This window comes from Lycorma delicatula, chromosome 6 (genome assembly GCF_047948215.1).
Source record: "Lycorma delicatula isolate Av1 chromosome 6, ASM4794821v1, whole genome shotgun sequence".
Taxonomy (NCBI): domain Eukaryota; kingdom Metazoa; phylum Arthropoda; class Insecta; order Hemiptera; family Fulgoridae; genus Lycorma; species Lycorma delicatula.
The window spans coordinates 6,800,821-7,089,178 of NC_134460.1; the positions used below are offsets into that span (position 1 = coordinate 6,800,821).

The 288,358-nt window shown below is 30.0% G+C and overlaps 4 protein-coding genes, 1 long non-coding RNA gene and 1 pseudogene across 30 annotated transcripts; 3 read left to right on the forward strand and 3 right to left on the reverse strand.

Annotated features, from left to right (window-relative positions):
• Positions 1 to 417: 417 nt before the first annotated feature.
• LOC142326263 (uncharacterized) lies at positions 418 to 40,972 on the reverse strand. The gene is made up of 7 exons (XM_075368594.1): positions 40,768 to 40,972; positions 24,305 to 24,451; positions 21,879 to 22,102; positions 15,291 to 15,548; positions 7,387 to 7,512; positions 4,695 to 5,151; positions 418 to 529 (listed from the first exon to the last, which is right to left on the reverse strand). Exons 4-7 carry the CDS (start codon positions 15,510 to 15,512, stop codon positions 522 to 524), a joined length of 813 nt encoding a protein of 270 aa, XP_075224709.1. The 5' UTR covers positions 15,513 to 15,548; positions 21,879 to 22,102; positions 24,305 to 24,451; positions 40,768 to 40,972; the 3' UTR covers positions 418 to 521.
• Positions 40,973 to 60,232: 19,260 nt separating this feature from the next.
• LOC142326267 (uncharacterized) lies at positions 60,233 to 92,621 on the reverse strand. The gene is made up of 3 exons (XR_012756748.1): positions 92,323 to 92,621; positions 90,814 to 91,029; positions 60,233 to 61,659 (listed from the first exon to the last, which is right to left on the reverse strand). It is a non-coding gene; the product is annotated as an uncharacterized LOC142326267 (long non-coding RNA).
• Positions 68,647 to 216,134, forward strand: LOC142326264 (uncharacterized). Of its 16 annotated transcripts, none has more exons than XR_012756736.1 (7): positions 68,647 to 68,766; positions 80,746 to 81,125; positions 137,876 to 137,928; positions 157,103 to 157,323; positions 163,195 to 163,443; positions 194,689 to 194,778; positions 201,620 to 201,748. XR_012756736.1 is itself a non-coding variant. In XM_075368596.1 (4 exons), exons 1-4 carry the CDS (start codon positions 68,752 to 68,754, stop codon positions 201,640 to 201,642), a joined length of 471 nt encoding a protein of 156 aa, XP_075224711.1. In that variant the 5' UTR covers positions 68,647 to 68,751; the 3' UTR covers positions 201,643 to 201,784. The 16 variants fall into 16 exon arrangements, 3 of the variants coding, with proteins under 3 accessions (XP_075224711.1, XP_075224712.1, XP_075224713.1); XR_012756737.1 differs by lacking the exon at positions 201,620 to 201,748 and adding an exon at positions 199,874 to 199,932; XR_012756747.1 differs by lacking the exons at positions 68,647 to 68,766; positions 80,746 to 81,125; positions 137,876 to 137,928; positions 157,103 to 157,323 and adding exons at positions 199,874 to 200,024; positions 204,172 to 204,416; positions 210,895 to 210,984; positions 216,076 to 216,134 and having other exon boundaries at positions 163,231 to 163,443; positions 201,620 to 201,790.
• On the forward strand, positions 114,941 to 117,326 carry LOC142326653 (cytochrome b-like; annotated as a pseudogene).
• On the reverse strand, positions 161,013 to 191,099 carry LOC142326266 (methyl farnesoate epoxidase-like). Of its 2 annotated transcripts, XM_075368600.1 has the most exons (4): positions 190,955 to 191,088; positions 175,965 to 176,116; positions 172,137 to 172,397; positions 161,013 to 161,175 (listed from the first exon to the last, which is right to left on the reverse strand). In XM_075368600.1, exons 2-4 carry the CDS (start codon positions 176,025 to 176,027, stop codon positions 161,086 to 161,088), a joined length of 414 nt encoding a protein of 137 aa, XP_075224715.1. In that variant the 5' UTR covers positions 176,028 to 176,116; positions 190,955 to 191,088; the 3' UTR covers positions 161,013 to 161,085. The 2 variants fall into 2 exon arrangements, with proteins under 2 accessions (XP_075224715.1, XP_075224716.1); XM_075368601.1 differs by lacking the exons at positions 161,013 to 161,175; positions 172,137 to 172,397 and adding an exon at positions 185,629 to 185,880 and having other exon boundaries at positions 176,021 to 176,116; positions 190,955 to 191,099.
• A 20,549-nt stretch (positions 216,135 to 236,683) lies between the features above and the next one.
• Positions 236,684 to 283,234, forward strand: LOC142326262 (protein cueball-like). 10 transcript variants are annotated; one of them, XM_075368590.1, is made up of 8 exons: positions 236,695 to 236,822; positions 243,285 to 243,374; positions 248,634 to 248,782; positions 250,392 to 250,562; positions 252,931 to 253,060; positions 255,600 to 255,762; positions 257,540 to 257,682; positions 260,835 to 260,972. In XM_075368590.1, exons 3-8 carry the CDS (start codon positions 248,690 to 248,692, stop codon positions 260,837 to 260,839), a joined length of 705 nt encoding a protein of 234 aa, XP_075224705.1. In that variant the 5' UTR covers positions 236,695 to 236,822; positions 243,285 to 243,374; positions 248,634 to 248,689; the 3' UTR covers positions 260,840 to 260,972. The 10 variants fall into 10 exon arrangements, 9 of the variants coding, with proteins under 9 accessions (XP_075224707.1, XP_075224705.1, XP_075224706.1 ...); XM_075368591.1 differs by lacking the exon at positions 248,634 to 248,782; XM_075368588.1 differs by lacking the exons at positions 236,695 to 236,822; positions 248,634 to 248,782 and adding an exon at positions 242,209 to 242,340.
• Positions 283,235 to 288,358: the final 5,124 nt, after the last annotated feature.

Consider the following 288,358-nt stretch of genomic DNA (forward strand, 5'->3'; position numbering starts at 1 on the left):
TTTTAAAATCTGACACTCTCACATAGTGGGAAAAGAATCTAAAAATTATAATTCTGTTTGGCCCCTCAAGATTTAACAAATTTTTTTTTAAAATGAAACACATTTATATTGTGTAAATATAAATAAATAATAATGAAAAAATAAGCAATATTAATGTAAGTTAAAAAATACAGCTAGATAACAAAAAAATACAATCACCTGTTTCTAATAGATCTCTGGCATCAGAATACAAAGAATTTCTTATTAATTGTGCAGCTTTAGCTAATAAACCAGAATAAGATGCAGGATTTCCTTTAAGAAGTTCATCACACCAAGGCGTAATATCACTCTCAACATTACGTATAATATTAGGTTCTTCAATGCTCAGTTCACCAAACATTTTGCAAGCTAATTCCTTTAAATTTAAATCAGATGTTTCAGCAGCACAATCTATGATTTCATTAATTTTTTTAAAACTGTAAAGTATTTCCAATAATTTCTTTTTAGCTTTAACAGGATCCCTTTCAGTGATGACCAAAGCTTCAGATAACTAAAACATACGATTTAAAAAATAATCATACACAAGTACATAAAAATATAATTCTAAATTCTATAACACTTAAAATTCACTTATCAAAACCTTTCCCTTTTTATCCTACTAACATTTTCTATAAACCACATTTATCATACAATAAAAAATAAACAGCAGGAAAATGTATACAAACATATTTTTTATGAAGCTATTTTAGCAAGTCAATAGTTAGGTGGGTTACATAACTTGGAACACAAGTGGGTTAGAATTGTTCTACAGTAGATATCTGAAGGGATCAAGCATCCCAGTAGAAGGCGACTATGTCATATAGGCCAGACTAAAGAAACATGTAAAGAAGTGAATAGGAGTTAATAGTTTAGTTTTATCCATAACCAATTTATTATTAGCAGTAAAAAAAAAAAACTGCTTTATAAGAGTGATATCAGTTTTTCTATGTTCATTACAATAATAAGAGATAGTAACACAAAAAACATGAAATAGACAAAATTTTAATTGCAACTTCCTCTATTTCTATCCTGAGAAAGACTTATACAGACTAAAATAAAAAAAAATTGCACTGCAGCAATAAAATCTTTTCAATTACTGTACTAAGCTCAACAAAAAGTTCATGAAAGTGTACAAAATTGGAAAAAATATAGAAAAGTTGAAGGACTAAAGACAACCACAGCGATTCATTTCCAATTTTAAGTTAAGTTGATTGGAATAACTCTGAAAGAAAATGAATGTGAATTCATTGTAATAATGAATGCAAATTGGAATAAGAATGTGTTATTAGAATTTATATAAGTTGAATTAGAATGTTCTGAACAATTAATTACACTTCATTATTACTAATAATAATTTATACAGAACTGATATAAATTTCCGGAATTTACAAAGTGTGTTCAAAAAGTAATGAGAATTTTGAAATTTCACTGGATGTATTAGTCAGATTCTCTGCATTTTTTCACTGTTGTATTAGTAAACACGTCTGAAAAGTATCTGTAAATGTTTAGCCATACTGGATGTTTAGTCTGTTGTAAGCTGTCAAAAGGATAACACATGTTTTGGTACAATCAAAGATTTTTTATTTTTATAGATAATTGATCAGAGAATTTGTGTTAAATTTTGCTATTAGAATGGATTAAAATGTAGCAATGTTTTAAAAATATTAAATATTACTTTTGGTGAGTCTGCTGTGAGTAAAGCAAGGGTTTATGAGTAGTATAAGCATTTCCAAGAAGATCGTGAGACCTTCCTTCAACTTAAAATGCTCTTTGAAGAAGACAAATGCCCTGGGTGCCCCAGAACATCAACAACCGATGAAAACATGGAAAAAGTAAAAGAAATGATTATGAATCATCACCGAATCACAATCAGAGAAGTAGCTGATGATGTTGGGATATCAACTGGCTCATGCCATGAAATTTTTTCAGATGTTTTGGGTATGAAACGTGACAGCGAAATTTGTTCCAAAATTGTTGAATTTTGAACCAAAACAATGGAGAATAGAAGTTGCTCAGGAGTTGCTAAATGAAGTCAACAACAATGAAGAACTACTGAAACGTGTCACAACAGGTAATGAAACATGGGTTTACAGATATCATGTCAAAACTAAGGCTCAATCATTCCAATGGAGGCTTTCTGGATCAAGACCGAAAAAAGCTCGACAAGTACGGTCGAATGTGAATGTTATGCTCACAGTGTTCTTCGATTTTAACGGCATAGTGCATGATGAGTTCTTGTCACAAGTTCAAACAATCAACGAGTATTACATAATGCCGTTTGCATGAAGCAATCTGAAAAAAACACCCAGATGTGGCGAAACAATTCATGGCTTTTGCACCACAATAATGCGCCTGCTCACAATTCATGGTTTGTTCATCAATTTTTAGCAAAAACAACACTGTAATGATACCCCAGCCACCATATTTGCCAGACATGGCCCCGTATGACTTTTTTTCTATTTCCAAAGATAAAGAGAACCTTAAAGGGCCATCGTTTTACAAGCATAGATGAGATTGAAAGTAAATAGCTGAAAGAGCTAAACACTATTCCAAAGATTGAGTTCCAGGTTCCAGAAGTGTTTCGGGGATTGAAAAAAGCACTGGAATAAGTATATATCTAATGGGGATTATTTTGAAGGGGATAACATTATTGTAGACAAATAAATAAAATTCTTTCCAAAAAACAAAAATTCTCGTACTTTATGAACACACCTCATACACCAGTAAGGTGATCAACAGAGCAAGTTGATTATATTTTTATCAACACAGTAGTAAGTAGATATATATTTTAAACTTATATATGTACATTATATACACATTTTTATGACAAATTTATTTTTAAATTAAATTTCATAAAATTTTATTAAAATTAATTTTAATTCAAGCATTATTGCCAATAATTTATTTACATAAGCAATACAGGTTAAAATTATAAAGAACATTTTGATATATAAACAATAAAATGCTTAGAGTGTAATGAAGTAATATGAGATTATATTACTTCGTTACGTATTACGTTGATGAAATATACAAATCTTTGATAAAATGTTTTAAGAGTTTAAAGTGATATTCTAGTAAAACTGTTACAAGGCAGGACCAATTTAGTCTGCCTGGTAGACTCAAGCAATTATGGGTCATAGCAGTAGGGATATTTTTATGCACGATATTTTTATTTAGTGTTTATGCACGCTTTTATTTTAACTAAATATTTTCATTACTTTTCATTTTAAAATTTAATAATTATTACATTTATTTATTGGTTATTTATTAGACATTTATATAACTCATTTTTTACTTTTCAGTGCATTTTTATATTTGTTAATATATTATATTTTTTTGTTTAAAATTCTCAATTTGATTTAATTCTTATTTTTTACTTTTTAGAGGGTTGTCTAATTTGTTTGCCTTTTTTTATTAATGTTAATATTAATATTAGTTAAATAAAAGCTTTTTTAAAAAATAATTTTTTATATGTAATCAAATATATTATTGTAATTTTTTTTTTTTATCTTTTACTTTTTAGTCTTAATGAACAAAAGCTTTTCATATCCAAAAAAAAAATATTCTTAATAATATTTATATCTGAATATTATTGTTTGTTCAAGCTTGTTTGGTTTTAATATTTGAAAACATTACTCAAATATAAGACACATGATGTGAAGTTAATATAAAATTAAATATAATATTAAATTAATATAAAAAAATTAAGTTAATATTAAATTTAATATAAAATTAAATATAAACTTGAAAAAAAAATGTTCAAGAAAAACACATTTAAACTTGTGATTTGGACAAAAGTCTCACTTGAGAACTTTACACAACTTTTTTACGCCAAATTTTCTGACTGCCATGGTTCAGGGCTTAAAATGTTCATAAACATACTCATCATATACTATAAACTACAGTAATATACAAATCTGCGTTTGAGGCAAACAAGATAGAAATTCCCCGCCTTAAGTTGTAATATACAAAAATGAGAAAAATGTAACGTTAAATTATAAACATTAGAAAAATTTTGTCATACTAGTTTTAAATTATACACATATTAAAGAATGCTATTACTTTTTTCCTTAATCAATTTTCTTAAAAGGTCATAATGATTCTCTAATAAGGATATTGTTAAGATGTCTTTCCAAAATATAAATCTGATCAAAAGATTTTTGATAAATGTTACAAATATTATTTTTTTTCTTTAAGTGGAAATTAATATGTGTTTTAAAATCACAACTGCAATTAAAAGACTTTTGGGAAAATTTACATACATACTTTTCCTTTTGGGATGTAAATTAATACGCAGCTTTAAATTAGAAAAATGATTAAACATCTTCTGACAGAAGTTATAAATTAATTTTTCTCTTTTGTATGAATATTAAGATGTCTCACTAAATTGTATTTAGTATTAAAAGACTTCTGACAAAAGTTACAAATATAATTTTTCTCTTTTGTATGAATATTAATATGTTTGTTTAAAGCGCTTTTATTATTAAATGACTTTTGACAAAAGGTACAAATATAATTTTTCTCCTTAGTATGAATATTTAAATGTAATTTTAAAGTAAAACTATGATGAAAAGACTTCTGACAAAAGTTATAAATATATTTTTTCTCTTTTGAATGAATATTAATATGTCTGTTTAAAGAGCTTTTGCGATTAAATGACTTTTGACAAAACTTACAAATATAATTTTTCTCTTTTTTATGAATATTAAGATGTCTCACTAAACGGGATTTACTATTAAATGACTTTTGACAGAAGTTACAAACATAATTTTCCTCTGTTGTATTAATATTATTAAGATGTCTCTTTAAAACATTTTCAAAATTAAATGACTTTTGACAAAAGTTACTATTTTTTTTTTGTTTAGTATGAATGTTAATGTGTCTCTTTAAATAACAGTTACATCTGAATCTTTCATTGCAATATTCACAAACCAATTCTTTTCCTTTTTGCTCGAACAACTTGTTTTCACTACTTATATTCTCTGTTAAATTTTCTATCGTTACATCACCGTATGCACAATTACATTCAATGGAGTTTTCATTTATAATTCCATCATTTAACGAATTATTTATGCTCTTATAAGTAATAAAATTCTTGGTACTTCCCTTGATGGTTCCTTTGTCCATAGCAACCTGTAAATTAAGTTATTTTTTATTATAATTATAAATTAATAAAAAATTATTTTAATTACAATAACATTAATAAGTGTTATCTTTCAAAAAACCACAAAATATGTATAAAAAATTGAATAATTTAAACATATATTCATAATCAACATGGTATTGAATATTAATTAATCAGAGTTAACTTCAGTATAATAAGGAACTTTACTTATTTTATAGTATGTTTATAATCTTGAGTGAAGCTTTATTATGAAATGCATGTTTTAAGAAAACCAACAAAACTAATTATTTAGCAAATTTATAACAGGTCAATATATTTATTACTTCTACATTCATATTGATTACATCTACAAACCCACACATTTTATATACACGATGTCTGGGGTGAAGGTATCTAAAACTAATGGCCCTATTCAGGAAACCAGTTCTTGAAATCTCTTACAACATAAGCTCAAACGACAGGATATATCCCCAAGATTTGTTCAGTATACTCTCAGATTCAGCAGAATACACAAATGCAGACAAGCCAACTCCAATGCAACTGTCAAGATACATGCTTTGGTTAGTAGTTTCAATTAGTTATGCATGTTCAACGGCTTGTACAAACTGAATTAAATATCAATTCTCCTACATCCAAGACATCATATTCCAAACATATGACTTCAAGAGAGACTGGAAGCTTGGTTTCACAAACTGGAAATCAAAAGGTTTTTTTAATTCCAAGAGACTGTGAATCAAGTAAGCAATGAGTTCACTGCCAGTCTAGGTAAGTCTATTAGGTGGTCTAGTTATGGACTGCAAATTCCTCCATTTGCAAGTGTACAAGTTACAAATACATCACATTAAACCAAACGTTCGTTGCCAATATCAGCTTGTAGCAGAGGCAATCATCATATTGAAAACAATCCTAATTATAATGATATTTTATTTAGAGATGAGGCAACTTTTCATACATTTGGGATAGTTAAAGACACAATTGTCAAATTTGGTATAGTGAAAACACCACACAGGAATAAAAAATTAATGAGACATACCGAAAGTCAGTATCTGTTATGATGAGAAAAGATGGCATCATTGGGCAGTTTCGTTCATGAAGTCTGAAAGGGAGCAAAGGTACCTGCCTTTCTAACGGTTTTCCCTGATTCTTGAACCAAAACCTTAACCTTTCCAGCCCAGGTCGATGGCTCAACTTGCGACTTATCCTCCCCAGAAGAGGAGGAAGAGCCAGCAAGCTGCAACACCTCACCAGGTTTAACCCACTTGGGCTTACCCTGTTTCTTAATGTCAACTGTGTCAGACATACCCTCGATCAACAATCCACTATACAGTGAACTAAATGGGTAAATCCACAAGTACAAGAAATTCACACCACTTAACCCGTGTTGGATTGACTACATGAAAATTCAGGTAAGAAAATTTTCACGTAAAATCTCAGATTAAAGTCTAATAGACATACAAACAGTCATTATCTTTTGCTAAACAAAGTGGGTGCACAATAATAAACACACAATACAAATAAAAACTATCAACACAAACAGTTGCCAATATGACAGCTGTTCAAATTAAACAAATGTATGAAATTTCAACAAATTCAAAATTAACAGACCACAAATTATTAAAGATAACAAAAACCAATAACAATAAATAAAAACTGACTAATAGACAGTCCCTGTGCCAATAGAGTAGTTCAATGAAAATAAACCCACCCACTCCCAAAAATTTGAAATAAAATACCCAAAGATAGAAACCAAAAACAAATGCCAAACCCTTACAAACAACCTAGTATAATAACTTCTGAATATTTTCAGAAACATAGCAAACAGTAACCAACTAGGTGGAACCCACACAAACCAGACTGTTTCCGCTGGCGTTGTGTGTTTCTCTCTGTGTCAGGTCCATTTTAAATTGCTTACCTGGTAAAATATTCAAATTTTACAACCGGAACAATTAAAAACAAATCACCTGGAGCTTATTGAAATGTGAATTGTATCAACAGATTATAATACATACATTTAGTTATCACCAAATTTTCAAACAAAAATTTACTCTCACACACTGATAATTTATCATTTACACATAGCATAAGTCAGTATTAATTAAATAGAACTAATAGAAATAAAAACAATTTTTTTTTATAACAGTAAAAGTAATAAAATATACATATATACAAATTACATACATATATTTATGAAATAAACAAGAGAGAAATCATGTTTATTACATGATCCAGTAATTAATACTTACATAACCTGGATAAAACCACATCTCTTCTTCTATCTTCATCATGCATAAATCATTTATTTGTTCATTGGTTCTCATATTAAGATTAGGTTGTGATGAAAGGTCATCATTCAACAAGTTCTCAGATTCCTTTAAAAAAAAGGATAATGAAAAACCTTAAAAAAAATATGAAAACGAACTAATATTAAATCATTTTTTTTATTCTACCTGCAACTTAATAATACCATTATATACATCATAAGATTCAATTTAAAATAGATATTTTTGGTAACAAATACAATTAAAAATCTAAGTCTAATTGCTAAAAATGATACAAAAATCAAGAATTAAGACAGAAATAGACCAAAAAAAAGAAAAAAGTTGTTTTAATTAATTTTTATATAAATTTTAAACTAGTTATAATACTAGTATATATAATACTAGTTATAATATAAATAGTTATAATATAATATAACTAGTTATTAAAAATGTATACAGGTTTTATTTTCTTAATGTGTAGGTTGCAATTTGTTTAACTACAGAACATAAAATCAACACCACCAAGGCCAAATGAAACGCGGATGATATATATGTAATGAAAAGATAAACAGTGAGGCCCCAAATTTCCAGACGTCAAACTAACTGGACTTTTTAAATTCAGACTCGGCAATTTAAAAAAAAAACAAATACATTATTTGAAAATTTTAACACTATTCAAATCGATCTTTGCTTCAATGGGAAGGTTTTTATCAATCTTTATTTTACTGGGTTTTTTAACAGACTTTTCTTCAATTCATTTGCATTTATTGTTGGGTAAAGTTAACAAAAATAAAAGAACACACAGCTCGTATTTGCCAAAAGAAATTGGACTTTAATTAGAAAGAAAACAACTGAACTTATGTTAAATCATAACCTTAAAAAATTAAAAGAAATTATGAAATAAACATAACTTAATTCTATATAAGAAATGTCAGCTGAATCAACATATGAATAATGATATTAAATGAGAAAATAGATGAATATGCATTTTTCAAATACACATTTTGAAAATCAACAATTTAACAAAGCCTGAAAACAAGAGAACATAAAACACCCTATTTACAATTATATACTTAGAAAAACATGACATCAATAAACATAGTATGACTGGAAAACTATTTGCATTACTGACATATGCTGTAATATTGAAAAATTAGCAATGAACAAATGTCATTAACTTAGAAAAATAAACTACAGTACATCTTATTATTGGCACTGGCCTTTTCTGAATTATGAACATCATCAAACTTAACATTAAATAATTAAAGCATGTAATTCTAGTTTAGTATAGAAAAAAGGCCACGATTATATTTCAGTATAAAAAAAGGAGTTAATTACAATAATCAAATTGAAAAAAGTGAACATATAAATAGAGTTTATTTTAGTAAACAAGCTTACTTGAAAATATAAAATTACAAAGAAGTCCAAAAACGTAACCTCACATCAGGAGTTATTTTCTTTAGATTAATCTAAGAGAAGTAATATGAATTCAGTTCATGAATAGATAATAATTAATCTCTGCGATTAACGAATTACATTAAACTGAATGATAGAGTCAAGTACAAATATAAACAAATTGTAATAAGTAAGCACATAAAATATGTTTGCACATGACATAATAACATAACCTTATATAAGCCACCTGGGCTGCCTGTACTGAGTGCACTTAAGTGAATAAATGGGTTTTTAAACCCAACTTGAAAAACATAATGTACGATTTACTGAATGTTTCACAAATTTTACTAATAGCGTAACTGTTTACTATAATAAATAATGAAGGATTTGAACATCCCTTAATAACACACGAATATCGGTAAAAAATGAACTCGTGAAATAAAGTGCACATATACATACATAGTTTTCCTTGGCGTAGTCTGTGATGGCGAATAAAAAATAACAGAGGTAACAATTTGTGATTAGAAGTTGAATTACGTAGCACCTCAGATATGTAGCAACGAATTTGGAGAGAATCTGCATCGATGAAAAAAGAAATCAGCAGCTGGAGAAGAGTCGGCAGTTTGTAGCGATTGAAACACTTTCCGGAGAGACGTAATATACAGAATTTGAACTTAACAAAGAAACGAGGCAAAACAAAACATAGAGATCGGTGAAGTCACGAAACACTGACGAGTTGAACTACAGAATATTTCGACGGAGAAATACCACAACGTTTATGAGAGTACGAAGACGACAAACGTATTTAAAAACATGAAGTATGAGAGAGAAAGGTCACAGTCGATCGCACATGGTGAAAGTCTGATCTACTCTGCCGAAAAAATGGCGTAAGTGAAAAGAGGGGGAAACCAAACCTAGGCAGACCTAAGAGAGTGTGTGTTGGCAACAAGAATAGTGTCTAAGTGTTAGTATGAGAACGATTAGAGAAAACGTGTGGAATTCGGGAATTGAAGACATAACAAAAATTATTACATTATAAAACAACGTTTTAAATAGTTTAAAATAAAAAGAAGAAATGAATAAAAAAAATGTTTAGCCGACTTACCGGTACTGCTTAAATGTGTGGAAATATACTCACAGAAGACGTTATCGAAATTATCCACCTTTAAGAGATAACACAAGTTTTATATCTGTTAAAAGTTAAAAAACTCGACTGCAAAAAAAAAAATGGCCCGGCCAGAGCAGATCATTAAACGAAAGTGTTATGCAGAATTCCAGAGCCCCTAAATTTATATATATATATATATATATTTATTTATTTACTTATATAGCCTATGACACTTCCAGTAACATAAGAATTCTAATGCGCTGTCATACATCTAAATCAGTTCAGCCTGATAAATATATACACTCACACACCCTAAATACATTACAATCCATTTTGAGCAGTCGTGTAAAAACTAAATTAGCATATGCTTAAATAATATTTTGTCAACTTTTCATTATTTTTAGTGGAGAAAGGTGATCATCCAGAGATTGTTACAGATTAGCTTTCAAAATAAATATAATGCTGTGGGTTCTTATAGATTGAACAATCCCATTGAAAAATCTTAAACTCGTAATATGAATTTTTTCATTATTTTTAATATTGTTAAATAAATATGTCTACTTATTTATTGTGGTGGCAATTTGGCAAATGTGTCAAACAGATAAGCATTCTTGGTTTTCACTTGCCGCTCTACCTGAACCAGACTATTGAGGTGCTATATAAGCGTACCTTAATTTTTATTTCTTTATGTGTGGTCGCCATATTTGCTTTTTATGCTGACTGTGGGTACCATCAGTTGGATCCGGCCATTTTTTTATCATAACTGGCGACCTACAGTTTGCAAGCACCCAGGCATTTTGAATTCATTTTATGGAAGGAACATGGTTCGATTAATCATTTAAATTACCCTCTTAATGTTTCAGTCAAGTCCTTTTCAAATGAATGCTTACTTAGTCTCTGACAGATTTTTCTGAAAACTCACTTGTGTAAAAAATGTCCAAAGTTTTATCTTTGCATTTTGCATGCATGATTTCATCAATCTTAACAAATTTATCCATACACCATACCATATTTTTAACATAATTACTGGTTCCAGGGCCAAAATAAAATTTCACTATGGTACATCGATACATTTCATAAATCCTATCAAGCTATGTTGATTTCCCACTCTAGATTAACAATTTCTTTGCTCCAGAAATATAGGAAACAAAGCATTGATAAGAATCTTGTCGTCTTTCAGAACTATTTCCTACTTTAAAAACACTTCTGAAACATTTTTTCTTGCTGTATTGCCTAAACAGGTATAGCTTGAAGTAGTCTGCAAGGATGATTATTGCCATACATGATATTTGTGAAAACAATATACTGTTTTTGGAGAAACATAATAAGAACCGATGCCGCTCAACAATTTACTTATTTCTGGATTATAGATTATCAAGTGCCAAATAAAATCAAAATAAAGATAACAGTAAGTATGTCATTTTTTATTTTAGCTTGTTGTACTTGGGGATATGTTACACATGAATTTAACAAGATATGCGATGATAAAATGTGAGGTGAAAAGAAATTTAATCTTTGCCAGGAATTGATTACAACACTAGTTTTTCTGTAACCTAATACTTTAACTACTACACTAAACCGGTAAGAGTGGACATCTGTCACTGAGGGCAGCATCTGGGGATGTCAAATCAATGTTACATAACTTCAGAATGGAATATTTTCCCTGCTTAAATGCACTTGCAGTTTCATTTTGAAATTAATGTTTGTCCATTCGTAGGTTAACATATGGAACAAATTTCAAATTATACTCGTTAAAAACATAATGAATAACAATAATTAAGTTCCAAAGTGAATCACAATTTTACTTGATCGGTTATTAATTTTATATTTCTATTTTTTACAGATATTCAATAAAATGAAATGAGCACAACAGAAAAAATAAAGTTGAGCAAAAGGAACCCAAGACAAAGAATATGTGACTTCAAGCAAAGTTCTGACAGCTTTTGAAAAAGAGGAAAAAATTCTTAATTATTGACCTCAAAATCAATAGGGGATGTAATGAGAAACACATATCTTGCTCTAATAAAAGCCTTGGAAGAGAGAGGTAGAGTAACGAGATTGATTCAAAACAGCCAGATTTAGATAAAACAGAATACCAAGGTTCATCAGAAGATTCTGAAGAAGATTTGGATGATGATTTACCTGATCCAGTTCAACAAGACAAGCCAAAATATACTAAAATTATAGATGATGTGATTCACCTTCAAAATATTGGATATATGAAGTTTAACCAGGCATCAGGAAAAGCAATCATGTCAGAGAAATAGTACAAAGAGGGTAAATTTATTTTCAGAAATAAAAAATTAATTTTTGCTTATTTTAATAGTATTTATTAATAAATAAATAACTAAATATATATATAAATTACTATAATATAATATTATTATTATTATATATATAAGTTACCATTTACTGTGCTTAAAAAAAACTTTACTTTTTCTAATAATTATGAATTTCAGTGAACTTGTAATGAAGCCTGTTACAGAAAATTAGTAATTAAGAGCCTAGGTAATGAAAAGGATGAAATAATTAATTCATGTAATCATTTCTGCTAAACACTTATTTACAGAATAATACTACTTTTGTTAAAGGGAATCTTAATATAATTTTAAATAAATAGATCAGACGATCTTTTGCATTGTTATTTAATTTGTTAAAAATGAAAACTGGATTGTAATAAGCTCTTTTCTCATGACCTAATTTATATTTAATTTACTATTTCAGTGACTAAAGAAATATACCTAATCAAATTCAGTTTTTTACCTAGAGGATCAGTTGAATTTTCAGCAGGTACAAACAACATGTTCAGCTGGATTAGGATTTAAACTTTTTTTATTTTTTTTTTAATATGAATAAATTCCTATTTTTTTTCAGTGCATTTTAGTAACTGATAGTTAACTTTAGTTTACAATAATTATTCATACCAATAGGTAAAACATGTATCTTTTTTTACTAAAAACAGAAATATAATAGAGAAATGACTTAAAGGACTTTACCAAACAGTTATGCATTGCCATATTTTAGAAAGCACGGTGTTTTATAAATATTTATACAACACAGTGCTTTCTAAACTATGCAAAGTGCATTAAAAAATACCTACGCTTTGAATATGTAAAGCACATTTTTAGGAGCAGTATCCTTCAAATTAGAGAAAAAATTTCCAAATAATAATTAATAAATCTGCTTTTTTCCACATGAGGTTATTTCTTTAACTTTATTATATGTACGAGTCAGAAATTCCCTCAACTGTACACAGTAACTAATATATGATATATCACATAATGGTAATTATTTAGGTAACTGAAATTTTGTTACTATGAAATGATGACATTTATAGCAATTTTAAATGTATAAGTTTAAAAATAAAAGTAGATTATGTACAACCAGATAACACTTGTAAATAATAAACTTTTACTTAAATTGCTGAAAATAATAAGATAAACTGTATTAAACAAATATCTGAAACCTCAAAATGCTTCTGTATTAAATGAGCTATGCATATCAAAACTTAAAGCTAAAATTTTGATAATTATAGCATACTATTTTTGATTGTTGGTATGACTATTAATAATAGTAATATTTTTGTTGCCAGTGAGTCTTAAATCAAAAAAGCTCCACTGGATATCAGAAGACTTATGTAATAAGTGGATAACAGTCAACCATATTAATAAATCATATTTTAAATAGAGATTTAAAACGTTATATGTATTCTATAGTTAAAAGAGAATACATTTATCTTATAGGGAATTTTTTAGTAGTATGGAAAATGCTTTTCTACATAATTAGTTATATGTTTGAATTTTCAATAATAAACTATTGAACTTATTTTCACTCATTGATGAAAGTGAATCAATTATTTTTTTATTAATTAGTTGAATTATCACTATATTAGCTGAATGCAAATACTTGTGAACTCCCCATGTGAATGAGTAAGGCAAACAAACAATAACTGAACCTGGACTTAACACTATGCGGTTCTATAAAGCCACATACAATCATGTAGCAAATTCAGTCTTGAGCATCCAGTTCTCTGATATGCAAATGAGGTTATACTATTATAAAATAAAAAAAATTAATACAATTCAGATACATGAAATGTACTGTTAGAACTGTAATGCAGTTTGTTTCCACCATGATGTTACAAATTAGAAATAATACTAATTTTTGAGAAATCCATTTAGTATCATTCAAATAGTTGTATTTGATTTGTGTATGTCTAATAAAGACATTTTTCAATGCGTTTATAAATTTAAAGTAGTTCAAATGAATTGCAATTACACTTATTACATTAAGATGGTTCTAGAAATTATATACTCATATACATAAATGTGAAAGTTTATTGCGGTTCTGTTCGTTTGCAACAGGATCACATGAGAATCAATCGACCTTTGAGGATACATTTGTGTTTTCCCAGTTAAGCTTTTAAGCCATAGATTGAGCCCCGGCCTCCTTGGGGGTGAACTTGAGAATTTTCTTCTTGGAAGACGACCTAACACCATTTTTGATTTCATTTTTCCACATAAAAATAATAGACTATGCATTTTGAAGTATATTTGATTTTCAGCTCTCTATCTTGGTCCCTTCCCAAGAGATAGGAAATTCTAGGGTAAAGGAAAGGGGAATCAAAAGAAATATGTTCATCTACAGCAGGAGCACATCAGAACTTCTATGTCAAGAACCAGGGAAGTGTTAGAAGAAAGAGAAATTTTCAGGCTTTAAGTTATTTATCAGTATTATTTTCACAACCAAGAGGATTATGCAAACACATCAGAGGTCCAGGGGGTGGAGCCCTGACTTGCTAGTATATATATGTGTGACTTTAATGTGATACAAGTAAAATGTTCAAGTTATGTTAGTATACAGATGCAGTTGATTCACTTGACTTTTTCTTTTGCTGATTAAACTTTTAATTAATTAAACCAGTTTTTATTTATTTTACTGTATCTGTGGGTAATCTTTAAAGTTTTCAATTCTTGCTTACAAAGAAAGTGATCATATTTACATAAACATACACAAATACGACTATTTATAAAATATAATGTATAAATGGAAAAAAAAGTGTAGCAATCGCTTTAAAAAAAACCCCAGATACTAATCTCAGGAACATACAGGCAAATCTTCTGCTGTATATGGTTTTAAACACTGAAAACAATTTCAGTTCAGAAAAATATAACTAATAACAGCGCATCTTACTGACATTTGACTGTTTAATAATTAATTGTTCTGTAATGATGTAATAAATTGTAACTATCTTTGCTAAATAAATAAACTTTGTTTTTTAATGTAAGAAAATAAAAATAATTTATAATGCAGTAGTATTTTGTTATAATTAATGCACATGTTTTATTGATAAGAAAGCAGGACACAGCACATAAATAGTCATTACCTTAGGATTCAAATCAGACCCTTGTTGCATAAGAGTTCCAATAGTAAACCAAAAGCTGTTGGCGAGAGAAAATTGATTTTCTATCAGGTCATTTTCAATATCGCATGGATGTGGATTTTGCCATTCATATGGAGAAAATCTGGCAACGATGAACATTGTTATGGAAACAAGTACGTAAGCCGCTAACACATACAACCAAATTTCAACAGCCAAAGGGTTCATAAAAGAAAATAATCTTGTTGGCTGAGAAGTCGGCACCTAAAATAAATTTCATTAAATAAATTATAAAATAGTTTTAATGATAATTTTAAAACAATCAAGTACTTGATTTGCTCTAGGAACTCAGCATTTCCGTTTTTGAGTAGCTGAAGAAGACATAATTAGAGTTATAAAAATTTATAATTTATTCAGTTAGTAGAAAAGAAAATGCAGCAACAACTGTGTACATTGAATATAACTGAAGTTAATATTGATAAAACCTTTGAGAAACACAAGAGTGTGACTAATATCATCAGTTAAGGATAAAATAGGAAAACAAAATAATCACTGCAACTTTAAATGTTTATAATTTTCTTTGTATATTCATGGTAGATTAAAAGTGTTTTAATTTCTACAGTAATAACAGTTTAGCAGTTTAATTTGTTTTGTAAATTTTAGAACTGCTTTTAAGAATCAACATGTATGAAAGAATGATTACGTGGATTATAAATGATGAACAGTATATTTTTAGGTTAAAATAAAATGTTGAGCAGCATGATAAAGTATGAAAACACTTTAGAATTATTAAAAATTATAAATAAGTGTGAGCAGTTCTTATATGAAAACTACATGCCCAACTTGAAGTATTCATTGGAGGGGAGGGCATAGTCTCTAAACAGCACATACCTGCATTTCTGCTTCTTGTAAACTACATGTAAAGATTAACTTTTTTGGGAAAAACAGAAAAAAAACAGAAGAAATAGTAAAATATTAAGAGGTAAGACAGAAGTTGTGTAAATATAGTTTTCTGGAAGGAGTTGTTTAAATTCAGTTAAGGTGGTGCAGCTACTTAGACCAAATGGATGGATACCAAATGAGATGGGGAACAGAAGAAGGATTTGCATGGATTCAGTTAAGGAGGAAATGCATAGAAGTTACCTTGGAAGACTAAACAAAGTCTTCCAAGACTTCTCAAAGTTTGTTTTTTCTGAAAGTGTTTTTGAGAATAAACAAATAGTTTCTGCAGAGGAAAACATTAGAATAAATTTTTGACAGCCTACTAGGAACAGGGAAACAACTAAAGAAGAAGATAGATTATAAATGAATATTTTTCAAATTACATCGAAATTGTTCTTCCAGAGGATCTTTTGCAGCTAATTACACAATTCCTTCTAAAGAAGGGTCACCGATGATGGACTGCTTTTAATGATGCTTATGTTAAAGTGATTAGTAAACATTTTTAGTTTGTACTCAAGTAGTATATTCAACTTACATTGTAGATCCCTAACAATTTGTTTTACATAGTCTAAAATTGCCCTACTTGCCTAATATGTTATTTAAGTCCATTGACTGGTTCTATGCAGCTCTACAAGATTCACTATCTAGTGTCAATTGTTTCATTTTAGTAAACAGCTTACATTGTAGATCCCTAACAATTTGTTTTACATAGTCTAAAATTGCCCTACTTGCCTAATATGTTATTTAAGTCCATTGACTGGTTCTATGCAGCTATACAAGATTCCCTATCTAGTGTCAATTGTTTCATTTTAGTAAACAGCTTACATTGTAGATCCCTAACAATTTGTTTTACATAGTCTAAAAGTGCCCTACTTGCCTAATATCATTATTTTAGTCCTTTGACTGGTTCTATGCAGCTCTACAAGATTCAGCATTATCCAACTCCTAACTTTATCTAATTCCCTATGAAAATAAAAATGAAGTCAAATTATTAAATTTTCTTTTAATAAAATAAAGTAAAAAAATTTTTATGAATGAAAGATTTTACTAAAGCCACTGTTACTGTAATTGTAGTCAACAAAACAATATTTCAGAGGTGAAAATGATTTATAGAAAAATAAAATACATAAAGGTGCTCAAGAGAAATCAAAATTAGCAGAAAGGCAATAAATAAAAAGTGAATATGAATAAACATGGAGATTTGTTTTAACACAAAAGAATGATTTTGTTACGGTCGAGTAACTTACACAGTTTCATAGAAATTATACCATAAAAAAAGTGCTTTTTGTGCAATTTAAAGTAAATTTCATTGAATATCCTACATTTGCACAAATATCTTCTTCTTTTTTTTTTTTTTTTGTCTTCAGTCATTTGACTGGTTTGATGCAGCTCTCCAAGATTCCCTATCTAGTGCTAGTCGTTTCATTTCAGTATACCCTCTACATCCTAGATCCCCAACAATTTGTTTTACATACTCCAAACGTGGCCTGCCTACACAATTTTTCCCTTCTTCCTGTCCTTTCAATATTAAAGCGACTATTCCAGGATGCCTTAGTATGTGGCCTATAAGTCTGTCTCTTCTTTTAACTATATTTTTCCAAACGCTTCTTTCTTCATCTATTTGACGCAATACCTCTTTATTTGTCACTTTATCCACCCATCTGATTTTTAACATTCTCCTATAGCACCACATTTCAAAAGCTTCTAATCTTTTCTTCTCAGATACTCCGATTGTCCAAGTTTCACTTCCATATAAAGCGACACTCCAAACATACACTTTCAAAAATCTTTTCCTGAGATTAGAATTAATTTTTGATGTAAACAAATTATATTTCTTACTGAAGGCTCGTTTAGCTTGTGCTATTCGGCATTTTATATCGCTCCTGCTTCGTCCATCTTTAGTAATTTTACTTCCCAAATAACAAAATTCTTCTACCTCCATAATCTTTTCTCCTCCTATTTTCACATTCAGTGGTCCATCTTTGTTATTTCTACTACATTTCATTACTTTTGTTTTGTTCTTGTTTATTTTCACGCGATAGTTCTTGCGTAGGACTTCATCTATGCCGTTCATTGTTTCTTCTAAATCCTTTTTACTCTCTGCTAGAATTACTATATCATCAGCAAATCGTAGCATCTTTATCTTTTCACCTTGTACTGTTACTCCGAATCTAAATTGTTCTTTAACATCATTAACTGCTAGTTCCATGTAAAGATTAAAAAGTAACGGAGATAGGGAACATCCTTGTCGGACTCCCTTTCTTATTAGGGCTTCTTTCTTATGTTCTTCAATTGTTATTGTTGCTGTTTGGTTCCTGTACATGTTAGCAATTGTTCTTCTATCTCTGTATTTGAACCCTAATTTTTTTAAAATGCTGAACATTTTATTCCAATCTACGTTATCGAAAGCCTTTTCTAGGTCTATAAACGCCAAGTATGTTGGTTTGTTTTTCTTTAATCTTCCTTCTACTATTAATCTGAGGCCTAAAATTGCTTCCCTTGTCCCTATACTTTTCCTGAAACCAAATTGGTCTTCTCCTAACACTTCTTCCACTCTCCTCTCAATTCTTCTGTATAAAATTCTAGTTAAGATTTTTGATGCATGACTAGTTAAACTAATTGTTCTATATTCTTCACATTTATCTGCCCCTGCTTTCTTTGGTATCATAACTATAACACTTTTTTTGAAGTCTGACGGAAATTCCCCTTTTTCATAAATATTACACACCAGTTTGTATAATCTATCAATCGCTTCCTCACCTGCACTGCGCAGTAATTCTACAGGTATTCCGTCTATTCCAGGAGCCTTTCTGCCATTTAAATCTTTTAATGCTCTCTTAAATTCAGATCTCAGTATTGTTTCTCCCATTTCATCCTCCTCAACTTCCTTTCCTTCCTCTATAAAACCATTTTCTAATTCATTTCCTCTGTATAACTCTTCAATATATTCCACCCATCTATCGACTTTACCTTTCGTATTATGTATTGGTGTACCATCTTTGTTTAACACATTATTAGATTTTAATTTATGTACCCCAAAATTTTCCTTAACTTTCCTTTAACTTGTATGCTCCGTCTATTTTACCAATGTTCATTTCTCTTTCCACTTCTGAACACTTTTCTTTAATCCACTCTTCTTTCGCCAGTTTGCACTTCCTATTTATAGCATTTCTTAATTGCCGATAGTTCCTTTTACTTTCTTCATCATTAGCATTCTTATATTTTCTACGTTCATCCATCAGCTGCAATATATCGTCTGAAACCCAAGGTTTTCTACCGGTTCTCTTTATTCCGCCTAAGTTTGCTTCTGCTGATTTAAGAATTTCCTTTTTAACATTCTCCCATTCTTCTTCTACATTTTCTATTTACTCAGACCTCTTGCGATGTCCTCCTCAAAAATCTTCTTTACCTCCTCTTCCTCAAGCTTCTCTAAATTCCACCGATTCATCTGACAACTTTTCTTCAGGTTTTTAAACCCCAATCTACATTTCATTATCACCAAATTATGGTCGCTATCAATGTGTGCTCCAGGGTAAGTTTTGCAGTCGAGTTGATTTCTAAATCTTTGCTTAACCATGATATAATCTATCTGATACCTTGCAGTATCGCCTGGCTTTTTCCAAGTGTATATTCTTCTATTATGATTTTTAAATTGGGTGTTGGCAATTACTAAATTATACTTCGTGCAAAACTCTATAAGTCGGTCCCCTCTTTCATTACTTCTGCCCAGCCCGTATTCACCCACTATATTTCCTTCCTTGCCTTTTCCAATGCTTGCATTCCAATCTCCAACTATTATTAAATTTTCATCTCCTTTTACGTGTTTAATTGCTTCATCAATATCTTCGTATAGACACTCTACCTCATCATCATCATGGGCGCTTGTAGGCATATAAACGTTAACAATCGTTGTCAGTTTAGGTTTTGATTTTATCCTTATTACAATATCTTCTTTAAATAGTAAATTTCCCAGTTTGAATTGAAGACACACACTGGATTCCATTCCATTTTTCCCATATTATCAAATTCATATCCCATCACTAACGTAATTAATATTAGGATATTACTTGTAATTAAATAAATAAATACATATAAGAAAAATATATATTAGGTGTATCTCTCTAACTATGGCACATTACTTTGGTAAGTCGGGAAGAATTTGTGTGACAATAAGAAGCAGACAGGAAGTAGTACTCTCTAATATGCAAATCTGTGGGTAAGCCGCACTAGGAAATGCTTAAGAGGATAAGCAACTATACATTACCGATCATACCAACACACACAAAAATAATATCATGCCAGACAGACTGTACAAAAGTTCTTTCTTGGAATATATTTACCTAAAAAATTGTGCATATTAAAATTCAACTAAAATTTTCTTTAAAGAAGTTTCCTTTGGCAGAAATACAGGTGGCACAAAAATCACTTGACACTTATTTATAAAAGTACTGAATTTATTTCATTTTATTTATTATAGACAATTATACTTTATGTTCAAAATATTTTCAATCTTCATTAATACATTTTTGCAATCTTTTGGGATTACTGTTACACATTGTATGACAAAGTTCTCTAAACACTGTCCAAATCATTGAATGCGTCGTAAATGTAATCTTTCAGTTCGTCAACAGTACGAGACTTTCTAGAATAAGTAGCTATTATTACAGTAAACAAGAACATAACGCTGACCGCAATCTGATTTTACAAATGCTGCTAAATTATGAAATTGAGGTTGTTTCTATTCACAATTACACAAAACAAAATGCATTGATGAAGTAATAGAATAATTTAAAAGATTTTTAGCTTGGAGTACACTCACAGGACAAAAAATAAAAATACTTAATTTCATCAATGATACTGTTCTAGCTGACTGGTTCTGGAAATGATTTAAATATTAATAAGAATAGGTTCAATGTCAGGGATTCATTGTCAGGGAGAAATTCAATCTGAAAAAAATAATAAAAATTTGATGATGAGGAAAATAATGAGATAAACTCAAAAAAAAAAATTAACAATATTCATTTAGAGCATGGCAACAAAATACTTATCAGTAGTATATACAAAAATACATGAAAAATATTAACAACTAAGAATAAAGGTTCTTGTAATCTGGCGATAATGATAATCTTCAGAAATATGTGTTTTTGATAGCATTATCTACAGAGGTTTTAAAAAGAATCCATGAGAAAAAATTTAGAATACAGTTGAACATTAAAGCATACTGATTATATTAATTTGGTTATAGAAACCATAAAGGAAGACAAAAATTAGAGGTAAAAAAAAGTGAACTGCAATGGAAGATTACCAAGGATGAAATACGTACTTCTATATTCTTCAATAAACCTACAACTGCAATAAACCAACATATCTAACTAACAGATATAAATCATGTAACAGTTTCAGAAACTAACTGAATTGGAATGGAAATGAATTAGCTGAAGGTATATAAGCCAATCTACATAATAACATCTGTAAATAGAATTTAGGAACTGTATGTGCAACACCAAACTTAATGGTAGTGGATAAGACTTACACTTAATATTTGCATAATCTCATAAGTCATGTTATCATTAACAAAAAAATAATAACAATAGTAACAACAATTAGGAAAAAACACTACAATTAAAAGAATACATAAAAAAATTTACTTACAAAGCAAACTCTCCACAAATCCAAGCAGCAGCATAAAGTACATCAGCCATTTTTGATCCTGGTTGTGTAAGTATGTGTGCATCCTCTAACAACTGAGCCATTTTTTGTACAGCAAATCCTCTTATAGCCGTACACGCACTGCAACAACTAACATTTGAGCAGCTACTAATGGGCCATGTTGTGTACCTTCCATTCTAGTTAAATCTACCAGTACACTTACGTACCTGTTAAAAAAAATTAAACAAGTAAATACCATAACAATACCGATATGAATTAAAAAATGATATTGAATCGTTCCACAAAAACAATCTTAAATATAAGATCCTAAATGCCAATAGCAAGTATGGAAACTATAATCAGGTAATTTAATGTCAGCAATCTACTGGAACCAGTTTATTAAATGAACAATATAGGAAACACGATGCTTAAGAGTAGACTTACTAGTTTTGAGGCTACAATTAGCAAAAAAAATGTTGCAGTCTTGACACAATACTGTTAAAACGAAGTATATTGCAAAGTTTCCCTTGTATTCTAATTAATCAGAGCAATACTGTACCGGTAACTAGCCTACTAGTTTTCAGAACATAAGCCTCAATAATAGTTTTTTTAATGCCAGACTTTTAATAATGGTTTCATCTTAATTTTTCTTTACAAAAGTGCATTTGAAAAATAACTATCCATGCATCTATATAAATATATATACTGAGGCAATTTTTTTCCTTGTACTGCGATTAATGTTTTTTGTAGTTTGGTTATACTGCGTTGTGTGCAATTTGCTTCTGTGAGCCAGTCAGGCCGATGACCTTGAAATGAGAATGTTTGTCATGTTCTTCGTTATTCATTGTGTGAACACACAATGAATGAAGGTGGACGAACGTCCACCTTTAAATGACTGAAACCGTTTTTTTTCTGTTTTATAACAATGAATATTTCTTGTTAACTACATCTTCTGTGAGAACAGTAGACCAGTATTCTGTTTGAATTCCAGGTACACCAGTTCCTAATCAATATAGTATAAGGGTATTAATCGAGAAATTTAGGAAGACAGGAGAAGTAAAGGAATATAAGTAAATCAGTAGAATTACAGTACTCAATGAAGAAAAACTGTAAGACATATCAGCTAGTATGTGACATAGTCCCAACAAGTCCATGTGAAAGTCGCTCTAACAGAAAAACTGCAAGTTACAACTGCACACAACACATAAGGCAGTTCATAAGAAGCTCAGTCTCATCTCATATAAAGTGAAACCGGTTCAAATTTATCAACTTCAGACTGTGGAAAATGAACTCAATTCTGTGAATGGTTTAAACTGTTCCTACAGACAATTCTAACGATGTTTTGGATTATGTTTTCTACACTGAAGAGGCATGGTTTTATTTATCATGATATACGTACACAGAGAACTCGTATTTATGGTCTGCCAACAACCCACAACCATACATGAAAGTCCTCTACGTGATCAGAAGATTGAGGTGTAGATAGCAATATCCATGAGAAGAATAGTCATTACAATATTTTTCTAGAAACAATAATTCAGCTCGTTATTGTGAAACAGTTCACCAGATAACAGGAAGGTAAGCAAGGATGAAATTTATAAAGTTTAGATTCAACATGTTGGCACAGCTACACGTACAGCCAGGCAATCCATTAAGTTGCTGAAGTAGGTTTTTGGAGATTGAATCATTTCTAAGGGCTTGTGGCCACTACATTCTACGGACTTAAGCATGCTGGATTTTTATTTCTGGGGTTATAAGTATACAGTTATAAGTATTTCAGATATATACAGTAATGTTTGTCAAGGAAAACCTCCACACCTTCTTGGAACTTCAACCTGCTATTCGTGATTTCACCAAGAACAATCCACTAAACAAAACCGTGACAGTCTTTGACAACAAGAAGAAATGAGTGCAGATATATCTGGCTGTTCATAAAAATTATTTCCAGGTGCATTAGTGTATGACGGGTGTATAGTTACTTTTTGAACACAATGTATATCAGTCAAATAGAGCAGGTTAATTATTAATATCTAACTAGCACCTTCAAACAATAAATTTTCAGGTATTCCAGTTGGAACACATAATTCTCAGAAAATAATTGGATTACAAATTAATTTTTAAACATCTTTAGAGCTCAATAACATAAACAAACCATAAAGAATTAGAACAGCAGATTATTCAAATGAAAATGCCACAAATCAAATTTGTTTTAGCATAATTACATTATAATAATAATAAATGTTCAGTTTTCAATAACAGACACATGGAACACAATTAAAATGTCTACAGAGTTACTTACAGATAAAAAATTAAATATCATCAAACCACCATTTAGTTACTGCTATTATTGTACAAACTAGTAAAAATCATTATGTAAGACAGTTAATTAAAATAATAAAAATTAAACTACCATAAATAAACATACCTACCATTCAAAATTAGTAATGTATTGGTAATTGTTTTGTGAGCAGATGTCAATTATTTTAGAAAGTAATTCATCTCTATACGTTGTACCTTTAGCTTTATCCATATGTACCATTAACTTTTTAACTATTTCCATTAGTTTTCTTTGAGACCTAAAACAAAAATTTTTAATTAATAACTCCCAAGTTTTTATTTTTAATTTCATTTGAGTACAAGTTATCCATAATGTTTGTCTAGAAGAAAACAAAATTAGATTTACATCGTATCAAAAATATTGCTTCGCATCAGAATATTATAAATTCTTTTCTATTTTTGCAACAAACATTCTGAAAACAGCAAGGATCAAAGACAGATTCATCGATCAAATATAAACATAAAACTACAAGGCTTAAGAAGCTGGAGAAGAAAGATCTTATTAACACAAAAAGTAACTGATAAAAACACACTTTCCGCTTAACTTGTCATGATTATTAAATATTTATTATGCCTACATATATTCTCATAAAAGTATACTGTCATCTCTTGGACCTCCCTCAAAAAGTCAGAATGAGTTTTTAAGATAGAAATGGGCTGTCAGACCATTATCTTGGACTGGCACCTGTACTTATGAATTATATAGACCGATATTTAGAAAATTAAATATGTTACTTTATCCTTGTTAAAAAGAATGTTCAATTATTCTTAAAAAAAAAAGAAGAACAATAACAACCGCCTTTAGCAAACCAGACAAAAAACTGTTTTCATGTAACTCAACACAAAATTTCAGCATAAGAGAAATGGCTTTATTATATTTCTGTTACCATTTTTAATAGATTACCAAACCGTTTGAAAAATTTCCAACCTATTTATTTGGAATGCAAATAAAAGATTTTCTTTCACACAAAAAGTATTACTCTGTCGATAAACTTTTAAATAGTACTATTTAAAAATAAAAGCATGATGATCTATCCTCACCCCATTCAATGTGTACATAATATGTGATCAAAATAATTTTCAATAGCATATTCTGAATTTTGAAGTTTTTTTTTAATATTTAGTAACTTCTAGTATTTAATTAAAAATTTCATGTATTTTTATTAAAATATTAATAGACTTTAATCATTTTTTTCTACATTTATAATTTATCTTTAATGATGTGATCCATATATTATTATGTAACAATCAGATAACATTTTACTTATTTACCCCACACAGTAACAACATCTCATCTTACTCATTGACTCACTATTGCATAAATTAAATAAAAATAATAAAACAAAAATACATCACAAAAACAAAGACTGGAGAAAATAGCACGCTTTCATATACCATTCAGAACGTAAAGGGAAACAATAAGTTAAATATTAAACACAATCACCAATTAAATATAACATCTCTGAAAATAGAACTGCTCTGACAGCACATTTTACTGAAACAAGATCCAGCTTCAGAGGTGTAATGAATATTAAAAGTCCTCCTTGGAATATAACAATCATCATTTGAGAACTGTCTCGTAGATGCATAACATGAATCTACCGACGTTAACAAGAACCTTCACATTAACTACAAAAAGACCACACTAAAACGTGCTTTAACTAATATATAAATATACAAAAGCACACCATACAACTAAACGAGCGCAGATCCAACACACTTTCTGACCGATTTCTAAAGTGTATCTGGCTAACACAAAAGAAAATTCCTACCGATAACATCAACTGAAGCTTGCAAACAGCAGTGTCAGACATTAAAAATGCCACTATAGCATTTTCTTAATTAAGCTATGACATAACTTAATGTTATGATTTAAGTTTTAAAACTGAAAATGTTACGATAAAAGTTTCAAAACTTAATTTAATAAGGTCTGTTTGATTTGCCATCAAAAATGTCAATAGATATTAATTACCACCGATCATGGAAAAACAATCAATATGTTGCAATTAATGTAAAAAAAAAAAAAAACTGTAATAAGCAAAATAAATTTCAATAATAAAAAAAGAAAGAAATGAGAAATTTTCTACCAACCAACAGAGAATACAATAATTCTATAACCGAGACACAATTCATTCTAAATTATGCTGATTATAAAAATTATAACAAGAGAATCTGTATAAAAGGGCAGTTACGGTGACTTATGAAGTCTGTTCAGAAAATAACTGAACATTTTCAATTACACGCCAAGGAATATATTTAGTGATGAGCAGTTGGCACCATTGTGTTCCGTATAATCTCCTCTATAACCATATGTTCTTGAAATGCTGATATCTCGTTTAGTTTTCATGTTATTATTATTATTTGAGTGGATCGTGTTTAAGTGCTAGTAGTGATTTTTGTAATGTGTGATTTTCGAGAGCAACGACATAACGTAAAGTTTTGCGTGAAATCGGGGAAAACTTTCACATGACATTTCAACTTTTGAAACAGCTTACAGAGATGATGCTCTGGGTCGTACGTGATTTTACAAATGGTTTTCACGATTTAAAAGTGGTCGTCAGTCAGCTGAAGATGACCCTCGACCAGGAAGCCCTTCTACTTCAATTGATGACACCCGTGTTTAGAAAATCAATGATCTGGTATGTGCAAATCACCGATCGATTGTTAAAGAAGCAGAAGAGGTTAGCATCTCAATTGGATCATGCCGTGATGTTTTGACTGAAAAATTGAAGTTTACCCTTAGGTAAACTACTGATGTCAGTTCAACGTAGCAACCGCACCAAGGAACTTACACACGGTCCGACAATGCGGCTCTTGCCGCTTGTGAGTGGCCAATTTTCCTCTTGACCTGTAAGTTCCAGGGTGGCCCGGTCTCTGCCCCCCCCCCCCCCCAACAAGAGCAGGGCAATCAAACATCAGGTGTTCATTTGACTCGACCTCCACGCAGACACATAACTCATCAGCTGCCAGACGCAACCGAAACAGATATTGGTTTAAATTAACATGGTTGGTGAGGACCCGGGCACCCGTTGCCCTTAAAAACACGCTCCAGGCAAATCATCCCCCCAGATCCTGTATAAACTTATACAACGATCTTCCCTTAGTCGTAGTGTGCCATTCCAGCTGCCATGCTTCCATCACGAGGCTCGCAGCTTCTTCCACAGGCGGGAGACGGGTTTAAATGAACAAAATTTAGATCCGGTGCATTGTGATCACCGTTCCGCTCCGGTACTGGCCCGGCTTGAAACCGCATCCAAGTACTTCGGCTCCCGACCTCTTCGCAATCTCCACATAGCTGCCCGAACTTTCACCACAAAATCGACTAGAAGATCCTTTCCCAAATGGTGGTACCCTGGTAGGAGATTGTTTTAAAAACACCAGTGCATACAATTAAGGCTCTGCGCTGGGCATTCCTTTAATTCTGACAAGTGCTCTCTCTATTCATATCCAGCCTATGCGCCCAAACTGGCGCCGCGTATGAGGTCATGCTTTCGAAGACTCGCTGTTATAGCTAGGGATCCAGCAGAAGCTCACACTTGTATTACATTAAATCATCGTAGAAATAACAGACTGAATCTCACAGGGAACATATAGTCGAAAGTACAAGTTACTAATTGTCTGAAAGGAACTCGTGGAATCTGAACAGAAAAGTATGTGACGATATGTTTGTAATTATATTTAAGCCTTATTAATAGCATACAGCTCTGCAAAAAAACACTGACGATGCTGGTAAGGCCAAACATGTATGTTCTATGTCAATAGATATGCTTTTGTAGTTTGAAAACTACAAAGCACATCCAACAGAATTACAGTGTTTAGAGCCATCTGTATAAACTATAGCATCCGGATTCATATTATTTAAAATAATATAAAATTCTTGTTGTAAGATAATCTGATTCGCATAACTATTTATGTTACTGACAAAAACTAAAACAGTAATTTATAAAAAAAAGGAGAGAGTGAGTGAGCTGCCAAAGAGAATAATATTGAGATCTGTAGATAATTATATGTCTATAGAAACCTAGGCGCTAAGCTCTGATGCCTAGCATGGCACTAGTCTGGGGTGTTCCTCATCTTGATTACGATGTGGGATGGAGAACACCATGTCAAAGGGGTTGGATAATTTGGTTGCACTTTAATTTAAGCTACATGGGAGCACATCATTAAGCCTGTCTATACAAAAGAGTTGGCTTACTACTGTTCACTAAAATGCATGCAACAGTGCTTGAACCGAACACACCAGTAACAAGATGGGCAAATGAATGATGGACTGCAGTGAGCATTCTCGTTTGAGCGGTGGCTCGTGCAGACAAATATGACCACAGCTTGGTAGAATCGTAACATTCATACATGATCAGCCATCCAACAAGTATTAGACAGAAGTCTCAGCTGTCTAGCAATTTTACATATTTTACCTTCAGCTCCTTTAAATGTGACAATTTGTTTCAAAACAAAATCTTAAAATTCTAATCTGGGTGCATGGTTCAAATGGTTCACCACATAAAAACAGATGAGGTCAACATCTTCCCTCAACCGAGAAAAGCAGATGAATTTTGTTTTCTCTGGCAAAACAGGCAATGTTTTAATAGATCCCTTCACAAAGATCATGGTTGTTTGCTGTGTTAATTGGTGTATTGAATTTTATATGATAGCGATTGATTGAAGTCGTTTTCAGTAAACCAGTCTTAGTAGCAGAAGTAACCATTCTCCTTGCCTGTGCTCAATGTTGCAATAGCAGATGTGTGGGACTTTACTTAGTCTAAAAGACCCTTTACCATTTTGGTTACTTTTTTGTACAATAGGAGTTTTAATATTTAGAATAGAAGTGTACCTCGTCAAAGTGTATCTTTAATGCAGTAGATACCTTCATGAATAAATGTGAAAGTAGTAAACAATCAATGAGTAACTTTGATCAAGGGGCTAACTTTGATTTAGAACATAGTAAATTAGATGTAATTAGAAGGTTGGAGTGTATAAAGTGCATATATAAAGATTAACAACCGTAGCCCTTAATAGAGGCATCAGAAAATCCATGTAATTTAATAGAATGAATTTTACTGTTATTAAACTTTGGATCTATTTATCTTAAATGACTCGATTAGATGTAATTGATTATACAGTGAAAGCCACTGTATTAATGGTTTGGGTAATATTTTGTCCCAGTCAATTGTGAGTTGACATAATGATTGCATAAACTGGTTATATGAAAATATAATAGGGCCAATGAGTCGTAGAGGATCACAGACACCTGCTATGATGGAAAGAATATCACTTTTAGTATAAATTTTAAAACTGTTAGAATGAGCGATTTGGAAATTTAGTGTATATGACTTGTTGTTCCATACAGTACATATGTTGTGATCTTGATTAGATGGTATGGATGAATTATGTTTAGACATAGAAGTACTGCAGTTGTTAGAATACCATCTGTGAAGTGAAAACCCATACTGTTGTAATAATTTGGAGATATCATTCTTTAACTGAATAACTTCATTTAGGTTATCTGAACCTAGAGGTCCACAAGTTACGGTTTGTAGTGCGTAATGCTTTATCTCTTGTTTTGGAGAATTATGCCAGAGAAGCCGTTGCAAATTAGAATCACTGGATTTAACTAGTACCTGTCGATACATCTTTTTTATGTCTGAGGTAATGAAATAATTATGAATCTGAATCTTAAAATAGAAAATAAATTTTGTTGGACAACAGGTCCACCTGATAGATTATCGTTAAAATCTAAAATAGAGTATCGTTTATCTCTAAAATCACTAGAGATAAACCGCTAGTGATTTTAGAGAACCATCAAAGACCACACAAAGTTTGGTTGTTAAGACTAGTAGATTTAAATACCGGATGATGGGGTAAATAACATACATTTGATTTGTCGATTAACATGTTATCAGAGTTAAGTAATAACATATGACCCAAGTCATAATAGTCATGCTTAAGATTGAGATCATTGTTTACCCTTCTTTCCAACGATAAAAATTGTTTCTTTCCACTTATGAATTACCTAACCTTATATTGTTGGGTTTACACGGTAATGTCACTACAAATCTACCTTGATTGTTTCAAGTAGAATTGAATTGAAAAGCTTTTTTCACAAATATAACTTTCATTAAATGGAATATCAGTATTAAATTCCTCAATTTTCCTAAGTTCCTAAGTACAGTAGAAAGGTTTGTAGAATCCTTTCTAGAAAAAATAAAAGATGTAATAGTATTATTGCTCTTAAGAGTTAATAGGAAAACAACCACTAAGAATATATTCCCATTTTTTTTCTTGGAAAACAGGATATTTAAAGTTTCAAATAAATTTTGTAGGTAAAATAAAATTTAAGTAAAATTGTGCTTCAATAAGGATGTAAATTTTATTTGTTATATTAAATTTAGGAACTGCAAGAAACACATTATGAAGCAAATTAAAATGCAATATATCAAAGGTATATGTGTCGGTAGGCTATCTGTTATTTCTGTTAAAATAGCACGTTGCAATTGGAATGAAAAATTCATATATAAGGAATGCAGTGTCAATTCAAGACAATATTCAGAATGAGAAAGCATGTTATTCATTCCTAACATAGGAATATTTCCATAAATGGAAGTTCTAAGCTTCATATGAATGAAGTAAGTACAAAGATTTGCTTGACTGCCAGAATCTAGTAAATTCGACATGTATGAGTATTACCATGTACATCATTGGTAATACATAATACAGTAGATAAAATTAATTATGTTTTTATTTGATCGCAATTTAAATGAAGTATGATTATTGTCAGTCTTTTAATTTAGAATTAATATTATCTATATGAATAAGTGTGTTATGTTTATGAGAAAAAATCTCACATACATGTTTAGAAAATAATATTCGTCAAATGAAAGACGAACTGAACTAAACATTTGAAACTTTACCAAACAATTATGATGTTCCAGAAATTCCTTCAGTTCTTCAATAAGAAAGCTTAAAAATTTCTTACTACAATGTAAATAATGATTAGAATTACAAATTAGACATTGTTTATAATTAAATTTTGAATAACTAAAATTATTTTCCTTGAATTTCTTATTAGCATTTATATTAAAACATTTGTATAGGATTTAGTTCCATTGTTGTATCTCGTTGGTCCCTTGGAAATATGTCTTGAAATGTCTTGCTGGTTTGACTTATTTGCATTAATATTTTCAACCATCTGTCTTCTAAAATTCAAGGAATTCTATGCAATCTTTGAGAATGGGAAATTGTTTTGAGTTGAAAGTTTCTCCTTCCGTAATCTGGAAGTATTGTAATCTAACTTTGATGTTAACAATTTAACAATAAATACATACGTATCGATTGGATTATTCATCGGTTCAAGGGCACTGACATATGAAGATACTTCAATGATGAATTTGGATAAATTCTCCAATGATTCTCACTTAATAGAATTTAGTAGTAAAATACAATCTACATTATGGGATGCAATTAAATATTTATTGTCAAAATGGCCTTTTTAATAGATCTATTGGCAATTGCATAATTTTCATTCGTAATTGGTAAAATTACATCCTTTAAGGAGGGATGTAAATAATCAAGTTTTTGTAGGTTACTTAAATGATTTCTATTACATACTAAATGACTAAATAAACCTTAATAATGTTGCCAGTCAAGAAAATTACCTCTGAAAGATGGTAAATTAATCAGTTGTAGTTGCGTTTGCTTAGTTGCTGTAACTACATTAATTTCTTGATCGATGGTCGATTGCTTAAAATTATCTATTACAAATTGCAATTTACATTCAAAACTGTATAAATTGTCTTCAACCTGTACACAATCTGCACAAATCATCTTCAATTTCAAGTTGCATTTGAATGGCATCATATTTGCCTTGCAACTCTTGAAGATTTCTTAATTTAATTTCTAAAAGATGAATATCAATATCAAGTTGAGAAACATTATATTTTTCTAAAAAGTACAGATTCTTGTTATAAAGGATTTAATTGATCTTCTCTGTCTAATTAATTGTTTTCTGTTCATTATAAATTAACAGTCTTAATTAACAATGATAAATATAATAAGAATTAAATAAAATTACATGTTGATAATGAAAAAGTTAAGTTGTAGGCTGCTTTCATTGGATAATAGGCAACCGTAAAACTCCTTTTATTGAGCCATAAATTGATATGTTAAAAGATTTGTAAGACATAACCCGGTTGGTCTTTAACTGAAGAATGCCACAATAAATTAAGTCTTCACATATCCAGCCTGGATGACCAAAAAAAAGTGTTCGAATATGTGTCTTATTGAACTTAAATAATAAGTGCATTTATAATATCTTTTTAAGAACTGATTTATTTACATCTTTAAAAAACTTATTTGTTTTACATCTTTAAACCCAATGTAATACTTAAAAATAGTATTTATAAAGGAAAAATATATATTATAACAGCTGTTGAACTCAACTTAATTAAAATATTTCTATGGCTTACATAAATAAGAAGAAAAGAGTTACGTACTTTGGTTAACATAAATAAGGAGGAAATGAGATTGAACAAAATTCATTATTTTTCAATACACAATCTACTTGAAGTAATGTACAAACCTGAAACAGCCACAAAACATTTTTTTTCTAGTTTGTGATAGCAGAAGATATCTGATATATGCTTTAATAGCTACATCATCTCATTGAAAATAACGTAAAATAGTATTGCTCTACAAGTAATTATTGCAGAACGTAACGTCATCATATTTATTAGCATTTGGGATTCAACACTTCAACCCATTTCTTAATTCACCTGTCTGGTGATTGAACAATATTCCGCTTGGACAACTGCCACGGGAATAGTTTATAATGGTCTATTTAATGATATATTTTGCAGCATTGCCTTGTAGATTTAAACTAGCATAATGGAAGAATAATAATGTAAAAGAAAATTAACAATATGTGAACAAAAAAATATGCTTCAAGCAGCGAGAATTACTGTACTTAGGGTTAGTTTCCAAACCCAAGGCGACTACTGAATGCGATTTAAATGTCATCTGCTTTATCAGATGCACATGTTAAACAAATACGTAGTACATAGATGTACATGTTTAAAAAAATACATGATTTAACCAAATTATGAAAAACAAAATGAACATTTAAAGTAAATAAGCTTTTGTGCTGACGTGTGCAAGGTTAGAAGCATCAAGTACGCACAGACCTTCAGAGAAGCACATTAATTCTTCTGGATAGAAATAAACCTATGTCATTGTTAAACACCGCACTTTTAATTAAAGAGTAACCTCAAGTTACTCAAGGCACATTTAGTGACAACAAAATGGATAAAATACAAAGGTAGTGGAGGTTAAATATTTTAAAATTTGTAGTTTAGGATAAATAGAAATCTCAAGGAAGTGAGATAGAGTTTATGTAAACATTTTTTTCATAAAGTAAATAACTGATAATCTCTGGAAGCTTAGTCGCTGATCTTTCTTTTTGTCATTTAATTTATGGAAAAAAAAATCACAGAAATTTAAAAACGTTAAAAGATTTTAGGCCTGCAGTTACATCAATAAGTAAGTGTTGTCGACGTCAGTACATACATCAAATATGAGCTATATAATTTAAAATTTTGTACAGACATAAACAACCAAATTATTACTTAATAAATTTCAAAAAGTAATTATTTTGGTGACATCAAGTTTATAAAAAATAAATTAGTTATCTCCTCAATCTCAGTCAAAACGCATAGCGATAGAATCATTGTAATAAGGATAAAATCAAAACCTAAACCGACAACGATTGTTAACGTTTATATGCCTACAAGCGCCCATGATGATGATGAGGTAGAGTGTGTATACGAAGAGATTGATGAAGCAATTAAACACGTAAAAGGAGATGAAAATTTAATAATAGTTGGAGATTGGAATGCAAGCATTGGAAAAGGCAAGGAAGGAAATGTAGTGGGTGAATACGGGCTGGGCAAAAGGAATGAAAGAGGGGACCGACTTATAGAGTTTTGCACGAAGTATAATTTAGTAATTGCCAACACCCAATTTAAAAATCATAATAGAAGAATATACACTTGGAAAAAGCCAGGCGATACTGCAAGGTATCAGATAGATTATATCATGGTTAAGCAAAGATTTAGAAATCAACTCGTTGACTGCAAAACTTACCCTGGAGCAGACATTGATAGCGACCATAATTTGGTGATAATGAAATGTAGATTGGGGTTTAAAAACCTGAAGAAAAGGTGTCAGATGAATCGGTGGAATTTAGAGAAGCTTGAGGAAGAGGAGGTAAAAAAGATTTTTGAGGAGGACATCGCAAGAGGTCTGAGTAAAAAAGATAAGGTAGAAAATGTAGAAGAAGAATGGGAGAATGTTAAAAAGGAAATTCTTAAATCAGCAGAAGCAAACTTAGGCGGAATAATGAGAACTGGTAGAAAACCTTGGGTTTCAGACGATATATTGCAGCTGATGGATGAATGTAGAAAATATAAGAATGCTAATGATGAAGAAAGTAAAAGGAACTATCGGCAATTAAGAAATGCTATAAACAGGAAGTGCAAACTGGCGAAAGAAGAGTGGATTAAAGAAAAGTGTTCAGAAGTGGAAAGAGAAATGAACATTGGTAAAATAGACGGAGCATACAGGAAAGTTAAGGAAAAGTTTGGGGTACATAAATTAAAATCTAATAATGTGTTAAACAAAGATGGTACACCAATATATAATACGAAAGGTAAAGTCGATAGATGGGTGGAATATATTGAAGAGTTATACGGAGGAAATGAATTAGAAAATGGTGTTATAGAGGAAGAAGAGGAAGTCGAGGAGGATGAAATGGGAGAAACAATACTGAGATCTGAATTTAAGAGAGCATTAAAAGATTTAAATGGCAGAAAGGCTCCTGGAATAGACGGAATACCTGTAGAATTACTGCGCAGTGCAGGTGAGGAAGCGATTGATAGATTATACAAACTGGCGTGTAATATTTATGAAAAAGGGGAATTTCTGTCAGACTTCAAAAAAAGTGTTATAGTTATGATACCAAAGAAAGCAGGGGCAGATAAATGTGAAGAATATAGAACAATTAGTTTAACTAGTCATGCATCAAAAATCTTAACTAGAATTTTATACAGAAAAATTGAGAGGAGAGTGGAAGAAGTGTTAGGAGAAGACCAATTTGGTTTCAGGAAAAGTATAGGGACAAGGGAAGCAATTTTAGGCCTCAGATTAATAGTAGAAGGAAGATTAAAGAAAAACAAACCAACATACTTGGCGTTTATAGACCTAGAAAAGGCTTTCGATAACGTAGATTGGAATAAAATGTTCAGCATTTTAAAAAAATTAGGGTTCAAATACAGAGATAGAAGAACAATTGCTAACATGTACAGGAACCAAACAGCAACAATAACAATTGAAGAACATAAGAAAGAAGCCCTAATAAGAAAGGGAGTCCGACAAGGATGTTCCCTGTCTCCGTTACTTTTTAATCTTTACATGGAACTAGCAGTTAATGATGTTAGAACAATTTAGATTCGGAGTAACAGTACAAGGTGAAAAGATAAAGATGCTACGATTTGCTGATGATATAGTTATTCTAGCAGAGAGTAAAAAGGAATTAGAAGAAACAATGAACGGCATAGATGAAGTCCTACGCAAGAACTATCGCATGAAAATAAACAAGAACAAAACAAAAGTAATGAAATGTAGTAGAAATAACAAAGATGGACCACTGAATGTGAAAATAGGAGGAGAAAAGATTATGGAGGTAGAAGAATTTTGTTATTTGGGAAGTAAAATTACTAAAGATGGACGAAGCAGGAGCGATATAAAATGCCGAATAGCACAAGCTAAACGAGCCTTCAGTAAGAAATATAATTTGTTTACATCAAAAATTAATTTAAATCTCAGGAAAAGATTTTTGAAAGTGTATGTTTGGAGTGTCGCTTTATATGGAAGTGAAACTTGGACAATCGGAGTATCTGAGAAGAAAAGATTAGAAGCTTTTGAAATGTGGTGCTATAGGAGAATGTTAAAAATCAGATGGGTGGATAAAGTGACAAATGAAGAGGTATTGCGGCAAATAGATGAAGAAAGAAGCGTTTGGAAAAATATAGTTAAAAGAAGAGACAGACTATAGGCCACATACTAAGGCATCCTGGAATAGCCGCTTTAATATTGGAAGGACAGGTAGAAGGGAAAAATTGTGTAGGCAGGCCACGTTTGGAGTATGTAAAACAAATTGTTGGGGATGTAGGATGTAGAGGGTATACTGAAATCAAACGACTAGCACTAGATAGGGAATCTTGGAGAGCTGCATCAAACCAGTCAAATGACTGAAGACTCAATCTCTAGTAACTACCGCGAAAAGCAGTTGCGTCGATTGTAACAAGATTTATTTCAATCGAATAACGCATTAATACTAAAAACATTGTGTGCGAACAAGCACTAATAAAAATGTTTAATGGAAAGTGACAGAAACACTTAGTTTACTTTTCATTTATAGATAAATAATCAACCGATTACAATTTTTATATTTCTGATATAAGAATAAAATCCCGTAGGAAAAGTTAAAAAACAGCAATTGAAAGAGAGAAAATAAATCTGTATAAGACAAATTTATATATCTATCTGATTTCACACTTAACAAAAAAATATTTAAACCGATTATAGACAAGTATATTTACTTCAGTTACATGTAAAAGAATAATTAAAACCTTAACATGGTGATGTTTATTATTAGCACGTATTTTTCATTTATAGTCGCATCAACAATTAAAGTCATTAGCAACTCATCAATATCTGTGTAAATATATAGGTAAACGTTGATTTTTATCAGACTCAGGCCGACCATTCCTGAGACGCGTGGTTAATTGACACCCAACTACCAAAGAACAAGATATCCATGATCTAGTATTCAAATCCGGAATAAAAGCAACTAACTATTCTTAACTAACTAACTTTATTAGATTTGAACCTTAGAACTCTCGACTTGGAAATTGGTTTTTACCACGAGTTTTACCACTAGACCAACCGGTGGGTTTTATTAACACATGACCACAATCTTACGAGTAGTATTCAAATATTTCTTCAAAACATACACACAGTTACTGTTGCCAACCTAATCTTTTGAAGATCAAACTCTACTGCACTAAAAACAGCCGCTTTTAATTTTTATATTCATAACATTTTTCTGTTACGTTTTCTTTTTAATAATAAAATTTGATCTTTATTTTTGTTTTTCACTGATTTAATGACTTAAATTTTCTCAAAATTAAATTCTCTACACATTTTGATAATTTCATTTACGCATTTAATAGTGATTTAACAAAGCTACTGTATGTCAAACCTTAAAAATATCTGAATGACCTCATTTCACTGAGGATACTGAAATCCAGGCAAAATTTTCCACTAACCGTAACTTGATAACAAAGCATTTTCTGACCCTTAAGTTTCTATGAAGTTTTTTCCTTATTTCAAGCCCTAGGATCAGTTCCCAAATTACTTCACTTTCCTCCTAAATCAATCTGTCTTCAATCAAAAAGTCTTTTCCAATCATCGTGCACAATCAGATTTAGATTCGTAAAAATGATTTTTTGTGGCCTTTTAGTTACAATTTAACATACATGTATTAAATGTATGTTTAACATGTTTGTATTAAATTAAACATACATGTGTCATAGGCTGTATAATGTGTCATAGACTGTAATTATACAGCCTGACACTCTCCGTAACATAAGGATTCCAAAGCATGGTCACACATCTAAATTGGTTGGGTTGTTGAGCTGCTAAGGTGAAACAAAGATACATACATGCATACATACACCCTAAAAACATTAAACTCCTTTTTGGGCAGTCGTGTAAAAATAGATATGATATTAATTATTTAAATACAAACTCGTGAATGTTAAGGTAAATACAGTACATTAAATATAAAAAATTGGTTGTTTACAATTAGGAAGCCACTATAAATTTTTTTTTTTAATTCAACAGAGTAATACGGTTTTTAAATATATTACATTATGTATAAATGTTTTTAAATATATATGACTTCCCTTTGTACATCCCCCAAAATAAAAAATTAAAATACAGAAAATGGTGAGATAAATTATTAAAAAAATTCAAAAATTTCTAACATCCTTCTGTTCAGGATCTAAGAAACAGCAAAAAGTTTTATTCAGTTCCATGGACTACAAACACACACGATAAACATGCAAAATGAATTTCAAGTTTAATATTTCAGCTAATTCCTTCATTATCGGTATTCCTTTTTTCAACTTTTTGAAAGATTACAAGATTTTTAATATAAATAATGTCTTAATGGTGGTTCACTTTTCTTTAGTCTAATTTTTTTAACTTTGCCGTTTGTATTTATTTATAACATTATATATACATATGTATAAAAAAATATACTTTTTTGTTGTTGCAATTAAGTTATTTTTTTTTAAAATAAGTATTACATTATTTATTAAATCATATTGGAAAAAAAGAATCAATTCCAAAATTACTATATTGTAAAATTGATTTTTCTGGCTTATATTCAAAGCATGGAAAAGTTTCTACAGTAATGTGTTTTATGTATGTAGAAATTTATAATATCTGTACATATTCTTCATTATTTCAATTACCTGCTAAGGTGCTCTAACAGATTGGTTTGGCCTAGGAGAGGGAGTAAGGTAACATTATTTACATATGTTCAAAAACGTTCTACATGATTATGAAGGAATGAGTGTAGAAGCAAGGAGAATGATTTCACGGTTCATAAATGATTTTTTCTTTTTAGGAGAGAAAGCACAATATATGTGGCAAATGACATGATAATATACTAGAATATTTAATGAAAATTAATGTTAGGAAAATTAAAATAATTAGAATAGAAGACGATAAATCAATGACTCGCTGCTCAAAAGAAGGAAGAATTGGGCAAGTAGAAACACCAGTCATATTTAAAACAGTGCAGAGAATAGGATAAGTGAAAATGAGCCAAAAATTAGAACAGCAATGGCTGAGGAAGTATTTAATAGAAAAAAAATTGTTATTAGATAGCAAAGAAGAGTTAAACTTGAAAAAGCAGTCTTGTTAAGCGGTATATTTGGAAGGTACTTCTGTTTAGATATAAAACATTGTCACATTTATAAAACAGTGAAAAGTGCTGGAGGCATTTAAAATGTGGATGTGAAGAAGATTGGAGAAGGAGATATTAAGACAGAGTGAAAAATGAAGATGTAATGAGCTGAGTTAACAAGAACATATGTTACATAATAAAATGTTACACATAACAAGCACATAATATCAAGAATAGAAGTTACATAGACTACGCCAAGAATGTAAAGCGCTCTAACAGATTCGTTTGGCCTAGGAGAAGGAGTAAGGTATCATTATTTACATACGTTCAAAAAGATTCATGAATAATAGGACCTAACATGAACCATCAGGAATAATAGGGCATATTTAGCATTTATCGGGAACGATCAAGGGGAAACTGTATATTATTAACTCATTAATTCAGAATAAAAAACCAACTGGCGCAAAACATAATGAGAAAAAAGTACAATCGCAAGTGATGCTAGAAGGTGCAAAAGAGAAAGGCTGGAAACAAGCAAAGATTATAGACAACCTAAAAGGAAATGGGAAATATTAAGGTAATAAAATTTTAACTGGGAATAGAGAAGAATAGGCAGACATGGTCCTAATTAAGCAATTGGAAAATCGTTTAAACAACAAAAAAAACTAATTTAGAAAAGTAAATTAGTCTTCTAAAATATTTTTACAATTAGTGAATTGATAAAATTCAAAATTAAGAGATTTTAATGAAATTTCAAGAAACAAGCTAACAGATATATTTCTGTAAACAGTAAATCACAATTCTTGTTTAAATTGATTTATAACATCATTCATGGAATTACAAATGTCTTATATTTTCATTATTTTCTTTTTCCTTAAAGTAATATTATTACAGTATAGTCTAAAGAAACTAGAATGGATTAAAAAAAAACTCTTTTCATTGCAATTAAGGGATAAAGGTTACAAAAAATGGTTTTGACATTGTAAAAAATGGATGAAATGTGGACATTTGAAAGTTGGATCATATTTCTAAAATTTCCTAACCAATCAACCTAAGTTGAGAAAACTATTTTGATAGTTTCAAAATAAACATGTTTATTATAAACAAAGAATAGATTCTAAACTTTAGAATAAACAAGTTGACCATACAGGTTGATCACAGATAACTTAAGAATAATTTAATTAAGATAGAATGGTAAATTACGACAACAGATATTTTATTAGAAGTTGATTGAGCCTAGAACATATTCTGCCTGGTGATGATATACAGCATATTTACGAATACAATAATGTAAACTTAAACCCTTATAATACCAACGTCCGGTTTTACGGAAAGAGAATTCTGTTTAAAAACTGCCAACGTCGTAAGTCTGGAAAATCCTTCATAAACTAATTAATATCGTTACAACTGCCTTAGAGCATATTTATGTAATGTAAACTTAATGTTATAAGTATTTTGGTAGACTTCTTATAAATATATATCAGGAATGGATAGATTATCTTATATAAATATACATATCAAACTTACCACCAAACTCGTTAACACAGATAAAAAGTAATAGAAAAATTCGACTTTCGCGAGATCTCGTATCATCAATAGGTACATAATTCTACATTTAATACAACAAATCCAACAAGAAATAAAAGCTTAAAAAACATAAACACTCCGACACCACAAACCTCGTAAACACAGCGCCATTGTAACTAATTGTACCGGAACACAAGAACGTTCATAAACATTTGCCAACTGCTACAATCCACTATATCTTCAATTAAAACATCATCTTCAACAACGATCTGTTGATTAATTATTTCACACTTTTGTTTAAATTTATAAATATAATATTTTTCAAGCATACTCATTTTTTACTGTTGTAAAAAATTTCAAATTTTTTAAAATTATTTTTATAATCAGTAATACTTACGCTTACATTGCAACAAATTAGCGGCTACGCTATTATAGACACCTCTTTCCGTTTCTCTAAGCATTTTAATCTTCCATAAATGTTTTTTTTTTTTTAAAGAAAGAAATAACTGGTGTAAGGAAAAAATCACATATACTCATAAACACAGCACTTACAAGTAAATATATAGGCAACTCAAAATTGCACAGCAATACTTCAGAAGCTTATTTGGAACATTAATATAAGAAATAATATTCTTTTTCTCCTTATAAATCTATTAATAATCGTTACTTATAATTTATTTTTCTCCTTATAAATGGATTATATTAATTGTGTAACTATTTCTTAATCTCATTAGCGGAAATGATTATGCATGCCTGCTGTTAAAGATGACTACAAAATTCTGAGATTGATTCCCCAAGACATCATATAAAATTTGTAATTTAATTCACCTTGCTTAGATTTAAATCCAGTAGCATTGTTGTAAATTAAATTTATTTTGTTCAATAAAAATAGATTTCTTAAATTTTTTGTGTTTGATTTCATTACCACCACCACTGTCTGATCTGAAGATTCTTTCCTGCGATATGCAACTTGCTTTGTACAACATCCAGATATGTCACAAATTGATCAGCATAAATGACAGCAATAATATAATAATAATTATAATAATGCCCTGAGGTAGATAATCCTTACAACCAGAACGTACCATCTATGTTCCACGTCCAGGGTGGTAACAGCTATACGTAAGTTCAATACATACAGGTAGCAATGGGATTCCAAGTATTTTTCTTGAAAATATAATCATTCTTTTGACTTCCATCTTCAGGTCACTATATGAACTGGAATTTTGATCACACTAAAACACTATATGATCAGCAGGCTACCTGCAGATCATGAACAATGGAAATGGACTTAAACCACCTTTAGAGCTGGGGGATGTGATGGCCGGGGTCAATGTGATAGTAGGTGTAAAAGAGACCCTTCTGTTGTACACATGCCCCCTGCAATGGTAAGCATGTAGTAAGGTGCCCATGTGTGTCAATGCATGGGAGCCCTGAAAACTTTGGTGAGTAGAGGACTGGAGTCAGTGTAGAGACTGCGCATCCTCTCTCTACCAGGACATATTCTTGTTCCACCAGAGTACCAGGACAGATCTCCAGGGTCAGTAGCTCTGGAATGGGGGTTATACCCTGGCAGCTAGCTTGCTATGGAGGGGATCAAAATTTCATGCAAGTTGAACTATTTATCGTGGCAGAGGGTTTATGTAAACATCCTCGTTTGGAACCAGCCGTGTGACGACAAGTGAAATTGCAGAAGAGTTTTTGAGGAGGAAGAATTCATAGTAGTCTGAAGGATCTGCAGAGAACTGCTATCAAGAACTGTTCATCCAGATCTAAATATCTGGTGATTATAAATGAAGGTGGAAATTATGTAACGGTAATAACTAATTTCTAATTGCTCGTGAAATAACTATTGCACTGGAGGGCCGGTAAAGGAAATACAAAAAATTTTCAACAGTCTTTACATCCAGATGACCAACGATATCCAGTTGCAGATTCTTTGAATAAAGAAAATAGAAGAGTTTGCTGTACGTGTAGATCCTCACAGCACTCTTAATACCTCAAAGGAGTTGTGGTTTGTCAAGATCTATTCAACCTATTCTGAGCAAGAAATTTTGTAGGAGTTGTCACCTCAGGGAATAATATAGTGCTGAAGGTTGAACATGGGAAGGAATGATGAAGTTCTAACTTCTGCCTCTCATGTAATCACTTTTAATAAACCAACCTTGCTGGAGAAAGTGCATGCTGGTATATGCTGTCTGGATATGTGTGCATTGCATTCTTGTTGCAACCCATGTAATGCTTCAGATGCAAACAATTTGGCTACACTGTGGTTTGATATGAGAGACTAAAAATATGCATGTATGATGAAGAGACCCATAAGGGGAATGATGTAAGAAATCTCCTGTCTGCATCTACTGCAAAGGAAAGCATTCGTGCCAGTCAAGAAACTGTCCTGTTTACAAATATGAAGTAGCTGCTCAAGAAGTTAAAACCATAGAGGTCGGCTATTTTGAAGCTAAAAAAATTGTAAACAGCCAAAAATGTAGAGCAACAACAACGCTGAACAACATATGCAACAACATATGCTGAAACAGCAGCTACTGTTTCTACTGCAAGTTAATGGAAATCAACTTCTCAGTAAACTCGTTCTAATGTTAGCTAAAATGATAGTTAGAATAATAGGTAAAACGAAATCTCTCTCTCAAAAGGAAGCTAAGAGACTGTCCAAGATAAAGCCACCAGATAATGTATCAAGCAAACATAAAGTGCATATGAGCAGAATATGATGTCTGTTCAGAAAATAACTCAACTTTATTTTTTTATCTTTATTATTAATTTACAGATTATTGGTCCTTGTCCCCTTCAAAGTACTCCCCTTCTCTATTCACACACTTTTCCCGGCATGTTTCCACTTTGCAAAGCAGTAATGGATAGTGTCATTTGAAATGGCCTTTAAGGTTCGTGACGAATTTGCTTTAATGTCACCAATAGTCTCAAAACGGCATCCTTTCATCACTGATTTAATTACGGAAATAAGAAAAAAATTGCAAGCAGCCAGGTCTGTGCCAAAAATCAGTCATCTGATTTTTGGCACAAAACTTATGAATTGACAAAGCTGAGTGTGAAGGCGCATTGTCATGGTGAAGGGACCATGATTTGTCTCTTTTTGGAGGAACAATTCTGGTCCCTTTTTGTGGATTTTTTTATGTAAGCATTGCAAAATGCCTTCATAGCATGGACCTTATGGGAAGAATTCATAATGCATAACCCATTAAAATAAAAAGGAAAAAAAAGAAATAGAGAGCATTAGTTTGAGATTGGATTGAGTCTGACATGCTTTCTTGAGGCGTGGAGATCCTTTGCCAATCTGTTGTGATGATTGAACTTTTGTCTCAATGTCATAGCTGTAAACCCAGTTTCTGTCTCCTGTTATGATCCTTTGCATAAATATTTCACTGTCATTGGCTTGTTCAAGAAGTTGCAGACAAACGTCTACTTGATGTTCTTTCTGCTGATTGGTCATTAAATGAGGAACAAACTTCACTACAACTTGATGCATGTTCAATTTTTCAGTCAAAATGTCATGGCAAGAACCATTTGAAATGCTAACCTCTTCTGCAAGTTCTCTGACAGTAAATTGGCAATTTGTAAGCACCAGATCATTGATTTTCTCAATGTGGGTATTGTCAGTTAAAATCAAAGGCCTTCCTAGTCACGAGTCATCTTCAACTGACTGATGACCGCTTTTAAATTGTGAAAACCATTCGTAACATTGCGTACAAGTCAGAGCATCTTCTCCATACATTTGTTTATAACACAAAAACTAAATGAAACACCAATAATCCAAGAATATGTGATTGCAAAGGAGGTTATGTGGAACACAATGCAGCCAGTTGAATGACACTAAATAATCTGAGAAATATCTCCGTTGGCACATAATTAAAAATGTTCAATTATTTTCTGAATAGACCTTGTAAGAAGGAAAATAAATCTGGGATCAAGTTCATCTACATAACCTGTCGGATGAGCATGTTACGAGGGTAAAAGCTTCAGAGAAAGCCCTCTAAAGAGGCTCTGAAACCATCTGTGGTCTCATGAAGCCACAAGGGGAACCCCTATTTCCCCATTTGCTGAAACAGTGGCTGATGTGCTTCTTTTGTGGGTGTCTCCAATTCCTGTCTGAATCAGCGCCTAAACTGAGCACCAAGTCATGCCTGTTGTTGTCCACCATTTCCTTCGTCTCCAACTCAGACGATGGGAGCTACAGAGGGTATGACATAATTTTAGAATGTAAAGCTGTTCAGAGAATGAAGAAGAGAAAAAAGGAATGGGCAAACACTGAGATTAACTGGCTAATATAATCAAGTCAATTCTTCAACGGAACATCAATGAAAGGATAGATTAATGGAGCTCAAGGATGATTGTCAAACACTCTAGACCTTCAACACTTGGTACATGATGTAGACCCAATTTGTATATGTCTGCAAGAAATATACTTCCACCGAGATGAAAATTCCAACTTAAGAAGATATAACAAAAATATTTACATCAGTGATAATATGTTTTTATCGACAAGACCAACGGCCAAATATAAGTTAGAGGTGGAGTAGCAATATTAGCATCGCCTAGAGCTACCACTGAAGCAACTGAAACATAAAAGTGATCGCAATCAGAAAGAAGTGCTCACTACAGATTATTATCTGTAGCATATACTTACCAAATTTTGATAAGGAGGATGAAATAATGCAATAAATCGCTCAGCTTCTCCCAACCATTCTATCAATGGGTAACTTTAATGAACACAACCCTATTTTGGGGTTGAATCGAACATATCTTCAGGGAAGAGAATTAGAAAAGTTCCTTTTAAATTCTGACTATTATTTTAAATGATGACTCAAGAACTTATTTTAATGTCAGAAACGGATTGAAGTTCTGTATAAATTTAACTTTTATTAGTGCTTCAATTGCATTGAAATTCTCTTTCAAGGTTTTACAAGATCTTTACGGATCTTTTAGTGACCATTCTCTGGTGAAAATTATAACTGATACTACAATAAAATAATATCCCATCTCCAACAAATGAAAGCGCAATAAGGCAGATTGGACTAGCTTCACTGCTAATACAACACTCCACTCCAGAAGTAACTGGAGTTATTGAAAATGATGTCTTTGATACAACCAATGTTATATTTGACTTGGGATTAAGATAAATACCCAGAACATCTGGAAAACTCAAGAAGCCACCTGATCCTAGCAACAATACATGCCATATATTAGCAGAAATACAACCGTATTGATATTTGGAAGAAATTGAAGGCTATCTGTGGGCATACAAACTATACTCCCATAAGTTGCCTTCAATATGAACATGAGCTAACAGATACTCCACGTGAAATTGCAGAATTATTAGCCAATCAATTTGAAAAAGCTAATAAAACGGCAATTTAAGACGAAGGCTTCAAAAATAAAAAATAAAACAGAACTTTGTCACCTAAATGTTGGAACCAAAGTGAATTTTTTTACAATGTACCTTTCTAAATAGATTTGTGAAAGCGTTGGAGAAAAATGGTAATACAGCATCAGGTCCAGATGAAAAACATTATGAAATACATCAGAATGCTAAGCATTGCTGCAGAACTTAGATTGCTACAACCATATAACTTGATATGGCAGGATGGAATGTACTTGCAGCAGTGGAAGAAAGCATATATTGTTCCAATTCCAAAAAAAGATAAAAATCTGATCGATCCCAATAGTTACCTTTTCATAAAAACATCTCCTTCCACAATTTGTTGCAGATACACATGATAATACACATGAAAACCCTCATCCAGGAAGGCCTTTGTCTTAGCAAGTGAAGAGATTCAGAGAGTCAAGTTTTGTGATATAGAAAAGAAGTATTGAACTATGTTTCCACCTAAGAGCTATGGACCAATTCCAAAATATTTGGTAATAAAGAAGAAAGAAGGGAATTTTTCTAAAATCAGTTCTTTTGTGATTCCTCGAGGGATCACGGAACCTGAAGGAGGACCTTTAAAGGAGAGAATGAAGACTGCTATGGGACTGTTTGTTGAGACCTGTCAATGATCTACAGATGTGGATAGTCAACAGTGATCTGAGTAGCTCTGGCTACTCAAAGCTAAGATGGGACTCAACGACACTAAGGTTGCAACACAGGTATGCTAAATACTTCCAAGGGTGTCGCTGTGTGCAGGGACCACAGAAAAGAAGAAATCATCAAGGAGCTAGTGCATGTTGACAATTAAATACCCAACGCAAGGTTGAAGTCTTACCATCCATGTCACATGTCCTGAGGTTTAACAAACTTAGGTGTCCTGGAAAAAAAAAAAGGGTAATTTCATAGGCTAGATATTTGTCCATTCATCCCAATATGATTACAGTGTTTTGGATGTCAGAAATTTAGACACAAAGCAGTGCGATGCACAAGAAAACAAATCTGTGCTTATTACTCATTACATCCTGATGACTCGTGCAGGGAACCACCGATTTGTGTAAACTGTAGTGTACATCATACTGTGAGATCATGAATCTGTCTGAAATATAAGAAAGAAGTAGCAACCCAGGAGATAAAGACCATTCAAAGGTCAGCTACTTTGAAGCTAGAAAAATCATGCTTAGCAAATTGCCAAAGATCACATCTTATGTACAGGATGCTGCCACTCCTGCAGTCTCCTTTAAACCAAAGAATGTGATCTCTGAAGTGGTGTCAGCATTAGTAAATATAGTTGAACGCATCATTAATCGACCAATTAGGGATAGCAGCCCAAAGCCATCACAGATAAAAATAGATATGATAAAACAAAAGAGCTCTTCTCAACCGAAAAATGAGCCTTCAACCAATCCCAAGGCAAAATAAAGCGAAACGAAAATACAGAAACCAGAAGAAAAAGTAAAAATTGAAAAAATTTCCAATCCAGGGAACTGAGAAGAAAAGATGAAATATTTCAAAAAGAGGATATTGGATGACCAAAAATGTAGACCCCAAGGCCTTTAAGTGAGAGAGCAAGCATTTCAGCCACCCATCGCTTTAGCAGGAAGTGCATTGAGTATCAACTCTGATGCATTGCTCACCGCACCATCTGAGCCGGTATAATCTCATGTCAGTAGCAAAATATCCTCTGTAATTTAATGCAGAGAATTCCATCTCCGAGGCCTAATAAGAAATTTCAGAATTTGACATAGAAACCTTCAGGATGATGGAAAAAAGAAGCAAAAAAGGAGAGCCTAAAGGTAAATCTAGGCAATAGAAAATAAGAATGTAAATAATTGTATGACTGCAATTGTTTTGATAAATTTGACATTTCTTTAGAAATGGATTGTTGTTTTTCAAGAGGTAAGGTCCCTTGTCATCTTGTGTTCTTTTGGGGTTTTTAATGTGCTATGACAAGTCTATTTCTGGATGAACTGTCTAACAAAACTAGTTTTCTGAATAGTTCACTGATGATTTCATCAGGAAGAAAAGAAATCTCTTTTCTTTTTTTTTGTTTGGGAAAAGGGGACTAACATCTATAGTAATCAATCGATTCCTGTACACCCACAAGAAAAAAATAAGGATGGCCTCCAGATTTCCGCTTTCAGCTCCATGAAAAAACCCTAACTAACAGGGGAGCTGAGTGACATATTTTAATGTGAAGTAAGTGCACAGAACAGTAAATAAAACCATGCTGTATGGACTAGTTCTATCAGGGAATGTATATAACAGAGGAACATTGAATATAAGTATGATACTAAACTACAATATACTACAAACTACAAAAGACTTACTTGGTAATGTGGCAAACCAAAAACATTAAATGCAAGTCACTAGAAAGAAAGGCTATTCAGATATACTCATTACATCACTGGATTTAATATGAAATATATCTACCAGCAAACCATACTCATTTAGCCTGATAATACATAAAGGGATCCAACTGCTGTTGTTAAACCATTTAAACAGGTAGTACCTACAAGAACGAATAAAAGGAATACATAAGGTTATATTTTTTATATCACTCAACAACCCCACTGATAGTTTTATGGGCAAAGACAACTTCTTGCACAGTGTGCCTGACCTTGAGCCACAGCATCTTCCATAATCAGCACTCATCCTTGTAGTTTTCAAAGAAGAGATACTAAAATGTATATAGAGTAGTCACTTCCGTAATGCTTCTATACTACTGCAGGTACAGTCCCTATCACAATTCCAGATGACAGCACAATATTAGAGAATAGGTCTAACAATAATCTTATATAGGTCCAAGATTGTATTTGCATATTGGAAATGCCGACCAAGCCAAACAAGTAAACCAAGATTCCTTCTGGACTTGAAGATTATCCTACTTACATACTCATTGAAAATTAATTTTGGATTTAACCTCAAGATCAGAAATATCTTTTAACACTCTGCGTAAATTGCTGCCAATCCTGTAAATATGATCCTGAAAAGATCTGAATCGAATCCAATTTGTTCAGATTAATGTGTTTTCTTCTAATCTTGATAAGTATAAGCATATCATGAATCAACTGAGCTTAATTAAATATTGTTAAGCAATTAATAACTTATAACTTCACCTTTAAAATGTTACAAAACATTACTAATTTTACATCTGTTCTAGCTAGACAGTATGTTAAACATATATCGACAGAGCCAGGACTAAGATGTCTGCATATTGAAGGATGGATGGTATACATTTATGTCTTCATCAGGTACGTTTTCGTATTATCGATTATCCTTGTGTTCAGTTACCTTACTCCCACGTCTTATCTGGTACGTTTCTGAAAACCTCTTTGGTAGAGATTATAGGCCGGCTGGTAACAGTGATTTGTCTCAGAGTCAGCCACGCAGATGGGTGGTTCAAAAAGCGGACTGGATCGGATATAAGTATTCCTTTGTTCAATATGACAAGAGTGGTAGCGTGATCCACCGACTAGCCAAGTTTACTCACCTGATTCTCGGTAGCGCAAAAAAATTCATCCCTAAATCATCTGGAAAGCCAGTTCTGTTCTTGGTGGGATGAAAACTGCAGGCGTCACTAAGGAATCGGCTCAGGGCTTTGCGTAATTTCAATCAAAGACCGGCGACTGAATTTCTAGGTTGTAGCTCAAATATTTTAAATGGTAACAGTTTTTGTGCGGTCAATCATTTTAAAGGTCTCTTTAAGACAAGAAATATGGTATAAATAAAAAGTTGGTACGATGTCTGTACCAAAAATGGCGGTAGGATAAAATTTATATTTGAAAAATATTACGTTGATAATCTAAGGAACTGTTACTGCAAATAAATAAATTTACAGAGATTTGATTAATTGGATATTATCGAATAAATTTATTTAAAAAAATTATTTGTTAAGCGTATTGTTTACTTATTTACTTACACTTTATTTTAATAAATGTTCGAAATGTTATCCATCCGTTGTTTGACAGTGTACCAGTCAGTTGTAAGAGGATGATACTGTATTATCCAATGATTCCCTAATGATAGTTTTTGCCGCTTCTTGAATTCTAGTTTGTAAATCATCGATATCTTGGGGCTTACTATGATAAACAATACTTTTTAAACGGCCCCATAGAAAGTAATCCATTGGTGACAATTCAGTTGATCTCGCTGGCGATTCTATTTGACCCCTTTAGCCAATCCGTCTTCCAGGAAAAAATGCATTTAAAATTTCATGTACCTGAAGACTGAAATGAAGCGGATCTCCACCACATTGTTGAAACCAAATATTTTGGAAGTCGGGACCAACAATGTTTTGAATGTTTGGAATGATCTAGTCGAAAAGCAAAGTCTCATATTTCACTGTATTTAAATCATTAAATATTGATCGTCCACCAACAATACCTGCCTGTACAATTTACTTTGGACCGGATACTTAGTATTTGCCTCACGATACTAGTGTGGATTAATATCAGTCCAGTATGTTGTTTAATAAATTAGGATCTACATAAATATTGTTCTTTATAATTTCACAGAACTCAAATCTTTGATCATAGTCATCTTGCACCGAACAAATTTTGAAGGGTTTGAAATTTTCACTATTTAATGTGTTGGACATTGAGAAGTTGAGAAGTGGTGGGAGAACTCGTAATGGGGTTTGGTTGTAACCGATCATTAAATCAGTCGTGCATAGCATTTGTTGGGGAGCAACATCATGTTCACTCCAACAGCGAGCAGTCGTGTTTTAGCACTTGTTGAGAGCAAGATCACCTCCACCCGCAAGTCAGTCATGATTAGCATTTGTCATAAGTAGCACGGTTCCATTCCGTCAGCAAGTGTTTCATTATGTGCATTTACTATATGTCTTGTAGTTTAGTGAATCTTATTATAAATTAAGTATTGTTTATCTTATTTATCAAGTATCTTTATTCTCATACTGGTCCAAGGGATTGTTCCAGCCCAAGCATTATCTTATACAGTCCACTATCTCCAAATCAACATAATTTTTCTACTTACATGGTATCATCTTATCATTCATTTTACCCAACATTTCTATGATTTCATTATTTTCTTTGGTTCCCTATTCATTATTTTTGGTCCTACAGGCCGCATTATTTTTTGGTTTCCTAATCCTTCATAATCTACGAATCTCTGAACTTTAGTTAATGTTATATTCTTGCGTTGCTGTTTGAGTCAAGGAATGAGGATTCTCAATAAATTCTTGCATAATCTCTTAACGATTTGTTATTTTATTGCAGATTTGGGCCTCCCTGGTTTTCCCCTATTATTAATGCTCCTCGTTTCTTCAAATTGTTTGATGGTTTTTGATACTGTACCTTTTGAAATGCGGTTATGATTATTAAATGTTGCGTTGAACAATTCACAGACTTCACTCTCCGACATAACTCTACTGCAAACCTCTACATAACTAAAGGTGTGACCCTTTCCTGTTCACTAAGTGACCTGCTGATAGCAATGTTAGCAGATACAGAAAAAATTAATTCAGTAAAAAACAGTTACAAAATAGGGAAAAAATGTAAATAACAAATCCAGTAAAGGTAGAAAAAATCAATTATACTCATTACCATTAATATAGGCAGGTTGTGCACGCAGCTTACAGTCTCCACCATAGGATCTCAGTTCATACACACTTATGCTCTCACACACAAGATGTATAAAACAGTAAGCGATGTTTTTCTCGCTGTTACTGCGGAAACTTGTACATGGTCATGCAAAGTAGGAGAGTTGGGTCATAATGGGGGTAACAAGACGAGTAGATGCTACTGAAGGGGTAGGGGAAACCACAGATGTAAATGGTAATGAACATAGCTAACCTATCACAATAAATTCTCATGAACTAAAGTAATAATGAAAGACTCTAAATGGAATATTATACGACAATGAAATAAGCTACATTTTTACAACAGCGGTAAGAAACCATTAATGATCAACTGATCAGTATGATTAGGTGACAGTATTTTTATTTATTCATTCATTAAATTGGAACAAAAACAATTTTTTGTGTTAAACAATATAAATTTGTTCAAATGTAAAGTTTACCTTTAAAATAAATTTTAATCAAACTAGATTAAATTTGAATTTAATTCAGTTTAATTTCATTTTATTTAGTTTTATTATTTGAACTACTAAATTTATTAATTTTTCAAAATCCATTCTTTATCCCGCTGCTATTTTGGTTACAGGCATCATACCAAGTTTTAATAATACCATTTTTCTTGTCTTAAATAGATATAGACATATAGACCTTACAGATATATACTATATCTGTAAGGTCTTTGTCAACTTGTCAGTAACTGAGTAACTGCATATGCTCAGATGTCAGTGGGAGTACAGTATACATACCCGCTAAGGTAGCTGATTCCGCAACTCTCCCACTACAGTGGTGCTGCTCCCCTACCATTCACAGGCTCCTTTAAATGAACAAATGACAAATCAAATTTTCAATTTGTCACCAACCATCACCTGAAGAAGAAGAACCTCCCAGCAGATGCCAACATCCCTACCGGAGCAGCAGGCCTGGCCAGCTCGCTGGGAGCCGCTGGGCGCGGACGCTACCACGCAGCCTCAGCTTGCCACACTTCAAGCTCCCTGGCTGGCAGGCCTGGGGAGAACTGCCTCGGTCATACCAGCAGAAGACGACCAATGCCGATCCAATGCTGCGGGGCTCTGGGGGCTACCACTACCACGCTGTAGCTGGGACCCAACTACCGCTGAGAGGAAGTTCAGTCAGATTCCAGTATATATGAGCCGCAACTCTCCGCCTACAGCCAAGCCAACATCACTGGAGTACAGCTTCCAGACCCAACAATACTTGTCAGGGCTACCTCACAAAATGCACAAACGACCCTTTTCAGAGCCATCACTCAAAAAACTCAAACAGCCCTTTTCAGGACTACCACAAAGTTTTAAAGTATCAAGTGCCATCGAAGCCATTCGACAATAATATATATTTATATTGGGTGTATCATGAAGTTCTCTCAGGTCTTTCATAATCTATTCTATGCATGAAAATAATGAAAACAGTTCATATAAACATATGTTCTGGAATGCGTCGTTTGCAAGTTATGGCTAGTGAAAACTGTCACTTGAATTGCAGCAATCTCGGTTAATAAGGTCATACTGAAATTTTTAGGACTTAATTAAGGGGCAGAATTAGTGATTTGTTATGGTTTTTTACCAAAGAAATCAAATAAAATGTGTCCCAGAACTGATTATGCACAATTTTTTGAGAACTCGAGTGAAAACCAATAAATTGGGATAAAGAACCTTGTTTTTATGTTTAAGTTGACAATAACTTTGTTTAATGTGTGATAAACACATAAAAGATTTAAACAAAACATGTAGATAATTAAATTCTGTGAAATCGATTTCTAAAATTGATCCTTTCAGGAATCATATTCCTCTGCACTGTACAAATTATATTAATCTGATCAACCCAATAATAGTTTTTTAATTATTTATTCTGAACTTGGGTTGATTGGATTAATATTATATATATATCATAATTAAATATGTATATGTATATACACAAGGTTTGATAAAACCGGGTTCTAATCCCAGTCAGGCATGGCATTTTCACACGCTACAAATCATTCATCTCATCCTCTGAAGAATGCCTAACAATGAATCTGGAGGTAAAAAAAAAAGAAAAAATATTTGATTGACCCTTATCTGACTGTATAAGTCCAATTGTCGTAGTTTTTTTTTGTTATATATGTTTACACAGAGGTCTATCAAGATGTTTGCTGTCAGCAAGCTCACATAACTTCATTGATGATCATTTAATACAGCATATGAAATTTTGTGAGAATTTTCTTTCCGGGTATCGGGATTGTTCATTGACAGATCTATGATTACATTTAAGTTCAGCAGCCCGCTTTTTTACCATCTAAAACAAGAGGAAGAATCCTTTAAAGTGGAATACAACTTTTTTTATATCTGTTGAGGTTAACCCTTTGTAATAAATTGAACTTCAATATCATCATTTTTTTCAAAAATGTCAAAACTTGTTAACTTAGTACTACAAATGAGCAATTAAATGCTTATATTTGAAACTTCACATTTCATCAATTGTTGATATTTGTGCCACCTCTGTGTCAGCCCAAGAACTTTCTGAACAACGCTGGATATATGTTATATCTAGCTAAAAACATTAAGCTGGAAAAGCTTAAGCTTTGAAACTTCTCTGCTTGACCTCTGAGAAGGTCAAAAGGGGAAGGGGATAGAGTAACCGCACGGTGTTTCTCCTACCTGTCATAAAAGCATCGTATCATTAACATCACTCAATCAATTTTTTGAAAAAGGAAAAAAATTAAAACTCTGAAACTGATATATTTTGAAAACCAGAATTTATAAGAGATCTACATAAAAAAATAATCTATATTTTTATTTTTAAATGACATTGACTCCTATAATTATTACTCATTAATAAATGCCAGCAATAGGAAATAAAATAAAACAATTTTTTTTTACCTTTGGTAGAATATACGGAAAATAATTTAAAATATAATATTTGTTATCTCACATCACATATTTAATTTAAAGTATTTTACTCCTCAAGAGATTCTAGTTGTTGCAGAATATTCAGATCGTAAAGAATGCATTTATTTTTACTACAGTTTTTTTTATTTATTAATACTGTTTTTTTTTGTTTTTCTTTTAACAGAGTTCAAGATATTATTGTATTCATAATCGGTGGAGTTACGTATGAAGAATCTTTAGCTATACATCAATTAAATCATACTAGTACAATACCTGTTCGTGTTATACTAGGCGGTACGACAATACATAATTCACAAACGTTTTTACAAGAAGTATTAAATGCTACACAGCATTTACCTATATCTCATTCGAGAATGAATCGCAATTACCGTAATTAATGAATTAATTATTATAACAATTGTTATGTATATTAATTGGACTGATATTTGTAAATATATTAATTTGTTATTTGTACATAATTTTAATTTTTATATTATTAAATTATATGCTATTCTTTTTCATTTTTGTTTTATAATCATTTCTTTAAAAAATGTATGTAAATGAACAAAAAACGTTTTTTTAATGTTAAGTTACTGTATAAAATATATTGAAATAACTAACCAATTATTCAGATAATATATGAAAGTATTAATTCTGGATTTACATGCAAATTACTATTGTTATCATTAATTGTAAGATTTTCTATGTATCAGTTTACAACCTAGTTTTGTTCCATATATTTTGAGTAAACATGACAAAAAATATTTGTCAGAAATTTCTGCTGGCTGGCCTGTAAATCATGACAGCGTTGAAACTATTATTATTTTTTTTGTTTGCTAATATTTATTTATTTATGATTATAATAAAGAATACATCTTGGAGAGTATACTATGAACACAAAATTACAGTTTTTAAAAGTCTTCTAGTTTTGATGTTATACAGACAAGCTCTTTCTGTAGCATGTTCCATAATTTTTGTTAAGTGTCGATGGTTGTAGTCCCTAATTTCTACATGAATGTTTTCTTGTAGTTGTTTTCTTTTCTTAGATGTCCTCATAAAACAGAGTCAGCGACCGTTAAATCTGGAAACTGTAGCAGCCTGTTCGCTGCAGATTTTTTGGAAATTATTTGTTCACCAAAAATGTTTCTATTAAATTTATACATTGTGGCTATTGCAAGTGGATTCATCTCGTGAAAACCACTTTCCAGGTCTGTTTTTCTCAATGTAAATCTTATGAAATTTTGAAGCAGCTCCTTATTCATTCTCCATTGACTCTCACAGTATCACTGTTGTTGTTTTTGAAGAACGGCCTGATGATGTCCTGTGATGCTTTTGAAACAGTACAGTTCATACTGCTGTGTAATTCCTTGATTTTTGGTGCTTCAAATTGTAATTTTCTATCTATTTAAAAAACTGTAAAGGTGGAAATGAGCCTCAACAAATATAATCAGACTGTAAATAAATTTGTTTACTTCCCTTGCCGGTTTTTGAAATCGGACTGTATAATTCAGCTGTCGCAAATAATATGCAGGTTTTAATCCTGTACCCGTCGAATCTTGTACGGGGAAAGGTGTAATCCATGTAAAATGAGCTGCACCTACATACAAGAGATGCGACGTTGAGTCACATCTCCTGGTTGACGCCTCTAGTTCTTTAACACTTTCTTGCGTACATTCCTTATTCACTCTGTCCTAGCTGACTGTGATCTGATATGTAGAAGTTCAGCAACTGAACCCTGTTGCTGGAAACTATCTGTTAAGCAACAAAACATTAATTCCTAGGGCAAATAACATTAAAATGTTGACAATATGTTTGCTGCGTTCTAACAATTGAATGTTTTTTCAAAAAAAAAACTGAAAGATTTCGGTGCATTGTAGGGTTGTTAATTTTTCCATTGTGAGTTTTCACACTACTGGCCCCAAATTCTAAAACAAAAGAAAAGATTTAATCAGAAAAGTTGTTACTGATCCAAACCCTGTTGTGACTTATTGGCCACCCATTAGATCTTGTAAATAAAGAAATGAAATCATGACAAGGAAACGTAGTAATATATCTACAGTTATGAAATTTGAATAAAAAAAAAATTTATTTCATTCAATTTTTTTTTTTTTTATGTTTGCAGTTAAAATCCCTTATTGCACTGTTTTTTCAGCATTTCTGCAAAACTCTATCTTTCATGATGTTCTTCTGTGATTTTTTTCTTCTTTCAATTTTCCAGAATTCAAAATTATAAATTCTTTTCCTTAATAATCTCTTTCTAATATATCATCAGCAAAAATATTTAATTCTTCTAGGACTTCTCTTTTTATAAACCAAATATGACCAAAGTTTGGTTTAACTGTTTTGCTACTGTAAATCTCAAAACTTATTTTATTAATTTATTATTATTCATTCAGAAAATGAGTCTGTAAAAACATAATCTTCGCTTTTTAAAATGCTTTGTGAAATATTTTCTTTTTTTTTGTAAATTTCATTATTAGATTTTATAATCGAATTCCATGTTTGATTTTTGGGCCTAGGATTTTTCCTTCATATTATTTTCTATTTATTCAGCTTTATGAAGTGTTGAACATTCAAATGCGTACAAACTTTCCAGTTTTATAGTTTGAGTTATAATGCTGTAATTTTGTGTTAATGATAAAGTTTTTTTTTTGTTGTAAATGCATTGCATTAGCCTCTATTGAATTGTTTTTCCCAGATGTTTAAAATGGTATACTTTTTCCATATTGTATGTTTAAAAACTTCTGTGAATCTTCTTTATTAGAAAAAAAATTCAGTTTTTCAAATATTTGAAATTTTTTTTGTTGTGCATTTTCTTAATAGTAATTTGAATTTTGGCCTCTTTTTCATTGTGTTCTAAAATTATAAGATCATCATCTCCAAAGGTCATATAATTAATAAAATTCTATCTTTTTCCGATTTAAAAATTTATTTTACTTTCATTCAATTTTGTATGTCAGATTTTCATAATTTTGTCTAAAAATTGTGTTAAAGAGAGGTTGAGATATCTTAATCCTGGAAAGGTTTTAACCTCTAAAAGTTTTGAGATTTATCCCATAAATTCTTTACTGTTGAAAATGTGTCTGATAAAATGTTTCTTTAATGAAGTTTAGAAGTATTTATACTTTTATAATTTTGCCAATTGATAAATTCACATGCTTATTTTTTTAAATCCATGAAAGTTATGATTATTCTTTACTTTATTTTTTTTTTTTACTACATTTTAGTTCCATAATTTTTTCAATGCAAAACAACTTTTCTGAATCCATCCAGATTTTCATCTAACTGCAGATCGGTAAATTTTTCTTAATCAACATTCATCTTGATATTTTATATCTGATAGGTAAAAGTGAAACGCCTCTGTAGTTGTTAACATTTTGTTCTTTACTTTTTTATGCGGTGGATAACATGAATTACGGCAGATTTCCATTCGGTTAGCATTTTTCTGTTTTTCAAATATTTATGCTTTTTATTGACCTTTTCAGAACTGGAGTTGCGCTTACACAACTGGAGTAAACTGTCCGCACAGACTTTTTTTTTCCTGTTTAGCCTCTGGTAATTACCTTTCAGATAATACTTCAGAGGATGATATGTATGAGTGTAAATGATGTGTAGTTTTGTACAGTCTCAGTTCAACCATTTCTGAGATGTGTGGTTAATTGTAACCCAACCACCAAAGAACACCGGTATCCACGATCTAGTATTCAAATCCGAGGAATGGTCGACCTGAGACTGTACAAGACTACACTTCATTTACATTCATACATATCATCCTCGTAATACCTTACATTGGTTCCGGAGGCTAAACAGAAAAAAGAGTGGTTGTTTGCAAGTCAGAATTTAAAGTTGATTCAGCTTTCAGGTAGTCAGTCATGTACATATGTCTGTAATCCCAACACACTATCAAAAGAATTTTTTTTGTAGAGGGTTGTGTTTGGAATTTTTTTGTGGTTGGTCGTTTTTCCTCATGATCGCAATGTTGCCCCGAGTTTCATTGCAGTGTTGAAAAGGAATACATTTACCTCGTCGTGGTAAAAATTCATAAGCTGTTTATAAGATTGCTTTCATTGTTTGTTTTTTTCTGAGTTTGTATAAGGTTGACTGTGAACAAATTTTATGTAGCTCAGTTGTGCATTAATGTGTCTTACTTGTTCTTTTGATATCTATCTGTGTGGCAATGCATCACTGTATAATTACACAGTAATTTTGAATCGATTCATCCATCTCCTTTTGGTGCTTCTCATGAGTAACAGAAACCCATATAATTTTATTACCTACTTAAACTGCTTCAATCAACGGTTTCATTACCATAAACAGTGTTTAAATGACAATGAATGTCATTAACACTGACATTAAAAATTCCATCTCTGCATGTTGTTTTATATGTGTTGACATAACAGGTACTCAACTTTATAATGGTGGCTGACAGAGAATAAAAAGGCATGGGTTAACGAGTATTGAGATGTTAGTAATAAGAGAATGAAACTATAAGATGGCAGCACCTGTCCCTTTATACAACATTTTGTTCTCTTATTATGTTACAGTGTGCATTACATTTCAGTTGTCCTTTGTATTAATCAGGTAATTCTAATTATAAATATACCTATTGTATTACACATTTTTTGTTAACATTGATATTTTATATATGTTACTTGTGTAATTGTAATTTTATATATGCTACGTATATATATTATAAAATATTTATCTTTAATATTTAAAAAAATAATTATATGTAATAAAAAATTATTCAAATCTAATTGTATGTATGCATGTACAGGAAATGGCAGAAAAATATGACAGTTTTGAAATGAGTAAAGGAAATCGGAAATATATAAAAGTAAATATATTTATTAACAAATTTTGATGTATTCATTTCCTTTTTTATTTGTTCCATCTACATACTAAAATATTTTTTTTTACGGACTTTGAAAAAAGTACAGTAATACATTCAGTCATGTCTGATTGGGGGGTGAAATTGAATTTTCTTTATGGTTTGAGGTATGAAAATATCATTCATTTAAAATGGAATTTCCTTTTATATATTATACATATATATACATATATATATATATATATATATATATATATTTATATACACACACACACACACGTATAAGCTCATATATAAAATTCATGGCTTGAAAATCTTCAAATCTAATCTATCAATTTGATTGAAATTTGGATATGCTGTGGTAGTGTAACTGAAGTTGTACATGTGAAAATTTGATGAACATTGGTCGAGTCATTCTTAAGTAACGCTCAATTTTTATAAAAAATTTAAAAATGTTGTGGCTCGAAAATCTCCAAAACTATTTGATCAATTTCATTAAAATTTAGATATTCTGTAGTAGTTTATCTGAAATTCTACGTGAAAAAATTTTGTGAGGATTGGTTGAGTTGTTCTTCAGTTATCCTCAATTTATGGTTGACAATAGATAACAACCTAACTCCAATCTGAGGTTTTGTTGACTTTGTATCGTATATTTTTCATATATGCCTATATAGTGAGTTTGAAATTTTTGCTTGAATATAGTGTGTACATTATATTTAACTATTTCATCAAATTGCAGTTGTAATAATTTAATTTTCTTATTAATAAAAAAAAATATTTTAATATCAAATAAAAAAGAGATTATATCTATTTAGTTTTCTCATTTAATTTATGTTTTGCATATTTCTTGTGCTGAAGATTATAAAAAATAAAATTATGAAAAGTTGGTCTTCTTGCATAGAACTGTACAAGAATTTTATCTTTAAATTACATTCAATAAATGACCACCAATCGGTATATATTTATGTAAATGTTACTTCAAGTTTAAAATTGTAATTGTCATTTTAAAAGGTTAAAGTTTTAAATCACTTAAACTTTAGTCACAAAAAGAGTCACAAAATAGTTTAAATTAAAATTTGTTAAAAGTTCCATCTGATTGTCACTACTAAACCAAATTTTAGACGCTTTATTTTAGACGGTTATGTGTACCTTTTTATTATACAGGTGTTCAAAAAGTGATGCAACCTTACGGGAAAATGAGTAAGTTACAGTAGGTGTTGAAAGTAGCCTCCATTATGCGGGGTTCATGTAACCGACTATGATGTTGCATATTCTTAAACACATGTAATGTTTGTTGGGGAATTGCAGCAAGACATCGTTCAATTTTTCTCTGCAATTCAGGAATGGTGAGAGAATGAGTTTTGTAAGGAGCATCCTTAAGGTATCCTCACAAGAAAAAGTCAGGAGTGAATAAATCAGGAGACTTATCCATGAACTTATCACTTATCCGTGAACACCGATTCAAAAATGTCATAGTATTGTCCTGCTGAAACATATGTACTCTAGCTGGTCCTACAGATATAATGTTACACATTGTTCCACTATCTTTATGTAGTGCTCACTGTTCACTGTGTCTTGAGAGAGTGCCATGAAGATTCACCTATGTGACATCGCACACCAAACACCCACTTTTTGCTCGTGCAGAGGAGATTTGTGCAGCTGACGTGGATTTTCCATACACAAAATGCGTGAATTCTGTGCATTTACTTACCTATCAAGATGGAACCGTGCGACGTCAGACCAAAACCGATCATCAAGTTCTTCCTGATCTGGTGTTATAGATGATCTGAACTGCTGACAGAAAACTACATGTTTTCCAGTTTCTGCAGTGAACAATGCAAATTCTGTATGGTTGCATCTTTAAGCTCTTGTGGAATGCCATGTGGGCACTACCAACAGAAAGACCAGTCTGATTAGATAGGTGTTGCAAAACTTCTTGGTACTAACAGAAAATACAGTTTGCACATCAATAACTTTTCTGGTATTAGCACTTTCAGCTGCATCTGCCATATTCCCTGTCTCTTGGAACTCGTACGGTCACTTGATTGAGGATTTATTTGGAGCATCCTCACCGTACTTTTCTGTGAAGGCAGTCTGGGTGTAACTGGTGCATTTAGTGTATTGAGAGACAATGAATATTCTCTACTGCATTGTGTAACCTATTTTTCCTCAATTAAACCTGCAACAAAAGAAGGAAACATTCTTCTATAAGGTTGCGTCACTTTTTGAACACTAGAATTTTAATTTTATTTACCCTCCGAGAAAATATTCATTCACAAACCTGTGGACCAAGTAACCAAATAGTGAGTTCGTAATTTCTTGAAATAATGCATTCCAGAGACATTTTCCTTGCTATGTTTGTCGGTGCTCTTGTTTGTACATTGTATTCATCTATTTGATATTAAATAACAAAATTAATTTCATGATAAGCTAATTCTGATATGAAGAAGTTATTAGAATTTTTGCATAACAAATTGAAGTTATTAAGACTACTTGTCTGTTCTCTTATAAAATACGGGCTTATCATTCCATAATTAGCTGCAGCACAATAAATTATTACAAATTCACAATAATATGTCCTGTCATGAAATTTACGGGAACTGATAACAGCCCAATAATGAAAATTTTGCTTTTTCTCACACCTGGAAAGATAAAACTTGGCTTTATCTAAGATAGCAATGATTGTTTCATCAGAGAATGTTCAGAATTGAATCGGCAAACTGGTTTTCATATTTCTGATCGTGTACGTTTAGTTCTTGCATTATTACAGATTTATTTTAGAAAATATGAAGAACTAAGTGATGAACCAGTGATATGTTGAATTACAGATTGATGTGGCTCCATTGTTTGACTATTTTTTTATTTTAATTCACCACAAAAGCTCGAAGCTTACTTGGGATAATAGAATGAAAATTTTGTAGAATATGAAAAATGCCAATAATGACTGGGATTTGGACCAAGGACTTTCCAAACGAAAGGCTGAGATGCTATCATTCTACAATAGAAGTTGTTAATCAACTCTTGCAACATTTTAAAACTTATGAGAAGTATATGAATTATTGTACATTCTTTTTTTAAAGGTGATTCTATTTCTCTAAAATTAACTCAGTCCGTAATTACATTGTGACTAGATATCTTAGTATGTCTACCAAAATTGCTTCCAAGTGATATAACTACCAAATTTGACTGTAGAATCCCATTATAACTATAATGGCATACAGTGAGGTGTATTAAGGTATTGCATTAGCTCATCCTATTAAAAAAAAAGTTGATAATTCAGTTGTAGGACTTTGCCGCCACACGCAGCTACAGCCTAGTTCCAGAAAAGTCCTACAACTGTGTTGTTTCTGATGCACGGCTTATATACACAACTTAATATAAAATATTTATCATTTTATTTAAATGTAATATTTTTTTGTTTAATTCAATGATTCTAACTATAGCGCACACGCATACCGTATTTAATTTGTGGAGATGTGGTGGTACTAGCGGCGACGGTTGAAACTAACTAATGTAATTTCACAACTTACACAGAACAAATTTTACTTGTACGGTCGACAGACTGGTGAAGCTGCGAGGCTTAACACACCAGGTACCAAGTCAACTGGGTGATCAAGTTCAAGTCCTAGGCAGACCGAATTATTTTTTACACTTTAAATATTATTAATTTATTTAATTCTACCGCTCACCTGTGACATCACAACATAGCAAATGACTAAAACAGCATTGTTTGGGGTGGGGTGTGACTGAAAAAACCTTTTTTGCAAGTATCGTTATTCTTTAATTGTTGCACAAAAATGTGCCTAACAAAAATATGACTTTAATTAGGTGAAATCTCAAGATAATGAGGGTGACCTTGCTCTGCCTCACCCTGAAAATTGATCTTTCAATCTGAAAATTTAATGCATAGAAGTAATCTGACCAAGTTTGGGCCAGTGTTGGAGATTTAGAGGCTAACACCAAACATACACACATCCATACGAACATCCGGAAAATTTAGATCCGGTTTTTTGGGTTCCTTAGGTGTCAAAACGTCAAGATCCGGTGAAAACCGCATATGCCCAAATTGGACCAATTACAATACTTTCCCCTCTAGAGCTGTAGCACTATCTAGATGGGAAAGTAAAAAGGAGATGTATAGTCTGTTCCAAAATTGCTCTGTTTTTCTGAAATCCTTGTACTTGTTTATTATTTATAACCTGTAAACTTGAATATGAATTTGTTCTCACCAATTTAGTTATTAATTATTATATAAAGTCTAGCCCTTAATATCAACATAATTGTAACCATAATTCATTCTCGTAGATGAAAATTTGTAAGACCAACATCCTTAAGCAAAATTATGTTTGAGATTAGGTAGACATATTTTAATACAACTTCTATTTGTTTTAAATTTAAAAAAAATAAATTTGGTTTTACTATTCTCAAAGCTTTTGAACTTATGTTCTAATTTTCATTCGCTCTCCTCATTTTTATTCACTTCCACAATATCTGTTCACTTAATTTTCTCTATGCAATTTTTTGTGTTCTAATATAAAACTTTTATGACAATAAATGAACAAAAATATGAATTAAATAAAATAAATAAATGTTTAAGAGTAACCTATAACCTTAAATACTATAAAATCAGTTCAAAAAAAATTTTTTTTCCAAAAATATCTCCTAGATAGTGCTGAAAACCATACGTACTTCTTTCTTTCTCTGTTTAGCCTCCAGAACCATTGTGAGGTATTATTTCAAAGGATGTTATGTATGAATGTAAATGAAGCGTAATCTTATACAGTCTCAGGTCAACTATTGCTGAGATGTGTGGTTAATTGAAACCAACTACCAAAGAACACTATCCACTACCTAGTATTCAAATCTGTATAAAAGTAACTGCCTTTACTAGAATTAAAACCCTACTAAAAAGTTCTAAATGAACCACTGAACAAATAAGTAGCATAGAAATAGATATTTAACCATCGTCTTATATTACCAATTTTAATAGAGATATAAGATGTCTAATTTATAATTGTATTGCGATTGTATGAACAAAGTTATTTGTTGGCATATAAATCTGAATTGTTAACTTATCTTGTTTCTGATTACGGTCAGATAATCGGGTGACAGCATTTTCATACAAATTTTGAAAAATATTTATTTAACCGATCAATTTAAATTAATTAAAAATAATATCTTAATAATTCATATATTGCCTATATGATATGACTGGTGCTACCAAATATAGTATTAGCTGATGTTATGAATGATTCCTTGAGTTAGAAAGATTTATTTTTAGAATACAATTGAAAATTATATCCAAAAAATGTATTTTTCTTCATGTAGTTTGCTATTATACGGAGGCTGTTCAAAAAGTAAATATAATAATGCTCTACAGAAAAAAATATTTATTCAGTCCAAATTTACATGCTCTTTTTCAAAGTAACTCCCCTCAGTTATAATACGCTTTTCCTACCGTTCCTGTCACTTTTTAAATACGAACCCCAGACCAACTTTCTCGGGCTCGTTGCAGCGAGCCTGCACAGCTTTGATGACCTCATGATTGGTCATGAATTTCCGTCCCCAGAGCGGAAACTTGACTTCAGGGAACAGCCAGAAGTCGAAAGGGGCCAAATCTGGACTGTAAGGTGGGTGGGGTACAGTTGCAATGCCGCGAGCGTTGAAGAAATCGACTACAATGTGAGCCGTGCATTGTCATTATGGAATAAAATTTCGTTAGTGTTCTTGTGCGGCCGTTTTTTCTTAAAATTACGCAACATCAGGATCAAAACAATTTGTAATAAAATGTTGTGTCCGTCTGGCCTTGAGGGACAGCATTTTGGTACAAAAAAACTCCAAAATCGAAGAAGTTTATCATCATAACCTTACCGGCGCTGCGACTCCTCTTTGCTTTATTCAGAGGTGACTGCGCCCTTTTCCATTGGAAAATTTGTTGTTTCAGTTCCGGATCGTAGTTATACATTCAAGATTCATTTTTTTGTTTGCTTCCCCACCAAACCATCTGTTATTACTTCAGAGGAGGAATGAGAATGATATATATGAGTGTAAGTGAAGTGTAGTCTTGTACAGTCTCAGGCCGACCATTTCTGAGATGTGTGGTTAATTGAAACCCAACCATCAAAGAACAGCGATATCTACGATTTATTATTCAAATCCGTACAAAAATAACTGCCTTTATTAGGATTTGAACGCTGGAACTCTCGACTTCCAAATCAGCTGATTTGGGAAGAAGCGTTCACCACTAGACCAAGCCGGTGAGTTGTAGAAGGTCACCTGGTTAAAACATCTTCACCGTAGTTAATAATTCATACGCGTCTTTTCGGTTCTTCCCGAGTTTCACTAAAATTTTACGTTACAACGTTGTTCTAACTTTTTATCTATGCTGGACATGGTAGGCGAGTATCTAACACACGTTAGGAGAATCGTCACATAGGTCCACACATGGCACCGATCGACTTGAAACTGATCGTTATACATGGCTAAAAGAATGGGATACATGATGTATGTAGTATTACCAACCTTTGCAACACATTTTCCCTCAAGGTCACTATTATCATTACTTTTTAAACAGCCCTTGTATTTATAAATTACTTCATATGATGTACGAGTAGTAGATATGTTTTTATGAAATACAAGTTTTTTTTTTTTACATTTCAAATGAAGTTTATTAAATCAAATACACTGAAGTTATAGTAGGTGGTCAAGGTTGGAAGAGGTTATACAAAAGCAATATTAGTAGGTTGTGTAAATACACTGATGATAATGTCTGCCGAGGCATTTAAATCAGTGGCATCTTGACAGAGGCCAAACTGATGACTGTGTTATGCTATCAAGTTTAGAGGATCTAAAAGACGACCTTTAGTTAAGTCCATCAGGGCTAGGAATGGAGAGGGTAGTTTGGCGACCAGGATCGTCACAAGTCGATCTTCCCCTACAGAGTTTTGGATGCCAACTTTTTTTTTGTGGTGAATGTTCAATAGTATATAATGCTTCTGGTTTAACCAGTTTAATAATGCCTTATTTGGTACGTATGGTTAGTGCTATTTTACATGTATTCTAGCAGATCTGATAAGCTGTTCTATCTTTCTTGCCGTTTTTAGAGTTATAGTAGGTTTTCCTGTTGATGTTAACCGTTCTTCAGTATATGTATTTAAATTTCTACCCTTTTAATTTTTCCATAATTTGTTTTCATCTCTCTGGCATTATATTTTCTATCTTTAACTTTAGTCTTTCCAAAAGAGATTTATAATCCAACTTTACCAGCTATTTCCTGTAATATTAATATCTATATTTTTTTTGTCTCTGACTTCTAATAGAATTGCCATGTTATCTGCATAAACCAGATGATTTACTTCTAACAGAAATTTTTTTATTGTTATAATAAAAACATGCCCTGTTTAGTGCAAGCAGTTGCATAATTTAAAAGGGCAATGGATCACACTTATATTTCCAGAGATAGTAAATTCCCAAGATCCCTTTTTAAATTTTAATGGAGTTTTGTTTTTGAAGTTGATTTTTTTTCATTTGGTTTGGTCAAAAACTGCTACTTATTTTTAAAAAGCCATTCGCAAAAATTCAAAGGAAAGAAACTTGCCAAAAATATATATCAGGAAAAACTTATGATCAGGAAAAAAATGTAAAGAGACTGCTATCCAGAAATATGTATTATTTTTACCCATTAATTTTCTTGAAATTTTACATGAAAATAACACTGTGCTTTAATAACAGGATAATTAACTGTGAAGTCTACAAAAAATGAAAAGTACTTAAAAATATAATAATGTAATTTTCAGTTTAAAAAATCTTTCACGTAAGTTGTGTGAAACCAGTGTACCTTTCTCTTGCAACAAAAGAATTATAAAAGTCAATTCATTTTGTTAAAAATAAGTCTTGAAAAAAGTATTTGAATTTTCAGGCGGCTTTTCCTTGCAGTGATCGATCTTTTTTTTTGTTAATGGAATTGAAGTTTACTTAATTTTGGCCAGAAGCTCTTAATAAACCATCGGGTTTATGAAAGAATCAATGGTTGTGATGTGCTGCTGATATTAGCATATGGAGTCTCTTTGTACTGTTGATTGTTTTACCATTATGCACTTTGCGTATGTATAATGTTCTCTTTGTCTAGAAGTTATACATTTTCTAAACTAAAATTTTAGAAAGACAAATGTTTATTCAATATAACTACTATGATTCAGAATAAATGATTAATTGTTCCTTGATAATATCGGTTTTGACTGTCTGTTATCTAGACAAGAAATTTGTTAGGAATCGTGTAAAGGAAGTTCTATTTTTTTCATTTTCATCAAATATCTACCATCCAAATATTATTCTTTTTTCTTTGTAAATATGCTTTTATCAATTTTCACTACAAAACTGCTGCCGCCAAATTTTTTGCTATAGTTATTAATATAATAGAGAATTCAGGTTTTTTTTTTTAAAAAGAAGTCTAGCATTATTTAAAAACGTCTAATAAAACCAACAGAAAGTAGCTTGTTATTCAACCCATTTAATTTATGTCATCATTTCAGCCAAAAGAAGTATCTTATCAGTCGATAAAATATTTGGCTTGGCCGGCCTCTGGCGGGAATGTTAGCATCTTGGCTTTCATTCGAGGTCCCGGGTTCGAATCCCGGTCGCGCATGGCATTTCCACACGTTACAAAAATTGTCACTCATCTTATCCTCTGAAGCAATACCTAACGGTGGTCCCAGAGGTAAAAAAAAAGATAGTAAAGAAGTAAGTTTGAAACTAGTAAAATGAAAATAAAAACCATGTGACAATCTACTCATGTATATACAAAAAAATATTAAGTAAGACCTTTTATTAAGGTCTTACAAAAAATATATATTCAATATTTTATATTTTTTCTGCTTTGAGTTTCGCGGACCAGATTAATTAAAAACGTTTCCAACCAGTCAAATCGCAACTAAGTGTAGGTGTAATTTATTGATTATAAATTAACCCTACAATCGGTAACTTGATTAAATTATTTTCTCATAAGAAAATAAAAACTTGAAAGACAGAGGAGCTTAAAACTATGAATGAACTAACAGCAACCGATAACTTTTCATAGTGTAACCTTTTTAATTAAAAAAAATCGATATTTGGCTATCGATTCTTTTTTTGAACTATCGAAGATAAATTATCGTTATGTAGTGGTGGACTCGGGAATAGTTAAAAACGCACCTAATGGATGAGGTACAGAAGCTAGAACATCTTTCTTTAGTTTCAAAAATATGCACGGAACTGGAGAATCATTTAGGATTAAATGATAAAGATCTCGGTATGTAATTTGCTAGATATATTATTAAAAGTAATTGTTTTAAATATGTTTATTTTAGAGTAATTTATACTACAGTACTAACTAATTTTTGATTGTTTACATTTATACTATATAAAAGATTATTTATTTATTTTCTTATCTGATTTTTGATAGTATTTATTATTCTCCTCTTTTAACTTTATTCTATGCAGTTTTATATATTATGTGGTTTATCAAACGTATTGCATTTTGTCAGTACTTCAGTTAACTAAAGTTTTATTAGCAGTTCGTTTTGTTGTACGACCTATCTTTATTAAGGTTTTTTAGTCTTTCAGATTTAGTTGTATTTTATTTTCACACCCCATTGTAAACCAGGTTTGCGTTATACATAATTAAAATTTTATTGGTAACCAAAATAACATTTTGTTCAATTTGTGAATTTTAAGATTAACCAGTTCGTTTTATTGATACGGTTGTTTTCTGAACTTATTTTTTCTATTCTATTTCATGGTTATAAAAATTTTACAGCAAAAACAACTTTGAATGAGTCTTGAGTTGATTAAAGCCTGTGTGTGATTGCTTCTAAAAGTAGCATATTCATAAATAAATGTAATTTTATAAAGAATTTTTGATATATTTTATTTACTTAAAAAGGTAAATTTTATGATTTCTTTAAAAAAAACAAACTGGTCCTCTTGTCTCTTACAGACTAATGTCAGATGATCAGAAATCTACATGTTAAATTGCAATACCATGGTGGTAATCTTTTTTCCAATTTGCATAGGCTGTTATTTGCACCTCATTTGCAATTTGAAACGATATTCTATGTTGGTTATGGTTACAAAAATTGTGAGCAACTTTGTGTTGTTATACTTTAGAATTTTATTAGAGTTAAGAGATTCTTTAGTACTGCTTGGCAGAGCAAGGAAAGCTTATGGCAACTTATGCAAAATTATTAACCTAAAAATTAACTCCTACGAATTCCAAAAATTGAATAATTTATTTTTATTTGTTAAAAGACAGAAAAAATAGTGATTGGTATTGTAACTTACTAAATACTAAAATTAAGTTAATTAATTTTCTCACTATGTTATTTCATTTCAGTTGAATATATAATTTGCCCTTAGCTTACACCCTTATAACATTTCAATGAATTCAGTAATTCGATTACAGTCATAAATGCTTGAAAAACTAATGTTCATTGTTTAAAAAGTGGTGAATTTTGATAATGTACAGTTTTTTTATTCAGGAGTTTACAGGTTGAGCTAGAAAATGTTAAGCGTATGACTAAATATGGATAAAAATATTACATTGTGCTTCTTAGATAGAAATATCGTTTCTCTGAGATAGAATTCTCATTATTGATAATATTATTTGTGTATTCCATGAAGAGAAATTTGTGGGTGATTTATTAGATGAGCAAATTGATTATTTTTTATGACAAAATCAAACCGTATTGTTTTGTTTTGAATCGCCTTAATAAAAACGCTAAGCACTTCATTGTTATTAAATATTTACTATGCTTACATATATTCTCATCAGAAGTATAACAACACCTATTTGGACTTAAGATACAAAATGGCTGTCAGAATATTTTTTGGTGACGATAAATATGCCGACCAATAATAATTAGAAAATTAAACTTGTTAATTTTTTCATGGGTTTATATTTATAGGAGAAAAGCCTTATTATATTTCTATTGGAATTTTTAGTTAATTACCAAATTATTTTAAAAAAACCAATGTATTTGAAACACAATTAATCAATTTCCTTTTTGCAGAAACAATATTACTCATAGTGGGTTTTAATTCGACTGACATAAGACTCCTAATCTTTTTGTATGATATGAGAAGTAAGAAGTAATTTACAAAAAACTTAAAATCTCTTGCCTACTTACGTATTAACGCCACCGCAGCTACAGCTGCTGTTTAGGTTATGTTGACTTTGTACGTATATGTTGGCTTCGTGTACTGACAAATCGTACGTATATCAAAATAACCTAACTAAATATAACCTATGCTCGCTTTGCTCGCTAACCTCTTATAATTAACATTAAATATGCATAATATATACAACTTATTAATAATATAACCTTAATGTTATAGCACTGAAATCCGATTGACCTACTTTATTTTTAAAGCTGAAGCTGCGGTGGCGTTAATATGTAAAAGGTTAGCAAGCAAAGCAAGCGTAGGTTATATTTAGTTAGGTCATTTTTATATACGTACGATTTGTCAGTACACGAAGTCAACATAACCTAAACAGCAGCTATAGCTGCGGTGGCGTTAATATATAAGTACCCTCTTGCTACCTTTTAAAAAAATTGTTTTAAAAGTTTTTTAGCATGAATTACACATATATTATTTTTCATTTCAATTATGCCCTATAATAAAACTGGTTATAATATTGTATAGTTAAATAATCATAAGGAAATGTTTGCCCTCGTGATTAAAAATCTACTGGTGAAGCAAACGTATTTGAGCTAAGTAAGCGGGTAGTTCAGCTGTGCAACTTCCAATGATTCTACTTCCCGTCCGAGGCTTGGAGAAAAAAAAAGCTGAATTAGTGATGGAGCTGCCTGTGGGGTAAAAGCAGGTCTTTTAATCCTATTCCCAATTAGTCGATGACCAGTAACTAAATCTAGTTTAACTCAGAACCTCTAAATGAATTTGACCTGAAATCCAACAATTGGAAAGTACAGTTATCATAATTGACGGTTGTTTTTTCTGCTTAAAATGTAATTTGATCTATGATGCGTTTGAATTCATCCCTCACATCATGGCAAATTTAGACATTAATCCACATTTGTATGACTCTTTGGTGAAAATTAATCAATTATTCAACTTTCTAAATACTAAAAAGAAACATTTATTCCTAAAAATTAACAAAATTTATCTCTGACAAAGGAGACAGAACTGTATTTATGTAATACTTCCTTTGGATTGTGAAATTCTGTATTATTTTTTAAAGTAAATTATCCATCCTTTTAAAATGTTTTAAAACAATCTATAAAAGATTGTATAATTAATTATTCATTTATATAATTAATTTAAATAAATATATAATGTCATTTAAAGTTATTCTTATTTTAACATTATTATTGAAAAGTTGCTGTCTGATATTATGAATCACAATTTTGTTAAAAAAATCCATTTCCTAAAGATAACTTCCTGTAGAGACTATCACTCATGAATACATATTCTTATATTCTTAAATGCAAATTTTCTTTATCTCGCATCAACATCTTAGTGGAGATCGCATCATGAATCCTAGCTTTCAGTTCATTAGTGCTGTGAGAATGACGGTAGAATAATTCGGCATTTAAAAATCTCAGTAAAGAAAAATTACATACAAAATATCTATTGGTTTCACCAAAACATATCACCTTTTTAGAATGTTTCTAAAAGATCTTTTAAAGCAGTAATGGACATTCTCACATTATGGGTAAGACCCATCCTGCTGTGTAGACCCATCCTGCTGTGAAACCTTATGGTGTCATTCATTGAATAATTTTTCAGTTTATTGTTGAGAAACGTCTGATTTATGTTGTTGCATTATTCTGAAATCATAGTTACCACATGGCGGTTGTTATTGTCTAAAATATATTGCCCTATAATTCCATTTGAAGTCTTTTCTTAATTTGTTGATGTGATACTAGTTTCTACCCAAAACTTCTAGAAATTTGTATGAATGAGTGGCTAGTACATCCTGACTACCCCTCCCCCCACAACTACTGGATAGAGGAAGCCTCTCCACTATCATAGCCCTATACCAGAGGTCATCTTTTAGATCCTCTAAACTTGGTAACAAAAAATAGTCATGTTTGGCCTCTGTCAGGTTGTCACCGATGTAAATGCCTCAGCAGACATTTCCATCAGTGTATTTACTCAACCTATTTTTGCCTTCGTATGATCTCTTACAACCACAACCTCGGTGGTCAGAACACCACTGATAGCAGTGTAATATGTCCTTCACAAGTCTGTATGTTTAGTGGCTTTTATCTAAGTGTTTGTTGTTGACAGGCAGTTTTCCATTGTCCATTGTTTAGTTGTGATTTTTCAGTGACCGATCAGGAGAGAACAATATATCTGTATCAAGTTCTATTTTAAAGTTGATAAAAACAGTCGTAAATATTTATAAAATATTAACTCAAGCATTTGTTAACCGTGATTTAGGCCAGGTATAAATGTATAACTGGATAAAATATTTATTTTAAAAACGGTCAAACATTTAATGTTGATTATAAACAAACATTCAGGATAACTGGTATTACACCGGAAAATGTAATTTCTATTCAGAATGTGATTATGAAAGATCATAGATTATTGAAAACATCTGTAATGTAGTGCGGGATTATCATATGGGATGTGTTAGTAAATTTTTTCACAAGAATTCAACATTAGGACGCTGAGTAATGAGAAACAGCAACGTATAAATGTCTGTAGTGAACTGAAAGAATGTTAAACTGACTTAGATTCTTACCAAGATCATTACAGGTGACAAAAGTTGGGTTTACAGATACGATACTGAAATTAAGCAGCAATCGTCCCATTGGAAGAACCCAGTTTCATTTGCGCCAAAGAAATCTCATTAAGTGAAATTACAATATGAAACCCTTATTCATCTGTTTCTTTGATACTGATGGAATTATCCCCAAGTTTGTACCTCCTGGTCAGATGGTTAATAGAAAATTCTCTGAAGGAAACGTCCAGAAAAGCGGTAAAGGATGGGCCGAGTCCTTCATCCAATAATGCAAGGCTGCATATTAATTTCATTGTGCCGCAATATTTGGTGAAAAAAACTTAGCGGTTGTTCCTCATTCACTGTGTTTGCCTGACAGTTCTGTATGACTGCTTTTTCTTCTCCAGATTATAAATCAAGCTAAAGGCGCCAAGATTTGCCAGTAGACGAAATTCAAGGGTAATTGCAGGTGGTGCTGATTACAATTACCAAAAAAGAGTTTCAGGATGCATTATATTTATAGCAGAGCTCTAGAATTTGTATCTGAGTTTCCAAGGGGACTATTTTGAAAGTTATGGCATTTTTAAATCTTATATACATTTTAAAGCTCTTTGTTCCATTGTTACAATTTTCTGGTTATGCTGTTATTTTAGGCAATAATGAAACATTTTTATGTTAGCCTAAGTTGGTAATGGTTTTTATGATTTCATTGTATATTTGCAATTATGATTTCTTCTTTTTCAGATGTTTCTCTTTTCTTTTCTCCCAATATTTTCTAAGCGCATGTGCATTCTTTCAATCTTCACTCAATTTTAAATTTGGATTTGATTTTTTTCTGTTCAACCTGAGGTTTCATTATTTGTTTTATCATATCGCTATAATCTCTTGTGTTTTTACACCTTTAATTTTGATATTTCCTTTTCCCATGTCTTCCTTAACTACTTTAAACTGGTTTTTTTTCTTTCAGAATTGTCCTCTAGTTTCGTCACTAATCATCCTCAATTTAATGTGACAGAATATTAATCTTTTCATCTTGAATATTGTTGAAATCTTTTCAACTTCTTTTGTATAAATTTTATTGTTTCTTAACTTGTATTCTCCATTTACTCTAATTAATCCTAGAATCTTCCTCAAAATTTTCCTTTCATTCTTTTCTTTTCAATCACCTCCATCACCATCTTCTTTCTTTGTGCTAAACATTCTATAGCATTATTTTAACAATGATGAAGAGTGCTTTCTTGTTGTACACACAAGGTCTCCTCAGAAAATAATCAAACTTTATTTTTTTAATCTTTATTATTAATTTTACAGATTATTGGTTCTTGTCCCCTTCAAAGTACTCCCTTCCTTATTCACACTCTTTTCTGAGTATTGTTTCTGCTTCATTCGAAATGGCTTTTTGGTATGTGATGAATTTGCTTTAACGTCATCAATAGTCTCAAAACGGCATATTTCATCGCTGATTTTAATTTTAGAAAAAAAAGTCATAAGAAGCCAGGTCTGGCAAGATGGGAGGGTGAGGGAGGACAGTCATCTGATTTTTGGCACAAGACTGACGAATTGACAAAGCTGAGCGTGCATTGCAGTGAAGGAACCATGAGTTGTCTCGCCACCAGTCCAGTCTCTTTTCAGGGATTTTTTCACATAACCATTGTAAAATGCCTTGATAGTATGCACAATTCACCGTTTCACTTTGAGGGAAGAATTCAAAATGCACACTTCCATTAAAATCGAAAAAACAGAGAGCATCACAGACATCGGAATGAGGCTGACGTGCTTTCTTGGTGTGTGGAAACTCTTTGCCAATTCGACTGATTGAACTTTTGTGTCGATGTTGTAGTTGTAAACCCAACTCCCGTTATGATCCTTTGCGTGAATGTTTCAAGGTCATCTACTTGTTCAATAAGTTGCAGAGAAATGTCCACTCGATGTTCTTTCTGCTGTTCAGACATTAAATTAGGAAAAAACTTTGTTGCGACTCTATGCGCGTTCAGTTTTTCAGTCAAAATGTCTCAGTATGATTCGATCAAGATGCTAATCTCTTCTGTAAGTTCTCTGACGGTCAATAGGACCAGATCGTTGATGCCATCGGTTGAAGTTGAATGCCTTCCTGATCGACGATCATCTTTAATCGATTGATGATTGCTTTTAAATTGTGAAAACCATTCGTAACATCGCATACGATCCAGAACATCCATGAACCAAGGAACCATGAGTTGTCTCGCCACCAGTCCAGTCTCTTTTCAGGGATTTTTTTCACATAACCATTGTAAAATGCCTTGATAGTATGCACAATTCACCGTTTCACTTTGAGGGAAGAATTCAAAATGCACACTTCCATTAAAATCGAAAAAACAGAGAGCATCACAGACATCGGAATGAGGCTGACGTGCTTTCTTGGTGTGTGGAAACTCTTTGCCAATTCGACTGATTGAACTTTTGTGTCGATGTTGTAGTTGTAAACCCAACTCCCGTTATGATCCTTTGCGTGAATGTTTCAAGGTCATCTACTTGTTCAATAAGTTGCAGAGAAATGTCCACTCGATGTTCTTTCTGCTGTTCAGACATTAAATTAGGAAAAAACTTTGTTGCGACTCTATGCGCGTTCAGTTTTTCAGTCAAAATGTCTGTCTCAGTATGATTCGATCAAGATGCTAATCTCTTCTGTAAGTTCTCTGACGGTCAATAGGACCAGATCGTTGATGCCATCGGTTGAAGTTGAATGCCTTCCTGATCGACGATCATCTTTAATCGATTGATGATTGCTTTTAAATTGTGAAAACCATTCGTAACATCGCATACGATCCAGAACATCATTTCCGTAAACTTGTTTCAAAAGTTGAAATGTTTCTGTGAAAGTTTTCCCCGGTTTGACGCAAAATTTTAGGTTACATCGTTGCTCCTGAAAAACGCACATTACAAAAATCACTACTATTGCTTAAACACGTTACACTCAAATAACAATAACAAGAGAAGTAAGTGAGATATCAACAATCCTAGAACGTGTGGTTACAGAGGAGATTATGTGGAACATAATACTGCCAACCGCACATCACTAAATATCTTGCTTGGTGTGTTATTAAAAATGTTTGATTATTTTCTGAACAGATGTCGTATTTTGGTAGATCCTAAAGCAGTTTATATCTTTCTTACTCTTTCTTTCAAAGGAATAATAATAGGTTTTCGTGTTGGTATTAAATATTCTTCTAGATGTTTAGATTTATCAATAATTGTAATGTTTCCATAATTTATTTTCATCTCTCTGCTGTTATTTTTTCTATCTTTAATCATAACTTTTATCTTTTCAAAAAAATTTGTAATCCAACTTTACCAGCTATTTCCCGTAATATTTTATCTGTATTTTTTTGATAGGATCACATCACCTTCCTCATCAGCCAAACAATTTACTTCTATCTCTGATCATCCTAATATTATTTCTTTAATTATAATTCTTTTCCATATGCTTTATTATTTACAAACCTTTTACTGTGAAATAAATATAATAAATTACTGGCCAAATGAAGTCTTATTCTTACTTAAATTTTTTTAATGTTTGTGTGTTTGTAAAACAGATAAATCAAATGAAAAAAAATAAAAAAATAATTTTATATATTTTTTTATTTAAAAAAAAAATTAATTTCTATTAAATTTTTAAATAACATTGAACAATTTATGTGTAACAATTGTTCGTTAAATTTTCAATTTCAAAATAGTACTCTGTACAACTGTTTTTCACTCACTGAGCCTTTCCCTATCATGTGTCCTTAGTTTACTAAATTTAACAAACTAAAATGAGAGTTCTACCATTTGCTCAGCTACTAGTTAATAAATGGGTATAACGTAATAGAATTATACTTTATTTAAAAGCTACATTTTAAAAGTTCAGGTTACACTAAAACATATCAATAGATATTGCTACTTTGTATTTGTATTTAGTTTCTGTTTTTTTTTTTTTTTTTTTTTTTGTCTTCAGTCCTTTGACTGGTTTGATGCAACTCTCCAAGAATCCCTATCTAGTGCTAGTCGTTTCATTTCAGTATACCCTCTACATCCTACATCCCTAACAATTTGTTTTACATATTCCAAACGTGGCCTGCCTACACAATTTTTCCCTTCTACCTGTCCTTCCAAAATTAAAGCGACTATTCCAGGATGCCTTAGTATGTGGCCTATAAGTCTGTCTCTTCTTTTAACTATATTTTTCAAAATGCTTCTTTCTTCATCTATTTGCCGCAATACCTCCTCATTTGTCACTTTATCCACCCATCTGATTTTTAACATTCTCCTATAGCACCACATTTCAAAAGCTTCTAACCTTTTCTTCTCAGATACTCCGATTGTCCAAGTTTCACTTCCATATAAAGCGGCACTCCAAACATACACTTTCAAAAATCTTTTCCTGACATTTAAATTAATTTTTGATGTAAACAACTTATATTTCTTACTGAAGGCTCGTTTAGCTTGTGCTATTCGGCATTTTATATCGCTCCTGCTTCGTCCATCTTTAGTAATTCTGCTTCCCAAATAACAAAATTCTTCTACCTCCATAATCTTTTCTCCTCCTATTTTCACATTCAGCGGTCCATCTTTGTTATTTCTACTACATTTCATTGCTTTTGTTTTGTTCTTGTTTATTTTCATGCGATAGTTCTTGCGTAGGACTTCATCTATGCCGTTCATTGTTTCTTCTAAATCCTTTTTATTCTCGGCTAGAATTACTATATCATCAGCAAATCGTAGCATCTTTATCTTTTCACCTTGTACTGTTAATCCGAATCTAAATTGTTCTTTAACATCATTAACTGCTAGTTCCATGTAAAGATTAAAAAGTAACGGAGATAGAGAACATCCTTGTCGGACTCCCTTTCTTATTATGGCTTCTTTCTTATGTTCTTCAATTGCTACTGTTGCTGTTTGGTTCCTGTACATGTTAGCAATTGTTCTTCTATCTCTGTATTTGAACCCTAATTTTTTTAAAATGCTGAACATTTTATTCCAGTCTACGTTATCGAATGCCTTTTCTAGGTCTATAAACGCCAAGTATGTTGGTTTGTTTTTCTTTAATCTTCCTTCTACTATTAATCTGAGGCCTAAAATTGCTTCCCTTGTCCCTATACTTTTCCTGAAACCAAATTGGTTTTCTCCTAACACTTCCTCCACTCTCCTCTCAATTCTTCTGTATAGAATTCTAGTTAAGATTTTTGATGCATGACTAGTTAAACTAATTGTTCTGTATTCTTCACATTTATCTGTCCCTGCTTTCTTTGGTATCATTACTATAACACTTTTTTTGAAGTCTGACGGAAATTCCCCTTTTTCATAAATATTACACACCAGTTTGTATAATCTATCAATCGCCTCCTCCCCTGCACTGCGCAGTAATTCTACAGGTATTCCGTCTATTCCAGGAGCCTTTCTGCCATTTAAATCTTTTAATGCTCTCTTAAATTCAGATCTCAGTATTGTTTCTCCCATTTCATCCTCCTCAACTTCCTCTTCTTCCTCTATAAAACCATTTTCTAATTCATTTCCTCCGTATAACTCTTCAATATATTCCACCCATCTATCGACTTTACCTTTCGTATTATATATAGGTGTACCATCTTTGTTTAATACATTATTAGATTTTAATTTATGTACCCCAAAATTTTCCTTAACTTTCCTGTTTGCTCCGTCTATTTTACCAATGTTCATTTCTCTTTCCACTTCTGAACACTTTTCTTTAATCCACTCTTCTTTCACCAGTTTGCACTTCCTGTTTATAGCATTTCTTAATTTCCGATAGTTCCTTTTACTTTCTTCATCACTAGCATTCCTACGTTCATCCATCAGCTGCAATATATCGTCTGAAACCCAAGATTTTCTACCGGTTCTCTTTATTCCACCTAAGTTTGCTTCTGCTGATTTAAGAATTTCCTTTTTAACATTCTCCCATTCTTCTTCTACATTTTCTACCTTATCTTTTTTACTCAGACCTCTTGCGATGTCCTCCTCAAAAATCTTTTTTACCTCCTCTTCCTCAAGCTTCTCTAAATTCCACCGATTCATCTGACACCTTTTCTTCAGGTTTTTAAACCCCAATCTACATTTCATTATCACCAAATTATGGTCGCTATCAATGTCTGCTCCAGGGTAAGTTTTGCAGTCAACGAGTTGATTTCTAAATCTTTGCTTAACCATGATATAATCTATCTGATACCTTCCAGTATCGCCTGGCTTTTTCCAAGTGTATATTCTTCTATTATTATTTTTAAATTGGGTGTTGGCAATTACTAAATTATACTTCGTGCAAAACTCTATAAGTCGGTCCCCTCTTTCATTCCTTTTGCCCAGCCCGTATTCACCCACTATATTTCCTTCCTTGCCTTTTCCAATGCTTGCATTCCAATCTCCAACTATTATTAAATTTTCATCTCCTTTTACGTGTTTAATTGCTTCATCAATCTCTTCGTATACACACTACCTCATCATCATCATGGGCGCTTGTAGGCATATAGACGTTAACAATCGTTGTCGGTTTAGGTTTTGATTTTATCCTTATTACAATGATTCTATCGCTATGCGTTTTGAAATACTCCACTTTCCTCCCTATCTTCTTGTTCATCACGAAACCTACTCCTGCCTGCCCATTATTTGACGCTGAGTTAATTACTCTAAAATCACCTGACCAAAAGTCGCCTTCCTCTTCCCACCGAACCTCACTAATTCCTACTATATCCACGTTTACCCTATCCATTTCCCTTTTTAAATTCTCTAGCCTACCAACCTTTTTTAAGCTTCTAACATTCCACGCTCCGACTCGTAGAATGTTATTTTTTACTTTTCTGGTGACCCCTTCCTTAGTAGTCCCCACCCGGAGATCCGAACGGGGGACTATTTTACCTCCGGAATATTTTACCAAGGAAGGCGCCTCCATTATTGCTTTTGAAAATGCAGAGCCACATTTTCTTGGAAAAAAAAACAGCTGTAGTTTTCCATTGCTTTCAGCTGCGCAGTACTCAGAGGACTGAGTGATGTTGATATGGCCGTTTAAGTCATTGTGACTTACGCCCCTAACAACTACTGAAAGAGCTGCTGCCCTCTTTCAGGAATCATTCCTTAGTCTGGCTCTCAACAGATACCTCTCCGATATGGTTGCACCTTCGGTCCAGCTACTCTGTATCCCTGAGCACTCAAGCCCCCTCACCAACGGCAAGGTCTCATGTATCATAGAGGAGGTAGTTTCTGTTATATAAAGATATTGTAGTGAACATACATCTTGTAAGCTGTATTTCATATAGTTAACTTCATTTTGAGACAAAGTAGTACGCATTAAGAAATCGATGTTGCTTTTTAATAGGTGGAATTGAAAATATTTACCATTGGTGCTTATAAGGTTGCGTGCTATTCGTCGATAAAGGAATACCCGACCGATCTCTACTGTAAATATATTTATTTTGTATCTTTATAACATTCTCAATTGTATATTTGAGATTGTATGTATACATTTCATATTTTTATTAATGTTTGTTTAATTTTTGGTTTTTTTTGTTGTTGTAGGATTCATTTATTTCAAATCTTTTACGTATCATACAACATATGAGACCAAATAAGTCATCATCAAATATTAATAATGATATAGATAAAACACCTCCATTAATGAGTGCCGATAAACTAGCGAAAAAATTTCCAGGTCTTGCTATACCTAATGATTCATTTAAATCGATATTAGATAGTAAAGACAATGATAATAATGATGATGAAAACGATAACGATAAAAAGAGTAAAGGGAAACATAAAATTGATAAAGATAAGATTGAAGATAACGATGACGATGGCCATAGTAAAAAGAAAAGTAAGAAAATGAAAAAATTATACAATGAAAATGATACGGTCGATGATGCGATAGCAGCTTTAGAGGCTCTGGCACCTTCTCAAGTGTACGTATTAATTAATTTATTTTGTTTTTTCTATTATAAAATTAAATTTTTATTTGTTTGCGTAGGTTGGTTTATATAAACATGTTTTTTCTTTTTAACTTATTTTTTTTAATTATTTACAGTATGCACCTTGGTTTTAGCTTTATTAAATTCTGATGTTATGTCTTGGTGACATTATAAAAGAGATCTCGACAGAATATTATTATTAAAAATGTGTCATAAGGGTGAGTTTTCAAGATACAAAATTAGGCTATCAGATCAATATTTGGCACCCAAAAATATACGTGATTTACTATATAAAATATGTCTCTTATTGACACTTAATCGTTGACATTGAAGATACGATTAGGAATTTATTAGAAGAAAAAATATGTAAAGGAGAATGAAGAATAAGAGTTGCCGATGAGACGGTAATTTTAGCCGATAACACGCATGTGCTTCAAAGATTTTAAAGTCCTGGAGGAAGGAATGAAATATAGGAAAAACTAAAGTAACGGAAGTAAACGGCAAAGATAAGCGAAGGAAGAATAGAAAAAGTAAAAAAATTACTGACATTTGGGAAATATGGTGTAAGAGAACAGGAAAGCACAACAGAAGTAAAAGGAAGGATAGCAGTGGCAGTGGAAGCTTTCAATAAGAACAGGAAATTACTGTGCAGTTAAAAGTCTGAATTTTGAGTTAAGGAAGAGGTTAGTCAAACGCTATGTGTGAAGTGTCTTGTTGATCGGAAGTGAAACACGGGTGATAAGGAAAAGGGAGAGGGACTAGATTGAGTTTTTTGAGATGCGAATAGGAAGAAGGATGGGAAAAATAAGATGGACGAATAAGGAGAGGATATGCAGTTACAGGAAATGGAATCTTAACAACCGCATCAAAAGAATTGGAAGAAGGAGAAAGAAAGGGGAGGAAGAAGAAGGATGTGGTTAATAGGTAAGTTGAAAATCGGAACTACAGCAAGTGAAAGAGGGTTTGGGATAGATTTGGATGGAGACTGGTTGCAGTAAGGGACCTACACCGTTAGGCAGAACACCAGATGATTAATAAGTGTTATGTAAATCGATATTGTGTTTATATTTATAAATTTACATTCTTTGTTAAAATTCAATAATTTCTTAGTTTTAAAACGATTATCCACCTCTATCAAACCAGACAGCTGAACTGTTTTCACGTGATGAAACATAATACTACAGTTTATGTGAAAGTAGCTTATTATTCTTCGATTGCCAACTTTACTAAAGTTAAAGAGTGAAATAGATCGGGAACTTAGGAAAGTTCAACCTGATAGTGATTTGTGTACCGACTTCTAAAAATTTTATAAATTTGATTAAAATTTATCAATTTCTCTCTAAAGATCATGGAATTTTCAGGTTTAACACAAAACAGGACAACAATTCTAAAAATTATGATTCCCATCGTAAAATTGTTTCTTGATTTTGAGTTTTCAAACTCATTTTTTTTCATTTTTTGGTTTCTTTAATGTTTAGAAAACTTTTTGAATAAGATATGACCACAAAAATATTTCTAGTTGATAGTGCATTGGTTTTCCTACTATTAAAAAAAACAATTAAAAAGTATTAATAATAAAAAAATTTATAAATATTTTAGCACACGCTTACAAATACTCACCGTAAGGCACTGTGAGTTTTTTTAACAACAATAATATGAACATGTGTTTTTTTTTAACCATCTCCAAAAAAGGTCTGGTCCTCAAAGCGTTAAACAATGATCCCATTCAGTGTGTGCTTAAACAATTTTAATTAATACCTTCTGAACTCCGATTTCTTTTTAATTGTTTTTATATTTAGTACCATCATGTGTTTACTTTAACATTATTTAGTGTTTATATTTTAAATAATTAATATAGATTTTAATCGCATATATTTTATAGATGCGATTAAAATCACATATTATTTTATTTTATAGTTAATATAAAATTATTATAAATTAAACATTTTTTAATTAACTAGTCTTATGATGGTGGTCTAATCAAGGTTTTACCATGGTTTCCCTTGATCCATCCATGAAAATATTGAAGAAGTTCTATTTTTTAATTTGTGAAGTAGCATCTACTCATTTCTGGTATGTTCTGTATAATATACTAGCTAGCCTGTCTAACCGGAACCTGGACCCTTGGATGAATCACGAGCTAACTTGGGTTTGTGGCTTTCGGGTAGGCCAAGGAACCTACCTCCATGGCCGCAGAGCTTGCTTCACTTGCCATTACCAATTTTTGAGAAGGACCAATTTTTGCCCTGGACACCTGCACAGCTTGCTTAAGTCGCCATTCCCATCTACCCAGAGGGCGCCACTTCCTGGACCCCTACACAGTACGTTATCCTCATGGTTGTTATAATAATACCGATAAATAATATAGTATTCAGGCTTTATATGCCTGTACGGCAAAGAATTCATAACTTATTTCTTCGTCACTGTAGCAGAAATATAAAAATGAAGTAAAAGGATTAATCTACTTTTTCCTTAATGAATATCCTTAATTCACAACTTCACCCTCGTCGGGCGAGAAGAAATAATGAATATTTTTAATATATTTACCTTCAAAGGAGCTAGAGCCTCGGTCGACAGCTTAAAACCTTCCCTGGGATAACTCGAATACAAGTGTATTCTCAAAATTTGAAAGTAATCGGTCGGTTGGTTCTCATGTGATGAGAAAACAGACAAACTCTATATATACACATTTCCGAATAACCGTGATTTGTTAGATCAAGAGTGTACCTGGTGCATGCAAAAGTTAGTATTCAACATACTATCAGATAGCCGGTTAAAATTTTGAAAATCGGATAATTGTTTGCAGAGATATTATAAGAGCACCCTGTTGCACCTCCCAAAACAGGCACCCTGTTTGTTACAGTTGATGGTGATGATTGGTCTAGCCTCCCATGAGGTGCTTGCATACTTCACCTCTCTAGCCTCAGACACAGTCCTTATGGCATGCCCATTATTGTTAAACAGAAACTTTTAAAATTTATTTAATATTATTTTATTTAACGTAAATTCTATTAATAATTCTGTTCTTTTTGTAATATTATTCAATCGATCGATTCAAATCATTCAGTTCCAACCCGGTTCACGCGGTGATAGATGATCAAGTTCATAGTTCATTAAAGTTTACGCTTCAGCCGGCAAATCTCCACTACTATATATCTATATATATATTTTAGAGATTTTTTGAGATAAAATATATCGAAAAATTTTTTCAGTTGTGCCAAGAAACATCGGTAAAAATTTGGTTGTGATTGATCGAGTAGTTTTCTCTTTTTGTTTATCCTGAACAAACAAAAACCCTCTTCCTGTCTATATAATAGTATAGATGTAAATATAGATATGTATTGGGACATATGGCATCACAGTTCTGTGTTTAATTTTATCGTATAGAATTACTATTCTATTGAATGTTACTACACCGTTATTTTATTTAAAGATCGTCCAAGGTGAAACGATAATCGACAGAAAAATATCATTATCGGCCATAATGATGTACCGCAACGAAAACTAACAGAAAATTTTGAAGAAATGAAGCTTCAGTACATCGGTAACAAACACGCGGATGAAAAATCGCTCGATCAGGAGAGAGAGTTAATAGATACTAGGTCGATAAGGGGAAAAGCACAGATCAGGAATATTCTAACATCAGGGTATGGAGTAGGGAAAATTAATAATCTCAGTTAGTTTTTAAAATTTCAAAATACGATTTTGAGTTCTAAAAATTCAAAAAATAAACGATATATGGGATGTATCTTATTTAGAAAAAGGAGGGCTAAGAGAGTAGGATAATCGACTGTATGAATAATATGTAACTGATATTTTATGCGACTGGAATAGTATCAACAAAAATTAGAATAAGGAAAAACAAGTTTTTTTTGTCTTCAGTCATTTGACGGGTTTGATGCAGCTCTCCAAGATTCCCTATCTAGTCTAGTGCTAACAAAAAGTAATGGAAATATTTATGTTCATTTGAAATAATATCGATCGAGAAATAAATTGTGAAGATTTTATTATTTAATCTAGCGATACAAATAAGAATTGTAAATATGTTTCTTTAGATGTTAATGAAAATTTAATTAAACGGATATAACAGAGATGCAGTATTTTTTGTCGAGTGTGCCGCAAAAGGAAAAAATAAAAATTATTAGATTTTGTGGTCAAGGACACACGTCGCAGACAGCAACGTCGCCAGCAGAGTTGTCGATTTCGCAATACCGGGCTAGAATTTGTCAACAAATATAATAAACGTTGTAATACGAGTACGTTGTGCAGTGTAAATGTTTTGTTATCGATAAATCATTGCGCTAAGCTCTTTACAAGATTAAAGTATCTAAATATTTTATTTAATTCTGACTTCCTGTTCGCGGCTGTTTCTGTGTTGTCGGAATGTAATAAAAAAAGGTAAAATTAGATTTTATTATTTTTGTATTTGCAAATATAATGAGTGTTCGATGCAGAGCGTAATATTTTCAGTTTAGTCTTCTGTTCTTGTAGCGTAAATGTTATTTACCGTATTGTTTTCCTTTATTATAGTTGACGCGTAAACTCTTCTTGCGATTCTGGTATATAATTATAAATTTAACAAACTTTAAATAGCGTTTATGCGATTTATTATGTTTTTCTTTTATCTTACGTAACCGCTACCCGATCAGACCATCAGGAAACGATAACGAAAAGACTTTAAGGAATAGGAACGTATCTCATCGACCCCAATAATAGTAAAATTTTATATAGAAATAACCCACTACTTTACGCAAGAAAGAGTTGCAGGAATCCAGATTTTTAGACGTTAGCGAATTAAATTTTTATAAGGCTCGTATTTTTGTATTGTATTGTAATCAGCAGCTCCCGGGTATTTTTGGGGGAAGGAGGAGTTAGTATTTAGCATATGCAAGCGTACTCCTGGAATAGTAGTAATTCTAACAGATATTACGTTAAAGTCTAGGTTTTTTATTTTATATAATTCTTGCACTAACTACATAGCAATGACTGAGATGCGCAGAGCAGCATGGCGCATCACGTGTCCCATCTGCACCAATAACAACAGAGTAGGGAAGCGCAGCTGGCCTGGCAGCACACATACACACTCTCAACGAGAAAGATGGCGTCATCGAACTAGCCAAACGTCATTTATGGCGACATTTAAATAGCTATTAAAAATTAATATTAAAATTAAAAACCGTAAAATTCTACAATAAATCACAGAATCGTCCTAAAATTGATCAAATCACTTGAAAATGTTCACAAAAATATACTCTATGTCCTAATCAACTAATCAAGTAAATATTTAATTAATAAATATTTAATAAAAACAGAAAACTGAGGGACGCGATAACACGTGGTTTTAATACGGCCCTCTTACCTAAAATATATCCTTCTTTACACGTGAAAAAGATATTGTTTTAAACGGTTAATTACTTAAGAGTTAAAAACTACATGAAGTTAATAAACGAACCCGTAATTTAAATGTAAATCGGAAAAACAAATAAAATAAATTCGCGTGATGTACACATTATTAAATATATAATCAACTTTTTAATTTAACCCTTAACTGGGCCCGCAAAGGGTAATCTTACCCACGAGTGCGTGGGGTCGCTTTCTTTCATTAATTAAAATTTTATCGGGGGCTATAACTCTGGAACCGATGAAAACAAGTACCGCTTACGATATATCGTAGAAAACCTCTCGATCAGAGCTTATTACTGCATTTAAGAAAAAGTCCAAAATCCAATTTTTTTAAATATTGGCTTTTTTTACGCTTTTGGTTCATCCGATTCTAATCAAAAGGGGAGGTGCACAACTAGATCTGTTACAACAGTTTTAAATCCAACATTCTACGGCTAATCGTTTTTGAGCTACGCGAGGTAATTACGTACGCAGCACATACATATGTACAGACGTCACCAGAAACAAATCAAAATGGATATTTCCGTTGAAATCTGAATACCGAAATTATTCGCGATTACAATACTTCCTTTTACGTAAAAATAAAAGTTGTAAATTATAAGTAAAAAATAACTAAAACACTTTAAGGAATATATCTTATCCATCTTAATAACGGTAAAATTATATAAACAAATAACTCACAGTATGCGATGAAAGTCGCGGGCATCCAAAACGATAATGAACTAAGTTTTGATAAGACTCGACGCACAGAATTTTATATGAATTTAAAAACATTAGATTTAGATAAAATTAATTAGTCACCTGTTAAAAAGAAAAAAAAAATATTACTAGTGAAATATCTATTAGAATTTTGTTAATGCATTTAATTTTGGTAATCGTTAATTGTGTAATGTAACGTAGAATATTAAAATAAAGATCACTCGCTACCAGAAGGACGTTTATTATTTTTAAAAAATGTATTTTCGAACGGAAAATATTAACATACTTAAAAAGCGCGTAACATTTTTTTATAATAAATAATAGAATCCGTATTTACAATTTTTCAGATTTTTCTTTCAGCGGTAAATCTATTGGTTCTCTGATGTGTGTAATTTTCACGCGAATAAATAACAACAGACTTCGATTTTTCAAAAGGGGTGAAGGAAGGTAAAGAAAAAATTAATTTACTAAAAAAACATAAATAAAAATAATAAATTTAACGAGATACGATACAGGCACTCTACTATCCGAATCCGTATGACCGGAAGGCGTCCCCAGGGGGCGATCGAGGAGCGACGACTCCCGAAAACATCTATGTCCAGACAGGAGCCGGGTAAATTCGTAGCCTGTGTTCCCGTGCTTTCGCTCCACCCAGTTCCTGACGTCGCTTAATAATATTCTCAGTATGTACTGTTTTGATACGGCGTAAACAGTTAAATATGTAACGTTAGAATTATAAGTAAATATGAAAAAATTAAGTAATTTCAGCGATTAACATTTCTAGACCGATAACGGAAAAGTCTACTTCGTCGAAATAAAGTTCAAATATAATTTAGGCAGACCAACAGGTCCTTTCGCCAACCGCGCGAGAAACCGAAAAAAGGATATTTTTATCCCTTTATAGGGGATTGAATAATACCGGAAAATATGTTCGCTGGGAAACATTTCTGCCCTTTGAATAAAATTTTGAGATACAGGACCCTTAAGGTCCATATCTCCTTGCCTGCTACACCTATCGTGACAAATTAATCGCCGTCACGTACAAAAAATCATCGTGCCGATTTCATCCAAATCGGTCCATCCGATCGAGAGATACCCGGTTTCTGGAATTCTTCATCGCTGAAATCGTGTCGTTTGGTTAGAAACAGACATGAACGGTAGCGGTTCGTAGCTAAATTTAACGAGGTTGATTTTCTTAGCCTTTTCAAGGCCGCGGTTAAAGTTTTCTGTAAAATAAAAGAACCGAAAACAAGAATGAATCGATAGCAGAAAGCAGGATAATAATCTAATTCTACACTTTATTCGATTCAAGAATACGGCCCACCGTTTCTAAGCATATTACGCTTAAAAGGCCTATTCGGTTTAATCGAATTTTTTTTTTTTGTCTTCAGTCATTTGACTGGTTTGATGCAGCTCTCCAAGATTACCTATCTAGTGCTAGTCGTTTCATTTCAGTATACCCTCTACATCCTACATCCCCAACAATTTGTTTTACATACTCCAAACGTGGCCTGCCTACACAATTTTTTCCTTCTACCTGTCCTTCCAATATTAAAGCGACTATTCCAGGATGCCTTAGTATGTGGCCTATAAGTCTGTCTCTTCTTTTAACTATATTTTTCCAAATGCTACTTTCTTCATCTATTTCCCGCAATACCTCTTCATTTGTCACTTTATCCACCCATCTGATTTTTAACATTTTCCTATAGCACCGCATTTCAAAAGCTTCTAATCTTTTCTTCTCAGATACTCCGATTGTCCAAGTTTCACTTCCATAATTAATCGAATAAATAATAAAATGTCAACAGATAATATTTTTTTAGTAATATTAGGCGATAAAATCTCCGCTTAAAAACACTATACTCCAACGGCGGTTAATTTCAATTTCTATGTACGCAGAAACAAATACGTTATTAGTTTTTACTAATTACCTTCTCTTTAGGTAATTTACCTTGATTTGGCGATCAAAGAGTCCTTGCTTTCAGCAGTCTTCTGATAGCTACTGAAAAGACAAATAAACACTTTCGTATTCCTTCCGCAGATGATCGAAGTAGAGAAGCGAACGAAAAAGGAAGTTTCCGTAAACACGTGGCGTAAAAGAAAACTATTTTCCGCCGGCACGCCAGGGTGGGCTCTGCGGGAGCGACAGTGCTTTCTCTTCCTGGCAGTTTCCTATGTGCGCATGCGCACAACAGCTAAACACCACGCCGCTGGAACTGTGAAGCGCACAATTCCGTACAAAGATTTTCGTATCTTTTTCATAAACTGGGGGATGGCTACTGACATTAAGCTTAAGGATTAATAAAAATAACCGATTATTGGGGATTTTTCTTAAGCCAGAAATGCAACACTTGCTTATCGCATTCCAATCACACGGGTAGGCAGCTAGACGGCGTTCCAAGAATCTTCAAAAGGTTTTCAAGCTCTTTTGCCAGGGTAGTTCTAGAAAAGCGGATGAACTAAAAAGAAAAGCGCTACGTCGTTTTTAGTAATAAAAAATTACGCGTATAGAATTTTATTTCGAAAATACAAGTACATCGTTAAATTGTTAATTACATTTTTTTTAAATTTCGGTGCTCCTTTGATCAGCCAAAGAAACATAGTTTTTTTGTAATTTTTTTATTTCGCGTCGTTTATTATTGTATGTAATGAATGAAATGAAATGGTAATCGCATAAAAATACCGAACCCAAGTTCAGAATCGAACACAGGAACATCAGACGATTGTTATAGAACCCGACAACTAATGTGATTTTTTTTTTCTCTTAGATTCATTTAAAAAATCGTAACGAAAAATTTCAGTCTACATATTAATTGTTGGATTTACATTTAATTTACACCATTATGTAAGTTATTTGAAGACACAATTAGTTTATCCTGGATAATCTCAAGATTTTTTTTTTTAACCTCAGATTTTTATTCCTTCTTAAACACATAATTAACTAGATGAATCACGGCTAATAAGAATCGCTAAATTCGTACCTGGAATCAAACCAGAACCTTCGACATGTTAGCAGGTTGTTTGATCCAGTCGACCTACTAAACCGATTTTTTTATGCCTTATAATACACTTTAAAAGGAAAATTCAATTAAAAGATTATCGGTAAATATTTTTTAAATGTTACGAATAGAATTAAAAATATTTTAACGCTCGTTCCGAATATTTTCAAGTAAAAATTAATCTTCGTGTAATAGACGGTAAGCTATTTAGGAGTCGATCATTTATTTTGAAAAAATAAACTAGTGTAAACTGATTTCTAACATTTTTAATCTAATAAATATTTAAAAAATGGAATATTTGAGTAGACACTAATTTAGTAATTACAATGACATGTAGTTTTTTTATCGTGTTTATGTGGGTGTAATATCGCACTTAATAAAATCTTCGGTGTCTGAAATTTTATTTAACTTAGCTGTTCATTTACAGTACGTGTCTTTACAATAATTCTAACCTTTTTACGAAAGAATTTCTGTTAAAAAGATTGTTTAATTTAGTCATATTTTATTTGAATAATACAAACAAAGGATACAAATTATCGTTTCAAAAATTGTAATTATATTAAAAATTTAAATAAACTCACCTTAATCAGTTATAATAAATATCTCGATAAAAATATGTAAATTGGATGGTTACGAATGGATTAGGTTACCACTTCCCTGGAAGCATTGCGTAATATACCATGACTTCCCGACAACAGTGTTGTCGGATTTCATCAATTTTTTCTCTATATTCACTTTTCTCTGCTTCATCTCAGTACGGCAACGATCTTCACCGATAACATCTTCCAACTACCCTACTTTTAAACAAAAAAAAAATAATGAAAAATTATTCCATCTAAAATTTAGTTTACAGACCATCAATTTAGTTTCAATCACCATCAATTTTTTTTTTTACATTATACGTTGTCTAATATTAAATTATTTTTACTTATTTTAGTTGTGATTGCGATACGTTTCGGTTTCCAGATTTAAATGGAAATACACATTTTGACCATCCCTAAATCCATTTTGACTAGTTTCGGCGTGACGTAAAAATATAAAATATTTTGATCTTTAAAGGGAAGACTCATCGGTTTGAATCAGACTTCATCTCCTTTTATTTTTTTTTTCAACTATTTATTTTAATTTAAATATACTGATTTAATAATTATTAACCCGTGATTCTAAAAAAAAAATTACGATACATAATAATTCAATGATAATAAAAAAAAAAGAAAAAATAATTAGCGAAATAAAATTTTACATACTTTTAAAAATGTGTAAATTTAATTTAATAGGTATTACATACGTGTGTATATGTAATTGATGTTCGTGAAACATCTGATTATTTAATATTAATTGAAAATCGTATTATTTTTGGATTTTCTAGTTTACTTACGTAACAAACATCTGTAAATAAGGAATATTTGAGTAGACACTAATTTAGTAAATACAATGATAGGTAGTTAAGTTATCGTTTGTGAACCAACGGAATAAAGACGGTTTTCGAGTGTTACATCGCACTCATTATCTCAAAGGGGAGGGTTAATAAAATCTTTTGTGTATGTATTATGTGGGTTTACGTGAAATTTTATTTAAGGTACCTTGAAGTGCATTTACATCATACTGAAGTACGTTCCTCTCTAAGTTAGTTTAAGTAAGTTTAATCTTTACACGTAAGGATTTTTAGTTAAAAAGATTGTTTAATTTACTCTTATTTTATTTGAATAATACAAACAAATAATAAAACCACTGGAAGTTATCGTTTCAAAAATTGTATTAATATTAAAAAAGTAAATAAAACTAATTATTTAATCAGTAATAAGTAATAAAAAGATTTACATTTGATGCGTTACAAGTGAATTAGGTTATGTTAAACTGTTGGCTCGAGGCTTTAATTATTTTTTATAAACATTACCCCAGACACAGATGAAATTACTCAAATAATGGGGTTCTATGTTATCTAATAGTAACCCTAAAAAAGTAAATAAAATTTACGCTAATATAATGTTTCAAACAAATACATAAAATTAAACGAAGTAATAATAATACTTATAATAATAATAATAATATTTTAATTATTTATATAATTTAAAAATATATATATTTACCCGTCGATTTCCGTGGTGGAGTGGTAGCGTCTCGGTTTTTTATCCGGAGGTCCCGAGTTCGAAATCCCGTCAGGCATGGCATTTTTTATACGCTACTAAATTCCATTTCCATATTCCCATACATAAGCTTCTCTATAAAACGTCGTAGTAAATTAATTCATGAAATAAAAAAATAAGTAATTAAAAAAAAATAAAGATAAATTTAACTTAATAGTAATGCATATATTAAAAAAAATCCGTTTTATAATATGTTACTTTATAAAAAGGTAGTCTGTAAAAATATCTCTCCGACGTAGTTTATGAATTCTGATGTAACAACAGATGTCGTATGTAGCCAGCTTCGGGCTTGAACGAATGTACGCGGAAATTAACGAACGTCAGACTGAAGGACAACCTTTCTAGACGCTTGTTGGTGCGTTAAAACATGTACATTTTTATTAAATCTTGCGTTCGTTTGAAACATCATAAATTGGTTTTATTATATTTATTATAATGTGAAATATTATTCAGGAATATGTTTAACAGTGGTATTACTATTAATTTGTAATTAAAACTAAACTTGTATGTAAGGTAAGTACAAAATTAATCGGGTTTTGATAAAAGTTCAATGCAGCAAATTACCTAGTTTATATATTTGTGTGTCTGTCTGTCTGTGTGTGTGTGTGTGTGTGTGTGTGTGTGTGTTTTATATATAAATAACCTTTATTTATCCACATGATTACAATTAGTAATACTAGATGAAATGTTTCTTACAACTAAATATTAGTACATAAAATAACTTTTTCTATACTATCATCCACATTTCATTTTAGTAATATTTGTAAATCTTGTAAAATATTTTAGTGTAACTGTTCATTTTAAAAAAATCTTGTACTAAGCTTTTAATATTTTCTTAACTTACACTTTAAGTATAAATATAGTCTATGTAACGTACATTTCCTATTATACAATTATGACCCAATGATATTTATGACATGTAAATGAGGTGACTTAGGCTGACAATTCCCTAGACCTGTGGTTAATTGAATTTCAACCGTCAAGTATTCTGGCATTTACTGTCTAGTACTCAGTTTCATATAAAAGTAGCTAACTTGTACTAGGCTTTGAATCTCATAACCTTTGACTTTGAGAATCAGCTATTAAACAACTGATTTGTGGTGAGTTAGTCAGTTCTGTGGGCTATCCAATATGAGTTTTTATACAGTAATTTAAAAAAGAAGTTTACACAAATTATATATTTGTAAGTACACAGTATTCAAAATAATTTGTTTACAAATTCTCATAACAGATTTTTAATCGCGTGTAAAATATTCTAATGTGCATATACTTTGGATCTAAATTTCTTTCTTTCTACCAAATCGTTTAAATGGAGAAAATTATCATATTTTTTTTGAAACTCTCCAATTAAGAGGAAATATGTGGTTTCACCACGATGGAGACCCAGCACATTTCAGTCGGTCGGTATCAGATTTCAATAAATCTTGTTTTATATATATATATATATGTACATACACACATATAAAAAACATGACGTAAGTCAATCATAATGAACGCCCATTAAAAACTACTGAAAATCGTGACGGGAAACACAAGTAAACCAAACAACACGAACGAAGATGCGATCTTCGTTCGTGTTGTTTGGTTTTATATATATATATATATATATATATATATATATGTGCGTGTGCGCGTGTTATGTTACCATTTGTTCCTGATGCGTTCATACTGTTATATGTTTTACAAGTCCGATTCTTTGAGAGAATAAACACGTATAAAATTCACTGGAGCGAATATTTGTCAGATAAATGTATTTCTCTTATTTCATATATATATTACATACACACAAACACACACTCATACTCACAGTGCAAAAAAAAATAATCCTTGTTCCATGAAATTAAAAGGAAATTTTAAATAAGAATGCTCTTTAAACATTAAATAACCAATTTTTTTATTTGCGCTGAACATAAACCACAAGATAAAATTAATCTTGTTTTAATGAACGAGTATAAAAATTGTAATAAATTTACAATTTAATACCATTAAATGATTAAAAAAAAATAATAATTAAAAATTTATGATTAATGTAAAAATATTATTAATTTTTAACAACATGGAATCTGATGTTGACAACACATGATTTTTTGTACGCCTATTAAATTACACTTACACTTTTTTTAAATGTAAATACCTAAAATTTTATCTCATTAATAATTGTAGATATTTTTTCTTTTTTTTTGCTATTGATTTATTATTCATTGTAATTTTTTTTTATAATGAAAGGTTAATAATTATTAATAAATAAAAAAAAAAATAAAAAAAATGTAGATGAAAAAGGAGATTTTAACCGATGTGCTTTCCTCTTTCAAATATTTCATTAATTAAAATTTTTTTTGGCTATAACTGGAACAAATGAAAATAAATACCATTTACGATATATCGTTGAAATCCTTTCAATGTGGGCTTATTACTGCAGTTAGAAACAAGATTTTGGGGTTTTTTGGACACTTTTGGTTCAGTGGATTGCAATCAAAAGGGGAGGTGCACAACGAGATGTTACAACAGTCCTAAACACAAAATTTTAACGTCCTACGGCTAATCGTTTTTGACTTATGCCAAATACTTAAAGTACATACGTACGTACAGACGTCACGCCGAAAGTAGTCAAATTGGATTCAGGGATGGTCAAAATGGATATTTCAGTTTAAATCTGAATATCGAAATTTTTCGCGATCACAATAATTTCTTACTTCGTACAAGGAAGTAAAAATGAACTAAAATTAAAACGGGTATTAAGAAACTATTTTTTCATGCATTTTGAATTATTTATTTATTAACAAAATGGATCACTTTTTACGTTTTTTTTTTTATTTTTTAAGATAAATTCTCTCTAATGATCATCTTATAAGTTTTTTCGGAAATTTTTATTAAATGACTTTTTATTATAATTTTTTTAATTTAAAAATACACAGAATATATGTATAAATCGATCGAAAATATTTTTCATTCTATTTTCCTGGCATAGATCTAAAGGTATACTGCAAGAAGGAAAAGTATGATAATCAGTCAAAAAGGGGTATGGTCTTTTTTTTAATTTCTCGAAGTTTTATGTCTGAGGAATCCCAAAAAACAACAACGGGTCTTTTCCCGTTGTTGCAATTTTCATTCGTTTTACTTATTTAATTTTAAATATTTAGTGATATGCGATATCAAATTTCTATTCGCGCGCGTGCGATTGTTTTAACGTGCACTTTTGTATTAATAAAAAGTCACCTGATTTGAGGTTTGTCCGAAATGGAACATTAAATAAACGGTAACTATCAGTTCTATTTTATTTATCGTAAATACAGGGTGATTTAGGAAGAAAGGGAAATAATTTGGGAACCGATTCTAGATCTTGAAATAAAGGAAAAAGTTCACGTACAAACATATGTCCGAAAACGCTTCTTTGTAAAGTTACGGCTAGCGTAAATTTCGCTCGGATTTCAGTTCCCCTGTGAAATAAGTCATACTGAAATTTTTAAGGCGTTATATAAGGGGTAAAATTGATGGTTTCTTATGTTTTTTGACCTGTAAAATAGAATTAAAAAAAAACAGTACCATCATCCCTTATTTTCACGATATCCAGCGTAGAACAGAAAAGTTCAGTGACGAAAAACACGTTTTTTTAGGTTTGAAGTAGAATAACTCTATTAAACAAACTTGTAGAGTTTAACTTAAATTCTATTATACCGTATTTAAAAATCTAGTAGTTTCTGAGAGTCTGTTTTTCACGCAAAAAACTACTAAACCGACTTTTCTGAAATGTTACGTAACCTGGAAGGACCATATGATTACTGTAATCACGAATGTTTCACCGTTTCAAAATTGTGGGGGATTAACTAACTTACGGTAACAACCGGATTAGGTCCTTTTCGTTTCTTGCCCTTCCGTCCATAAGTTTGCAAGTTTCTTGCATGGAAATATCTCAAATAGTAGGAAATATTTTTTTACCCGTACGGAAGACAGGTAACCGTTAAGATGGAAACCGACTTTTTTGAAACCCGTATACTTCAAATTATTAAAAGTTTCGAATCCTGTACTAAGTATTCGGTGTAGTGACCGGTTAGTATTGTAGATGAAAAAAGCCAGTAGCGTAATATTCGTTGAAATAATTACATAATGATTAAAATCTATCATATAAAAAGAAAATAGAGAAAAAAACTTTTAGAGGTAATTATTATTTATTAAAATTTTTGGAGGTAGCTTTGAGATGAATCGCTGGAAAACATTTGTCGTTGGGGATATATACTATATTTTTGTAATATATGTTTTATATTTGTAAAAAATGTTCCAAGCGATGATACTGACTGTCTCACCTGAATTTGCGTCAGGTGTCGCAAGAACTTTGACAGCAACGTTTTGCACATTGTTGTCAAGGGCATTGATTTCTGTCGAACGTTCGCCTTCAGTTCATCGATACTGAGGGTTGTAACATTTGATAAGAAGTTTATTAAGTAAGTAATTATATATATATATATATATATATATATATATATAATTGAATGTTTGTCTGTCTGTGTGTCTCTTAAGCCTTTCTAAACCGTTCATCCGATAGCATGAAAATTTAGGGAACGGTTGGACGCATGCCAGGGAAGGTTTCTGAATTAGTTTGGACCCGCTAGGTAGCGCTTTGGTCGAGATATTTTGAAAAATTGTATTTATGGTCCGATTTGCCTCGTATTCAGAATACGTGTTACTTAAATGGAAAGAATTATCTCCGCAAAAAATGGTCCCGCTAGTTGGCGCCGGGGTTGAGATATTTAGAAAAATTATATTTATGGACCGATTTGGTTCGTATTCAGAATATGAATATTAGTTACGTGAAAATAAATATTTTTGCAAAAACTGTACCCGCTAGGTGGGGCCGGTGTCGACATATTTACGAAACAAACAAATATTCAAATAGACTTTTTTATTCTATATATATATAAAAAATGCATGTTCGTATGTGTGTCCGCTAAAGATAAAAACACTAATGGACCGATTTACGCGCGGGAAAACGGGGAAAAGAGAAAAGGGGAAAACGGGAAAGGCTAAAAAGGAAACTGGGTGAGCGATGATGGAGAAGAGCGAAATAAAATAAATTTCTTATAGTAACAAATGCTTTAATAATAAATAAAAAAAAAAAAATAATAATTAAATAGTTCAAGAGATAATGATAAAATAATACCATAACATAATTTATGAAATTGTATAGTTTATACGTTGACAGAGGACTTTTGCTAAGAGGAATTTTAGAGGTAAATCTTTTTTTATTTAATTTTTTTGGGATAAGGCAAAATCAGTCTAACTAATGCGTCGAGGGGGAGAGAGGGACGGGAGTTTTAACAAAACTTCCTTCGCTCTGATTGGCTACCGTCAGACAGTACTGAACAAGCGTTGTACAATTCAAATACAACCGAAAACATGTGTACATGTGTGTGTGCGTACGTATGAGTATATTGCTGTGCGAGTAACACGTTAATATAGACGTTTTCTTATAAAGACATTTCTTATATAGACGTTCGATATAATTAAATTAAATCAAGATTTGTCGATTATTTTATATTTATTACATTTTATTTAAAATAATAATTAATCTCCCTTAATATTTATAATTTTTTTTTTTAAATATTACGATAAAGTTTATCTGTTTTGTAAAGTAATTTAAAAAAAAAAAAGATTCTTATTTAACTTATTAAAAATAAATCCATTAAAATAAAAAAAAATAGATTGTAATAAAATCTTTACGGGAAGGAAACGAAGCTATATAAATATATTACTAGGATGAAAAATTATGATGCAAGTGTTATCGCACATAAAAAAATATAACAAGACGGTCAGGAACCGCTTTGCTGGCCGTTCCCGTGTTACTAGAGAGCCTCCTAAAATTTTTAAATTTACCATCTGTTAAAAACAATAATTACAATTACTGTTTTTAAGATGCTTTTTTTCTAAACGGCAATTGCAATTATTATTTTTAAACGTTGCATATCTTAGGTTAAGCTGAGAGCGGATGATAGGATGATACTCGGTCCGGTCACAGTCTTTCAATAGATTTCAATGCCTCGGCACAAAATGAAGAAAAGCCAAAAACTGTGACGCTACATTAAAGACTTCACAATTTATCATTAAAGCTAAATCGTCTAGATGAAAACCCTTTTTTTTATTTATTTTATCGCTACGTTGCTTAGATAGGGAGATATGCAGCGTTAAAGACAAAAGTGGCCTTTTACCTTTAAAATGGAACATTTCCGTTTAGCAAAATCGGAAAAAAGAAATTAAATGTAAAATTTTAAGATTTAAACTATTTTATTGCAGTTCACTTCTTTCTTTTTCCTGTTTAGCCTCCGGTAACTACTTTTCAGATAATACTTCAGAGGATGAATGAGGATGATATGTATGAGTGTACATGAAGTGTATGTAGTCTTTTACAGTCTCAGTTCGACCGTTCCTGTGATGTGTTAATTGAAACCCGACCACCAAAGAACACCCGGTATCTACGATCCGGTATCCAAATCCGTGTAAAAATAACTTACTTTAGTAGGATTTGTAAAAAGGATAGTAAAAAGAACTATCGGCAATTAAGAAATGCTATAAACAGGAAGTGTAAACTGGCGAAAGAAGAGTGGATTAAAGAAAAGTGTTCAGAAGTGGAAAGAGAAATGAACATTGGTAAAATAGACGGAGCATACAGGAAAGTTAAGGAAAATTTTGGGGTACATAAATTAAAATGTAATAATGTGTTAAACAAAGATGGTACACCAATATATAATACGAAAGGTAAAGTCGATAGATGGGTGGAATATATTGAAGAGTTATACGGAGGAAATGAATTAGAAAATGGTTTTATAGAGGAAGAAGAGGAAGTTGAGGAGGATGAAATGGGAGAAACAATACTGAGATCTGAATTTAAGAGAGCATTAAAAGATTTAAATGGCAGAAAGACTCCTGGAATAGACGGAATACCTGTAGAATTACTGCGCAGTGCAGGGGAGGAGGCGATTGATAGATTATACAAACTGGTATGTAATATTTATGAAAAAGGGGAATTTCCGTCAGACTTCAAAAAAAGTGTTATAGTAATGATACCAAAGAAATCAGGGGCAGATAAAGGTGAAGAATACAGAACAATTAGTTTAACTAGTCATGCATCAAAAATCTTAACTAGAATTCTATACAGAAGAATTGAGAGGCGAGTGGAGGAAGTGTTAGGAGAAAACCAATTTGGTTTCAGGAAAAGTATAGGGACAAGGGAAGCAATTTTAGGCCTCAGATTAATAGTAGAAGGAAGATTAAAGAAAAACAAACCAACATACTTGGCGTTTATAGACCTAGAAAAGGCATTCGATAACGTAGACTGGAATAAAATGTTCAGCATTTTAAAAAAATTAGGGTTCAAATACAGAGATAGAAGAACAATTGCTAACATGTACAGGAACCAAACAGCAACAGTAGATATTGAAGAACATAAGAAAGAAGCCATAATAAGAAAGGGAGTCCGACAAGGATGTTCTCTATCTCCGTTACTTTTTAATCTTTACATGGAACTAGCAGTTAATGATGTTAAAGAACAATTTAGATTCGGAGTAACAGTACAAGGTGAAAAGATAAAGATGCTACGATTTGCTGATGATATAGTAATTCTAGCCGAGAATAAAAAGGATTTAGAAGAAACAATGAACGGCATAGATGAAGTCCTACGCAAGAACTATCGCGTGAAAATAAACAAGAACAAAACAAAAGTAATGAAATGTAGGAGAAATAACAAAGATGGACCACTGAATGTGAAAATAGGAGGAGAAAAGATTATGGAGGTAGAAGAATTTTGTTATTTGGGAAGTAGAATTACTAAAGATGGACGAAGCAGGAGCGATATAAAATGCCGAATAGCACAAGCTAAACGAGCCTTCAGTAAGAAATATAAGTTGTTTACATCAAAAATTAATTTAAATGTCAGGAAAAGATTTTTGAAAGTGTATGTTTGGAGTGTCGCTTTATATGGAAGTGAAACTTGGACAATCGGAGTATCTGAGAAGAAAAGGTTAGAAGCTTTTGAAATGTGGTGCTATAGGAGAATGTTAAAAATCAGATGGGTGGATAAAGTGACAAATGAGGAGGTATTGCGCCAAATAGATGAAGAAAGAAGCATTTGGAAAAATATAGTTAAAAGAAGAGACAGACTTATAGGCCACATACTAAGGCATCCTGGAATAGTTGCTTTAATTTTGGAAGGACAGGTAGAAGGGAAAAATTGTGTAGGCAGGCCACGTTTGGAATATGTAAAACAAATTGTTAGGGATGTAGGATGTAGAGGGTATACTGAAATGAAACGACTAGCACTAGATAGGGAATCTTGGAGAGCTGCATCAAACCAGTCAAATGACTGAAGACAAAAAAAAAAAAAAAAAAAGTAGGATTTGAACGCTAGAACTCTCGATTTCCAAATCAGCTGATTTGGGAAGACGCGTTCAGCGCTAGACCAACCCGGTGGGTTATTGCAGTCGCTGATAAACTTTATTTCCCCTATGGGCTCGATCAAACGCGGAGAAATACTTTAAAATTTTTTTAAATGTTTTTTCTCGCCGATCTTTTTTTTTAATTTGATTATTTTTTTAAATCTGAAGTATACGGTCAAGAAGATTATTCAAGCTTTAATTTTTTATTTATTCGCCATTTTAGACCTGTCGGTTGCAAAATTAAAGTAGTTTGATCAGAATCATTTTTTATCGTGACACATAGGTGTCCTTCTAATTTTTACTCCTTGTACGAAGTAAAGGAAGTATAACGATCAGAACAAATTTCGGTTTTCATATTTCAACGGAAATATTCATTTTGACTAGTTTTGGCGTGACGTCTGTACGTACGTATGTATCTCGAATAACTCAAAAACGATTAGCTGTAGGATGTTGAAGTTTTGGATTTAGGACTGTTGTAACGTCTACCTCCTCTTTTGATTGCAATCGACTGGACCAAAAGCGTTCAAAAAAACGCAAGATCAATAAAATTTGGATTTTGGACTTTTACTGCAGTAAAAAGTCCTCATCGATAGCTTTTCAATGATATATGATAAGTGGTAATTATTTTCATCGGTTCCAGAGTTATAGAAAAATTAAATTTTAATTAATGAAATAATTAAATTCGGTACGAATCCGACTTCGTCTCCTTTTTTTAAATCATTTTTTTTAATTGATTTGTTAATAATTATTAACATCTGATTGTAAAAAAAAAATTACGATAAATAATAATTCAGTAATAACAATAAAATAAAAAAAAATGAAAACCTTTCAAAAGTTATTAATGAAATAAAATTTTACGTACTTTTCATTTAAAAAACTGTGTATATGTAATTTAATAGGCGAACAAGGAAGTCATGTAGTGTCCGCATCAGATTTTTTATGATTAATTCACCATATAAGATAGAAACTTGACAAGTGACCTTGTCGCTCACTTGTCAACAATAAAACTAAATCGGGGAGGCGCACCCCTTGTTACAATTAAAACTATTGAAGTTCTTATATCTAAAAGGTAGCAATTTAGGCTGCCACGCCTCGGTCGCTGTATGCCAGCTAGTACCTGTCCACCATTTAACAGCGCTTGGAGCTATTTTGGCTGGTGGCCAGCCATTATCTCAAGGAAGGATTCCTACAACAGAGCTTAGGAGTCATTATTACATTACACAACCCTTAAAATTAACGATGACGGTTGAACATAGCAACCTCATCGTGGAACTCACACACGGTCCGCCAATGCGGCTCTCGCCAGATTGACTCGGAACGGAACCCTTCGGGCTTCCCCTGGTGACGGACTTTTCCACAACTAGGTGCGCATCTTTAAACAGAGCCGTACGGTTAGACAAATAGTCTGTTACCACGGCTTGCAGGGATTCGGGAACATTGCGGCGTGCCAAAGCATAGAGGACAGAACGCCAACACAAGGAAGGAAATGCCGCCTCTTAGCCAAAACATATTTGCAGTCGGCGCTTTCCACCTCGGCAAGAGCATTTAAGATGCAGTCCTCGGTGCCAACCCCTGTAATGAAACCGTATCGGCCTCGATTTAGAAAACAGCTTATATCGATGCTTTCCTCGAGCCGTTCCACAACCAGCCTTTCAAGCAACTCGCCGAGAACCGGCAAGAGGCTGATGGGTCGATAACTGCCGACCTCACCAGGATCCTTTCCAGGTTTCAGGAGTACCCTTAACAAGGCCACCTTTCAAGCAGCTTAGGCATCCCGTGAACAGTCTGCCAAGCGGTTCTCTTATGACAGGCAGTAGATGGTAAAAAATATCCGGGTCAAGTCGGTAAATAAGTACTGTATAGTACTTATTTAATTTTTTTTACGGTTACTGTTCAGCAACCAAAAAATGTAGTTTTAGATTTTAATTAATTTTTTCTTTCCCGTCTGTATAGCAGCTATAGCTATATAGAAGCGAAAGTATAATAATCGGTCAACACCGGGCATATCCGGTTCTCACCGAGTCTTGACGAAGTGACCCCTAAGGATACCAGAAAACCGAAAGATGGCATCGAAACTTCCGTAAAACCGAAATTTCCGCGATAAAATGTGCGCATATATGTATGCATGTTGGTGTGTAAATCGCCTTATATCTCCAGAAATACTTGACCGATTTTCACCAAACTTGACTATAATATTATTATAGAAGGGACATCGGCGCTATTAAATTTTCAATTAAGAAGGTCAGCGGATGGGAGATACAGGGGGAAAAACGAAATCGTCTCCCGATTTTGCATAATTAAAGTTATATATATATTTTTTTATAATTTTGTGAATATCAATAAACAATTTTGTAAAAAAAGTTTTTGCTAAATTACCACCACCTCTAAAAATAGTTTTCGGTGCGGCCTATAAATCACCTTATACTCGTAACTCCAGAACGGATTTTTTTTTTTATTCTGAAGTTATTGAAAGCAGTACAAGGGGTGATTTTCGTTGCAGGTTTTTGTCGATAATTTTGTGAATATAAATAAACAAACAACTGTTGTAAAAAAAATTTCAAAATTTCACCCCCACCCGTAAAAATTATTTTAATTTTGAAGAGTTATAGACGGTAGTATAAGGGGTGATTTTCGTTGCATTCTTTTAAGTTAATTTGTGAACGATTATAAAAGAAACATCTTTCGTGTAAAACCGTTTTCTAAATTGCACACTTCACTCCAAAAAATATTAATAATTTTGAAACGTTGTAGAAGGCAAAGCAGCGGGTCTTTTTCGTCGTAGTTATTTCCGTTTGAATCTCGTCGGATCCACAAATTTGTTCCCCATCAAGAACAAATTCTTGCGCACCTAGTTGTTGAAGAATTTGTTGAAAAAAATTTTAGATGGAATAATTTTGTTGTTTAAAAGTAACGGTAAAGATGTCGTGACATTCGTTGCCATAGTGGGGGTTGACAGAGAAATATGTGTGTCCCGCAGTTGTGCTGTATAAGTGTACGGGAAAGTGTAGTACGTGTGTTCGTAGACTCAATTTGTAAGACTTGTTACTGACTCGAGTGAACGTCATCCAGTTTTCTTCTTTTTGTCGAGATATTACTGATTAAGGTGAGTAATTACTTTTTTAATTTTTTTTACAATTTTTGAAACAATAATCTGCAGATGTTTTCTCTTTCTATGTATGTATTCAAATAATTTATTAAATTAAAAATGTTAATAGTCCGAATTTACACTCATTAATTTAAAAAAATAAATAATTATTCACCGTGTTTAAATTTTCTTCGTAACATTTAAAAAATATTTACCGTTAATTTTTTTAATTGAATTTTTCTGTTTTAAATTTATTACGAGGCACAAAAACATCAATTTGCTGGATCAAACAACCTACTAACATGACGGTTTTGGTTTGACTCCAAGCGTTGAGTCAATTCTTACCAATTTTTTTTTATACAAAAAAAAACCCTCATGGTTTAACTTTAATTTTAAGTTTCAGTTTAATAAGATGCGCTTATTTAAATATTTATATTTGGTTTCTTAAAAACAAATTTATTATTATAAGAGTTAATCTTTTAGATTTTTGATTTTTTTTGTTGTATTGAATTAGCATAAGGGGTAGCTTTACGGTCTGGTTTTGATGCTTTAAATTGTTAGCTTTTAAGTTTATTTTCTTATATTTTGAACCCTTGTTTTTTATATTAAATTGATTTAAGGTTAGGGGTAGCTTTAAGTTCTAATTTTGATGGTTTAAATTGTTAGCTTTTAAGATTATTTTTATCTATTTTGAATTCTTTGTTTTGACTTTAGGTTTAGTCGGGGTATTAACGGGCTCATGTAGAGGCCCCTACTTCAGGTTCTATAATTTTAGCCGGTGTAATATTAAAGTTGGGGGGTATGGTTACCCCCAGTATGGGGGGCTTTACCCCCAGTAAAGTATGGGGGTATGGTTGGATTCGTCGATTAAGGTTATATTTATTTTTTTTAATTTAATTACGGTTATTTTTTTGTTAGTATTTGTTTATTTGGTCGTTAGAATATTTTGTATAATTCAAAGAGATTTAAAGGTTCTTGTTGCTTATTCTTCGTCTGTTTGTCACATAAGTCTGGTTATTTACTATAACTGGTTTGGGATTAATCGGTTCATCGTGTTTTATGGTCGCTCCTGCTTTTGTTATTTACATATGTCGGGGTTATTTACGATCGATCCGGAAGACGAAGATTCTTTCTCGTTAAGGGATTGCTTAATTATTTACCTTTACTTAAGTTTTTTTTTTTGATTTTTGGTTTGCGTCTTCTGGTCCTCCTAGATTGAATTTATTTTCTGATATTAGTTTAATTATTTCTATTTTAAGATGAAGATTTTATTTTTTATTTTTCCTGCTTGTTATAAAGTAATAATAACTCAGCACGGTCTTTATTCCGGTGATTTAATTTTAATTAGTTCTTGTTATGTTCGTGAATTTTATGTTTTGCTTCGTCATTGTTTCTTTATTTTTTTATATAATATTTGATTTATTTATTTTAATTTAAAATTTTGATTTGTGATGTCAAAGATCTTTTCGAGAATAGGCTATGTTTTTCTGTTACAATCTTTTTTTTTTCTTTGGTATTTATTTGTTTGAATATGATTTCGTTTGTTTTTGATTGAATTTCTTGTTTTTTTATGTCTTGTATTTTTAATTAGAAGTTGTGTTTTATTTTATAGTCTTGGTGATTTAAATTTAGTTCGGTTTTATTATTTGGTTGTTTTATTTATTCTAAGTACGGTTTTTTTTATTTTAATACCTGATTTTATTTGTTTATTATTAGGCTGAGATGGTCTCGGGTTAATTTTTTATTGTTTAGTTATTTATTATCAAAATAGAGTTTCTTTATGTTCTGGTCCTATTACTTTATTAATAAATCGTGCAGGCGATGTATTTTTAATTTTGTGTATCGGTTTATTTATTAATTTTGGTTCTTTTCATTATATTTTTTTGACGGTGATTTTATTAATTTGGTTTTATTTGCTGCTTCTTTTACTAAAAGCGCTCGGTTCCCCCCTTTTGTGTTTGGTTGCCTTCGGCGACGGCAGCTCCTACCCCTGTTTCTACTTTGGTGACTTCTGGTGTTTATTTAATTATTTTATTTATTTTTGCGATACTTGTGCCGCTCGTTTAGAAAATGATTTGAGGAAGATTATTGCTTTTTCTACTCTTAGACGGTTGGGATTTATATTTTTTATTCTTTCTCTTGGGTCTTCATCTCTTTGTTTTATTCATTTATTAATTCACGCCGTGTTTAAATCGTTACTTTTTTGTGTTCCGGTATTATTTTTATTCATTGTTTTTTAGGTAGTCAAGATATCATTTTTTGTTTCTTTAGTTTGTTTATGTGGATTTCCTTTTTTTCTGGGTTTTATTCAAGGGATTTTATTTTAGATTTTTTAAAAATATTTAGTTTTTTTTAGGGCGGCGGCGGGGGTTACTTTTATTTATAATTTACGTTTAATTTATTATTTGTTTTCTTCTAATTCTTTTTTTCCCTTATATTAATTTTTCTTATAGTTTATATCTGAATATTTCTCTTTTTTATATTTTTTTTTGTTTAGCCTTTTGATTTTAGGTTAATTTTTTATATTTATTTATTTTTTGTTTGTTTTTGGATGTAGTGAGTTTATATTTTTACTTTGGTTTGATTTACGTATGGTTTTTGGGTTTTTATATTTCTGGTTTTTTTTTAAATTTTGTTATTTTATATATGGATTACTTGTAGAGTATTTTGTTTCAGGTGGCTTAATTGGGTTTTTGAGGTGGTTAGGATTTTTTTTTATAGGTGTACTTGAACGTTCTTAGGTTTTACTTTTTTTGTTCGGATAGCTTAATTTAAAGCTTAACATTGAAATTGTTATTATGAATTTTTTCTCTGGACATTTACAAAATTTATTTATTTATACGTTGAAAGTATTGTTGTTTTTTTTTAAACCATATAAATAAGAATAAAGTCTTTCACTTGAAAGGTAATTAGCGGCTCCTTTTCTTTTAATTCTCTTGACTGGATATTATCAATTTTTTCGTTAACAGTGGAATAGCTTCTATTTTAGCTTCGGCTAATTTGAGTATGAGGATTATCCTTAATATTAAGTCGAAATTAATTGTAATCTTCTTACTCTATTTAAGAGAAATTGATTTTTCAATAATTTTTATTTGCAAAGTAAATGTTATATTTAACTATTCTCCTTCTTTACTTCGTTCTAGTATTCCTATCTTTCATACCGTGTATATGTCGATTTCAGGCGTAAGTTTGTCTTCTTCAACAGCCCGTAATTCATCTAAACAATAACGCGTAAGTAAACGATCGCGCAGGAGTTATAAATTAAAAACGTAAGTAATTTCATCAGAGGGTTAGATACCGGGATTTCGGTTCGATTCCCAGCTTGTGTTCATTTTTTTTTAGCTATTTATCGCGTAAGAATTTATTATAACTGAAAGTTACTTCAAATTTATTGTTAAAATAAATGTATTTTTTTTTTCAACAAGTAAAGTAATCAAATGTAAATTTTTTAACAGAAAGCTTGGCATTATTTTTTTAATTTTTATATATATAAAATGATTTCATTCGTTATTTTGGTCGTAATAAAATTCTTAGATGTTAGCGGTAATTTCAAAATTGAAAACGACATACGGTGTTGGATAAATGATTATTAGAAGAACCTGTCGATCGACTGCCGTTCAATTAGCTCTCGCAAAAACGTTTTCCTGCATTTACACCCTCAGGCTCTATAAACAATGAAGATTATAGGAAAGTAATTTGAAAGTCTAAAATTTTTTTAGTTGTTTTACAAAAAGCGAATCAAACTTTCAAAATTATGATCCGTCGCCATCGATAGTATTTTTTTTACGGAGCCCGGTGCATATGCCTTTTTTGGCGTCTTCTTACTCGATCTGTTGCAAGCAGGTCTTGTTAAATATAAATAGTTAAAATATTTAACGTTTCCTTTTTTATTTGTGAATGGAGCCAACAAGGATGTAAATTCAGGCGACTTCGAAATTCTGTTTAGTATTTTTATTTTATTTTACCTGTATGTAACGGTTTGATTACTTTTATTTTAATCGATGCGTTTACGTCAGCTGCGGGGTAACATTTTTGAAAAATATTCAATCTGTAAAAGAATGCAACATAATAAAATTTCTTACGGGAATGTATAAGAAACTGAAAACCGACTTGGTTAAACTGTCTTCGCATTTCTTTTTTTACAATATCAAAGTTCGATATTTATTTTTTCGTTTGACGCCTAAAGGCTCATGCCCAAATTACAATTTTTTTTTAATAATATGACGGTTAAGTAGATAAATATTTTCGTACGTAAAAAATTAACGGCATTTGGAACCAACACGTTTCGGATATAAGTCGGTTACGCGATACATTTTAATCTGAGAATGTAAACTGAAATGTACATTTTTTTTGTCAACCAGAACGGTAGTAGTAAAAAATTAACCAGAAAATTATGTCCTCTTTCAATTGTAATACGTATTATACGTGTCGGCTGTTAAGCGTGTCAATCGACCTAACAATTTCCAATGGAGTAAATTTTCTGTGAAAAAATACTCATCCCGTACATTTTATCGATCGATGAAATCAAAATAATGAATCCGCGATGAAAAAATATTTTGTTAAGTTTCGAGTTTTTTGCGTAATTAAAGAACGGAGGAATCTCTTACTCGTACATATTTTAAAAACAGAAATCCGTTCTTTTTGTACAGTAAATAATTCTGGGTTCGATTTCAGGGTTAGGCTTGGAATTATGTTATATTATTTTCAAAATTCGTAAATAATAAACCCTCTTGTAAAAAAAATGCGTGAATATTAAACGGTTACCGACCGGTTTCCTATTTACGACTGGTGAAATAGCAGCGAAAAGGGTTTTCTTTGTTCGATTCAAAATTTGTATAGGCTATACAATTTTAGGAATAATGACTTTAAAATTTCTCATTCACTAAACTAAGGAAGTTATAAAAACTTATTCTAATCTTAGCTGATTGTAGACAATGGCCTGCTATGCGGGCAGGTACCGTAACGGTAACTATACAATCTCGCTACGGAAGCCAAGGATGGAATCCCCCGATCTATCGAAAACACGTTTAAGTCTTAATATATGTCCAAGCCTGTCGAATAAGGGTTAATATTATTTTGAATTCCAAGTAATATGTTCATAACGTTTTGGAAGGTCAGTAAGCGATTAGTTTCATCTTTTTGTTTCCCGAGAATTTTATACTATCTTACCTACCTGAAATATTTCGGTAAGGCGATAACCGTAAATTCTTTTCAGGTATAAACATTTGTTAGTGCAAAATTTAAAGTTACATCGGAAACAAATAATGTTGAAATTATGGCCCAAACCCTAATAATAACAGCCTTCCGATAATTATAATAAAAACTAATTTGCAATACTACTAGAAATTAATAAACGGCCCGGTCAACTGAGGTATTGTTTACTTTAATTATCATATTTAATTTAAAAATTTACCTTCATATTTTCAGTTCTAAAGTCAACAAATTTTGAAGTTTCAAAAATTTATTACAGATTTAGAAGGTAAATCGGTTGTTATTTTAGTACGGTGCGAATTATAAACTTCTCAATTTGGCTTCAACATATACAAGTACAGCATTTATATATATATAACCAGACAAAGAAAATATTTTCGTGTGTCTCAACGCAATACTTCGGCTTATGAGAAGGGCCGTATTACGTTTCTACTGCCTTTTTTAATAAATTGAAAGACTTAAAAATATCCCACCGATTCGATTAAAATACAATCAAAAAATTTTGTTTGTCGATGAAGTTTTACAAATGATTTTCCGCATCCCTTTCAGTCTATACATAAATATACGCTTAAAATATTTTTGAATAACCGCTGAATTGTTTTCCTCTTCCAAACATAATGTTTTTCTGCAATTTCCAGGGAGAAGTACGGTCCACTTATTTTTGTTTTTAGAGAACACCGTTACGGAAACAAACCGATCTCGATGTGTGAAAACCGGCTTTTTTCTCTCGATTAGAGGCCTCCGAGATCGCCAGATCTCTTTGTGTGGGATATCGTAAAGAATCCGTGTAAGCGCCTCCTCTTCAGGCTACAGCGGTCGAACTGTGGAACCGCATAACCACCACCGTGTGCTAGCAGTGAACCTTGTGCATCCCGCGGGGGGACGTAAAAACTTCACGAATAACACGTAATATAAAATTAATCTTAAGTTTTTATATTCGATATTTTTCAAAATGTAAAAGATTCAGATCGCACGATTTTTTTTTAGGATACGCTTTTTTCCGTTCGTATATTTCCTTTACTACTGCTATTCTAATATTTATTATTTAATTTCACTTTTTTAATATTTTTTTAGCATTTTATCAAAGTATCTGTACTTTTTTCTTGACGGATATATTCAATCGCTTTTAATTAATTTATTTTTTTTATCAAGATTCATTTTCTTACTGCTTCTTCGTTTTTAATTTTGAAATCATCTGTTGAATATCCTGCGTTTTATCTTCAAAAAAGTGTCTTGTAAAAGCTTACGTTTCCTCTTTCTAATGCTATTAAGCTGATTCCCTCTTATTCTTTTGTAGATAATATTTGATATACTAAAGTCAAATTAATACGCATGATTTTAAGAAAATATTTTGTTAAAAATGCAAATACAGTATTATTATTATTATTTGATGGAACAGAACACAAGTACTTAAGATATTGGAGAAATTACCTATTATATCATCGATTGAACCGATTACAGATATTTAAACTATACTTTTTACTTTAAAATAAATACCGGTCAAGTAAAGTAAACCCTTGAGACTAAGTGAATAACCTTTTACTTATACTTATAAGTAAACACTTGTAACATTCGTAGTTTTCCCATTTTGCTTTTACTTATCCAGTAAACACTTATACGATTAATATTCTGTACATCATCATGTTCAGACACGTTTGTCAATACATCAAACGTTTCATTTGTTTTAATCTTTTCCCATCACAATGATCCGCGAAAATATGTTGGTATCTGATTAATTGGAGAATTATTTTGCGCATTTCTAACGCGTTTTTTATTAGCGAATTTTTTTTTTTTTTGCTTTCTGTTATGAAACATAGTTTGCTGATTTTAAAAATAATACTTTCAAGCAAATCGGTTGAAAATTGGGCAAAATATGATGAAAAACCCGTGTCATAAATCGCAGATTATTAACATATGTTAGTATAAGTGAACGTAGATTCAGAAAACTACGTTTTATAAAAATTCCCACCACTCAAAAGGCTATTCATATTGACAAAAACCCATTTTTACTGTAAACTCTTATTCATTACGAATCGTTATGTGTTACATGTTTACCGATATCATTTGTCAGAAAAGATATTTATAGACCTCAAATAAAGTGACGTATTTATTTCTAAGTGCGTGCAATCCACAGCACCTATTACGCTCGGCATTTTAAAGCGTGATCTCCATTTTCTCTTGGCTTCATTTAACTCATGAGCATTCTGCGGGAAGCGAATCCACTCAGATGCCAGTGATTTGACTGGTTTGATGCAGCTCTCCAAGATTCCCTATCTAAAAAGTTAATCTAGAATGTTTGATAAGGTTACTAAATAGCTACCTTGAAATTCTACCGGTAAATACTTGAATACTCTTCCGAACTTGGATTTTATTCACTCGTTTTAAGTAAAGTCTGACCGGAATCAGTAATTGCGTATAGTTACAAGTAAACGCTTGATAAGTAAAGGTTATTCACTTCCCTATTTTACAAGTAAAGAGAATACTTGTTAAGTATTTGGTTTACCGTTGTTTATTCACAGAACTGCAAGTAAAAACTTGTATAATTGCAAGTAAAAGTAAATAATGGTTTTTATTCGCTTCACTAATAGTTGATAATCTATAGATCTCCTTATAACATATACGTACGATGGGTAAAGTTAGTTTAAAATATAATCAAAAGAATGATAGTTTGTTTTCAGATGAAGCAAAAAAAAAAAAAAACAAATCAAAAATGCGTAGTTGTTAGCCATAAATTATTTATGATGACCTAATGCGTCAAAATGTATTTTTTTATTATTAAATAAAAAAAAAACCTTTTATTTCATTTATTAATTTATAACATATCCGTGTGATTTTTTTCTAAATTCTTATTACAAAGAAATTACGCAACGTCAATGTATTTTTCGTAATAACGGTCATAAATATAAGGGGAAAGTAAACATTCAGAAAAAATTATTAAATCTATCGAATGAGATTACGTGTGTGTTGCGCGCGCGCGATATTGGTAAAGAATTAGTTTTATGTAAAGAAATTAAATAATAGTTCGTTGTTAAAGTAATTAACTTAAAAATATTTTTTCAGTCCATTCGTGCATAAACCTTTAGGAATTTTTTTTATCGCAATTTAAATCGAATTCAAATAGGCCATTTCTTTCTAGCTTTAGTTTGTTCCATTTTTCAATAATATACAAACACATATATATATATATATATACTAGCCGCCGGAATATGCTAAAATGTTTTCCATTCTTCACTACCATCCACCATTCACAAGCTTTCGAGTTTTGCATTTATTATCGACTGAGAAAAAAACCAACAAAAAATCTCAATTTTTTCTTCGGTTGTAGAACAATTTACCCTACACTTGACACGCTTATTTCATGCCGTTTGAAAATTTAGCGTATTAGTCTTCGAACAGTCGTCGTAGGCAGGCTGTCGATTAGCTTCTATTGCGTATTTCCGTAAACGCATTAGATGTAGTTAATATGCCAAGGTAGATCTAGAAACTGTAAGAAGTCCTCTGAAATGAAAAGATTAGCGCAGAAACAAAAGCGTGTAGAAGAGCGTAAAACTAATAATATTTGATAAAATCAAATTATTTGTTATACTTCTTTCTGTATCAGATTTGACGGAAAAATTTTCACGATTATTCAGTAGAATAATCATTTTTATAGATTTGCTAAAGGGGTAGGGGGCGATCGTGTTAAAGCTTATTTTACTGTATTAATATGAGTACAAATTAATATCGGTTAATTATTTAGTTGTTTCGAAGGCCGTGAAAATAATTAAAAAATTTTTAAATTAATCCAGTCTAAAATTAAATTACTTTAAATCGAATTATTTAATAATAGTAACAAAAAAATTCTATTAATATTTAATTTATTTGCCAGCGGGCATATAAAGGATTGTCTTCACCCGTAAAAAGTAATTTCAAATGCGGATACTATACGACAAAGAAATTAAAGCCGAGTATGACCTCAGATTCGTCTTAATTACATAATATATCGAGGGAATCGTCCGTATTGTTTGATTTTGTTGTTTTAACCTAAAATATTTTGTCGATCAAGAATAATAGTTTTCTAGAAGCCTCCATTTTGCGGTTACAATTTTTCATTCCTGTGCGTCTAATAGATGAGCAAATTTGCGACTTTCGTGTATCTTTTTACCTGAACGGTATTCATGTAATTGTGGGAACAACCTTCATTATAATCTCAACGGTACGATGCATAAAGATACATTTTTCACCAGACATCACCTAGGCTTAGAAGTAGCAATTTGATACTGACATTTTGTAGACGTAATTTGATTATTGCTATATCTTTCAATTTACTGATGAGGAAAATAATAATAATCTTTTTAGTACAAAAAGTATAATTAGCCTCCAACTAATAGATTAAATAAAATTAAGATAATCAAAATTACAATAACAATAATTTCACTAAGATCAATCATTATTATAATAATAATATTCACAATATTAACCTCTAAAAAAAAAAAAATAAGACGAGAAAAAAATTCACCATTCGAATGTGGATTTTCAAAAATATCAACACGAAAATCGTTTTCTACTCACTTCTTTTTAATTGCAACAATCTTCTTAATCTTTGACATTGAAATTTCAATAATCATACCAATATTCTCAACAAAAATAATAATTATAGAAGAATGACTAATTTCATCAACAGTTACAATCTTAATTCTAATTATAGGACTTATCCATGAATGAAAAATAGGAATACTAGAATGAAGAAATTAAGGAGAATAGTTAAATATAACATTTACTTTCCAAATAAAAATTATTGAATAATCAATTTCTCTTAAATAGAGTAAAGAAGTAAAATTACAATTAGTTTCGACTTAATTTTAAGGATAATCCTCATACTCAATTTAACTGAAGCTAAATAGAAGCTATTCACTGTTAATGAAAAAATTGATTATATCCAGTTAAAAGAATAAAAAGTAAAGGAGCCGCTAACTACCTTTCAAGTGAAATCACTTTATTCTTATTTATATAGTTTAAAAAAAAAACAATACACTTTCAATGTATGAATAAATAAATTTTATAAATGTCCAGAGAAAAAATTCATAATAACAATTTCAATGTTAGGCTTTTAATTAAGCTATCCGAAAAAAAAAAACTTAAGAATATTTAAAGTAAACCTATCAAAAAAAAAACCTAACCATTGCAAAAATCCAACTAAACCACCCGAAACAAAATATTCTAATCAACCCGAATCAACTAATCTATAACTAAAATAACAAAAACTAAAAAACCGATTTAAAAAAACCCTGAAGAATAAAATCTTAAAAATCACATAGATCTGACCAAATAAAAATATAAAAAACTCAAAACATCAAAAAAACAAAAACAAAGGAATTAATTTTATCAAACATTATTATATCTGCAATACTTAAACACCCTATATCACTAGGATCAATACTAATTTTCCAAACAGCCCTAATGTGCAGAAATAATTCAATAATAATTAAATCATCATGATATGATATCTTTATATTATATTCTTAACAACAGTAGGAGGACTAATAATTATATTCATATATATATATATCAAGAATTGCATCAAATTAAAAATTCAAACCAAGAACAAACATTTTTTTAATCTGAATATTAGTCGCATTAATTTCTGTTATAATAAGAAATTTAGATCCAACAACAGAAATAATTACTAAACTTAATGAAATAAAGGAAATGACAACCGAACTAACTGAAGAAAAATCAACAAGAAAATTTTTTAGAATATATAAAATAAATATTACAATTATAATAATATTAATCCTAATTATTACAATAAACTCAGTAAACAACATCGTAAGAACATTTGAAGGACCACTTAAAAAAACTTATGTTTAAATCGATACGTAAATTAAGACCGATTAATTCCTTCTTAATTGATTTACCAAGACCATCAAATATTTCATTACGATGAAACTTTGGATCGCTTCTACGAATATGCTTAATAATTCAAATTATTTCAGGATTATTCCTAGCGATACATTATTCACCAAGAATTGATAAAGCTTTTAAAAGAATTGTACATATTACCCGAGAGGTGAATTACGGATGAATAATTCGAAATATTCACGCAAATGGTGCATCATTATTCTTCATTTTAATTTTTATACACGCAGGACGAGGTATATATTATGGATCGTTTAAATAAAAGAAAACATGAATATCAGGATCATTAATTCTTTTAACGTTAATGGCAACCGCATTCATAGTATATGTACTACCGTGAGGTCAAATATCCTTCTGAGGAGCAACAGTAATTACAAACTTAATTTCAGCAATTCCTTACATAGGAGAAATAGTAGTACAATGAGTATGAGGGGGGGGGGGGATTTGCTGTAGACAATCCTACGCTAAATCGATTCTTCACATTCCACTTTATTTTACCATTCATCTTATCAATAATAGTAATGTTACACCTAATATTCCTACACGAATCCGGATCATCCAACCCACTAGGTATGGAAAACAATATTGACAAAATTCCATTTCACCCCTACTTTACAACAAAGGATATCTTAGGAATAGCAATAACAATAATAATTTTTACAATAATAATTAATTTAAATCCATACCTCACTATAGACCCAGAAAATTTTACACCAGCAAATCCACTAAGAACACCTCCACACATTCAACCAGAATGATACTTTCTATTCGCATATGCAATTCTACGATCTATCCCTAGAAAATTAGGAGGAGTAGTAGCACTAATAATATCGATTATAATTATTATATCGATACCATTCTCAATAAAAATAAAATTCCAAACAAGATCATTCTACCCGATAAATAAAATAATATTTTGAACTATAGTAAATACATTTATTTTACTCGCATGAATCGGCGCACGACCAGTAGAAGAACCATATATTATTACAGGACAAATCTTAACCGCAATTTACTTTTCATTTTTTATTATTCATCCCATGTCTGCAAAGAAATGAGATAAGTTAATAAGCTCAAAGCAATATAACTTGAAATTATAGGAAAGTATAAAATACTATTAACTTTTTTTTCACCTTAAAATAATGAAAAACAAAAAAATCCTAAAAAAAATAAAAACCAAAATATAATTTAAAGTAACAGGTAAATAGCTCCTTCAACACATATATATTAATTTATCATAACGATAACGAGGAAAGGAACCACGAACCCATACAAAAAAATAAATAAGAAAAACAACCCTAATAAAAAAAAAAAATTATACAATCACCCCCCAAAAAAACTAAACAAGTAAAAAATCTCATAAATATTATATTTCTATATTCAGATAAAAAAATAAAGAGAATCTAAATGATCTGTATTCAACATTAAATCCAGAAACCAACTCTGACTCACCCTCAGAAAAATCAAATGGAGAACGATTAGTTTCAGCCAAAATACAAGAAAGAAAAATTATAAATAAAGGAAAAGAAAAAAAAAATAAACCAAACATCCAACTGAAAATAACAAAAATAATTCAAATTAAAAGACTCGCAATATAAAATAAAACAAAAAATAACTAAAAAAAAAAACAACTTCATAAGAAATTCTTTGAGAAATTCTACGTATACAACCCAATAAAGAGAATTAGATGACCAACCAGGAATTATAATAAAATAAACCCCCAAACCAGAACAACAAAAAAAAAAGACAATAAGGAAATCCAACAAAATTAAAACTAAAAGGAAATATTAACCAAAAAATTAAAGAAACAGAAAGACCCAGAATAGGTACAAAAAAATAAATCAAATAATTTCCAAAAACAAGAAAATAAAATTCCCTTCTAAATAACTTTAAAGCATCTCTAAAAGGCTGCAACAAACCAAATAAACCAACCCTATTAGGACCCTTGCGGAATTGAATGTAACCTAAAATCCTACGTTCAAATAAAGTAAAAAAAGCAACACCCAAAAGAATAAAAATAAATAAAAAAAAAAGAACTAAGAATAAACATTTACTAACTGTAAAAATACATTATTAAATTCTAAATTTAAAGCACTTGAATCTGCCAAATTAGTAAATAAATTATTATATTACCAAAAATCCTTTCGTACCAACTAAAATAAATTTAAAGAAGATAGAAACCAACCTGGCTCACGCCGGCTTGAACTGAGATCATGTAAAATTTCAAAGGTCGAACAGACCCAAAACTGTAAAACCTACCCCACAGAAACTTTTAATCCAACATCGAGGTCGCAAACAAATCTATCAATAAGAACTCTCCAGATTTATAACGCTGTTATCCCTAAGGTATCTTAATATTTTAATCAAAATAAAGGATCAATTACACATAAAAAAAAATGTAAAAAAAAAATAAAGATTAAAATTTTATTTGTCACCCCAACAAAATTTAATTAATAAAAATTTAAAAAATAAACTAAAGAAAAAAAAATTTTTTAAATAAAATAAAGATCTATAGGGTCTTATCCTCTCCTAAATTTAAGCTTTTTAACTTAAAAATAAAATTCAAACTAAATTTCAAAAATAAAGTATAATTCTCGTCAAACCAATCATTCCAGACCTCAATTAAAAGACTAATTATTATGCTACCTTAGCACAGTCAAAATACTGCAGCTATTTAAATCATTGAGCAGGCCAAACCTTAAATAAATCACAAAAGGACATGTTTTTGATAAACAGGCGAAATTATTTCTTGCCTAATTCATAAATAAAATTTTTAAATCTACTAATTTAATCATAATTAAAAATCAAAAAATTAATTAAAATCCAGTAAAAAAATAAATATAAAAAAAACCCAATTTAATCTACAACGAACTTTAAATGATGAAAGATTCTAATCCAACAAGAAAAATAAAAAAAAATAAATTATATATAAAAAAAGAGCTTATCCACCCTTAATATAAAATTTCAAAATGAAAAAAAAAATAAAATTAACAAAAAGAAATTCTCGATTAAATCAATCTACCAGATAACCACATATAAAAAGAAATGAATTTCATATCGAAACAATCCCAAACTTATAAATAATTATTCCACAATAAAATACAGATTAAGATAGATCTTCACTATTCGGGGGAAAAAAAATAAATTTAAAAAATTAATTAACCCTGATACAAAAGGTACTAAAAAAAAAATTATTATTCTAAAATAAAATTTATTTATCCAATACTAAATTAACAATTAAATGAATATAAAGAATTAACCAGTCAATTACTAGATAAAAGGTACATCTTCACGTTAAGAGATAATAATAGAGGTACACTTGCTCATGTTGAATTTGCTTAAGCAAATTAGATGTACTTAAGGAATTAATTAAATTTAAAAATTTTACTATAAAACAGGAAGACGTGATAAATGCAATTGTTGAAAGAATTGATTCGTTTGATTCATAGGTTCATGAGAATGAATATCTTTTATCAGGTATAAGTCAATCTAATATACTATATTAGGTGTTTCAAAAAGGACTCAACCCTAAAATTAAGAAGGTAGAAGTCACGCATAAATAAATTTTATTTCTCCGTATTATGTCAGTTGGCAACACTGTACTCAAGGTTAGCGCAGCTTGTAACGGTTTAAATGTCCTTCGTCTTATATGCTAGTGCTAAACCAGTATAAACCAGTATTCGTCTCTATTGTGTCGACTACGTCATTTTTCAAGGACAAAAGGACAAAAGTGTGTTTATTATTGCTCGAATAAATCTTACGAAAGAGTGAATAAAATAATATAAAATGATAAATTAAATTTTACATTTTTTTGTCTTTTTTTAACGATATTATTTTATCTGTAAGATAAATATTTTTAAATTTCAACGTTACTTTATTTACTGTAATAATTTAGGAGAATGACAAAACACTCGGAGCTTCCTTATATTATGTCTTGAAATGTTTATAAATTTGGATTATATAAAATTTATTAAAGTCCAAATTTTTCGTATACGTATGCATATTTATACGTATATACAAGTGGAAGATTATATATGATGTTAACTTTGTTTATTGTAGATATTTCCTGTCGCCCTATGTCTCAATTTAGCCATTCTTTTACCTTAATTTATAATATCTCCTTTTCCAAATATTTTATTATTTTCTTCTACGTAAACACACATGATGGGTTACATGATATATTGATGCTCTTGTATAAACATTGAAAAAATGAAATTCTCAAACTTTTTTTTTTCTTTGGTTATATTGTTTTACTTAATTATAAAAAGTGATTGATATTTATGCTGAAATTTTTTATGACTACCGATACTGAAAACAGATGTTTGCTGTAAGATTTTCGTTATTTGTGTATAGCAATAGGAACATATTAAAGTTTAACTGTTATATATAAGTAAATTAAAGAAAATCAAATAAAAAAAAAAACCTATCAGACTCAACTGAATTGAACAGTAAAAAATCTTATTGTAAATAAGAATAAACCTAAGTCCGATTCTAGATACACTTTCCAGTACATCTACTTTGTTACGACTTATCTCAATTTATGAGAGTGACGGGCGATATGTACATAATTAAGAGCAAAATTCAAAAAATTTATTAAAAAAAATTACTATTAAATCCAAATTCAGATTTAATCAAATTAAAAAATCAAAAAACAAAAATTAATGTAACCCATAATAACCTCTTTATAACTGCATCTTGACCTAACATAAATCTTTAAAAAGAAAAAGAAAATAAATTTTCATTACACTCGACGACAGAGATATACAAGAAAAAAAAGGTACAAAAAATCGTGGAATATCATTTAAATTACAGGTTCCTCTAAAAAGATTTAAAAACCGCCAGATCTATTAAATTTCAATTATAAAAAATATACTACCTTAGAAAAAAATTACTAATTAAGAATAACAGGGTATCTAATCCCGGTTTAAATTCAAATTTACATAGAAAAAAAAAAATTTATTGTATAAATTTCACCTAAATACAAAATATTAAAACCAAATAAGACTAAATTCTAAAAAAATTAACTTGAACCTGAGGAATAACCGCAAATGCTGGCACAACATTTTTTGGTTCTAAAAAATATAACTTAAATTAAAAAATTAAATTAAAAAACCTTAACACTGAAAATAAAAATTCACCATTAAGGATATTTAACCTAACAAAAATTTACATGCGTTATAAATTTAAAGCCAAATTTTAAAACAAAAATCAAATTTTTTTTAAAACTATATTTAAAGGGGACCTTAACTCCAAAATTTTAAACAACAAATTACATTCAAAAAAGGATCTCCTCCCTCGAGCAAACATAACTTCAAGCTACCCCTAACTGAAGTTAAATAAAATTATAGCTTAAACCAGTCAATAAAATCAAAAGCTAATAATTTAAGAAAAAGAAATATTAAATAAAGCTACCCTAACATTATCTAATTTAAATAAAAAAACAGTAGTTAAAATAAATAAAAGTAAACTTAAAAGTTGATATCTAAAAGCCACACAAATATAAGATAAAGCTACCCCTAACATTATCATAATTTTCTATAAAAAAAAAAAACAATAGTTCAAAATATATGAAAGTAAACTTAAACAACAATAATCTTAACATCACAAATAACAATAGTATAATAATAAATTTGTTTTTAAAGAACCAAAATAAATACTTAAATAAAACATATGTAATTATTTTACTAAACTAAAACTTAAGATAGGAATTAAACCATGAGGATTTTTTTTTTTTTTTTAATTATATATTTTTAAATACACTTATCATAATATAATTATATTCCTTAGGTTTTTTAAACTTTAAAATTTATTTGAATGAATAAAATTATTTTTAATAAAATCCTATTTAATTTAATTAAAAGTTGATTTTAATTAAATTCTTATAAAATAAGTATTTAATTAAAATTAAAATTTAATATCTTATTGATGCATTTAATTAAATAATTTATTTTAGATGATTATCTTTACAAAAACTATTTTACATTAAACTAAAAATCTATATTATATTAAAATCTTTATTTAAATATAAGAGGTTATCTATTATATAATAAATTTTTTAATTTATATAACACTTATGAATTAAAATATTATACTTAATAAGATTAAATATTAAAGGGTGAAATAGATATATTTAAATAAATATATTACTATATATAATATATATATTATAATATAACTATCTTTTTTCTTTTTTGTAACATAATAATTAATCAATTGAATGGTATAATATAAATATCTTATTATAACGAAAAAATTTATGTTTAAAAATTAAACTCCAAAAATTGCAAAAAAATTAAATAAGCAAATAATGTACCGCATAAAAAAATGATATATAAAAAAAAAGGAAAAAAAAAACAATGGATTTTTATACTCAAGCAAGATGCCTGATTAAAGGATTACTTTGATGAAGTAAATTAAGTGAAACCTCACTCATGCTAAATTGTAAAATCCAGAATTAAACTGAAACTGAAGAAATCAAAATTCTTAATGCATCACACATCCTTTTACAAAAAGATAAGCTAAATTAAGCTTACGGGTTCATACCCCATCGATGAATAAATTCTCTTTTTAATTAAAATAAATTTATCAAAAACAATATTTATCACAACAATAACCGTAAGAATTATCATAACAATATCCTCCAACAGAATAATATTCTCATGAATATCTATAGAATTTAATTTCTTTTCTACCCCTTTTAAAAAAAATAAATAAAATAAATGAACAATCTATAAAATATTTAATTCAAAGAATATCCTCATCAATTATAATAACCTCAATAATTATTAATGCTATCATTAACTGCCTCATTAATGAAAGAATTTTAATAAAAATAGGTATAATCCCATTCCACCTATGAGTACCAAGAATCATGCAAATAATAAGATGAGAAATATGTATTATAATAACTATACAAAAAATCATTCCCACGATTATTGCAACCCAAATAACCAGAATTAAACTAATAATAACATCAATAATTATGGCACCAATCTCAGGAATAAAACAAACATCACTAAAAAAATTAATAGCGTACTCATCAATCTCAAATTCACCAGTAATAATCTTTTCATTAATAATTTCAAAACAACAATTTACTCTTCTATTAATTATATACACCATAATCAACTTAACTATAATAAACACGTTCAAAAAAAATAATATCAATTTTTTAAACCAAATCAATACTCAAACAAATTTAACAAAAACATCCCTAATAATTTCATCATTATCAATAAGAGGTATACCTCCAACTACAGGATTTTTAATAAAATGAATAATTATAAAATCAACAATTTGTATAGCACCAACAATTCCATTAATTATACTAATTTCATCAATTATATCAACATACATATACTTGAACATAATAATCCCTACAATAACCAAATCAAATAAAAAAAATCATAAAAAAAAAATCAACTATCCCGATTATCCTAAATTTAATAGGAATTCCAATAATAATAATTTTTAAATTAAACTAAAAAGAAGGATTTATGTTAAAAAAACTATTAACCTTCAAAGTTAAAATTGTTATTATAAATAAGCCTTAGCAAGTAATGCACCTCTATATTTGCAATATAGAATCATAATTGAATACAAGACAAATAATGAGAGGTTTAAAACCTTAAATAAATTTACAATCTATCGCCTAAATCAGCCATCCCATTCTCAATGAATAAATGAATATTTTCAACAAATCATAAAGATATCGGAACTCTTTATTTTATTTTTGGGCTCTGAGCTAGACTACTTGGAACAATAAGAAGAATAATTATCCGATTAGAACTAATACAACCAGGATCGATAATTAAAAATGACCAAATTTATAATACCATCGTAACATCACACGCGTTCACTATAATTTTCTTTATGGTTATACCAATTATAATTGGAGGATTTGGAAACTCACTAGTCCCTATAATAATTGGTGCACCAGACATGGCATTCCCACGAATAAATAACATAAGATTTTGATTACTACCACCATCAATTACACTTTTAATTGCAAGATCAATCGTAGGGTCAGGATCAGGAACAGGATGAACTGTTTACCCTCCTCTCTCAGCCCAAATTGCACATTCAGGACCTTCAGTAGACCTAAATATTTTTTCTCTTCACATTGCGGGATTAAGATCAATCATAGGAGAAATTAATTTTATTTCGACAACAATAAATATACGACCAAAAGGAATAACTATAGAAAAAATACCCCTTTTCTGTTGATCAGTCCTAATTACAGCAGTTTTACTGCTAGTATCATTACCAGTATTAGCCGGAGCAATCACAATACTATTAACAGATCGAAACTTTAATACTTCATTTTTTGACCCCACAGGAGGGGGACCCAATTTTATATCAACACTTATTTTGATTCTTTGGACATCCAGAAGTATATATTTTAATTCTACCAGGATTCGGATTAATCTCCCACATTATTACTAACGAAAGAGGAAAAATAATAACATTCGGTCATCTAGGAATAATTTATGCGATATTAGCAATTGGTATTTTAGGATTTATTGTATGAGCACACCACATATTTACTGTAGGTATAGATATTGACACACGAGCATACTTCACCTCTGCAACTATAATTATTGCAGTACCAACAGGAATTAAAATCTTTAGATGAATGGCCACTATACAAGGAATAACAAAAAAAAAAAATCACCGCAAATAATTTGATCTATAGGATTTGTATTCCTATTCACTATCGGAGGATTAACAGGAGTAATTCTAGCCGACTCTTCTTAAATTGATGTCATTTTACACGATACATACTATGTTGTAGCCCATTTTCATTACGTATTATCGATAGGAGCAGTATTTGCCATTATAGCAAGAATCATTCACTGATTTCCACTAATAACAGGTATAAGAATAAATAAAAAATGATTAAAAATTCAATTTTCAACCATATTTTTAGGAGTAAACCTAACATTCTTCCCGCAACACTTTTTAGGCGTAGCGGGAATACCACGACGATATTCAGATTACCCAGACGATTACATGACATGAAACACAATTTCATCCGTGGGATCATTAATTTCAATAATCAGAATTATAATATTCATATTCATCATACGAGAAGCCATAGCATTTAAACGAATTACAATCTTTAAAAACAATAAATCATCCTCAATTGAATGATTTTCAATTACACCACCCCCTGAACACTCTTTTAATGAACTACCACTAGTATCTAAGCCATTCTAAGAGTGGCAGAAAATTGCCATGAACTTAAAATTCATTAATAAATTTAAAAAATTTCCTTAGAAATATCATCATGAATAAAATTTAACATAATAAATAGAGCCAGACCAATTATAGAACAACTATTAAATTTCCACGATCACACTATAATAATTCTATTATCTATTACAGTAACAGTAACATTCTTACAGTAATTCTTCTCAGTAATATTCTTTACAACAGACAAACAAATATCGTTTGCATTAAATAAATTCGCTTATTCTATAAATTGTTTGTTATCCATCAATATTAAAATTACGAGTATATTGTGAATCTTCTGTTAATCCGCATTTCAGATAATAAGTAATTTGAAACTTAATTTTACTATTACTTAAGCGGTAAAGAAATTTATCAAAACTTTTGGTAATGCTACATATATTTATATGTGATTGTACGTTTAATAACGCGGGTCAAAAAGGAATAAAAACTTGTACCTGTAGTGTCATAAATGTCGGAATTTTTATTCATCAAAAGAGCGTTTCAATGAGTCTCTTTTGCTCTGCCTATATTCACCAACAATATTTCCGTCCTTGCCTTTTTCAATGCTTGCATTCCAGTCTCCCTACTATTATTATATTTTCATCTTGTATTATGTATTTAATCGCTTTGTATATTTCTTTGTATACACATTCTACCTCATCATCATCATCATGGGCACTTGTAGGCATGTAGACGTTAACAATCGTCGGCTTTTGTTTTGATTTAATCCTTATTGCAACTATTCCATCGCCGTGCATTCCCGATCGTTCATTTTCAAAAAAATATGTGATGAACGTATCGTATACGAATCGGCGGATTGCGTATATAAGGAACGAAATCGGAGAAGCGAAATTGAAGCGCTTACAATTGAACCGCCGTTTTAACTTGGTCGATTCAACTACACGCGCCCGCACACAAACCATTGAAGACTGTTAGGCTCTGTAAAATGGCGGAACAAGCAGCACAGAGGCACCGACCACCATTAAGTCAAGTAATTTCTTTTTGATAATATGTAAATTAATTTTAATATGTACTTCATTTTTATTTAAGATATTTACTTATAAAAGGATGCGGATCCAATTACACTTCAGCAATTGGTTTGTCGAGCTGAAATCGGACCTTACATAATTTTACGCTTATAAATTTATTTAATTATTTTTTGTTTATAATTTTGCATGGATTTTAATCTAAGCTTATTTTCTAAAATTACAATAAAATGCGCTACATTCAGCTGCGAGTTCAACGTCATTATTTACAAATAATATTATATCGATTTATAACCGCGAGAGTGTTCATAACTTAACATAATAGGCATATATATTTCATGAAAGTATAAAGCTTAGGATAATACCAGAAACAGCTAAACCTGATTTGAACTTTAGTTTTAAGAAGCCATCATTATCCAGTTTGTTCGCTGTTACAGTGGTTTTCTTTGCGGTTCTTCAGCATCACTATCCACCGGTGCCAAGTCTATATCTTGGTGTACTTTATGTGTGGCCCGCCACATAACAAAAAATGTTTAATATTTTTAATTTTTACGACTACATATTTTTACACGTTTACAATTTTAACGTGTGATTTTTTAAAAAGAAAATGTTTTATTAACTGATGATGAAGGAAACCTTGAAAGCGCTATTATGAAATAACAATAAGCAAAAGTAGAAGCATTATTGAATTCTGTACTCTTGTTAGTAAAATATTTTTATAATTTTATCTTTGACATGATTAGTATAGAGAGGAATATAGCAAATGCAATAACAAAAGAATTGATTTTGCTAAGTTAATATATATATATATATACATAAATTAAATGAAAGAATAAAATATTTCAGTCTCTACTGAGATTATCTCCATAAAACTGACTTTTACCATTATGTTTCCAAGTATTTTATTAGTAATATTTACTTAATATGTTTTCTTTTACTTAAAAAGTAAACTATAATATTGTAATAACGGTTTACATTTTTATTACATTACTAGTCAGTCCCTCCGTGAGGGCGGTGTCTCGGAATGGGTTATTAGGTGGCTAAAATAAAGTGAAATTATTGAAATACCTCTTGTCATTTTTTTTTAATTTTTTTTTTGAATGATGAATATTAATTTAACGAAAGTTAGATTGAAATTTTAACTGTAGAATAATGTACTAACGAATAGGGATTTTCGCGGTAGTGAACGGTACATTCTGGTTCTTTTTTCTAATTGTAGTTTATTATTTTTTGAAGAAAAACAATCGCGTAAATAAAAAAATTGATGTGGGCACCATACGACTTCCTTGTACGCCTATTAAATTACATACACATTTTAAATTGAAAAGTTGATATAATTTTTTTTCATTAATAACTTCTGATATGTTTTCTTATTTTTTATTTTTTTGTTGTTATTGAATTATTATTTATCGTAATCTTTTGTTTGCGATCAGAGGTTAATCGTTAATAAATCAGTATATTTAAATTAAAAAAAGATATTAATTCTGATTTGAACCGATGTGGTTTCTCCTAACATCCAAATATTTTATTAATTAAAACTTTATTTGGCTTTAACTCTGGAAACGATGAAAATAAGTACCGTTTATGACGTATCGTTGAAAAGTTCTCGACGAGGGCTTATCACTGCAGTAAGAAAAAGTCCAAAATCCGATTCCTTTATGTCAAGAAAGTAATACTACACTTAACAAATATAAAAATTAATTTGAAGTTAAAAATACACCGTACAATACTCGTTCGGCAGGGAAAAATGCTTATACCGCATTCTTTTCAAAATTAACCGTTTCAAACGTCAATTTTTGTATTACGCCAGTGTATTTTCTAACAAAGTCCCCGACCGTTTTAACGTCCTAATAACAAACAAATAGACGAACGGGAGAAACACAATCTAAATTTTAAAATACAAAACCGAAACGCAAAAATAACCTACACTAATAACAATTAATTTAACGTATTATTATAACGAATAATATACAACAAAATACATTTAAAAAACCTACATATATAAAACTGAATATCTAGTGAATTCAGTTGTCTTATCGTACGTTATCTTACAATGTATTTCTTTTAATTTCTGCAAAATGTATTTTATTTTATACGATTTCAATGTAAACTTAAGTAATTTTACATTTTAGTTTAATGTATATTTCTCAACTTAATTTCCGAATTTTAATTTTTATGTTTTTTAGATTATATATCACGATACAAAAATCTTGTATTTTTATTTAGTTAGTTATTGTTTTTAACCTTTTCTGATCATGCAGCCATTAAACTGGATATGTACGGTGTCAGTTTTAAAACGCTGTTACAAAATCATTTTATATATCTTTGTCGGTTATTCCGTTTTATATTCACAAAGGAATCGGTTTTATTACACACAATTTGAACGATGTAAAATGTTTTATTTAGACTAGAAAGAATATGACCATTTTTCTCTCAGAAATCTGCTTGTGTGTGTGTGTGTGTGTTGTGTGACTTGTGCATTATAATTACTATGAGGGTTAGGGATTTATTAAATTGCTCTTACTAGCAACATACCGAAAAAACATATCCTGCACACACAAAAAAAAGAAGGAATTTGTGATCATAAATACGTCCCTTTTATTTGATGTCTATAAATATATTTTCCGACAAACGATATCGGTAAACATGTAACGCGTGTTTTTTTTGCCAATATGAATAGCCTTTTGAGTGGCGGGAATATTTATAAAACGTAGTTTTCTGAATCTTCTTTCATTTATACTAAGATATATTACTAATCTATTTAACAAAAACATTTCAATAACTATTTAGCATAACCCTTTTTTTTCTGTGTATTATTTTTTAAATGCTTTTATTCAGAGTTATCAGTTATCAGTTAAGAAATGTATCTTCGCCGGTGAGATCACTATCGATTAGTAGTTCCATTCTCCTTACCTCTGCTGGTGGTAGTGATATCATCGGTGAAGAAACATCTTAACTGGCAGAGTAATATCAAGATTGAGCGACTCAAACCGTGATGACAATTTTCTGAGGATTAAAAATGCCCCTGAATTCAGATTAGAGTATATACTTTAATGGAATAATAGCATCAACCAGGAAATAAAGCAGTTTCTATTGTCTTCCTTACTGAGTTGAATATTTTGTGTGCATCACCAAAACACCATTTGCCAAACCCGCTAAAATGTAGATGATATTCCTAGAAGTTCTAGAACTGAAACATTCTTTCATCAGAAGGACCGACTATATTATGAACATCATTAAAAACAAAGAAGCATCTTTAATTAATGCTTATAATTCCTCAGTCGGTTTCACATATCACAGTTACAAGAAATACAGATTCAGATACCAGAAAATTACAATTTAATGTTTCCTTTTTTTACTGAAAACAAAAAGAGAAGAGATAAGAAAGTTTATTATACATTTGTATTTGGAGGAGGGGACACAGATTATGATATATACTGATTAATATAATTCAGTTATACTGAAGAGTGATAAAATTGAATGATATTAATACATAGCATGTTATACCAAATTTTACACATTTTTAATTTATAATCTAATGTTAATAGTTGCTTTTATACAATTTAATTAATCAGTTAACTTCTAAAAACAAATTATATTCCAAAATAAAACTAATGTTGTAGTTTTTGGTCTTATTAATAACTGCATATATTACAGGTTTTTTTTTATTAACAGGAATAGATAATTATTTATGTTTAGTTTAGTTTGAGTTATTACAAGAAAAGGATTTTTTTTATTTCAGAATTTTTGATTTCAAGCCAGATCAAAGTCGTCTCAATTCAAGGTTTTTTCAATAGATAAAAAACTTGTGATACATATATATATATAACCTTTTTGTATGTATGTAAAACTACTGACATTTTAAGAAATAAGTTTAAAATATGTATTATAAATATTCAAGAATTTACCAGTCTGTTTTTAAATTTGATCTATGGTATGGAAAAGTATATGAGCATACACACACACACACACACACACACACACACACACACAGCCAACACTGCTCCACACAGACACACACACACACACACACACATACACGTGTATATATATATATATATATATATATATATATATATATATATATGTGTGCAGGTAAAATGGACACAAAAGAAATTTACGTCATTGTTTTACAATATAATTGATTTTATTTATTAAAATATTTTTTTATTTATTAATAGAAAATTGTTTTAATTTATATAACTTAACTAAGGTCAAGCAGAAGAGGGTTAGTGAAGTTCTGTAGTAATCCAGTATTATGGGTTTTTATACTTTTAATATCTATAATATATCGGAGTAAAACTCAGTTCAAAAACAAAATTCTTCCTCGATTGAAAAAAGTCTATTTTATCATATTTTTTTACAGCAGTTAAAGCGCATCTCTCTGTGGGTGAGATAAGTTGTGTAGAGTATGCAAGAGGACAAAAGTTCCGAATATTGCGTCCGGGTGTACGTAACTGTATTTTGTTTTCCGTAGGATTACACCCGTGTAATGCTTTATGAAAAAACAGTAAATCAAAGTATTCTCTTCGACATACAAGAGATGGTAAATTATGTAGTAATTGAAGCTGTTGTTTTCCAAGTTGGTGAAGTTTAAATTTGTGAGTCGGCCAAGATAGAAAGTTGTTCTGAATGGATTCAATTTTAATCGATGTATAGTCTCTTCGAGAATTCCAGGTTGAGGTGGAATATTCAAGCCGGCTTTGAACAAGTGACTTGAAGAGTAAGACACAAGTTCGAGGATCAACAAAAGGTCTCGCAATCCATTTCAACAGACCAAGATTTCTCTTCGCTCGGCTCACAATCATGTCTGCGTGTTAAGAAAGGTATAGCTTGGAGTCAAGGAGTATGCCTAGATCGGTGACGGAGTTCACAGTATTAATGAGAAGAGAGTTTATTGTATAATTATACCAAGCGATGTTAGTTTTTCGGGAGAACGGAATATGTTTAATTTTTGAGAAATTTAGCTGCATGTGATTTCTCATTGCCCACTGGTAAATACGGTTAATATTGTGTTGTAACATTAGGTGATCGTGTAAGCTTTTAATCTGAAGAAATAATTTAAGGTCATCGGCATACATACTCAGACCAACAGAGACGGATTCAGTAATATCATTTATAAAAAGTAGAAACAGCAACGGGCCAAGGTTGGAACTCTGTGGAACTCCAGAGATTGCAGAGAATTCTCTTTGGGAAGTGCATCCAGCATATCTAACAGCAAAAGTTCTGTTATTCAAGTATGAAGAGATCCACTTGACAAGACGCTCACTGAACCCAAATTCAGCCAACTTCTTTTGGAGCAGGTAATGGGGCATTTTGTCAAATGCTTTTTGAAAATCAAAATAGATAGCATCCACCTGACCTTGAGATTCAACAACAGGACCGATTTTATCAAGGAAACAATTGAGGTTTGTGGTTGTGGAACGGGATTGCATGAAGCCGTGTTTGGAAGCGGAGATTTTACGTTTGATGTTTTGAGATATATGAGATGTTAGGATCGATTCAAACATTTTAGGAAAGAAGGATAGGACGGAAATAGGGCGGAAATTAGGAATAAGGGGGACACCAGGTTTGGGAATTGGAGTAACGATCGCCTTTTTCCATAGGCTGGGGAAGGTACCTGATTTCAAGCTCTAGTTGCACAATGAGGCCAGAATAGGAGCGATCACGCTGCTGACGCCTTTAATAATAAATGGTGGTATGCCATCAGGTCCACTGGCTGCCTTGATTAATTCCGTTAATGGTGGTTAATACTAATTCGACGCTGACATAGGGTATATCAAGCTCAGCACAGTTCATCCGATCTTTGGACGTTGAACAGGTATCCGCTCTTACATCCTCTGGAAAAGTCTGAAACACAGATTGAAAGTACTCCCCAAAACGAGTACATACCACACGAGAGGTTCTAGTTCATTATTGATCAGAGGTGCAACTACTCTTTCTTGGTTAGATCTGTGTTGCGAGACGTATTTCCAAAACCTTGAAGGCTTAAACGTTAGATCGCTTTCGATGAAGCTTGCGTGTTTATAATTATCCCTAGAAACCATAAGTTTAACTTTCTTTCGTAGCTCTGAAAACGAGCGATAGTCAGAAGTAAGTCTCGTTAATTTAAATCGTCGATGTGCTACTTTTTTCTTCTTAATCAGCGCTATAAGTTCGGCTGAAAACCAGAACGGAAACTTAGGAGATCGACGACGAGTGATAGGAACATTCTTGGCTACAGCTTTACTGAACACCTGACGAAAATTCGTCACAGCTTCGTCTAGGTTAGGACACAGAAGAACATTGCCCCGATCTGCGTTCGTCACATTTTAAAGAAAGATTTAAAGTCTCCCTTTCTGAAATTATACGTGGGACGATTTGTAACATGATCATGAATGAACGAAGAGTCATGTAAGATTATTGAGAACCGAGGATGATGTTTATCCGGGTGCACAACACCGTCCGAAGAAAGAGTTGACACAGTTACATTCGTCAATACAAAGTTATGGTTATAAAAACCTAGGTTCAAAAAATCTACTAGATTGAAGATGCGGTTAGATCGACATTTAGAATAGTAATTGCAACCGGAAAGAAAAGTGCGATCATTCCAGACCACACCCCGGGGGTAATGAAGTCACCAGTTATTATTAAGTCGTATTTTACGGAATCTATTTGTAAAATTAAATCATTAAAATAGTGTTCTACAACAGATGGGTGCACAGATTGTGGAAAATAATAAACACAGAGTATTAGGTTTTTAGACGCAGTTCTTGGTACCTCGATCTAGACCGATTTGGCAGTTCATCTCCATATCCTTGCGTCGAACACATTTAATATAGTTTTTAACGGCGATTAAAGTGCCTCCGCCACGGTCAGCGACGGAAGATTCATAGTTTCTGTCTGAACGAAACACTTTATATGATTCCGGGAAGAAGTTTACATTACTATGCCATTACCGATAGCCAAGTTTCCGTCAGTGCAATGGAGTCGTAATCAGAATTTGTAAAAGCTGCGTAAACCTTGGAAGACTTAGTACGTAGACCGCGAACATTTTGATACAGTATAGACATCTTAGCCATTAGTATTAGTATTACCATCCTTCCCTGGTGAATTTGTATTTGTCTTATTTTTCAAGAGCCCAAAAAAGGTGGAAATTAAAATACCTTCTGGCCAAATACTAGCATCGTTTATTTTATTAAATCTATTCGGTAGAAGAGAGAGAGTGTGTCTACGAGCGAATGTGTTATATGATGTCTATAATTAGACGCAAAAATTATTTTACTATTTAATTTAATTGTATTTTTAAGGGCTCCTTTTCGCATTTTGTTACAGATATATTTATTGATCGGTCAACTTATACTGTACTTTTTAATGTTTGCGGTAGCTTTATATAATAAAATAATAACTAAGGTAATAAATTAATAGTTCAATTTAAAATATTTAATTAATCTATCCGTATACAATCTACCGATTAAAAAAAAAACAACAAAAAATGTAGCATATTTTATTGTAGTGTTTCTAATTCTGGTGTATATTATTATATTGTTTTTTGGGATAATATTTAGATTTCAAATAAAATAAAAAACAAACGTGTAATATTAAATCGATTTTATTACGAGACCGGTAAAGGATTTTGATATTTCAAGGAACGATTTATTTAGGTTCAACGGCACAAAACAATCGCGTATTAGTTAAACAATCTGTAACCTATGAATTCGTTTCAAAATCAAAAGGCAAATTTATAAATTGACTACGTATATTTCGATAAATGGATTTGCGTTAGTGTAATTTGATACGATAACGGCATTTTGAGTATAAGTAAACAAATTTCAAATTCTTCTACCTTTTTATTATTTTTTCAAAATTAGACGTTCATAATTAAAATTAATAATTTTAATTAAAGATTAAAAAACAGATCACAAACTATAAAAGTTAGCTCTTATTCCGACTAATGAATATACAAGGATATTTTCACTAAACAATAATACTTATGCGATAAAAAGCCAACTTACTGTATTAGCGATAAAAATGGTAATTAAAAATTATTATGGCATATACTGGAAACGGTGTTCATAATTTCCAAAATAATGGATCGTATTTGTTTTCCGATTTAATAAATCAAAAGGATATATCTCGATGCTGTGTGACACGACTGAGTGTCGTCAGTAGGAGGAAATCGTACGAATCAATAAATTAAATTAATACATACATTTACGTAATAAATATTTTCTTAATAAATAAAATCAAAATATTTCGTATACTCTACTTACATTATTAAAGTCGTGTTTTGCCTGATATCCATTTATACAATTTTATTTGTTACTTATTAAAACATTTCATCACAAAACTTTGTTTCACCGCAGTATATCGCATTAATGAAGGAAATACGCTAATGAAAATTAAACATATTAAAAAAAACTTATTATTAAAAACTTAAAATTCTTATTTTACTTCATTTTAAATACATAAATTTTAATTTAATTAATTAAAGGCTGTTACAAAAAAAAGAAAAAGATTAATTTTAAAATTAATATTAATGATTTATCTTTGCTAACTATATACAACTTAATTCTAGTTCTCTCTCTTTAGACAGCATTACGGGCTGATAAAAAAAAAACTTTTACGATGACTAATATTTTCATGCCTTACCCTCTAATCGACATGAACAGCGGCACGTACACACCATTTGTTAAGTGTTTTTCTATAGTATCACTTGTCCTTGAAAGCATTACAAATAATAGCGTCTGTCTTTTTGTTTTAAACTATTGTCAGTTTTAACTGAATTCTTTTTTTTTTAGCACAAGCGGCAGTGTAATTATAAAAAGAGTTTTGACTATAACATATATGTTAACGTTTTATGGTTGTCATCAATTCCTTTATAGATATACGTAACTCTTGTACGAACAAATACAAAAAATATTTCAATAAATAAAACTTTTTTTCAGGCTTAATAGGGAATATAGAATGAGAAATTAAATAGATTCCTGTCTTCACGAAAACACGAATATATATTTTATATACTGATATACCGATTCAAAATGTTTATAATGATCGCCAAATGGTTATCTAATTAATAAACATCATTACTTTCATAGTAAATATTACTCTTAATTAGTAATATTATTGTGTTGAACATATTTTACATACATCACAGTCATTGATGTATGTATGTGATGTAAGATGTTGCCAATGTGTTGTGTTTACCTTCAAACCGTTTGTAATCTTTGCGACGAATCTTACATGCGTAATAATGTAATAATAATATTGAATACGTAATAAATAATTTGATCAAACCGAGTAATAAACCCACCGGGTCGATCTAGTGGTGTACGCGTCTTCCCAAGTAAGCCGACTTGGAAGTCGAGAGTTCGAGCGTTCAAATACTAGTAATGGCAGTTAGTTACTTTTATACGGATTTAAATACTAGATCGTGGATACCGGTGTTTTTTGGTGGTTGGATTCGATTAACCACACTTCTCAGGAAAGGTTGAGAACTGAGACTGTACAAGACTACACTTCATTTAAATTCATACATATCATCCTCTGAAGTAATACCTGAACGGTAATTCCCGGAGGCTAAATACGAAAAAGAAAAAAACTACGTAATAAATAATTTGAACATCTGCCCGAATATTTGTACATCTGAGAAACGTACAATTCACAGAGCTAAACACTGTCGAAACAATTTTACCGAATGCATTTACGGAATTACTCTTGCACTTCTCACCGATAAATTTATCGACGATGATAAGACAACACTCGTCGATAACTTCTTATCTTGGTTCTTATCTGTACTATAAAAATGTACAGAAAAACAGAACGGGAACGGAATATCATTTCATCTGTAAGCACACAACGCACACATTGTTAAAGTTATTTCACGATTGGGTGCATTACATTTTACTTTGGTAATAAAGATGAAGATGATTTTGAGGCCGTTTCTTGAAAGAAAATTACGAACATTCTTACTATCAAGATTGAACATTCTAGTTTTTAAGGTATTTTTATTTATTGTAATACTTCATTTGTGCTAGATTTTAAAAAAAATCAGTTGATTAAAGCGAAAGTTTTTATGATAAATAAATTTAATAAAACAAATTTCTTATAGTAACAAATGCTTTAATAAAATAAAATAAATAAATAATTAAATAGTTCAAGAGTTAATGATAAAATAACATAATTTATAAAATTGTTTATTTTATTTGGTGACAGAGGACTTTAGCTAAGAGGAATTTTAGAGGTAAATCTTTTTTTATTTAATTTTTTTGGGATGAGGCAATGCGTCGAGGGGCGAGAGAGGGACGGGAGTTTTAACAAACGCAGCTGGCTTCCTTCGCTGTGATTGGCTGCCGTCAGACAGTACTGAACAAGCGTTGTACAATTCAAATTCAACCGTAAACATGTGTACACGTGTGTGTGCGTACGTATGAGTATTGCTGTGCGAGTAACACGTTAATATAGACGTTTTCTTATAAAGACATTTCTTATATAGACATTCGATATAATTAAATTAAATCAAGATTTGTCGATTATTTTATATTTATTACATTTTATTTAAAATAATAATTAATCACCTTAAATTTTAATAAATTAAATAAAAATATTACGATAAAGTTTATCCGTTTTATGAACTTATTTATAAAATGAAATACAGCATTAAAGGGTAAAAAAAATGAATATGTAAAACTTTTGAAATGCGGTGCTATAGCAGAATGTTAAAAATCAGATGGGTGGATAAAGTGACAAACGAAGAGGTATTGCGGCAAATAGATGAAGAAAGAAGCATTTGGAAAAATATAGTTAAAAGAAGAGACAGACTTATAGGCTACATACTAAGGCATCCTGGAATAGTCGCTTTAATATTAGAAGGACAGGTAGAAGGGAAAAATTGTGTAGGCAGGCCACGTTTGGAATACGTAAAACAAATCGTAAGGGATGTAGGATGTAGAGGGTATACTGAAATGAAACGACTAGCACTAGATAGGGAATCTTGGAGAGCTGCATCAAACCAGTCAAATGACTGAAGACAAAAAAAAAAAAAACTGCAGATTTATATACTAAGGCATCCTGGAATAGTCGCTTTAATATTGGAAGGACAGGTAGAAGGGAAAAATTGTGTAGGCAGGCCAAGTTTGGAATATGTAAAACAAATCGTTAGGGATGTAGGATGTAGAGGGTATACTGAAATGAAACGACTAGCACTAGATAGGGAATCTTGGAGAGCTGCAGCAAACCAGTCAAATGACTGAAGATAAAAAAAAAAATGTAAAACTTGTAATTAACTCGATTATATTTAAGGTTGTAATAATAAAAGTAAGAGACGTCCACATAAATACAACAATGTTGCTTATAGCAACATTTACGTAATCGACCTACATTTATGTAATCCTTTTATGTTTATAAGAACAGAAAATATAATGTTATTTAATTCTTCAACAAACATCAACTAAACCGTTTGCCGACTGATCTCCTAAATGGAATCTTCCGGAAGGTCCCGGGTCCGAATCTCAGTCGCCGTTGGAATTTTTAACTTAATTTAATATAATGTACGTTATAGATTTAATTATTTATCGAAATATGAGTTATGTTGCAGCATGTGTAGTGAAACGTTTAGCGTAGTCTTTTGGAGAGGAACTGCGGTGTTACCTCGACAGCATCACGGCTACCAACGGTTGATAAGTCGCTCCACATTATCTTTCCTTACACGTATTAGTACCTAATACATTTTTATATTTATTGATTTGTATCGGCAATAGACAGACATCCAGTTCTTCACTTACGTTTATTTTCAATTTTAATAAAGCGTATATAAAAGCCAATTGTGACCGGAATTCGAACCCAGAACTTTCTGTCTACCAGTACTACCTACAATTCTGGTATCTTTTGCCATAATAATAACTAATAGACTTACTACAGGGCTTTAATGAAACGCTCCTGTAACCAGACGGATAAATGTATGATGGACTGTATCGAGCGGTTACCCGTACGGACTTATAAGCTACGCATCTGTTGTCTACGCTGTAATATAAATGTAATGTAAAAAAAATAAATACTTCATTTCATTTGTTTGAACAAAATTTTATTCCAATAATACTAGTATAAAGGATCCTTTAATTAAAATAACTAACAAAAGTAAATTTATTTGAAAATATTCAGCGATTTACAAAGTAAATGTCCATGAACTGGTAAAATGATTGTTTTCTATTTTGTATAAACTGTTTACTTTAGAGAAATATAAATGTTTAAATTTTATTACCGATTTATTTTATTTAAAACTTTTCTCGACCTCTGTAAATATTAATTTTATAATATCGCCGTAGGTGGTTAAAGTAAATCTCTCTCTCTCTCTCTCTCTCTCACTCTCTCTCTCTCTATATATATATATATATATACATAAGCATAAGCATTGCCGGGTCTGCTAGTATCAAACAAGTATGAACAGTGGTCACTTTGTTGAAATCATTACATTTAATAGCGTCTTTTTTTTTGTTTTGACTACTGTCACTTTTAACTGAAATTTCTTTTTTGTTTAGCACAAGCGGCAATGTAATTATAAAAAGAGTTTTACTTTACAGTACATATATCTTATATACATAACTCTTGTACGAACAAATACAAAAAAAAAAAAAAACATGTTACTATTAGATCTGTTATAATTTTCTTTTTCTGTCGTAGAGTATGCTCAGAGCAGAGAATGAAATAGCACGTACCTCACTCGATCGCGTTGCAAGTAAGTTTTTAATTTATATTTGGCATTGATTTTATGTTTATTATGATAATACTAACAAAAAACGAAACAAAATACACACTAGAACCGTTTAAAAATTGCCTTCTAACTGTTGAAAATGTTTTGCAGATTAATTCGACAAAGAGTAAACGGTAACGGCCAGCAATGTCTGTAATCCCGTCCGCCATCATGTTCTTCTGTAACGCTGAAACCTGTCGTGCACTCGCTTAAACCCTTACGATTAATACGATTAGTTTTTCTGGTAGAAGGAAGAACAGAGATCTGCCAGTGACTTTCTTTGTCGTGAAATGTAGACGTTAGTGTACAACTGAATTGTCACGATGCTTACACAAATAAATAACATTATTTACGTGTAAAATTTAAATAGAAGCAAATAAACTCGTAAAATAAGAACGGTACATCCCAAAATTGACACGTAAAAATCAAAATATTATAGTTAAATAATGAATATACATTATAATTAATTATTTTCTGGCACTTGGGGTAACGCGACAGGTCCTTTCAGTTGTGCAAGAATTTATTTAAATTATTCAAACGTTTCGTATTTTATCCATAATTTTTTTTTCTTTTAAAAGTATAACGCAAATTTCATATTTTTTATTTCGGTTTATATTTTTGACAATTCATGAGAAATAGTCGTGTGTCTTTCAAATATAACTCGCTACGATCTTAAAAATTACAGACGACATCGATCAAAATTTTTTTGAATGTTTAGGATGTCGAGAAACAACTTGGAACGGTAACCGCATTCGTATGATTTTTGGTCAGGTAATCTTCAGAGACGAATTTGAATTTTCTTCAGATCCAAACATCCTGAATTACCACTCACAGTCGATTGAAAACTCATTTATTTGATTTCATAAATCGGACAAAAGTTTTAGGGGAAAAATGTGTAATTTTGTAGTAAATGCCATCGTGATTGCATAAGGGGGAAAGCAAGATCTTTGAACATATTCATTAAATATGTAATTATAAAAATCCTTTTTTTTGTTAACATTTTCTTTTTAACTACTTTCCTATTAGTAATTGGAGAAAATCGATTTTTAGACCGATCGATGTACGGGAACGCATTGCAAAAAAAAAATTGATCGGTAAATTTTCATAATGAATTTGTGAAAATTTCTGTCATCGAGTTAAGAGAGAAATATTCACAATTTTTTGTTAATTTTATAAAGGTATTCGTTTAAGCTAACGATGAACTGTAATCTTGTACTTCAAGTTGTGCTTTAAAGTTGGTCTGATTAAAGAATGACGAATGCACAGAGTCGTACAGTTTCATGGATAAGATAAATTGACAAGTAAGGTTATCTAACTAATTTGAAATATAAAAAAAAATTGTACAGTTTCAAAACTGATTATATCGGTATCTAATATTTTGTATTGTTGTTTTAGTCATATTTATACTGAGAATTTTTACTTTCTTATACGAAGTAAAGAAAGTATTGTGATCGCAAAAAATTTCGGTTTTCAAATTTTAAAAAGTAGTTGAAATAAGTAAGTCATAACAGACTGAAACAAAAAAAGCTCTAGTTAATTTTCAAGGGCAAAAAGTACGTTATATAAGATATACGTGCATGCTGCGGTTAGAAATGGGTGGGAAGGCAAGACGATTGGCTGCGTGTTGAAGGTTTAACTTCTGCTACGGTATAGAATAGGACTTTTTATTACACAGTTTTAAAAGTTTAACACACACACACACACACATTCTTTAAGAAAAATTTACTATAAAAATTTGTATATTTTGTGAATGCATTTTTAAATATTATTAAGAATTCAAGATTAAGTTGTACGGAAGATAGTGATTAAATTTTTTAACCTAGAAAAACAAAACCAAGTTTGTTTTTATTAAGACTTATTGAACGGCAATTTAACGAGTGAAATTCAAAAATTTATTAAACCTCATGATTAATAAATCAAAAATTTTACACGTTCTTACTTTTACCGTGCTAGTAAATAATTGTTATAATTATGCCCAAGCTGAATTCAACGATATTTTTAATTAGCTGACAACTAATACATTATTACTTATCGATCTTGTTTTTGTTTGATATCAATAATTTTTAGCCGACTTAAAATAATCTTAATTCGAGGAATAATTTGTTGTAAACGCATCATAATTAAAAATGTATATAAATTTTTCAATCTCTTAATACGATTTAGAGACAATTTTATTCTGTTTATTTATTAATTATCATAAATATTTTTTGAACAAACAGTGGCAAAAAGTGTGTGTTTCAAGCTATATAATTTTTTTAATTATTATTAAATTTCTTATATGTAAAATTATGAATAATTTCTTTTAAAGTATTTAGGATGACATCTACCGATCTCAATTTCACTTTCGTCGTTAACGTTTTGGTGTATGTACGTGGGATTATAATGATAAACTTTTTTTATAGAATATTCTAGAAAAATAACTGTTGAACACAATTTAGGACGTTATTTAAAGTAAGTAATAACTTTATTACTCTTTTATATATATATATAAGCTAATAATACTTTAACTAAATTTAAACGAGTTGAAAATGTAATCGGATGATTTTATAAAGCTTTATTATCAGGAATCTTAAACTGTTATATTTTGTTAGAGTTATTGATATGTAGAATGATTTTTATATTGTATTAAGGTCTATTCTAACATTTAATTTTATTTAATAATTATTTTCAGACATACATTTTATTTATTAAAAAAATAATGCATTTTACATTAGCTTGATTAACCAATATGGCGGCGTTATTTTTATAAAATTAAATTTTATATAGGAACTGCAATGAGTTTTGAGAACTAAAAAACAAAATACTTTATTCTTTTAAATGACCCTATGAGAATTGTTTTGATTTTTTGTTTTGTAACAATACATATATAGCGGGTACTGAATAGCAAATCTGAGTATTTGAAATTGACAAGAAAAAATTTGTCTAGGCATGTTTAGCCTGCTTTTTAAAAGCTGTTCTAATGAAGCACAGAATGCAGTTGTTTGTCTCTACTACACTATTTTATAGGAACTAAAATTGAATTTTTATATGAATGTAAATGAAAATATTAATAATTATACAAAAATATTTTCTGGCACAAAAATATATTGAAAAATACTTCAATTTGATTATACTTGAAAATTACAAATACTTGAACATTTGAATCTGTTTATTTTTATGGCTGCTGAAATAAAATATACTTTAGGAAACGATTGCATTCATAACTTTTATATGAATTTAGTTTAAAATTTACATCGCATAGTATTTTATCAGAATTATTCTGAAAATTTACAATTAATTTCTTTATCGTAAGAAGAATGGTACTTAAATGAAAAAAAAAGTACTAAACCAGAGCAATAAGACCAATGGAGAGTTGCCAGGTAAAGTTGCCATAATTTCAGTTATAAATGATTTTATTACTTCATACTTTTACATACATTTTTGTCTAATCTTTGGTTTTCATTCTGTATAAATGACCATAAAACTAAAATCTTCTTTCTCAGATTAAGAACCTTAAATTTTACTGTACGTTTGTAAATTTCTATATTACTTTTCAATTTATAAATTTCATTTACATATTTTTGTCCCTGAGTTTTCTTAAGATTTTTATTTCTACTTTTGCTATTTTTTGTTCTAAAAAAAAATGCATACATTCTGCCCCATACAGTGCTTCTGGTAGAACTGCAGTTCAATAGGCAGTTTCGATTTTTTGTACTGTATTCCTCAACCCACACATTTTTCAATTATATTTGATGTTATGATTTCTCTCAAATATTTACATTTTTGTACTCTACTTACTTCGTTGATGTCAGAAATTTTAAGGAATTTAGTTCTTTTTTCTTTTTCTTTGGAAAATTAATTAGTTTTTTTCATAAGAAATTTGAAGACCAATTTGCTTGCAAATTCGCTTAGTAATTGAATTCTGATTTTAGCCTGAGTGGTTCTGAAAATTACTTACTTTGAATTTGAGTTCTGTTTTCTTTGTCGTTGGTAAATCAGTTAGTTTTTCACAGTGCAGGGTTATTATGTAGGGTTTTATTAAACAAGTTAAAATTGTCTTGCGGTTAGATATCGTACAAAGTATATTACTAACATTTTTTGGTAATCGACATGTTATATTTCGACACAGTGAAAAGAAAAATTAAATAGTATTTAATTTTTCTTTTAACTTTTTTGAAGAAGTAGGAAGTACGGTATGCTCTGGCAAATTACAGGATTTATTCTTTCAAATCTTGCAGTTCAAGCAGCAAGTACATCCTATTTATTCTCTGACATATTGCAGAGTATATTATTTATATTTTTACAAAAAAAGTTAGAAATGTAATAAGCTCACTTAGGTTTAGTACACAGAGTATATTAGTTATATGAATTTTATTAAGCAAGACCCGTTGGTATTAATATATAAATTATTTATATAGTAGTTTCCACTTCCCGACAAATTTTAATAATAATGTTCCAGCGCTTTCAGATTATTAATCTATCCTCATGAACAATGATGTGTTATGCTCTATAATTATTTACTTTACATGTCATTAATTATAATAAATTAAATTTTATAAAAATGTAATTGTAACAATCGATCGTCAAAAGGTAAAATTAAGTCAACATTATCCATCATGTCAGTATGAAGATCTCAATTGTTATGTTTATTAGTATGAAGCAGTATTACTGTCCTGAGAATTAAAATTATTGTTTAATATATGTTTGAATAATATTAATCAAACAAGTATTCAAAGTTTTATAAAATTCAGTTCAGTATAATTAATGATATGTGACGTAAATAAAGTATAACACATCATTGTTCCTGAGGATGGATTAATAATCTTAAAGCGCTGGAACATTACTATTAAAGATTGTCGGTAAGTGGTAACTGTTATATAAATAATTTATATATTATTTATGATTTTACTGAACGAGAGAAAATGTTATATTGCTCTCACATAGTACAGGGTGTAATAACTACTTTTATTGATGAGGCAGCAAATGCTATATACTTTGACACAGTTACGGATGCATTATCAAGCTTCTTGTTGATTTAGCAGCATATCTTGTAAGCTATCGTATTGCGTGCTGTATTTAATTTTTTGTCGAGCAAGTAGTAATACATTCAGGATGTATTATTTATTTTTTCTGAAAAATTAGAAAATTTAATATGCTATGACATAGTTAATGATGTGTTATTCAGGTTTTTTGAGCGCTTAGGGAATATGATATGCTCTGATGTAGTACAGGGTATGTTATTTGTTTGTACTGAACAAGTTAGAAATTAAATATGTTGTGACAGTGGACAGCACATTGAAGGTGCTCCCAAAACAGCACCACAGGAGCACCCCATTTATTATTAGTTGATGGTGATGATAAGTTTAGCTTGCAACGAGGTACCTTACAACTCCAACCTCACAGGCGATCTCCACGGGAAGCTCATTATTGTTAAACAAAATTTCTTAAATTTATTTAATATTATTTTATATAATGTAAATTTAATTTTATTATTTTTGTAATATTATTCATTCGATTGAATAAAATCATTTAGTTCAAAATCAACCCACACAGTAAAGACTCAGTTCATTAATTCAATTCATGAAAGTTTTTGCTTCAACCAGCAAAGCCCTAGGCTAGAATTACTATATCATCAGCAAATCGTAGCATCTTTATCTTTTCACCTTGTACTGTTACTCCGAATCTAAATTGTTCTTTAACATCATTAACTGCTAGTTCCATGTAAAGATTAAAAAGTAACGGCGATAGGGAACATCCTTGTCGGACTCCCTTTCTTATTAGGGCTTCTTTCTTATGTTCTTCAATTGTTATTGTTGCTGTTTGGTTCCTGTACATGTTAGCAATTGTTCTTCTATCTCTGTATTTGAACCCTAATTTTTTTAAAATGCTGAACATTTTATTCCAGTCTACGTTATCGAAAGCCTTTTCTAGGTCTATAAACGCCAAGTATGTTGGTTTTTTTTTCTTTAATCTTCCTTCTACTATTAATCTGAGGCCTAAAATTGCTTCCCTTGTCCCTATATTTTTCCTGAAACCAAATTGGTCTTCTCCTAACTCTTCTTCCACTCTCCTCTCAATTCTTCTGTATAAAATTCTAGTTAAGATTTTTGATGCACGACTAGTTAAACTAATTGTTCTGTATTCTTCACATTTATCTGCCCCTGCTTTCTTTGGTGTCATAACTATAACACTTTTTTTGAAGTCTGATGGAAATTCCCCATTTTCATAAATATTACACACCAGTTTGTATAATCTATCAATCGCTTCCTCACCTGCACTGCGCAGTAATTCTACTGGTATTCCGTCTATTCCAGGAGCCTTTCTGCCATTTAAATCTTTTAATGCTCTCTTAAATTCAGATCTCAGTATTGTTTCTCCCATTTCATCCTCCTCAACTTCCTCTTCTTCCTCTATAACACCATTTTCTAATTCATTTCCTCCATATAACTCTTCAATATATTCCACCCATCTATCGACTTTACCTTTCGTATTATATATTGGTGTACCATCTTTGTTTAACACATTATTACATTTTAATTTATGTACCCCAAAATTTTCCTTAACTTTCCTGTATGCTCCGTCTATTTTACCAATGTTCTTTGACGATGACCTAATGCGTCAAAATGTATTTTTTTTATTATTAAATAAAAAAAACCTTTTATTTCATTTATTAATTTATAACATATCCGTGTGATTTTTTTCTAAATTCTTATTACAAAGAAATTACGCAACGTCAATGTATTTTTCGTAATAACGGTCATAAATATAAGGGGAAAGTAAACATTCAGAAAAAATTATTAAATCTATCGAATGAGATTACGTGTGTGTTGCGCGCGCGCGATATTGGTAAAGAATTAGTTTTATGTAAAGAAATTAAATAATAGTTCGTTGTTAAAGTAATTAACTTAAAAATATTTTTTCAGTCCATTCGTGCATAAACCTTTAGGAATTTTTTTTATCGCAATTTAAATAGAATTCAAATAGGCCATTTCTTTCTAGCTTTAGTTTGTTCCATTTTTCAATAATATACAAACATATATATATATATATATATATATATATATATATATTAGCCGCCGGAATATGCTAAAATGTTTTCCATTCTTCACTACCATCCACCATTCACAAGCTTTCGAGTTTTGTATTTATTATCGACTGAGAAAAAAACCAACAAAAAATCTCAATTTTTTCTTAGGTTGTAGAACAATTTACCCTACACTTGACACGCTTATTTCATGCCGTTTGAAAATTTAGCGTATTAGTCTTCGAACAGTCGTCGTAGGCAGGCTGTCGATTAGTTTCTATTGCGTATTTCCGTAAACGCATTAGATGTAGTTAATATGCCAAGGTAGATCTAGAAACTGTAAGAAGTCCTCTGAAATGAAAAGATTAGCGCAGAAACAAAAGCGTGTAGAAGAGCGTAAAACTAATAATATTTGATAAAATCAAATTATTTGTTATACTTCTTTCTGTATCAGATTTGACGGAAAAATTTTCACGATTATTCAGTAGAATAATCATTTTTATAGATTTGCTAGAGTGGTAGGGGGCGATCGTGTTGAAGCTTATTTTACTGTATTAATATGAGTACAAATTAATCGGGGTTAATTATTTAGTTGTTTCGAAGGCCGTGAAAATAATTAAAAAATTTTTAAATTAATCCAGTCTAAAATTAAATTACTTTAAATCGAATTATTTAATAATAGTAACAAAAAAATTCTATTAATATTTAATTTATTTGCCAGCGGGCATATAAAGGATTGTCTTCACCCGTAAAAAGTAATTTCAAATGCGGATACTATACGACAAAGAAATTAAAGCCGAGTATGACCTCAGATTCGTCGTCCTAATTACATAATATATCGAGGGAATCGTCCGTATAGTTTGATTTTGTGGTTTTAACCTAAAATATTTTGTCGATCAAGAATAATAGTTTTCTAGAAGCCTCCATTTTGCGGTTACAATTTTTCATTCCTGTGCGTCTAATAGATGAGAAAATTTGCGACTTTGATGTATCTTTTTTGCCTGAACATGCACTCCACGAAAAACTTTTATTAACACAATAAAATCCCACCGATCGTAAAAATCATTCTTACTCTTTTAAAACGTTTTTGTCCGTATGGTTTTTAGGTTATAATTTTCTTAATCGGAATTATTGGGGAATTAATTAGTTACATTAATTTTATTTATATTTTAAATATTTACTTTTTAAAAACGTAAATATCCTTCGGTTATTACAGCTAGTTAATTAAATTAAACTCCTTGAACCGTGATTTTTATTTCAACATAAACAAACTACGTATTTTCTACTTACGTTAAAAGTAATTTTATTTACGTCTAAGTTAGGAGTTTTTTGAAGTTTGAATTATTTTTGCTCCGAAATAAATCTATTGTGTTTTAAATAGCGCGGGCTTTGTGATATACCGGGGCGATTAACGATTCTAGGTTTCGTAAGTGGGGTTTTTCTCTTTTATATATGCTTTTTTGTACATCATTCGTTTAAAATATTTATAAGAGTCTCATTTTGACTGTTTTCTCCGGTATTGAAGTATTTTTTTGTGGAAAGTTAAAAGGCAAATTGTTTCAAAGCCATAAGAAATATTTTCTGACTTCCTTAAAGTTTAGTAGAAGTTAACCGACTACCTTGAGCGATATTCTTTTTATTTTAATCGGAACGCTCGCTTCACTTTTACGTTTCTTGAGAACGGTCTATACGGACATTTTTATTTTTAATACTGATTATATTACAGATAAAAATAATTTTTTTTTTTAAATTGATGAACGCTTATAAAAAACTAATAAATAATCTCCGCCAAATAAACAATTTGAAAAAGTTTCTGAATCAACCGAATTTCACAAAGTCGAAATTTAAAGAATTTATGAATAGTATTATTTTTTATTTTGGCCTTTTTTTATAAAAAAACCTTTCATGAAAGAAAAAACTGATGACTGTGTTATCGCTCTCTTGTCTCGTTTAATATTGCTATATACTCCGATAACTTCTTTTATTTTTTGTCATCATCACTTCGATTGACTGGTGTGATGTTACTGTTCGCCTTTTTTTTGGACCTTCATGTATGTATTTTCTAAATTCTACATTCTTAATGAATTGTTTTATATATATATATATATTTATCTTCGTATTACTTTTTTACCTTCTACCTAACCCTATAATGTTAAACCAAATCGGTTAAAACAAAATACGTAAAGTTCAACAGCTGTTTTATATTATATATTTTGTCTTTGGAATAGTATCGCTAGTGTAAACGAAACTGTAAAAGATTTAACTTAAAATGTAAATACCCTAATTATAATACTCTTAAGCATTAATAATTTACACGTGCACCGTTTTAAACTTAACAGTGCGAGATTGTTTACTAAATTATCTAAATTAAATATATATCGATCGGACTAACGAGGGTGTTAATGATCCTGCGGCATAAGTTTTGAATAACAAAAGGTGCGCTTTGGCTCAGTTATCCGAACCACCTAACATTAAAATAATTTATTTTCCTTCTGGACTCCGTTTTGTGAATTTCAACAAAAAAATTATTTCTCAGAAACCGGTAAACCTAGATTAATTAAATTTGGAAAATTTCATTTTTTATTCTTCCATATCTTTATAACGGTTTGATATAATTTTTACTTATTAAAGCGTTTTATTTTGAATAAAATGACACATCGCTTGTAAAACTCCGTTGACATACAATCGAGTTGAAGCCGTACAAAATCGGTATGTTTCATACGGATTTTTACCTAAAAATTGAATAGAACATGTAGGAATATTTTTAGCGATTTTTAAGAAAATTATTGTAAAAACCTTATGTGTGAAAATAAAGAGTACAATAGTTCCATCGTTAAAACCGGCACAGTTACCTTATAACTGTTGTTCGATCCCCGGCAAGTTCTGACATTTATTTCATATATCCTTTTATGTATTTCTTCTTCATCTTTAAATATGTAGTTTCTGAGAAGGTTTTAATACCGCAATAAAAGTAATATAAACATATTTTTCACTCGTATTCCAGTTCATGCGGCCAAAAGTACCTTTTGTGTTTTTAGTACGTAAACCCAAGAAACCTTTCAATTTTGCGCTATCTCTCTCTGTCAGTGGGTGTGTGTGAAAATATGTTTAAAGGAATTTAAAAAAAAAGGAAAAAATAGTTTTTTTTTCAAGGTCTCTTATTATTTTAACGGGTTTAATTCCACGGTCATTTCTAAATAAGTAACAAAGAAAACGGTTTGTCAAGAGGGATAAAGATGCAAATAATGTTTGATGTTACAATCGTGACGACGTCGGTATATAAGATTATTTATGTATTAATAAAATTTGTCAAAATTCAACCTTACCGACAATTCGTCTGTGCTTTTTCATGTCCTTTCTGTCGTTCGACCATCATCGGGAAAAATTCTACTTCAGTTTAAAAGTATTAAAATCAAAATTATCAATATGTAAAATAATTTTCATCGAGACATTTTTACGCGTAGATTAAATTGTTATACGTAGTCGTGTCGATTTAACCGTTTGATTTATTTCAGTAGTCGACACTTTATTTGAATCGCGATAATTTTTATAATAAATCTTGAAGGAAAAATAATTTGTTTGATATATTTTGTTATCGTATAGACTTGTTGATGGTGGCGTCTTGTCAAGCGCAGAGTACATAAACAAATAACGACTGTCAGTAGTTTGTACGCGACACAATACCGAATTTATTATTTTGTTATGATTATGAAATAATTACTCAAGTTAGCGATAATATTTTCTTTCCGTTATCGGTTCATTATTAAAACAGGGTTTTAACATTCCAACGAAAATCTGACTGAGGAAGGACGTGTAATCGATTTTTTATTCTGATCAATTTATTAAATTGAAAATGCAGATTTACTACTCTACATAAAAAAAAACTGTCTAGCATTCCAACATATTTACAATAAATATGAATTTTTTTAGGTAGATTTCAGTTAAATTCTCTATCCCTGGCGATAAAAAATTACTTTTTTAATTACGAATAATGTTATAGGTTTCATTAGTATAGTCGGTTCGATAGCGAAGCTACCTGCAGGACATGAATTGGAATTTTAATATTATATTTATATTATCGTTCAATAATTTGTCGCCTCACAAAGTGATTATTTAAGATTCCGAGTCGATTTTCGGTTGACGTTCATGTTTTATCGAGTTTATCATTCGGGTACTATAAATTGCGAATAAAAATTTCGGTTTAAACGACACATTTTTTTGAATATAAAAATCCATGAAGGTAGAAGAATACTGTAACTTTTAGAGTAAGGTATCGTTCAACTGCTTTCCCTTTCGATGAAAAATACAATTTTAACTTGGCTCCCCCGATATATAGGGTTCCAACTCGAGTATTTTAGATAGTAATTTCATGTCCTCCTTATTAATGATAAATGAACTATCTTACTCTTTTCTTCTTACTTACGTAAAGCATATAAATTTATTATTTTAGTTTAGTTCAACAGCCGTTATAATATATATTTTGTCTTTCGAATAGTGTCGGTGTAAATCAGACGGTAAAAGATTTAACTCTAAATGCGAAACAAAATATAAACGCATAACAACTCATAACTTATGATAATTCTACATCATTCTATCGTTCACAGTACCGGCGCTACTGATAACTTCATTAAATATTCTAACAAAGTATTCGTAAAATAAATATTAACGATTTCACCTTCGTCAGAAACATTACCGTTTGCACGTATTTTTGATAGTTTATTTGTAATCCTAGATACTAGTATACCGGTTTATAATTCTAAAATATCTTTTAGCAGGTAATTTTCTCATTTTTAAAATATTGTTTTTTAAGAGCCGTACTCTACACGTGTATTTTTTCTTAGGTTTATCCTCAGCAATGCAATCTATAATCGAATTTAAATGACCTAAAAACAAATTAGATCTGGCAAATAACATGTAGTGGAAAAATTTTCGTTGTAAGGAAAGAATTAGAACACCCTTTTTTATAGTAGCAAACAAATAAAAAAAGACATAAAAAACTACGCATACGGGCTGAGAATATTATAAAGACGCATTGACCGACACTTACGAGAAACGAGTTTCGGTGAATACCGACGCGTGATGTATAAGTTTCGCTTCCCTCTTTGTATGTCGACTCATTCTTTTTTGTTATCGCACAGTACAGGAAGTGAAACACGCTTGTTTCATATTTCTGAACTGAATATAAGAGCGGTATTATTATAGGCCTCGCGTTAAACTTTGGTTTTTTTATATTAATTTTTTATAAACCGATCAAATTTTTACTTGGACTTATAGGATTTTTGTTCGGGTTAAAGGCATTATATTTCCGTATAACGTAATGCAGTTCGGCAGGGAATTAAAATAAATTTCGAGTTGTACAAATTCTCGAGTTATAGGCGTTCGAGGCGTTAATATTGGAAGGACAGGTAGAAGGGAAAAATTGTGTAGGCAGGCCACGTTTGGAATATGTAAAACAAATTGTTAGGGCTACTTTATTATTTTGTTAGGGCTACGAAACGGTTGCTGAAGTAGCAATAAATTTTATTAGTACAAACAATTTGTCATCATAATAGGCTGTTATTTGAAAATCCTTACCTACCGACTGATATCTTTTGTCCATGCGGCACTGGCGATGAGGGAAGCTTAACTCCTGAACAAAAAATATTATATTTCACTAAATCGATAAATATTTTAAATTAAGTTGTTTGTGTAAGCTGTGCATCAGAAAAAAGCCGGCTGAAGGGTAAGTCGTACAAATGTGTTTTCAGCTTTTTCTTTTAGTAATTAAATTCTAAATACGATATAAATTTGACGGTAAAAACATTATTTGGTCAAGAGGATAAACTTAGACGCAAAATGTTTTATTACAAATTATTGTTTTTTTTTATTTTTATTCTGATTAACGCTTTTAATACCGCGTCATTTGTAAATTAAAAACATAATTTGATCAAGGAGTACAAATCTGGCCCGTTTCCCGGAAAAGTAAAAACGATAGATGTTCAAGGTTTACTCTTCATTAAACCGAACGATTTTAATGATAATTTCATGGATTTTGTTGAGGTAATTCCACCGATAATCCTGAGAAAAGTTTTTTTCATAACTTATTTGAACGGAAAATTATTTAGTCTTAAGTAAACGATTTTAATGTAATCGGCATTATCGTTGGATTTTTATAGCGGGAGGATTCATTTTCTAATGTCATTCTTATTTAAAGGTTTTTGCGTAAAAATCTAAAATTCTTTTAATAATTATACCGCTGCTTGTGTTCAAACAAAGAAAGTTTTATTAATCTTATAATGTTTTAACAAAAACGATATTACACGTACAGATTTCAAGGACAAATGGTACTGTAGAAAAACACTATAACAAAACGGCTAGTTTTGAACCATGAACCATTGTTTATGGCGGAATAGGGTGTGGCATGTAAAATATAGTTATCGTAAACATTTTTTTCTCCCCATAACCCATAATAATGAGATAGCAAGTATATATATAGGAATCGTTATAAATCAGTTATTTAAAAATTAATCTTTCTTTGTGTTTAGTCGAACAAAAACTCTGTTCGATCGAAAAACTTTTTTGTCTTTTAAAAATGCTATTCATTTTAACGCAAACATAATTCTTCTCCTTCCGTTAAACACTGACAACGATACAATTGTAGTTATAAAAAATAAATGATATAATCGTATCGCCCTCTATGCGAGTTTTAAATTGATGAAAATTTGAATATTTAAAATAACACAGCAACAGCCAAGGAGAAACGTATATTTGACAACCGATCGAGAGAAAGCGTAAAATCCAATAATTATTTCTTGTTAAGATATATTTCTTTTTATTAAGTTACGTAAGTTTTAAGTTGTAATTTACATTGTAATAACGTAACGTAAATTACATTATTACCTTACATGTTAAGTTTCATATATGTCTACTTATAAGAATGTGCAAATATATATATATATATATATATATATATATATATATATATATGTTAAATGCGTGCAAATTCTGACAATATTTATGAATACTATTTTTTTTTTTAAAAAAAGGAAGTTACTTTATTCAAGCGGTGTGTTAAATTAATTTATATAAAAAGTGTACGAATATAATCCTTAGGATTACAATAGTTACAAACGAATGCATTAATATTTCTATAATTAATTTACCGGGTGTAAATACAATTTTTAATTTACTATATTTCTTATTATTTAAAAAAAATATTTCAGGGCGTAGAACCGGCCGCTTTGATTTTACTTGTATGATATCCTTAGTTACCAACATCTACTGCAAAAGCATTACCGTGTAATTCACAACATCATTCGGTGTCTGTAAATCAAAGAAACAGTACAAGAAACGCTTACATTAAAATAATAAAATAAAAATTTATCGCCGATATATCCGTAGAAGAAAGTGAAAATATAAGTAAATACTCCCTCTAGGAACGATCAGAGTTAGTAATGATGCGGGAAAAAGAGCGCTATGGAGTACACTCAAATATGTAGCGTATTATTTATTACGAATTTTTTTCTTAAATTTAATTTAATTTGATTTATATTTAAGCTTTCCGGTTCTCGTATCGAGTGAATTTGCATATGTATATTGTGAATATTGAAAACGTTTAATGTGCGATCATTAAAAGACGCCTAAACCAAATTTAATTGCATAGATTTGGTGACTTTTCGCTTTTCTTTGATCGATTTTCATCATTAAAAAAAAAATTTCACACAAGAGGTTATCAATTTTAGACTCCTAATAATCCCATTCTGAGATGCTGCCCGCCAGAGGAACCGCCTAGCTGCAGCTAGTTATTAAATAAAAGAAAAGGTTTTTTTATCGTATTTAAATCTTTTAAATATGTCAATGTTAATTTAATAATCTATAAATGCAAAGAATAAACCGTTTAGAATAACACATGCAGGTGTTTTTCTAAACGGTTTATTTTTCTCTAATTTATTTCGTTTAAAATAAAAATGTACTAATGGTTATTATAAATATAAGACGGGGGAGATAGTAAATAATAAAAACAGAATTATCAAATTAGTAAATATTTATTATACTTTCGAGTTAGCTTTTTAAATACGTAAATTATATTATTTTTCTAAATTAATATAAAATTATCAATCTACGCTGAATTTGTATCTGAAATATGATCTAAAACATATGCGTTGAGTTTCATATAAAAACGCACATAAATTGTGTTTTGTGTGTTTGCGCACGCGCGTAAGTAAGTAATATAAATTGTAAAAAAAAAAATTGTTCGTTGTTAAAATAATTAACTTAAAAATATTTCTTCACTTTATTAGGTGGATACACAAATAACACGATTTTGTTTTTATCGTATAAATATCGATGTCAATTAAGCCATTTCTGGGTCCGTTTTTGTTCGATTTGTATGTCAACGTTTGTTAAAAAATAATGTTTAGGGTATATAATAATGTATATAGTTTACGATGAAAAAAGATATTTATATAATTCTCTCCACGTGATAGTTAATCGAATCGGCATGTTTTATAAATCGTTGTTTATGCGAATAAGTTTACTAATACTATTTTTTAATTAAGTGAACGTAAATAATATTATGCTAATTAAAAATATTGTGTGAAATAATTTAATATCGATCTTTTTTATTTTTAACGAGTTAGTGTCTTCTTTTACGGAATTTTCATATTATTTTTTTATTTTTTAAATTTGAACGACGTAAAAGTTTACTGTTCGAAAATTTTACGACGGGGAATTTTAGCCGATTCTTTACTTTCGACACGTATTGTTCATCGCTACATTAACAGGTAATAAAATCTAATTTAGACTTTTATGTAAATAACGTTTTAATTTTGTCGATTATAATTTTAGTATTTGATTTCGGAAAGTAAAAAAACAGTTAAGTAACATAAATAATTGTTTAACGTCCTTCAAATTCAATTGTTGTCGGAAAAAACTGACCTGATTGAACGAAAATTTTACTTGAATTTAAACTTTATGGTTTTCTATAATCAATTGACTGCTTCCAGCGGGAGAGAGTCGTGGAAAGAGCCTTGGGTAATTACTCGCTTCACCACCACGGGCCGTTCTGCGCCGATAGCAGCTAAAATAAAAAATCTTTTAATTTTTTATAAAGTAAAATATTTACAATACGCCCCATTTTGTCTCCGTTTTAAAATTTTCTGTTTCAAATCGATTTATTATTTTTTTGTTTGTTTAAATTTCATCATTAAACGTGAACGCATGATATTTTTGATAGCGAATAAAATTCTCCAAGTCGATATCCCAGTATAAATTTAAAAAATATTATTTAATAAATAAGTTTAATAATATTTTAATTAAAAGGTTCGTTTCCTTTGTTAAACTTACGCGTATATTTCATTAAATGGGAAAACCTTTTTCGAGATAAATCATTCTTAAAATTTTTTTTGAATTTCACGGAATATTTTTTCTATATAGCCTAGGTAACGATTCTATTTCGCAAATCTTGAAGAGTAGCAGGCGTAATCGGAAGTCACCGGTTTGGTCTAGCGGTTAACTCGTCATTGCAAATCGGCTGATTTCGAAGTCGAGAGTTTTAAGGTTCAAACCCTAGCAAGGTTAAGAATAACTTTTTTACCGATTTCATTAGATAGCGGATACCGGTGTTCTTTGGTGGTTGAGATTCAATTAAACACATCTCACGAACGGTCGACCTGAGACTACAAAACTATGTAAAAACCGTTTCGAAGAAACCACGGCCGTCGCATTTCGAAAGAAGAATTTCTTAAGTTAGTATCGTTATTAGGAAATAACCGATAAATATAAATTTGTAATTATAATAAATAAGTAATAATAAATATTATTTTATTTTCATAGAAATTTTGAATCGGTACTAGGAAGGAAAGGGTGAAAATTAGTTTAGACTTTGTAAATAATGAATTATCGTGCATAAATAAAATAACTCCTGTACATTATGTTAATACAAATCGAGAAATGCAGGGAGAACATTAAAAAAAAAAAATTACATTGTGCAGGCACGCACGACGCGAAATAATAAGTTTCAGGTGGGAAACGTATTGTCCTATAAAAATATAAGTGGGACCTGACATTTCACAATATGCAATTTTCAAGGATGACGTAGCTTATCGTACGGTGTTCTTGTCGTACACGTATATTTAAACAGATCCTTCTTTCCAGTAATTTTCCCAAAAAATCAAACGAAAAGTACCAAAATACGTCAAGAATAATTATGAAAGTAATAAAATAGCTGAAAATACCGATTTTTAATGTCTCACTGTGTATTCGCGCGCGCGCGCTCGCGTTTTCCGTCTGAATTAATTTCTCAAAAAAAAAAAATAGATTATAAAATTTCATATTACTTCTACAGCAATATAGTTTTGCTCCTAAAGGGTTTATATATTTTTTTAAAAATATTTACGTATACAAAAAATAAAATTAAATAAAGTTTAAAAACAATAACGGTTTACTTTTAAAACGAAATCGCTCTAAAAAGTAGAAAATAAATTTTCTGGTGATTTTAAGATAATGAAAATAATTTTCAGCATTTGTAAAAAATAACCCGTTGTGCGCCGAAAAAATATTATTTTGTCTTATCGATTTAATTTACGTTCACATTTTTAACTTTATTAATTATCGCAGATTACCTATTCGAATTCTTCAGTAAATATTTTACGAGCTCAGAATTCTTAAAAATATTGAAAATTATTTTGATTATCTTATAATAAACAAAAATTATGTTCTACTTTTTAGAGCGATTTCGTTTTAAAAGAAAATCATTATTCAGTTTATTTATTTTTACTTTTTATTCTCCCGCTCCAACTCGTTCAAATATTATATCGTAAATTCTTTACAGGTATAAAACCTTTGTTAGTGCAAAATTTAACTTGTATCGGTCGAGTAGATTTGGACGAAAGAATAACAGGTGTACACGTTGTTCTGCCGGATCTTTTATAAAATTTTCTACACGTGAAAATAACGGAGAAATTTAATATAAAATATGTACGAGTTTCCGATTTACGACTGATGAAAGAGAAGCAAAAAGGTTTTTCTTTGTTCGATTCATCTTACAACGCTGTTTATTTTCTTCTTCAGAATACAATGCTGTAAAAGTTGTACGGATTTTGTTATTCATTTAACATAGTTATGGCTCTTACCAAAAATACGGGTCTTTCACGTTTACCTGCCGTCTTGGATCTCGTATCGAATCAATTTTTTTTTTTAATAGTAAATGATACGTGTTTTAATGTAATGTTTTGTGGAAATAATGGCGAAACCACTTATCATCTACTCTTTTTTTTTATTTATGAGCACTGAAAGTTGGAGGGACGTAAAAATCGCGATGGATATAAAACGAGTTAAAACCCCCTCGTTGTAACTTTCTTATTACGTACCTTTAGAATTACACCCGAAACAAACTTAAAACAAATAATGTTGGAATTATGGCCCAGACCCTAATTAAACGGCCCGGTCAACCGAGGTATTTACTTTAATTATCATATTTAATTAAAAAATTTAGTTTTATATTTTCAGTTATAAATTACTTAACGCAACAAACTGAAAAAATTTTGACATCAAAAGTTTCTCAAGTCCTTTTACTCTCGAGATTTTTTCGATACGTGTTGTTTCGTTACAGGTCTCGCTGTAGCAGATCATCAGCATCAGTCTCCCGGTTATCCACCCGAGGGAACACACTATTTTATCTAAATGATAATTTTTCAATATTTATACCGCATTTAATTTACACTAAATTTTCTTTATAAATAAAATAAAATAAAAGCTCGTTTTATATATATTAATTTTATTTTATTAACCGAACTAAAATGTTATAGTAAAATTTTTAAAGTTAAGAGATACTTTTTCGTTATGTAAAACCTTTTTTTTAAGTTTAGATTATGCAAATTAGTTTATTTAATTGGTTTCTTGAAAATAATTTTACAATTAGTTCGATTAATGAAAATTAATTTCTTTATATATATGTATATATATATTTTCTTTTCATTAATGGGGTTATAGTCTACCCTTTTTCTTATTGTTGTCTGCGAACACCAGTCATCATCTATGTGCAGGATATTGAAATTTATTAAAAAGTGTATAATATAATGTTTTTATTTTTTATCGCTTTTGTTTCCCCAAATAAGATTATTATAAATATGCGATAATTTAATTTTAATTATTTTAATCGGTTCAAAATACATTAAGTTGTTTTAGATGAAGCCATCATTATCCGGTTTGTTCGCTGTTACAGCGGTTTTCTTTGCGGTTCTTCAGCATCTATCCACCGGTGCCAAGTCCATATCTTGATGTCCTGTTGGTTCATTAAAGCGCCGATCGATTACATTTTAATAACGAATTAGAAGAAAGAATACGAATCAACCTGGCTATTATCATGGGCTGCACCACCGCCGGGCAATAAAATTAAGGTAATTTATACTACTATTATATTTTGTGAAAGGCGGCAGTGGACTGAAACATAACGGTATGTCAGTAAACTATACATATTATTCGAATCCATTATATTTAATTTATATTAAATAGCAAAGATTTAGAAATCAACTCGTTGACTGCAAAACTTACCCTGGAGCAGACATTGATAGCGACCATAATTTGGTGATAATGAAATGTAGATTGGGGTTTAAAAACCTGAAGAAAAGTTGTCAGATGAATCGGTGGAATTTAGAGAAGCTTGAGGAAGAGGAGGTAAAGAAGATTTTTGAGGAGGACATCGCAAGAGGTCTGAGTAAAAAAGATATGGTAGAAAATGTAGAAGAAGAATGGGGGAATGTTAAAAAGGAAATTCTTAAATCAGCTGAAGCAAACTTAGGCGGAATAAAGAGAACTGGTAGAAAACCTTGGTTTTCAGACGATATATTGCAGCTGATGGATGAACGTAGAAAATATAAGAATGCTAATGATGAAGAAAGTAAAAGGAACTATCGGCAATTAAGAAATGCTATAAATAGGAAATGCAAACTGGCGAAAGAAGAGTGGATTAAAGAAAAGTGTTCAGAAGTGGAAAGAGAAATGAACATTGGTAAAATTGACGGAGCATACAGGAAAGTTAAGGAAAATTTTGGGGTACATAAATTAAAATCTAATAATGTGTTAAACAAAGATGGTACACCAATATATAATACGAAAGGTAAAGTCGATAGATGGGTGGAATATATTGAAGAGTTATACGGAGGAAATGAATTAGAAAATGGTGTTATAGAGGAAGAAGAGGAAGTTGAGGAGGATGAAATGGGAGAAACAATACTGAGATCTGAATTTAAGAGAGCATTAAAAGATTTAAATAGCAGAAAGGCTCCTGGAATAGACGGAATACCTGTAGAATTACTGCGCAGTGCAGGTGAGGAAGCGATTGATAGATTATACAAACTGGTGTGTAATATTTATGAAAAAGGGGAATTTCCGTCAGACTTCAAAAAAAGTGTTATAGTTATGATACCAAAGAAAGCAGGGGCAGATAAATGTGAAGAATACAGAACAATTAGTTTAACTAGTCATGCATCAAAAATCTTAACTAGAATTTTATACAGAAGAATTGAGAGGAGAGTGGAAGAAGTGTTAGGAGAAGACCAATTTGGTTTCAGGAAAAGTATAGGGACAAGGGAAGCAATTTTAGGCCTCAGATTAATAGTAGAAGGAAGATTAAAGAAAAACAAACCAACATACTTGGCGTTTATAGACCTAGAAAAGGCTTTCGATAACGTAGATTGGAATAAAATGTTCAGCATTTTAAAAAAATTAGGTTTCAAATACAGAGATAGAAGAACAATTGCTAACATGTACAGGAACCAAACAGCAACAATAACAATTGAAGAACATAAGAAAGAAGCCCTAATAAGAAAGGGAGTCCGACAAGGATGTTCCCTATCTCCGTTACTTTTTAATCTTTACATGGAACTAGCAGTTAATGATGTTAAAGAACAATTTAGATTCGGAGTAACAGTACAAGGTGAAAAGATAAAGATGCTACGATTTGCTGATGATATAGTAATTCTAGCCGAGAGTAAAAAGGATTTAGAAGAAACAATGAACGGCATAGATGAAGTCCTACGCAAGAACTATCGCATGAAAATAAACAAGAACAAAACAAAAGTAATGAAATGTAGTAGAAATAACAAAGATGGACCGCTGAATGTGAAAATAGGAGGAGAAAAGATTATGGAGGTAGAAGAATTTTGTTATTTGGGAAGTAAAATTACTAAAGATGGACGAAGCAGGAGCGATATAAAATGCCGAATAGCACAAGCTAAACGAGCCTTCAGTAAGAAATATAATTTGTTTACATCAAAAATTAATTTAAATGTCAGGAAAAGATTTTTGAAAGTGTATGTTTGGAGTGTCGCTTTATATGGAAGTGAAACTTGGACAATCGGAGTATCTGAGAAGAAAAGATTAGAAGCTTTTGAAATGTGGTGCTATAGGAGAATGTTAAAAATCAGATGGGTGGATAAAGTGACAAATGAAGAGGTATTGCGGCAAATAGATGAAGAAAGAAGCATTTGGAAGAATATAGTTAAAAGAAGAGACAGACTTATAGGCCACATACTAAGGCATCCTGGAATAGTCGCTTTAATATTGGAAGGACAGGTAGAAGGGAAAAATTGTGTAGGCAGGCCACGTTTGGAGTATGTAAAACAAATTGTTGGGGATGTAGGATGTAGAGGGTATACTGAAATGAAACGACTAGCACTAGATAGGGAATCTTGGAGAGCTGCATCAAACCAGTCAAATGACTGAAGACAAAAAAAAAAAAAAATATTAAATTTATAGCTTGATTTTGTTTGCAGTTTTTTCTGATTATTGAAATTTCATTCTCCCATCTAAAGTTTTTTCCGAAGTTACCATGTCATCAGCTAATGGTAAAATGTAAACATTTAGATGTTGACTTTTGTATTTTTTTTTACAAGTATTTGTATTTTCATATTCTATTCTTCAATCGATTTTTCCAGAGCGAAATTGAACGATGTGAGAGACCATCATCTTGTCTTACTGTCATTTTTATTTGAATGGGTTTCGAAATTCAACCTTAAATTTTAACTTTTGAGTATGTTTATTTTATAATGCTTTAGTGTTATTGACAAATTCTTTCAATATTTTAACCAGAGCTTCTATTGAATATTCCTTTAGTAATCTTAGAAATATAAATGTTAATTCCGGATCTCTAATTTTTTGGTATGATTATTATCATCTTATAATTATTTTTTTTGCAGAAACTAGTTTTTTAGATTTTTACGTTATTTATTCTCAAACTATCTATGGTGGATATATATATCTTTTAAAACTCAGCTCTATCAAACCAGCTGATATTTTAAATTTAACATTTTCAATTTTTATCTTCAGCAAATAACTGTTTTTATTGGCTTTTAAAATTAACTCTGGTACTACTTTAATCTAAAAGAAAAAATCAGATTTTTAGATTTTCTCATTTTTTACAACCAGACATAAAGTGTCAATCGCTTCTGAAAACAGTAACAATTCTCAAAAATACTTTCTTTTTTTTAAATCAAAAATATCCCATGTAAGTATATTCCAACTAGTAGTATTTAAATTACAATAAATAGAATTCAATTGAGAATTATTTAGACAAATTTAAGTGAAACTTATTAAAAATCTATATTTTTGTTTTCCTTTTGAAAACTCATATTTTATTTTTGGTTAATTGAAACCCAACCGCTAAAGAACATCAATATCCACGATCTAGCACAAATACATATAAAAATAACTGGCTTTACTAGGACTTGACCGCTGGAACTCTCGAATTCTAAATCAACTGATTTGGGAAGACGCGTTCTCCACCAAACAACAAAATAATTATCGTGTTATATTTTCATTAGTTTCATTCATACTGTACAATCTACAGTAATAGTAGCATTATATTATGAACTTTGTAGACTTAACAAAGTAAATTGTTATACTAGACGAGACATAAAATAAAAACACAAATATCAGAATTGATAATTATTAATTTTATTATAATAATCAAACAAAATGTTAATATTTTATCAAATACAATCGTAATACATTACAGTACTGAAAAAGTTCAAAGGAATAACATAAACAGTAGTAAATATAATAAAATATTAAAATGGAAATAATTACAATAAAAAATTGAAACTAAATGTAAACCAGCCTAAATGTACTTACGGTAGATTTCATCAATACAAGGAGTTAAATTAAGAGCCGGTTGCGAAGGACACAATGGACAATAATATTGGGATTCTTTTTTGTTGCATGCGCACTCGAAATTCATCGGTTTCCATTTGCTGTGAAATATGAATTGGGGTCTTGCCAATGCCTCTATAAAATGCTAGTTCCAGCCTTATTTTCTATCGGTTAATACAGATTAATTTTTAATAAGAAGTCAGTAATGATGTTCTTACACTTTATTTCACCTCATCTCTCCCACAGCTGATACAATTTTTAATAAAAAAAAAACTAACACAATTGACTAGAAAAATGCTGTAAGAGTCCATTGAACATTAAAAACATGAATTGTAGCAATTATAATATTTGTAATCCATTGTACACCGAATAAGTATGAAAGACTGATTAACCGGTCAAGCAGACAAATGTAACTTTTACTAAGAAACATACCTGAGTCCAGATTAAATATGGAGAGGGAGAAATTATACATACTTGTATATTACAACAATTATAACTTCAATAAAGAAATGTAAAATTGAGTGGCTGATAAAAGGTAATGGCATCCAGGAAAGATGATAAAGACGATTATTCCCTTAATACCAATGTCGGTGATAGAAGGGGTGAAGATTTAATTTGCAAAACCTTCATTCATTTCCTTTAAATTTACAGTTATTAGTAGTTTGGCTAAAAACTTTAATTCTTTGATTAAATTTTTTTTGTTGAAACTATTTCAGAATTTCGAATGTAATCTCAGAGCCATTCCAAATAGGTTATTTAGTGAAAAAATATTGCTCTACATAATTCGTATATCTTTTCTTAAGACATCGTATATCTTTTCGTATATCTTTTCTTTTATTCGTATATCTTTTCTTTTATAGACAGTGTGATAAAATTGTATCGAAAAAAGTTATTTATCGGTGGAAAGTATATTTTACAAATCCCAAAGCTAACCTACTTGTAAAAAATCTTAACTGCAACCTTATGAAAAAAAAAGGTGAAGATAAATCTAAATAAAAACTATATCCTTACTTCCACTAAACCTAAGGCATTTAAGATGTAATTAGTCCTGATATATTAGATGGAATGGAAAGAGAGATAAATAAAAGAACTCAAAGCTTAGCCTACTTGTCAAAAATCTGAAATTTAACCTTAGCTGCAAAAATAAATGTGAAAATAAACCTAAATAAAAAACTTTATCCTTGCTTCAGTAGAACCTTACATATTGGGAATGAAACAGATCTAATCGGGCCTGATATTAGACAGAATGAAAAGAGAGATAAATAAAAGAATAAGTTACAGAAACAAGTTATAATGAAACAAGTCCTCTGAATAAGAGAATTCTATGTTGAAAGAAGAATCGATTAATTTGAGATCCACATGTATTTCAGTGGTGTTTTTCTAAAGTGAAACCTTGACATTGAGTTCAACAGATTGCAAGCTCAAGAGAAGTGACAGCAGAATAATGATTAGTTAAGACTAGGGAGGACGGCATACAGAATCTTAATACAGAGTGTTAACAATAATTACCGTATTCAAAAATTGAAAGAATCAGAACGACTAAAATTACTCAAACATCTTTTATAAATGATTAAGCAAAGATACTTCAACCGATAACATGATTGATTAGTAATGCTATCAGTTTTATTTCTAAAAATTATATTAAAATTAATGTTAAGTCTAAGTTAATATTATGACTAAGTTAGTCTAAGATTTTTTTCTCAGCCATTTGAAAAAATTTCATTCTTACTAATCTATATTAAAAATGACAGATTAAGAAAGCTCAGGCGACCAATAAGATTTTAACATAACATTTGATTTTGATGACTGAATATGAAATGACATTCCAATCAATAAGGTGTTGCATTGAAGTAGGTGAATCTAAATTATCATTTCTGTATTTTATTTTTAAAAAACATAAAATTTTTTTTTGAATTCAGTAATTTCATACGTTAACTAATAAAATTCATTGAAGAAATACCTTTTTGTTTTATTTTTGTAGTGGATAGTCACATCTTCATATTCATAATTAAATATACATAACCATGAAAATAAATGATTTTATTTATGGAAAGCAATAAAATTTAATGAAGGAAAAAAATTCATTTTTTTCTGTATTGTTCTTTCTTATTCCTGTTTAGGCATTACTTCAGAGGGTGATGTGTGTTTAAGCGAAGTGTAATCTTGTACAGTTTCAGTTCAACCATTCCTTAGATGTGCGGCTTGAAATCCAACCACCAAAGAACACCAGTATCCATGATCTAGTTAGTATTCAAATATATACAAAAGTAACTGCCTTTACTAGGATTTGAACGCTGGAACTCTAAATCAACTTCTGGACTTCTAAATCAACTTATTTGGGAAGATGTGTTCACCACTAGACCAACCTGGTGGGTTTTCTGTAATGTTAGTTTAATTTGAAATTATGTAGTGTTACATATGAAGTTGTAATTGACTGATTGCATGCATCAACGTGTTTATCTCGGTATATAAAAAAGTTTAATTTTATGTAAGAATATATATACATAAAAATAGAGGTACTTTTGCGGTGATCACATTTAATATGAATACAAACATAACCTCACAAATTGGTGAGTTTAAAAGAGCGAAATTCTTGGTTCATATTTCTAGGTAGTATTTTTTTTAAATGCTAGGAATACGATGTTAAAAATAAAAATTCAACAGTTTTTTCTAAAGTGAAAGTGACAGAAGCTTAACCAGCTTTTGTCTTCAAATAACACTGATGCTACATTTTAAGGAAATAATATTGACTGATGTGAAGTAATAATATTCTATGATTTAACGTAAAATAATGCATGATGTTAGGTGGTCTAATCCAGAAACATGAATTTGCATTCATATTTATACATGTATTTTCTTTTAATTTTCACATTCACTAATGAATGTCCATGAATTTCTTGATAAAATAAAACATAAATTATGAAAATTGGATCATTGTTTACAAAATAATTGCTTCCAGAAGCCCGATAGTACATAGCCTACAGTATCCATGTTATAAATAAATCCATCCATATTATCAAATTATTAATATTTTATAAATATTAATTTGTTACCAACAAATCAATTCGTATTTGTTTTTGGATAAAATATTTCATTTTGGGTAAATGTTTTCTTTAAAATTATGTGTAGGAAAACACTCCCCATGTAATCTTTTACCGTACCTTGTACAGACAGTTCTTGTTTTTCTTTTTAAAGAAGACAACCAAAACAAAAATACTTAATGCAACAAAACTGCTGGATTACATGAATTCACAGCTTTGAAATAAATTAGTATAAGAAGCTATAACAGGTAAGTTACTTTTTACCTTATTTATGATCAGATACCTTTAGAACAGAATTAGTATATATTAACTACCAAACTACCATTTTTTTGTTGAATATGATTTATTTCAGTAAAACATTTTTTAATCATTTTGATGAAAAATATGAGTTACGTATGTACTTCCAAGTACATGAGTAACGAGAACAACTTACTTCTTAACAAGTAGAACAAAACTAAATAAGTAATTCTTAAAAACAAAATTTAATAATACTGTACATCAAATAATACACTAACTTCTTACAAACATTTAAAAAAATAATACAAACACATAATCTAAATTTTATACTATGTACCATTAGTAAATCTAAGTTATATAAATATTAACTATTATGAAGATAATTTTATAGAAATTTCTTCTTTATGAACAATAACGTGTTTTTCTAATCTATCTTTACTATTAAAAGACTTTTGACAAATATTACACGTAAATTTCTTCACACCTGTATGAATTATAAGGTGTTTCTTCAAATTACCATTATTTTAAAAAGTTTTTCACGAGTGTTACATTTAAATTTTTTTCACCAATATGAATAGAAAAATGTTTGTTTAAATCACCGCTTCGATAAAATGAATTTTGACAATGTACGACGGTAACTTTTTTCACCGACATGAATATTATTGTGATGCATCAGATTATATTTTGACTTGAATGTTTTTTCACAATGATTACACGTATATTTCTTAGCGTCATTAATATTTTGTTTATTACACTCCACTAATCTATCGCTTACATCATTATTATTATTAATTCTTATATCGTGTTCAAATTCTAATGTTTTATCGTTATTAAATCCATCAGTACTAACACTGTCGATTTCATTGATTTTTTACGTAAGCGATTACGTAAAACGTTATCTTTGCGCTTCTTGAGAATCATATATTTCATATTCTGAATATTATCCTCGACATTTTCTGAAACACCTACAGCAGAGAGACTACTGCAGAACACTATATATCACCTTGAAGCTTGGTCCAGGATTACGGGTTTCACATTTTCATCCGAAAAAACAAAATGTGTAGTTTTTTCTCGGCTACGAAACCCCTCTATTCCGCAAATTTTTCTGAACGGTGAGACTATTACTATCTCTAATTACGTTAAGTTTTTAGGTTTAATTTTTGATAGCCGTCTTACTTGGGTCAAACATTTAAAAGAATTGAAAACAAAATGTTCCAAAATTCTAGATATGATGCGAGTCCTTACTAACACCAACTGGGGAGCCGATAGATCATGTATGATACGTTTTTACTATTCCTTTGTTCGCTCCCGTTTAGATTACGGTTGTGTGGCCTACTCATCAGCTCGTCAAACCGTGCTTAAAATGCTGGATAGTGTACATCATGCTTTCCTTCGGCTTGCCACAGGCGCGTTTAGATCTAGTCCTGTCACAAGCTTACTGGTAGACTGTGGTGAACCATCACTTTGGGATAGACGAGACCAGCTTTTATTATCGTATTTTGCTCGTCTCAGAAGACAACCAAATCACCCGGCTCTTGAGTCAGTCTTTAGAAATCCTAATCTAAGAAAGTATGAGGACCATCCACGTCGTACTGCACCGGTAGGTATCCGTACCTGGCGTCTGCTGCAGCATATAAATGTTGACAAACCGTCATTCTTTCCTATATATCCTTGCTCATATCCTCCGTGGAAAATAAACCTTATAAATTTTAATTTTGACCTGACCACATACAATAAACAATCAACACCATCTATTGTCTTTCAGCAAATGTTTCAGTGTGTTCTCTCCAAGATGAAACCAGACGCGGTTGTATACACTGATGGATCGAAACAAAATGATACAGTTGGGTGTGCATTTGTTGTTAATGAGAGAACTTATATGTTTGGTCTACCCGGTATTATAAGTGTGTTTACCGCTGAACTATACGCTATAAATAAGGCTCTAAACATCATTAACCCTAAATATAGAAAAATTCTTATTTGCAGTGACTCGTGTAGTGCTCTCCAAGCCTTAAAAAACTTTTATCCCAAACATCCTATCGTCATTGAAATTTACAACGCAATCGCTGAGTTGAATAATCGCAACACAGAATTAAGTTTTTGCTGGGTCCCTAGCCACGTAGGGATTCCAGGTAATGAACATGCAGATTCCGCTGCCAAAGAAGCATGTAACCAGCCTCCTTTCACCACCCGAGTTGCTACTTCTGATTTCATTAACTATGTAAAACAATTATTAAGAACAAGGTGGCAAGGTGATTGGACAGCTACCGTTGATAATAAACTCCGTCAGATTAAAGATTCTGTGTTACCATGGAACTCCTCATACAGAAAACCCCGGCGTGAGGAAGTAGTTCTCTGTCGATTGCGGATAGGACACACGAGAGTCACACACGAGTACCTGTTTACAAGAGGACAACCACCTCTATGCGCAAGATGCAACTGCCGCGTGACTGTGCGCCACATACTCGTGGACTGCATATGTTATGCTGCATTGCGTCGTAAATTTAAAATTCCTAGTAACATCCGTGGTATCTTGCGTGACGATAAGGAGGTTTTAAACCGGATGTTTATATTTTTACGTAGTATAGGGTTAATACAAAAAATTTAATAAGTATGTATTCTTTCGTAATTGTATGTATTGTCCTATGTATTGTTTTTGTTATCCGAGTAGGGAGCCTTTTACACTCCCTATCGGATTTTTTTTTTTTCCTATATGTATATATTCATATTTTTTTTTGTTTGTTTTTTAAATTCGTCTGTGATATTAGTTGTAAGATTTTTGTGATATTAGTTGTAAGACTGTAAACGTAATAGTTTTAAGTTTTATCTCCTTTTTTAGTTTTAAGTTTTATTTATTTTTAATGTGATAGTTTTTAACATAGTTTTAAGTTGCATATTAGTGTTTTTGTTATCTGAGAATGGGCCTTTTACACCCATTCCGGATTTTGTTTCTGTGATAGTAGTTTTAAGTTTTAATGTTATCTAAAAACCTTAAATTATTTTTATTTATTTTTCTATTTATTTATTTTCCGGGCGATGATAACGTTCAACCGTTTTTCGCCCAAAAAAAAAAAAAAGAAAAAAAAGAAAAAAAGCATCAACTGAATATCCGCACTAACATTGTGTGAGTTTCTGCCGCTATTTTATCAAAATAAATATAGAAATATTTCTAATTGTCATACATTATTTTATATACAGGTGATTACAAATAAAATATATACTTTCAACAGCTTTATTAAAAATTTATTTTTAAGAGATGAGATGATCGCTTACATAATTATATAGAATTCTTTAAGTTCTTATTTATAAATGTTTAATGTGTACACCATTTTTAACACGACAGATATCAATTTATTGAATTCGTCCCAAACATGTGCAAGCATATATTGGTCAATGGTAGCAACAGCATTTCTAATACGTCATATTAAGTCGCCGATATCAACAGGAAGAGGCGGTACAAAAACTTTGTCTTTTACATAACCCCATAAAAAGTAGTTGCAAGGTGTCAATTCTGGACTACTTGGTGGCCAACACTTTCACCATACGTTGATTTACCATATTTTGTTCTAAAATGCCACTGCACGGCAGTAACAGAGTATGTTTTGGCTAATTCGAACACACAAAAAACTTTCTCTACAGCAGTAGTAGTGGCCACCTTACCAGTCTGGTAACATGACACATCAATCAGCTGAGCAGATATACCAAGACAGAGCACCGGGTTGGTCTAGTGGTGAATGCGTCTTCCCAAATCAGCTGATTTGGAAGTCAAGAGTTCCAATGTTCAAGTCCTAGTAAAGCCAGTTATTTTTACACGGATTTGAATACTAGATCGTGGATACCGGTGTTCTTTGGTGGTTGGGTTTCAATTGTACAAGACTACACTTCCTTTACACTCATACATATCATCGTCTGAAGAATTATCTAAACGGTAGTTACCAGAGGCTAAACAGGAAAAAGAAAGAAAGATATACCAAGATAAACTTTAAAAAGATTCCCTGTAAAACCATATCATTTATTGTATTCACATACACTAGTTTAATTTTTATAAGCTATCAAAAATGTATATTTCAATTCTAATCACTCTGTATTACCACAGGTTGATAACCTGGAAATGTTTAGATTAAAAAAACATGCGTAATTAAGAGTAAGAATTAAGCAAACAATCCAAATTATAACACTAATAAGTTAAATTAAAAACGATTGAACACATTATATTTTTAAATAAACAACTTTACCAATTCTTCCTGTTTAATTTTATATTGTTCTTCCTTTTTTATAAACATCAAACCTTCACAGTTACAGTTTTTATCCAAACTTAAAGGATCATTTTTTACCGCAATTAATTTTAATTTCCACATAAAGAAATAAATTAATATTTGTAACATTTATCAAAAATCTTTTAATCAGATTTGTATTTTGGAATACATCTTAACAATATCCTTCTTAGAGAATTGTTTTGACCTTTTAAGAAAATTGATTAAGGAAAAAAGTAATAGCATTCTTTAATATGTGTATAATTTAAAACTAGTATGACAAAAGTTTTCTAATGTTTATAATGCAATGTATTTTTCTCATTTTTGTATGTTACAACTTAAGGCCGGGAATTTCTATCTTGTTTGCCTCAAACGCATATTTTTATATTACTGTAGATTATAATATATGATGAAGTATGTTTATGAACATTTTAAGCCCTGAACCATGGCAGTCAGAAAATTTGGTGTAAAAAAGATGTGTAAAGTTCTCAAATGAGACTTTTGTCCAAATCACAAGTTTAAATGTGGTTTTCTTGAACTTTTTTTTTCTCAAATAACGCTGATCTTGATTGAATCTAAAGCCTCATTATGATTTTATATTAACTTTAACATCACCTCTATTTTTTAGCTCTATTTTTTATTTTTTGGTAGTTGTGTTTTTTAATTTTTATAATTGTTTTTATTATTTAATACTGTTTAGTTATCATCGAGAAAAATTTACAGTTTAAAAACTTTTGGATATAATGTATTAACATTCTGAGCAAAATAAGAGAATTGTAAACATTTCACTTTATTTATTTAATTGACATACACCAATTTAAACTTACAGATTTCTCAAATGAGTGAGTTCATTGAGAAATCTTTTACCATGTGGATTACACAGCAATTTTCTGGAATCCAAATAACTAATGGCTAAAATCTCCAATTGTCTCATGCAATTCTGTGCTATGTAGGCTGGCCCGTGGCAAAAAGATGCGAGTGCTCAGATCTACGACAGCTCTATCTAAGGTAGTCCCTTTTAGTTTATACACAGTCACAGCCCGGCACAATATTAGTGGCACATATGCCGTTCTACTTTGCCCTGTCTCGCTAAAGCATCAAATTCAACAATATGGGCTCAATCCGATGACAACAGCATTACCTGTAATCTTACTGTCATCAAAGTCTACACAGATCATTTGTGTGAGCTCATCAATGTCATGCTGGTCTTGACATAGTGAGGGCCAAATTCTCTGAGTATATCAGTTAATTTTGTTCTGGTTTGGTTCCATCATGATTTTGTATTATACTAACAAAATCACCATTCAAATTTTGAAAATTAGGTGACTGCAGAGATATTATAAGAGCACCTCCCAAAATAGCACCTCAGAGGCAACTCATTTGTTACCAGTTGATGATGATGATCAGTCAGCCTCTCGAGAGGTGCTCAGATCACCTTACCACTGTAGCCTCACACGCAGTCCTCACGGGAGCCGATTATTATTAAACAGAAATTCTTTTAATTTATTTAATATTGTCTTATTTTACTTATCAATTTAATTCTATTATTTTTTAATATTCATTCTATTGATTTGAGTTATTCAGTTCAAACCCAGCAAACACAGTGATAGAGACTCGGAGTTCATTAAGTCAATTCATTAAAGTTTGTGCTTCAACCGGAAAATCTTCACTACTACATATATATTTATATATATACATATATATAAATATATATACATATTTACATAGCCTGTGACACTTTTTATAATGTAAGGATTCCAATGCGGAGTCATACATTTAATTCTGTTCGGCCATTGGGCTTGTACAGTGGTACAACATTTGTTGTGGTAGATATTTGTTGTAGCATGGAACAACAAATGTACCCTCATGAGGGTATCGGTACAACTTTCCAATACCCTCATCGTAGAACAGAGCTGCCTGTGTTTTCAGCTGTGTTTCTACATTGGTCTGCAGCTCGATGTCTGTGCCAAAATGTTGTCCTCCTAGCCGGCATTTCATGTGAGCAAAGAGGTGAAAATCAAGTCTGGGCTGTATGATGGGTGATTAAACACTTCCCAACAAAAACGCTGCAGAAGCTTCTTTGTTACAGCTGCAATGTGCGGCCAAGCATTGTCATGGAGAAAGACAATGCCTGAAGACAACATTCCTCTCCACTTATTCTGAATTGTGGCTTTTTCACAAAGTTCTCTCCTAGCCAGCGTTTCAACATTTTGGCACAAATATCGAGCTGCAGACCAGCGTATAAACATGGCTGAAAACACAGGCGGCTCCGTTCTATGACGAGGGTATTGGAAAGTTGGTACTATGCTACAACAAATTTCTAAATCGGAGTGGTGACTATGTAGAGAAATAGCGTAACTATGTAAGTACTTGTTACAAATAAAAATTTTTTTTATTTTCACTGTGGTTTTAATTTTGTGACCGAACGGATCTTGAATAAAAAATAACCCTCGTACATATACCCTAAATACATCACACTCCTTTTTGGGCAGTTTTGTAATAATAAGATATCAAAATTACATACTGCCTGTTATACAAACCTAAAACATTATTTACATTTTGAAAAGAGAAATTTCACATGGATTTAATATTTAAAACTCTCTGATTTATTAATATTAGCACAGTAGCTTTTAAATAAAAGTAATTTTTCTAATGATAAGTGTGCATTAATTAAATAGAATAAAATACAAATTCAAAGTAAAAACAAGAATATAGAGTAAAGGGTGGTAGATTTAGCTGGTATGACTATATGCTCCATTCCATAACTCTATTCAAAGAGAATAAAAGTACTCTTTACTACAGCTGTAATAATGAGATAAATGTCATTTGTACTGTAGATTACAGCGTCAAAAGTGCTGCATTTTCAAAAATTAGGTCAACAATATGGAATTGGATGCAGTTTAACATTTGTATGAAATGAAGAAATCTATTGGTAGGAGAGTTTCTTAAACTGGTACAAAGGATTTAACATCAACTAATAACAAAAATCGCCTAAGAACTGAGCCAATGAATGGAATAAATGAATCATTCCTTCATAATGCATTGGGGATGAGTTTATAAAAATTCCTTCTCTTGGAGATCCAAATCCCAAAACAGCATTTTCCCAATTTCCAAATCAGTAGACCAAGGCATTATGGAAATCAGTAGTGACTGATTTTTGTCTGAAAAGCTTATATTTGATGTTTAATTTTTTTTTAGTTATGAGATAATCAAAATTATGATATATTACTGAAAATTCTAAAAACTATTAAACTTCATTCTCGTTTTTTTTTTTAATAGTAAAAAGATTTTTGATTACATCTATAAAAGAGAATTTTATCTAAATTTTAGATTATTTGATTTTAAATCTATACAAGAAAATCTGTATGTAAAAAGAAAAATTACAGAGAAAAAATTACATTAATGGACAAAGATAAGTTTTGCATTTGTAAATGAATGTAAAAGGTTTAAAGTATCCTGTAATTAATATTATGATTGGAATAACTTCAACTCTAATTATAATTTCATGTAGTGATTTATTAAAATACATACCCTTAGAAATCCATTTAGTTTGTTTGAAATATTGACAAATTCATAATATTTCATTTTTCCAGGTGCTATAAAACGGATGAATGGCATTTTATTTATAAGACCTCCAGACATATCCACTATACGAAAAAGTTTAGTGATACTGAGTAACAGTTCTTTCAAACGTTCATCATCCAGGTCATAACGTTGACCAGCTAACATTGTCCAGATTGTATTAAGAATTGATGTTCCAAACATGCAATCCGTTCTTAGCGACTTTTCATCCTAATAAAATAATTGTTTGTTTAATTTAGGTTTTACGTTTTCATATAAGACATGAATTGCAATATAGATTACTATTTAAAATAGTAAAAATTAATTACTTAAAACTATAAATTTTAAATGATATATTAAACCATTCAATAAATATGTTTTCAAACTTTACATGATAGCAGTATCTCAGTCACTCTTGCCACTAACTTCATCAGTTAATGCTAACAAATGACATCAATGAAGCTAAAACACAGATATTAGAACTTCAAAACATTGTAAATAATACTGGTCTCAAAATATCATTCAAAAAGACAGAAATTATGCCCCAAAAACCAACACAATTAAAAGAAGTAAACATAGCAGTAAAATCAAAATAGTAACCCACTTTAAATACCTTGGAAAAATAACAATAAACAACCTAAACAAATAACCTCAGTCCAAACCAGAACAACCAAACTAGCTAAAGTACAAAAATTAACCTGGTACACGTAGAGTAAAAAAGTCTATCCAGAAATGCCAAAATAAGATACTAGAACACAGTTATAAAACTGGAAGCCACATATGCAGCAGAAACACTCTTTCACCTAAAGAAACAATCAAAAACCGACAAACTCCATCGTGCCCGACAAAGTTGTGTGCAAAGAATTAGAACTCATCCTGATAGCATGCATAAGAGGAGACTAGGATTCTTTGGACACATCATGAGAACGCAAGATTCCAGACTTCTGAAACAGCAGGTACAGTACAATCTCAACTCAAAAAATACCAAGACAGGATGCAGATGGATCAGAGAAATAACTGAGAATCTGAAGGAAATTGACCTTAACCAGAAAACACTACAGACAAAATAAGATTAAATGAAAAAATCAAGGGCAAAAACAATCACTTCATACTCATAAGAAAGATACTAATTCAACATGAATATTTTCAACACCAAAAAACGCATGGAGATTGGAATGTATGAAAATGTACTGGTAGGTTTGCAAGGCCGGAACAGTCCCTTTGAAGGGACTTGGATAATGGACGGACTAAAGTGATCATTTGCCATCATAAAAGATGAAAAAAAAATGGTAGTACTTGGTCATACATAACATCCTCTGAAGTAATACCTGATTGTAATTCCCAGAATCAGGAATCAGGCTAAACAGGAAAAAGGAAGGTAATATTCACCAATAACCTATTTTGAGTCTTTGACTAATGATTAAATGGTTAATATGTTATTTAGAATCATTAGTGAGAACTCTCTAATAAATTTATTCTCCTTAATTTCTGATAAATTTTATTTAGATTAGGTGTGAATTTTTACCTTAGATTAGTTTTTAGAAAAAAACTCACTCACGCAATAGATATTTCAATCATAACAATTTTTATAACTTAAAAAACAAACTGATATTTAAGGAATCAAGAATATAATACTTCCACCTTACACAATGCATGAGATGAAGTGTTGAAGAGGGGTCTGAGAGAATAAGTCAGCAAACCTACAGGATGATCATAGTTACATATTGTATACCTCTAGAACATCAATTAAATGCTCTAATTATGTGTTCTTGCATATTGATTTTTATAATGACAGCCATGGAGTATCATCATGGTTGACCTTTGCATCTACTTACATCAGCTAAGACACTGACCTCCACTACATTTAGTCACAAATGTCAATTACCTATTTACAATTACAATTTGTACTCCCTTCATGAGAAGGAAACAGCTCCACAGACAGAGCCACTCCCCCTCACTAATAAAGTATGAAAGCAAAATGTGCTTGAGAAATGTGTAGAGTAATCTTTCAGAAAGTATGCAAGGGAATTATATCTGTTACCTTAATAACACTGCTCACTTGCAATTGATGATTGTAATTTATTACAATAAATACTTTCCATTTAAGGAAAGATGGTTACAGTAGTAATAGCAGTAGCAGTAGCAATCAAGGCTGAAGAACCTGCTTATCATATCAGTTTTGCTATTATTATAAGAAACATATACAAGCAGCATATACAAGGTCTGTAAATAAAGTAATGAGACTAATTTTTTTTGGCAGCCAAAGTGGCAACACTGTAAAGTTACAAGTAAATATATGGTTATATGAACAGCTGATTTATATTAGGTATTAATATTTTTAGTCTATTTTTGCCACGTGAGACATAAACAAACTTTTCATGAAATGAGTTTTTGTTGTACGTTATAAAAATGAGTGATACCAATTATGAGCAGTGTTGTGCAATCAAGCTGTGTTACGGTGAGAATGCTACTGAAACTTTTTCAAAATTGAAAAGGGCATATGGAGATAACACTCTGTCACAAGACCATATTTTTAGGTGGTTTAAAGCATTTTCAGATGGCCGGAAATCAGTTGCGGATGATCCACATTCTGGAAGACCGTTAACGTCAAAGATGACGATGTTGTGTGAATCAGAGACTTGATATGGTACGACCAGCGACTAACTGTCTGAATGACTGCAGAACAATTGAATCTAACCATACCACAGTCCATCAAATTTTGACAAATGAATTGGACGTAAAAAAATCTGTGCAAAATTGATCCTAAAAACCTCACTGTTGAACAGAAAAATAACAGGGTGGAAATGTGCCATGATCTTCTAGGGTGAATTGAAACCGATTCTGATTTTCTAAAAAAATGTTATTACTGGTGATGAATCTTGGATATTTGAGTATAACCCAGAAACAAAACGTCAGAACAAGAAGTAGCATACTCCAAACTCACCACGTACCAAAAAAGCTAAAACAAAAAAAAAATGAGCAATTCAAAAATCAAGCCATGTTAATTTGTTTCTTTGATAGTAATGGCATTGTCCATAAGTTGTTTTTGCCTACAGAAAATTAATGTGTTTACCAAGAAATTCTTGAAAGACTATGGAAAAGAGTTGCCTGCATGAGATCAGCCATAAAAGATAATTGGATGGTGCATCATGACAATACACCTTGTCACACTGCACCCTCAATTAATGAGTTTTTGACAAAGAAAAACATTCCTGTAGTTCCTCAACTACCTTAACCACCTGACTTAAGTCCCTGCGACTTTTTCCTGTTCCCAACTTTTAAAAAAAACACTTCAAGGACACCATTTTGCAACAGTACAAAACATTAAAAAGAATATGTAACTGACCATCTGAAGGATATTCCAGTTTCTGAGTTCCAACACTGCTATGAAGAGTGGGAAAACTGTTTGAAGTGTTGTGTCGCTTCCCAAGGGAACTATTTCGAAGGTGATAGAGTCCATCGTAAATAAAAAGTTTTTCTGAATCAGTCTCATTACTTTATTTACAGACCTCATGTGCCACTTTCATTTATTGCCTAGATCTGATCACAATAGAAGTATATTAAAAGTAATTTTAGCCTTGACATTCGTCTTTACACAATATTTATTTTTCTGAATAAGGCTACTCCCAGGACAATAAATAAGTGTAAGAGACATTACACAAATATAATGAAACATCAGATGCTAAAGTTTGTAGTTTACTTTTTTATTCAAGTATGTATATCTCCTATATTATTTACTTTATAATTTACATATTAATGTTGAAGAAATCTTGTGTATATGAGAATTAATGTACAAACCTTGCATTTTATTTTCAACCCTGAAACAAGCTCTGATGTTTCTAAGATGATCCTTTGTTCCATTGCACTTCTTCCAAATCCAAATTATTTTAAATTTTGTAAACAGAAACGACGTTGGTCTTGACCGATAGGCCCATCAATAAATGCAACACCTAAACAAAATTAAATTTGATTGGAAACTTTTTAAATCTATTCCACTGCACCTTTTGCTAAATGTGAAAGTTGAAAAACTTAACCTGGGTCTGAATTAGTTTTTACTCTAGGTTAAGCTTCTTCAGAGACTGCCACTGAGAGCACTTTTAGAGTTAGATTGTAGTTCTTCATTTAAAATGTTATTTTTATGTGTTATAGTCTATTTATATATTTTAAGTTTCGCATGTGTGTCAAACTTGTATCCTTTGTTATTTATTATTATTTTCACATTGTTACTTATGGTTATGCATGTTTCCCTTGTTTCATTGAGATAACTTATGAAAATTTTGTTTATTTTCTGTGTCGTTTTTACAAAAAGCTACATTCTCTTTTCCCTAAGTCTTAGCAAGATCTTACAATATTCTATGATCTAGAATATTCTTAGATCTCATTTTATTGCTCAAACAGATCCAATTAGTTAAATAAAATACTCAATGAATATTTCTGTTCAATCAGCATTTATGAAACACTCTCTTGAAAGATACAGAATTGTCTAAACTAAGGAAATTTAAATAAAATATTTTTTATGTCCACTGCATTGTCCACAATCTTGTGCCAAGAGATTTTCAATTCTTCCTTCAAACTTATTAATAGTTTACGGTTAGTAGTACATTTTACACAGATAAATATATTATTTATAGTTCATTTAAAATATATTGTATTATTTATTTATAAATTACATTGCATCATACAGCAGTTTTTTTTTTAAATATAAATACCAGATGTGTATAAAATACAAAGTGAACAGATTATTAAACAACTTGTGCCCTTTGACACACTTGTGAAATTTTAAATTCACAAATAGTCTACAACACAAAAATAATATTTTAAATTAATAAATACAATCTAAATCACTTAAGAAATAAAATGCAAGAAGTAGGAGCTAGTAATGACAGTTGTAAATGAAGGCATTTCTGAAGTTCACAATATTGAAGAAATTGTTATATATGAAATGTTTTTTACAGATACCCTTTAAGATTATAATACGTGCTTTAGCATAAAAAAAAATTGACAAACCATCATTTTACTGAAAAAATTGCCTGAGATGGATACAATGTTCACTCAGTGATGATTACTAGTAACAAAGAACAGAATGTATCGATTAAACATGCTTGAATGTAGAGATAGTTATTAGTAAATAAAATTCAGGTGTGAAATTCAACTTGCAGAACAAAACATGACAGTATAATTTGGAACACATCTAATAGTTCCTAAACAAACAAGACTCATACAGACAACAAATGATATGGCAAATATGTTTTAAAAGTATTACAGGGTTTAACTGGTACATTATGCACCTGTGGAACTACAATTAAGGCTGAGAAATATTGTAAATTCTTAATTAAAAAGTAAATTTTACAATTGAATGAAAATATCCAGAACTTATGGCTTGAAAATTATTCTTACTGTACAGCAACACTCATCTAGAGAGATCCAGGATTGTCTAAACAAAGAGAATTTAAATAAAACATTTGTTTATGGTGACCACATTGTCTAGATTTTGTACCAAATGATTTTCAATTCTTTCTTTAATTCTATTAGTACTTTATGATTAGCAGTATGCATTATTAAATAGATAAATATATATTATTTATTATTAATTTAAAATATATCATTTATTTATAGACCGTACTTCATCATAAGTATTTTTGGTGTTTAATATACTATAATAACATACTATACTCGTACAATAAAAAGTTTTCATATGTATTCACATGAATGTTTCATTAACATTTTTGTTTTATTTGTACATTACAGGTAGGTGCGACTGTTTTTTTTTTTTTATAAAGGAAAGGGTTTTTTTCAGCGACTACCACATTTTTTGTTGTATTCATCTAATTAGAAAACCAAAAGGCAATGGAACGTAGTTACTGGCTTCCTTAGATTCTTAGCCTTGTGGAGTATGACTGAGGGGTCTGATGCTGTTACAAAATGTATGGATAGAATAGATATATGGGTGGCTACGGGCTTGTCTGGATGCTTACTTTGCCAAGACAGGTATTTTGGCATCAAGTCCCAGTTAGCGGAGATATTCGCTATTAGGATAAGAATAGATATGTGAAGAAACCTGTGAAGGAGCTGCGATATGGGAGGGTCTAGGCACTGACCTCGTTCCCTAAAGTAGACCAAAGTAGAAATAAGTAGGCCATGTTTTCATTAGAGGCTTATTAAATTTGTGAATCTGTTTTTTGATTTTTAAGTAAATCAGGAGGGCTGTGTAATTGAATTGCAGGACAAAATTATTGTTGTTGCAATCAAAACTTGTTTTGTTCGAATGAGGATAGGATTTTTAGTGTTTAAGCACTCATCAATTAATGATCTGAGTGCGTAGTCTAATTGAAGTTGGTGTTAAGACTCAGTTTCATTTGCTCCTTTTTTATTAAAAGGAGGAACTTTAAATTTTAAAATTAAAATTTTTACCTTTTTCTTACTTATAATTCTCACTTTTTTTGTTACTCTTTATAAATTGTTACCTTTTTTATTGTTATTAATTGAATTTGTCTAATGCTCTATATTTTTAATCACTTTTGTTCCATCCTCCAAAGACTCAACTTGTGTTTGTTACAAATGTATAATTAATTAATATAATGTTTTATATATATGAATTAAAAGTTCAAAGATTATAATAAAAATAATTTATATTATAAATGAAATAAAGACTTTTATTTATTTGAATGAACCAGCAAATAATAGAATATTTAGAATAATTAAACCTAACTTAGGTATTAAACCAAAGTGGCATTTATTCAACATTTATGGTTCTCCAGGACATATATAATTTGTAACTTTGAAGAATCATCATTTCAGTCTTCCAGAACTATGGATAAAATCTGAAATTTTGAAGAATTTTAATCTTCAACAAATTACTACATTAATAGGGCTCGCAGCAATTTGATCTATATCATTTATATAATATCTTTTTTTAATTTATTAATACATTAATTTACATTGTCTCATCATTTATGTAATATCATTTGATTCATTTCATATTTAATTTACTTAATAATATTAATAATTTATGTTATTACTATTAATATGGATAGGGAAAAATTAATTAGATAAAAAGGGTTAATAAAGGCCGCTATAACTAGGATTGTCACATTTACTCACAATTATGATTCTTCATAAGGAGAATTTCCTACCTTACAAATTAAAATAAGGAATCTTCTTGAATTGGAAAGCAAATATGACATCATTCAATCAGAAATTAAATTGGAATTTGTTGATAAGGTTTTAGCTTCGCATTGTACACAATGTAAAGTCCATTGAACTGTAAAGTCCAAATTGCAACATTTAATAAACAATAGTAAAAAATCATCTAATCAAGAATTTAGTTCAAATACATTTAAACAAACACAATTACAACCCATTAATATACCTTTATTTAGAGGTAATGTGTTAGAGTGGTAACACTATTTTAATATATTTATTGATTTAGTACATAATAGAGATTTATCTAATATTCAGTAATTACACTATTTACATTCCTCTTTGAAGGATGAAGTCTTAATTATCATTAAAAATTTGCCAATAACAAGTGAAAATTATGTTAATGCTCTAGAATTATTAAAAACACGATTTGACAACAAATATACAATTGCATTTCATAATGCTGAGTGCATTTTAAGGGTCAGATTCTATAAAAAGAGAATCCATAGATACTTTATCCAAATTTATTAATGAAATTTCCTCGTATATGAATTTGCTTGCAGCAATGCAACTTCATGTAAACACATATGAATTTATTGTTGTCCAATTTCTAACATCTAAATTGGACTACAATACCTCAAAATTATGGAAGGAAAAGTTGTCAAATCAAATATTTCCAGCTTTTAAAGACTATCGAATTTCTTAATTCCACACAATCTTTAATGCATTCACTTCAAACATCCAAGTGAAAACAGAAAACAAAACAAAAATAGTGTTATAACAATTTAACCAAAGCTTTTAACAAATGCTTTATCTTGAATCATAACAAGCAATTTAAAGGAAATAATGTCACTTTTTATTCAAAATTTAGCAATGTAAAGAATCTTAAGAATTAATGTAAGAATCTTTTTTCAATGGTGATTCAAAAAAGATTCACCATTCATGTAGAATCTTATTAGATTCTGGTAGCCAGGCAAATTTTTGCACATATAAATTTACCTGAAAATTAGGACCTAAAACTTATTAAAAATGATCTCCCCATTTCATGCATAAATAACTCATTATCTCAATTCAAACACAATGTTACACTTACATCACTCTTGACATAAGAACTTTCATTCAAAGTGCTATGTGCTGTTTTATCTGATATATCAGACAGCCTTCCGTCAACCACATTTGACAATTCTAATCTTAATCTTCCTCATAATATATTTCTAGCAGATCCCAAGTTCAACATAGAAAATAACATTGACATACTAACTGGAGCTCAATTCTATTTGAGTCTTATCTTGCCTGGAAATTCATTCAAAATTCCAGATATCCTAAGGAAACTAAATTAGGACAAATACGTAGTGGTCATCTTACTGATAACGTAAAGGCAACAATACTGTCACATCATTTCTTGCTCGTAACACTCATAAAAATCTCTCAACTATACTCAAGAATTTTGGGAAAAATTCTTCAGTTAATGAAACCTTTACATGTGAAAAAAATGTTCAATCCAACACTACCAAAATAATCAACGCAAATTTGTCACGTTGTTACTGTGCAAAGATAGTAACATTCAACTAGGTGATTCTTTTGTTAATACTAAAAATAGATTCTTATCTTAAGATAGAAAACTAATTAACAATGCCGCCAACCTTAAAAGGACTACTTTGCTTTCATTCAGGAATATTTAGAATTAGGTCACATGTCATTACTCAATTCCAATGATTTGTTAACAAATCGAATGTGTGCTATTTACCTCACTATCCAGTATTCAACTACTAAAATTTGAATTGTCTTTGACGGTTCAGCTAAAATTACTAATGGCCTATCCCTTAATGATACTTTATTGGTTGAACCTGTAATCCAACAAGACCTATTTTCCACGTTGCTTAGATTGAGTATCCATAATTACGTTTGACATAGCTACAATGTATCATAGGTATTAGTTAAACCTAGTAATTCAGATTAAGAAATAAAATACTTTGCATTACAAGCCATTATGTATGGGACCACTTGTGCATCATATTTAGCCACTAGATGTCTAATTCAAATGGTTAATGAAAATGAGAATTATTTTCCACAAACCACTAAGGCCATTTGAAATGATTTTAATGATGATCTCATAACAGGTTCAGATAACTTAAATGAAGTTATTCAATTGAAAATTTATATTTTTAAATTATTACTGAATAATTCTTCAGACATGCTACTTTTCCAAATTACTCATCCTAAAAAAAAACACTAAAAAAATATTTTGTCCATTACAGCAAGTATGTTTGATCCTTTAGGGCTTTCTCACATAAATGTTTTATGCAATCGTTGTGCAACTTAAAATTAATTGGGATGAAATATTACCAAACACGTTACTGACAGAATGGCTCAATTTATACAATCAGCTGCATTTGATTGAATCAATTAAAATAGATTGTTCCATCAAACCTAACATTGATTATAGAATTAATTCTATTCAAATAAATGGATTTTCCAATGCCTCTATAAAAGGCTGTGACTGTTGCATTTATATATGAATTGTATACACCAACCACACAACTTCTTCCAATTTACTTTGTTCTAAATCAAAATTAGCACTCTTAAAACAAATTACACTACCAAGACATGAACTTTGTGGTTGTTTACTACTTAGTCATTTATTATGTAAGGTAGTTACTGACTTAAACATACAGTTTGATGAGATATACACAGATTCTACAACAGCACTACATTGGATTCATGAACAACCATCTAATTGGAAGGTTGTACACCAAGTAAATTACTTGACATGTCACTTTGATGACATGGTCCTCAATGTCTTTCACAATCTTCTTTCCATTGGCCAGAAAATAATATTACTTTATTAAACTGTAATATGAATTCTCAATGTTTAATAGAAAAATGCAAAAATTTAGTAACTTCATTTGTATTTACTACATTTGTATTCGATTACATAGAACAATTTTCTTCATTACACACTTTAATTCGCACATTTAGTTTTTTTTAAAGATTTTTTCATAATACTAAATCAATTAAAATAGAACAAATCATTAGTTCCCTAACTACAAAGGAATTAGATCATACTCTTTAATTGTTTTATTCAGCAATCACAACACATGCATTTTAGTAACAAAATAAATAATGTTAGAAACAATCAAACTATATCTAGTCATAGCAAACTTATATCACTTGATCCATTTCTGGATAATGTAGGCTTACTTCTTGTAGGAGACAGATTCAACATTCTGTATTACATCATCATGTTAAATATCCTCTTATTTTACATCCAAATGTTACAAAACTGATTATAATGCTGAGCGTTTGCTTCTTTTGCAATCGAGTGTTCAATTAACACATCACTCTTTATGTCGGAAATATTGGATTTTAAATAGAATTATTGGTGAGAATTATTTCTTCTATCATTTGTAAATGTATGATATGCGTTTGATATAATGCAAAAAGCTAGGTAACAGCTTGATCAGTTACCATCTTCCAGTGTTATTCCTTCCTGATCATTCTCTCTCTACATGCATAGTAGACTACAGCAGTCCAATTATGATTTGTCATGGCAGGCAGAGGTTTAAGACCTTAGTAAATCTTATACAGCTTTTTTCATATGTCTCATTACTAAAGCTATTCATTTAGAATTAGTTTCTGATATGACTACACAGTCATTTACTGTAACATTTAAAAGATTTATATCACTAGGGGTATTCCCATTCAAGTCTTTTCTGATAAAGTTCCAACTTCTGTTGCACCAAAAATATACTTTATAATTTGTATCAATTTTTAAATTCAGAAAAACTAAAATCAGACATTCAAGCATTCACAACTACACATATAGCCTCATTTATTCCTCCCTCTTCAGCACATCTTGGTGGTTTATGGAAAAGCACAATCAAAAGCGTTAAAATTCATATGCATCGTGTAATTGTACAAACAATCCTTAATTTTGAGGAATATTTGCATCCTATCTTTGTTATTTCAATAGATCATAGAGACCCAGAATCTCTATCCACTGGACACTTTCTCATAGGATATCCGCTCACTTCCCTGCCTGAACCCAATTACCAATAAATTAAAATTAATTGCTCAGGCTGTTGGCAATTATTCCAAAAATCTATACAATCTATCTGGAGATGATGGTCTAAGGAGTATTTACAGCAACACAATAAATGGCGTTTTCCATCTCGCAATCTTTGTGTTCGAATTTAGTATTAGTTACCAATGAAAATTCTTCACCCATGTATTGGAAACATGGAATTATCACCCAGGTTTACCTAGGCTCTGCCTAGTAAGGGTTGTTGATTTACTTGTAGTTAATGTTGATTAAAAAGACCTGTGCATAAATTATGTCTATTACCAATTTAAAATGACTGATTTAAATAATAATATTAAGTAATATTTTTTATTGATTTAATTATTTTCATACTATTGTTCTTGTAATTTCATTTGAGTTATATTCTTATAATATAATTTAACATGCTTAAATATTTATTAATATTTTAATAACCTAATTTACATTTTGTATTAATTTAATTATGATTTCACATTTATATTACACATTATATGATTATGTATTGGATTTATATATTAGGTGCAATAAGACAACAGTAATAGTTTACTGATCGAGGATTAAGGTTCTCTAGATTTATTTATTATTTAAGATTAATGTGAATGTAATTTCAAACTATTATAGGTTAAAATATTCAATTGTATTATTATTTATTTAAGCAATATGCTGATTATTATTATTCATAATACTATTATAGCTTTTTAATTAATTTATTATACATTTATATGAGTACTATTAATAGATCACAAATGAATGTAAATAACATTTCAACTAAACATAAGTATTAACAATTTAATTATATTATTGTTCATTTATTCATAACTAAACTTGTTTGTTATTCTGTTGAATTGTAACATTATGGATTGTATCAAGTATGTAACTTATTATAATTGCGAAATTCATATGATTCGTGTTATTTAAGTTTCATTTATAATGTTAAACTACTAATATGATGTAATTTTTGGCAGGATATGATTTTTGGCATGTTAAGACTCAGGTTTCATTTGCTCCTTTTTTATTAAAAGGAGGAACTTTAAATTTTATTAAAGGAGGACTTTTAAATTCTCGCCTTTTTTATTGCTCTTATTAATTGAATTTGTCTAATGCTTTATTTTTAATCAATGTTGTTCCACCCTTCAAAGACTCAACTTGTGTTTGTTACGAATGTAATGTATATTAATTAATATAATTATGTTATATATATGAATTACAAGTCCAAAGATTATAATAAAAATAATCTATATTATAAAGGAAATAAAGACTTATTATTTGAATGAACCACCAAATAATAAAATATTTAGAATAATTAAACCTAATCGAGGTATTGAACCAAGGCGGCATATGATTCGACAGATATGGGAAGAGTTTTTGTGTGAAACCTTTGGTGTAAGAGGAAGGCATGAGGATCACACTTCTGTTAATTGGTTAATCTGATTGTTGACGGTTGTAAGTTATCATAGGTGGTCATGGTTGAAAGGGGCCATACAAAGGTGATAGTAAATTGTGTAATTACACTGATGGAAATATCTGCAGAAGCATTTGCATAAGTGGACAGAAGCCAAACTGATGACTGTGATGTGTTATCAGGTTTAGAGGGTCTAAAAGTTGACCTTTGGTAAAGCCCATCAGGCTAAGAGTGGAGGGGGTGGAGCGGTGTGGTGACCAGAACGTCACAAGGCAGTCTTCTCCTACGGGGTCAGAATGTATTTATCCAAATGCTTCAAGAGTAGAAGTTACTTCATTAATTAGATTTCAATTAAAATCAAAAGTAAGTGTGCTTTCAATTAGATTTAGAATAAACTGGACAAAAATTCAAATCTTGATTCTGTAGCTCAGGGAATGATGATAGTATTAGATAATAATAAAAATTATCTGAAATTATAAAAATGTACTTTATGAAATTACTATTCTCCACAGTATTGTAATTTATAAACCATTACTCAGTCAGGTTTAGGATTGGAGGAAGCCAATTTTATATATTTTTTGAAAACACCTGACTGCTAAGACCAATAGCGTCATTACATAAGTGTTACAATCCTTATGTAAGGACTCAGAGAGTCCTTACTGAACTGAACATTATTAATATAAAAAAAAATAATGCAAGAATAGTTAAAAGCTGATAAAATCTTGTCGGTGACATTTTATAGCATGAAGTTAAAATAGCGTAGATGAGCTGAAATTGAACAAATTTGTAAAAAAAATCGTTGTAAAAAAAACAGTTATTATAAATTGTAACAAAAAAATGTATATAGATAGATATATTACCAAGTTTTTGACCAAAAGCATGAAGTCTAAAAAAAAATCCATCTGGTCTTCCTTCAAATTCTTCTTTGTTAAGTACTTCACGGATCATTTTATAACCAGATACAATAACTAGACGATCAGAACCTAAACGCAAACCAAGTAATGATCCATACTTGCTTGCTAATTTTTCCCAGATCCGATGAGTCAATTTATACTGTTTTACTAATTGACGAAACTGCAAATAATTACCAACCAATGGCATCCATTGAGGTCCTAAAATAAATACACAATTCTAGAATAGAAATACACCATGCAAAGTGTAATAATTTCAGTAGATACTGAATAAAGTAATAACAATTTTTTTAAATGTATAACAAGCCAGTTTTCTGTTCTTCTTTGTTCTTTGTTCATGTACAATATTTTAATAATCAAAAGTACTTAAACTTAATAAATGAAAAGGTTAAAGGTTAAAAACTAAATAAAAGTTAAAAACTGAGAAAGTGAAATGTCAAAAAATTATAATAATGTTGGAATTCTTTATGGTAGAATATCTTAACTATGTTCTAAACGCTTTCAACTGTTTCCCCCCCCTTTTTTAATACATTTCTCATTGATGAAGAAACTCACAGATTACCTACATTAAAAGATAATGTCATATGTATTTATATATTTACTGTAACTCTTCATTTAATTATTAATTTCATAATTCATTTAGAAAATAACACATTTTTTAATTTATCAAATTTTTATAATTTGATAAATGTTCAAATTTTGTTATAAAATATTCATGTACATATTTAATGGGATAATAAACTTTTGATGTTTATAATGTAATAATAAACATCCAAGAAATGAAGTTATTTATTAAAAGTAATGAAATTACTTTTAATTCTATATTGCTTTTTTATTTGTCTTTGGGTTAAAAGATACGTAAAAGTTCTAAGTAACTGTAGGGATTCACTTCATTTCTCATGCAAAATAAGAAAAAGATGTCTATAGGCAATATAGCATGAGACATAAGAAATATTTGAATTTAAGGAATGTAATCATTTTCAATAACAATAAGCAACCCATCACAGGTTTTCTACAGAAAGTGGCAAGTGAAGTGATTTCCCATTACCTTTTTTGATGAGCCAATAAACTGTTGTACATCAGCATTCTAAGTTTATTAAACGGCAGGTAATATTCAACACTACAAGTGACAGCTTCATTATGTTCACCAAAATATTGGCTGTATAATGAATAAATACTATTCTCAAAGAAAATAATTCTGACTAGTAACTCTTGTACTCTGATGTTTTTACATTTATCATACTTATTTGGCCGTTTCATTTTTGTTGAGACGCAATGCATTACATAAGATGAAAAATACTATGTATAATCATTTTCCAGACTAATGACAGTGAACCATTTATAATTCTAAAGATTGAATGGAACTGTAAAAAATTTGAAAACCTCTGTTCTAGTAATTTTCTTCTGTTAATTCAGTAATTTTTTTTGTTTATATTTATAATAGATTAAGAAAATATAACTTACAATTAATAATCTACAGTTATATAAAATCTGGACACTTTAAATTGTTGTAATTAATACACAGAAAATCAACAGAGAAATTCTGCTATGCTAGATTACCATAATGGTTAAAAGTGTTTGAAAAGTACTGTTGAGTACTTATTTTACCATCTGTACAAAGTTGCCAGGAGAAACCAAACAATCGTAAAATGTGGTATCAATTATTTGAACAAATAGTTGTAAAGAGAAATGAGGTCAATTACTAAACTTTGGATGTCAGATGAAGCCCATTTACATCTTAACAGATTTGTAAATGAATTATACTTCAGGTTTTGGGCACAAGATAATCCTACACAGCAATTTTCAAGGTTACTCTTTAATGTGCAGTTTCATCGTGTGGTGTAATACTAGGACCTTATTTTTTTTGAAAATGAGTATGGCTTCATGACTACAGTCACATCAGATTGATACATTGTCATGCTGAAAAATTTTGTTGCACAAAAACTCAAAACATTTCATAAATATTGACATCATTTGGTTTCAACATGATGGATTAACATCACGCACATGAATATCGATGGCTTCTGTACACCAATTTTTTTGGCAACTGTATAATTTTAAGAACTGGTGACATTACATGGTCTGGTGTGTGATATAATCAACCTACTACAACAGAAGAACTAAAAGCAAAGATCCAAACAACATTTGTTAAATTCCTGTTGAAATGTTGCATTGAACCATGCAATTTCACTAAGAGAGGGAGGAATGTCTACGCAGAGATGGAGCTCACCTACAAGATGTGATCTCAATAAATAAATTTTGTATTTGTATTCATAAATGGCATGTCTTTTTCTATTTAAATGTTATAAATAATAATATAATTTTTTGTAAGATTTAACTTTCCCTGAATCACTCTACTAAAAAAAATGTTTGCAGAAAAGCTCTCCTTGCTTGTCTTATTCTGATTTCAATGCCTGCCTTACTTTATCCATCTTTTGACTACCAAAATAATAATATTTTATAATTTTTGGTACAATACATTCTCTTTACACTTACTTCTTTATTAAAATATTTCCTAACACATTTTATTACCTTTGATTTAATCTTACTTAATTTTAAATTGATCCTAGCAATAAATTCATTTCATTCAGGAATTCTTTTTAACTTTTTTTCCCCCAAAATAATACAATCAACAAATTTTAGTTTAAAATTAAGTTTCCTTCAATTTCTTATATTGGTTTTACACACAGTTGAGAAACAAATGGGGCAATTTATATACATCTAACTCTTTTCCAAATCGAAATTTGTCTTCATTTTATACTCATATCATTACTATATTTGAGGATGTCAATTATTATTCACAATTTAGTTATATTTTTGTTTATGTTGATAGTACTGTCATGTTGCGTAGATGACGCATGCGTGGTTTAATTGTTGTTATGTCTGTGCAGGTTTGATGCACAGACATAACAACATAGGTTAGTTCCATTATCACTGCCCTGCCGTTAACCATGGCTGCTCCACTTTCAGTTTGCACCAAAGAAGATTCAGTGATCAGTTTTTTGTGGCCGGAAGGTGCATCAGGGGCCAAAATTCATCGAAGACTATCGGTACAGTACGGGAATAGTGTGTTGCCACAACAGAGTGTCTACGAATGGATTGAAAAATTCAAAAACAGTCGTACAAGTGTTACGTACGATGAAGGAGCCGGACGACCGTTTACTGCCACAAATGAGGAAAACATTGAGCATGCACGTGACATGGTTTTCTTAGACAGACGAGTAACTATTGATGAAGTGGCAGATCATCTGCAAATTAGTCACTGTTCTGCCTACGAAATCATCCATAACAGACTTGGGTTTCATAAAGTCTGTGCTAGATGGGTCCCAAAACAACTCACACAGTTGCATAAACAAACGCGCTTGGACATCTGCCAAAAACATTTGGATCACTGTGGTAATGAACGGGACATCTTAGACAGAATCATCTCCGGCGACGAAATACGGATCCAGCATTATGAGTCGGAGAGTAGACGGCAGGCAGAGTATGGAATGAAAACATCCAAATTTGCCCTGCAAAAAAAAGTTGAAGACCCAACTGTCCGCAGGAAAACTGATGCTTATGGTTTTTTGGGACTCACAAGGCCCAGTACTGGAACATTATGAGGAAAGGGGCAAAACAATAAACAGTGCGCGTTACAGTAAGATGCTTACTGCCAAGCTGAAGCCTGCAAACGCCGAGGACTGATGTCGAAAAGTGTTGTGTTGTTGCACGACAATACCCGTCCACATAGTGCTGCCCGCACTGCTGAAACGCTTCAGAAACTCAACTTTGAAGTACTGGCCCATCCTCCGTATAGTCCTGATCTTGCCCCTTCTGACTACCACTTGTTTGGTCCACTCAAAGAGGCATTAAGGGGCGTCTATTTACCTCGGACAAAACAGTGAAAGAGGCGGTGCATTCCTGGCTCGCAGCTCGACCGAAAACCTTCTTTTATAAGGGCATCAGGAAGCTTGTGCAACAATGGACCAAATGTATTGAATTGCAAGGGGAATATGTTGAAAGATGATATACATGTAAGTTTCCTATTTGTCAATAAGATTTATAACTACATTGCAGATAATAATTGACTTACCCTTGTAGTTCTTCAACCAACTACATAGTCCTCTTTCCCTATATTTCAGACTAATTTTTCATAAAATTTTGAAAAGTTTTTCCACTCTACATTAATTGATATCTCAATATTTTCAAAAGCTATGTAGACAGCTTTGTCTTAAGGATGCCTTTCAAGCGGTTTTTGAAATTTAAATTGTCTTCATACTGTATTGCATCTAACCCTCTTCTACATACATATGCCTGTAAACATCCTAATCTTGTTTTTCAGTGTACAAAACATTAGAATTCTAGTTCAATGTAATAATTCAATGTAAAAATTATAATTTTAGAAGATTCAGTTAAGAACCCTATCACTTGATTTTTTAAATGCTTTAAACTTCTATATCATATTCCCTTTATTAGACTGATGTCAGAAGTGGCATTAGGCTACAAGAAGGATTGTTACTTAATCACATAAAATCCAGTAAAATTTGGCATGATAGATAAAAAATACTATTTTTAATTAATTTCGCCACTAAATAAAACTATTTTTAATTATAACAACTTGTATCCTGTTTCATTTGACTAATGGTAATAAAGTAATGTATTATTAATTCATTAATTATGCTTCAGACACTCTAAATATTCCAACTCATCAAATCCTTTTTTTTTAATTAACACTAACTATATACATTAAATGTATCTGCCAGCATTATACAGAATAATTGTAAAAGGAAGCCTATTCTGAAAATCTCTAGCATTCACGATTCCTATATGGGACAGAATGATCCCAGCATCATAGATACAGAATCAGGAAGTGGAAAAAAACAGGTTTCAGGAACAAAAAGGCTTTATTTTTTAGTTTCAACTGAAAACAAGACTATTGATCAATTATTTCCAACTATTAAAGGAAGAATCTACACAAAGACTATTACAAATAAAACTATCAATCATGCATGGAATTTTTTAATTCTAAATCTAGGGACATACATATACAAAAGAGCATGTCAAACATTTTAGCCTTTTTTATCACATTATTTTTATGCAACTTTTCTACGAACCTGTGATATTAGGTTTACAGTTTTTAACATGTATTTGGTTATACTATTTTAATAATTATTAACAGCTTAAACCAATGTTAAATCAGAAAATTAACTCATGTTGACAAAAAATTAAAATCTATATGCATGTTGTGTTATATACATTTATTAAATTTTCATAACAACAATAATAAATTTACCTGGGGGATAATAAGCAGGTTTCCTGGTATCAATGTATATCAATAAAATAAATATAACAAGAACTATATAAAATATCATGTTGACTGAAAAACAAATTTTAGATTATGAGCAAAGAAAATAAATTACCGGTCACAACAGCTAAATATAAACTAATTGTTAAATAGTTAAAAAGCATATCTTATATACAATGTGTATACATAGATAAGTAAGAAGATTATTAATAGTAGCATAAATGGTTTCAAATTTGAATAGCTAGAGGTCACACCCTTGTATTTTAATTGTTCTTATTTTAGAGGAACGATTTCACCATCTTTTTCAAATGTTAATATTTGAAAGGGACACTTAAAAAAAAAAGAAAAGACAAAACTATGAATAAAATATCACAGGTAGGAATAATAAAAATATATGTGAATAGGTTAAAAATAGTAATTATATATATTATATATTATATTATATATTATAGTAATTATATATATATATATTCAGAATTTTAAATACAAACACATTACTCTTTAAAGTATATCTTTAAATAAGGCAGCATTCAACATTTTGAATATTAACTTAAATGATTTTCTACAATACTGGTGAAATAAAATTAACAATAATTGAAACTGAAATATGACATTTTTCATGTAGGTTCAACCATTATTTATGATGACCAAACGGCAGTTTTGATAATTTGTTTGGAAGAATTAAGATTATATTATATTAAGAACTGTTGAATGTAGCAAAAATTGTTGAATTTTGTTATTGCTGAATCATTTTTATTGCTTCATTAATAATAAAGAATGCAATAAAATTTATTTTATTTAAAAAATTTCTAATTTTGAAATAAAAGTTCTGTATTAAAACACTGTTATTTCTGCTTAGGAATTAGAAAATTATTATAAAAACAGGTCAGGCATCACCAACTGTACTGCAGTTTCATTAACCATTTCAATTAATATTAAAAATTAAACACCAAACAAACTGTCAACAAGTGTTGACAATTTATCAGTGGTAAGTACCACTGATAAATTCCTTCTAAATTCAGACAAATATGAAATTACCTTTTTTCCCTGTCAGCGAAAAAAGGTAATAAAAGGTAAAATTTAAGAAAAGGTTTTTTTAGCCTCAGGGAATCAGTCAGGTATTATACTTCAGACGATGATATGTATGAGTGTAGGTGAATTGTAGTCTTGTACAGTGACCATTTCTGAGATCTGTGGATAATTGAAATCAACCACCAAAGAACACCGATATCCACGACGTAGTATTCAAATCCGTATAGAAGTAACGTGTTTCTATGATTTGAACGTTGGAACTCTCGACTTCGAAATCAGCTGATTTAGGTTTAAACATGAAACCGCCTTCTTTCTTTTTCCTGTTTAACCTCCAGTAATTACCTTTCAGATAATGCTTTAGAGGATGTGAGTATGAGAGTATGATATGCGAGTTCAAATGAAGTGTAGTCTTGTACCATCTCAGTTTGACCAACCTGAGATGTGTGGTTAATTAAACCCAACCACCAAAGAACACTGGTATCCACAATCTAGTATTCAAATCCGTGTAAAAATAACTGACTTTACTAGGACTTGAACGCTGGAACACTCGACTTCCAAATCAGCTGATATGGTTAGACGCGTTCACCACTAGACCAACCCGGTGGGTTAGACATGTAACTACCTGAGCAGGATGATTTTAACTAAGTTATGTTTCACACAAGCACTACAAATATTGTTGGATTATGTTCTCCTGGGACTTTCGTAACCTATTCTACTCGTAAAAATAATGAAAAAAAATTCATATATAAACATATGTCCTAAAATGCTTCGTTAGCGAGTTACTGCTAGTGAAATATATCGCTCGGATTTCTCGGTAAATGAGGTCGTTCTGAAATTTTTAGAACGTTAATTAAATGGCAGAATTAGTGATTTCTGGTGATTTTTGAACTGAAATATAGAATAGAATGGATCCCAGAACCGTATCTGCAGTACGTTATGAGAAATCTGGGATGAAAACCAATAAACTGGGTTAAAACCCCCCTGTTTTTTATGTTTGATGTACAATAACTTTGTTAAGTGGGTAATAAAACACATTAACTTTTAAACAAAACTTGTAAAAAAAATTAGAATTATTTTTAAAAACAATACATTACTTACTATGTTTGTGAGTAAAGTACTTATTTAATAGTTTTTTGTTGTTTTTTTTTTTATTAATGACAGAAGTACAACAAATTATTTGAAATATTATTATTTCAAAGTTGGCAGTATAATAACAGTTGATCAACAATGTGCAATACTGCATTAATATTTAATAATTTCGTAACGTACAGTAACCCCCAATACAGAAAGAGCGAGCTTGGATAATCAGCCCGCATACGTCACTGCTGTTCTGTTGTTCTCTAACACTGGCAGTATTTATGAAAAAAACTTGTATATATATTTCTGAGTGCAAGACATTTTGTTTCGTAAGTTATAATGCTTCACAACAGGTTGTAAGATGAATTATTACGCAATAAAAATATTACTGTTGATCATCTTTACTAAGGATTTTATGATTTCATGAGTTGTTTTACTTAATACTTCAATTTTCTGATATCTAACTTCAAACTTTGTTCCAAATGTCATATCGCAATTTTACGTTTAAATTAATTTTATAAACCAAGTTGTTTTAGCAGGAAATAGTGTGCAAGTAATGTTTGTTGGTTAAGATCTGTGTGATTTGTGTTTAGCAGTCTTTGGATTATTTGAATTTTTCATAAAGTAGTCAAATGCTAACAATTAATGATCAGTTATGAGAAATCGGTCGTAAGTTTAAGTAGCTCATCGATACTTTTAAATTCTTAGTATTCTAGTTTTAAGTTAATACCTCCATCCATTTATTAAAGCAATTTTTTATGATTTAAAATGTATACACAAAAAAATTAATTACGATGAAAACGAACTGTGCCCTATAATTATAATAATTTAGGTTAAATTTTCATAACGTGGCACCGTTAGTATTTTATAAATAAAATATAAATGAAAGTTCAGCTTGCCAACAATTTTTTATAATGGTATTTTTGATAATTTTATTCATATTTAATGTTGGTATATTAAATTTATATGCATGTTTAATAATGTTAATTTTGTTATCGTTAAATTCAAATATCTTTGGTATTGACCTTATCTGCTCCAAACTTGTGTTTATGATTAATTATATTTGATATTGTATTATTCTGTTTATTCATCAAATTATTAAACTTTCTGTTAGTGCATGTATAATTTGGTTAAATAATAATTTTACATATTTAGTTGCGATTTTTGTAATGAATGTGTTTGTGCAAATAAAAGAAATTAGTAGAAATAATTTGGTGTCTTAGTAGTCTTAAGGTAAATTTATATGAATTTTGTGATTTTTAAAGCAAATTGCTATTTATGTATTGATCAGGAGTAACTTATAAATTCAGCTTTTTGTAGGTAGTTGAGTTACAAACATTAATAGACCTATTACATCTAAGAAAAAAAAAAAATTTTTTTTTCTAAGCTTAATAAAATTGTAATTTTTTAAATATTGATTGAATTGTGTTCTTTAATCAGTTATTAGCAATCAATATTTTGTCGTCCAGTGTTGTATTTTTTAATTTGATTTTTTATACAATTACTCTTACATGTTGTAAATTGGAATAACAATTTTCTGCATTACATTATTAGATGTTTTATGAATCAGTAATATATAGTATTCACACAGCATCAATTTTTATCTTTTCCAGGGCTCACAGAAATGTAAATTTCTCTCTTCTATTTGTAGTAGTGCTGTTGTGCAATTAAAAGCAATATATTCTACAAATAAAGGAATAGAAGTAAGTGAGAAGGAATTTTACCTTTACTTAAGAATTAAGGATGAAAATTTAGCAAATAGTTATTAATTTTTCTACAAAACTTTCATTTTTAGGGATGTGTTAAAACATGAAATCAAATTTATCTCTTCTTTATTCTTGTAAGAATACTATGAACCTATAATTTTCTTCTTTCTCACAATATAGATTATTCTGACATGTATTGTTCAGTTCAGATTTGGAGCGCATTCATTCAAAATGTAAGATCCTAAACATAAACGGTTATTTATCTTATTTTTCTATTCAGGTATGATGTAATAGTTATATATAGTCAATCTATTTTATAATTCAAATGTATGTATTAAATTAATTCATAAAGATCATAGGCACAGGTCTTCTAAACATTCTACTTATTTATGTGTTGTGGAAATAAATATCAATTAATGTTAAAATATACTTCTTACATTCATTTAACAGGACCAACATTTGGTACAATCTAGCCATGCAAATGAACATGGCAAGATTTGTACATGAAGTATTTCTTCTGGGAAGGAATAGAGCCTGACAAATTTTATAAATATTTGGGAAGTTATTGTACAAACATACATAAACAGCAACTTTTAATCCCAAGAATTGCTTCCTCTTACTTAAAAAATGTCTCAAGACTTTGCACATTTTATGTTAATGTAGTTATAATAACGTAAAATATGCAAATGTTGCCAGTTTGTAACACATGACTAAAGTCTCAACTTTTGATCCATTATAGTATACAAAACAATGTACGGTTTAGAATATATAGTAGTAAAGATAATATAAAATACTTGTATAACTAGCAAGAAAATACACTAAAAAACTTTCAATATTAGTTATATGCAACTTTGTCAGAGTTTATTTACCTTTCCTTCAATACTAAATGAAATTATGTATAAGGTTTAATCTGTAATTGTTTATTTTTGTTTGTCATATATATTAATGTAATGTATTATTGAAATGCCTACTGCTCTATTATTTTTTCTTGCATTTCCCTATTATTGTTTGTCTCTTCAGAAATTGTTTATTTTTATTATTTTTTATGCTACTTTGAAACTGCTACCATTTTTGTATTAGTTTGAAAATATTTGAATGACCATATCATTAAAAAAATGTTAAGAGAAGAAATAGCAGTAACTTTATTAATAATTTTTTTTTTAATTTTAAGTTGTGGCTCTAGGAAGCTGCAACTTTTATCATAGGGGTGCCGTGGAATATTACAAAATTTGTAATTTTATTTTCAATTCAGTGTCACAGGATGCAGCATCTAGTGGAGTTGGTGCAAACTACTTAGTTACTGTTTACAGAAGCCTTTGTAAATGGTTTCTAGATGACATGACATTAGTGTTGAATTTTCTGATATTTTATGTTTATATATAAATAAATATATATTAGTTTTGCACAGTTTTAACCTTGAATTAGTTTTTGGAGATAGTATTTTGTAACTAGATTGCATGCTACCAAGTAAGTTGAAACACCTTTTAGAAGCCACTTATCCCAACATAGTAAATCTCATGACTACTTTGCAGGAAGGTAGGAGTAAGGTACTTTGCTAGCACCTTACTAGGTAGCACATAGAATCGCAGAATTCATTCTACTAGTCTGTGAAGATTATGATCAGCAAGTCTGTTGGGAAGTTACTTTCAAAAGTAAAAATCATCAGATACAGAATCAGCTCATAGTGGAGGATCTCGATAATTGATTAATTGAAAAATTAAAAGGGAAGGTATTTTTCTATTAAATCTGCATTAGGCCACAGATGAAAATTATAATAATGGTTTCACTTGATTTGGTATATGCGGTTTATAGATGGTAGTAACATTCTAGAAGACCTTCTCTTCTGTTAAAGTATCACTGCTTGTGCAGAGTCAAGGCTTGTTTGAGAAGATTCTTGATAATTTCATATTCGAAAACAGTTTGGAATGGTGGAGTAGACTATGTATGTTGGTGTCTGTGCTGATGGTGGTCATTCTGTATGGTTTTATAAAAAAACTAAAGCGCGGAAAAGTAAAATTAATGAAGATGAAGACAATTAATGTTTCTCCCTGTTACAACTTGTTGACCTCCAATGAAGTCGATTTGTCTTATATGATATCCATTTTTGAAAACACTTATCACAGCTTATCAACGCTTTGAGAAATATTTTCAGAATGATTATGTTGATGAATTTGCGTGAATTCCAGATCCGTTTAAATTTACTCGTGCAGAAGAAGAGAATCTGATCGAGTTGTCTTGTCATAATATGTTGAAAACAATATTTGGCAGTGTGAAATTAATTGCATTTTGAATGTCAGTAAAAGATGAATACCCACTTGTAAAGTTGTATAGCCCAGAAAATTTGAATTCCATTTGTGACTTCTTATTTGTGAAAAGCTGGATTTTCAACCGTTGCCTTGATAAAATCCAAGTATTACGAGCAAGTCATTGTGTAGAAGGAAGTGGCTTGTTTAATTCCACAATTTGACAAAATGCAGCAACCAACAAGCTCATCCATCAAACTAATTATTATATTAGTTGAATTTGTTAAATTACTACAATTTAAAGGTTGTTATATTTATATTTACCTAACCCTTCCAAAAGATTGGTTATTTTAAAATTTGACAAGGGTACCATCAAAAAATCTGGAATCGATAAGGGCACTGAGAATCAAAAAATTTTTGGAAACAATTGTCATATATTATGATAAATAAAGTGCTCATGTGTTAGTAAAAAAGTAATTAGTACAACTAAAAACAGTTACTAATTAATCGGTTATAAATTCATAATTAATAGAAATAAGTAATTACAAAAATGAAATAAATAACTATTTACATTATATATATTAAATACTATAAATAACAATTATTATACTATAAATTACATATGGTTCCCACAAGCAGTAAATATAGATTTAATCAAGAATTTTTGGAAAAAGTCAGGAAATATTGCAAGAAAAATCATAGAATTGCATTTTTGTTGCCAAATTAAGATTATGTTAGTTATTAAAGTATTTTTTAAGTAATGCCAAAATGTATTTGTTATACTTTCCTGGCATCAGGAAGTGGCAACCCCATCGCCCAGCACATTGCAACTATGTGCTGTAAGTAGCCATTGACATGTCCTGTTTTTACTTACATTCTCCAATTATTCTTTTATATAAAAACAGAAATTTCCAAATTGCAGTTAATTTTTTCACTGGTGAAATTTTAACATAACGTTACCATTGGAAAATTTAAAGGTTGTTAAAAGTTTTCTTGGAATTTCTCTCAACCACCGTGAATTTTTTATATTTTTTTAAGGTTATTAATTGCTTTAAATGGCATCTAAAATAACTTTTTAATGACTATTGGTTAGATATAAACTTACACCCAAAATTAAGTTGGTTAGATGTGTAAAAAACATTTTGGGCTGGGCAGTATGGTCCAAAAGGCAGTAACTTCACACAATAAAAGAAACCAGCATAATAAAATAATTAATATAAGGAATTCTTAGCTTTTGAAAAGTTTTTTATCTCTTTAAATCAACAGACTAAAACTTTGATCAACAGTTGTGAGAACGGTGATTGTAATACATCTGTGTGTTCTTTACCTGGATCTTCTGATCAGAGTAATAGCATTTCAGTAGTAAATCATACATTTGAATCCTTGACTTCATTTGTGCAAAATGACAACACAATTACTTATTTTTTTATAAAGATGATGTTTCTAAGGCGGAGTTTATGTGGGTTCTCAATGTTGTACAAATTAAGTTATCCTTAAGTTCGTGTGAAGATTTTGGTGTAGCTTTTAAAATTTTTATTTGTTCTGTTTCAGTTTTCTTTTCTGTTAATTTTAGTCACAGTGATTTTAGCTTTCCTTTAAGTTGTGGTTGTACATATATTCTCAGTTAAATTGAAATCTGTGTTTCTTCGCATTTTTATGCAAATTAAGTTATTAAATATTGTTTTTTGTTTACTTTGTTAAATAATGTAGCCTAGTTTTTGTGAAAAAATTTTTAACAATCTTAGGTGCAAGCCAATTATTTTTAAAACTTGCTTTAGTTAGCTTTTATTTCTTATCTGTGTTACTTTTAGTTACCATGATATTTGTTTTTTTGCAAGAAACTTATTAAATATTGTCATTGTTTTTTTTTTACTTCGCAGTGTAATTTACTGAAACAATTTATCACAAAAAATAGCTTAATTTTAAATGTATATTTTAAAAAATCTATTTTTAAAAGGGAGGCTGTAAAAAAATAAAATATGTATATATTTTGTGGAGTAAATAGCAGTAACATAACATTATGAGAGTCAGGAAATGTTCACTAAATTGGTCAGGAAAAATGATTCTTAGAATTCGGTGGGAACTCTGTTACGGTTCAAAAAGTTAAGTTTTAGGGGTTTTAACAATTAAGAATACAATCGACTTTTTTTTGTAATTTATTTCCTTCTAATATTCTTTGTATGAAGAGTATATTAAGGTAATTTATTAAAATGTAGAAAACCTTTCTTGTGATTAAATTTATTTATTTGACAACAACTGTGAGATATTATTTTTATTAATTTTAGTTGTATTTACTATTATTGTATAATTTTAGTTGTCCGTCTGTCTGTGTCAGACGGACGGACAGATAGACAGACAAAAGTATAAAAACCGTTTGCCACCCAGAGTACAGAATTCGATAAGGATTATTATTTTTTACTAATAGCACTTTCGATATTTTCCCTCATCATCAGTTAACTTTTTCTTCCAAATCACACATTAAATTCAACCATTAAAATTATAACATATAAAAATATGTAGTCATAAATATTAAAAGATTAAAAAAATTTTTCATTATGTGGCTAGTCACACATACAGTACTGTAATGTTATGTAATATTTTTTTGCTAAGTTGGTATACATATATATATATATATATATATATATATATAAATCAGTTAAATAAGGTTATATATCTAATAAGTTATATGTTGCTATTTTATCATTTGTTCAGCTTGATTAATTACATTGTAAAATTCATGTAACATCATGAAACTATAATTATGTGTCAACCTGTTGTAGTAAATAAATGATTAGTCTTCATCAGTAATAGCTAATTTTTCCTATTGTGAACAACTTTCTTCTTTTTAGGACAATATCAGTTGAATATCTTAATTACTTATATATATATAACGGAATAAATATAATAATGAATAATCCGCATGAACTAATACATGATAATATTACATTGCTTAGTTTCATTGTTCCATTTAATCCTGGCTTAGAAAATGTCTTCAGAAAGGTAAGTAATACTCACACACATTATTACTAATTATATCACACACTATTACTAATTATATCTTGTAGTTCAATAGCCACTTAATATCTACATTAAGGTCTTAAATATTGGCCTAAAATAGTTAATTGGGTATCAGCTAGTTGACAAGTTTAACTTTGTGACAACAATCTGAATTCATGAGAATGATTTTTCATGAATTCAGTGCTTATTTCTTATATTTTTGAAAATATTTATGGAACATTTATTATTAGCAACATTTACGTGATTGTGTGTTAAGCTAAAACTAATTACAGGAGATTGGAAAAATCAAGGCATGTTAATTACATAGATGTGTGTGTGTGTGTGAGTGGAGAGAGAGTGATTCACGAAGGATGTAACAAACTTCTACTGGTGAAAATAAGAAGAAAGTTCTTATAAACATACGTTCAGAAGTGCTTCCTTCGTTGGTGAGTATTGGCTGGCGAAAGATTTCATCTGATTTTTTTTTTTTTACTTTGGGTAAAAAGTTAACCCAGACTGTAATTATTAGGAACGAAATTAAGGTTTAAATTTAGATGTTTTATGTTGAAAATACATTATACTATGTTTGGCATAACATGTAAGTAATCTTGTTAAATGGTTAGTAAACATATAAAAGTTGTAGAAAATTTTATTCTGAGCAAAATAGTGTGAATATAGTCCACAGAAACTAAATACAAATTACAGGATACATTAATTAAATACAAATACAGGAATTTAGAAGTTTAATAAAAAGAAAACATACCAAAATGTGGCAAATTTTTACTAACAATCAACAAACAATCTTTTTGGTGGCTTTGTGCATTTGAACTGGGTTGTTTTGTATTAGTTGTACTACACAGAGAATTCTATTAACCAACTCTTCTCTTGTATTATACTTTTGTTCATATACTAATGATTTCCGCTGGAATTAGTCAAAAGATGTTAAGTCAGGCTACCTTGGAGGCCATTGACAGATCCACAGCTTCTGATGCACTTGTTTAAAAAAAGTTACACAGTTGTATTCAGTGCATTTGAAGCAGTTAAACTTATACTTTTAGACTGATGTGTTCTTTTTTAGTTTGTGGATCTTGGGTATTTTGTTTGTGGTGTATAAAAGATTTACCTTTTTCCTGAAAACATTAACAATTATTCATTTCTTTGGTTATTGCGAGTTCATTCAATTATCTGCTGACACAAACGTCTGTTTTGGATAATATCTACAAAATGCTATATGCTTATGCTACTTAGGATATCTACACAACATGCATCAAGACATATTAAGAATAATTAGGATATTTGTGTTTTGAATCTGTGTTTGTCTATTTTGGATAAGGTAAAATATGTAGGTAGTTGGGTTTGTTTTATTGTTGAGGGTAAAAATGTCTTCTGGATATGAGTGATTGTGCGATCATTATCCTGGATTGAGGTTCAGCAGTGTGTTGTGATACATTCTTAAAAACATTTTTTACTACTTTTTTTTTGGGGGCAGAACAACTGTACTGTGGCATATAATACTGAGAAAATTCACTTGAAAGACCATTTGATCTTTGGAAGTACACATATTTAAAATCTTGTATTACTTTTCTTTTTCTTTTTAGGGAATGTTTGCAGTTCCAAATAAAATGGGATTTAATGAAGTTGTCTATCATTTACTAAATATAATTTATCCAGCGAAATGTAAAGAAACATTAGTGTGGCCTTGTCTCAGTAGGAAGGATGAAATGAAGTTTAGATCAGATGTTGCTAAGTTTATTGCTTTTATCAATGAAGTAAGTGTGTAGTTATTTCAAAAATTATTTTTATTTATATTTCTTTTTTGTATCTCAAACTTCAAAAAACTGCACTAGTAATCTCTTAGTTATTATATCTCGTAATCTCTTTCTTATTTAGATGAAATCTTTTTTTTATTTTTAGGAAAAAAATGTTAGTCAGTAAGCATCGACATGCTTAAGTGCTTTTGTATCTCCCCATTAATTGTAGTGGATCTGTAGATAATGAGGACATTATTTCTAATATGTCTTGGACTTGCATCAGTCCCTTTATATAAAATAAATTCTTCAGAATAAGATCTTTCACAAAATATATGCACCTCTTAAAGATGTAGTGGCAATGAAAAATTATGTGTACCTGTATTTAAGCCACAATTTTTTCATACCAGTGTCAATACCATCCCAATGGTTGTGGAAAATGTATTCATCAAATGAAGAAGGAGTACTTACATTATTTTCCTTGGAAGAAGAAAAAGAAAATAGGAGATTAGTAATAGCATAATACTATTAAAATTTGGTTATATACTAATATATGACAAAAATGTTTTGTACTATTCTCCTCTACTGATCCATTTACTGAATAAAAGAATTTTAAAATGACAGTTACTTTAAAAATCATGAGAGGTCTAAATTATTTTCACTGTGTAGCCGAGTGACAAATTATTGATAGATTACTATAAAGAAGGATAAAAAACTAATGACACAATGTTATGCCATTTGAATTGTAAGTGTGTAGAAAAATAAAGAACATTCTGCTGCGATGAGTAAATATATTTTTTATTTATTTCTGTAGAAAGATCATTATTTAATGGTTGACCCTGATTACTATGCCTTTTGGGCAAATTAGGACTGAATAAACTTTGTACAGCTGTATGCAGATTTTGAGGCTAGAGAAGTTCTGTTTCATTTAGAGGTTGATCTAAAATCTAATAATATACATGTGTATATAAAAACAAACTTGTAGGTTTATACAGAAGGGAAAAATGTTATGAATTTGAGAAGAAGAAAGTAGTTAATCATTTTAGAGAAGAGTGTACTGGAATATGAATTCTGAGCAGGTTTGTAAGATCCTAACTATATGAAGCTGTAAAAATTGATGATATGCCATCACAACTATATTATGTTCTGGCAAAATAGGGCTGAATAAATTCTAGAAATTAATAAGAAAAATGTTTATAAACCGGAAATATTACCTGCTGTGTAAGGCCATATTTGTATACAACAAAGGGTTTCACTAAATAAACTGATATAGTTGATCATTGTAACTTTATTGAGAAACTTTCACACAGTTCATTCACCAAAGCATGCTTGTGCCACAATGCTTTATTAATTAGATACCAGTTTACCTGACTTTGCAGCTTCAGGATGATATGAGGATGATATGTTCTCTAAGTCTTCTTAGAGCAGGACAGCATATTTCAAAATATAATTTGATGGGATCACTTCCATAAATTCAATACAACAGGGTTATGCCTCGCTAAGTGTTGGATGAAATCTCGTGAATGAACAGGCTGTATTAAAGATATTACAGGCGTTCCACCTTTCAGTTTGGCATGAAGACCTCACATTCATATATCTTCATTAAGTGAAGGTAAACCTTACTTTGACTTCAAAGCAAGAGCATGAACTCTTTTACAGGGGAAGTAGAGCAACATAACTAAATATTGAAGGTAAAATTTAAAAGGTACTTTACCTTTCAAAGTAAAAGTACAGGCGGTACCTTTTAGAAGTACAAATTTTGTTTTACTCACAGGAAGATTAAAATTCTACTGATTCACTTAGCTTTCCATGAGAACTAATTTCATCTCATCCCTTCCTTCCATTAAAAGAAGTTTTATACTGTTGCCTTTTTAGAGCAGAAACAGAAGAGCAAGTGAGCTTTAATGCCAGGGCCAAGAAAAGCCTTATGAACTTTCCCTGGTGAAGTATTTTTCCACATTTAGGTGGTATTTTAAAAACTGTTTTCAGATTGGACAAGTAGCCTCCCACAAATTTGCAGAATTTGGTAACTCTTCAGCAAGATACTCAAATTCCAGCTTGAAGAATAAAACGCTATCTCATTTGTAAAAGTCAGCCATTCACCGTAGCATGTAGTCTGTTACAATGGATGTGATTGTTAACTGAATATCAGGGTACATTTTATAATAAAAATAAAAATGCTTGCACATTTGTCATTCAAAAGGGGGGAAAACTTTATGATACACTTTTTTAATAAAAGTTATCAAAATGTAATTTTTGAAAGTAAAAAATTATATTTTTGTATTTTGTCTATTGTCCTTATTATACCAATGTGTAATTTACATAATTGTATAATTTTGTTAATTCTTTGTCATTTTTATAATTCTTATTGTAATTCTTATAATTGTCATTCTTTATTTTAGATCACAGAACATAATTTGGTTACTCCTTTAAATTCATCATTAATGTTGGCACCTGGTGATCCTCAAGTTGTCAATTTTGTGAGATTATATTACTTCTTAAGACAAAAATCCAATTAATCCGACATCAGTATTTGCTCAGCTGATTTCTGAGATTGAGCCTATCTCATATTAATTTATTACTTGTACTGGAGTGAACCGATGCAGAAAAAGTACAAAGTTCTTGTAAACAGAAGAAGCAGTTACGGGTAATAAAATCAGTATCTTATAAGCAAAAAAATATTTTTGTTTGAATCATTTCAGGTATTAGACGGATCAAAATTCAGGTTTTTAAATAAAATTAAGATACAAAGTTTTATTTTATTTTTTTAAATACGTTCAAGTTCTCTTGTGGACAAATGAACGGGTGGAAAAGTTCTTTTAAATATATAATTAAAAATGCATATTTTTTTATATGCATTTTTAATATTATGCATTTTTTTTTTATTTTATCACATATTCGTTGATGTGTGATAATCAACGAATATGTGATAATTTAGAAAATGTGTTAATTTTATTGTGTAGGATAATTTAAAATACATAGAACCACAAAAATGATGCGTGTCACCAGCTCTGTCCAGTGAAAATGTTCATATTTCTTTTCCAACTATCTCTAAAAGTAAACATTTTTTATTGTCCAGACCGATCATAAAATATATCGATAATGATGAGCTCCAAAATTCAAAGAATTGCAGTAACTTGGACACTCAAATCCAGTTAAAAGAGAATATATTTACATAAAACTAGATTTTAACGTGGATTGTGCAGTATAACTTAGCAAATACAAGGGTTATTTTTTTTTCAAGTTCCGATCGATCACAAAATTAATACCACAGTGAAAATAAAAGTTTTTTTATTTGTAACAAGTACTTACATAGTTACACTATTTCTCTACATAATCACCACTCCGATTTAGACGTTTGTCGTAGCGTGGTTCCAACTTTCCAATACCCTCGTCACCGCCTGTGTTTTCAGCCATGTTTCTACGCTGCTCTGCAGCTTGATGTCTGTGCCAAAATGTTGTCCTCCTAGCTAGCGTTTCATGTGAGCAAAGAGGTGTAAAGGTATCTTCAACGTCTATGAAGGGCAACCACTGATAAATTCCTTCTAAATTCAGACAAATATGAAATTACCCTTTTTTCCTGTCAGCGAAAAAAAGGTAATAAAAGGTAAAATTTAAGAAAAGGTTTTTTTAGCCTCAGGGAATCAGTCAGGTATTATACTTCAGACGATGATATGTATGAGTGTAGGTGAATTGTAGTCTTGTACAGTGACCATTTCTGAGATCTGTGGATAATTGAAATCAACCACCAAAGAACACCGATATCCACGACGTAGTATTCAAATCCGTATAGAAGTAACGTGTTTCTATGATTTGAACGTTGGAACTCTCGACTTCGAAATCAGCTGATTTAGGTTTAAACATGAAACCACCTTCTTTCTTTTTCCTGTTTAACCTCCAGTAATTACCTTTCAGATAATGCTTTAGAGGATGTGAGTATGAGAGTATGATATGTGAGTTCAAATGAAGTGTAGTCTTGTACCATCTCAGTTTGACCAACCTGAGATGTGTGGTTAATTAAACCCAACCACCAAAGAACACTGGTATCCACAATCTAGTATTCAAATCCGTGTAAAAATAACTGACTTTACTAGGACTTGAACGCTGGAACACTCGACTTCCAAATCAGCTGATATGGTTAGACGCGTTCACCACTAGACCAACCCGGTGGGTTAGACGTCAGCAGGATGATTTTAACTAAGTTATGTTTCACACAAGCACTACAAATATTGTTGGATTATGTTCTCCTGGGACTTTCGTAACCTATTCTACTCGTAAAAATAATGAAAAAAAATTCATATATAAACATATGTCCTAAAATGCTTCGTTAGCGAGTTACTGCTAGTGAAATATATCGCTCGGATTTCTCGGTAAATGAGGTAGTTCTGAAATTTTTAGAACGTTAATTAAATGGCAGAATTAGTGATTTCTGGTGATTTTTGAACTGAAATATAGAATAGAATGGATCCCAGAACCGTATCTGCACTACGTTATGAGAAATCTGGGATGAAAACCAATAAACTGGGTTAAAACCCCCCTGTTTTTTATGTTTGATGTACAATAACTTTGTTAAGTGGGTAATAAAACACATTAACTTTTAAACAAAACTTGTAAAAAAAATTAGAATTATTTTTAAAAACAATACATTACTACGTTTGTGAGTAAAGTACTTATTTAATAGTTTTTTGTTGTTTTTTTTTTTTTTTTATTAATGACAGAAGTACAACAAATTATTTGAAATATTATTATTTCAAAGTTGGCAGTATAATAACAGTTGATCAACAATGTGCAATACTGCATTAATATTTAATAATTTCGTAACGTACAGTAACCCCCAATACAGAAAGAGCGAGCTTGGATAATCAGCCCGCATACGTCACTGCTGTTCTGTTGTTCTCTAACACTGGCACACCATGGTTAGTCTTCTCTTAGTAGCAATGTATTTTTGTGTAATTACAGTTTTAAGAAAGTGACATGTTTCATTTTATTTTTGTTCTTCTTTTGCTTTTCCATATACATAAAGTTAAGTTCTACGGTTCTTTTGGCATGTCGTGTATTTGTTAATCGATGTACGATACGATATTTTATAAAAAGTTTTTAATCGTGGTTTACCATTCAAACTTTTTAAAGTAGTTCGTTTACGTGCGAATAGTTAAAAAACTTCAAAGACAGGTGCGCGAAATTGTAAACTACGTGTATGATTTCATGAAGAAAGAATCTTTAGCTGTAGGAAAATTGAGAAATGACAACATTTTATTCGCTACACAAAAATAAAAAAACTTCTTTGATCCGAGAGACCAGAATGTTCGTTCATCACTCTGAAAAAGAAACTTTCTAAACCGGTTATCATATTACATGATGTTGAAAAGGCGAACTGTGAATGAATTTCACTCAAAGACAGGGTAGCTGCGAACAGTTTACTCTGTTGAGTTTGCAATGTCTTTGCCTGGGACATCTGCTCCAGTTGAGTTTTTCAAATACAGGGAACATTTGGTCTGCAGAAAGGGGTAGAGACTTTCAGTATCTACTGTTAAACATCTGCTAAATGTTAAAATTAATTCAGAAGTTTCTTATGATATATCGTTGAAAAGCTCTCGGTTACGGTTTATTACTGCAGTTAAGGCAAGTCCAGAATCCAAATTTTTTGAATTTGAGCTTTTTTGGAGATTTTTGGTCCAGTCGATTGCAATTAAAAGGAGAGGTGCACAGCTAGATATTACAAAATTCCTAAATCCGAGATTTCAACATCCTACAGTTAATCGATTTTGAGTTATTAGAGATGTATACGTATGCACATAGGTACATATATACTATGGATATTTCCATTGAATTCTGAAAACCTTATTGTGAAATTCTTATTATTGCAAAAACCTAACTTTTTCACAATCTCTTAAATAAGGTTAATACTTAACAAAATTAGTTTATTTCCGAATTTTTTGAAATTCGGAAGTATCAAGGAAGCTTATTTATTGATATGATTATTACCAAAATAAGACAAGCATCAAAATTTCCAAATTTTGAATAAAAGATTTTCGATTTTAGAGGCCTCCTGATTGTATGGGAAAAATTTATAGAAAAATTAATTATAAAATTAAATTAATTATATTTATATAAAAAATAATTAGTTTAGAAGAGATTAGTTTAAAAATATTGAAAAAATGAAATATGACTGCTGTATTGTTAAACAGCTGTTCAAGTTGAATAAAACAAGTTAATAATTAGTCTGACTAATTAATTGTTTTTAATTAATCTTGTTCTAAATCATCTGTTTAATAATTTTTACCAGCTATTTTGAAATGAATAAAAAATGTGGTTTGTCTGAAATTGTTTTTATTTGAAAGCTGCCATTTTGCTTCTATAAAATATATAGAAAATAATATAGTATACTATTTTATTAAACTAGTCGTTTCATTATATATATATATGTATATAAAAGAACGGATGTTTGTCTGTCTGTCCCGTTTGCGTTCCTATACCACTCAACACGGCTGCGATGAAACTTTGGAGAATTGTGCGCATGCCTGTGAAGGTTTCTGAATTAGTTTGGACCCGCTAGGTGACGCTGGGCTCTAGATATTTCGAAAAATTGTATTTGGCTCTTATTCAGAATATATATTATTTACGTGAGAAGAAACGGAGGAGAAGGGAAAAAGGGAAAGGTTAAATTTTATGAAGTTCCGTAATGTTCAATGTTTTATCAAACTTTAAATTGTGTTAATTTAATCTATATAATAAATCAAATCTAGCAATAGCAAAGCATTGTTGAGTCAGCTAGTTAATATTAAAATTACCCGTTACAGTTTAATGTTTATACCTATTCGTAGTATTCTTCTAAGTAGATCAAATTGAATAAAAAAAAGTCTCTTGTCTGTGAACAAATAACTACAAGCACAGTTCAATGAATAGCAGACTACCTCCTCACGTGATTCTTCATTCGGTTGAGCAATCCATTCAACATGCATTTAGGTATAACTTAATAGAAATATTATTATTAAAAAGCTTGTTTAAAAATACTGAAAAGATGAAGTGTGACTGATGTGTGTAAACAGCTGTTCAAATTGAATAAAACAAGTCATAACCATGACTATTATGTTTTTAATTATTCTAGTTTTAATCATCTATTTTTACTATCATCCATCCAAAAAAACTTTACAATACTAGACAAAGGCATTTACTATTTTTTAACTATTGTGTGCATTCATCTCAATGGAGTTTCAGACAAGCACAAGTTATGCTATTGTTCTGTCTTAAAGGTGGATGATTTTTTCAAACAAATTTAAATCATTAAAATGTTTAGTATCATTATATTTACTAATAGTTTATCTATTGAAAAATTTAAAGGAAATTTAAATTAACGCGTTTATGTAATTATTAAAAATATAATGAAGTTTTTTTTTTAAAGTAATAGCATTCAAGACCAACTCTGAATACTGCAATTTCTTTTAAAGATGACGTAAATCTTAATTAATACGTACAAATTCATAAAAATAAACTCAATATTTAATAATTGTAACCAAAAGCGTTTACCGCAGTTAGATCTGTGATAGAGGCATGTTTAAATTAAAATATGTGGAAGGTTTCCAAAACACTCATATTCGACCACAGCGTACAGACCGGTAATTAAACTACAAGATTGTTTCCATTTCCCACCACTGTTTTACACAGAGAGCCAGCTTACAGAGACTGTGGTTTTTGGAATCGAAGTACTAGATACAATATATTTTAAAGAGTTAAAAAATAATAGAATGTAGAATGCAATCTAATAAAATAATTTATATAAAAAAACAGTATTTATGAAAAAAACTTGTATATATATTTCTGAGTGCAAGACATTTTGTTTCGTAAGTTATAATGCTTCACAACAGGTTGTAAGATGAATTATTACGCAATAAAAATATTACTGTTGATCATCTTTACTAAGGATTTTATGATTTCATGAGTTGTTTTACTTAATACTTCAATTTTCTGATATCTAACTTCAAACTTTGTTCCAAATGTCATATCGCAATTTTACGTTTAAATTAATTTTATAAACCAAGTTGTTTTAGCAGGAAATAGTGTGCAAGTAATGTTTGTTGGTTAAGATCTGTGTGATTTGTGTTTAGCAGTCTTTGGATTATTTGAATTTTTCATAAAGTAGTCAAATGCTAACAATTAATGATCAGTTATGAGAAATCGGTCGTAAGTTTAAGTAGCTCATCGATACTTTTAAATTCTTAGTATTCTAGTTTTAAGTTAATACCTCCATCCATTTATTAAAGCAATTTTTTATGATTTAAAATGTATACACAAAAAAATTAATTACGATGAAAACGAACTGTGCCCTATAATTATAATAATTTAGGTTAAATTTTCATAACGTGGCACCGTTAGTATTTTATAAATAAAATATAAATGAAAGTTCAGCTTGCCAACAATTTTTTATAATGGTATTTTTGATAATTTTATTCATATTTAATGTTGGTATATTAAATTTATATGCATGTTTAATAATGTTAATTTTGTTATCGTTAAATTCAAATATCTTTGGTATTGACCTTATCTGCTCCAAACTTGTGTTTATGATTAATTATATTTGATATTGTATTATTCTGTTTATTCATCAAATTATTAAACTTTCTGTTAGTGCATGTATAATTTGGTTAAATAATAATTTTACATATTTAGTTGCGATTTTTGTAATGAATGTGTTTGTGCAAATAAAAGAAATTAGTAGAAATAATTTGGTGTCTTAGTAGTCTTAAGGTAAATTTATATGAATTTTGTGATTTTTAAAGCAAATTGCTATTTATGTATTGATCAGGAGTAACTTATAAATTCAGCTTTTTGTAGGTAGTTGAGTTACAAACATTAATAGACCTATTACATCTAAGAAAAAAAAAAAATTTTTTTTTCTAAGCTTAATAAAATTGTAATTTTTTAAATATTGATTGAATTGTGTTCTTTAATCAGTTATTAGCAATCAATATTTTGTCGTCCAGTGTTGTATTTTTTAATTTGATTTTTTATACAATTACTCTTACATGTTGTAAATTGGAATAACAATTTTCTGCATTACATTATTAGATGTTTTATGAATCAGTAATATATAGTATTCACACAGCATCAATTTTTATCTTTTCCAGGGCTCACAGAAATGTAAATTTCTCTCTTCTATTTGTAGTAGTGCTGTTGTGCAATTAAAAGCAATATATTCTACAAATAAAGGAATAGAAGTAAGTGAGAAGGAATTTTACCTTTACTTAAGAATTAAGGATGAAAATTTAGCAAATAGTTATTAATTTTTCTACAAAACTTTCATTTTTAGGGATGTGTTAAAACATGAAATCAAATTTATCTCTTCTTTATTCTTGTAAGAATACTATGAACCTATAATTTTCTTCTTTCTCACAATATAGATTATTCTGACATGTATTGTTCAGTTCAGATTTGGAGCGCATTCATTCAAAATGTAAGATCCTAAACATAAACGGTTATTTATCTTATTTTTCTATTCAGGTATGATGTAATAGTTATATATAGTCAATCTATTTTATAATTCAAATGTATGTATTAAATTAATTCATAAAGATCATAGGCACAGGTCTTCTAAACATTCTACTTATTTATGTGTTGTGGAAATAAATATCAATTAATGTTAAAATATACTTCTTACATTCATTTAACAGGACCAACATTTGGTACAATCTAGCCATGCAAATGAACATGGCAAGATTTGTACATGAAGTATTTCTTCTGGGAAGGAATAGAGCCTGACAAATTTTATAAATATTTGGGAAGTTATTGTACAAACATACATAAACAGCAACTTTTAATCCCAAGAATTGCTTCCTCTTACTTAAAAAATGTCTCAAGACTTTGCACATTTTATGTTAATGTAGTTATAATAACGTAAAATATGCAAATGTTGCCAGTTTGTAACACATGACTAAAGTCTCAACTTTTGATCCATTATAGTATACAAAACAATGTACGGTTTAGAATATATAGTAGTAAAGATAATATAAAATACTTGTATAACTAGCAAGAAAATACACTAAAAAACTTTCAATATTAGTTATATGCAACTTTGTCAGAGTTTATTTACCTTTCCTTCAATACTAAATGAAATTATGTATAAGGTTTAATCTGTAATTGTTTATTTTTGTTTGTCATATATATTAATGTAATGTATTATTGAAATGCCTACTGCTCTATTATTTTTTCTTGCATTTCCCTATTATTGTTTGTCTCTTCAGAAATTGTTTATTTTTATTATTTTTTATGCTACTTTGAAACTGCTACCATTTTTGTATTAGTTTGAAAATATTTGAATGACCATATCATTAAAAAAATGTTAAGAGAAGAAATAGCAGTAACTTTATTAATAATTTTTTTTTTAATTTTAAGTTGTGGCTCTAGGAAGCTGCAACTTTTATCATAGGGGTGCCGTGGAATATTACAAAATTTGTAATTTTATTTTCAATTCAGTGTCACAGGATGCAGCATCTAGTGGAGTTGGTGCAAACTACTTAGTTACTGTTTACAGAAGCCTTTGTAAATGGTTTCTAGATGACATGACATTAGTGTTGAATTTTCTGATATTTTATGTTTATATATAAATAAATATATATTAGTTTTGCACAGTTTTAACCTTGAATTAGTTTTTGGAGATAGTATTTTGTAACTAGATTGCATGCTACCAAGTAAGTTGAAACACCTTTTAGAAGCCACTTATCCCAACATAGTAAATCTCATGACTACTTTGCAGGAAGGTAGGAGTAAGGTACTTTGCTAGCACCTTACTAGGTAGCACATAGAATCGCAGAATTCATTCTACTAGTCTGTGAAGATTATGATCAGCAAGTCTGTTGGGAAGTTACTTTCAAAAGTAAAAATCATCAGATACAGAATCAGCTCATAGTGGAGGATCTCGATAATTGATTAATTGAAAAATTAAAAGGGAAGGTATTTTTCTATTAAATCTGCATTAGGCCACAGATGAAAATTATAATAATGGTTTCACTTGATTTGGTATATGCGGTTTATAGATGGTAGTAACATTCTAGAAGACCTTCTCTTCTGTTAAAGTATCACTGCTTGTGCAGAGTCAAGGCTTGTTTGAGAAGATTCTTGATAATTTCATATTCGAAAACAGTTTGGAATGGTGGAGTAGACTATGTATGTTGGTGTCTGTGCTGATGGTGGTCATTCTGTATGGTTTTATAAAAAAACTAAAGCGCGGAAAAGTAAAATTAATGAAGATGAAGACAATTAATGTTTCTCCCTGTTACAACTTGTTGACCTCCAATGAAGTCGATTTGTCTTATATGATATCCATTTTTGAAAACACTTATCACAGCTTATCAACGCTTTGAGAAATATTTTCAGAATGATTATGTTGATGAATTTGCGTGAATTCCAGATCCGTTTAAATTTACTCGTGCAGAAGAAGAGAATCTGATCGAGTTGTCTTGTCATAATATGTTGAAAACAATATTTGGCAGTGTGAAATTAATTGCATTTTGAATGTCAGTAAAAGATGAATACCCACTTGTAAAGTTGTATAGCCCAGAAAATTTGAATTCCATTTGTGACTTCTTATTTGTGAAAAGCTGGATTTTCAACCGTTGCCTTGATAAAATCCAAGTATTACGAGCAAGTCATTGTGTAGAAGGAAGTGGCTTGTTTAATTCCACAATTTGACAAAATGCAGCAACCAACAAGCTCATCCATCAAACTAATTATTATATTAGTTGAATTTGTTAAATTACTACAATTTAAAGGTTGTTATATTTATATTTACCTAACCCTTCCAAAAGATTGGTTATTTTAAAATTTGACAAGGGTACCATCAAAAAATCTGGAATCGATAAGGGCACTGAGAATCAAAAAATTTTTGGAAACAATTGTCATATATTATGATAAATAAAGTGCTCATGTGTTAGTAAAAAAGTAATTAGTACAACTAAAAACAGTTACTAATTAATCGGTTATAAATTCATAATTAATAGAAATAAGTAATTACAAAAATGAAATAAATAACTATTTACATTATATATATTAAATACTATAAATAACAATTATTATACTATAAATTACATATGGTTCCCACAAGCAGTAAATATAGATTTAATCAAGAATTTTTGGAAAAAGTCAGGAAATATTGCAAGAAAAATCATAGAATTGCATTTTTGTTGCCAAATTAAGATTATGTTAGTTATTAAAGTATTTTTTAAGTAATGCCAAAATGTATTTGTTATACTTTCCTGGCATCAGGAAGTGGCAACCCCATCGCCCAGCACATTGCAACTATGTGCTGTAAGTAGCCATTGACATGTCCTGTTTTTACTTACATTCTCCAATTATTCTTTTATATAAAAACAGAAATTTCCAAATTGCAGTTAATTTTTTCACTGGTGAAATTTTAACATAACGTTACCATTGGAAAATTTAAAGGTTGTTAAAAGTTTTCTTGGAATTTCTCTCAACCACCGTGAATTTTTTATATTTTTTTAAGGTTATTAATTGCTTTAAATGGCATCTAAAATAACTTTTTAATGACTATTGGTTAGATATAAACTTACACCCAAAATTAAGTTGGTTAGATGTGTAAAAAACATTTTGGGCTGGGCAGTATGGTCCAAAAGGCAGTAACTTCACACAATAAAAGAAACCAGCATAATAAAATAATTAATATAAGGAATTCTTAGCTTTTGAAAAGTTTTTTATCTCTTTAAATCAACAGACTAAAACTTTGATCAACAGTTGTGAGAACGGTGATTGTAATACATCTGTGTGTTCTTTACCTGGATCTTCTGATCAGAGTAATAGCATTTCAGTAGTAAATCATACATTTGAATCCTTGACTTCATTTGTGCAAAATGACAACACAATTACTTATTTTTTTATAAAGATGATGTTTCTAAGGCGGAGTTTATGTGGGTTCTCAATGTTGTACAAATTAAGTTATCCTTAAGTTCGTGTGAAGATTTTGGTGTAGCTTTTAAAATTTTTATTTGTTCTGTTTCAGTTTTCTTTTCTGTTAATTTTAGTCACAGTGATTTTAGCTTTCCTTTAAGTTGTGGTTGTACATATATTCTCAGTTAAATTGAAATCTGTGTTTCTTCGCATTTTTATGCAAATTAAGTTATTAAATATTGTTTTTTGTTTACTTTGTTAAATAATGTAGCCTAGTTTTTGTGAAAAAATTTTTAACAATCTTAGGTGCAAGCCAATTATTTTTAAAACTTGCTTTAGTTAGCTTTTATTTCTTATCTGTGTTACTTTTAGTTACCATGATATTTGTTTTTTTGCAAGAAACTTATTAAATATTGTCATTGTTTTTTTTTTACTTCGCAGTGTAATTTACTGAAACAATTTATCACAAAAAATAGCTTAATTTTAAATGTATATTTTAAAAAATCTATTTTTAAAAGGGAGGCTGTAAAAAAATAAAATATGTATATATTTTGTGGAGTAAATAGCAGTAACATAACATTATGAGAGTCAGGAAATGTTCACTAAATTGGTCAGGAAAAATGATTCTTAGAATTCGGTGGGAACTCTGTTACGGTTCAAAAAGTTAAGTTTTAGGGGTTTTAACAATTAAGAATACAATCGACTTTTTTTTGTAATTTATTTCCTTCTAATATTCTTTGTATGAAGAGTATATTAAGGTAATTTATTAAAATGTAGAAAACCTTTCTTGTGATTAAATTTATTTATTTGACAACAACTGTGAGATATTATTTTTATTAATTTTAGTTGTATTTACTATTATTGTATAATTTTAGTTGTCCGTCTGTCTGTGTCAGACGGACGGACAGATAGACAGACAAAAGTATAAAAACCGTTTGCCACCCAGAGTACAGAATTCGATAAGGATTATTATTTTTTACTAATAGCACTTTCGATATTTTCCCTCATCATCAGTTAACTTTTTCTTCCAAATCACACATTAAATTCAACCATTAAAATTATAACATATAAAAATATGTAGTCATAAATATTAAAAGATTAAAAAAATTTTTCATTATGTGGCTAGTCACACATACAGTACTGTAATGTTATGTAATATTTTTTTGCTAAGTTGGTATACATATATATATATATATATATATATATAAATCAGTTAAATAAGGTTATATATCTAATAAGTTATATGTTGCTATTTTATCATTTGTTCAGCTTGATTAATTACATTGTAAAATTCATGTAACATCATGAAACTATAATTATGTGTCAACCTGTTGTAGTAAATAAATGATTAGTCTTCATCAGTAATAGCTAATTTTTCCTATTGTGAACAACTTTCTTCTTTTTAGGACAATATCAGTTGAATATCTTAATTACTTATATATATATAACGGAATAAATATAATAATGAATAATCCGCATGAACTAATACATGATAATATTACATTGCTTAGTTTCATTGTTCCATTTAATCCTGGCTTAGAAAATGTCTTCAGAAAGGTAAGTAATACTCACACACATTATTACTAATTATATCACACACTATTACTAATTATATCTTGTAGTTCAATAGCCACTTAATATCTACATTAAGGTCTTAAATATTGGCCTAAAATAGTTAATTGGGTATCAGCTAGTTGACAAGTTTAACTTTGTGACAACAATCTGAATTCATGAGAATGATTTTTCATGAATTCAGTGCTTATTTCTTATATTTTTGAAAATATTTATGGAACATTTATTATTAGCAACATTTACGTGATTGTGTGTTAAGCTAAAACTAATTACAGGAGATTGGAAAAATCAAGGCATGTTAATTACATAGATGTGTGTGTGTGTGTGTGAGTGGAGAGAGAGTGATTCACGAAGGATGTAACAAACTTCTACTGGTGAAAATAAGAAGAAAGTTCTTATAAACATACGTTCAGAAGTGCTTCCTTCGTTGGTGAGTATTGGCTGGCGAAAGATTTCATCTGATTTTTTTTTTTTACTTTGGGTAAAAAGTTAACCCAGACTGTAATTATTAGGAACGAAATTAAGGTTTAAATTTAGATGTTTTATGTTGAAAATACATTATACTATGTTTGGCATAACATGTAAGTAATCTTGTTAAATGGTTAGTAAACATATAAAAGTTGTAGAAAATTTTATTCTGAGCAAAATAGTGTGAATATAGTCCACAGAAACTAAATACAAATTACAGGATACATTAATTAAATACAAATACAGGAATTTAGAAGTTTAATAAAAAGAAAACATACCAAAATGTGGCAAATTTTTACTAACAATCTTTTTGGTGGCTTTGTGCATTTGAACTGGGTTGTTTTGTATTAGTTGTACTACACAGAGAATTCTATTAACCAACTCTTCTCTTGTATTATACTTTTGTTCATATACTAATGATTTCCGCTGGAATTAGTCAAAAGATGTTAAGTCAGGCTACCTTGGAGGCCATTGACAGATCCACAACTTCTGATGCACTTGTTTAAAAAAAGTTACACAGTTGTATTCAGTGCATTTGAAGCAGTTAAACTTATACTTTTAGACTGATGTGTTCTTTTTTAGTTTGTGGATCTTGGGTATTTTGTTTGTGGTGTATAAAAGATTTACCTTTTTCCTGAAAACATTAACAATTATTCATTTCTTTGGTTATTGCGAGTTCATTCAATTATCTGCTGACACAAACGTCTGTTTTGGATAATATCTACAAAATGCTATATGCTTATGCTACTTAGGATATCTACACAACATGCATCAAGACATATTAAGAATAATTAGGATATTTGTGTTTTGAATCTGTGTTTGTCTATTTTGGATAAGGTAAAATATGTAGGTAGTTGGGTTTGTTTTATTGTTGAGGGTAAAAATGTCTTCTGGATATGAGTGATTGTGCGATCATTATCCTGGATTGAGGTTCAGCAGTGTGTTGTGATACATTCTTAAAAACATTTTTTACTACTTTTTTTTTTGGGGGCAGAACAACTGTACTGTGGCATATAATACTGAGAAAATTCACTTGAAAGACCATTTGATCTTTGGAAGTACACATATTTAAAATCTTATATTACTTTTCTTTTTCTTTTTAGGGAATGTTTGCAGTTCCAAATAAAATGGGATTTAATGAAGTTGTCTATCATTTACTAAATATAATTTATCCAGCGAAATGTAAAGAAACATTAGTGTGGCCTTGTCTCAGTAGGAAGGATGAAATGAAGTTTAGATCAGATGTTGCTAAGTTTATTGCTTTTATCAATGAAGTAAGTGTGTAGTTATTTCAAAAATTATTTTTATTTATATTTCTTTTTTGTATCTCAAACTTCAAAAAACTGCACTAGTAATCTCTTAGTTATTATATCTCGTAATCTCTTTCTTATTTAGATGAAATCTTTTTTTTATTTTTAGGAAAAAAATGTTAGTCAGTAAGCATCGACATGCTTAAGTGCTTTTGTATCTCCCCATTAATTGTAGTGGATCTGTAGATAATGAGGACATTATTTCTAATATGTCTTGGACTTGCATCAGTCCCTTTATATAAAATAAATTCTTCAGAATAAGATCTTTCACAAAATATATGCACCTCTTAAAGATGTAGTGGCAATGAAAAATTATGTGTACCTGTATTTAAGCCACAATTTTTTCATACCAGTGTCAATACCATCCCAATGGTTGTGGAAAATGTATTCATCAAATGAAGAAGGAGTACTTACATTATTTTCCTTGGAAGAAGAAAAAGAAAATAGGAGATTAGTAATAGCATAATACTATTAAAATTTGGTTATATACTAATATATGACAAAAATGTTTTGTACTATTCTCCTCTACTGATCCATTTACTGAATAAAAGAATTTTAAAATGACAGTTACTTTAAAAATCATGAGAGGTCTAAATTATTTTCACTGTGTAGCCGAGTGACAAATTATTGATAGATTACTATAAAGAAGGATAAAAAACTAATGACACAATGTTATGCCATTTGAATTGTAAGTGTGTAGAAAAATAAAGAACATTCTGCTGCGATGAGTAAATATATTTTTTATTTATTTCTGTAGAAAGATCATTATTTAATGGTTGACCCTGATTACTATGCCTTTTGGGCAAATTAGGACTGAATAAACTTTGTACAGCTGTATGCAGATTTTGAGGCTAGAGAAGTTCTGTTTCATTTAGAGGTTGATCTAAAATCTAATAATATACATGTGTATATAAAAACAAACTTGTAGGTTTATACAGAAGGGAAAAATGTTATGAATTTGAGAAGAAGAAAGTAGTTAATCATTTTAGAGAAGAGTGTACTGGAATATGAATTCTGAGCAGGTTTGTAAGATCCTAACTATATGAAGCTGTAAAAATTGATGATATGCCATCACAACTATATTATGTTCTGGCAAAATAGGGCTGAATAAATTCTAGAAATTAATAAGAAAAATGTTTATAAACCGGAAATATTACCTGCTGTGTAAGGCCATATTTGTATACAACAAAGGGTTTCACTAAATAAACTGATATAGTTGATCATTGTAACTTTATTGAGAAACTTTCACACAGTTCATTCACCAAAGCATGCTTGTGCCACAATGCTTTATTAATTAGATACCAGTTTACCTGACTTTGCAGCTTCAGGATGATATGAGGATGATATGTTCTCTAAGTCTTCTTAGAGCAGGACAGCATATTTCAAAATATAATTTGATGGGATCACTTCCATAAATTCAATACAACAGGGTTATGCCTCGCTAAGTGTTGGATGAAATCTCGTGAATGAACAGGCTGTATTAAAGATATTACAGGCGTTCCACCTTTCAGTTTGGCATGAAGACCTCACATTCATATATCTTCATTAAGTGAAGGTAAACCTTACTTTGACTTCAAAGCAAGAGCATGAACTCTTTTACAGGGGAAGTAGAGCAACATAACTAAATATTGAAGGTAAAATTTAAAAGGTACTTTACCTTTCGAAGTAAAAGTACAGGCGGTACCTTTTAGAAGTACAAATTTTGTTTTAGTCACAGGAAGATTAAAATTCTACTGATTCACTTAGCTTTCCATGAGAACTAATTTCATCTCATCCCTTCCTTCCATTAAAAGAAGTTTTATACTGTTGCCTTTTTAGAGCAGAAACAGAAGAGCAAGTGAGCTTTAATGCCAGGGCCAAGAAAAGCCTTATGAACTTTCCCTGGTGAAGTATTTTTCCACATTTAGGTGGTATTTTAAAAACTGTTTTCAGATTGGACAAGTAGCCTCCCACAAATTTGCAGAATTTGGTAACTCTTCAGCAAGATACTCAAATTCCAGCTTGAAGAATAAAACGCTATCTCATTTGTAAAAGTCAGCCATTCACCGTAGCATGTAGTCTGTTACAATGGATGTGATTGTTAACTGAATATCAGGGTACATTTTATAATAAAAATAAAAATGCTTGCACATTTGTCATTCAAAAGGGGGGAAAACTTTATGATACACTTTTTTAATAAAAGTTATCAAAATGTAATTTTTGAAAGTAAAAAATTATATTTTTGTATTTTGTCTATTGTCCTTATTATACCAATGTGTAATTTACATAATTGTATAATTTTGTTAATTCTTTGTCATTTTTATAATTCTTATTGTAATTCTTATAATTGTCATTCTTTATTTTAGATCACAGAACATAATTTGGTTACTCCTTTAAATTCATCATTAATGTTGGCACCTGGTGATCCTCAAGTTGTCAATTTTGTGAGATTATATTACTTCTTAAGACAAAAATCCAATTAATCCGACATCAGTATTTGCTCAGCTGATTTCTGAGATTGAGCCTATCTCATATTAATTTATTACTTGTACTGGAGTGAACCGATGCAGAAAAAGTACAAAGTTCTTGTAAACAGAAGAAGCAGTTACGGGTAATAAAATCAGTATCTTATAAGCAAAAAAATATTTTTGTTTGAATCATTTCAGGTATTAGACGGATCAAAATTCAGGTTTTTAAATAAAATTAAGATACAAAGTTTTATTTTATTTTTTTAAATACGTTCAAGTTCTCTTGTGGACAAATGAACGGGTGGAAAAGTTCTTTTAAATATATAATTAAAAATGCATATTTTTTTATATGCATTTTTTTTTTATTTTATCACATATTCGTTGATGTGTGATAATCAACGAATATGTGATAATTTAGAAAATGTGTTAATTTTATTGTGTAGGATAATTTAAAATACATAGAACCACAAAAATGATGCGTGTCACCAGCTCTGTCCAGTGAAAATGTTCATATTTCTTTTCCAACTATCTCTAAAAGTAAACATTTTTTATTGTCCAGACCGATCATAAAATATATCGATAATGATGAGCTCCAAAATTCAAAGAATTGCAGTAACTTGGACACTCAAATCCAGTTAAAAGAGAATATATTTACATAAAACTAGATTTTAACGTGGATTGTGCAGTATAACTTAGCAAATACAAGGGTTATTTTTTTTTCAAGTTCCGATCGATCACAAAATTAATACCACAGTGAAAATAAAAGTTTTTTTATTTGTAACAAGTACTTACATAGTTACACTATTTCTCTACATAATCACCACTCCGATTTAGACGTTTGTCGTAGCGTGGTTCCAACTTTCCAATACCCTCGTCACCGCCTGTGTTTTCAGCCATGTTTCTACGCTGCTCTGCAGCTTGATGTCTGTGCCAAAATGTTGTCCTCCTAGCTAGCGTTTCATGTGAGCAAAGAGGTGTAAAGGTATCTTCAACGTCTATGAAGGGCAACCACTGATAAATTCCTTCTAAATTCAGACAAATATGAAATTACCCTTTTTTCCTGTCAGCGAAAAAAAGGTAATAAAAGGTAAAATTTAAGAAAAGGTTTTTTTAGCCTCAGGGAATCAGTCAGGTATTATACTTCAGACGATGATATGTATGAGTGTAGGTGAATTGTAGTCTTGTACAGTGACCATTTCTGAGATCTGTGGATAATTGAAATCAACCACCAAAGAACACCGATATCCACGACGTAGTATTCAAATCCGTATAGAAGTAACGTGTTTCTATGATTTGAACGTTGGAACTCTCGACTTCGAAATCAGCTGATTTAGGTTTAAACATGAAACCACCTTCTTTCTTTTTCCTGTTTAACCTCCAGTAATTACCTTTCAGATAATGCTTTAGAGGATGTGAGTATGAGAGTATGATATGTGAGTTCAAATGAAGTGTAGTCTTGTACCATCTCAGTTTGACCAACCTGAGATGTGTGGTTAATTAAACCCAACCACCAAAGAACACTGGTATCCACAATCTAGTATTCAAATCCGTGTAAAAATAACTGACTTTACTAGGACTTGAACGCTGGAACACTCGACTTCCAAATCAGCTGATATGGTTAGACGCGTTCACCACTAGACCAACCCGGTGGGTTAGACATGTAACTACCTGAGCAGGATGATTTTAACTAAGTTATGTTTCACACAAGCACTACAAATATTGTTGGATTATGTTCTCCTGGGACTTTCGTAACCTATTCTACTCGTAAAAATAATGAAAAAAAATTCATATATAAACATATGTCCTAAAATGCTTCGTTAGCGAGTTACTGCTAGTGAAATATATCGCTCGGATTTCTCGGTAAATGAGGTCGTTCTGAAATTTTTAGAACGTTAATTAAATGGCAGAATTAGTGATTTCTGGTGATTTTTGAACTGAAATATAGAATAGAATGGATCCCAGAACCGTATCTGCAGTACGTTATGAGAAATCTGGGATGAAAACCAATAAACTGGGTTAAAACCCCCCTGTTTTTTATGTTTGATGTACAATAACTTTGTTAAGTGGGTAATAAAACACATTAACTTTTAAACAAAACTTGTAAAAAAAATTAGAATTATTTTTAAAAACAATACATTACTACGTTTGTGAGTAAAGTACTTATTTAATAGTTTTTTGTTGTTTTTTTTTTTTTTTATTAATGACAGAAGTACAACAAATTATTTGAAATATTATTATTTCAAAGTTGGCAGTATAATAACAGTTGATCAACAATGTGCAATACTGCATTAATATTTAATAATTTCGTAACGTACAGTAACCCCCAATACAGAAAGAGCGAGCTTGGATAATCAGCCCGCATACGTCACTGCTGTTCTGTTGTTCTCTAACACTGGCACACCATGGTTAGTCTTCTCTTAGTAGCAATGTATTTTTGTGTAATTACAGTTTTAAGAAAGTGACATGTTTCATTTTATTTTTGTTCTTCTTTTGCTTTTCCATATACATAAAGTTAAGTTCTACGGTTCTTTTGGCATGTCGTGTATTTGTTAATCGATGTACGATACGATATTTTATAAAAAGTTTTTAATCGTGGTTTACCATTCAAACTTTTTAAAGTAGTTCGTTTACGTGCGAATAGTTAAAAAACTTCAAAGACAGGTGCGCGAAATTGTAAACTACGTGTATGATTTCATGAAGAAAGAATCTTTAGCTGTAGGAAAATTGAGAAATGACAACATTTTATTCGCTACACAAAAATAAAAAAACTTCTTTGATCCGAGAGACCAGAATGTTCGTTCATCACTCTGAAAAAGAAACTTTCTAAACCGGTTATCATATTACATGATGTTGAAAAGGCGAACTGTGAATGAATTTCACTCAAAGACAGGGTAGCTGCGAACAGTTTACTCTGTTGAGTTTGCAATGTCTTTGCCTGGGACATCTGCTCCAGTTGAGTTTTTCAAATACAGGGAACATTTGGTCTGCAGAAAGGGGTAGAGACTTTCAGTATCTACTGTTAAACATCTGCTAAATGTTAAAATTAATTCAGAAGTTTCTTATGATATATCGTTGAAAAGCTCTCGGTTACGGTTTATTACTGCAGTTAAGGCAAGTCCAGAATCCAAATTTTTTGAATTTGAGCTTTTTTGGAGATTTTTGGTCCAGTCGATTGCAATTAAAAGGAGAGGTGCACAGCTAGATATTACAAAATTCCTAAATCCGAGATTTCAACATCCTACAGTTAATCGATTTTGAGTTATTAGAGATGTATACGTATGCACATAGGTACATATATACTATGGATATTTCCATTGAATTCTGAAAACCTTATTGTGAAATTCTTATTATTGCAAAAACCTAACTTTTTCACAATCTCTTAAATAAGGTTAATACTTAACAAAATTAGTTTATTTCCGAATTTTTTGAAATTCGGAAGTATCAAGGAAGCTTATTTATTGATATGATTATTACCAAAATAAGACAAGCATCAAAATTTCCAAATTTTGAATAAAAGATTTTCGATTTTAGAGGCCTCCTGATTGTATGGGAAAAATTTATAGAAAAATTAATTATAAAATTAAATTAATTATATTTATATAAAAAATAATTAGTTTAGAAGAGATTAGTTTAAAAATATTGAAAAAATGAAATATGACTGCTGTATTGTTAAACAGCTGTTCAAGTTGAATAAAACAAGTTAATAATTAGTCTGACTAATTAATTGTTTTTAATTAATCTTGTTCTAAATCATCTGTTTAATAATTTTTACCAGCTATTTTGAAATGAATAAAAAATGTGGTTTGTCTGAAATTGTTTTTATTTGAAAGCTGCCATTTTGCTTCTATAAAATATATAGAAAATAATATAGTATACTATTTTATTAAACTAGTCGTTTCATTATATATATATATGTATATAAAAGAACGGATGTTTGTCTGTCTGTCCCGTTTGCGTTCCTATACCACTCAACACGGCTGCGATGAAACTTTGGAGAATTGTGCGCATGCCTGTGAAGGTTTCTGAATTAGTTTGGACCCGCTAGGTGACGCTGGGCTCTAGATATTTCGAAAAATTGTATTTGGCTCTTATTCAGAATATATATTATTTACGTGAGAAGAAACGGAGGAGAAGGGAAAAAGGGAAAGGTTAAATTTTATGAAGTTCCGTAATGTTCAATGTTTTATCAAACTTTAAATTGTGTTAATTTAATCTATATAATAAATCAAATCTAGCAATAGCAAAGCATTGTTGAGTCAGCTAGTTAATATTAAAATTACCCGTTACAGTTTAATGTTTATACCTATTCGTAGTATTCTTCTAAGTAGATCAAATTGAATAAAAAAAAGTCTCTTGTCTGTGAACAAATAACTACAAGCACAGTTCAATGAATAGCAGACTACCTCCTCACGTGATTCTTCATTCGGTTGAGCAATCCATTCAACATGCATTTAGGTATAACTTAATAGAAATATTATTATTAAAAAGCTTGTTTAAAAATACTGAAAAGATGAAGTGTGACTGATGTGTGTAAACAGCTGTTCAAATTGAATAAAACAAGTCATAACCATGACTATTATGTTTTTAATTATTCTAGTTTTAATCATCTATTTTTACTATCATCCATCCAAAAAAACTTTACAATACTAGACAAAGGCATTTACTATTTTTTAACTATTGTGTGCATTCATCTCAATGGAGTTTCAGACAAGCACAAGTTATGCTATTGTTCTGTCTTAAAGGTGGATGATTTTTTCAAACAAATTTAAATCATTAAAATGTTTAGTATCATTATATTTACTAATAGTTTATCTATTGAAAAATTTAAAGGAAATTTAAATTAACGCGTTTATGTAATTATTAAAAATATAATGAAGTTTTTTTTTTAAAGTAATAGCATTCAAGACCAACTCTGAATACTGCAATTTCTTTTAAAGATGACGTAAATCTTAATTAATACGTACAAATTCATAAAAATAAACTCAATATTTAATAATTGTAACCAAAAGCGTTTACCGCAGTTAGATCTGTGATAGAGGCATGTTTAAATTAAAATATGTGGAAGGTTTCCAAAACACTCATATTCGACCACAGCGTACAGACCGGTAATTAAACTACAAGATTGTTTCCATTTCCCACCACTGTTTTACACAGAGAGCCAGCTTACAGAGACTGTGGTTTTTGGAATCGAAGTACTAGATACAATATATTTTAAAGAGTTAAAAAATAATAGAATGTAGAATGCAATCTAATAAAATAATTTATATAAAAAAAACAGTATTTATGAAAAAAACTTGTATATATATTTCTGAGTGCAAGACATTTTGTTTCGTAAGTTATAATGCTTCACAACAGGTTGTAAGATGAATTATTACGCAATAAAAATATTACTGTTGATCATCTTTACTAAGGATTTTATGATTTCATGAGTTGTTTTACTTAATACTTCAATTTTCTGATATCTAACTTCAAACTTTGTTCCAAATGTCATATCGCAATTTTACGTTTAAATTAATTTTATAAACCAAGTTGTTTTAGCAGGAAATAGTGTGCAAGTAATGTTTGTTGGTTAAGATCTGTGTGATTTGTGTTTAGCAGTCTTTGGATTATTTGAATTTTTCATAAAGTAGTCAAATGCTAACAATTAATGATCAGTTATGAGAAATCGGTCGTAAGTTTAAGTAGCTCATCGATACTTTTAAATTCTTAGTATTCTAGTTTTAAGTTAATACCTCCATCCATTTATTAAAGCAATTTTTTATGATTTAAAATGTATACACAAAAAAATTAATTACGATGAAAACGAACTGTGCCCTATAATTATAATAATTTAGGTTAAATTTTCATAACGTGGCACCGTTAGTATTTTATAAATAAAATATAAATGAAAGTTCAGCTTGCCAACAATTTTTTATAATGGTATTTTTGATAATTTTATTCATATTTAATGTTGGTATATTAAATTTATATGCATGTTTAATAATGTTAATTTTGTTATCGTTAAATTCAAATATCTTTGGTATTGACCTTATCTGCTCCAAACTTGTGTTTATGATTAATTATATTTGATATTGTATTATTCTGTTTATTCATCAAATTATTAAACTTTCTGTTAGTGCATGTATAATTTGGTTAAATAATAATTTTACATATTTAGTTGCGATTTTTGTAATGAATGTGTTTGTGCAAATAAAAGAAATTAGTAGAAATAATTTGGTGTCTTAGTAGTCTTAAGGTAAATTTATATGAATTTTGTGATTTTTAAAGCAAATTGCTATTTATGTATTGATCAGGAGTAACTTATAAATTCAGCTTTTTGTAGGTAGTTGAGTTACAAACATTAATAGACAAACATTAATAGATTACATCTAAGAAAAAAAAAAAATTTTTTTTTCTAAGCTTAATAAAATTGTAATTTTTTAAATATTGATTGAATTGTGTTCTTTAATCAGTTATTAGCAATCAATATTTTGTCGTCCAGTGTTGTATTTTTTAATTTGATTTTTTATACAATTACTCTTACATGTTGTAAATTGGAATAACAATTTTCTGCATTACATTATTAGATGTTTTATGAATCAGTAATATATAGTATTCACACAGCATCAATTTTTATCTTTTCCAGGGCTCACAGAAATGTAAATTTCTCTCTTCTATTTGTAGTAGTGCTGTTGTGCAATTAAAAGCAATATATTCTACAAATAAAGGAATAGAAGTAAGTGAGAAGGAATTTTACCTTTACTTAAGAATTAAGGATGAAAATTTAGCAAATAGTTATTAATTTTTCTACAAAACTTTCATTTTTAGGGATGTGTTAAAACATGAAATCAAATTTATCTCTTCTTTATTCTTGTAAGAATACTATGAACCTATAATTTTCTTCTTTCTCACAATATAGATTATTCTGACATGTATTGTTCAGTTCAGATTTGGAGCGCATTCATTCAAAATGTAAGATCCTAAACATAAACGGTTATTTATCTTATTTTTCTATTCAGGTATGATGTAATAGTTATATATAGTCAATCTATTTTATAATTCAAATGTATGTATTAAATTAATTCATAAAGATCATAGGCACAGGTCTTCTAAACATTCTACTTATTTATGTGTTGTGGAAATAAATATCAATTAATGTTAAAATATACTTCTTACATTCATTTAACAGGACCAACATTTGGTACAATCTAGCCATGCAAATGAACATGGCAAGATTTGTACATGAAGTATTTCTTCTGGGAAGGAATAGAGCCTGACAAATTTTATAAATATTTGGGAAGTTATTGTACAAACATACATAAACAGCAACTTTTAATCCCAAGAATTGCTTCCTCTTACTTAAAAAATGTCTCAAGACTTTGCACATTTTATGTTAATGTAGTTATAATAACGTAAAATATGCAAATGTTGCCAGTTTGTAACACATGACTAAAGTCTCAACTTTTGATCCATTATAGTATACAAAACAATGTACGGTTTAGAATATATAGTAGTAAAGATAATATAAAATACTTGTATAACTAGCAAGAAAATACACTAAAAAACTTTCAATATTAGTTATATGCAACTTTGTCAGAGTTTATTTACCTTTCCTTCAATACTAAATGAAATTATGTATAAGGTTTAATCTGTAATTGTTTATTTTTGTTTGTCATATATATTAATGTAATGTATTATTGAAATGCCTACTGCTCTATTATTTTTTCTTGCATTTCCCTATTATTGTTTGTCTCTTCAGAAATTGTTTATTTTTATTATTTTTTATGCTACTTTGAAACTGCTACCATTTTTGTATTAGTTTGAAAATATTTGAATGACCATATCATTAAAAAAATGTTAAGAGAAGAAATAGCAGTAACTTTATTAATAATTTTTTTTTTAATTTTAAGTTGTGGCTCTAGGAAGCTGCAACTTTTATCATAGGGGTGCCGTGGAATATTACAAAATTTGTAATTTTATTTTCAATTCAGTGTCACAGGATGCAGCATCTAGTGGAGTTGGTGCAAACTACTTAGTTACTGTTTACAGAAGCCTTTGTAAATGGTTTCTAGATGACATGACATTAGTGTTGAATTTTCTGATATTTTATGTTTATATATAAATAAATATATATTAGTTTTGCACAGTTTTAACCTTGAATTAGTTTTTGGAGATAGTATTTTGTAACTAGATTGCATGCTACCAAGTAAGTTGAAACACCTTTTAGAAGCCACTTATCCCAACATAGTAAATCTCATGACTACTTTGCAGGAAGGTAGGAGTAAGGTACTTTGCTAGCACCTTACTAGGTAGCACATAGAATCGCAGAATTCATTCTACTAGTCTGTGAAGATTATGATCAGCAAGTCTGTTGGGAAGTTACTTTCAAAAGTAAAAATCATCAGATACAGAATCAGCTCATAGTGGAGGATCTCGATAATTGATTAATTGAAAAATTAAAAGGGAAGGTATTTTTCTATTAAATCTGCATTAGGCCACAGATGAAAATTATAATAATGGTTTCACTTGATTTGGTATATGCGGTTTATAGATGGTAGTAACATTCTAGAAGACCTTCTCTTCTGTTAAAGTATCACTGCTTGTGCAGAGTCAAGGCTTGTTTGAGAAGATTCTTGATAATTTCATATTCGAAAACAGTTTGGAATGGTGGAGTAGACTATGTATGTTGGTGTCTGTGCTGATGGTGGTCATTCTGTATGGTTTTATAAAAAAACTAAAGCGCGGAAAAGTAAAATTAATGAAGATGAAGACAATTAATGTTTCTCCCTGTTACAACTTGTTGACCTCCAATGAAGTCGATTTGTCTTATATGATATCCATTTTTGAAAACACTTATCACAGCTTATCAACGCTTTGAGAAATATTTTCAGAATGATTATGTTGATGAATTTGCGTGAATTCCAGATCCGTTTAAATTTACTCGTGCAGAAGAAGAGAATCTGATCGAGTTGTCTTGTCATAATATGTTGAAAACAATATTTGGCAGTGTGAAATTAATTGCATTTTGAATGTCAGTAAAAGATGAATACCCACTTGTAAAGTTGTATAGCCCAGAAAATTTGAATTCCATTTGTGACTTCTTATTTGTGAAAAGCTGGATTTTCAACCGTTGCCTTGATAAAATCCAAGTATTACGAGCAAGTCATTGTGTAGAAGGAAGTGGCTTGTTTAATTCCACAATTTGACAAAATGCAGCAACCAACAAGCTCATCCATCAAACTAATTATTATATTAGTTGAATTTGTTAAATTACTACAATTTAAAGGTTGTTATATTTATATTTACCTAACCCTTCCAAAAGATTGGTTATTTTAAAATTTGACAAGGGTACCATCAAAAAATCTGGAATCGATAAGGGCACTGAGAATCAAAAAATTTTTGGAAACAATTGTCATATATTATGATAAATAAAGTGCTCATGTGTTAGTAAAAAAGTAATTAGTACAACTAAAAACAGTTACTAATTAATCGGTTATAAATTCATAATTAATAGAAATAAGTAATTACAAAAATGAAATAAATAACTATTTACATTATATATATTAAATACTATAAATAACAATTATTATACTATAAATTACATATGGTTCCCACAAGCAGTAAATATAGATTTAATCAAGAATTTTTGGAAAAAGTCAGGAAATATTGCAAGAAAAATCATAGAATTGCATTTTTGTTGCCAAATTAAGATTATGTTAGTTATTAAAGTATTTTTTAAGTAATGCCAAAATGTATTTGTTATACTTTCCTGGCATCAGGAAGTGGCAACCCCATCGCCCAGCACATTGCAACTATGTGCTGTAAGTAGCCATTGACATGTCCTGTTTTTACTTACATTCTCCAATTATTCTTTTATATAAAAACAGAAATTTCCAAATTGCAGTTAATTTTTTCACTGGTGAAATTTTAACATAACGTTACCATTGGAAAATTTAAAGGTTGTTAAAAGTTTTCTTGGAATTTCTCTCAACCACCGTGAATTTTTTATATTTTTTTAAGGTTATTAATTGCTTTAAATGGCATCTAAAATAACTTTTTAATGACTATTGGTTAGATATAAACTTACACCCAAAATTAAGTTGGTTAGATGTGTAAAAAACATTTTGGGCTGGGCAGTATGGTCCAAAAGGCAGTAACTTCACACAATAAAAGAAACCAGCATAATAAAATAATTAATATAAGGAATTCTTAGCTTTTGAAAAGTTTTTTATCTCTTTAAATCAACAGACTAAAACTTTGATCAACAGTTGTGAGAACGGTGATTGTAATACATCTGTGTGTTCTTTACCTGGATCTTCTGATCAGAGTAATAGCATTTCAGTAGTAAATCATACATTTGAATCCTTGACTTCATTTGTGCAAAATGACAACACAATTACTTATTTTTTTATAAAGATGATGTTTCTAAGGCGGAGTTTATGTGGGTTCTCAATGTTGTACAAATTAAGTTATCCTTAAGTTCGTGTGAAGATTTTGGTGTAGCTTTTAAAATTTTTATTTGTTCTGTTTCAGTTTTCTTTTCTGTTAATTTTAGTCACAGTGATTTTAGCTTTCCTTTAAGTTGTGGTTGTACATATATTCTCAGTTAAATTGAAATCTGTGTTTCTTCGCATTTTTATGCAAATTAAGTTATTAAATATTGTTTTTTGTTTACTTTGTTAAATAATGTAGCCTAGTTTTTGTGAAAAAATTTTTAACAATCTTAGGTGCAAGCCAATTATTTTTAAAACTTGCTTTAGTTAGCTTTTATTTCTTATCTGTGTTACTTTTAGTTACCATGATATTTGTTTTTTTGCAAGAAACTTATTAAATATTGTCATTGTTTTTTTTTTACTTCGCAGTGTAATTTACTGAAACAATTTATCACAAAAAATAGCTTAATTTTAAATGTATATTTTAAAAAATCTATTTTTAAAAGGGAGGCTGTAAAAAAATAAAATATGTATATATTTTGTGGAGTAAATAGCAGTAACATAACATTATGAGAGTCAGGAAATGTTCACTAAATTGGTCAGGAAAAATGATTCTTAGAATTCGGTGGGAACTCTGTTACGGTTCAAAAAGTTAAGTTTTAGGGGTTTTAACAATTAAGAATACAATCGACTTTTTTTTGTAATTTATTTCCTTCTAATATTCTTTGTATGAAGAGTATATTAAGGTAATTTATTAAAATGTAGAAAACCTTTCTTGTGATTAAATTTATTTATTTGACAACAACTGTGAGATATTATTTTTATTAATTTTAGTTGTATTTACTATTATTGTATAATTTTAGTTGTCCGTCTGTCTGTGTCAGACGGACGGACAGATAGACAGACAAAAGTATAAAAACCGTTTGCCACCCAGAGTACAGAATTCGATAAGGATTATTATTTTTTACTAATAGCACTTTCGATATTTTCCCTCATCATCAGTTAACTTTTTCTTCCAAATCACACATTAAATTCAACCATTAAAATTATAACATATAAAAATATGTAGTCATAAATATTAAAAGATTAAAAAAATTTTTCATTATGTGGCTAGTCACACATACAGTACTGTAATGTTATGTAATATTTTTTTGCTAAGTTGGTATACATATATATATATATATATATATATATATATATATATATATATAAATCAGTTAAATAAGGTTATATATCTAATAAGTTATATGTTGCTATTTTATCATTTGTTCAGCTTGATTAATTACATTGTAAAATTCATGTAACATCATGAAACTATAATTATGTGTCAACCTGTTGTAGTAAATAAATGATTAGTCTTCATCAGTAATAGCTAATTTTTCCTATTGTGAACAACTTTCTTCTTTTTAGGACAATATCAGTTGAATATCTTAATTACTTATATATATATAACGGAATAAATATAATAATGAATAATCCGCATGAACTAATACATGATAATATTACATTGCTTAGTTTCATTGTTCCATTTAATCCTGGCTTAGAAAATGTCTTCAGAAAGGTAAGTAATACTCACACACATTATTACTAATTATATCACACACTATTACTAATTATATCTTGTAGTTCAATAGCCACTTAATATCTACATTAAGGTCTTAAATATTGGCCTAAAATAGTTAATTGGGTATCAGCTAGTTGACAAGTTTAACTTTGTGACAACAATCTGAATTCATGAGAATGATTTTTCATGAATTCAGTGCTTATTTCTTATATTTTTGAAAATATTTATGGAACATTTATTATTAGCAACATTTACGTGATTGTGTGTTAAGCTAAAACTAATTACAGGAGATTGGAAAAATCAAGGCATGTTAATTACATAGATGTGTGTGTGTGTGTGTGAGTGGAGAGAGAGTGATTCATGAAGGATGTAACAAACTTCTACTGGTGAAAATAAGAAGAAAGTTCTTATAAACATACGTTCAGAAGTGCTTCCTTCGTTGGTGAGTATTGGCTGGCGAAAGATTTCATCTGATTTTTTTTTTTTACTTTGGGTAAAAAGTTAACCCAGACTGTAATTATTAGGAACGAAATTAAGGTTTAAATTTAGATGTTTTATGTTGAAAATACATTATACTATGTTTGGCATAACATGTAAGTAATCTTGTTAAATGGTTAGTAAACATATAAAAGTTGTAGAAAATTTTATTCTGAGCAAAATAGTGTGAATATAGTCCACAGAAACTAAATACAAATTACAGGATACATTAATTAAATACAAATACAGGAATTTAGAAGTTTAATAAAAAGAAAACATACCAAAATGTGGCAAATTTTTACTAACAATCTTTTTGGTGGCTTTGTGCATTTGAACTGGGTTGTTTTGTATTAGTTGTACTACACAGAGAATTCTATTAACCAACTCTTCTCTTGTATTATACTTTTGTTCATATACTAATGATTTCCGCTGGAATTAGTCAAAAGATGTTAAGTCAGGCTACCTTGGAGGCCATTGACAGATCCACAACTTCTGATGCACTTGTTTAAAAAAAGTTACACAGTTGTATTCAGTGCATTTGAAGCAGTTAAACTTATACTTTTAGACTGATGTGTTCTTTTTTAGTTTGTGGATCTTGGGTATTTTGTTTGTGGTGTATAAAAGATTTACCTTTTTCCTGAAAACATTAACAATTATTCATTTCTTTGGTTATTGCGAGTTCATTCAATTATCTGCTGACACAAACGTCTGTTTTGGATAATATCTACAAAATGCTATATGCTTATGCTACTTAGGATATCTACACAACATGCATCAAGACATATTAAGAATAATTAGGATATTTGTGTTTTGAATCTGTGTTTGTCTATTTTGGATAAGGTAAAATATGTAGGTAGTTGGGTTTGTTTTATTGTTGAGGGTAAAAATGTCTTCTGGATATGAGTGATTGTGCGATCATTATCCTGGATTGAGGTTCAGCAGTGTGTTGTGATACATTCTTAAAAACATTTTTTACTACTTTTTTTTTTGGGGGCAGAACAACTGTACTGTGGCATATAATACTGAGAAAATTCACTTGAAAGACCATTTGATCTTTGGAAGTACACATATTTAAAATCTTGTATTACTTTTCTTTTTCTTTTTAGGGAATGTTTGCAGTTCCAAATAAAATGGGATTTAATGAAGTTGTCTATCATTTACTAAATATAATTTATCCAGCGAAATGTAAAGAAACATTAGTGTGGCCTTGTCTCAGTAGGAAGGATGAAATGAAGTTTAGATCAGATGTTGCTAAGTTTATTGCTTTTATCAATGAAGTAAGTGTGTAGTTATTTCAAAAATTATTTTTATTTATATTTCTTTTTTGTATCTCAAACTTCAAAAAACTGCACTAGTAATCTCTTAGTTATTATATCTCGTAATCTCTTTCTTATTTAGATGAAATCTTTTTTTTATTTTTAGGAAAAAAATGTTAGTCAGTAAGCATCGACATGCTTAAGTGCTTTTGTATCTCCCCATTAATTGTAGTGGATCTGTAGATAATGAGGACATTATTTCTAATATGTCTTGGACTTGCATCAGTCCCTTTATATAAAATAAATTCTTCAGAATAAGATCTTTCACAAAATATATGCACCTCTTAAAGATGTAGTGGCAATGAAAAATTATGTGTACCTGTATTTAAGCCACAATTTTTTCATACCAGTGTCAATACCATCCCAATGGTTGTGGAAAATGTATTCATCAAATGAAGAAGGAGTACTTACATTATTTTCCTTGGAAGAAGAAAAAGAAAATAGGAGATTAGTAATAGCATAATACTATTAAAATTTGGTTATATACTAATATATGACAAAAATGTTTTGTACTATTCTCCTCTACTGATCCATTTACTGAATAAAAGAATTTTAAAATGACAGTTACTTTAAAAATCATGAGAGGTCTAAATTATTTTCACTGTGTAGCCGAGTGACAAATTATTGATAGATTACTATAAAGAAGGATAAAAAACTAATGACACAATGTTATGCCATTTGAATTGTAAGTGTGTAGAAAAATAAAGAACATTCTGCTGCGATGAGTAAATATATTTTTTATTTATTTCTGTAGAAAGATCATTATTTAATGGTTGACCCTGATTACTATGCCTTTTGGGCAAATTAGGACTGAATAAACTTTGTACAGCTGTATGCAGATTTTGAGGCTAGAGAAGTTCTGTTTCATTTAGAGGTTGATCTAAAATCTAATAATATACATGTGTATATAAAAACAAACTTGTAGGTTTATACAGAAGGGAAAAATGTTATGAATTTGAGAAGAAGAAAGTAGTTAATCATTTTAGAGAAGAGTGTACTGGAATATGAATTCTGAGCAGGTTTGTAAGATCCTAACTATATGAAGCTGTAAAAATTGATGATATGCCATCACAACTATATTATGTTCTGGCAAAATAGGGCTGAATAAATTCTAGAAATTAATAAGAAAAATGTTTATAAACCGGAAATATTACCTGCTGTGTAAGGCCATATTTGTATACAACAAAGGGTTTCACTAAATAAACTGATATAGTTGATCATTGTAACTTTATTGAGAAACTTTCACACAGTTCATTCACCAAAGCATGCTTGTGCCACAATGCTTTATTAATTAGATACCAGTTTACCTGACTTTGCAGCTTCAGGATGATATGAGGATGATATGTTCTCTAAGTCTTCTTAGAGCAGGACAGCATATTTCAAAATATAATTTGATGGGATCACTTCCATAAATTCAATACAACAGGGTTATGCCTCGCTAAGTGTTGGATGAAATCTCGTGAATGAACAGGCTGTATTAAAGATATTACAGGCGTTCCACCTTTCAGTTTGGCATGAAGACCTCACATTCATATATCTTCATTAAGTGAAGGTAAACCTTACTTTGACTTCAAAGCAAGAGCATGAACTCTTTTACAGGGGAAGTAGAGCAACATAACTAAATATTGAAGGTAAAATTTAAAAGGTACTTTACCTTTCAAAGTAAAAGTACAGGCGGTACCTTTTAGAAGTACAAATTTTGTTTTACTCACAGGAAGATTAAAATTCTACTGATTCACTTAGCTTTCCATGAGAACTAATTTCATCTCATCCCTTCCTTCCATTAAAAGAAGTTTTATACTGTTGCCTTTTTAGAGCAGAAACAGAAGAGCAAGTGAGCTTTAATGCCAGGGCCAAGAAAAGCCTTATGAACTTTCCCTGGTGAAGTATTTTTCCACATTTAGGTGGTATTTTAAAAACTGTTTTCAGATTGGACAAGTAGCCTCCCACAAATTTGCAGAATTTGGTAACTCTTCAGCAAGATACTCAAATTCCAGCTTGAAGAATAAAACGCTATCTCATTTGTAAAAGTCAGCCATTCACCGTAGCATGTAGTCTGTTACAATGGATGTGATTGTTAACTGAATATCAGGGTACATTTTATAATAAAAATAAAAATGCTTGCACATTTGTCATTCAAAAGGGGGGAAAACTTTATGATACACTTTTTTAATAAAAGTTATCAAAATGTAATTTTTGAAAGTAAAAAATTATATTTTTGTATTTTGTCTATTGTCCTTATTATACCAATGTGTAATTTACATAATTGTATAATTTTGTTAATTCTTTGTCATTTTTATAATTCTTATTGTAATTCTTATAATTGTCATTCTTTATTTTAGATCACAGAACATAATTTGGTTACTCCTTTAAATTCATCATTAATGTTGGCACCTGGTGATCCTCAAGTTGTCAATTTTGTGAGATTATATTACTTCTTAAGACAAAAATCCAATTAATCCGACATCAGTATTTGCTCAGCTGATTTCTGAGATTGAGCCTATCTCATATTAATTTATTACTTGTACTGGAGTGAACCGATGCAGAAAAAGTACAAAGTTCTTGTAAACAGAAGAAGCAGTTACGGGTAATAAAATCAGTATCTTATAAGCAAAAAAATATTTTTGTTTGAATCATTTCAGGTATTAGACGGATCAAAATTCAGGTTTTTAAATAAAATTAAGATACAAAGTTTTATTTTATTTTTTTAAATACGTTCAAGTTCTCTTGTGGACAAATGAACGGGTGGAAAAGTTCTTTTAAATATATAATTAAAAATGCATATTTTTTTATATGCATTTTTTTTTTATTTTATCACATATTCGTTGATGTGTGATAATCAACGAATATGTGATAATTTAGAAAATGTGTTAATTTTATTGTGTAGGATAATTTAAAATACATAGAACCACAAAAATGATGCGTGTCACCAGCTCTGTCCAGTGAAAATGTTCATATTTCTTTTCCAACTATCTCTAAAAGTAAACATTTTTTATTGTCCAGACCGATCATAAAATATATCGATAATGATGAGCTCCAAAATTCAAAGAATTGCAGTAACTTGGACACTCAAATCCAGTTAAAAGAGAATATATTTACATAAAACTAGATTTTAACGTGGATTGTGCAGTATAACTTAGCAAATACAAGGGTTATTTTTTTTTCAAGTTCCGATCGATCACAAAATTAATACCACAGTGAAAATAAAAGTTTTTTTATTTGTAACAAGTACTTACATAGTTACACTATTTCTCTACATAATCACCACTCCGATTTAGACGTTTGTCGTAGCGTGGTTCCAACTTTCCAATACCCTCGTCACCGCCTGTGTTTTCAGCCATGTTTCTACGCTGCTCTGCAGCTTGATGTCTGTGCCAAAATGTTGTCCTCCTAGCTAGCGTTTCATGTGAGCAAAGAGGTGTAAAGGTATCTTCAACGTCTATGAAGGGCAACCACTGATAAATTCCTTCTAAATTCAGACAAATATGAAATTACCCTTTTTTCCTGTCAGCGAAAAAAAGGTAATAAAAGGTAAAATTTAAGAAAAGGTTTTTTTAGCCTCAGGGAATCAGTCAGGTATTATACTTCAGACGATGATATGTATGAGTGTAGGTGAATTGTAGTCTTGTACAGTGACCATTTCTGAGATCTGTGGATAATTGAAATCAACCACCAAAGAACACCGATATCCACGACGTAGTATTCAAATCCGTATAGAAGTAACGTGTTTCTATGATTTGAACGTTGGAACTCTCGACTTCGAAATCAGCTGATTTAGGTTTAAACATGAAACCACCTTCTTTCTTTTTCCTGTTTAACCTCCAGTAATTACCTTTCAGATAATGCTTTAGAGGATGTGAGTATGAGAGTATGATATGTGAGTTCAAATGAAGTGTAGTCTTGTACCATCTCAGTTTGACCAACCTGAGATGTGTGGTTAATTAAACCCAACCACCAAAGAACACTGGTATCCACAATCTAGTATTCAAATCCGTGTAAAAATAACTGACTTTACTAGGACTTGAACGCTGGAACACTCGACTTCCAAATCAGCTGATATGGTTAGACGCGTTCACCACTAGACCAACCCGGTGGGTTAGACGTCAGCAGGATGATTTTAACTAAGTTATGTTTCACACAAGCACTACAAATATTGTTGGATTATGTTCTCCTGGGACTTTCGTAACCTATTCTACTCGTAAAAATAATGAAAAAAAATTCATATATAAACATATGTCCTAAAATGCTTCGTTAGCGAGTTACTGCTAGTGAAATATATCGCTCGGATTTCTCGGTAAATGAGGTAGTTCTGAAATTTTTAGAACGTTAATTAAATGGCAGAATTAGTGATTTCTGGTGATTTTTGAACTGAAATATAGAATAGAATGGATCCCAGAACCGTATCTGCACTACGTTATGAGAAATCTGGGATGAAAACCAATAAACTGGGTTAAAACCCCCCTGTTTTTTATGTTTGATGTACAATAACTTTGTTAAGTGGGTAATAAAACACATTAACTTTTAAACAAAACTTGTAAAAAAAATTAGAATTATTTTTAAAAACAATACATTACTACGTTTGTGAGTAAAGTACTTATTTAATAGTTTTTTGTTGTTTTTTTTTTTTTTTTATTAATGACAGAAGTACAACAAATTATTTGAAATATTATTATTTCAAAGTTGGCAGTATAATAACAGTTGATCAACAATGTGCAATACTGCATTAATATTTAATAATTTCGTAACGTACAGTAACCCCCAATACAGAAAGAGCGAGCTTGGATAATCAGCCCGCATACGTCACTGCTGTTCTGTTGTTCTCTAACACTGGCACACCATGGTTAGTCTTCTCTTAGTAGCAATGTATTTTTGTGTAATTACAGTTTTAAGAAAGTGACATGTTTCATTTTATTTTTGTTCTTCTTTTGCTTTTCCATATACATAAAGTTAAGTTCTACGGTTCTTTTGGCATGTCGTGTATTTGTTAATCGATGTACGATACGATATTTTATAAAAAGTTTTTAATCGTGGTTTACCATTCAAACTTTTTAAAGTAGTTCGTTTACGTGCGAATAGTTAAAAAACTTCAAAGACAGGTGCGCGAAATTGTAAACTACGTGTATGATTTCATGAAGAAAGAATCTTTAGCTGTAGGAAAATTGAGAAATGACAACATTTTATTCGCTACACAAAAATAAAAAAACTTCTTTGATCCGAGAGACCAGAATGTTTGTTCATCACTCTGAAAAAGAAACTTTCTAAACCGGTTATCATATTACATGATGTTGAAAAGGCGAACTGTGAATGAATTTCACTCAAAGACAGGGTAGCTGCGAACAGTTTACTCTGTTGAGTTTGCAATGTCTTTGCCTGGGACATCTGCTCCAGTTGAGTTTTTCAAATACAGGGAACATTTGGTCTGCAGAAAGGGGTAGAGACTTTCAGTATCTACTGTTAAACATCTGCTAAATGTTAAAATTAATTCAGAAGTTTCTTATGATATATCGTTGAAAAGCTCTCGGTTACGGTTTATTACTGCAGTTAAGGCAAGTCCAGAATCCAAATTTTTTGAATTTGAGCTTTTTTGGAGATTTTTGGTCCAGTCGATTGCAATTAAAAGGAGAGGTGCACAGCTAGATATTACAAAATTCCTAAATCCGAGATTTCAACATCCTACAGTTAATCGATTTTGAGTTATTAGAGATGTATACGTATGCACATAGGTACATATATACTATGGATATTTCCATTGAATTCTGAAAACCTTATTGTGAAATTCTTATTATTGCAAAAACCTAACTTTTTCACAATCTCTTAAATAAGGTTAATACTTAACAAAATTAGTTTATTTCCGAATTTTTTGAAATTCGGAAGTATCAAGGAAGCTTATTTATTGATATGATTATTACCAAAATAAGACAAGCATCAAAATTTCCAAATTTTGAATAAAAGATTTTCGATTTTAGAGGCCTCCTGATTGTATGGGAAAAATTTATAGAAAAATTAATTATAAAATTAAATTAATTATATTTATATAAAAAATAATTAGTTTAGAAGAGATTAGTTTAAAAATATTGAAAAAATGAAATATGACTGCTGTATTGTTAAACAGCTGTTCAAGTTGAATAAAACAAGTTAATAATTAGTCTGACTAATTAATTGTTTTTAATTAATCTTGTTCTAAATCATCTGTTTAATAATTTTTACCAGCTATTTTGAAATGAATAAAAAATGTGGTTTGTCTGAAATTGTTTTTATTTGAAAGCTGCCATTTTGCTTCTATAAAATATATAGAAAATAATATAGTATACTATTTTATTAAACTAGTCGTTTCATTATATATATATATGTATATAAAAGAACGGATGTTTGTCTGTCTGTCCCGTTTGCGTTCCTATACCACTCAACACGGCTGCGATGAAACTTTGGAGAATTGTGCGCATGCCTGTGAAGGTTTCTGAATTAGTTTGGACCCGCTAGGTGACGCTGGGCTCTAGATATTTCGAAAAATTGTATTTGGCTCTTATTCAGAATATATATTATTTACGTGAGAAGAAACGGAGGAGAAGGGAAAAAGGGAAAGGTTAAATTTTATGAAGTTCCGTAATGTTCAATGTTTTATCAAACTTTAAATTGTGTTAATTTAATCTATATAATAAATCAAATCTAGCAATAGCAAAGCATTGTTGAGTCAGCTAGTTAATATTAAAATTACCCGTTACAGTTTAATGTTTATACCTATTCGTAGTATTCTTCTAAGTAGATCAAATTGAATAAAAAAAAGTCTCTTGTCTGTGAACAAATAACTACAAGCACAGTTCAATGAATAGCAGACTACCTCCTCACGTGATTCTTCATTCGGTTGAGCAATCCATTCAACATGCATTTAGGTATAACTTAATAGAAATATTATTATTAAAAAGCTTGTTTAAAAATACTGAAAAGATGAAGTGTGACTGATGTGTGTAAACAGCTGTTCAAATTGAATAAAACAAGTCATAACCATGACTATTATGTTTTTAATTATTCTAGTTTTAATCATCTATTTTTACTATCATCCATCCAAAAAAACTTTACAATACTAGACAAAGGCATTTACTATTTTTTAACTATTGTGTGCATTCATCTCAATGGAGTTTCAGACAAGCACAAGTTATGCTATTGTTCTGTCTTAAAGGTGGATGATTTTTTCAAACAAATTTAAATCATTAAAATGTTTAGTATCATTATATTTACTAATAGTTTATCTATTGAAAAATTTAAAGGAAATTTAAATTAACGCGTTTATGTAATTATTAAAAATATAATGAAGTTTTTTTTTTAAAGTAATAGCATTCAAGACCAACTCTGAATACTGCAATTTCTTTTAAAGATGACGTAAATCTTAATTAATACGTACAAATTCATAAAAATAAACTCAATATTTAATAATTGTAACCAAAAGCGTTTACCGCAGTTAGATCTGTGATAGAGGCATGTTTAAATTAAAATATGTGGAAGGTTTCCAAAACACTCATATTCGACCACAGCGTACAGACCGGTAATTAAACTACAAGATTGTTTCCATTTCCCACCACTGTTTTACACAGAGAGCCAGCTTACAGAGACTGTGGTTTTTGGAATCGAAGTACTAGATACAATATATTTTAAAGAGTTAAAAAATAATAGAATGTAGAATGCAATCTAATAAAATAATTTATATAAAAAAACAGTATTTATGAAAAAAACTTGTATATATATTTCTGAGTGCAAGACATTTTGTTTCGTAAGTTATAATGCTTCACAACAGGTTGTAAGATGAATTATTACGCAATAAAAATATTACTGTTGATCATCTTTACTAAGGATTTTATGATTTCATGAGTTGTTTTACTTAATACTTCAATTTTCTGATATCTAACTTCAAACTTTGTTCCAAATGTCATATCGCAATTTTACGTTTAAATTAATTTTATAAACCAAGTTGTTTTAGCAGGAAATAGTGTGCAAGTAATGTTTGTTGGTTAAGATCTGTGTGATTTGTGTTTAGCAGTCTTTGGATTATTTGAATTTTTCATAAAGTAGTCAAATGCTAACAATTAATGATCAGTTATGAGAAATCGGTCGTAAGTTTAAGTAGCTCATCGATACTTTTAAATTCTTAGTATTCTAGTTTTAAGTTAATACCTCCATCCATTTATTAAAGCAATTTTTTATGATTTAAAATGTATACACAAAAAAATTAATTACGATGAAAACGAACTGTGCCCTATAATTATAATAATTTAGGTTAAATTTTCATAACGTGGCACCGTTAGTATTTTATAAATAAAATATAAATGAAAGTTCAGCTTGCCAACAATTTTTTATAATGGTATTTTTGATAATTTTATTCATATTTAATGTTGGTATATTAAATTTATATGCATGTTTAATAATGTTAATTTTGTTATCGTTAAATTCAAATATCTTTGGTATTGACCTTATCTGCTCCAAACTTGTGTTTATGATTAATTATATTTGATATTGTATTATTCTGTTTATTCATCAAATTATTAAACTTTCTGTTAGTGCATGTATAATTTGGTTAAATAATAATTTTACATATTTAGTTGCGATTTTTGTAATGAATGTGTTTGTGCAAATAAAAGAAATTAGTAGAAATAATTTGGTGTCTTAGTAGTCTTAAGGTAAATTTATATGAATTTTGTGATTTTTAAAGCAAATTGCTATTTATGTATTGATCAGGAGTAACTTATAAATTCAGCTTTTTGTAGGTAGTTGAGTTACAAACATTAATAGACCTATTACATCTAAGAAAAAAAAAAAATTTTTTTTTCTAAGCTTAATAAAATTGTAATTTTTTAAATATTGATTGAATTGTGTTCTTTAATCAGTTATTAGCAATCAATATTTTGTCGTCCAGTGTTGTATTTTTTAATTTGATTTTTTATACAATTACTCTTACATGTTGTAAATTGGAATAACAATTTTCTGCATTACATTATTAGATGTTTTATGAATCAGTAATATATAGTATTCACACAGCATCAATTTTTATCTTTTCCAGGGCTCACAGAAATGTAAATTTCTCTCTTCTATTTGTAGTAGTGCTGTTGTGCAATTAAAAGCAATATATTCTACAAATAAAGGAATAGAAGTAAGTGAGAAGGAATTTTACCTTTACTTAAGAATTAAGGATGAAAATTTAGCAAATAGTTATTAATTTTTCTACAAAACTTTCATTTTTAGGGATGTGTTAAAACATGAAATCAAATTTATCTCTTCTTTATTCTTGTAAGAATACTATGAACCTATAATTTTCTTCTTTCTCACAATATAGATTATTCTGACATGTATTGTTCAGTTCAGATTTGGAGCGCATTCATTCAAAATGTAAGATCCTAAACATAAACGGTTATTTATCTTATTTTTCTATTCAGGTATGATGTAATAGTTATATATAGTCAATCTATTTTATAATTCAAATGTATGTATTAAATTAATTCATAAAGATCATAGGCACAGGTCTTCTAAACATTCTACTTATTTATGTGTTGTGGAAATAAATATCAATTAATGTTAAAATATACTTCTTACATTCATTTAACAGGACCAACATTTGGTACAATCTAGCCATGCAAATGAACATGGCAAGATTTGTACATGAAGTATTTCTTCTGGGAAGGAATAGAGCCTGACAAATTTTATAAATATTTGGGAAGTTATTGTACAAACATACATAAACAGCAACTTTTAATCCCAAGAATTGCTTCCTCTTACTTAAAAAATGTCTCAAGACTTTGCACATTTTATGTTAATGTAGTTATAATAACGTAAAATATGCAAATGTTGCCAGTTTGTAACACATGACTAAAGTCTCAACTTTTGATCCATTATAGTATACAAAACAATGTACGGTTTAGAATATATAGTAGTAAAGATAATATAAAATACTTGTATAACTAGCAAGAAAATACACTAAAAAACTTTCAATATTAGTTATATGCAACTTTGTCAGAGTTTATTTACCTTTCCTTCAATACTAAATGAAATTATGTATAAGGTTTAATCTGTAATTGTTTATTTTTGTTTGTCATATATATTAATGTAATGTATTATTGAAATGCCTACTGCTCTATTATTTTTTCTTGCATTTCCCTATTATTGTTTGTCTCTTCAGAAATTGTTTATTTTTATTATTTTTTATGCTACTTTGAAACTGCTACCATTTTTGTATTAGTTTGAAAATATTTGAATGACCATATCATTAAAAAAATGTTAAGAGAAGAAATAGCAGTAACTTTATTAATAATTTTTTTTTTAATTTTAAGTTGTGGCTCTAGGAAGCTGCAACTTTTATCATAGGGGTGCCGTGGAATATTTCAAAATTTGTAATTTTATTTTCAATTCAGTGTCACAGGATGCAGCATCTAGTGGAGTTGGTGCAAACTACTTAGTTACTGTTTACAGAAGCCTTTGTAAATGGTTTCTAGATGACATGACATTAGTGTTGAATTTTCTGATATTTTATGTTTATATATAAATAAATATATATTAGTTTTGCACAGTTTTAACCTTGAATTAGTTTTTGGAGATAGTATTTTGTAACTAGATTGCATGCTACCAAGTAAGTTGAAACACCTTTTAGAAGCCACTTATCCCAACATAGTAAATCTCATGACTACTTTGCAGGAAGGTAGGAGTAAGGTACTTTGCTAGCACCTTACTAGGTAGCACATAGAATCGCAGAATTCATTCTACTAGTCTGTGAAGATTATGATCAGCAAGTCTGTTGGGAAGTTACTTTCAAAAGTAAAAATCATCAGATACAGAATCAGCTCATAGTGGAGGATCTCGATAATTGATTAATTGAAAAATTAAAAGGGAAGGTATTTTTCTATTAAATCTGCATTAGGCCACAGATGAAAATTATAATAATGGTTTCACTTGATTTGGTATATGCGGTTTATAGATGGTATTAACATTCTAGAAGACCTTCTCTTCTGTTAAAGTATCACTGCTTGTGCAGAGTCAAGGCTTGTTTGAGAAGATTCTTGATAATTTCATATTCGAAAACAGTTTGGAATGGTGGAGTAGACTATGTATGTTGGTGTCTGTGCTGATGGTGGTCATTCTGTATGGTTTTATAAAAAAAACTAAAGCGCGGAAAAGTAAAATTAATGAAGATGAAGACAATTAATGTTTCTCCCTGTTACAACTTGTTGACCTCCAATGAAGTCGATTTGTCTTATATGATATCCATTTTTGAAAACACTTATCACAGCTTATCAACGATTTGAGAAATATTTTCAGAATGATTATGTTGATGAATTTGCGTGAATTCCAGATCCGTTTAAATTTACTCGTGCAGAAGAAGAGAATCTGATCGAGTTGTCTTGTCATAATATGTTGAAAACAATATTTGGCAGTGTGAAATTAATTGCATTTTGAATGTCAGTAAAAGATGAATACCCACTTGTAAAGTTGTATAGCCCAGAAAATTTTAATTCCATTTGTGACTTCTTATTTGTGAAAAGCTGGATTTTCAACCGTTGCCTTGATAAAATCCAAGTATTACGAGCAAGTCATTGTGTAGAAGGAAGTGGCTAGTTTAATTCCACAATTTGACAAAATGCAGCAACCAACAAGCTCATCCATCAAACTAATTATTATATTAGTTGAATTTGTTAAATTACTACAATTTAAAGGTTGTTATATTTATATTTACCTAACCCTTCCAAAAGATTGGTTATTTTAAAATTTGACAAGGGTACCATCAAAAAATCTGGAATCGATAAGGGCACTGAGAATCAAAAAAATTTTGGAAACAATTGTCATATATTATGATAAATAAAGTGCTCGTGTGTTAGTAAAAAAGTAATTAGTACAACTAAAAACAGTTACTAATTAATCGGTTATAAATTCATAATTAATAGAAATAAGTAATCACAAAAGTAAGTAACTACAGACAATATTTGATTACAATAAATTAATAAGTACATTAATAATTACAAAAATGAAATAAATAACTATTTACATTATATATATTAAATACTATAAATAACAATTATTATACTATAAATTACATATGGTTCCCACAAGCAGTAAATATAGATTTAATCGAGAATTTTTGGAAAAAGTCAGGAAATATTGCAAGAAAAATCATAGAATTGCATTTTTGTTGCCAAATTAAGATTATGTTAGTTATTAAAGTATTTTTTAAGTAATGCCAAAATGTATTTGTTATACTTTCCTGGCATCAGGAAGTGGCAACCCCATCGCCCAGCACATTGCAACTATGTGCTGTAAGTAGCCATTGACATGTCCTGTTTTTACTTACATTCTCCAATTATTCTTTTATATAAAAACAGAAATTTCCAAATTGCAGTTAATTTTTTCACTGGTGAAATTTTAACATAACGTTACCATTGGAAAATTTAAAGGTTGTTAAAAGTTTTCTTGGAATTTCTCTCAACCACCGTGAATTTTTTTATATTTTTTTAAGGTTATTAATTGCTTTAAATGGCATCTAAAATAACTTTTTAATGACTATTGGTTAGATATAAACTTACACCCAAAATTAAGTTGGTTAGATGTGTAAAAAACATTTTGGGCTGGGCAGTATGGTCCAAAAGGCAGTAACTTCACACAATAAAAGAAACCAGCATAATAAAATAATTAATATAAGGAATTCTTAGCTTTTGAAAAGTTTTTCATCTCTTTAAATCAACAGACTAAAACTTTGATCAACAGTTGTGAGAACGGTGATTGTAATACATCTGTGTGTTCTTTACCTGGATCTTCTGATCAGAGTAATAGCATTTCAGTAGTAAATCATACAATTGAATCCTTGACTTCATTTGTGCAAAATGACAACACAATTACTTATTTTTTTATAAAGATGATGTTTCTAAGGCGGAGTTTATGTGGGTTCTCATTGTTGTACAAATTAAGTTATCCTTAAGTTCGTGTGAAGATTTTGGTGTAGCTTTTAAAATTTTTATTTGTTCTGTTTCAGTTTTCTTTTCTGTTAATTTTAGTCACAGTGATTTTAGCTTTCCTTTAAGTTGTGGTTGTACATATATTCTCAGTTAAATTGAAATCTGTGTTTCTTCGCATTTTTATGCAAATTAAGTTATTAAATATTGTTTTTTGTTTACTTTGTTAAATAATGTAGCCTAGTTTTTGTGAAAAAATTTTTAACAATCTTAGGTGCAAGCCAATTATTTTTAAAACTTGCTTTGTTAGCTTTTATTTCTTATCTGTGTTACTTTTAGTTACCATGATATTTGTTTTTTTGCAAGAAACTTATTAAATATTGTCATTGTTTTTTTTTTACTTCGCAGTGTAATTTACTGAAACAATTTATCACAAAAAATAGCGTAATTTTAAATGTATATTTTAAAAAATCATTGAAAAATAAACATTAAAAATTAATGTAATTATAAAAAAAGCCGGGAGTTGGGCAGCTGTGGGGATGGTGGAGGCTGTAAAAAAATAAAATATGTATATATTTTGTGGAGTAAATAGCAGTAACATAACATTATGAGAGTCAGGAAATGTTTACTAAATTGGTCAGGAAAAATGATTCTTAGAATTCGGTGGGAACTCTGTTACGGTTCAAAAAGTTAAGTTTTAGGGGTTTTAACAATTAAGAATACAATCGACTTTTTTTTGTAATTTATTTCCTTCTAATATTCTTTGTATGAAGAGTATATTAAGGTAATTTATTAAAATGTAGAAAACCTTTCTTGTGATTAAATTTATTTATTTGACAACAACTGTGAGATATTATTTTTATTAATTTTAGTTGTATTTACTATTATTGTATAATTTTAGTTGTCCGTCTGTCTGTGTCAGACGGACGGACAGATAGACAGACAAAAGTATAAAAACCGTTTGCCACCCAGAGTACAGAATTTGATAAGGATTATTATTTTTTACTAATAGCACTTTCGATATTTTCCCTCATCATCAGTTAACTTTTTCTTCCAAATCACACATTAAATTCAACCATTAAAATTATAACATATAAAAATATGTAGTCATAAATATTAAAAGATTAAAAAAATTTTTCATTATGTGGCTAGTCACACATACAGTACTGTAATGTTATGTAATATTTTTTTGCTAAGTTGGTATACATATATATATATATATATATTTATATATATATAAAAAAAATATATTTATTTTTTTTTTTAAAATATTTTTATTTTTTTTTTAAATAAGGTTATATATCTAATAAGTTATATGTTGCTATTTTATCATTTGTTCAGCTTGATTAATTACATTGTAAAATTCATGTAACATCATGAAACTATAATTATGTGTCAACCTGTTGTAGTAAATAAATGATTAGTCTTCATCAGTAATAGCTAATTTTTCCTATTGTGAACAACTTTCTTTTTTTTAGGACAATATCAGTTGAATATCTTAATTACTTATATATATAACGGAATAAATATAATAATGAATAATCCGCATGAACTAATACATGATAATATTACATTGCTTAGTTTCATTGTTCCATTTAATCCTGGCTTAGAAAATGTCTTCAGAAAGGTAAGTAATACTCACACACATTATTACTAATTATATCACACACTATTACTAATTATATCTTGTAGTTCAATAGCCACTTAATATCTACATTAAGGTCTTAAATATTGGCCTAAAATAATTAATTGGGTATCAGCTAGTTGACAAGTTTAACTTTGTGACAACAATCTGAATTCATGAGAATGATTTTTCATGAATTCAGTGCTTATTTCTTATATTTTTGAAAATATTTATGGAACATTTATTATTAGCAACATTTATTATTAGCAACATTTACGTGATTGTGTGTTAAGCTAAAACTAATTACAGGAGATTGGAAAAATTAAGGCATGTTAATTACATAGATGTGTGTGTGTGTGAGTGGAGAGAGAGTGATTCACAAAGGATGTAACAAACTTCTACTGGTGAAAATAAGAAGAAAGTTCTTATAAACATACGTTCAGAAGTGCTTCCTTCGTTGGTGAGTATTGGCTGGCGAAAGATGTCATCTGATTTTTTTTTTTTACTTTGGGTAAAAAGTTAACCCAGACTGTAATTATTAGGAACGAAATTAAGGTTTAAATTTAGATGTTTTATGTTGAAAATACATTATTCTATGTTTGGCATAACATGTAAGTAATCTTGTTAAATGGTTAGTAAACATATAAAAGTTGTAGAAAATTTTATTCTGAGCAAAATAGTGTGAATATAGTCCACAGAAACTAAATACAAATTACAGGATACATTAATTAAATACAAATACAGGAATTTAGAAGTTTAATAAAAAGAAAACATACCAAAATGTGGCAAATTTTTACTAACAATCAACAAACAATCTTTTTGGTGGCTTTGTGCATTTGAACTGGGTTGTTTTGTATTAGTTGTACTACACAGAGAATTCTATTAACCAACTCTTCTCTTGTATTATACTTTTGTTCATATACTAATGATTTCCGCTGGAATTAGTCAAAAGATGTTAAGTCAGGCTACCTTGGAGGCCATTGACAGATCCACAACTTCTGATGCACTTGTTTAAAAAAAGTTACACAGTTGTATTCAGTGCATTTGAAGCAGTTAAACTTATACTTTTAGACTGATGTGTTCTTTTTTAGTTTGTGGATCTTGGGTATTTTGTTTGTGGTGTATAAAAGATTTACCTTTTTCCTGAAAACATTAACAATTATTCATTTCTTTGGTTATTGCGAGTTCATTCAATTATCTGCTGACACAAACGTCTGTTTTGGATAATATCTACAAAATGCTATATGCTTATGCTACTTAGGATATCTACACAACATGCATCAAGACATATTAAGAATAATTAGGATATTTGTGTTTTGAATCTGTGTTTGTCTATTTTGGATAAGGTAAAATATGTAGGTAGTTGGGTTTGTTTTATTGTTGAGGGTAAAAATGTCTTCTGGATATGAGTGATTGTGCGATCATTATCCTGGATTGAGGTTCAGCAGTGTGTTGTGATACATTCTTAAAAACATTTTTTACTACTTTTTTTTTTGGGGGCAGAACAACTGTACTGTGGCATATAATACTGAGAAAATTCACTTGAAAGACCATTTGATCTTTGGAAGTACACATATTTAAAATCTTATATTACTTTTCTTTTTCTTTTTAGGGAATGTTTGCAGTTCCAAATAAAATGGGATTTAATGAAGTTGTCTATCATTTACTAAATATAATTTATCCAGCGAAATGTAAAGAAACATTAGTGTGGCCTTGTCTCAGTAGGAAGGATGAAATGAAGTTTAGATCAGATGTTGCTAAGTTTATTGCTTTTATCAATGAAGTAAGTGTGTAGTTATTTCAAAAATTATTTTTATTTATATTTCTTTTTTGTATCTCAAACTTCAAAAAACTGCACTAGTAATCTCTTAGTTATTATATCTCGTAATCTCTTTCTTATTTAGATGAAATCTTTTTTTTATTTTTAGGAAAAAAATGTTAGTCAGTAAGCATCGACATGCTTAAGTGCTTTTGTATCTCCCCATTAATTGTAGTGGATCTGTAGATAATGAGGACATTATTTCTAATATGTCTTGGACTTGCATCAGTCCCTTTATATAAAATAAATTCTTCAGAATAAGATCTTTCACAAACTATCACAAAATATATGCACCTCTTAAAGATGTAGTGGCAATGAAAAATTATGTGTACCTGTATTTAAGCCACAATTTTTTCATACCAGTGTCAATACCATCCCAATGGTTGTGGAAAATGTATTCATCAAATGAAGAAGGAGTACTTACATTATTTTCCTTGGAAGAAGAAAAAGAAAATAGGAGATTAGTAATAGCATAATACTATTAAAATTTGGTTATATACTAATATATGACAAAAATGTTTTGTACTATTCTCCTCTACTGATCCATTTACTGAATAAAAGAATTTTAAAATGACAGTTACTTTAAAAATCATGAGAGGTCTAAATTATTTTCACTGTGTAGCTGAGTGACAAATTATTGATAGATTACTATAAAGAAGGATAAAAAACTAATGACACAATGTTATGCCATTTGAATTGTAAGTGTGTAGAAAAATAAAGAACATTCTGCTGTGATGAGTAAATATATTTTTTATTTATTTCTGTAGAAAGATCATTATTTAATGGTTGACCCTGATTACTATGCCTTTTGGGCAAATTAGGACTGAATAAACTTTGTACAGCTGTATGCAGATTTTGAGGCTAGAGAAGTTCTGTTTCATTTAGAGGTTGATCTAAAATCTAATAATATACATGTGTATATAAAAACAAACTTGTAGGTTTATACAGAAGGGAAAAATGTTATGAATTTGAGAAGAAGAAAGTAGTTAATCATTTTAGAGAAGAGTGTACTGGAATATGAATTCTGAGCAGGTTTGTAAGATCCTAACTATATGAAGCTGTAAAAATTGATGATATGCCATCACAACTATATTATGTTCTGGCAAAATAGGGCTGAATAAATTCTAGAAATTAATAAGAAAAATGTTTATAAACCGGAAATATTACCTGCTGTGTAAGGCCATATTTGTATACAACAAAGGGTTTCACTAAATAAACTGATATAGTTGATCATTGTAACTTTATTGAGAAACTTTCACACAGTTCATTCACCAAAGCATGCTTGTGCCACAATGCTTTATTAATTAGATACCAGTTTACCTGACTTTGCAGCTTCAGGATGATATGGTCTCTAAGTCTTCTTAGAGCAGGACAGCATATTTCAAAATATAATTTGATGGGATCACTTCCATAAATTCAATACAACAGGGTTATGCCTCGCTAAGTGTTGGATGAAATCTCGTGAATGAACAGGCTGTATTAAAGATATTACAGGCGTTCCACCTTTCAGTTTGGCATGAAGACCTCACATTCATATATCTTCATTAAGTGAAGGTAAACCTTACTTTGACTTCAAAGCAAGAGCATGAACTCTTTTACAGGGGAAGTAGAGCAACATAACTAAATATTGAAGGTAAAATTTAAAAGGTACTTTACCTTTCGAAGTAAAAGTACAGGCGGTACCTTTTAGAAGTACAAATTTTGTTTTAGTCACAGGAAGATTAAAATTCTACTGATTCACTTAGCTTTCCATGAGAACTAATTTCATCTCATCCCTTCCTTCCATTAAAAGAAGTTTTATACTGTTGCCTTTTTAGAGCAGAAACAGAAGAGCAAGTGAGCTTTAATGCCAGGGCCAAGAAAAGCCTTATGAACTTTCCCTGGTGAAGTATTTTTCCACATTTAGGTGGTATTTTAAAAACTGTTTTCAGATTGGACAAGTAGCCTCCCACAAATTTGCAGAATTTGGTAACTCTTCAGCAAGATACTCAAATTCCAGCTTGAAGAATAAAACGCTATCTCATTTGTAAAAGTTAGCCATTCACCGTAGCATGTAGTCTGTTACAATGGATGTGATTGTTAACTGAATATCAGGGTACATTTTATAATAAAAATAAAAATGCTTGCATATTTGTCATTCAAAAGGGGGGAAAACTTTATGATACACTTTTTTAATAAAAGTTATCAAAATGTAATTTTTGAAAGTAAAAAATTATATTTTTGTATTTTGTCTATTGTCCTTATTATACCAATGTGTAATTTACATAATTGTATAATTTTGTTAATTCTTTGTCATTTTTATAATTCTTATAATTGTCATTCTTTATTTTAGATCACAGAACATAATTTGGTTACTCCTTTAAATTCATCATTAATGTTGGCACCTGGTGATCCTCAAGTTGTCAATTTTGTGTGGAGATTGTCACTTTATGCTCTCATGGTGATTACCAAAAGGAAATACGGTAAGGAAGCTAAATTATTTATGTATTCTTTATTTTGAGATTATATTACTTCTTAAGACAAAAATCCAATTAATCCGACATCAGTATTTGCTCAGCTGATTTCTGAGATTGAGCCTATCTCATATTAATTTATTACTTGTACTGGAGTGAACCGATGCAGAAAAAGTACAAAGTTCTTGTAAACAGAAGAAGCAGTTACGGGTAATAAAATCAGTTTCTTATAAGCAAAAAAATATTTTTGTTTGAATCATTTCAGGTATTAGACGGATCAAAATTCAGGTTTTTAAATAAAATTAAGATACAAAGTTTTATTTTATTTTTTTAAATACGTTCAAGTTCTCTTGTGGACAAATGAACGGGTGGAAAAGTTCTTTTAAATATATAATTAAAAATGCATATTTTTTTATATGCATTTTTAATATTATGCATTTTTTTATTATTTTATCACATATTCGTTGATATGTGATAATCAACGAATATGTGATAATTTAGAAAATGTGTTAATTTTATTGTGTAGGATAATTTAAAATACATAGAACCACAAAAATGATGCGTGTCACCAGCTCTGACCAGTGAAAATGTTCATCTTTCTTTTCCAACTATCTCTAAAAGTAAACATTTTTTATTGTCCAGACCGATCATAAAATGTATCGATAATGATGAGCTCCAAAATCCAAAGAATTGCAGTAACTTGGACACTCAAATCCAGTTAAAAGAGAATATATTTACATAAAACTAGATTTTAACGTGGATTGTGCAGTATAACTTAGCAAATACAAGGGTTATTTTTTTTTCAAGGTCCGATCGATCACAAAATTAATACCACAGTGAAAATAAAAGTTTTTTTATTTGTAACAAGTACTTACATAGTTACACTATTTCTCTACATAATCACCACTCCGATTTAGACGTTTGTCGTAGCGTGGTTCCAACTTTCCAATACCTTCGTCACCGCCTGTGTTTTCAGCCATGTTTCTACGCTGCTCTGCAGCTTGATGTCTGTGCCAAAATGTTGTCCTCCTAGCTAGCGTTTCATGTGAGCAAAGAGGTGTAAAGGTATCTTCAACGTCTATGAAGGGCAATTCAGATTAAGCGGGGAGGAATGTTTTCATCAGGCATTGTCTTTCTCCATGACAATGCTCGGCCGCACACTGCAGCTGTAACAAAAGCCTCTGCAGCGTTTTTGTCGGGAAGTGTTTAATCACCCATCATACAGCCCAGACTTGGCTGTATGATGGGTGAGAATCTTTTACATACATACTTAAGAATCATTTTCACAACTTTAACCATTATTTCAGAATTCTTGTTTACAGATTTGCCGTATTTTAAAAAGAAGGGAATGTTTTTACTTCCTTGTATGAAGTAAAGGAAGGATTGTGATCGTGAAAAATTTCGGTTTTCAGATTTCAACGGAAGTATCCATTTTGACTAGTTTTGGGGTGAATCCAGAAAATTTGGATTTTGGACTTTTTCTTAACTTTAGTAATAAGTTTTTTTTTGAGAGCTTTTCAACGGTATATTATAAGTGGTACTTACTTTCATTGATTCCAGAATTATAGCCAAATAAAATTTTAATTAATGAAATCGGTTTCAATCAGACTGCATGTACTTATATTTTTTTAACTTTTTTTTTTAATTTAACTGCAGTGATTTATTTATAATTATTAACTTTGTAAAAAAAGTTTTACAATAAATAATAATTCAACAATAATAAAATAAAAATGAAAATAATCGTAAGTTATTAGTGGAATAGAATTTTATGTACGTTTCATTTTAATTCAAAAATTTTTACAGCGGTTAATAATTGTTAATAAATCAATATATTTAAGTTATAAAAAAAAATGTATGTGAAGTTGGGATTTGAACTGATGTGTGCACGGTTACAGATCCGACACGTTCTCACTTGCATCGCATAACTACTTGAGTGATGTGAAACAAAATCATTATATATAAAATAGTGATACGGACAGCACAAAAAATGTGATGCAATTTGGTTCCACCACATTGCAATTGTGTAACTGTCCGCTTTATTAAAGAATTGGAGAATCGTATCTCACTTTCAAATGAAGTAAGTTTAAATGAAGTGCAGCAAAAAATGTGTATATGTAATTTAATAGGCGTACAAAGAAGTTCTGTGCCGGCCTCCGTGACACAAGTGATAGTGTCTTGGCCTTTCACCCGAACGTACCGGGTTTGAATCCCGGTCAGGCATGGCATTTTCACACGCTACAAATCATTCACCTCATCCTCTTAACTGTGGACCCGGAAATTTAAAAAAAAAATAAAAAAAAAAGGAAATCATTTCATGTACACATCAAATTTTTTTGTGAAAGAATATGAAACTACCGATTTATTATTATTGAAAAGTTTTATTAATAGTAATTCAGTTTTTCTTTTTTTAATATATGCTATAAATAACAAAACGTGAAATAAGCTTACGTCTAAGTTGTCATGAATTGAAATAATGTTAATAAATCTAAAAGTTTAATAGATAATGATGTATATTTTTATGTTCTAATATACTTTACATGTGTTGCAGGTATTGAAATTCCATATATTGATCAGACAAGTCTTCATCCTCTTATAATAAAAGCACGAATAATGGCAGTATTTCTTATGCCATTTTATTTTAATGTTGATAGTGTAATTAGTCAACTCGATGAGCATCGACAGTATGTTAGTTACATGTTAAAACTGTCAAGGTTGGTATAATTTGTATAATGTATGTAATTCAAAACTTTTATTCATTAAAAAGTAGGACTTAGCATGTAAATAAAACACTTTTTAAATACTTGGAAATACATACATTTTCAGATCTTTTAGAACTGTTTCTTCATCACTGATGAAATATTAATATGAAGTTAGTATTTTTCTAATGATGTATTATAAAATAATTACTTTATAAATTAACTGCATCGTAAGTATTGTTTTATTTTGAAAGTGAATCGTTAATTTTTTTATTTATATCATATTATTTTGTGATTGCAAGATACAGAACTATTATTCAGATATGATATTAATGTACCCGTTAGTTGTGATATTTGCATTAACAGTTTTACATTTTTTCATGCTGGTGTTTTTAGTTCTATTACTGATTAATTTTATCAATATTTTTGCTAATAACATCGGTTAATCTTTAGCCAGAATTCTGAAAAATGTTTTGTTTAAAATTTATTTGCTTTTTATTTTGTCTGTTACAGTTTAAAAAAAAATCCTTATAATAATATCAAAAACAATTTTTCCAAGAAGAGATAGAATGTATTAGTTGTTTATTCGTCTTTTTTTGACATCAAATAGAAATGCATGTACTTAAAAAACTAATAGTTAAAAAGCACAAACGTGTCAGTCTTGAGAATTAGCTACCGACAAGATCACTTGATGGCGTTGTATTTTTTAGTTTTGGAACTGGTTAGGTGGGAAGGACCCCACCAGGTTGGTCTAGTGGTGAACTCATTGCAAGTCAGCTGATTTTTATGTCAAGAGTTCTAATGTTCAAATCTTTGTAAAGTTATTTTTATATGGATTTGAATACTAGATCATGGATACCAGTGTTGTTTGGTGGTTGGATTTCAATTAACCACACATCTCAGGAATGGTCTGCCTGAGACTGCACAAGACTGTACCTTATTTACATTCATACATATCATCCTCATTCATTCTCTGAAGTAATACCTTACGATGGTTTTAGAGGCTAAACAGCAAAAGAGAGGTGGGAAGGAAATTGCCAGTAGTAATGTATAATGAAGTATGAAACATATACAATATAACATACTTAGAAATAGGTTGGCAAATTCTAGACTAAGCCAAGCCATACTTACTATCTTATATCGTTCTACACTTCCTTATACGTTTCTTATAAAATATATTACAATGAAGTTCTCATTATTTTCAGTGTTTTTTCTTTTTACTGATTTCAGATTTTTCCTTAAACTGTAAAGAATTAGTAAATATGAGAGGAGCACTACGCCATTTGAAATTTTAAAAAATTTCCAGGACGTAATGTTTGCAAATTTATTCTCTTAATTTTTATTTAAATTTTTTTTTGTTGAGGTATGATAGCAGTTGAGTATGAAAAGTTTCTCCTGCCAAAGGGGGTTGTAATATTAAAAAGAGAAATGCTAACTGCAAAATTTGTAAAAATTTTTTATGTTTACAATTCTATATGTTATGAATTTCTATAGTGAAATATAATAAAGTTATATATAATAAAATTGATCTAGACAAGTTAATAGCCAAAAACTATCTTTATTTTCTTAAGGGAAGGAATAGGAGCCTGTGAATGATTTAATGTAAGGTGTAGCCTTGATCTCAGTTACTGAAATTGTAAATTTATTCCATAAGTTATATTTAAATTGGTTTAGCAATTTTTTAAAAATTCTTTTACATTTAATGATGCAAATTTATCTTATCTTTTCATTTATTCATATATTATATTTTTTTCTCTTAATTTTTATTAAATTATTTATGCATTACTTGTAGGAAATTGCATCAAGATTTATTAAAAATTGAAAAAGAAAGAAAAGATGCTGAATTACACTTAAAAAAATTAATTGAAGAAAAAGATATCGATCAGCATTTAAAAAGGAGAATAAATAGTGATGAAATAGATGATGCTCTTAAAGGTATAAAAAAAAATACACCAGACTTAAAAAAAAAAATTGTGTGTATTAGTAGCTTCTCTTAAACCTTTAATATATTGCTTACCTAAAAAAAAAATTTAATTGAAAGAATTTTAATTTTAAATTAAAAAAAGGATGAAATCGTATTTTTTAAATATAATTTTTTCCTTTTTTTAGACTTATTTTTTAAATAAATTTTATTTATTTGTACCCAACGGGATGTCTTACATCCCGTTTAAGACTTGGGGTTGGCATCGCCATGGGATGCACCTAATTTGGCGCTACAACACCTATTATATATTTATAATATTCTCCTCACAAGTTTTCCTTTCAGACTGGTCAGAAGCCATTGTCGTACCAGTACATAAACCTGGTAAGACAAATGAAGCCCCTCCAAGCTACCATGGTGGAGAGAATGGTGACCCGCAGGCTAGCATGGTATTTAGAGAGGCATGGCCTTTTATCTTCAGAACGGTTTCCGAGCAGGATGATTTTCCATTGACCATTTAGTGTCATTGGAAACAGTCATTCAAAACGCTTTCCTACTATGCCAGCTCCTCGTTGCTATATTCTTTGATATCAGAAAGGTGTATTACACGGCCTGGCGATGTAATATTCTATACACCCTCAAAGAATGGGGAGTCATGGGCAACATACTTGCTTTTATCAGAGGTTTCTTAAATGACTGAACTTTCCACGTTATTGTTGGAGATTCTCTTATTAGGTAGCATAATCTTAGAGAATGGAGTACCTCAGGAAGTGTTTTAAGTGCCATCTTATTTTCTATAGCAATCAACAGTATTACTAAATGTGTGCAGCCACCTGTTTCATGTTCGTTATTTGTTGATGATTTTGCTATATATATTATGTCCTGTTCAACAGTCACAGCAGAGAGACTACTACAGAACATTATATCTCGCCTTTGTTACGTTGATTAGATTAAAATAACAATCGTTAATGTGGTTTTATGGTTTATGCCACCCCTTAGAAACACCAAATGGGTCATACATAACAAAAACTGTCCACATCATTTATCATGCCTCCTGCAAGATAAATGATGCCTTCACTAACCGGTATTGTCTGAATTTCATTGTGCTATGATTGCCATGAACTAAGTAGATTTCTTACCAACAAAGGACTATGCTAGAAACATAATTTGTTTTTTTTTTAATGCTTATATCAACTACTTTTTGGACATTAGCCACTAATGTCAGTGGCTTGCTGTGTGACTCCATAGAATGTTGAAGTTTAGTAATATAGAAACCGGTTTATTAAGCATGACAGGCATTTTATGTTACACCTTGTTTCCTAGATACTATTCCTTGAGACATTCTTTGTGTTGTAGACTGCATCAGGTTCAGAAATTTAAAAAAAAGTTTATTTAAAATATCTTAGGTCAGGCATTACGCAATTGACCTTGAAAGACTTGCCAAATGCCTACTGTTCCTATTTAATGTACTCTTCTTATGTTCGGTTTTTTTTTTACAGTACTACTGTTCCAATTCTTAATGCCCGGTTGTTTCCTTAGTAAGATGCGAAACCTGGCCTAACAAATCCTATACTCAAGAGAAGAGAGAACGAGAATGCTACATGTTCCTTTGGCTTAGAAGGATTTCATATTCCAGGACTAAATATCTTTCATTTTCATTGCCTTGTTGGTATAATGTATGTGTCTTCTGAAAAAATGCTGATTAAGCCATTCTTGAACATATCATTTTCAGTTAACTCAATGATTTGATGTATACAGACTGACAAGTGATTCAGTTGATCCTCTAGTATGTTTTTATGCGAGCAACTAGTAGAGTTTCATTTCAAATGTTGTTTTCTCCTTTGGTGAATTACTATCCCTATGAAGAAAAATGTACAATTCATTATTTGTGCAGTTTTGGCTTTAGTTTTTTTAACGACATTTTATATTTCTTTTTTTTTTTAAATTTATATTTCTGTTTTTTTTTTAATAACTTAAAATTGATATTCATCTTTTATTTCATGCTTATCTTTCTTATCGATGAGTTCTTGTGTAATTTTTTGTAGACTGTTAACTATTAATTTTATATCATCTGATCTACTACAAATCAAATTCAGTTCATTTTAATGAGTCTAGTATTATATTATTAATGCTTACTGTAATCCATTTTTCCTTTTTTAGTATAAATAGTGTTTTAAACAGAACTTTTTAGTATTTCATTGTTCTTATTTTAGAATCAAACCATTCACTTGATATGTTCTTAGTCTTAAAATAAATAAGTCAGTATTGCTATTAAATGTACCTGTAAGACCTTGTTTAATGTCATTATATTATATCATGCCTACATTGATGATCATGTTCATAATTAAAGTTCTGTGTGTATCATTATTATGTGATTTGTGTCTGTAAGTTTTACCAAAAATATTTTTTCTTAAGGTGATGTGGCTTTATTAAGTGAGCTTCATATATTTAATTTCCAAATATTTCAGTCATATTCTAAGATTCATATATCACATTTTCTAATGAGAAAATCTGGTTTACGTTTAGATAATACTAGGGCTGTTGAATTTTAATGGAATCATGGATTTTGAATTCTCGCCTCGAAGTTGAAATAGTGAACCATGCATACTGTCAAGGTGTTTTACAATGGTTATGTGAAAAAATTTGCAAAAATAGATCAGAGTTGTGGTGAGATGACTGATTGTTCCTTCAGTATGACAATGTTCCCGCACACTCAGCTTTGTCAATTTGTCAGTGTTATGCCAAAAATCAGTCTTCCCTCAGCCTCCCTACTTGCCAGACCTGGCTCCTTGTGATTTTTGCTTATTTCTGAAATTAAAATCTGTTATGAAATGATGCTGTTTTGTGACTGTTAATGACATTAATACAAATTTGTCACACACCTTAAAGGCCATTTCAAATGAAGCTTAACAATTTGTGAAGTGGAAACAACGCTGGGAAAAGTGTGTGAATAGGTGACGGTAGTACTTTGAAGGGGACAAGGACTAATTATTTGTAAAATTAATAATAAAGATTAAAAAAATAAAGTTCTGTTATTTTCTGAACAGACCTCATATGCAGTTGAAACCATGATATTAAAGGACTTAGTGTATTTATTCTTTATTACTCTTTGCATTAAATTTATTTTTATTATATATTGTGTTAATTGATCTTATTTCTTCCTTAGGTTGAAGAAGACATATTAGAGGTTGTAGATAAAAAAAATAAGCTTTTGGAGGGTATGAGTGAAAGTGTTGAAAAAGGAGAATTATTATGTTTCAATAACGGAATAGAATCATCCGGTGAATGTATATGTAAACCAGGCTTTAGTGGAGATCATTGTGAATTATCTCTTTGTCATAATTATTGTTTACATGGAGAAGATTGTGTTATTATAAATAATAAACCTGTATGTAAATGCAATTCAACATGGAAGGGAGAAAGATGTGATATCGATGTGTGTCTTGGTTATTGTTATAACGGTGGTGATTGTTCAGTTGATAATAAAAAAATACCGAGGTGTAATTGTAGTGATGAATTCACTGGAGAGCGCTGTGATAAACATGTGAAAATGCAGCATCTTTGTATTGCACATTGTAGTTTAATGGTAGCTGGTTTTGATGAACAACAAATAATTGATATGTCATCTAGTCATGAAATTCCCGAAGTTTTAGCAAAACCTCCTTCACCTTGCAGGTATAGTACTTTTTCTTCTTTTGTTAAAAGTTGATTTTCTTTCTAAGCAGTAAGCAATATGAAGTATGAGAACAAATTTAAATAAATGCATATGAAATTTAAACTATTTTATTTTAATCACTACACAGCTACAAAAAAGAAAATGTTTTTTATGTGCGAATGTACTCGAAAAACAAGTTCAAAAAATTCAAAACAAAAAAAGATAGGCTACCATCTTTTGCTACTGTAAAGAATTTTGTTTATATGAAGATGAAAATAACAGCAGATGTTTATTGTGAAACATTAACATAGCTTGGGAGAGTGATACGTAATAAATAGTAATGGATGCTAATGAAGGGAATTAATTTTTTTATATGACATCTCTACCGCTAAGGGTGTACTAAACAAATTTAATTTGCATGCTTCTTACCATCCCCCTTTCAAGCCCCAGATTTGGCACTGTCTGATTTTCATCTGGTCACAAAATTGAAGAATTGGCTGGCTACTTGATACTTCAAAAGTGATGACAGATAGGTACTTCAGCGACGCCATTCTTTGTAGAGGAAATAGACAAACTGATGTCAAATACATGAATTTGTGCAGGTCTTTGTCAAAAAGTAACATGAGAATATATGTAATTTTTGTTTATAGTAACATTTTTCTATTTATTTGTTTATTTTTATTGCTCAACTTGAGGTTAAGTTATAATATTTCTCAGATTTAAATCGTTCTTTACGTGTCTTAATGTTAAGGGTGTGACTTAATACTTGTTAGGGGTGATACACACTCTGTAAGATTGAGCTTTGAGTACTTGAAGGTATGAACATAGCTACCTGGCTTTTAGAGAGCTCTACCTTATATTATACAGCATTCTGATAATATAATATTATTTTGAAATATGATATTTCAGTAAACATAAAAATACTTTATACAAGTTAGAAAAGAAAAATGATATCGATCGAATTGTTGATAAGCTTATTTCATTGAAAACAAAAAGGGAAATACTTCAGCATTTGCCTGGATAGATAGATGAAAACTGAAAAAATTTTGGTCAGAGCAAAAAAAGTAGTAAATAAAAAGAAAAGTGGAAAAGATTTGAGTACATATTTTTATTAAGAAATTTTTTTTGCAAAAGTGACTTTTTTTTAATAAAACAACCTTTTTAAAGTAATCTTTAATAAATCATTTAGATTATTAAATAATAATATTATTAAAGGAAAGAAGCACAATAAGGTCTTATGTTAGCTGTGTAACATAGAGTTCTCTTGTCTAGTTTGATAAAGTTAACTTATTTTTATTTTTTTATAATAAAAAAATAAAACATGAAATTTTTGAAAGATTTTATTATGCTTTATACGAGAGGTTATCTCTAAAGTAAAGACAGTTTCATTATAAAAAAAAACTTATTCTGAAAACTTTAAATATTTTTATTTCTCTTAAACTACATACTTTATTTTACTTCTCTATATAATCGCCACTTTGAAACACCAGGAAAAAGAAGGGCCAGGTCAGAAATCGTTGAGCAATGATCTTTTCTGATTCCATCATTGACAAATTTCAACAGGTCCTCTGTTATTATCGAGGGCCTCCTCAGACATTCTTCATCGTGCACATTAATTCTGATATTTCTAATCCTTTCACACCATTTTTGAACGTTTCTTTCATCCATTACATTATAACCTTACACAGCACCAACTGCCTATGAATTTCAGCCGGCTTAATGTTTTGATGGTTTAAAAAACATATGACTCCATGTATTTCACAGTTGGCTGTAACATCGATTATACTACAAAGCGACAACTTACAGACAACAATGCAGTGTGCTCATTAGTAGCATGGCTATGAAATACACAGGTTCACCGACCTTAAGGAGAGCAATTTCCCAGTGGTCTTTACTTTACAGATATCCCTCGTTCTATACTTGTGCACATATTTATGTAATTTATCCACCGCATAAATAAAATTTGTTCTTGTAGCTAATTTAACAATATTAAACAAAAACTTTGCTTAACTTATGTGAAAATGTTTACGGTCTGTAAAATAACCCATTATTTATTCATTATTTTGCAGGTGTTCAGATTTTATGAATTTGAAGAGTCCTTCAGATAAATTTGTAAGTAGTGATAGAAATAATAATACTACTAAAATGGAACTGTTGCCGTCAGTGAGTAGCGAATATGTAAAATGTAATACAAAGTTATATGAAATTTCTATAGGTATTCTTGCTTTGGTATGCCTGATTTTAATGGGATTGTCAGCTGTACTTGGATTTAAGGTTTTGTCATTAAGAAAACGTCCTCGTATTAAGAAAAGAATTATTGTGAACAAGAATGTTACACCATTAACGTCACTACCACAAAATACTGAACAGTGTGAAATCACTATTGAGAATTGTTGTAATATGAACATTTGTGAAACGGTAAGGTTTTTTGTTTTATGTATATGTATAATTGTAATAATTTTTTTTAAGTTCTAAGAATAACACGGGTGCTTTAATTATCCCTTTGTTGTGTTTATTCTATAATTACAAAATAACTGTTCATTTACATTTGCTTTAATCAAATACAATAGATGGTATACATGCTATATTTTAATGATTTTCCTTCACTTTAAAAAGTATTTTTTTTATCCTGCAGCAGGATCATGGTAAGATTGTAAACTATCTATCTACCTTGAACAAAGGTAAAATCTCATGGTTGCTTAACCTTTTGCTTTTCTCCTTTTTGTTTTTTATTCTTTCTTTTTTGCGCGAGTATTATTGAAATTGGATCGGTTGCTTTCATTTGTAATGGTAGAACCATCTCTCAGTTTATCCAACCATCTCTTGGCCAGAAAAGTATCCATTTCTTTGTTGGGACTTAGCAGAGCAGTGACCTTCTTTGCCCGAGAAACTGTCAAAGGACTAAGGATTGCAAATAAAACCAAACTAATAGCTAAGGTGCTTACATGGTAAAGTTGGGCCTGTTGCTCATAAATTTACTGTACATGGACTTACTGTCCGTGTACTGATATCTGGTTTTATGAAGCAAAATGTTTATTATGCAAAGTTATATATTTTATTTTTATTATAATCTTAAAATTAAGAACTTAAAATACTTATTCTCTAATATCTAGCATCATTGTGCTCCATTTTAGTTTTGGTAATGATGTTATAGATACTATTCCTTTTTTTTGCTAAGAGTTGCATTTACTGTAACATAACATATGTCTTGTTTGATTAAGATTTTATGTAATTGATAATTAATACTCTTTCTATTAAAAACTATTAAAAAAATAGTAATAAAAAACAAAAAAAAATTTAATACCTGTAATGAAATTATTAATTAAAAGTGTATAATGAAAAGGGCCTTTTTTGTTTGTATCATTAAGATCATTAAGGATCTGGTTGCATTCATTCTGATTTTTTTGGTTTTTTTTCTTTTACTTTTTAACAGTTGGCTGTAATTACGTATTACGAAAATAATCAAATTTTTTAATAATTTTATGCTACATCTATGATAGTATTTTAGTCGCTTCATGTTCAGTTATTGGATTTAATTTCATACGTTTGTATGATTTGGTGGTGTTTGGATAATTATTTATTTCAAATTTTTGTTTGTTGTTTTTGTTAAATTGATAAAGAGGTGTTTATCTTGTGCAGTAATGGTTGTTTGTTATCGATCATGGTAATGGATTTTTCTTTTTTAAATAAAGAAACTTTTTATTGCACCGTGACTTTGACTTTGCATTTTTATATATTTGATATTTTGTATATTATTATTGTTCAGTAGTAATGATAGAATTTTTTTCTGGCTTAGCTTAGCTTTTTTGTCTTCCTAGGATTAGGAGTAGTGCAAGCGACCAAAAAAAAAAAGAAGAAAACAAATACTTTGGTGGCGATATTGGGGAGGGAGCCGATCAAAGTTAAAATTTTTTTTTTAATTTTTAAAACTTTTTTGTGTTTATTTAAACTTTAATACTATTAAAAGTTAATAAACTTTTAATACAGTTTTAACTTTTCATAATTCATCCCGATCCCCATAAAAGAATTCTTAGGTAACGTTTTATTTTTATTATTGGTTTACAATTTAGTGGAATTTTGTTTTTGTTACTTCCATTTAACACAGTAAACAGAAAATCAAGAAAAATTCTTTGAAGGTGATTTTGGTGGTGGGGAGCAGAAAATGTTTTGGGTTTTTTAAAGTTTTTTTGGTTTATTTAAATTTATAATGATAATTTTACAGTAAAACTTGATCATTAATTACCTGCACCCCAAAAAAGAAATTTCAGTAACTTTTTCATATTTAATTGTTTTTCTACTATATAAGATTAAGTAAGTAACCGACGCCAGGAAAATATTACAATTTTCTCGTCAGATTTTTTTGTATTTCAGTGACAATACTTTCGGTCACTTATGTAGTTTTAGTGTTACTGTCCTATTTTTCTGTGTTTTATCTATAATTAAAAGCAATATATAATCATAATAATATATTTTTATAACTAAACAATACTATTTGATTTAAAATGAACTTATCAGTATGAAGTATTTTTTATCATATAATATTCAGTACGATTTTCTAATTTTTTAAATTAATACAATCTGAATGAGTTTAAAAATATACACGTAAATATGTTTAAAATATTGTTAATCATACTTAATAAACAAGAGACCCATCAATTTTTTTTTTGTTTTATTAATTTAAAATTCATTGATGGATCCATTATTATTAACAGCAATTTGGTTGATACTTCATGTATAATTTTTAAAGAAGAAAAACACCTGGAATTAAAGCATGTTTGTTGTATAAAGGAAACCAGTATTTTTTCTTAACTTTCATTTTTATTGTTTATATATTTTTCTTGTTAGTAAATGAACCTACTAATTTTACAAAGATTTTGTCATCAAACTAAAAAAAGATAATTTTTGCTAGGTAACTGCCATGTTTGCCACATTCTAATTAATTAAATACATTTAAGGAAAGTTCAAACTGGCACATAGCATTTGTAGTGTTGTAGATGATGGTGTGACTGGTGGAGAAATTTTTAAAAGCTGTTCAATTCCAATTCAGATTTTTAATTTTTTTATGAGTCATTATGGATTTTATTGAAATAAGGATTTTTCCACCTTTAATCCCACCTGGATTTACTTCGGTTAATGATATACTGTATTTCATAATTATGCTTTTCTTTTAATTTTGTTACTTTATATGCAGTATGTATATATTCAAAAGCAAAAACAAAGTTCAGTGCTCTTACTCTTACCTTTTTTTTTCATTTTTTAATTCTCCCTTATGTATCGCTACTGCTTTCAAGGATTGCTCATCATCAGTTGATTAAAATTAAAATTTCAAGATTACACATTAAAATACCATGTTATTACAGATAATTAAAATTTTTTAAACATCTTTGTGGTCGCCACTAAATACAGCACTATACTCACCAGGGGTGTACATAAGGGGGGGGTTACTGGGTTTGAACTCCCCCTTTTGAAGATTTAAGTACTTTTTAATATTAGGCCTGTAAAATAAACATACTATAGATTTACACATATGTATTTGAGTATCTTTTTAAAAATCCATTGAATTCTCTCCTTGTATTTCTCACTCAGAGTAACAAAATCTGTTGACATAAGATCCAGTCTGCCGCTCTTGCATCTTCAATAATTTAATCCCTGTACTTGGAGCTATAACACGTACAGTACATCACTCTATGTACAACATAGTAGCCTTCATTCAGCATTCTTAGAAGGTGGCAGTACTCTCACTGGCGCAGTGGGTGTCAGCATATACCCCTCCTCATCTACTGAAAGAGAGGAAAGACCATCAAAGCTGTGCCACTTATTAAGAAGGTACAATAGTAATGCTGACCTTGTAATAAAATAAGGCCGACACCATATAAAATTACTTGTTGTAAAACATATTGTCGGGACAGCTCTGCATTGGCAGAGGTTTATATGAAATATTGTACATTGTCGAGTGGTATTCGCTCATTAGTCTGAGTTCAGATTGTGTTGTGGAACATTCGTTTAACGTTTTGTGCATTATGCAGTTCATATTTTAAAATATAAACTTCACATTATCGTTCCATGTTCTTTAATATGTCTAAGCGACCAATATTAAGTTCAGTTTTACAATTTTTTAGCAAAATGTCATGTATCAGTAGCGATTGTTGTAATGTTAGTGAAAATTTCACATTGCCAAATATTTCTTTGCTGCTACAACGTGATGATGCTGTCGCAAATGTTCTTCTCGAAACTAGTAACCCTTCTGTGAAAACTCACCTTGTGTTGAATGTACATCACCATCGCTCAATAATGTTGATATACCTGTTGAATCATTTAGAAGTGATAAGTGTATTGTTCTGGTTTTTGGAAGCTTCAACATTTCAAGTTCCAGTGAACCACACGCTTATGATATTGGTGTTTACATAGGAAGAGACTTGTCTAATGAAAAAAACTGGATGTCTTGAAAAATATCTAGGAACCAAATCCAGGTTTATTTTTCTAACAAAAGGAAAGAGAAATCTGCCATTTCGGTTTAAATGGCTTTACTGTTAGAAGTGGCTTGCATATTCCAAATTTAAGGAATGGAGTTTTGTAAATTTTGTATACTTTTTGCTCCAAGAAGCGGTGTTGAATCTGGCAAGTAACCCTTAGGTCAACTTTGTAGTGAGAAATTTGACAACTGGAAGGATGCCATCAAGTTTTTCAGAACATGAGAAGTGTCTTTATCGCAAAGAAAGTTTGGAGGTAGCCGGTACTTAACCGAAATTTCATGCGGGAAGAAAAAGTCTATAGATGTGCTAATATATACTTCAACAACTCAAAAGAAACTGGAGAACAGGAAAAAACTTATTCCTATTACTGAGAGTATTTTTTGTTTTGCGGGAAATAATGTATCGCTGTGCGAGGCCAGAGGGATTTAGGATGAATAGAAGTCGAGGTCGACCAAGAACTAGAAGAAAATGATAGCAATTTCAGGGGTCTTCTTCACTTTTCAAGTAAGACTGATACTGTATTAAAAAATGTGTTATGTGTTGGAAATGCACAGTACACCAGACCTAGAATACAGAATGAAATAATTGAAGAGTGCAACGACCTGATTGTTCAAAATTTCGTGAAAGAACTTAATACCTCCAGTTGCTTCTCTGTTCTCACCGATAAGACGTCAGACATATCAGGCTTAGAAGAATTATCTCTGTGTATTAGTTACGTTGATAATGAAAATTTCACTGTGAAGGAAAACTTTTTACAATTCATATCATTGTATGATGTGACCAGAAAAGGAATCATAAAGGCAATATTGGACAAGTTGCGTTATTAAATGTAGACATAAATAAGATTTGTGGTCAGGGGTATGATGGAGCTATGTCCATGTCAGGAAAAGTAAACTGAGTCCAGGCACATGTAAAGGAAATAATGTCGTCTATATGTCCACTGCTTAGCACACAGCCTCAACTTAGCTGTATCCAGTGCTTATGAAGTAACTGCAATTAAAAACTGTATGGGTACAATATTGAGTCTGTACAAATATCTTAATACCCCTAAAAGGCAAACATGTTTTAAAATCGGTGATGTGAAATGGAAACTACAGCTTTATGCAGTGAAAAACTCAAGTTTTCGCAACACGTTGGTTGGAAAGGTATAATTCCGTGACCGCAGTGATGGAATTGTATAACCCTATTATTGCAACCCTTCAAAGCATATCAAAATGGAAATATTGAAAGACTTTCAGTACCTTTTACCTACAAACCCAGACTTTCTGTCTCAGGTTTCTGCTTTCACTTCGCTCACAGAATTCTACACCAGTGGCATAAGAAGTGGTTGCCGGGAAGATCTGAGTAATGGATTAAAATTACGGTAAGGAAGAATTGCATGTCTTGAAAAGGGAGACCAACTGAAAACGGCCATAGATGGGTTAACTATGTGCAGTCCCAACATAATACCAAATATATTCACTTTGCTAGAAATATTAGCTGCACTTCCATTGTTCACATATATAAATGAACGATGTTTCTCAATGCGTAATTCTACTGGAAATACATATTTGTATGGATTAGCACTCCTCAACTTATATAGAAACTACACTCCAATTGCAGAAGATGTGTTAAATGAACTAATTTAAAAGAAATGTTGTTTTGACATTATATTGTGAGTGCTGAAATTTCCAAATGTAACATTTGTAATGTACATACTGTAAGCCACATACATTATAAATGCTATATTTAACTACCAGTACTCTTTTTGAACAATGATTTTTCAAAACAATAATACACTATAGTAGAGTACTGATTTGAACTTTTAAGACAACCGCATTCAATAATTTATTCAAATTCCTTCATACAATGTGAATTCATCAGTGCCAGTTTCATTCTTCAACCTCAGTGAGTCCAAATTGTGTTTAATTAAATGTATTTCATTATATTTGATTGCTTCCATGGATTTTATATGTTATGTAAAGTGTCTTATCTATCGTATACAAATAACCATTGACTAAAATGTATAATTATTGTGTAGTCTAAGTGTAGTAATGACATGTGGCATTGGCACAAGCATTTTTATTATTCAGAATGAAATAGATGTTAAAAGTTGTTAAAAAAAATTGTAGCCTAAGACTGTAAAAAAAATAATTTATAGATTTTATTAGAGTATTTATGATTATGATATGTTTGAACATATCAAAATGAATATATCATAGCATGATATAATAATAATGATCATAGTAATAATAATAATAAAATAACACACAAAATTTAAAATACTGATGTCAATTGTAAACAGTTTTAATAATGACACTCCCGTAACAAAATTCTCTGTACACCACTGGTACTCACTTGCTAAATACAGCACTATACTCTGCCAGCGGCTAGCCACAAATATGTTTAAAAAGACAATTAATTATTCGACCACATGTTTTATACATGTAATAACTTTGTATTTTAATGTGTAATTTTGAAATTTAATTTTAATCAACTGATGATTAGGAATTCATCAAAAATGATACGTAAGGGAGAATAATAAAAATGAAAAATAAAGTAAGAACTCTTATTTGGTTCTGTACTGTGGTAAATTGCTGAATTTTGTTTTTGTTTTGAGTTAATTAGTACAGAGGAAAATATGGACAATTTAAAAATCAATTTTACTAAATTAATATATATATATATATATATATATATATATATATATATATATATATTAATTCACATATATATATATGTGAATAATTAATTTAAATGTAATTTTTTTAAGTTTATTTTCCTTGTGATTGGACAGAATTAAATATAATCAAAAAACATATTTTACTTAAAAATATGACCTTTATTAATTGCCTATATTAATATATATATATATATCAAAGACAAAAGTATAAAGATCATTTACCACCAAGAGTACAGAATTCGATAGTGCTTCCTACCTTATGCTTATTATTTTTTTTCTAATAGTGCTTTTGTGGTTTTCCCTGATCATCAGTTAAAATTTTTCTTCCAAATAAGATAGGAAGCGTTATCGTATTCTGTACTGTTCTTGGTGGTAACAGTTTTTTTTCATGTCTCTTTGAGATATTAGTACAGAGGGGAATATGGACAAATACAGTAACAAAAGAATTGTTTTTGCTGAGTTTATATATATACACACATACACACATACATTCACTATTTGTTTTATTCATTATTTCTAATAATGGATTTTTACTTTTATTTTTTTTCTCTTTTCGGGTTTTTTTTTTTTTTGTTTATGTTTGTATGTTGGTTAGTCCCTTAACAAACCTTTGTTATTGTGATTTATTGTATTCTGTGCTTTGAAAACTTTTTTCTATAATTTTTCTATAAAAATTTCCCATAGTTCCCATAGTTGTTTGCTTTTTGAAATCTTAATTAGTCCTTTGTTAGTTATGCATGCGAGTTTGTGGAGCTAAGCAAGACAAACCTAGGACATATGCTATCTCTTTATTTTAAATCATTGAATTAGTATGCAGCTTTTTTAATGTTTGTACTGTGAATATATATTGATGTTTATATTTGGTTGTAAAAAAATTCATTTGGAAAATTCTTGAATCTTTGCATCATGTGCACAGATAAATTACTCATTTTAATTGTTGTGAACACTCTGTGCTCTGTTGTGTATCTTTACTTCAATTTTTTTTTAGTGTTCTGTATATTGAAGGGTGTTCAATAATTAAACAGATAAATGACTAGAAAATTATTATTTATTTAAGTATTATGAAACTGATCCTGTTTTTTTTTTATACATATCCCCAGCTACATAAGCTACTTAAACTATTTTTCTGTGAACTTTCTTATTCCAATAATAAATAATTGTTCGCCTCAGTGCTTTAACCATTCTTGTAACACATTCTTGATTAAAATCATTCTTTGACTTTGTTCATTTATTTTATTAATGAACATATTCATTATTGTATTTTGTTCATTGTTGCTGTATTCGGTAAACTCACAAAACTCTTTGTGAGGACAAAAACGATGTAAGATTCGGATTGTAAGGTAAATGTGGCAACATCTCGTTAGCCAACTTTTGAATAGCTTCCCATGTCTTTTTAGTGGTTGGAGATGGGCTTTATTGTGCTGAAGAATTACATCTTTTGAGAGAACCAGGATGCTACTTCCGTATTGCAAATTTGACTTTTTGTAGCATGTTACAATAGTACTCACATGTTCTTCCAAATAATTGCAATAATTTGGGCCTTGTATTCTAGCTTAAAATGATGAAGCCAGATTTCATCACAAATTATTATTCGATTTAAAAAAAACATTGCTTTCCAGTGAAAACTGTTGTTTAAATTCACTACAAATGTAAATTCAAGTGTTCAAGGCGTTTTCAGTCAACTGTCTTGAAACTCAGTTCAAACACATTTTGTTCTAATTTAGCTAATTGTGATTAATGGAGTGGACAGGTCTGATACTTACATTAAATTTAACAGATTTCCCAAATTTTTATCTGAATAAGATCAAATTTTACTTGTGAATAAGATCATTAATACAATTTTGCAAAGCACCATACAAAAATCTCCATGTTTTCTATGAGGAAAAATTGTGACACTTTTGTGCCCAATTTGAAGCCCAAATTATAACAGCTGACAGGTGTAAGAGTATAGCTCATGAATTTTTACAAATGAAATCTTCCAACATTTAGAATGTTTTTATTTTAGTCATTATTTTCACTTGCAAAAAGGAACATGTTAAGAATTGTGAGGTTTATTATTTTTTTTTATTGAACTCGACCAGTTTATTTATGAATGAAAATGTATATATTCTTGCTATAATTTTCTGACACTTTGGAAATTTGAACGGAAAGCAGATGATTATATTAACATTGAAAATAGAATCAGTTGTTCACTATTTTTTTTAATAGAATTCAAAACAATATTATTCTTGATTACTCCTTTTTTGTCTATTAGTGTTGAGTAACACAACTCAGAAAAATTTTATGAACAAATGGCGCCTTGACTGAATGTTGTACATTCAATAGATTTAAGGACATTGATACTGTCATTTAACGTTTGAGCCTCCACTCTGAACAGAAAGCTTTGAATCTTTATTAAAGGTGGGCTGGTTTTATGTAAGATACTAGCTGCTGGCTGTGCCTACAGCACGCCTCTGCAGCAAGGCTTTATGGACGGGTGGCATCTCCAAAATTGATTATCTCATGTGTAAAAATTTTTTTTTTTAATGATGAAAATTGATATAACGAAAGTTAGATTAGAAATTTAACTCTAGAAATTGATACTAACGAATCGGGATTTTCCGCTAGTGATCGGTACATTCTGGTCCCTACTTTTTGGTTATATTTCACTATTCTATGAAGAAAAACAATCGCATAAATAAAAAATATGTGAAAAGTTTTTTAAAACACCACTTAAATTAAACGCACTAAAAGTTAAAAAATAATTTTAGGACGGTATTTTAGAATGGATTTGATAAAAATCTTTGATAGTGATATTGTAAGCTTATGTGAAAATCATAACTTCAAATTTAAAATTTGATGTTTTTGCCAATTTTTTTGTATGCGTATTTGCAACCAAGTCTTTAGGCCATTCATCATGCATAAGAAAAAATTGGCGAAAACGTCAAATTTTTTAATTTGAAGCTATGACATTCACATAATCTTACATATCACTACGAAAGCTTGTTGTCAATTCTATTCTGAGATACCACATATTAAAATTATTTTTTACATTTTGGTGCATTTAATTTAAGAGTGGTGTTTTAAAAATATTTTTTATTTTCTACTTAAAATATGAGTGGTTTTAAAAAAGTTTTTTATATATATATTTTTTCTATTGTTTAGTCTTTATAAGTTTATACTTTACAGCTGTGCTAGCGCACTGGTTTGAGTGTATTTAGCGAAAGATCGGATCAGTAGGTTTTTTTGCTGGCTGAATGCAGTCAAAACATATGGCTAAATGATTTAAGTTTCAGATAACCAAGAACTGGTTGATCAAGAGTGTACCTGATGTGTTAAATAGTTAACAATAGTTAAAACACCTGCGGATACATATGCCATTTGAATCGTGAACATCGGATGAGCGATTGCCGAGATATTACAGTGGCACCCTCTCCCCGATTTCTGAACAGTGCCCTTGAAAATATTATCATCTGACTGTACCACTGGGTGTGATTGGGTAATAACAAGAGGGGTCAAAAAAAATTTTCACAGCACTAGGACCGACCGTTTTCAAAATATTTGCAATTTTTTTCCAAAAATTCGGATCTCGTTAAAAAGTACTAAATTTTCCCAAACCTTCAATATATATTTTGCATATATATATATATATATATATATATATTTATATACATATGTATTTTGATATGTAATAATATAACAAGTATACACCTGACCACTACGAGACATGTACTAATGAATTAATGAATTTTCCACTAGTGATTAGTACATTTCAGTGCTAAGCTAAGGAACACACACATACAAATGCCGTTTAGTAGGGTAGGATATGGTTTTATATTTATTACTGTTATGAACTATGGTTCATTATAGTAATAAATATGAGATGTAATTGCCTGAGTAACATCAAACAAGATCTATTCAAAATAATAACGTTGATTTAATTTATTATTAAATCTCAGGCAAGACAGTGATTTTATGATTCCATTACTTCTGAAATATTGTTGGAATTTGAAAAAATAAAATACAGGAATTTTAATACTGAAATTTGAAGTAACATGAATCATTACCAATTTTTTGAGGAATATTCTGTTTTTAATTCTCTTAGAACATTGAATTTTTCAATTGTACTTATGGAATTACTTTGGGTGATTGGATGGTGTTGATTTTAGTATCTAATATTCATGGGAGTCAGTATCACTGTTTGGATGGTGTTGATTTTAGTATCTAATATTCATGGGAGTCAGTATCACTGTTGTAAAATATTTGCTTCAAAATTTATTATATTAAGTGATATTTATCAAGTTATCCCAAAGAAAACTATTTTCTAATTATTTTTTTTTTGCATTTATTCTTTTTAATTGTTTAGGCAAGAAAAGGGGAGCCAGACTTTTAAGTACTGACAGGTCATAGAATGCAATATAACAAAGAAAATTGTTATTTTTTCTTGGTAAGCGCAGAGCTATAGATAAAAGAAAGTTAGACTTTTTGGGTTTATTTCTTTTGGTTTCTGTCGCTTTCTACTCTTCTTATGATGTTTTGTAATATATTGTATAGTTCTTACATGGTGGAAAATACAAAGCAAAGAAGTAAAACAGTTTACACAGCTTCAATAGGATACATAATGATAGCAATTGCCTTTTGTTACAGTAGTATTGTGTGGTGTGCAACTAGTTAAAAACCTTTTGAACAAACCTAATACGATGAAACTATTTACATAAAATATCTTATTAAAGGAAATGTAAATATCATAATTATAATTCAAGGAAAGTTATTAATTAATGAATTTTAAATTTTCTAAAACTGATGTATATGGTAACTATGGATAGCAGTTAAAACACTATTTTTTATCACTAAGATAAGTTTATATATATAATACTAAGGTATAAAAGCTTCATTCATAAAAGTTTATGAAGTAGTTTCTTAATTATTAAGACTAATCATTTCACAATATGTTTGAAACTGTTTTACTTCTTTGAAATATATCTATTTATGTAAAAAATTACTAACATATTTATTTATTTAAGTGTAAAATAAATGTTTATATAAATGAATGCCACACAGCATAATGAAGCACCTTTCTATTTGACTATTTTGACTTTTCGGCACATTTTGTCTTAATGGGATACTTTTTTCTGTTTGCTTAAGTTTCTTTCTTAATTCTGTATCTTTACTTGTGATATAAAATTGTATTTATTTTGTAAATTGTGCAGTAGGTTTATTGTGTAAATTCTGGATTAAGTTATTGTTTATAATGTACTTTATTGATTAGAAACTTTAGAAAGTTGAAGAACTTTCAACAGAGAGCTTTTGGAATCGTTGGCGAATTGAAATAGTAAAATAAAATCAGTGTATTGGTATATGATCTATATAATGATATTTTTTTTTTTTTGGCAAGGGTGGGGATAAAATGAATAATTAATTTTCATTTGGACAAGTGTATGTGAAAAGGGAAAGTTCACTTGAAGTATATAGGGTTAGAATTATTTGAAGGTATAAAGAGAAGTGAAAATATTGGACAATAAAGTTTGTGATTTAACCTAGAAATGTTGTAGAATTTGTTATGTGAAGAAGATAATGATAATAATTATTTTTTGTTCAAGTGTATTCGTATTTTTCATTTCCATCAGAAATAATTTTAAAGTCTATTACTAATTGTAAAATGAAATAGTGTCATTTTCATTTCCAGAATTTCCTTGTATCTGAAATTTAATTTTCCCACATTACATCACTCATTGGATATTACAATTTAACTATATTGGATGTGCTTTGCAGAAATTTAAAAAAATATACCTTAGAGTCTACCCGGTCAATATTATTTGGTGATTATAAAGATAAACCGATAAGACTTATTAACACTTGCTTGGATTTAAGGGTGGTCACCATGATTGAATCTACTTTTTCTCATGGTTAACCACCTTACATGTTAGCAAATAAGCTCACATAATAGTAAAACCATTAACCAGAAGACAAACTATCAGTATATATTGTCAAAAAGGTCTGTGGACTTAGAAATCAAAATTCTCCTCCGCTATTTTTAATTTTGTTTAAAGTATAAATTTATTATTTATAATTAAAAATGTTCTTGGTGACGTGAGTAATACAGCAGTTTTTTATTTAATATTAATTTAAGATTACTGATTGGTGTAATTTTTGAGATTGCTTAAAAGATCCTTACTTTGCTTAGAATTTTTAAGTGTTTTTCTTATTCTTGTTTATTATGTGTTTTTCTTATTGTGTTACATGTAATTATGTGTATTTTCTGTCAAAAAACATGTGTTTTTGGATATGCACATGTTCATACATATGTGTATGCATGAGTGAGTGCACACACATATAATACACACACTTGTCTTGCATGAATAGTAGATATGGATAACTGTAAAAATGTATTTATTAAACATTTATTTTAAATATGTTTATTTATTATTTGCTTTTGTTACTTAAAAACAATTAAATCTCAAGTCATCAGTTAAAATAATATCTAATATAACTCTAACTGCTTCTGTTAAATTATAACATAATTTTTTAAATTTTCTTTAGTTTCTTATGTTTATATTTTTGATTTTAACTTAAATTACTTATATCATTTGCTCCTATTTCCTCCAAAAGTTTTAAGATCCTGATAGCTCCCATTTCCTTTTAAATTATCTTCAATTTTTACTATTTTCTGATTTCCTTCCTTTATTCTGCATCTTCTACTAATCCTTCTAGCACTGCTTTAATCAGTACTCCTCCTCTGATGTAAGGTCCCAAGCTATAGCTTTCCCATTTTGAAATGTTCTTATTAAGAACATTATTGCTAGTTTCATTAACTCTCCTTATCATTCTTCACTTTTCTACTCATTTAATCTTCTCCTAACACCATGCCCACATTTTAAATGCCTTTACCTTTTCTTTTTTTCTAGTGCATATCTTTCACATCTGTACTGAAGAACACTCAAAATAAAAAAAATCCAAAAAAACCTCTTCTTTCATTCTTACTATGTAATAACTATTTCTATTAAACACATACTTAGCCATTGTTATCTTGTTTTCAACTTTGCAATCTTCTGTTAACCATGCTGCCTCGTAACTATTGCTTAATTTATTAAATCTTTACTTCTACTGTGCAGTTATTGGTAGCTTATTGTGTCTCCTATTGTCATTACTTTAGCTTTCCTAACATTCATTTTTGTTCAATAATTTGCCGTAGCATCTTCTAATTTTATAATCATCTGTTCGAATGTTCTGTGCTTCATGTAGAAGTTAAAACACAGATAGTTTTATTTCCTAACAAAAAAAAAAAAATAACCATCTATCATCTTGCCAACCTTATACAATTTTTTCCTCTCTTATGAATGTATTTGTTTATAAGTTTTTGTGTTTATTTTTATGGCCATTTTCTGATTCGGTTAGTTCTTTTATCTTTTGTCTTTTAATCTGTACTTTGAGTTCTTAATATTTCCATTTGACAGTCACATGCTGTTTTTATATCTTAAATATATCCTTTACCAATCTCCAAATACTTTTCAACAATAATTCTTAGTAGCCGGATTGCATCCCTTGCTTTCTTTCCTTCCTGAATTCAGATTGTTGTGTAACAATTTACATAATTTTTCCTTCAGTCTTTTGATCAGAATTTATAGAAAAATCTTTGCTGAATGAAAAATAAAATTAATTGCCACATAAATTTTGAAACTTTAATACTGTTTTTTGAAAATTGGAATCTGTTAATTAAGAAAGTCTTGCGGCCACACCCCACTGTTGTAGATTACATTGTATAATTTCACCATCTCTTGTAATCCCTCCATTAAGACACTTAATTTATTTTATTGACAATGCTATCTATTCCTACAGCTTTCTATTGTCCATCTATATATTTGTTTATTTAACTTAAGATTTTACAATTGCAGTCCCTACTATATACTCTTCCACCTCAACCTGATCTATGGGAACGTCATTTGACTTTCTGTTAGATTACTGTATACCTGTTACCTTTTAAGTACCTGTTACCTTTTAAGTATATATTTCTCTTTGTATAAAACTTTGCCATTTCTGCTGACAACTTTAGTGGCTAAGTTTTAATTTAACTGTTTTTATTGCTTCATCATTAATTTTTGTATTTTTAAAATTTCATTTAGATCTACAGTATTTTATTTTTTTATAGTTAAATGAAATTTATTATTTTTTATTTTAATTTATATCTACTTACTGAACTAAGCCCCATTTTGTAATTACAAAATCCTTGATCATGTTAAATTTTAATTCTTATACAGAACTGGCTGGTAAGCAACCTTGTATTGCAGTGGCTAACTTGAAAATATGGTCATCTGATTATAAAAACTTATAATATGACAAGATTAAGTTAAATTTTTTAATATATATTTTATCTGGTTCTCTACGTAATCACTGGCAACACAGCAGCATTTTTGTTAATGATATTATTTATTATATAATATTCTAGTTTTTATTTTCGTTTTATCTTCTTGATCTACCTACATAGTTTTCTCATCAAATTCTCTCATAAATTTAATTTTTCTTCTGTTTGTTTTTAGAAAGCTTAATTTCAGATTTTATTGAATATTAGATCTGAAATTAAGTTTCCTAAAATAAAATCTGAAATTAAGCTTTCTAAAGACAAATAGAAGAAGAAAGAAATTTGTAAGAGAATTTTTTAACGTAACAAACATATATATATATATATATATATATACTTACATAACAGTATGATGATACTAATTTAATTTAGCGCAATCCGTCTGAAAAAAATACTTGCCAAGTAAAAAAACCTGAAATAAGGAAATTAGAAAATTGTGATAGTGATATATTTATCTTAAAAATAAACAATTTTTAAAAAGTACAATATCATTATATTAAAATTTCATCAAGTAAAAGAGGAAAAAATAGTTCACCTCTCAATATATTTCTTTAATACATAATAAGTTGCTTTCTGTTGAACTACTGTCTTGGTTTCCCAAATTTATCAGTATATTATCTACAGTAATATTTTCATACTACTGTCGTCTGCTCGCTTCTTTTTTTTGAAAATTCATTGAGTTTAAAACACGATGTAGTGATGTACCTCTAGAAAGATTCAGCACTTCAGAATCAGTATTCACAGAATTTAATATTTTATTCAATTTAGGAAGCTCGTTATTGAAATAAAATGTATTAACTTTTTTCCTGATAGGATTTTAATAAAATTGTCTAACTTTTCAATCATTTTTGGACACTTTCGAATCTTTTTACGGGTAACATGTTTACCATCAATTTGAGTTTCTTTATTGTATTAAAAAGTGTTCTTTCGCTAACGCCTGTTGTACTACTTGCTTTCCAAGCAATGTCTCTGACTGCAATTTCAGGATTTTCTTGTTTTAAGGTTTTGTATACAATGCTGATTTTTTTTTCAGAGCTACTTTACTGGTTTATGTTTCACGACAGAATCATTCATTACTAAACCTGATTGGTACAAAAACACAGGGTTAATTAGTTAATTAAAACTGATGAAAATAAACTGAATAAAATTGTTACAAAATGAGTTATAAAACTGTATTGTGTACCGTATTGAGCAACAAGATAACTTATACTGAAATACCATCTTTCCCTGAACTGAATAATGGTACAAAGCATTACAAATGATGCTGTCATTATTAAGCATCACTAAGAAAGGCGCAATAAAATTTTTAATTGATTTAATTGCTTATCATTGGCATGCCACAGTGCCAGGCAAGTGATAGTTTACAGTACATACCCTTAAAGCAACAATTGCATTTGCACATGAGAGTGACAGAATCCCTCAGGGTTTAACTACTGAGATATTGCTTGTACATTTTGAATTCGTATATAATATATATATCTGCTGCATGGTTTTGGGAGACAAGGATTAGGTTCTTGTAAACACAAAATTTCAAATGCTTCTATTCTTTTCCTTTTGCTATCTTACTACCCATGATTCACTGCCATGCAGTGTTTCATTCCACACCAAAATATTTTCAAAATCGTCTCTAATTCTTAGGTTTATATTTAATTCTTTTTAAAAACTCTCATTGCTGGTCTCATTCTGCTTTCGAAGTGTGCATTACTCTGTCCATCTTCATAGTTTTATACCCTAAATAGCAAAATTCTAGAATTTTTGGTGTATTATGTTTTCTTGTATTATTATTTAATTCCTCATTTATTTCAGTATATTTGTTTTATTCTCATTTTTCCCAAACTGAATTTCTTTCCTTATGAAATTGAATTTTTGGTTTCTGCCAGAAACAATGCTGTCAATAAATCAAAACATTTTTATTTTTCTCCTGGTATATTTACACTATTCTCATATTAGATTTTCAACTCTTTTGGTGAATTTCAATTCTTACTAGTCGTTCAGTTTTTCAGTTTCACTGGAATTATATTTTGTAAATCCAAAAGCTTTATTGCTTTCTGAATATTAAAAAGTGGTGACTATGATTGTCTTGTTATTTAAAAATTTTATGATTCTTGTTTTAAATTTTAATGATTTTAAGGAACAGCAAGTAAGATGAACAAACCAGTTGTCCTTAAGTCCAGTTTAGCAGTCATATTTCCAATTGTAGTATATATGTAATCTATTAGCTATATTATTATGTAAATTAAGTTTTTTGAAAATGATCATTATAATTTTTTATTTTGTATTGAAAAATTAGTTTTTATTTTATAAAAGTAATAATTAAGAATTCCACTGTTGTTTGTTTCAGCCTTGTTTTGAGCCTGATTTTCGGAAACCTCGTAGTGTTGAAAAATATAAAAAAGAAGAAAACAGAAATCTTTTGTCAGGAATTGATCTTCCTGGTGATGATTTATACTGATGAAAATTGAAATTCTGCAGCATTTGAGCTTGCAATTGTTATTGTTGGAATTTAATTTGTTATTAATTTTTGAGAGAGTGAATTTTGCTGGATTGTATGTTGCTTGTCTTATCTTTAATTATTTTATTTTAATAGATCTGATTCTTACAGAAATCAGGCTGTTATACCAAAGCAAGTGTCTCAAATACAGCATTTTATTTTCTGTGTACATTCCAGATTGTATGCTGTATTCTTTTAAAATTATATATGTATATGTATAATTTATACTGCCTTTACAAAGAAAAGAAGTAATTTGATATTTGCCAACTGCCATACTAATGAGAGTCATGATACCTAATGCGCTTTTAATGTGTTTATTTTATGTGAATGTGTGTGCATATTCTTAGTGCGTGCAACTGGTGTATGGGTGTGTATTTATAAATGTGTTTGAATGTTTGTAGTATGTTTTTAGTTTTATTCCAATAGGCTTATTTTTTAAAATCAAGTAATTAATCGGATCAATTTGAATGCATTAACCTTGAAGAAAATCTGTTAGGTATTTATTTTTCTAGAATTCTTGCGTTATTTTAGTGCAACATTTATAAGAAAGTAGATTAATATTTATTATGTAGGTTAATATAATTTTTTTTTTTTTTTTAGATAAAATTATATTTTTAAATATTTTAGCCCTAAATTCAACAAAGATAAGACAATGCAAATATAGATAGAGGTGTATGTAAGCCTGTTCCTATTTTCTGTGAAAGTTTACTATAAAATACTATTAAGACCATGGAATGAAGTGTTAATGTGTTTATATAAAAGTGGTTTGGTGCTAAAAATAAGTTGGTCGAAACAAAAGATACATTGTAATGAGGCCTTAGTATTTGTTTAATGTAGTAGTACTTAAAGACTGTACTAGGTTTAATTTTATCCATGGCAGCAATAATAGGCAATTTGTCTTATAAAATCGAAGTAACTACTTATTGAGTATTATTCTGTGTACTTAGACGATTAAAACTTAAAATCATTTAAAACAAAAAATGATTGACTTTTGTGATTGTTATAATTTAAGATAGTGTTTATTTATTTTAAAGAAATATATGCCGATTTAGTATGTAGACAATAAAAAAAAAAATTATGAAAAAACAATTTTATTTATCTGCTAATTTAATTTAATTGATAATTAAACATTTGTGTAACTTTGTAAAAATCAAGGTAAAGTATTATAAAGGAATCTTTACAACAGCAATTTTGATAGTTCTCAAAAAAGTTGTTTAAAGTTACTGATTTTTTATTTAACAATAAGAAATAAAAAATAACAGTATAACTACTATTTGTGATGCAAAACAACAATAAATGTCTTTATTCATATTTTATTTCTATTTGGTGATCTTAATAATGTTAGGATATTTAACTCTTGGGCATTTGCGCTTAGAATCTGAGTGCTTAAACTAAGTTTATATTTTAGTACTATAAGTTTAACTTTAGTTAATCTCTTTTAAAGGAAGTAAAGTTATGTTAGTTTCCTGAATTTAAATATGATTATGGTTATCTACCAAATTTATAAGGTTATGGTATTTCTATTTTTGCCTCCTAAGCTGCAGACTTTAAATATTATTAAATCAGACAACAAAAATGTTAATTTGAAAGTGTCAGGTAGCAATATATTGTTTGATCCTTGGTCGATGACAGAATTCATTTATTTATTTTTTTTAAATAATGATTTTTATTAGTTTAATAATAAAATAAATTTCAAAAAGCCAAATTTGATGTTTTTCTGAAAGTATAAAGATTTCCATCCATGTTTACTTATTTCTGTACACACTGAATAATTTTTTTGTTATTAACTTGTCCGTAACATCTATTATTTGTTATACAACCACACTTATTGAGTCTGCAAGCTTAGAAACCTCCAACAAGATGTTAATGTTAGCTAAGAAGGGTTACATGCTAAATTGTAACTTGAAGATTATTATGAAATGTACTTGATTAATAAACAATTAAGTTATATTTTGTTTTTTCTTTGGTATGAGCTTTGAATCACCTTTATTAATACAGTAAAATTATTATTTATGGGAATTTGGTCTGTCTAATTTTTTTTATATGTTTTTTTTTATGCCGCATCACTGAATAGTTTTACTACCAAGCAAATATTTTCTTTTTAGAAGGAATGTTTTGGTTAAATTAAACAAAAGGTATACTTCATTAAATAGAGAGTGCAGAGGAGTAATGCTATAATGGTCAAAATTAAAATGTTGAGAAAATTATTATTACGAGACATGAAATTAGTATTTTTAGCTATTATTATTGTTATTATTATTATTATTATTATTATTGGACAATTATAATAAAAATATTAATTAATAGTTGAATTAAATATTAATATCCAGTTGAAGTTTATTATTTGTTATACACAAGAGTTAAATGAAAATAAATTATTAACCAATAACATGAAAAGTGATGAATAAAAGTGAGTGTCCATAATATGTAACAAATGAGGTATTAAAGTTACATTAAGAGCATGTACTTGATATTGAAAATAATCACCTCTCTGTTCTTAAATGATTGTTATACTAATGAAAATTCTTAAGTAAAAAAAGTTATGATGGCACGCAATAGGTTTACATAATATTTAGCTATCCAGATATATAGACTGTTCATCATCAGGGGCTATTTTCTTAAATTCTGAAATAAGCTTATGTCTTTCAGTAGAAATGGTATTTCAAAACACTTTAGCAGTATCAAGCTCTAGTTAACCTCAATTTTTTTTTACATATCTTGTAATTTTCCTAATGAATTTCCTTTCCTTGGTACTTGCGCCTGTGTATTTTTCATAGTTATCTGTCATAAAAATAAATTATGCCGTTAAAAAATAAACAAAAAGCTAACTGTAATATAAAAGAATATAGAAGAAAAAATAAACTAACTCGCTTTTATGCCAGACAATATAACAGTAAATAACATTAAAACAAAAGCTGACTTTACTAACTGAAAAGCAGTTGGACCTTCATCTTTCTTACTGACATTCACAGGTATGGTGGTTGCCCATCTTTCTTTCCTTTAAAGGTATTATTAAAAAGGACGACTTAAGATTCTCATCTCTTTTCCCATTTCAAATTATAGAGAAAGATTCGACATTAAAACTTGCATATCACAAATATCTTTTAGTCGAGATCAAAAAGTGTACATTTACATTTTTCCCTTGTGGCCTTGAAACTAGTTATACTGAAAAAGGTTTACGAATACGTTTATATCTTAAAAATAATGGATTTGCTTTTAGATTGAAAGAATGATTAGGAACTTCCAAAAATCAACAATTCTTTATTTGTTAGTAAGTGAATAATAAAATATTAGTTATCATTAATTATTTAGGATCAGTTCTTGTTTGAAATAACTTATGAGTTGAAGATAATGTATAGATTTGGGTGAAACTTTGTGATCGTCCAAGGATATCAGGTATGGGATGTCTGCGTATCGCTTGAAGAGAAATTATTTCTAAGTAAGGTAAAAATTTATAAAAGTGGCTGACAGGAAGAAGGGTAGAAGAATCCCGTGTTTGTTATTAAAAAAATAAACTTAGCTGTCAAAGTTTCACTTGTGCAGTTTGTTCTATCTACTGATTTGAATTTCAGGATCTTCCTAACAATATTTATTGATTTATTGAACAAAAATTTTTCTTAAACAAATGTCTGTTATTTATTTTTCTAAAAACTACTTTACATCGATGTGAATTTTATAAACATTCATTTCAAAAATTTTAGTTTCAGTTCCAATCGATCATAATCAGCTATTTTGTTACTTTTCTTTTTTTTTTCATTTTATTTACGTAAATTGTTAATTTTGTTAATTATTAAAATTGAACTAAATAAATAAAATATTCATTATGTTTTAAATTACATATTTCAGTACGAAATATTTCTAAGTACTTGTTCAAATTTTATAGTTTAATTTTTTATTTACAAATAAATGTGTCTGTGTACTGACCTGAATACTTCCAAGAAGTTGCAAATTATGTTCATGTATTAATATAGTTTGTTAGTTGAGATAATGCTTTGTAACACGAGTAAGACCTGACGTTAAAGTCGGATCTTGTCTGATATTCTGTACGTACAATGAAATGTTTGTATTATATTGTATGCATTATATTTGTAAAAATTTGTATTACATTTAGTAAATATCACTGCAGTTATTAATTTTTCCTTCATTGAGTGTTTTGTAGTTTATGTAGACAAAAGACTATTTGTAATCTTAAAAAAATCACTTGTTTATTTTTACATTTAATCTGTTACTACTTGGCTTATGAATGTCTGTAGTTAATAAACCTACTGCTGTATAAACTTTGATATAATTTTAGTTATATAGATTTATGATTTAATTATTGTAGTAGTTATATTTAATTGAAAGATCTAATTTTTTTGTCTAATTTAAACAAGAAAGTAATGTTAAGAAGTACGGGATTAATTATATTAATTTGAATCGCTTTTTTTATGCAGTTAAAAATATTGTAAAAATTACTGTTTTTAAAGGTATTATTTATATTTTTTCATTTCTTGTAGTTAGTATTGTGCTGATGATATCTACTGTTATCGGTCTTAATTATTGTTATTCGATTCTATTTGAATGGAATCACTTTACTGATCTTCTCAATGAATAGTTTATAGTTAGATCTGTTACTTCGACTGTTCACAAATTCTGGGATCGGAAAAATCATATGTTTGTCAAATCCTATTTGTTTTGTGTGGCTGTTTAATATCTGGAGGAATATACATTTTTTTATAGCATAAATCCTGTTTTGGGTGAAACTATCTGATCGTCCAAGGATGTCGTGTATGGGATGTCTGTGCGTGACTTGAAGGGAATCTTAAGCTATCATCTATGAAAAGATTGTCTTTTCTGCATCCATCGACTCTTTTTCTTATTCTTAATTTTGTGTTCTGTTCATGTATGTTGGACCCTACTCTATCGTAGAGGTTGCTAGGACTTATGAAGCCGGTGCATTCTTAGTGTGATCTGGAGGAGAGGGGAACTGCTTGAGGACTAATTTAAGGGCTTGTTTAATTATTGTTTAGTATCTTGTGGCTCCACAAAAAACCAAATAGATAACATACTTATTTGGTAAAGCCAAATTTCAACTATAATTCAATTAAAAATACTGAATATATGATTTAGAAGTCATAGAATATATAGATTTATCTAATTAGATTCTAAGTTATATCAAGTTATGTTATAGATATACTACTATATGTTTCTGAGTTTTGTGGCTTTAATTTTATATTTATATTTCTTCTGAATAGAATACCACTTTTTTCTCATTTAGTCTTCCTATTTAAGTCTAATGGATTTTTTTAGCTTCTTCCATAAAAAATGTACAAGTACACTGATTACTTGTTTAGAATAGAGCACATGTTTTTTGGTAACTATAACAGATTGTTATTGGAAAAATTGTGCTTGGTAAATCTTGTTAGAATTATCAATTCTTTTTAGTTTCAAAAATATTTCACTTCATAAATTGCATAGTCCTTTTATGTCAATGATAAGCTATTTTATGAAGAAAAATTTGACATTAAAAATTTGAAGTATAAAGGATACATTTTAAAATACTTATTTCTCGTGGTTAACTAGCGGAACTGTACTAGAAATATTTTTCTCATTCTTAAGTAATACTGGACACTCATTTGACAAGTGATATTAAGTAATGGAAAGCCATTAGAAAAAAATAATTGTTTTTAATTTTTCAGTCGGCATGTAAAATCCTTTTCTTCCTTCTGAAACGTAACAATTATATTTAATTATATTAGATAGAAGTATTATAATTCCAGCAGTCGTGAAATTATAAAATTAATTGCAAGTTATTAGTTTACTTTTAAAGTAAATAAAAAAAAAAAACTCCTGTATTAACCAGTAGCCAACATTAACCAAAAAGATATTAATAATTCAGTTTTTGTCAACATAATTTAAATGTTTTGTTTTAAACTATCCCTTGAGTTTATATTACACTAACAAATATTGAAATACTATAAAAAAAATAGGAAAAAAAAGAAATTACATTAAGAAAAAAACTTTTGTATTTTGCTTAAAACTATCATCTATTTGCTTAGAATGAATTGTTTATATTATTTGTAGATGTCATATCTATTTCCCTTTTTATAACACACTAACTACATTTTGTAATATATAGTATGTTATACTATATATTATATGTTTATAGTATATATATATATATACCTTTTTGTAAATATATGATAAAACTCGACCAACATACAAGGGTTATCTTAGAAGGAAGTAACAGCTGTTAGTAAATTATTTTGTAGAATTTGGTAAATTTAATTTAAATCTTTGGATTCATGGTCAGCCAGTTTGTTTTATTGTAGATTACCACTTTCTATGTGTTTTGTTATTTTTAAGAAGATAAAACAGAATTACTAACTAATGTTGAAATTTTACTCTGGTATAGTTTATGAATTTATAAAATGTATTTGAACGAAAACACAGAGGCACGATTTTGAGGTTTTGTGTTATGATTATTTAAAGAATTATAAGTTTTATTACAGTAGAATTAATAAATATGATAAAACACCTTTTAGGATGATCCTCAATCATAACCAATGACTTGATGTGCAGAGATTGTAAAATAAGGTAAAAAATTTCATTAGCACTGTGGTCATGTGGTTTTTTATCGACTACAAATAAATTAATATAAAATTTACAAGTGTTGTAAGTTAAGAAAGCATAAACATACAAGTCAATGCGCAGGGTGGTGATGGTTGGTATGTACTGCTAGGTGGAACAAAGGGTCGACCACACACACATACATACACAAGTATGTATTGTGTACATGCATATGCTCAATAGTGCACTGAATGCTCACAGATACATAACTATTTCCCTTTTGATATTTTTATTTATATTTATTGTTGTTCAATCAACTATTTTTTTTTTTTTTTTTTTTTTAAATTGCTAGACTATTTAGTTTTTTAGTTATACAATTATAATTTTTATTTCTTTTTGAAATTTCATTTATTCTTTACAATTTTTTGTTTGTTTATTTAGTTAACAGGTAATTAGGGTAGATAAGGATTTTTTAATCAAGCGGCTCAATCCCATCTATATCATCAGATCTCACATTGTTCGATG

Bases quoted from the DNA above. Each gene is read 5' to 3' on its own strand.
- LOC142326263 (XM_075368594.1), bottom strand. From the start codon at position 15,512: ATGAACCCTTTGGCTGTTGAAATTTGGTTGTATGTGTTAGCGGCTTAC. The intron at 7,513-15,290 runs GTAATGACTATT...TTTTTTTTAAAG, and splicing joins GGTCTGATTTGAATCCTAAG to GAATCTGAGAACTTGTTGAA. The intron at 5,152-7,386 runs GTAAGTATTAAT...CTTAATTTACAG, and splicing joins TGTGGTTTTATCCAGGTTAT to GTTGCTATGGACAAAGGAAC.
- LOC142326264 (XM_075368596.1), top strand. The intron at 81,126-137,875 runs GTACGTATTAAT...TCTGTCGTAGAG, and splicing joins GCTCTGGCACCTTCTCAAGT to TATGCTCAGAGCAGAGAATG. The intron at 137,929-201,619 runs GTAAGTTTTTAA...TTTTCTTTTTAG, and splicing joins CTCACTCGATCGCGTTGCAA to GGAATGTTTGCAGTTCCAAA.
- LOC142326266 (XM_075368600.1), bottom strand. From the start codon at position 176,027: ATGGAACAAAGGATCATCTTAGAAACATCAGAGCTTGTTTCAGGGTTG. The intron at 172,398-175,964 runs GTTTGTACATTA...TTATTTTATTAG, and splicing joins GGTTGAAAATAAAATGCAAG to GATGAAAAGTCGCTAAGAAC. The intron at 161,176-172,136 runs GTATGTATTTTA...CATATTTCACAG, and splicing joins AACTAAATGGATTTCTAAGG to CAAATGGAAACCGATGAATT.
- LOC142326262 (XM_075368584.1), top strand. The intron at 263,742-281,134 runs GTAAGGTTTTTT...TGTTTGTTTCAG, and splicing joins ATATGAACATTTGTGAAACG to CCTTGTTTTGAGCCTGATTT. The intron at 281,229-281,884 runs GTGATGATTTAT...TTTTTTTTTTAG, and splicing joins GTCAGGAATTGATCTTCCTG to ATAAAATTATATTTTTAAAT.